The sequence below is a fragment of the Lontra canadensis genome, unplaced genomic scaffold (genome assembly GCF_010015895.1).
Source record: "Lontra canadensis isolate GAN:19392208 unplaced genomic scaffold, GSC_riverotter_1.0 scaffold13, whole genome shotgun sequence".
Taxonomy (NCBI): Eukaryota; Metazoa; Chordata; class Mammalia; order Carnivora; family Mustelidae; genus Lontra; species Lontra canadensis.
In genome coordinates this window covers 18170925-18452049 of record NW_022631007.1, presented here as the reverse complement: position 1 = coordinate 18452049, position 281125 = coordinate 18170925, and the positions used below count along the sequence as shown (strand labels likewise).

The following is a 281125-nucleotide window of genomic DNA, read 5'->3' as shown; positions in this document are numbered from 1 at the left end:
TACAAAATTCATAATGATAAATTATTTGAATTTTAAATTATTATTTGATTGGTCTGCTGGGAATGAAGCAAAGTAGGTTAAATGGATTGGTACTCATGCATTTAGAAACAAGAAACTGGAAATCTGAAAAAAGAAAGCTCAAAGCTTTTAAAATGTCAAATCAGAACTGTCTCAATGAATCAAATATATCAGTTATACTAAAAATGAGTCATATAAGTCTTGAGTATAAACAGCTTGAAAACACAAAGCAGTTTCTCCTTGTACTGTAGAGAAATGAGAAGATCTCTTACCTTAGACATCTTCAGTGAAGTTTCCTTGATCTGTTAAAAAAAAAAGTATATGTTTATATGTATACACACATTTGATGTAGCATGAATTGACATGTAAAGACTTACACACAAAGCATGAACACCTTATGTTTCACTCACCTTGTCAATTGCATCAAATTATAAAAATGAGATTATCTCATTATAAATTAAATATAAAAAATTAGATCAATTAAATCAGCCATATATACGTATGTATATATACAAACATTCCATATTTCCAATAATATCCAAACTAACTTTAGTACTGATTATATGTGAAGCACCAGGGACACAACAGGAGAAAAACACAAATGCTCATGACCTCTTGAATTATGATTTTTCTTCCTCTCTTTGAAACCTGTCTACAAGGAAAGGGTGCTTGTAGAGTACTATTTGCTATTGAAGGTTCCTTGAAATCCTGAGAACTAGTTTTTGACAATGGAGCACACAGAACAACATTTATAAGTAAAAGGAAAAGGACTGAACACACTGGAGTGCTTGAGGAGAGTAACAGTTCTAGAGACATCTGGAATTTTAAAATGAATTTTAAGACTTGAAACTTTGAGGAACATGGAGTCTGGAACTGGCTAACCTTTGGTAACAAAATCAAGAGATATATGAATGCAGTCAGATTTGATTCCCTCTGGAGCTTAGAAACTTAGTAGAAAGTTTCTTTCCTGTTCTTGTCTCCCCATCCCCCAAACCTTAACATTCCTGAAAACTGCACACCCTTTTTCCTTTCTGAATGTAACTGTTCCCAACCACCTCTGAAGACATGAGGGTCCTGCACCCCCATATGTGGTTTGGTTAATGAAGGCTGGCAGCTGTAGGATTTGCATCATAGTCTTGGTTCTCCTAGTGGCCCACTGGAAGTCTTACTCTCACCTATCTGGCAGGAATAAGAAGAGAGGCAGAAGAGGGCTGTGGACTCATGTGCAGCCTCGCAAACTATTGGCACCACCACTGCTGAGAAGGGAGTGTCTGTTCAGGCCTGGGCTAAAAGGGAGGACCACTGACTGAGGAGGTATGGAAACCTCCAAGCATAGGTGGGGAATTAAGGCAAACTTAAAGGGAAGTTGGACTGTTAGGCAAGAACAGAAGCAAGAGATGAATTCTGAAGAACCTTTTGGCAAGGAAAGGAATACAGTGGATCCTGGAAAAGCTTGGAGAACAGAGGTCCCGAGCATAATGACTCCAGTGACCACATCTCCCTTCTTCAAAAAGAGTTAAATAGGCAAGGTGCAGGAGGAGGAAGGCAGTAATTTTTTTTTAAAAGATTTTATTTATTTATTTGACAGAGAGAGAGAGAGACATAGTAAGAGAGGGAACACAAGCGGGGGAGTGGGGAGGGAGAAGCAGGCACCCCCCGCCAAGCAGGGAGCCAGACATGGGGCCCGATCCCAGGACCCTAGAATCATGACCTGAGCCTAAGGCAGACGCTCAACGACTGAGACACCCAGGCGCCCCGGAAGGCAATAATTTGACCCCCAAAAATAGTATCACTAGAATGAAGACGCAAGTACACTATTTAAAAGAAATAAAACTGGGGGCGCCTGGGTGGCTCAGCTGGTGAAGTGTCTGCCTTCAGCTCAGGTCATCATGATTTCAATTTCAAGGTCCTGGGATGGAGCCTACCACATCAGGCTCCTGGCTCAGTGGAGAGTAGTAATTTTTTCTCTCTCCCTCTGCCCCACTTTACCACTCGTGCTCTCTCTCTTTCTCCCTCTCAAATATATAAAATCTCAAAAAAAAAAAAAAAAAAGAAAGAAAAGAAAAGAAACAAAACTTGCTGGACCTAAAAACTATGATTTTCAAACTCAGACACTGGTAGCTCAGTTGAACAAACGTCCACAGCTGAGACTCAAACTGTGACTGGGAAGACCAAATATAAGAATTCTTAATGCACAGGCAAAAATACAAAGATGATGATCATGGGTAAAAGACTTGGAGGAACAATCTAGGCCATCTACTGTGTTAACAGAAAGAGTTCTCATTAAGTTAAGAAGGGACAGAGGGAGGAAAAGAATAATAGAAAAAAATTTTCCTTAGAAGAACAAAGATCAGAGTCCACACATTAACCAACTGTCTGGAGTGAATTAAGGTCTCTTGAACAGAAGGGACATCCTAGAAAAATTCTATGAATAATATAAGGATTAGTATTAAACTACCTCAGCAAAACCTCTGAGTTGGCAACGAGAGTGAGAGCATTCCAAAGGGAGAGGTGAAGGGGCAGAAGAAGCAGCAGACATCTTTTTTTCAAATATAGAAATTAAGCGTGTCTATAAAAGAAAAGGTAACCATTAAAAAAAAAAAGCAAACTTCCAAATTAAGAGACAGATATGGAATAGCAATTTGATCAAGCCAGCAAAATTATGGAAAGGAAACAAGAGGAAAAATAATAAAATCAATCATTAAGTGGACGGATATGCTTAAAACAAAGTAACAAAAATGCTAAAAACAAAAGGACAGGCTAAAAGATACTGGACTGGCCAAACACAAAGAAAGAACAGACAACAGTATCAGTCCAAGTGAAATTTAAGGTAAAAATGTGACCGTGATAAAAGAAACTATTTGCAGGGAAGATATAACATTCCTAAACTTGCATATACAAAACATTACAGTAGATAAATACATAAAGCAAAGACTAGGAAATATACTACGTGAACTTGATAAAAATATAAATCAAATCCAAGACTTTAATAGCAAGCATCTCTCCAAATTACAGATTCAGTAAACAGAATAGGGGCAAGGGCAGAAGAATGTGTGATACAACCAATAAGCTATAATTAACAGACACAGAATCTTGAGTTAATAAAGAAAAGCAATTAGTGAAAAAAATCAAGTAACTATTATAAAGAAAATTTAAGCAAATTTCAAAATATATTTTTACAACTGATATTTTCAACTTGTGATCTGTTAAAACTGGCTGGGGGGATAAAATACAACCCCAATTATTTGGAACACTCTGGATATCCTTTGGTTAAATGAGGGTGACAAAAGCAAAATCTCAAGCTATCTAGCTAACAATGGAAAGAAGACAAAAGCAGATCTGTGGGACACCGTAAAAGCTTCATAGACTCTGATGAGAATTTCAGTTTTAGATATTCATTAAAGAATACAAAAGATAAATTTGTTCTCACAGTATTGAGAAATGAAGTAACTCAGTAGAAAAATAAATAGACCCAAAAGCTAGTTCTTTGAAACAAATTTCTTCACAAGTCCCATTTAGGGGCGGGGGCAGGGAGTGGGGGCCAATACAGAAAAGAAGTTAAAAAAGATAGACTCAGGAGACTCCATGTATCAAGATGGCCACAGATTTGAAAATCTGGAAGAAATGGATGACTTCCCAGACACTGTAAATTACCAAAATGGAACCAAGAACTGGAAAACCTGACGAGAACAAATACCACTGAACAGCTGAATAAAATCTACCAATGAAGAAGGGACCAAAAGCAGGGAGAATTAGAGCTGCATTCCATCCAACCCTGAACAGGTAACACCCATGTCATTTAGGCCAGTACAGAAAAAGGGATAGCACTCCAATTCATTTTATGAAGAAACTACAACTCTTAGCAACAAACCAGAGAGAGACGTAAGAAAGCTGGCTAGATAGAGGTATGTCAATCTCACTCATATAAACTGCAAAAATTCTCAATGAAATAATTTGTTAGCAATTAGGTTCCAGAAATATACCAAAAGTATCTATCTACATAAAGCCGTTACAACAAATTAAAGGAGATAATTCTATATGAATAGATGCTGAAGAGACATATGATAAAATTTAGCAACCACCTATAATAAAAACACTAAGGAAACTGCTTAAATAAAACCCAGGGTATTCCCAAACACCAATGGTAAATGTTACTCTCTCCACAATGGAATACTAAGTCTATTTAAATTATAATCACTAATTAGGCAGGGAGGCCCATTACCACTGTAATTATTTAAAAAAAAATGCTTAATTCTCTGTCTCATTTTTTGGTTGTTCATTTGAATTAAGATCCAAACAAGATCCTCATATTGTAATCTCACCATGAAATTCAGTGAAACAACAAAAGCTTTTTCACTGATAAGAATAAATAGACCGAACACAAATGGTTCAGTTAAACAAAAACTCTAGGGTCGCCTGGGTGGCTGAGTCAGTTGAGCCTCCAACTCTTGATTTCAACTCAGATCATGATCTCAGGGTGGGGGGGCGAGGACCGAACCTCACTTCCAGCTCTGTGCCCAGCAGCAAGTCTGCTCAAGATTCTCTCGGCCCCTCCCCTCACCCAAATAAATAAATCTTAAAAAAAATCTAGAATAAAGTAATTTAGTAAGGCGGCTGGATAAAAGCCAGACACAAAATAATTCCCTCCTGTACCAGTAATGAACATAAAGGAATGGAAATAGGGGTGAAATGTCATTTACAACAGAATTAAAACAAAAAGCAACCAAGCATGTAAGAACAAATTTAGAAAAAATAGGGTCTAGGTAAATCAATACATTTTTATTTCTCCTGAATTAGTATATAAATATGGTCCAACCCCAGATGGAATCCTAATGTGGGTTTTTTCTTAAAGGACTGGATAATGTGATCTTCCAAGTTTACATGGAAGAGTACAAGTGGGAACTTGCCTTAAAAGCTATCACATGTATCTTATTTCATACCAGCCCAATAGGACACAGGACTGTCATGGAGGTCTCTCCTGAACAGACTTGCTTCTTCTCTGTGAGTCCTGGACCCCTGCTTGGGTTCTGACCAACTTCATCTGAACACCGTGAAAATGCTGTACCTCGAGCCCACCTGTGTTCACCTTATCCTGTTCAGCAGGACAGAAGCTGTTCCTTTGGAGAGAAGGGGAACTTTCACTGCTCCCTATCAGTTTCCTGCTGGAGGGAAGGCAGGGAGACCTATCTGGAAGCACATGTATAGAATAATAGAGAATACAATTATTGGAACAGGCTATGAATTCTTTAATTTAGCAAGTTTTTCTTGAAATATGCTATTTTATACTCAGTTTTTTTCCCTGAGATATAATTTGGATCCACTACGATTTTGGAACAATATAAGTTACTAGCTAACTAATGTAAAATGAAAATTGAAAGAGGAAAGTGGAACTTTTTGAAGCACATGGTTTTCAGTGAGAAAGCCTTGATCCTACAACACAAGATGCTAATTACTGTTGATTAATTTAAACCATGACTGCAGTCCATTTTGATTTCCCAAACTCACTATGGTCAAATAAAAATTTTGTTCTTTCCGGTAGTGCTCATCCTAGATGCTAGCAATTGTTTAAACATTTGTCTTTACTTGAACGTGGCTTCCTTCTTCCACAGAGCAATTCTCATAGAACAAAGCAACTTTTCCAAAACAAAAGATGAAAAACAGATGGATAAAATCAGATTCTTGGCAATACATATAAATTTATTTTGCTAGTGGTATTTACACTAGTACATTGCCCCTCACTACTAATTACAAACATGTTTAATCTTCTATTTACATACATTACCCCCACACACAAAATGACCCTGCTGTACAAGACCCCAAATGTCCATAATCCCTAATCCAGGGCGGGCTCTTGAGACATTCAGCATTCAGATTCTTTGGATTTTAAGAAGGTACATACACTATACAACACAACCTCCTCAATGGCTACTTGGACAGCACACCCCACAATCAAATGTATCTTCTATAGTGATATACATGACCATTAACACAAATTGGTATAAATACAGAATATAAAATGGCTTCAACCCAATTCTGCTGCCGAATGAGTTCTGATGTCCCCTTCTCTCTGGGAAAAAAATAAAAAACACCTTTTTCTTTTTCAACAGTTTCTGTCTTTGGGTATAAGAAGGAGTTGGGTATAAAAGGGGACCTGAATCACATTTATGTATTATGACAGAGGACCGTCTCACCCCCTTTCCTTCCCATTTCTCTAGGTCACCCTGCTAGCGCAAAGGCAGTCAATGCAAATGTGATCTGATTGAGAAGCCCTTGTTCTTTACCCTGGAGTGCTGTGCCAGGTGAGAAATCCAAGTGGAAAATGGGGAAAAGCATCAGGATCACCTTCACAGCTGAGTGCCAAGATCTGACAAAGCAGTACACATTGTGAGTTAGGATATGGGTGGTACAAAGAAAGTTTGAGTGGCAGCTACCAAAACGGAAACTAATGAACCTCAAATTACAAACACTAGGAAACAGTTTTCGGGACCTCTACACTACAATGATTTGGACTGTTCAAGAAACTTCTAACAACCTACTATGTGCCAGTCACTGTGCTAGACACAGGGTAAGGGTGACAAGACTCGCCCATCTCCTGCCCCTCAAAGAGCAACAATCTAGTAGATAGCTACCAGAAGGAACAATAAGGGCCGACATCCAGCGCGCACCTAATCCAGCCAGAGGAAATCTATACTGGGCCGAATCCTGAACAACAGAGAAGGGACTACACAAGAAAAAACAAAGAAGGTGGGGGAGCTTACTGGGTTTCAAACAGAAAGAAGGATTTGGGGCAAGACCAAAGGTGACAAAGACCCAGCAGTTTGAACCGCAAGTTCAGCTCTACGTGTGGCGGGAGGACAGACAAGATAAGGGACTGGTACTGACAAAAATGAGCCAAAAAGGTAAAAGGCGGCCAGGTCTTGTGGGTCCTCCGGCCACCAAGCGGGGACTTTCCTGAGAGCAAAGGCAGCCACAGGTCAGGCCTTCGTGGGAATGGTGGCCGCCACCCCCATCCTTCCGGGCCCAGCGGTGCACCGGGCAGGGGCCGCCGCCTCCTCCTCTCCCCTGCTTCGTCTGCGGCCAGGAGGAGTCTTGGGAGCTCACCAAGACGTCAATAACGTGTGAGGGCTCCTCTCCGCCAGAGGATTGTGGGGTGGAAGGGCCAGGTCGGGGCGACGACCGGACGCCTCACAGGCCGAAACCTGGGCTTTCCCTCCCCAACCACGACCGCCAGCGCCGGGTGGGCGCCCCGGGCCCAGCGCCGAGACCGCCCCACCGAAACCGCCCTGGGACGGAAGGGGGGGGTGCCTTGGGTTCTTCCGGGACACATCCCGCCGTGAGGGCCTGGGAGACCGCGGACCCCGCGGAGGAGGAGGAGAGCCGGGGACCCCGGGCCTGCCGCCCCTCCCCCACACCAAACAAGCCGCCCCGCCCGCGCGCTCCCGCAGCCGACCGACCGACCGCCCGCGGCCAGCGGACACCCGCCCCTTCTGCGTCGGCCTGCAGGTCGCGCCCCCCGCCACGGCGGGGACTCCCCGCAAGAACTCACCGCCGACGAGCAGATGAACAGGCACCTACCGATCGCGCCGCGGACCCGCCCAGTGCCCGACGGACGCTCGCGCTCCGCCCTGTTCCACCCCGTGCGCGGATGGCGTCATCACGTCGACCCGCCCCCTTGCCAACGCTTTCCACGGCTCGGCGCAACCTGGCCTTCCTCCCCACCCCCATTCGCCGGCTTTCGAGTGCGCAGGCGTAGGCCTGTCCGCGTTTTCCGCCTCTGCGCAGGCGCCGTGCCCCTCCCACGGCAGTTGGCCATATAGAGGCTGGGGGTGGGGGGGGAGGTCAAGCGTAGCCTCTTCTCCTTTACCAAGATGGCGGCTTGTCCCTGTTTCGCCACGGTTCCTACCTTATGAGCTTGGTTTCTTTACGCTGATAAGAGTGGAACAGGTAATGTGAGTCTTTGCCTTGTGGGTACGTAGAGTGGGATGAAGGGTGTTTCTTTACAAGGAGCTAAGTGACCGCTGAGGAGAAGTGGACGGGGTAGGACAGGTCAGGGTAAGAGTGCGGAGCGACCACGGGCCGGGAGCCTTCGCCTCCGGCCCTCTCCTCCAGGAAGATGGCGGCAGCACCGAGCTGGGAGAGCCGGAGCGGGGTTGCGGAGGGTACGGCGAGCAGCCGGACGGGGCTGCTCTAGCCCCGGGCCGCCGTCGTCTCGATGGTGTGGGGGTTTTGCCCCCATTGGCCGCTGGGGGTCACGTGATCCGGCGGGGCTGTGCGCGGACCATCGAGTTGGGCGTCCGTCCCCGGGGACGTGGCCTTCTTGCGCCCGGGCTGGGGCCTGTGCCCCGGGGGGAGGGCGGGGCGGGCGCGGCCTCTCGCGGTCTCCTTGCGGGCAGGTCGCCAGGTGAGACCGGGGAGCGTCCCTGAGCCCACCGCGGCGACGTGGCTTCGGTACAGCCACGGAGCTGCGCCGGCCGGTGTGTCCTTTCTCCCTGCCGGCGGCCTGCAGGCCCGCAGCGGCGCGATGCAAATGCCTCGATCGGGGAGCGCTTGTGGAAGACCCCTGACTGAGCGTAAACAGTTTCCGAGGCCTCTGATGGGCGATGGCTGGGGAGGGGGGGGGTCCCTGGGGGCACCGAGAGGGCGTCGCTGGAGAAGGGGTTAGGTGTTCGGGGCATCGCCTCGGAAAGTGAGAGGGTTTGGGTCCCTGTGAGACCACAGGAAAAGCCTCTCCGTGTGGCTTTCACTGAGCCCTCCTTGTGGGCAGGGGAGCGCTCTGAGGCCTCCAGGGAGTGGCCGTCCCCGTGGCTTGGTGTCCTCCGCGGGACCGTCACCTCTTGGCTGGCAGGGATTACGGCAGGGCACGGCACACTTGGGATTTTGTCTGCGGCGGCCGGCAGTGCCGCACGACAGAGTAAGAGCGGTGTCGGTCTGTGGACTCAGACCTGCCGCCTGGGTTAGGGTTTGACGCTTTAGAACCAGAAGCGCCTCCGAGCTAACCTCGTTGAGTGTGGAAGCCGTGCTGTACAGGAGTCGGGAAAGGGGTTTGGTGAAGAAGGCCCTGTTTTTGGAGCTCCCGGTGCTCTGGGAGGGAAACACCAGCCGGCAGGCAGCCTGTCTTGAGACTTTGACGCTAGGAGACGGAGCAGCGCCCCTTCAACTCTTGAGGGACAACATTTGAAAGCCACTTTCAATTAGTGAGGACTAAACTTCCCGGTAACTTCCATTAAGTCCTTGTGTGTGCCGGGCCCTGTTCGTGGGTTCACCTCATTTCCTCCCACCGAGTTGACGTCAGCTGCGTAAAGCGAGCCACCCCTAAGGTGCGGTCGGCCCCAGCCGGTGGCTGTCGCAGGGCCCTCCCCCGTGGGCCAGGCTGACATCTCCCCGGCCTGATGGGAGAACTGTTCTTGAATCGCCAAGTTGTGTGCGTGCTTCCCTTGGTTTTCTTGTTTGGGGCATCTGATTGTCTGACTTTGGCCTCATAACTGCCCTTCTCCCGGGAACATACATTGCGAATTGTGTGCCGAGCACTCACAAGGATTCTAGGGATGGAAACCTAAAGAGGATATAGACCTTTTTCTTTTCCTTAAGCAGTGTATGGTCTAGTATGGGGGATTCACCTGTAAAATAATTAGGCTACAGTGTTTTGAGTGCAGCAGTGGGAATATGTACAAAGTATGGAGATATGAAGGAGGAGGCGCTAATTACCTGTTACAAAGTTTTTACAAAGAAGGTAGTTGTTGAACTGCATTTAGAGGATGAGTAAGAGTGTTGCCGGCATGGGGTGTTCTAAACAGGAAGACTAGCTTCTACCAACGGGATGCGTGACAGCTGTAGTTGGTGACACAAATGGGCAAGGAGTTGAGAATTGGGTACACTGCTAACATCTCAGATGGTGGAGGGCCTCGCTCAGGTTCTGTTCTGAAGGGCTTCATGCCCTTCTAGTCCTGTCTAGGATGCTGTGACTTGAACAGGTTTTAAGTGATTACACTGTCCACTTGGATGACTTAGGAGCAGTCCCAAGTGGATGAGCTAGGGTCTCCACTAATGCTTCCCACCTGAAACTTTTCCACTTATCAAAAGGGTCTGAGCAGAGAACACACTTCTTGAAGTACCAGGTGATACTTAACATTTGATGAGGCCTGTTCAGCATACATCAATCCCCACAGGGCTAGTGATCATAGGAAGCCTTTTCCCCTTAACTATTAAGAAATAACCAAACTCTTGGAAGAAACGGCACACAACTGAGTTCTTAGTTGTCAAGCGACAGTGGCAAGAGGTCCAGCATGCATATTGATAAGTTTTTGGCCAAGTGGAAAAATAGCCAGAGAGCATCAGTGTGTCAAAATGCCTTTTCCCTTAAGTTATAAAAGCACCTCAACACTCAACATTTGAAAACCAAGAAAATGAAACTCTTTTTATTTCTGTGACGTTTTAAAAATTGATTACACAAGTTATTTTATGCTAAAGTAAGTTTTTTTTTGTTTTGTATTTTAAAGTCAGACATTTTAAAGGATTTTTTTTTTAAGTTTTTATTTATTTATTTGACAGATCACAAGCAGGCAGAGAGGCAGGTGGAGAGAGAAGGGGAAGCAGGCTTTCTGCTGAGCAGAGAGTCTGACCCAGGGCTCGATCCCAGGACCCCAGGATCATGACCCAAGCCAAAGGCAGAGGCCTTAACCCACTGAGCCACCCAGGTGCCCCTTAAAGTCAGACATATGATATCCCTAGTAGGCTGTTTTACCAGATACGCTAAAGTTCCTCAGATACTGCTAGAGACCAGCCAGATGTGTTGTCCCAGACCTGTCTGGGCGTCATGTTAGTCATCTTGATGGTTGCCATTAATTTGGTAACAATACATTGACCATCTGTACTCTCCCTTAATACATTTTATTGGCATTCATTTGAATTTTTTAAATAATTTTATTTCAAGTCAAGGTTATATCTTCAACTAGGTTTTTTTTTTTAAGATTTTTATTCATTTATTGAAAGAGAGGCAGTGAGAGAGATCATGAGCAAGGAGAAGGTCAGAGGGAGAAGCAGACTCCCCGTGGAGCTGGGAGGCCGATGCGGGACTCGATCCCGGGACTCCAGGATCATGACCCGAGCCGAAGGCAGTCGTCCAACCAACCAAGCCACCCAGGCGTCCCTCTTCAACTGGGTTTTTAAAGGAGTAATACATGTGGAAAGGCATGTAAGGAGACACTGACATTCCTTCCCCAGTTCTGTTTCCTCTCCTGCAGAGCACACACGTCCACCTCTTTGTCTCCTGCTCTAAACAGCACATGTGCTCTCCTGCTGTTTCGTTGCTTTCCTCCTTGTTACATGTCTTGTCTCCTCACTTGACCCTGAGGGTGGATGTGAAATTTCTAGCTCTCACCGCTGTGCCTTCCCCGCACAAATACATGGCTGCCTAAAGCATGTGCACCTGTAGTTTGGTTAGTCCAGAGTTTAGTGTTCATGTTGTGACTCCATAGTACCCTTCACAGCTAGGCAGATGGTGTGATGGGTTAACTTTTCCTTTCCTGCATCAGTTTTTGTTTTCCCTGAAGTTCTTGGTAGTCTTGTTTTTTGTTTTCTGTGTATTGGTCACTAAAATTCAAGCCCAAATTCACCAGTTGTCTAAATGTCCTTTCAAGAGATAGAGTATTTTTTAACTAGTGAAATCAGTATTTTGTTAAGAGATGGAGAAGACTCCAAGAAATGGAGTCTTTCTTAACTAGTGAAATTCAGTATTTCGTTAATCTCATCTGGAATAAATATCCCCCAATAAACCTGCTGGATTCTTCCTGCAGATCCCACCACCCCCTTGCATTGGGTCCTTGGTTTCCTGGAACCCATGTCTCTCTCTCTCTCTCTCTTGACTTATTACCCCTCTCATTGTTATGGAGCACTTCCTTAAGGGGTTGCCTAGAGACATGTGGGGATATAAAGTTTTGAGAACATGTATGTCTGAAAGTGCTTTATTTCCACCCATGTGTCTGATTCAGAGTTCGACACCATTTTGTTCTGACTTCTGTCTTCAGGGTTATTGTTGAAGGCTTCAGACATTCTGATTCTTCAGCGTGTATATGTAGCTCTTCTCTGAAGCTTAAAGGATTTTTTCTCCCTGAAATTCAAAACACCCAGGGGAGTGATGGCCCTTGGAGGCTGTTTTCATCCAGTGTCTTGCCTACTGTTGAGGCCCCTTTATTTGGAAATGCCTGTTCTTCAATGCGGGGCATTTTTCTTGATTTCTTGCTTTGATTTCTTTCCATTGGACCTTCTGGATAGGTGCTCTGATTTTGCATAGGCTGTCCCCCCCCCCCTTTTTTTTTTTTTTAAAGATTTTGTTTATTTGGGAGAGAGAGAGAGACAGAGATAGCAACAGAGAGTAGGAGCTGGGAGGAGAGGCAGAAGCAGGCTTCCTGCCAAGCAGGGAGTCTGATGCGGGGCTCCATCCCAGGACCATGACCTTAGCCAAAGGCAGACACTTAACCGAATTGAGCCACCCAGGTGCCCAGGTTGTCCACTTTCTTTCTGGAAGGTGTCAGCTTTGTTCTGGCCGAGACTTTGAGCTGTTGTCCACGTCCCTAAGAGTGTCCTCTGGCTCGCTCTGCCCCCGCCTCTTCTCACACCCTGCTGTGGGTTCATAGCTCTTGTGCCTCCCCATACCTCTCTGAGGACATTCCTGAGCTTTCAGGTTTTCTTTCCCTGAAGTCATGGTTTGCTTCACGCTTCCTTTTGTTTGTTAGGGATTTTGACTTTCACATCAAAGCTTTTCTGTGCTATCTGCTGTTATTTTCCCACCTGCTCAAATGTCAGTAGTTGGGGCTTGCCAGCTGTGGTGTTACTGCAGAGATGTTCATGGGGCCATTTCCTAAGGTGCCCTGTCAGCTTCTTTCTGTCTCTTCAGATTCTCCACAAAAATTTCTTCCAGCCTCTTGCCTGTGCCCAGGGGGTCAGATGAGGGAGAAGACTACAATCTTAGCAATAACTATGGACAGACTGACTCTACTGTCTTCAGAATGGTGTCTCACCTTCTGTTGTGATGGGTGTCCCTAGTCCAAAGATTCTGTTTCCTTTTCCAGGAGTAAAAAAAAAAAAAACACACACCTTTGACCTGGTTGTGAAAGGCATTAAAAAAAAAAAAAAAAAAAAAAGTCCTTTTTAATAGTATTTTCTCCTCCCTTTTCTTTCTTGAGTGCCCATCAGCTGTGTTATTTTTAGCTTAGAATATGAATTTTACCTTAATTTGTAATCTTGCTTTGTCTTACACCTGTGCTGAAATACCCTCATAGAAAAGAAGAGGTGAACAGGTCAGTATTCACGGTCAAGAAATGTAGCTCAGTTGGTTAAATGTCTGCCTTCAGCTCAGGTCATGATCCCAGGGTCCTGGGTTGGAGCCTCACATCCTCAGGTTCCCTGTTCAGCTGGGAGCCTACCTCTCCTTCTCCCTCTCCCTGTCCTGCGTTGTGCTCTCTTTCTCTAATAAACAAAATCTTAAAAAAAAAAAAGAAAAAGAAAACAACAAACCTCTTGGAAAGACAACTGTGATGCATTTTAACTGGAATTAAGTGTAGCAAGTGGTGAAACAATGCATATAACTAGATCCTATTTTTATTTACTCCATGGACTAATATATCTAAGAAAAACCCTCGGATAAAACAATTTTGGAGCTACTTCTTGGGGGAAGAATCAGGAGGGATTGCCAATTTTTACATTGTTTTTGTTGTAGTTGTGTTTTATAATATTTTTATGCTGAAAGTTCTATTCCTTGGTAGATGGCCCCTGCCTCAGGCTTGCTATAGTGTTAATAAAACCAGTATTCATGGAGCCTTCACAGCCCCCGCTCATCCCACCCTACACTGTGTCCTGGGTGGTGGTCTTCCCCTGAGGCGCCCCCCCTGCAATAGTGGGCCTTACCTGGAGCAAGGAGGGGCAGGAGCCGGCCTTTAGTTAGCAAGGGCTATTGAGCAATCAGTATGAATGTTTTACAGATAAGTGTTTTCTGAAAACACTCTCAGGTTTTCCTTTTATTTGTATGAAGTGCTGTCTTTAATGGGCCTTGTGAGACACGCAGCAGTGTTTGTCCCTTAGGATATACTGCCAGGCATATCGGTTCATTCTGCCAGTCTGGACAAAGGGTCGAAATGCTGGTACAGATGAGAAGGTGGTCCTCACTGCCCTGGGAGTCAGGAGACCTGGACTTAAGTTTGGGGCCTGTTCTCTCTCTTTTTTTTTTTTTTTTTAAAGATTTTATTTATTTATTTGACAGAGATCACAAGTAGGCAGGGAGGCAGACAGAGAGAGAGAGGGAAACAGGCTCCCCGCTAAGCAGAGAGCCCGATGGGGGGCTCGATCCCAGTACTCTGGGACCATGACCTGAGCCGAAGGCAGAAGCTTTAACCCACTGAGCCACCCAGGCGCCCCTTGGGGCCTGTTCTCAATCAGCCTTGTGACTCAGGGTGTTTCTTGACCTGTAGGACTTTAACTCCTTCCTTTAAAAGATAAGAAAGCTGAATCTCTGAGGTTTTGCTGTTGTTTTTACTCCCCTGATAGCACAGAACACTTGGTCAATTCATTTTATCAGCAGTTGAGTTTTTGAGTTTGGAAGGATGGCACCTCCCATTTTGTGACCCATTTTAAGGATGCACAAGTGATATGGAAAGCTTTGCTTAGTAAAGCTATTTTTTTAAAACTTTATTTATTTATTAGAGCACAAGCAGCGGGAGCAGCAGAGGGAGAGGGAGAACAGGCTCACCACTGAGCAGGGAGCCCAATGCAGGACTCAATCCCAGGACCCTGAGATCATCACCAGATGCTTCACAGACTAAGCCACCCAGGCGCCCTTGTCTAGTAAAGCTTTTATTCATTGATTCCTGTGAAATAGGCACCAAGCCCTTTATTTCCAGCAATGGTTCAGCTGGGCGATTTTGCCCCCCAGAGACCATCTGGTGGTATGTGGAGACATTTCTGGTTGTCATGACTTGGGGTGCTACTGGCATCTAATGGTTAGAGGTCAGGGGTGCTCTGTATCCTCCAATGCCCAGGACAGCCCGTGACAAAGAATTGTCTGATTCAAAGTCTGCAGTGCTGAGGTTGAGAAGCCCTGCTTTGTAGGGTCATTCTTTTAAGGGTTCTGGGATGTGGCTGTCACAGGCTCCATTTTTCAGCTGAGGAGAATAGAGACAGGCTGGGAGAAGCTGCTTGCTGGTGTGGCTGGTTTTGGGCTGTGTTGCCTGCACTGTTGGAGCCCTCATGTCACAGATGTCGAGGGTGATGGTAATAGAAACTCTTCACAGAGCTGCTGCTGGGCCATCTCTGGTGAAGCCCTCCATATAAGCTCACTTGATCCTTATGGTGATACCACCATGAATTTCAGTCCCTTCTTACTGGCAGGAGACCGAGCAGAGTCAAGACCTGTGATGATTTCATCCTTATCTTTGTCTTCAGTTTTAGAAGTTTCACATGTTGACAAATTTACTTAGTGTTTCTTCTCTGTCTCTAGGGCCACTCTAAAGCTTGGGGTCAATAAGGCAATATGTCCACACAGTGTTTTCTGAGTTTTTCCAAGAGTAGGATCAACCAGACTTTCTTGGAGCAAAATAGATATTCTACTGAAATAAATACTAAAATTGCCCTGCCATCCTTTAGAATTTTGAATCTCTGTTTTTGGTTCAATCAAGTATTTATTTTTCACATATCCATCAGTAAACTTCGGGTAAAAGTGCACAAATTAAAGTCCCAGTCCTAAAGTCAACAAGTATGCAGGGCCCATCTCTGTAGTAACCTGCAGACAGCTACTGTCAGTCCCATCTGTGGCTGTCCTAAGGGATCGGTCTTCCCAGGACTCCTACTGGACCAGTGTTTCCATCATCCTATCACAGCCACCCATCACTACTGTCTCCCTATGTCCTCTGATGGACCTGCAGGTCTCATGGAGTGAGTCCTCTCTCAGTTGCTTGTTCCCACCCCGTCTAGATAAATGGATGAGCCATTGATAGGCTGTTGCTTGTTCTGGACCCCTGCAGTACGGCAGAGTAATGTGGTTGTGGCAGATACCTGTGTGTGTTTTGAGGGCATGAATAGGCAGGACAGTGTTGATTACTCAGACTTTGGTGAACTACATCAGGCTGCTAAATCTAGAACAGCTTTCTAGACTCAGGAATATGCTGGACATAGTAATAAGCCAGTCCGATGGTAAAGTCTCAGTGAGTCACTCTTGTGTTCTTCAACCACTGTTGAATTTATGGCCTTAACCAACCAAGGAGCAGCTTTCTCCTGAGGTTTGGATGTCCTTGGATTCACAAACTGTTATGACCCAAGGGCGTTTTGAGCATGTGCCTTGTGCAGAAGCACAGCACAGCACTGCTTGGTGGTGTTCTGACATAAAGCTCCCTCCTCGTGCTGGTCTTCTCTACTGTGTCCCCTTTATCAGCACTCAGTCCTTTGTGTGACCTTCTAATAACCTCTTGCCTTAGGTGGTTGGGTTGAGCTGGAGACCACGTTTAGAAACCAGAGTGGTAATTCTTGGCCTTGCTGCGCTGGGGAGAGGGGACCACATGATGCTGCTTAGCTTTCTCACCACTCATGAGCAGGACACACGGTCTTCCCAGCAGTAAGCTTCAGGATACAGTGCAGGCTGGACCAGTGCTACTTTGGGTTTCTTTTTGAAAAAGGGAAATAACTTCAGCCAGGTGCATTCAGTGTGTATTATCTCCTGTGCCACAGAAACTGTGGTGCGGTGTTCTTATGTATGAACTTGCTGGTGGTACTTGCTGGTGTTAGGCCAGCCCTCACTAAATAAATGCGGCTGGGAGGGAGGGTGGTGTGAGCCAAAAAAACTTTGACTCTACTGAGGGTCAGGCACAGAGGGCGTGGTGGCGAATTCCCCTGATCCCAGGTTTGGAGGCATCCTGCAAACCTCTGGGTGTGTGTTTCCTGGGGGAGGGAACACAGTCTTTTCTCGCAGGTGCCTTGACGGCGCTATCTGCATGGCAACCACTCCCAGCCTCCCAGCCTCCCAGCCTCCCAGGAGGTTTGCAGCTGGAGGCCCTGGAGAGAGCAGGACTTCTAAAGAGGTTGCCACAACAGATAGCCTTAGGGGAAATGTCGAGACCAGAGAGAATGCCCTTATCCCCCAAAAGGACCAGACCTCTTGGAACAAGTAAAGGTACAAGGGAAAAGAAACAACAAAACGTAGAATTAGAAGAAATAATTTTGGAAAGGGTGTTGTGTATTTGGCTTTGTTTTGCTTTTTTTAAAATTTTGGTTGAGGCGAGTGACTTGTGGCAAAGTGTTTCTGCTTCTCAGAGCTCCCTCAATAGAAAATGTGTGGTTTCTGAGCCCTTGTTATATAGAGTTGAAAACTTTCGGACCTCTCGTTAACTCTTTCTTTAGAAATTAAAAAAAAAAAAAATTGAGAAAAAGAGGAAAGGATGGCCCTGTGTGAACTTTTGCACCTTTCTGTTGTGACATTCTGACAGTCGTGAACCATGTTGATGGTGCCCCGTAACTTAGAGAAGGCCCTGGAGTGTGTCTGAGTGGGACTTTGAAGTTCGCTTTTCTCTTGCTTTGTGCCCTTTCTGGTGGAGATAGTGTGTGAGCTCCCGGGCGCTGCGTGTCGGGGGCGACTCGTGTGGACGACATGTGTGGATATCCGGCAACTGCTGTGGACAAACTTAGATGTATGTCTTGCTCTTCCTTTTGCTTTTATGTGATATGCTTTCTGATTTTATTAGTACTCAGCTCATTTGGAAATATCTTTCAAATGGAATTGTGGATTCTATGTATCATTTTGACTTTTTCTGGTAAGTAGAAGATTAGCTAGGTGGTCCTATGGTGCTGGCTTAAAGCAGTGTGTGTGAGATCCATTTGAAGAATACATTTTTTTTCTTTTGAAACAAGGCTTCTATTTTGATACATTTGCTTATGCTTGGAGCTGACTTGACAGCCCATGAGACCAAAGTTCTGTGTGGCCTTTGTCGCCCGCCAGTGAGCTCAGCAGCGATGCCAGGCTGCCTGTGCACAGAGCCCCTTGGCTCCCAGTGCTCAGTGTGGCGGTGTCTGCGACGTGCAGAGAAGAGCCAGCTGCAGCCAGGGTGACTCATTGGGTGTGGTGCTGTCAGGGTCCCTCCTTAGTTACAGGTGCTGAGACGATCACCATGGCCTGGGAGATTGGTAAATGCAATTCTTCTCTGAAAGATTGGGCAAACAGAGACAAGGATGGTGTTACTCAGGGAGAGTCAACAGCTGATCTGTGAAAGCATGGGCTGGCTCTCCTTTGACCTGTGAGACCTTTGGCCTTTGCTTCACCTTCTTGTCCTTGGTTGGTAGGGCCTTCGGGTTCCTTCCACTGCTGAGGATGCTACTGACCTGGAGACAGTACATGCAACCAACCTCCAGCCCGTCTGGATTAAATGTGGACTTGATTTCAGTTTGTGCTGGTAGTTTTAGGACTAAATCTTCAAGGAGGCAATGGCCTGTGAAGGACTCAGTGGTGACTGGTGGGTCTTTCTCTTCCATCGGATCTCACCGGACTTAACTTAGAATTAGGCATCTGCTGTCAGTTGGGCAAATGGCTGTATGGAAGGCTGTTTTCATTTTATCCTATTTAGCACTGATTTGGTGTGCATTAAGGGCTCTTACAAAAATATTTTAATTCCAGAATGTACTTTTTGTTCATCATCTTATGTCCTCACGCCATCCCTGAAGTGGGGGAAGGTGTGCTTTCCGCTCTTTTAATCCAGTGCTAGTTGACATGGTCACTCTCCTCGCCCAGCCTTGATACTGCTCCCCTCGTCTTGGGCGGTGATCCTCTCACGTGGCAGGGTTTGCCCCATCTGCTAGTGTCTCTGGGTCTTGCTCAGAGAACAGTCTGTGATTGGGGTTCACAATGCTGTCGGCTACTCCAGATGGAGCATTTTGTGCTTTTCCCTTTTGGATGTGATGTCTGAAAAGCCCGAGCAGCGCTGAGGGGCCCCAGCAGATCTCCTGCCTTCTCCTGGGGGCGCCAGTGTGGAGTCCGTGCTGATCTTGCTGCTGTTTGGGATGAGCCGGCTGTGCTGCCAGTGGCTTCCTTGACACTTTGTGATGGTTTGAAAATCTGCTTTTATGAGCTTCGAGAAGATGATCATAACAGGCTTTAGTAAGATTGAGGTAAACTTTGTTACGTTACATAAGAAGTAAGTGAAATATGCATTGATCTGAATAAATTAAATATATAATCACTAGTGCTTTGAGTTTGAAGGATCAGTGCCATTGGCCACCCCTCTCCTGTATTACATTGATACCTTTGTTTCCAAAATAGGCATTTATTTATTTGTATTACAATTTTTTTTTTTTTTTTTTTTTTTTTTTTTTTTTTTAGAGAGAGTGAGTTCATGGGCACAAGTGGCGGGGTGAGGAGCGGAGGAAGAGGGAGAGAATCCTAAGCAAACTCTGTGGTGCACGTGGAGTGAGGTGCGGGGCTCGATCTCAGGACCCTAAGATCATGACCTGAGCCGAAATCAAGAGTTTGACACCTAACCGACTGAGCCACCCAGGCACCCTGGCATGCATGCATGCATTCATTCATTCATTCATTTTAATTAAAAAGTACTACTATCCTCTATTTAATTTTTTTAACTATCTTACATAGGAGTTGCAAGTATGGTACAAAACATCTTTTCTGAACCATTTGAGAGTCAGTTGGGCATATGAAACCTTACCATCCTCGGATATTTTTATGTTCCCACAAACAAAATTCCCCCCTCTAACCACAATACAACCATCAAAATCTGGAGGTTAATGAGAATAATTTGCTACCTTCAGACCCATTCATGTTTCACCAGAAGGATCCAGTTCAGAGGCATGTGGAACATTTCATTGCCGGGTCTCTGTAGTCTTCCTCAGAGTGCAGCATTTCTTCCATCTTACCTTGGCGTTCTTGATCTTGGCACTCTTTAATGATTATAGGCACTTATTTTGTGGAATGTCTCTCCACGTGGATGTGTCTGCTGCTTCCTTTTGCTTAGCTTCAGGCTTTGCATCTTTGGCTTAAAAAACAGTGCAGAAGGAATGCTGGGTTTTCTTTGCATTTTGTAAGGTGGCACACACATTCAGTGTGTCCTGTTACTGGTGCTGTTCACTTCGGTCATGGATTAAGGTGGTGTCTGCCGGACTTCTCCCCTGGGGAGTCTGTATCGTTTGAAGTATGTGGTGGCGTGGGGAGGGGGATACTTGTGAAACTAAATGTTTGTTCGGTCAAACTTTGGTTCTCATCACGTACCTGTATCACTCCTCCCTGTTTTGATTCAGTGCGCCCTCCCCGGCACACCATTTATGGTAATGTTCAGAGTGACCAGCGAGAGCCCTCTTAAAGCTGGCCCTCTGTCCTTCTGATGCATCCCCCTTATTCGTTTCGAACATCTTGCTTTTTGGTACAGAAGGACACTCTGGGCTTATACCTTCCCTGTCCCTTCAAAGAGGCCTGGTACCATTTTTTTTTTTTTAATTTTTTTAAGAGATTTTTATTTATTTATTTGACAGAGATCACAAGTAGGCAGAGAGCTAGGCAGAGAGAGATGGAGGAAGCAAGCGCCCCGCTGAGCAGAGAGCCCGATGTGGGGCTCGATCCCAGGACCCTGGGATCATGACCCGAGCTGAAGGCAGAGGGTTTAACCCACTGAGCCACCCAGGCGCCCCAGGCCTGGTACCTTTTGATGGCAGGTGGTCTTAAGAGAAGCAGAGTGTGGACACCAGGTAGCTTGTTGAAGTGTTACCGACCCAGGGCCTCTCAGTGGATAGAGCCACAGAAAATGCATGTGTGTGTGTGTGTATGTGTGTATGTGTACACATATATGCATGTACACATTTACAGGTACATGTATGCACACACTGTATGTTTATGACACAATCATCATATCTGTTTTTCTATATTGAAAAACGAGTTTATTCCAGTACTTCCAATTCTAGTCAAATATCTTGGTGTTCATCCCAGGTTCTCCCTTTTAAATTGGTAGCTGTTTTTCCAACAGTGATATTTCCAACATTGGTGCCAGTGTCCTTGCTGTATTTGCTTATTTGAGTAGTCAGCCCTGTGTGTTACCAGTCTCCTCTGCCCTTGTCACCTTGCTCAGCCTCTGCTGTTCCCACCCATGGACATCCTCCCACTTCACCTGGGCTCTGATAACACCAGCAATGTGGACGTACTCTAAGGTGGGAGCCCAAGTCCTGTACGCTGTCTTTGTGCCTTCTCCAGGGCATTGCCTGACCCACCGCTTCATTGTTTGTGACTGTACACCTCCTGTGACATGGACACATTACTGCAGTTGCCACTTGCTCACTGACGCACACTTGTGTTTTTTTGGGTTCTTTGCCTCTGACGGTGCTGCAGCAAGCTGCTTTTTTGTGTTACACCTATGCCTTTTGCACTCTGCTGCCGGTACTTCTGGAAAGTGGCTTCTCTGAAGTGTGATCACTGAACAGGATTGTATGTTGTTGGTGATGTTTTTAAATTGCCTTCTAGTTTTACGTGTCCTCAGTAGTTCCTGTTTTTCCTCACCACTTCAAAAATTGCACCAGTTTTGTTGATCTTTGTTGATCTCCTGAAGTAAGGGCTGAGTGAAGATGAACATTCATGTTTATTAATTTTCTATGAACTCTGTGACCACGTGTCCTAGCCTGTTGAGTTGTTTGCCAGAGAAAAATTCTTATTTGAAGCCTCACTTCTATATAAGATAGTCTATGCTTGTGTGAAATTCTCAAGCTACTGCAGGGTCAGATGAGTCAGTACCTTCCTTGATGGTGTCTACAGCCTGTATATCAGGACGCTTTTGCAACCCCAAATCACAGGTTTTTCTCCTCAATCTTCTAGCTCCTTAAGGCTTGATTTTTTTTTTTACTTTCAGATCTTTAATCCAGCTGGAATTTATTTTAGAGTTTGGTGTGAGGCAGGGATTAATTTTCATACTTTTTCCAAAATGGAAATTTGTTATTGGCCCACTTCTGTTTGTTGCTGTCCTTCCTTACTAACTTGAAAGGGCACTTGTGTCAAATGATAAACTCCTAAATACTCATCAGTCTGTTTTGTTCATACTTTTTCCTCCTCCTAGTGAGTACCAAGTCTAGTTACTATTGCTTTGTAGTGTATTTTGCTAATTTTAGGTGAATCTGAACTCTTTTTTTTTTTTTAATTTTTTTTTAAAGATTTTTATTTATTTATTTGTCAGAGAGAGTACAGGCAGGCAGAGGCAGAGGGAGAGAAGCAGGCTCTCCTCAGAGCAAGAAGCCCAATGTGGGACTCGATCCCAGGACGCTGGGATCATGACCTGAGCCGAAGGCAGCCACTTAACTGACTGAGCCACCCAGGTGCTCTTGAACTCTTTTTTATATGCCAAATAATCTAGACAGGTTTTATTTTTAGGTGAATCTGGGAATTTTTTTATCATTAAAAAAAAAAAAAAAACCAACCCTGGGTTATTGGGTTAGTTTCTTAGGGCTGCCCTAATAAATGTACCTTCAGACAACAGAAATTTATTCTCTCACAGTTCTAGAAGCTAGAAATCTGGCAGGGCCACACACTCCTTCTGTGGGCTTTAAGAGAGAAACCATTCTTTACCTCTTTTGGTTTTTGGTGGCAGCCCGCACATTCCTTGGCTTGTGGCCACATCAGCCCAACCTTAGCCTCCATCTTCATACAGCTTTCTCCTCTATGTGATGTCTCTTTGCTGCCCATGTGTGTTTCATAATACTGATGTACTGAACTTTCCTTCCGTTTTCCTAGCTTTTCATTATAATAGAGGGACTTCTAGACAGATGGTCTTCTGCAAATAGTGGCATTTGTGTCTTTGCTTAATTATGTCTTGTTCAGTTGCATGTTTGACAGTCTATGTCAACAGTGGACATCCTTGCCATTTTGTTACTTATTTTAATAGGATATTTTTAGCTTTACTCTAAATAAGATATATTTTACTTCTGGGAAATACTCTTCGTGTGGCCATTTTCTTCTTTTCCTGATGTTACATTCCATAGGAAGCAAGGACTGCATGTTGACTTTCCGCATTCTTTTGGTATTTATTTTTAAAGGTTTTATTTATTTATTAGGGAGAGAGAAAGAGAACATAGATGGAGAGTGAGAGAAAAGCAGACTCCTTGCCAAGCAGGGAGCTCGATGTAGGGCTCCATCCAGAACCCTCAATTGTGACCCAAGCTGAAGGCAGATGCCCAACCAACTGAGCCACCCAGGCACCCCTCTTTGGGGTATTTTTAAAGGGCTTTCTATGAGTCATATATATGTTTATTTGTTCTCCTTTGAGCTATAAATTTGAGATGCATACATTTCCTAATAACGAATCCTTACTGCATCCCTAGAATAGACCCTACCTAGACATGGTGTCTTACTCTGTGAATTAAATGCTGGATTTATTGGTTTGCTGTTTAAAAACTTCCCATGTTTGGGGCACCTGTGTGGCACAGTTAGTTAAGCGTCTGAGTCTTGATTTCTGCTCAGGTCATGATACCAGGGTTGTGAGCCCCATATTGGGCTCTGTGCTGGGCATGGAGCCCGCTTGAGAGTCTCTCCCTCTGCCCCTCCCTGCCCCACTCACACCCTTATATTCTTTCTCTCTCTCTCTAAAAAACAAACCCCCAAATTTCCCATGTTTGTAAACTGGTTTACAGTGAAGAATCTTTTTTTTCTGCAGTACCCACTCATTGTTTGGGGAAGCAAACAGAACCTTGATTTGCCTCTGGGGATTACCCTCTCCACCAGTACAAACTGTGTGTTTTGGATGAAATGGCCCAGCTGCATGGGTAGACCCTGATTGGCTATGGCTAATAGTCCTATCCCATCTTCTTGGTCCCTTGACTACAGTTACTGGACCCCTGATGGGCTTAGAATCCAATTAATGCCAGTGAGATACAAAAATAATTTGTGAGGGTCCCATGGGGCAAAGAAGCTCTTACTTCCTTGGGAGCTACCAGAAGATACAATTATTGCCATTTGTAGCAGTTCTTATTTCAAAACCAAGAAAGGATAGTATTGTATCATTTTGAGTTTGTATTCTCTGTGTGTTCTTTTCTTTGTCAGACTAGGAGTTAATTGCTGTTTAATTGCTGTTTTCTTAGAAACTAATTTTGGCTTTGATCAAGTTAGCTATTTTTTATTTTTGTTTTCTATCTCACCGATTTTTTAAAAATAAATTTGTTTGTTTGTTTGTTTGTTTATTTATTTTAAGTAGGCTCCATTCTGGGTGTGGAGCCCAACATGGGGTTCGAACTCAAGACCCAGAGATCTAGACCTGAGCTGAGATCAAGAGTTGGATGCTCAACTGACTGAGCCACCCAGGTGCCCCTCACCAATTCATCTTTTGTTTATTACTTTTACTTTTTAAAAATTTCCTCTTTCCATTTGACTTGAATCTTTAGCTCATTTATCTTCACTCTTCCTTATAATAAAATTTAAAAGTTTGATTCACCCTCTGAGTGCAGCTTTGGCAGCATCCTTATAGATTTTGGTAAGGAGTTCTTTCTGATCCTTTTTTTAAAGGCTTTTATTAGGAAAATGTTCAAACATACCCTGAAATAGAAGAGAATACTGATGACTCAGATAGCTAAAAACCAGCTTTAACAATTACCACATTTTGCCATTTTGGTTTTGTCTTCCTCTGCTCTCCCCAGACTTTTTTAGTTTTGAGTATTTTAGTATAAGCAAATCTCAGATTACCTGTCACTTGGAAATACTTTAGCATGTATCTTTAGCAGAGGAGGATTTAAAGAAACCATACCTGATAGAATTAACTATATGTTGTTAATACTGTCCAATACCTGTTCTGTGTGTAGTTTTCTCCAAAAGTCATACAGGGTTTATTTGAATCAAAACCCAAAGAAGGTTTCTCCACACTACATTTGGTTGATGCCACGTTTGTCTCTCTTTCCTTCTCTCTCTCTCTCCTTCTTTTTTTTTTTTTTTTTTTTTTTTTGAGCACACAGAAGCAGGTGGAGGGGAATGTTAGGCAGACCCCCGCTGAGCACTGAGCCCCAAGTGAGCCCAGCTTGACAAGGCAACTTGCCACTCCAGGGTCAAGCGATCTCACAACCCTGAGATCATGATCTGAGCTGAAGTCAAGAGTTGGGCACTTAAACCCACTGAGGCACCTAGGCAGGGGCCCGTCTTTTATGTTTTTTGTTTTTTTTTTTTAATCTGTTACAATTTTTTCTTTCTCTTTTTTTTTAAATGCCATTTACTTATGAAAGCTACAGGGCCGTTGGTGCGGTGGCATACCCCACTTTCTGGGTTGGGTTGATTGTATTGTGGTATGTAGTGCGTTTCTGTGATCCTCATAATTTCCATAAACTGGTAGGTATGTCTAAATGTTTAATTTGTTCCAGGTTTGACTTTTTGTTTTTTCAGGGCTGTGTGGGGTGGGAGGTATAGGGGTCAAAAATACATTCTGGTGGCATCTGGGTGGCTCAGTCGTTCAGCATCTACCTTCTGCTCAGGTCATGATCCCAGGGTTCTGGGATCAAGCTTGCGGCAGGCTTCTTGCTCAGCAGGAAGCCTGCTTCTCCCTCTCCCACTCCCTCTGCTGTCTTCTCTTTCTTGTTCTCTCTCTCTGTCAAATAAATAAAATCTTAAAAAAAAAAAATACATCCTGGATTGTGGTGTGTACCATATTGTAGTATAACAGGAGGCATGATGTGTGGCTGTCACTTTGTGATGTTACAGTACAGTGTCAGAGGCTGACTGTGCCTCATAGGGGCTCTCTATCAACCAGTCATCTAGTGGCTTTCATAGCCATTTTGCTTGTGTCCATTATTTCACTGGTGTCTTAGTATCCTTTGCTGCTATCATAAATGACCACAGACTTGGCTGAAGTCATCTCACTGGGGTAAGTCATGGTGTCAGCAGGTTCTACTTCTGGAGGTTTTAGGAGAGAATCCTTGCCTTTGCCAGCTTCTTGAGGCTGCCTTCATTCCTAGTGACCCTGTCATCCATCTTTGAAGTACACAATTTTAAGGATACTTGTGATTACATTTAGGTTCCACCTGTATAATCCAAGATAATCTTCCCATCACAGTATTCTTAACTTAATTCCTCTGTAACATGCACAGGCTCCAGGAATAATGATTGAATATCTTTGGGAACAGTGAGTTAGTATACAATGGGCAATTGCAAAATGAAGAATTTTCTTTCTTCTTCTTTTTCTTTTTTTTTTTTTTTTTTTTAAATTAGAGATCACGAGTGGGGAGAGGCAGAGGGAGAGGAGAGAGCATCTGAAGCAGACTCCGCACTGAGCGCAAAGCCTGATGTGGGGCTTGATCCCACAACCATGAGATCATGACCTGAGCTGAAACCAAGAGTCAGATGCTTAACCAACTTAGCCACCCACGTGCCCAAGAATTTTCTCTTCCTGTGTCTACACTTATTAGTTGGCATTCTCCTGTAAAGAAGGTTTCCCTTTTCAGTTCTGATTACCCTGAAGTGTAGCTCCTCCTTTCCTTTATCATTGCCAAGAATGCACTGGGACTAGCAACTTCCAAAGTGACAATGTATTTTTGTGGCTTTTTTCTCCTAGTATTATCAACTTATAGGTACATACATAATTGTGTTTTGGCCCATTTAAACCATTTTTTGAAGCACATATTGTTTCCCTAAGTTGGCTTCTGTGTTCTTGGACATGACTCCGTTAGTCTGTGACTCCTTCCTTTCTGCCACAGCAAGGTGTCCCATCAGCCATTTTTTCTGAGGAACCCTGGTTCCTTTTAGTGGCAAATGGTGTTTGGATGCCATGTGCTTGGTAGGGATGCTCACTGCCACTGTTGTTGTGTTAAACATAGAAATAAATCAGTCATTTTACCAGCAAAAATGGATTTATTTAAGAAGATAGAAATGCAATTCTGGACATGCAAGCTATGGCAAAATGGTAGGCAAGTCCAACAAAGAAGAGGAACTTTATTTTATGAAGAAGGAGGAAGAACTTGGAAGAGGTTATTTTGAAGGAATGTCCATTGGAGAGAAGCAAGAGTTCAGGATTTAGGATGTCAGTTCCTCATTGGCTTGGTTGCAGGGGTGGTCGATTTCTGATAGGAGCGACAGTGTGTGGCCTTCCCTCTTGGGGCTGTAATTGATGATTCTTCTGTTGGGGTCTGTAATAGACAGTTTTTACTGTAATTGGCATTGAGTTGTGTGACTCCCCCTTTTATCTTCCCCACTCCAGTTTAGTAAGGTTTCCCTTTATTAATTTTCAGTTTCTTACAGTAGACAGACTTGGGAAATAATCATGAATATGGACATTTCCAGTTCAAATAAATATTCAAATAGATATTGACAAGATTTTTATTTCAGTGTGTATCTTGTGCCAAAAATCGTCGTCTTAAGGATGTTAACTCGATTACTTGATCACCTGTATGTCACCATTTTCCCTAAATGTTACCATTTAACATTTTTAGAATAACAGTGCTCACATTATCCAGATATATCCATCCCACTTGGAATATGCTGTCAAATTACTGTGTTTTTGTTACCTTTTCTGTGATGTTTATGCCACCAATGGGACGACATTGTTAGATTTGTTCCATTTTTTTAATGAATTTTTTATTGAAATGTAATAGAGCGATGCCCGTCTTCAGTGTGTATGGGTCAGTGCGTTATCACTGACAGAACCCATGCATAGAGCCAGCATCCAGATGAAGAAACAGGACATATTTTATTTCTAGAGTTTGAACTTCTCTAATTTATATGGTACTAGAAAACCTGTGAATGGTGGTGTATTCAGGTGGATGTGGTTTCCATCCCTTCCCCCGCCCTTCTAGTGTGTGTGTGGGTGCGCGCACATAGACAAACTGTATTTCTGATTCTTAGGGGAAGGTGCCATACTCTACACCTGCTGTCCTCTGTTGCCTTTGTTATTAACCATATACCCCGGAGACCACAAATACTAGTGGGTGGAAATCTCTTTTATCCTGCATGTTACTTCATGATGGATATAGCATGATTTGTTTAGTCTCCCTCCTCCTTAATGAACTTATGGTTGTTTCCAGACTTTGTTACCTTTTTATTTCTTACTGTGTCTGCTGCTACCCTTCTGTGTAATCAGTCCTTCCTTCACACAGTAGGTAGAATCCATGCCAAGTAGCTGCCTGATCCCTGCTTGGAGTGGCTTAGTGGGTACTCCTGAGTGGGTACTCCTGGGGCTGCCATGCTGATCTGGACTCCGCTGACCTCTGCTTCTTACCCCTGGCTCCCCTATATCCCTCTGTGGTTGGTGCTGATTTTCTAATAGTGGGGCAACCGTTTGTTGTTGCCCTGCCCACCTTTGTCTCGTGACAGGTGAAATGGCTCAGTTGCTGCTCCCCAGATGCTCTGGCCACATGGTGGCCTGTTCTGAGTCCAGGATATAGAGTGAAATAAATCTGCTTTAGTCTGTACATGGGACTTGTATTAGTGCACCTTTATGTTGAATTAGTTCTTTGGGGGGAGCAGCTCTACCAGCAATTCCATAAATCTAAAAGTGAGGTTCACTCCCTAGAGCAGACTCAGAAAGACAGTGCTGGAAGAGATGATGGAGTCATCTCTTGCTCCTCATATGAAAATGAGAAAACAGGCCAAGTGAAGAGAGGTGACATATCCAGTGTCACACTTTGAGTGTCTACCACGGCTTAATACCCTTGACAGGAGAGAATCCAAAGAGTTGGTTTTTCTGATGTTTGTTTCTTTATAGAGAAGCATTACATTTCCATTTCCATTCCATATCTAGGACTGGTTCTAGTTCTAGGTATTTCTACTCATGACTTGAGCTAACTTTTTGTATCTTTAGCATAATGTTTTATAAGTACAAGCTAAAAGTCTAGCTTATAAACCTGACTTTTCCTGTGTACATTGTAGGAAGAAAATACATTTTTCAGTAAGTTGTTGCCCTTAGAATTATTTTTTTTCTTATAATTTTCATGGGATTTATAGTCAGAAGATCAAAAGTATTTAATTATAGGACTGAGGGGGTTATGGCCAGATCTGTCCCCTACAGGTGATTCATCCCTGTCCTGCCCTTGCTGTCCTTCCCACACCACCTTCCCCTGAGATGGGACTTGCTCTGGCCCCCAGTCTGTTGCTGCTCTGAAACCTGTTACCATGGCATTCAGAGCCACAGATGACCCAAGGATCACAGGATCCATTTCCACCTGGAAGCAGTAGCTGGCTCCTATAACAGAACAAATGATTTTAGATGTGGAGGAGACTGTGAGGAGTGGTCTGAGCAAGTGGTTGCCATGTGCGGTTGTGCCTGGTGAGAGCAGCTGGGCCCAGTTTGTTGAGTGCAAGTCCCGGGAGGCTTGCTCACTCTCAGGAGCATTTTTCTTTAGGCTGAGGTGAGACGTGTCTCCAAAGTCCCTCCCTGTCCCTCACTTCTCCTAGCTCTGAGTGCTTGGAGCTGGGCAGAACTCACCCCTCCTGTACCACTCTCCAGATATGTAAAGACAGCCTTAGGTAGCTTCCAATTCCCAGGGGCTTTGAAGAGTTTGTGTAAGGCTGCCTGTTCTCTGTAATCAGCAGTCCCTCACAGGGAAATGAACAACAAAGAAGTCTTAACTGCAGACCTCTTGCTGATACCATGGTCTAATAAAACAGCAAAGAAAATAATTCTTGTGACCCTGCCTTTGCTGATTTGTAGTAGCAGATGCTGCTTAAAAGTACCTCTTTGTTTCCCTCTCCAAACAGAAGTATCCACAGAAAAAGTAAGGAGCTTCATACAATACAGAGCTGTCCCCCTCCTGCAGCTGACCCTCAGGAGCACTTAAACTTATGTCTACCTATAATTTTTGAACCCATTAAAACACACCTTTTTTGGTAAGTGGTGTAAGAAATATATGCTGTTTTTACATGTGGTCATCTCCCAACTTAATATAGTTGCTACTTTTTCCAGTCTGTCAGTACAGTCCCTGCTCCGAATGCTGGTGTTTCCTGGTGCCTGGCTCCATGCTCCCTCTTCTATTCTTGGTGTCTTGGATAGCCTACAAGGAGCAGATCATAGATAGTCTATGCACATACGAACGTGTCTCTCTAACACAGCTAGCTGCATATTGATGTAACACAGCTGCCCCTCACTCATGAGTTGACATGGAGACTAGCTGTATGGTTGAGGGAGGGACGCTCATTCACTTCCGAGTCATGGGTCCAGGGCTGAGACCTTGTATCTGAGGGTCTGCTGACTGGATTCTACGTAATCTCTTCTTACATAAACTAGACTCCTACTGTGTTATCTAGGGCATTCAGCATCAGTTTCTTCAAAGTGGATCAAGAACTTAAGACACAGAGCAATTAGAATGTCAGATTCCTTGAGGTTTTTAAGAATTTTTCACCAAACTGACATAATTTTTTTTAGAGCAGCCTGCCCTTACTGAGAATCTCAATTTGATAAGTTTAATATTTGTAGAAACATTTGAGTCTTCTTTCCTTATTTTGCATTCTTAAATCATGTGGTTACATTAAAAAGCAGGACTGGCATAAACAGGTTTGGGAGCAAGTGTGGACCATCAGAGGTGGGAGCTGGAGTTCAGGCCTGCTGGAGGCAGTGCACGAGTGGAAGGTGGCATCCTTTCTCTGTTTGCGGGTGGGTGGAGACCTGCTCAGTCGGCAGGTCCGTTATGAGACTTAGTGTCCCAGCATTGTTTGCTTACCCAGCCCCCTGCTACAGACAACACAGACGTCCAGTCTTTCACTCCTGCCAAAAAGCCACAGTGTGTTTGTTTCTCAGCACCTATGTGAGCACATGTGGGAGAGGTTCCAAGAAGTAGGAATTACAGATTCCAAAAATATTTGTATTTTAAGTTACAATATATGATGAGATGGCTTTCCAAAGAGATCACGTAAGTTATTCTGACAGCCACACCAGTTTTCCTGTACCTTGTCTGACGCTCATCCAACTTCATTTTTGCCAAACAGAAGCATAATGTAGGATCTCCTCCCACTTGAAATATGCATTTTCTGTTGTACAACTCAAACATTCTCTAGTCTTTTGTGAAAGATGATTGTATCTTTCGCCCTTTTTTTGGTTTATTAATGGGTTTTGGAGTCCTCGGAAGGAATGCTGTGCACTAAACTTGGTCACTTCTTTCCTGGAAGCCTTTGAGACAGCTCCTCATGCCACACACTCCTGGGCATTTGTGGCAGAGGAGACCCTCATGACAGACACAGTACCCATTTTGTTCCTTCCCCTTATCTAAATTTATTTATTTTAAACAAGAAATTTGTAGACTTTTTAAAAATTTGAGACTTTTTAAAAAGACTGATATGAAGTTTATTAAGAAAAACCTTTTTGTCAGATTCCATTTCTGCTTTGGATTGGAAAGCCAACTCTGTAGCACCATTGTTCAAATAAGAGTTTTCTGTGGAATTTAAAAATTCCTACTGTCCACCTTAAAAGCATAAAAAGAAACAAGTGACATTAAGTTCAATAACGTATTTTGTTTATCCCAATCCAGAGCATTGTTTCTTCATGTGATCAGTACAGAGTCATCAGCAAGGTGTTTTTCATTGTGTTTTTTTCCCTATGAAGTCTTCAACATCTGGTGCATATTTCAGACCCAAAGCATGCACCAGTTGGGACTAGCCATGTCTCAAGTATCAGTCACCACATGTCACTAGTATTGGCTGGCCAGCATGGCTAAGAGGCAGTTTTCCTTTCATTTCTATGGAAATCCATTAACTTATTGTCCCATTTACTTTTTAAAGAGTTACAAGGTGTGGGGGTGCCTGGGTGGCTCAGTCAGTTGAACATCCTGCTCTTGGTTTTTGTTCTGGTCATGATATCAAGCCCTGTAACAGGCTCTGCACTCATCGGGGAGTCAGCTTGGAGTTCTCTCTCTCCCTCTGCTCCTCGGCTCGTGGGTGCTCTCTTGCATACTCTCTCTAAAATAAACAATAAATCTTTCTAAAAAAAAATAAAGAGTTACAATGTGTGTTTATCTGACACATGCTCTTGAATTAGGCTCTAAATAAATGCTATTCTGTCCTCATCTGTATAAAGATACAATGATTATTTCAGTATTCATGAAATTAGTGGAGTGCTACATTAAATGTTATTTGTTCTGAGGAATTAAATGTTAATATTCTCATACAGTGAGATGGCTGGCTACTGTAAGGCAGTTTTATCTTCCTTAATCTTTGTAACAATTTACAAAGGCCCCAAGGGTTTACAAATGGGAACTTGTAGAAGTTGAGAGCTTAAATGACTTGCCAAGGTGACCCAAATAGGATCCAAGCAAGACTCTGAACTTGTCTTGACCACAGGTGTGGTGTTCTCCACACAGTCTGTCCTCACTGTGGATGCCTATGATGACTTAGCTCACACTTAGGTGGAAGAAAAAGACATGGAAATCTAGTAGCAGTGTCCCTGAAGAACACTTTGGTCCCCTTCCTATCACTTCCTAAAGAGAAATCTGAGCGGTGTGGAGATGGCAGACCAAGGCCGTTCGCTTCCCGCCTGACTGGAATGGGACAGCTGTACTTTAGGGAACAAGGCTGCTGTCCTACAGCAATAAATAGCCTTTCTGAGCCAAGAAAGGAACCTAGTTTTGATGTGGTCTGTATTAGAAAGTCCTCCCAGTCAACCTGCCACTACAGGTTTATAGCCAGGGAGGAATAAGTTGAATGCTGAAATGAGTTTATGTTTTTGAGCTCTCAGGATGGGATGAAAGCATACTCTTCTTTGTCCCGACCCAACCACCACAATCAGTGTGGGACAGCAGACCGTGCAAACCATTCCCATCCCTCAGCACCCACCTCTTGCAGGATCGCAGGGCCTCTGAGCAAGGATCAGACCTGACGGCCCCCATGGCCTCGGAGGTGTTCTCTGGTCCATTGTTCTTCCTGACCCCCCTCAGCAAGGCTCCACTCCACGGAGTCCTGTCAGGTCATTAGCTAAAGCAAAGAGGGTAGGTAGCCCAAATAACACACCTTTATCCATGTTTAGCCATTGACTGGGTATTGTTGGCTGTCGCTACCAGGGTGCCGTGAGGACAGCATCCTTGTCTAGGTTTCCCTTTACTCACATGGGAAAGCTTTTTTTCCAAAAGTAGATATCTTAAAGTGAGATTGTTGGGGCGCCTGGCTGGCTCAGTCGGTGGAGTATGTGACTCTTGATCTCAGGATTGTAAGTTTGAGCTCTGTATTGGGTATAGAGTTTACTTAAAATCTTCCCGGGTTTTGACTGGGTGGCTTTCCCGGTAATGACTGGGTGGCTCAGTCATTAACTGTCTGACTTCGACTCAGGTCATAATCCCAGGGCCCTGGGATCGAGCCCCACATCAGGCTCCCTGCTCGGCAGGAAGCCTGCTTCTCCCTCTCACACTGCCCCTGCTTCTGCTCCCTTTCTCGCTGTGTCTCTTTGTCAAATAAATAAATAAAATCTTTACAAATAAAATAAAATAAAATCTTCCAAAAAAAAAAAAAAGTGGGATTGCTGTCTCATGGTGTTTGCATCTTCAGCCTTAGAAGGCCCTGTGAGTGGTATAAAGTAAGGACATGTACTTTTTCCTCATCTAGATAGCCAGTTCTCACGGAGGCATCAATTGTAATTTGTCCACAAGCTGATCTCTGATAGAAGTGACAGTTGTCTGTTAGGATGTCTGCGTCGTGCCTCCCATCTGCTCCACTGTTCTCTGTCCTGCATCAAACTGTCTGAATTACTATAGCTGTGAAAGCTTGGTATTGGGGAGGGCAAGTTCTCCCTACCTTATTTTCCTCAGCTGTAATTGGCTGTTCTTGGCCTTTGATCTTTTGTATAAGATTTGTTGAATAAATATAATTGCATATGTAAATATTCTAAAAATTTTTTACAGAAATATTGTTACACAATACAGTATTATAAAAATGGTAGATAGTGGGGCACCTGGGTGGCTCAGTAGGTTGAAGCCTCTGCCTTCGGCTCGGGTCGTGGTCCCAAGGTCCTGGGATCGAGCCCCACATCGGACTCTCTGCTCAGCGGGGAGCCTGCTTCCTCCTCTCTCTCTGCCTACTTGTGATCTCTGTCAAAGAAATAAATAAAATCTTTTAAAAAAAATGGTAGATAGTAATATTGCCTAAATAAAAATTGCATAAAATGTTGCAAAATTCCATATGTACACACACCTACACACCTCCTTTTGAGGTTTAAGTTGCATTTGCATGAATTTCTAGTCTGATTAGGGGAGAAGTATGGTCTTTATGATTAAGTTTTCCTAGATAGGTGAATGTGGCATTTCTCCATTTATTTTTAGGTCTTTTCTGTATTTTGACAAAGGTTTTTAGAGCCTTCTCTATAAATCCTAGTATTTTCTTATTAGATTGACTTCTGATGTTCTGATGTTGCTGGTGTTTTGGAACATGTTTGATTCTGTGTACTGATCCTGTTTCCAGGAAACTTTGAGCTCTAATAGTGTATCCATAGCTCCTCCTGGCTCTTGTACTTGGACAGTTATTTCCAGTTTCTCAGTTTCTTCTTGCCTTCCTGCCCTGGCTAGCATCTCAAGCCTAGGTTAGAATAGGGAGATTGCCCAGTTGCAACCCTGTTGGTCTTTGCGATCCTAAAGTGAATGCTTCTCATGAGAGCTTCTGGTAGACGCCTAACATTTAGCTAGGGAAATGTCCGTGTATTTTTCCTTTTTATGAGGAATGGGCAGATTATATCAGATTCTTCATTTGACTATTATGAGGTGATAAAAATCATTCTTGCCCTGGTGTAATATGTGGTAAATTACTTTGTCTTGTCTTTTCTTTTTTAAGTAGGCTCCAAAGTGGGGCTTGAACTCCCGACCCTGAGATCAAGACCTGAGCTGAGATCGAGAGTCGGACGCTCAACCAACTGAGCCACCCAGGTGCCCACCCCTACTTAATCTTTCCAATATTACACCACCTTGCATGATTGGAATAAAATGGACATTATAGTTATATATTGTTTTGACTTTCTAGAACAGTTTGCTAGATTATGAAGTAATACATTCTTTTCTCCTGTTATCCTTGTCTAGGAAATATTAAAGTCCTCCTAGCTTTGTAAGTGAATTGGGAAGGTCATTTTTTAGGGCTTCCTTATGAAAGCAGGTGGGCCTCTCTGCTGAGATCTTTATATTTGTTTCTTTGAAAATTTAGGAGGATTGGTTATATAAACTCCATTTCTAACTCTGAAGTTGCCTATTTCCTCTTGTTTTCAAGGTATGTGTGTGTGCGTGCACATGTGTATGTGAGTGTTCAAGTTTTGTGGGTTTTTTTTTTTTTTCAAGATTTTATTTATTTGAAAGAGCGTGTGTGCACAAGCAGGCAGGGAAGGGTAGAGGGAGAAGCAGACTCCACTGAGCAGGGAGTCCCCATCCATCCCAGAACACTGGGATCATGACCTGATCCAAAGGCAGACACTTGAGCCACTCAGGTGCCCTCAAGTTTTTGATAATGCTTGTCTTAGTAGAATTCTTGTATGATTTTTCAGAGTCTCTGCTGTGGCCGTAGTTTTGACCCCCTTGAATTCTTAGTATTGCCTGTTTGTACCTGTTATTTGTTTTCCCCCACTGGTCACTATCTTGCCCAGAGATCTAACTGATCTTTCTGAAGACTCCTTTGTAAGTTTTATTCTCTCTTGTATGTCTCTTATTTCATTAATTTCTTGTCTGTATTAATTTAAACTTTCTTTAGATTTATTTTGTTCTTCTAATTTCAGGAGAGGATGATTAAATTTTTACTTTTCCCTCTTCACTAATATTATGGCTTAAGGCTATAAACTTGTGTCCAAGCAACACTCTGGCTTGATTCCGCAAGTTTGGATAAGGAACTGCTTATTGTTTAGTTCTAAATATTCTCAGATTTCTTCTTTAACCCATGAGTTATTTAGAAGCAACTTTTTAAATTTCCAGGCTTCTTAAAATTTTAAGTTGACTCCTAATTGATTGTTTTGTATTTAGAGAATGTTATACTATGAATTGTTTTTGTTTTGTGCTAGCTGCTGGCCAGATTTTATAAAAATTCTATTAGGATTGAGAGGAATAGGTCATTTCTAATAATTGGGTGAAGGATTACATAAATCCAATGAAGTAGATTCATTAACTACATTGTTTTAATTTTCTGTACAGTTTTAATCTTCATAATCTGTGAGCTGAGTTTGCCTTTGTCTGTAATCCTAGATATGTCAACTTCTAGTGACCTTCCTATTCTTATTTTATATATTTTGTAGCTGTATTATTAGATATGTACATAATTGTACTTGGAACTGACTTGGGTTTTTTAATCTTGACCTTCTTAGTTCTTACTCTACAGCCTACTTTATATGAAATTAATATGGCTAGCTCAACTTTCATCAGTTAGGACTTGCTGGACTATTTTTCCATCCCTTGACTTTCAGCCTCTGTGTCCACCTGGTTTAGGTGGCTGAATTAGCTTTTAGCTGGGTTTTGTATTTACATTAGATTATTACCACATCTGGATTCATTTCTTCCATATTTTGTGCTTCATTTGCCTTGCTCGTCTTTTACTTCTCCTGCTTCCTATTCTGTTTTCTTTTTTCATTTCTTTCAGTTAATAATTACTAATACAAAGTAACATAACTGGTAAATAATCATGTATAATGTAGTGAATACGTCTGAATCTACTACACCATTAGTAGATCCACTAAGCTAGATCTCATCCAAGATCTGGAACATTGCCAGGAACTTCTGTTCGAATGGGAGTTTAGTTTTTTTTATTTGAAAGTTAAAAATTATGCTTTCACTAGATTATCTTTAAGTTTGTATCATTAATTCAACAACGTCTAAAATTAGTATTTCTAACCTTTTCTCAAATAATGATCTGAAATATTCCAACTTCAGTTTCTTCCTTTCATCTTATATTTGGTTGCTGCTTACTATTTTAATTACATTTTGTATTTTAATTTCTTCCCGATTTTATTGTTTAGTATGTGGTCAGCGCTTGTTTCACTTTATCTGGGTTACTGGTTTCTTTGTCATTATTCTTCCTGGCAGGACTCTCTGGCTCTCGCTTCCTCCTTGCTGGATCCTGTCCTTCAGTGGTTATTCCAGCAGCCATCCATCTGTAGTAATAGCTTGCTCGTAGTCTAAATGTCTTTAAATGACAGAAAGGGTTCTGAATCGACAGGTACTTGCTTCAGCATAGTTTACAGGTGTTGGTTTGTTGGCCTCTGGCAGGCGTGCTGTCTCCTGGTGTTCCTCCGTAGGTAAGCTGCCTCTTCTCTAGTCGCTTTTAGGTTCTACTCTTGTCTTTGGCATGTTTCAGGGTGGATTATTTTAAAGGATGTTGCCAGCTACCTGCTCTATTTCTTGCATAGGGGGAAGGAGGTTATCATTACATCCTAGAATTTTCCCTGCTATTTTTCCAATACTGCTTCTCTGTTCCTTGTGATGGCTTCTTTTGGAACTTCTATTAGACATATGTTGGACTTTCTCATTCTCTTATCTATAGTTTTTTTTTTTTTTTAAAGACTTTTTTAATTTGAGAGACAGCAAGCATATTCGAGGGGGTGTGGGGAACAGAGGGAGAGGAGAGAGAATCTCAAGCAAAAGCTGAGATCATGACCTGAGCCAAAACCAAAAGCCAGATGCATAACTGACTGAGCCACCCACAGGCTCCGCTCTTATCAGTAGCTCTTAACCCTTTGCATTTATTCTATCTCTCGACAGTTTTTAAAGGCCACCTTTCTGTCTTACATCTCTAATCACTTTAGGATATTTTTATAGTCTCAATCTGATAGTTCTGTTGTCTGAAGTTCTTGAGTCTAATCCAACTTCAGTCTTCGTCTCTGAATTTTGGACTTACAGCCTCTCTACATTGTGGATAGATTTGTGGATATGATTTGTAGCCTGGTATGAGGTTTATTTTCTGTGTGGGGTTGCTTTCTGTGTTGCTAATTCCTAGATTTGGGCTGATGGGGTCTTAGAAAAATGGGAGTTGTAAGGACTTAAGCCCTAAATCTTTATTGAGTGTTAGTCCAAGGTTGCTGATGCTCAAGAGGAGCTCCCACCACCTGGTAAAGCAGATTGGAAAGTCTCTATGCTGATGGGTTTGTCCCCCCCCCCCCCACCAAATGGCCTACCTTCTATTGAGAGTTCTTTTGAGGGCCCTGGCTCTGTGGGGCTGGGGATGCTGTTCTAAATTTTAACTTGAGCAAGCCCACATCTTCTCCCATGTATATCCCCCTTGAGAGCTGAAAACCCAAATGTCACAGACTGATGTTCCCTTTTTGAGGTACCCATAGGGGGGTTTCCTCACATATTATCTGGTGTGACTGTTGCTGGACCCAGCGCACTCAAAATCTGCCTCTACAAACTGTTAGTTTCAATGCACTGAAGTTTGCTGGGAAGAAAAGCTGGTCATAATGATCAGCAAAGAAGCATCCTGGGATGGTCTGTACCACAAATTCTACATCTGATTTTAGTGTCTTTTTACATCTCTTAAGGGCTTCTGTGCAGCAGCTACTGTGTGAGCTTCTGACTGTGGTGATTGCCAAGCTTCACTGGAAGTTTCTTGACAGTTGACCTGCCAACTGTTTGGGAATCCTTCCCCTCTTCCTCCCTCTCAACCCTCCCCCCCCCCCCCCCCCCCACATATACACACAGTACTGACTTTAAAAACAAAACAAAAAAATACACTTGTCTGAGTTGCTGGTTGGTTAGTCTCCATGGAAGGACTACCTGCAAACTCTAATAACCATAGTAAGGGATGCTGAAGAGCTTGGTGCTTCAAGAGGTTCTTCCGAGTGTAAGGATATGCCATCTGTCCAGGTCCCACCCTAGGGACTTGGGGCAGTGCTTTGACAATGATGTCCTTGGCTCTACAGGGTGGATTTTTGACTGCCTCACATAGTTTCTCTTCCACAGTGGTGTCATGAGGGGCTCCTGCTGGTTGGGCTGGGCTTCTCCCCTGACCTTCAGCTTGCACATGCAGTTTCCTACTTGACATCTGCACGTGGCCATCCAGTGGGCATCTCACATCACATCCCCAAGGCAGCTTTTTGCATCACACTCCTCCCTTTCCAGTCTGGTCTTCCTTTAGTCTCCCAATCTCAGTGCAGGCAGCCGAGAACCTCCGTGACATTCTTTTTCTTTCTTTTTTTTTTCCTTTTTTTTAAGATTTTATTTATTTGACAGAGCAAGAGAAGGAACACAAGCAGGGGGAGTGGAAGAGGGAGAAGCAAGCTTCCCACTGAGCAGGGCGCCTGATGCGGGACTCCTAGGACCCTGGGATCATGACCTAAGTGGAAGCCAGAGGCTTAATGACTGAGCCCCTAGGCTCCTGACTGACTGAGCCACCCAGGTGCCCCTCCCCGCCATTCTTAACTCCTATCAGGCTCTGCCTTCAGTTAGTGAGGAACTTCTTGGTGCTACCTTCCAAATGTGGCCACCTAGTTCATGTACCATTGCCAACCACAACTGAAAGCTGGTGTCATCTTCACACTGAACAACTGCAGTGGCCCAACCCCTCCCCCCAACACTTTGTGTTCCACTGAAAAAAGTACATCTGGTCGTGCTTTCTGCCCCTCCAAACTCCGGTCATCCTCCCCACCTCAGTAACACCTGTATGAGAGCTGCCAGCTCTGCTGACCTGGCTGTGGGCTTCCTGCTGAAGCCGGCCTCTTCTGGCCACAATCCCGTGCTCTTGCCCTGTGTGGGGCACTCACGTAATGCGTGCAGGAGTCTGCTCAGGACACTTCCATCAGAGGTACAAGCTGATGTCTACAGATTCCTGTGCCGGGCCCGCCCTTGATTTTAAAAAATCAAACAGTGCAGTTATTTATTATGCAAGGGACTCAGACCTGATCAGCCATCTCCCCGTCTAGGGTGGAAGCCCCTGGAGGGGAGGTGATTCTCTCTTCTGCTGGCTCTTGGGCTGGGCACGTAGTAGGCATACCTGTTCTTACCTCCATGCGGACAAGACAGCATGCACTGTGGACATAAGGAGGGTGGTCAGCGAGTAGGGCTACTTGTGGAGGTGATGAGCTACACCAGGAGCTGAACACCCCCCCCCCAAGCACCCGGAAGGAAGCTGCTCCGAACTTCTGGGGCACGGACTTGGGTTCGGTTGGAGCCGCCTCAGCGTCCATCCGTGCACAGGGAGGAGGCGGCAGTTAATTTCCTTTGTGTTGTCCTTCGCGGTCTCGTTTCTTTTTCGGGTGGGGAGGCAGGCGGTATTGCCGGTGACTGGGCCGGCCGGTGCGGGTCTCCGCGCTGCGCTCCGGAGGTGGTGGGGGTTGGGGGGGGTGCATTTCTCAAGTCTCCGACCCCACCGCCCACCCTGGAAGCCATGGAGCCCTTCCGGAGTTGGGTCCAGACCCCGACCGCTCGCCCCGGCCCGGCGGGGCGGGGGCCGCGCGTGGGGACCCCGCGGGGGGCGGCGGCGGCGGGGGCGGGGCGTGGGCGCGGCGGCGGCGGCGGCGGGGGCGGGGCGAGGCGGGGCGGCCGCCGCCTGACGTGTCTCCGCGGGATTGGAGCCGCCGCCCTATATAGCCGCGGGGGCCCGGGCGCCGGTCTCGGAACGCGGCCCGGCTTCTCCGCGGCGGGCGGCGAGCGGACCGGCGCGCGGGCGGCGGGACGGCGGGACGGACGGGCCGACCCCGAGCAGTGAGCACGGGCCGCAGGGGGGCGGGCGCCAGCGCGGAGGGGGCGCGCGGGGAAGTTGGGGCGCGGGGCGGGCGGGGCGCGGGCTGCCGACGTGGAGCGCCGGGCGGGGGAGGGGCCACGGCCGCCTCCCCCACAACTCTTCCCCCTCTGCCGCCAACCGGGCGTCCCCCAGTCCCAAGCGCGCCCCCTCCCTTTCCGCCGGCCGGCCCGACGCGGGGGGCGGCTACGTGTCAGCACTGCGCATGGGCCGCGGCGCCGGCTTGGGAAGAGTGAGAAACTTTCCCGAGTCGCTGGCGCCGGCCCGCGCGCCCCCCCGCGCGCACACACCCGCACCTCCCGCGGAGGCAACCCCTCGGGGTCCAGCTTCCTCCGCCACCCCCCCCAGCCCCCTAGCCCGGTGCGGGGGAGGGGCGGTGGACCTGGGGCCCGGGCCGGTGACGTGGGCGTCCGGCCGCAGAGCTGCTCCCTCCACTCCCCCCCCCGCGCCCCTCCTCCGGCCCGGGATGGGAGGGGGTGTGCCTGGGGTGCAGTGCGGGTCCCGAAGGGCAGGGCCGGGGCAGGGACAGTGGCAGGGCCGGTGCAGGCCCAGCCGCACCTCCACCTGCTGCCCGTCTACGTGGTCGGTGGGCCTGCTGCCCTGAGGGGCTGCCGCACAACTTGGACGCACCCCAGGGTCCGCGCACGAAAAATACATTACGGAAAAATACCGAATTTGGATGAAAGGCGGGGAGGCCGAGCGCGTTACTGCCCCTTTAAGCCTGTCCCCGCCCGCGGGCTCGCGTGGCCTGTGGGAGGGCCTGCTGAGGTGGCATCTGCGAAAGTTCCTCCTGCGGGACGGGTGCCGACTTTGGAACTCGCTGGAGCCGCTCACCTGGCCCTCGTGGGGGCCTCGCTCGCTCGCCTTGGGGCTTTGGGAAATTTTAGCCCGCGGGGAATTTGGGTTTGTTCTCAAGCTTGGTTTGTGGGTCTTGAGAAGTACTTTTGGGGGGAAAATTCTTTTGCAGGTTTAGTGTGGGGATAAAAGTAAATTTAATTTTGGAAGAAGAGGAAGGGAGTTCTGGGTTTCCACCGGAGGTTCTTGATGTCGTCCATGTTCAGTCCTGTCTAGTTTTGTGAAGGGAGGAGATTGTCATTAGGTGGCTGAGCTAAAGTTCTTTCCCTGCTTTTACTTCTTTGCAAAGACTTTTCCTTTTGAAAATATAATTGGCAGAACGGCACCAGGGAATCAACAAGTATTTATAGTAGAGAAGGAAAATTCTTCTTTTAAAGACTTTTCCTGTTGTCTGTGTGTTAGGACCAGGCTTCAGATGTAGTCCGCAGATGTCGTTGGGACTTTGCGTTTCTCCCATATGATAGGAGTGCCTGACAGTTCTCCCGGATGGAAGAGTCGAGTCTGTGCTTCTGTCTGTCTGCCTTCCTTTGGGTCTAGTTCTGTTTGCTGCTTAGTTATATTTTGAGATGTGTTCCCCCCGCGCACCCCTCCCAACATTTACACTCTGAGAAATAAGACTTAAAGTCCACAGTGAGAGTAGTTTGAGATTTGCTTTGAGTGAGAGGATCTCAAATCTTCCTGCAGGGAGAGTACTTGAGAGCAACCAAAATGAGGAAGGGATTGGAGCAATCTTGGGAAGAACTGGAGGAGAAAGGGCTTCACGTGTCTGAAGCACTCTTGTAGAGAAGAGTGGACTTGTTCTCTGTGGCAAAAGTGGAGCAAGAAGTTGTAGATCTTGGCACTACATGAGGCAGACTATTCTGACAGCTGTGCAGAGGTGAAGCAGGACTCCCTTGGAAAGCTGCACAGGGCTTCTCTGGTGGTAGTCAAAGATTGCTGTCAAGTGGTGCCTGAGGTCCCTTTCCAGCTCGATTTGAGCAGTTTATTAGATTAAGTGAGGAACTGTGATAGCATGTTTGGCCTCTATTCTTTGATAATGGAGCCTGTGTAAGGTCCCCTGAGAACTTAAGATAGTAGTGATCACTGGTGAGGTCGTCCAAGGATTCGATGGAGTGGGAGTCATCTTGCTGGGTGTTGTCTGTGAAGGCAGAGCGAGGGCTGGTGGGGAGCAGGTTTGGGTGGGCATAAGGCTGTGGGGGACAGTTTCTTAGGTGCTGCTTTGTGGAAGTAAAGGCAGGCAGGCAGTTATGCTGAGAGCATGTTAGGAGGGCTGCCTTTGGCCTTTTATACAGTCTCAGCCCAGAGCCTCAGGTAGAGGGAGGTCTTCATTTACATATGTGTTATCAGGTGTGTGTTTAAAGTGGATTCTAAAAAGATGGGGTTTTGAGAAGTTTATAAGAAAATGAGGAACTTTATTTGATGATATCAGAGCCCCAGATGTTAACTCTGCTACTTGTTGCGATCCATTCATTTCCAGCTGTGATAAACTGCCACTGGAAATCTGGGGACTAGAGACCTGGTGTATCTTGTCACACAAGTCTGGACTTTCTGGAGATCCACTCTGTTCTGCTGCTTAAGGGCCTGTTCACACTTGGGGTCGTTAGAGGCTCTGGGATAGGATCTCCCTCTGACACATTAGTAGGTTTAGTGGGGTTGGTGACCCTTTCTTGAGCCTCTTGGAATAAGGAGTTTCGTAGAAGAGCTGGCTGGAATTGACTGCTGAAAGGTGTGTGAGCTATCTCAGAAGAGACTTTTAGGAATTGGTCTTATCTTAGGTGACACTAGGTGCAGGGTGGAAATTGCTCCTGGGAGGAGGGGAAGTGGGATGGACAGTTACTGTATTTTACAGGCTTACCTAGTGGTTATCACTGGGCACTGAAGATTTGCCCTTGTCCAGAAGGGCAGGAGGGAGGCTGGTCAGTGGAAACCCAGAGGAGAGGGTGTGAACATGGTCATGTGGAGAAGCTGTCTGTCTGTCTGTCTCTCATTAGGGAGTAGATGGCTGTGGGTTTTAGGAAGTGACATAGTGTGACCTGGAGTGGGAGGCTGTTGAGATGCAAGGTCAGCAGGTAAAAGAGCAGGTACAGCCCTAGTACGAGTTCTGAGCAAGGAGGGCAGGGTGGACACCTGGGTCCTGGGTTCACTGCTGGCACTTTGACCTAGAACACCTCCATCTTGTGCCTAGCCTGGCTAAGTGTGCACAGGCTAGACACTTGGAACCCCAGGGATTCCAAGTACTCTATACCTTATCGAAATCCACCTGTGGACGTGCTACTCTGACACTTTGATTTCACAGAAAAGTCTTAATCTTTAGAACTTGTGGGTTAGCATTGTTGGAGGGAGATTTTCAGAGTTATCCTGGTCAGTATATCTCCATTTTTTTCCATCCGTCTTGGTACAGAGGAGTGTCTGGTGGGACTCGGGCCCCAGAGAGGCCAGAACCTCTCTGGCTTGTACTTTCCCTCTGTGACTCAAACCCTGTATTTAGAGATTTGGTTTTTTTGTTGTTTGTTTGTTTGTTTTTTAAGTCCTGAAACGCTGCTGGATAATGAGACCCTCTTAAATCCAGAGTCTGCTGATATACCCCTGATTGCTGCGACCTGTCTTCTAGCTTCTGAATTAATGCGTCGCCGTATTGGCAAGAATTTGACAATGTTATTCTCCATTTAGGTAGTCGGTGTTCTTATTACTGTTGTAGATTCTCCCATTTTGGACACCTACCTTACCCCCATCGTAAAATCCACCTCCTTGCACTTTACTGAGTGTGTGTGGGGTTTGTGTAAAGCGGCAGGTAACCTACTGGGAAGCCTCCCTCTCCCGAAGTCCCCAAGGCAAGATGGCCCACACCCTCTTGCTTCACAGAGTAGTTCTTGGTCCTCCCCACACAGCCTTTGAAGGCTCCTTCCAACCCTGCTATTTTATGGCTGGTTTCTAAATCCCCAGTGGATTAGAAGGGACGGAAGGACTTTTACAGGAGAACAGCGAGAACAAAGTAACTATAAACCCATAGCGAGCTCATAAAGGCAGTAGTTCTCAGTCACTCTAAAGAGCTCGGGACCCCAAGGTCCACGTTCTGTACTGCATGGGAGCACAGGTCCACCGAGTCTTTGTCTTTGTGGCACAGCAGTCAGAGATTAAGGTGAATACAGGGGAAATTACTCAGCCATGCAGGAGAACCATCAATTGTGTAAGGATTTTACTTCAAAATGGTCAAATTTAAAAGTTTTGACATTAAGGGATCACTCCCTCAGGTCCAGTGGGTAGAGTTGCCCTCTCAAAGTTCTGGATGGTTTAGATTTTACTGTGATAAGTTTTGTTTGAAGTTAGTAGCCTGGGGGCAGAGCATCCTTTTTTCCCCCAGGAAACTTGTCTAAATATTAGTATTAGTAAGTAAAGTATAAATAACGTTTTGCTTTCTTCTGGTTGGGAGGTAAAAGGATCTGGGTTATAGAATGCAGATAAGTAACTTCCCTCTGGTTTTCTTCTCGTTTGACCTCCCTTCCTGTCCCACACAGCAAAAACTGGCAGGCTGACATAGGCAGCCTCAGGACGGACTCTCTGGCTACTGACCGTTTTGCTGGTAAGTGTGACTGTCCTTTCTGAAGGTTTCTTGTCCCTGGGCTGCATGTGTACCTTCTTTCGTTACGTTTCTAGTGGCTCCTGAGAGACTTGCTGTAACGACAGGAGCCATGTCCACGTGCACCCTTCAGGTGCGTCATCTGGCTTCCACTTAGTTTTAAACCTTTTCTCTCTCAAATGTGAATTACGTTTGTTCAGGATTATCTGGATTTGGATCTTGCCTCTCTTGAGGAATGCAGGGCATAATTTTCTTGAACTTGGAACAAGGTCTCACAGAGCTGTGAAAAGTACGCAAAAGCTCTTTCTTATTACATCACTTAGCTCTCTTATGCTTTGCCATGGTGGTGGAGAAAGACACTTGGCGCATAATGGCATGAAAGAGTGTGTTTCTCCTCATCACAGTAGCTTGGAGCTCACCTAGAGTTGAAGGGAGGAAGTGAACACACCTGCCTGCATGAGCCTGAGTCCTGCTGCGTACCCCGGCCCTCAGGCGTGGGGTCTGGAGGCAGAGACTGCTTGGTGCTTTCCATGAACTGAGGAACTATGTGCCCTTGGGCCGGGTCCCACCTGCTCTGGGTCCACTCTGACCCCTGAGAGCTAGGACATCCAGACAGGAACCAGCCAGCCCCTGTCAGGCACTTCACCGCCCGCTCCTTGCTGTTACAGTGTCACCAGTGAGCGCTGAGAGACTGCTCTTTGCGCCCTCGGGTCTGTGGACATTGCTAGGGTGTACAGTGCGCTGGGCCTTGCTGACCGGGCCCGCTATCCTTAGAGAAGTGGGCTGATTGCTTCTTGTAGCCACTGTCCTGTGCTGTATTTTATAAGCATCAGGAGGCACGTGGATGAACAAAATAACTGAGATGGCTGTTAAGCTTCCAGAGGTTGATCTGCAGGCTGTCTCTATAGCCCCCGAGATCAGCTGTCAGCTGGGGCCTCTGGCTCCTCACATAGAGGATAACCTTTGAGGAGAGAGTTGTCCAAGGACCATCCTTCATTTGCATTTCTCCTTTCCTCATTTACTGAAAGTTTGGGTATCCTCTTGTATCAGAGGTTGTAAGTGAAGAAAACGGTGTGGTTTGCTGGTGAAACAGGATGAAGCCTTTGGCTAAAACTCTGTGCCTCGCAGTTTGGCTGTGCCTTGACACTCTCGTCTCTGCCGCCCTCCCTCCCACTTCAGTGGCTCACCCGGATTGTGCGTAGGCGCGAGATCAACCATGAGCTCCGTTGCAGTTTTGACTCAAGAGAGCTTTGCTGAACACCGAAGTGGGCTGGTTCCGCAACAGATGAAAGGTGAACGCCCTTTTGTCCTCATCTTCCCATTTGGAGACACCGCTGCTTCCAAACCTTTGTCAGACCTTTAAGGCCTTTGAGAAGTGCCTTTTGGGACTGGAGCTGCGGGGTGGAGCCTGGCCTCCCGCCCCTTCCCTGCTCCAACTGGCACTGCCTGCGTGGCCCTTCTGTGCAGGGTGGATTTGGGCAGACTGACAGATACTTCTGGGTGCAGAAAGTTTTGAAGTGTGGACCACTTCCTTTCTGGAAAGCCAGTGATTTTGATCCTCGGTTATTAAAATGAGATTGTTTTTCAAAATTGCTGTCCCCCAGGTGTACTGAACTAAAATCCTTCAAAATCTGGTATGTATTTACAAAAACAGGATAGCTTGATTTGAATGCTAAAGTTTCATCTATAATCTTTCAGCTGTGTGTAAAATTATTTAAAATTTTCAGGTGAGAGAGTAGATTAACTGAATCAACAGTCAGTTGTTAAGTGTAATTAAAATAAAAAATTCACTTCGTGCATCCCACTGGCTGTGTTATAAGTGCTCATTTCTAGGGCAGTGGAGGCCCACATCGTGCAGAGTGCCTGCCAGACGTACTCTTTCTACCTGATGCACCAGCCCTGTAGAGTCTGCATTTCTAGATGAGGGAAGCAAGGCTCTGACAGGCTCCAGCTGCTTGTCAGCGCCAGGCCTTTACTGGTGTCCTGGGATAGCACAGCCGTGCAGCTAGAAGTGGTGAACCCCGAGATGGACGCAGGCCTGTCTGATTGCAAAGGTCATCTCCCTGCTCTGTGGCACATCCATTCACAGTGGGTTTTATTGAGCCCTGACATTCCTGGGGCATTTGGGGTGATCCAAAACAGTCCCTCTCCTGTTTTCACAGAGCTGTGGTTAATGGGACACAAAACCGTGAATGATCAGGGCACTGTGGGGGATGGAAGCGCTTACTGCTCTTATTGCTCTTTGCAGGGGCGGGGGTCAGAGATGGCAGCTCCCACAAGGGTGATTTTCAGCACCGTGTGCTCTGGTGGGCAGTCGGCTGGAGTCGGCCTCAGAGGCAGTCCCCATGGGCAGTGCTGAGCAGCAGCGTTATCTTGTTCTGCGAACTGAAGGGCTGGTTATGTGCCAGGCATTGTCATAGTTGTGATTTTTTAAGTACAGGATCAGCAGGGTCTGGGGCTGAAATTCTTTGTGGTGAGGCTTGTTTTCAAGGGGCTCACCCTGTTCGGAAAGGAGTGGGGCCCCCAGTGTCTGAACTGACCGCTCATAAGAAAGGCTACTTCTCCAGGCCACATGCTGAACCTGAGGGCATGCTGGGCCTAGGGACCACCTGGGGTGCTTTCCCATCACTGAATGAAGGGATTGGGGTACAGGGTGTCACTCAAGCAATTAATGTTGTTTCTCTTCTTTCTTGACATTAAAACTCTCCAAGTGTTTTTTTTGTCTAATGTTGAAAGCATTGTATTTCCTTTTAATCCATGTTGGCCGGTCCAGTTGCTACTTTAAATTCAGAAGAGGAGAGCGACCCCCCAACCTACAAAGATGCCTTTCCTCCACTCCCGGAGAAATCAGCTTGCTTGGAAAATGCCCAGGAGCCTGCTGGCGCCTGGAGTAACAAGATCCGGCCCATCAAAGCTTCTGTCATCACTCAGGTAGAAACTCCTTTCTTTTCTTTACCTGCTCCTCCAAGCAGGAAGTGGTAGCATCTGATGGAATGGGTTCTGAACACACACGAATGAGCGGGCTTTGGGGCATGTAAGGGGAGAGGCTTTTGGAGTAGATCCGACCCCACTGTTTGTGAAGCCGTCCATGCTCATTTTTACCGTCTGGTCCCGGCACTCAAGAGGAACAGGTCCCCTTGTTTCTTAGGTCCACTGCAACCATCTCTGCTCCCAGTTGCTGGAAGGGGCTTTCCACGTCACCAGCCCCAACAAGAACTTGTCCGTCTTCTCTGCTCTCTCCCACCATGTCAAAGCAAGTCTTTTCCTTTTGGCGTACCTGACCCCATTTTCTTGGTTTGCTTTGATCTCATGACCCCATCTCTCTGCTACCTTAGCATGGGATATTGGCAGGCAAAGTACTTTTCTCTGTGTGTACTCGTGTTGGGTCGTGGTTGCCGATTACCTACCACCCACTTGCTGAGAAGTCCCCTTCACTGAACCTGAGACTCTTAACCGATTGCATCCTGGATCTTTCCATTCTGGTGGCTGTCTAAGATTGGACTGGTGTGTCCTCAGTCTTCCTGATCATGTTAACTGCACCATGTTCTACATAGGGGTTCAGACCCAAGAGCAGGAGTCATCTTGGTTCCTCCTGCTTCCACCCTTGCCCTCTGCTCACTCCCTCCTCCACAGAACAGCTGGAGCGAAGCTGGATCATCGGTCAGCTTCTATCCTTCTGCCTGAACCCTGCTTCATTGCCTTCTCCTTTTGCTGTAGAAGAGGCATAGGGACCCAGCCCTTTCCTTTCTTCCTGCTTGGACTGTACCCCACTGTGCTCATACTGCTCCCCGCCTGCCCCTGTTCGTTGCCCTCACCCTTTTGCTCTTGCTGACCTCTTGAGCATGGTGATTCTCTGTGTCTCCCTGTCTCCCAGCCTCTCTCCCCTCCCCGTCTCTTTCCTCCGCTGCACTCACTGCCACCTGATGCTTCTTTGCTGTCTGTGTCGGGGAGTTGTTCTCTTTGCTGGAGCACCAGCCTCCTGCCCTTTGGTGCTTTTTGCCTGCCTCTCCATCCCAGTCTCTCTGGCCTTGGAGCAGGGGCGAGGAGCAGGGATACATAGAGATGAGTGAACTCAGGCTCCTTACTCTGTATATTCAGTGCCTAAACCCTTACAAGCCCTCCCATCTCTTGATGTCCTCACCTTCCCTTTTTGACCTTTCCTGAGTAGGTGTTCCATGTACCCCTGGAGGAGAGAAAATACAAGGACATGAACCAGTTTGGAGAAGGTGAACAAGCAAAAATCTGCTTGGAGATCATGCAGAGGACTGGCGCCCATCTGGAGCTGTCTCTTGCCAAAGACCAGGGCCTCTCCATCATGGTGTCAGGGAAGCTGGACGCCGTCATGAAAGCCCGGAAGGACATTGTCGCTAGACTGCAGACTCAGGTGGGTCTCGCCAGCCCCGTCCTCCTCGTGGGTGTACTCCAGTTCTGTGCCACTGGCTCCAACACGTACGGCTCTGGTTTCATCAGACCCTTCCCTCCCTGGTCTTCCAAGTCCAGAGTTCAGAGGTAGTGCAACAATGTTCGGGACCTCCCAGCATTTTTAGCTGAAAAAAACACTAAATCAGTGACAAGTGAGGACACCAACTATTTTTGCTATTTGGGCGAATAAACTGAAAGATAAAAGCTTGTCCCAGAGGCAGAGACATTCAGAGAAGCCAGGGCTGTGGGATGGTAGAATGAGGACACCACCACAAGTCACTCATTCCCAGGGCAAGGCTCAAGAGTCACCCTATTGCTGCTTAAATATGTATTTCCAGGTCCTATCTCGGGAGAGTACAAGTTCAAATGTTATTTGTTTTCAACCAGTTCCCATAGTCCTTAGCAGTCTGATAGCACTACTTGAAATTTACTGGGGGACTGTTGTAATAAGTAAGTAAACCTGTGATGCTTTTCTCCACACGGCATCATTTAAAGATCAAGGTAAACGCAGAGAATCTTACTCAGACGTCAGTGATGGGTGCCTGCATGGCGTCGACTCCTGATTTTAGCTCAGGGCGTGATCTTGAGGTTGTTAAGATCAAGCCCCGTGTTGGGCTCTGTGGTTGGCGCAGAGTCTGCTTGGGATTTTCTCTCCCTCCGTCCGTCCCCTGGCACACATACGTGCGTGTGCTCCCTCTCTCTCCCTCACTCTCTAAAATGAGTGACTTTTTTTTTAAAGTTTAAAAAAATGTTTCATTGAACAGATACAGCTTTAGTTGGGTTTACTTAGAAATGAAGGTCCAGGGGGTGCCTGTCTGGTTCAGTCAGTATACTGAGTACAACTTTTGATCTTGGGGTTGGAAGTTTGAGCCCTCCGTTGGGTAGAGATTACTTTAAAATACAACTTCCAAAAAAAAAAAAAAAAGTGGGGGTCCTCCCCAGAGTTTGTGAGCTCACTGGGGAGCAGCTCTAGAATATGGTGGCTAGAAGGTGGGGCACTGTGGGTCAGGAGCCAGGGGCTCAGCAGGGAGGACAGGATTTGCCCTGTGCTGTCCAAGCTCTCTCTCCCTCAGCCACACAGGGCCTTGGGACAGTCCCTAATCCCCACAGTAGCTTCAGGGAATGAGATGATTAAGTGGAAGTAGTTGAAAATGTGTGTCAATTGCTTCATGTTGTGGCTAGTGCATAGCAGTAAGCTCTCAGGCTTTTGCTGTTTACTGGTTGGTGAATATTTGAGTATTTTGTGATTGAAAACTAGGCAGGGAGGAGACCTGAACCACTCCACTCCTCTCTGCACTCCCACACATCCGCTGCCATTACTTTAAAGCAGATTGCAGATCTGTTATTCACTTGTAAATCATTCCGTGTGCCCCCACTTTTTTTTTTAAGATTTTTATTTATTTGAGAGAGCGAGAGAGAGCACAGAGGGAGAGGGAGAAGCAGACTCACTACTGAGCAGGGAGTCCAGTTGTGGGACTGGATCAGGACCCAGGGCCCTGAGATCATGACCTGAACCAAAGACAGACGCTTAACCGACTGAGCCACCCAGGCGCCCCTATATTTTTTGGGTTTTTTGGGGTTTTTTTTGTTTTTTTAAATAACCTACCGGGCTGTTAACTCTCTTATTAAAATTAATAGTAATTTCTGGACGTATACCCATATTTAACATGGTCTGTGTATGGACTTCCCTCATTATCTCCAGATGTCTTTCTGAGTTGATGTGTTTAAATCGGCATCCAAACAAGGCCTGCCTGCTGTGTGTGTTGGGGCTTATGCCCTCTTCTGTTCCTCGGCAGTGCCCTCCCCTCCTTTTCTTAATGCCTTTGATTTTTGGGGACAAGCAGGTGTTTGCTTTGTCTCACTGTCCATCACGGTTGCCTGTGAAGTGGTGGTTATATCCTGGTGGTTACTTTCATGTTCAGCTTACTTGTCTGGCAGGAGAACTTGTGGGTGGTCCTGTGTTTGCTATTGATTCCCAGATGGATCCCTAGACTCAGGAGTCTTCAGCAAATCCATCCATGAATAAAGTTCTTGATTATTCTTTTGTCTAGTGGTTATATCATCTCCACAATTCACTGCAGTGTGGATGGCAGCTTTCTGGCCCCTGCCCCACACTGGTTGCTGTCCTTGTGACAAGCTTGCCTCCACTGGCTGCTCAGTCAGTGTTGGGACTTTATTGGCGCAGCAGCATCTCTGCTGGGGATCCGTGAATCCTTCTTTGTGTCATTATAAACTTTTGATACATTGATTAGTTGTTAAGGTGAAATTGCGTCATCTTTGGACAGTGGGACCCCGTTTGGGTTGGCACCCTGCAGCTTTCTGGGGTGACCATTCATGTCCCCCAGTTCCTAATCTCTAATATGGAGAGTTCTGGGCTGATCATGGCCACAGACCTAATGTGGAACTCTTCACCTACCGCATGAGTTCAAACTGATAGTTCTAATGAAGATGAAAGATGGAGTTTTTTTAAAAGGTTTTTATTTTTTTAAGATTTTATTTATTTGAGAGCGAGTGAGCATGAGAGGGGGAAGGGCAGAGGGAGAAACAAACAAACAGGGAGCCCGATGCAGGGCTCAATCCCGGAACTCCAGGATCATGACCTGAGTTGAAGGCAGTTGCTCAACCAACTGAGCCACCCAGGTGTCCCCGAAAGATGGAATTTTAAAATCACTAGAAGGAATGCATACTGTCATCTTGAGATATAGTTAGGTTGGTACAAAGAGTGGTGTAATAAGGTTCAGTCAGAGATAGCCTCTGCACCCTGTCCTTTCCTCCCCTGCCAGCTGGCCATTCATCGTCTTTGATGGACCCTTCTCTTGTTCCGGTTAGAGAGTAGAAGCAGAAGATGACTTGCTGTAGTAAACCCTGTTCTGCGCCTTGTCTTTTCCTACATATTTTCTGGAGGTGTCTACGTATCAGCAAATAGTGGCTCTGCTCCTTCCTTTGTACAGCTGTGAGATGCTCAGCAGATGTGGTGGGATTTATTCAAGCCTTCCTGTTGATGGGCATTTGGGTTCCTTCCCGACTTTTCTTTTACACATCGTGTCTCAATAAAAACCTTGCGTGTGTGGGATTTCCTATTTCATCCGTTGTGTCTCAAGATCCATTTCCTAGCAGTGAGATGGATGGGTCAGAGAGCAGCACACGTAATTGTGCAGTAGCTGTGGGCCTGTCCCTCAGGTGCTGCCCATTGTCTACACTCTCCAGGGCCTCCCCCACCGCCTTTCCACACCCATTAAAAGCTTGGGCTTTTGTCATTCTGGAAGGTAGCTGAGTATACTTTTATTTTGGATTTTTCAAATGAATAAGATTGAGTGTCTTTTTAATATTTAAGGACTCTGGGTTTTGTTTTGTGCACTGTCTTCAGACAGTGGTGGAGGCCTCTACCTTTTCCATCAGAGGTAGAGGCCTCCACCTTGCTTGGTGTAGTTGGGTCCTTAAAAACCCTGCACCTTACAAACCACGTTTCCCACTTCGCGATTTGTTTTTTGATCTTGGTGTGTTTGCTGTATGACTTTTTATTCTATTGCAGTCAAATTCCATTACTCTTTTTGTTCTTTTGAGTCCTTATTAGGAAAATTTTTTTCACTTCCAGGTTGTAAGAAATCTCATCTTTTCTCTGGTGCCTGGAAGGGGGGCTCTTCCGTTTCAGTTCCTGATGAGTTTGGGATTTCTCTGGAACAGTGCAAGGTGCAGACCCACTTTCGTCCTTCTCCAGACATCTGTTAGGTTGCCAACACCAGTTTTAAGTTTTCCCCACCCCGTGATTTGATTGGCTGTTTTTACGAAGTGTGCTCTGTTCTTTGCGTGGGTTTTCGGTTCTAAAGTGTTGGTCTGCCTCTCTGTGCACTAGTGTTCTGTTCTAAGGGAAGTAGTCTTATATTTAGTACAGTTGTCACCTTTCCTCCCGTACTGTCCTTTTGCAGGTTTTTCCTGTCCCATTCTTTGTCGTTCCACCATACAGACTTCATAATCTACTTTTTGATCAGAACTGCATTAGATCTCTTGAGTGTTTTGTGATTTCTCATGCACATGTCCCACTTCTTTTGTTGGGTTGTGTCTAGCTACTTTGTCTCTCTGTCTCTTTTTCCCTGTTGGGATGGCCATTCTTTCCCATTACATCTTCCAAGTGGTTACTGTTAGTTTAAGTTAAAGTTGTTGGGGCGCCTGGGTGGCTCAGTGGGTTAGGCCGCTGCCTTCGGCTCGGGTCATGATCTCGGGGTCCTGGGATCGAGTCCCGCATCGGGTTCTCTGCTCAGTAGGGAGCCTGCTTCCCCCTCTCTCTCTCTGCCTGCCTCTCTGTCTACTTGTGATCTCTGTCTGTCAAATAAATAAATAAAAAATCTTTAAGTTAAAGTTGTTGATGCTGGATTCTAGTTCTCTTCTCCCTGTTACATACCTCAGAAGTTTTAAAAAGTTGTGCATTCCCAGCGGTGCAGGCCTGTGTTCTTTTTTGTCCCATCTTTGTGCCTCCTTTGCTTCCTTGGGTGTCCTTCCATGGGGCCATGTTCCATGTGGGTCCACCCTCAGCAGGCTCTCCCCTCAAGCACAGCTCCGAGTACAGGCCTAGCTGGGTGTGTATGTTTGTCACATTAAAAAAATAACGTTTTTATTTTCTTTACACATTTTTAATCATGACTAGATTTAAATTCTGTGGAGGCAGTCACTTGATTCTTCTCATGTGTAACACTGATTACCTAATATCGAACCACTTTGGGAGTAAATGTTACTCGAACAGAATGTATGAGTTGCTGGTCTTTCTGCGCTAGTTGGGAAGTGAGGACCTTTTTTATTGCCTCTGTGAAACAATTTAACATTTTTGTTTTGAGTGTTAAGTGGTCTGCTATAAGCTTATCTCCCTGACTGGCCTGTGAGTCTGCTTCACCGGTGCTGGGAGTGTTGACACTTCCCTTTCTTAAGTCTTCTTGGCAGCTACTGTCTGCACAGAGTCAGGAAGACTAGGAGCCCCTGTCCTCCTTGCTGTCACCTCAGAAAGTTGCTTGATTTCTAGCATTTGGACTCACTGGATGAACGCTTTGGATTATTTCTATTTTATTTCCTCAGACAGGTTATCTTAAACTGGTGGTAAAAGAGATAGAAAAAAGAGTTTATTATGGGTTATAGGGCTTATGGTTGGGGGGAAAAATAGCCTGGGCCTCCAGAAACAAATCACTCTGGCTAGTCAATATGTACCTGCTTTCCTGTCTCGTCCTAGGATGGTGTTAGCCATCATCAAAGTGGAAAATAAGACAGATTAGCATTCCTGAATATTCCTGTTCTTACGATGGCTTAGAGGGCCGAGAAGATGTTGAACAAATAATTACCCCTAAATAATTAAGACAGCTGAAGGTGTGACATGGGACGATGGGAATGTATCACACTTGAACTTTTCCTAGCCTTGGGGTCAGGTTAAGCTTCCCCAAGAGCATGATGTTAACTCGAGACTGTTCTGAGGGACGGGTTGGGGGCTGGCTAGGCAGGAATGGCATTTCAGCCGGAGAGAATATTGTGGAGAAATAGGCTTTTTCGTAACCTACAGACATCAACGTTCTTTGGTCCTCTTCCTGTTGTAGGCCTCAGCAACTGTAGCCATTCCCAAAGAACACCACCGCTTTGTTATTGGCAAAAATGGAGAGAAACTGCAAGACTTGGAGCTCAAAACTGCAACCAAAATCCAGATCCCACGCCCAGACGACGCCAGCAATCAGATCAGGATCACCGGTACCAAAGAAGGCATCGAGAAAGCTCGCCATGAAGTCCTACTCATCTCTGCTGAGCAGGTGGGGCCAGCTGAGAGGTTGGGGTGTGTGCACTGGCCTTAGCCCCAGAGCCACACCCTCATGGTTCTATCCTTCCCAGGACAAACGTGCTGTTGAGAGGCTGGAAGTGGAGAAGGCGTTCCACCCCTTCATCGCCGGGCCATATAACCGACTTGTTGGCGAGATCATGCAGGAGACAGGGACACGCATCAACATCCCCCCACCCAGTGTCAACCGGACAGAAATTGTCTTCACGGGAGAGAAGGAGCAGTTGGCTCAGGCTGTGGCTCGAATCAAGAAGATCTACGAGGAGAAGGTAGCGGTTGGGAAGAGCATGTAGGGTGGTCACGCAGAGGTGTGGCTTAGGCCCAGCTCCACTCCTAGCCTCTTGTGTCCAGACGAGTTCGGTTTCCGGTCAGTTAGGACAGAGTGCTGCTGGGCAGGGAAGAGAGGCCGGAGCTCTGAGCTGGATGGCCGGGCTGCGGCAGGCCTGCAGCACGGACCTGGCCGTGTCTCTGAGCTAGTGGTTAGCATCACCCTGGTGGGCTGTGAAGTCCCAACCTTTTTCTCGGAGGTGTGGATGGAACCTGGGGTCAGTCTGGGCGGGACTTAAATTCTCTGGTGATTCTCATGGGGAGAAAACCCAGTCCTCCTTGCTCAGTGGAGTTTCTGGGGAGTGGGCTTTTCCCCATCTTCACTTGCTGGGGCTCACAGAGTGTAGTTTAGGGCTCTGCGCTTGCTCCCTCCCTTTTTGGTGACAGCGTTCTGTCCCCACCTGTTCCTCCCTGGCCCTTCCCTCTGACGCCCTTATGGTGCTCTTCCTTAGAAAAAGAAGACCACAACCATCGCCGTGGAGGTGAAGAAATCCCAGCACAAGTACGTCATTGGGCCGAAGGGCAATTCCTTACAGGAGATCCTGGAAAGAACGGGAGTTTCTGTGGAGATCCCACCGTCAGATAGCATCTCGGAGACTGTGATACTTCGAGGCGAGCCTGAAAAGCTAGGGCAGGCACTGACTGAAGTCTATGCCAAGGTAACTGCCTTCAGGAGTGGATCCTAGCTGCTTCTTGTAGGGCCGGACTCTTGAATCGCGTTTCTGGGGCCCGGGAGCAGGGACCGTGTCGGTCGGGTAGCGCGAGCATGGATCCCAGGCTGCACGGCCCACCACTCTGCTTCCTGGTTTCCTAGGCCAACAGTTTTACTGTGTCATCTGTCTCTGCTCCTTCCTGGCTGCACCGGTTCATCATCGGCAAAAAAGGGCAGAATCTGGCCAAAATCACTCAGCAGATGCCCAAGGTGAGGAGGCATTGGGAATTTGTTACTCTGAGTTCTTGCTTTTGTCCTTCCCCTTCTGACATTTGTTTTCTTGCTGTTTATTCTGGGGATGGCCCTGGAGATCGTGGCACATTGTGTGTATGACAGTTTCCACGGTTAGCTGAGGAGGAACAAAATAAATTTTTAAAAATACTCTGTCATTCTTTTGGTTTTTTTTACCCAGAGACTGTGTATCTTGCTTGATTTCATGACTACCTTAGCAGACATCTCCCTTGTCTGTCACAGCACAGTAACTTGCACACAGTTCCATCTGTGCTCTCGAAAGAGCACACATGTGCGCAGCTCGTGTGAGGCTTGGAGTGACGGCCTCTTCATGCTTTCCATCTTTGTCCTTGACGTCTTCCCACTTTTCCAGAGATCACCACAGCTCCCAGTGAACGTGCACAGGATGGCTTGCCAGAGAATGTATCCCCTCTACTGTCGTCCTGTTCCCACTTCGTTTCCAACTGACTTCTTAGTCCTTTTGCTTTCCTAGCCTCTGAGCTCTGGCTCACACAGATGCAGTGGCTTCGTGAGGCTGCTCTCCCCTACTGCCCTTGTCCCCTGTTGCCTTCTTGCCTGGTGTGTTGTAAATGACAGAGCTGCCTTGCCTGTGGACCATCCCTGGGCAGCTATACAGGAGTTAAAATTCCATCCCTGTTGTTTATCTCATTTCTTACTCGAGCAGAGAAGAGTGGCCCTGGGGGTGCCTGAGTGGGTGGCTCAGTCAGTTGAACATCCAACTATTAATTTCAGCTCAGGTCGTGATCTCAGGGTGGTGGGATCAAACCCCTCGTTGGACTCTGTGCTGAGCTGCTTGAGACTCTCTCTTCCTCTTCCTCTGCCCCCCGCCCTCACTTGTGCACATGCAGGCACACACATGGTCTCTCTCGCTCTTAAAAATTAAATAAAAGAAGAATGGGCCTGTAACAATAAAAGTGGTACCGGGAATGATGGGGGCAGTTGGTACTGATATGCTTTCAGTCTGTGGTTTTGCTGTTAGGTACATCGTGGAGGGTATCACAGTTCCCATATCTGGTGACAAGGAAGAGGATTAGGCCACGATATTTAGACCAGAGTAATAGGCATCCCCCAGCCTCCCCCTTCAGTATTCCAGGGGGGGTTGTGGACATGTGTTTACATAAAGCAGTTGAGATTGGCCACTGCCTCAGCAAAGCTCCACAGGTTCTGAGAGGGTACTGCCATTGTGCCATCCTGACCATCTCTTTCCTGATTCTGCTGTGATAGGTGCACATCGAGTTCACAGAGGGTGAGGACAAGATCACCCTGGAAGGCCCCACAGAGGATGTAAACGTGGCCCAGGAACAGATCGAAGCCATGGTCAAAGACTTGGTAAGGTGCCCCTTTGCATGTTCTGGGTGCTGCTGAACCCGGGGCATAGCCAGGATATCATTGTTTGCCTGTCACACATCATGTGGGTGGGTGGGCCTGGGGACATCTGGGGTGAGCACTGGGCTCTGAAATAGAAGCTGGCAAAGTCCAGGAAGGTCACAGATAGGTCTTTCAAGGGGGCCAGAAGGACAGTCTTGGAATAATGACCTAAGGTGACAAAGGCAAGAGCTGTCAGCTCGTGGACTTGGGCTCTGGTGATGTGTCTATGACCATGTCACACGCCATGGCCTCGAGAGCTTATCTCTGGACTCATTCTGTTTTCCTGCAGATTAACCGGATGGACTACGTGGAAATCAACGTGGACCACAAGTTCCACAGACACCTCATTGGGAAGAGCGGGGCCAACAGTGAGTGGGACTGATGGCACGGAGGGCAACCGTGGTGGGAGAAAGTCATGCATTCTGACTGGGTGTCCTAGTCTTCTCAGGCTGTAGTTGGTCTGCAGACCTGGGACCTTAACCAGCCTGGTCAGAGGCCACGGTGAAGGCGCACCTAAGCCTAATGGGGTGACATCTGGGCTTCACAGTCCCCATGGACTCAGTGGTGCACAGGGTCCTGATGGGGCCACCCCAGGAGTAGGAAAGGTCGGGGCTCACGGGCGTGCCTTTTGATACACTTAGTAAGGCTGTAGCCCAGTTGAGCTTGCTCAGACTAGGGGTGTGAATGCAGTTTGGGGGAAGTGGGCTGAGTGAACGCTCTGCCCAGATGGAGAACGTTTTCTGAAATCCCACACCTGGGCCCAACTCGCCTATGAGGCCACACCCAACATCACAGTGTGCTCCTGGTTCCTGCGCCTCACCGGCAGCCGATGGTGAAAGGGCAGTGCTTGGCGGGTCTGGGTCCTTTCTACGGTTGCAGGGAACCCACCTGTGCAGACAGGGTGCCCTGCAAGTGTGTCCCCTTCGGTTTTTGCCTGATGTCATCCAGTTTGTGTTCGTAGTTAGTGTGAGTTTGTCAGCTCTGCTGTATTTGGTGTCAGTCCTGTGTGCCCAGGGACTTTCCACAATGGTAGTGACAGTCCACGGACACAGAGTCCATGGAAGCTCCCTGTGGTGTTCCTTGCACATGTTCCTCGAGCCATGCACACACTGTAACTTGCGTTTGTTTGTTTTTGTTTTGATTAATGGTACAGTATCTTTTTTTAAAAGAACATAAGGAAGTGCAGTTCTGACGTTCATTTCTGGTGTGTGCTCTCTAGGAGTATGAGACCACCAGGGTGGTTCACGTTATGTCTGGTCTGTTTTTGCTTTCATCCCCTACCCCCACTCTTTACTTTTCATGGTCTGAAGTCTCCAGCCTGGCTTCTGAGTCCTTGGCTCTGGTTGTCTCTGCATTTGCTCACGATGCTCCTCGGTGGCCCCTATGGAGCTTGGGCAAAGTGCTGGTCTTGTTTCCTGGGATAAGGCCTCCCCAGGATGTGGGAGCGTGGCCTTTGTCCAAAGTAGGTGACAGAACTCCATATGTTTTGCAGAGACAGGGAAGCGCTCAATTTGGATCTGAGCTGATGGGGTACTTTCTCTACACAACAATGTATGGCCTCCATGGATCCCTAAGGTGGTCATTGGGGTACTCTTGTTTTTAGTTAATGTAAAGCCTTCTGATTTTTAGTGGTTTCTATTTTTGTTTTTTTGAGAGTAATTTTGTGATCTAAGAACAGTGGTTCAGTTCCCAGACTTGCTTCCACATTAGAAACACCTGGGATCTTTATCAGTGGAACAGAATAGAGAACCCAGACATGGACCGTCGGCTATATGGCCAACTAATCTTCGACAAAGCAGGAAAGAACGTCCAATGGAAAAGAGTCTCTTCAACAAATGGTGTTGGGATAATTGGACAGCCACATTCAGAAGGATGAAACTGGACCATTTCCTTACACCACACACAAAAATAGACTCAAAATGATGAAAGACCTAAATGTGAGGCAGGCACCCATTAAAATCCCTGAGGAGAACACAGGCAGCGACCTCTTTAGCATCAACCGAGGTGATTTTTTACTAGACACATCTTCAAAGGCAAAAATGAACTTTTGGGACTTCGTCAAGACAAAAAGGTGCTGCCCAGCAAAGGAAAACAGTTCACAAAACCAAAAGATGACCAACAGAATGGGGGAAGATATTTGTAAATGCCATATCAGATAAGGTATCCAAAAATCTATAAAGAACTTAATCAAACTCAACACCAAAATAATCCAGTCAGGAAATGGGCAGAGCATGAACACACATTTCTCCAAAGAAAACATACAAATGGCTGGGGTTCCTGGGTGGCTCAGTCGGTTAAGCCTCTGCCTTCGGCTCAGATCATCATCTCAGGATCCTGGGACCGAGCGCCACATCAGGCTCCCTGCTCAGTGAAGAGTGATTTTCCCTCTCCCCCAGCCTTGGCCGCCATTCGGTCTCGCACTCTCTCTCTCCCTCAAAGAAATAAAATCTTAAAAAAGGCAACATACAAATAGCCAGCAGACACATGAAAAGATGCTCAACATTATGTGGCATCAGAGAAATAAAAATCAAAACCACAGTGACCTCATACCAGTCAGAACAACAGATGCCAGCGAGGATTCGGAGAAAGGGGAACCCTGTTACACTGTTGGTGGGAATGCAAACTTGTGCAGCTGCTGTGGAAAACAGGATGGAGGTTCTTCAAGAACTATTATAGAGCTACTCTACAACCCAGCAATTGAGCTACGTAGGTTTTTATCCAAAGGATACAAAAAAAAGGGGCACCTGCATCCCAATGTCTAGAGCAGCAGTGGCCGCAACAGCCAAACTATGAAAAGAGCCCAGATGTCCATCAACAGATGAATGAAGAAAAAGTTGTGTGTGTGTGTGTATACACACACACACACACATAATGGAATATTACTCAGCCATCAAAAAAGTGAAATTTGCCATTTGCAACAATGTGAATGGAACTAGAGGGTGTTATTCTAAGTGAAATAAGTCAATTGAAAGATGATCTTACTCATATGTGGAACTTAAGAAACAAAACAGGATCATAGAGGAAGGAGGGAAAAATAAAATCACCATAACAGACTCGTAATCCTAGGAAACAAGGGTTGTCGTTGGGGAGGAGGGTGGGCGAATGGGGTAACTGGGTGGTGCATGTAGGAGGGCGCATGATGGAATGACCGCTAGCTGTTGCATAAGACTGATGGATCACTGAACTCTACCTCTGAAATTAATAATACAGAATGTGTTAATTAATTGAGTTTAAATTTAAAAGACCTTTCTAATATTTCACGACACTCCTGGTGAAAATAGTAGTTATCAGTGAATGTAACTTTTCTGATACCACATAATCAAGTGTGTCAGCTGCATATTTGAGTAAACTATCATTTTCTAAGTCATCGATACATGAGTAAAAGATCCAAAGTAGAAACAAAGAAAGCAGCTGTGGTCTTTAAAGTATTCTGAAGCTGCAGCCATAGCGCAGAGCAGCGAACCCTCATGGCCTGAGTGGCCCCAGCCGTCAGTCACGTGACGCTGTCGGCGTGATGCCGACTCGCTTGGTCTAGGTGCAGACCGCAGTTCGTCTGAGAGAACGGAGAGCTCTTGGTACGGTGGCTTCGTCTCCCTCTTCGCAGGATGGCTGATGAGGCGGTTTGGCCTCTTCTGCCAGCTTGCAGTCACTGACAGAACTTAGTAGATTCTGAGTCCAAAATGTGTTTCCTTTTGTATTCTTAAGTAAACAGAATCAAAGACCAGTATAAGGTGTCCGTGCGCATCCCTCCTGACAGTGAGAAGAGCAACCTGATTCGCATCGAGGGGGACCCGCAGGGTGTACAGCAGGCCAAGCGGGAGCTGCTGGAGCTCGCCTCTCGGATGGTAAGACCTGCAGCTGGGTCCTGCCGGGGAGCAGCCCGCGGACCTGTGTCAGGGCCTCTGTGGACTAGCATTGTTCTCACCCGCAGTGCTGCAGAAGGGGAATCACCCGCTTGGGAGTGGCTCTGCGGCAGGGGTTTCCGCCTTGGCCAAATCCGAGTCTCTGATGCTTGAGGGACCAATTCTGAAAAGCACCCAAGTGACTCCCACGTGCAGCTAAGGTTGAAAATTCCTGCTGTGTGGTTGTCTGCAACTCTGAGGGTTGGAGGAGAGGGGGGCGTGGGTCCTGTTCCCGGGGCTAAGCTGCCAGCACTGGTGTGTTTTTCTGGAATGTGTGAGTCAGATGCAGATAACCATGTAGCAGTGATTCTCCAGTCTGGCTGCATGTAGGGGTCACTGGGGTGCCTTTCAGAATCCAGAGTTACCTACTGGGTGAGTGATCGTAGCTTAGCACAGACACGTGCAGAATGTCAGTAAAGCCTCAGGCAGGGCAATGCATGTGGCTCATCGGGGCAAGGAGTGAGTCCCCCACCTCCACTGGCACCGGTGCCCAAGCCTGTAGCCCCCTGAGGCCCACTTCTGACAGTAGGCTTTCCCCTGTCCTCAGCTGTAAGCCAGCAAGTGCGGCCTTCGTCTGGCCAGGGCCCTTTGGTCTGGGGTGTCTTGTGCCTGTGTTGGACTCCTGAACCCTTGTTTCTCTGTCAGCCTGATGCCAGTCTGATCCAGAATCTCTCCTGAGTTCTTTCAGACAGTTGACTGGTAGTGTGTTTTCCTTTATTCTGGCTCTGCTACTGCTTTTGTATTTATTGTGACATTTTAGTGAGACCTGGGGGATGATGAGAACTATGCAAGTTCATTATTCTTTCTTAATAATGATCTGCACAGGGCAGTGCTCTGAACCACGCTGTGTTCAGGAAGGATCCCTGCCCATCCTGCAGAGTGTTACACCTCATGGTCTCTTGTTCTTGTCAACACAGAGGCGCTAAGTGAGCCGCTGTGGTGATGAAGGCCACCTGCTGAATCACACCTCCTTGCGGAGAACAACGCACAACCCTGTTGTTGGAGAGAGCAGGTGTCCTCTAGTGGCTGGTGACTCCCAGGGATGCCACAGACTGGTGCTGTGCTCCCCGGGCTCCCAGGAGCCTCCTGCTCTAGTGTTGTCTCCTTGCATTGTGTTTTTAGGAAAATGAGCGCACCAAGGATCTGATCATTGAGCAGAGATTCCATCGCACAATCATCGGGCAGAAGGGTGAACGGATCCGTGAAATTCGTGACAAATTCCCAGAGGTAAAGGTTTCCCAACGGCATTCTTTAGCCCTCTAGGAGTGATTGATTGGTCCTTAAAGAGAGTCACTATTTTAGAATCCAGTCTTTACCAATAACTGAACTTGAATTTGTGATGATTTGTTCCAGGTTATCATCAACTTTCCAGACCCAGCACAAAAAAGTGATATTGTTCAACTCCGAGGGCCGAAGAATGAGGTGGAAAAATGCACAAAATACATGCAGAAGATGGTGGCAGATCTGGTAGGGGATGTTTCCCATCCTTTGTTGTGATGGCGCTGCTGGTGGCAGAGAGACCCAGGGGTGTGTCCCATCAGAACCCCTGCTTCAGGGGGCATTGGCTTGGTCTGGCCTCGACGGGGGCGGGGGGGGGGGGGGGCGCCGTCCGTCTTAACTGCAGGTGTTTAGACTGGCCGACACCTATTAGGAACTTCAGTGTTACGTGAGGTTCAAGGCGGGTGCCAGGCTCCCTGTTTCCTTGAGGGACCTCCAGAAATCTGGATAAACTTGGAGCGCCTAAGTGGCCCAGCTGGTTAAGCGACTGCCTTCGGCTCAGGTCATGATCCTGGAGTCCCGGGATCGAGTCTCGCATTGGGCTTCCTGCTGAACAGAGAGTCTGCTTCTCCCTCTGACCCACCCCCTGCTTATTTTCTCTCTCTCTCTCTCTCTCTTTCTCAAATAAATAAAATTTTTTTAAAAATAGAAGGAGAAGAAGAAAGCTGGATAAACTGTCCCATCCAGTGAGGAAAGAGATTGCATAGGCAGTATGGGAAGCCATTTACTGATTTGCTATTTCCTTAAGCTGGAATGGAAACCAGCAGTTTAAAGTGCGGAGGGGGGTTATTGACGGGAAGGCTGCAGATGGGCTCATGCTTCTGTGTTTCTCATGGGGCTTGCACTGAGCTCACCACTGCCTCAGGTTGCTGATGGGGGCGTTTCCAGCACAGAGCTCGTTCACACTGCCACAGCGTGGTGCAGGCTAGGAGTGGCAGGGTCTGTGTGCTCTGGGCTTGCTTCTCAGCCTGGTGTCCAGGATTCCCTTCTCTACCCAGAGTGTCTGTTGAGGGTGCCCGACACATTGCTTCTGGGTTATGGAACTTGCACTGACCACGTGGCGGGTTCTGTGGAGAGCTACTTTTTATAAAGGGGGCATTGCATCAGTCAGCTGTGGCTTGCCAGGTTAGCTCGTCCCCCAGCTAAAGGTCAGAGGTCCTAGTGGGAGACAGGCAGGATCCAAGTTGTATGTTTTCTAATAGCAGATTCTGTCATTTAATACTCCCTTGTGGATGAAGGGACATGTCACTGTCCAGCATGATGGCTAATGGTGCAACCTCTTTTGTTTTTAAGGTGGAAAATAGCTATTCAATTTCTGTTCCGATCTTCAAACAATTTCACAAGAACATCATTGGGAAAGGAGGCGCAAACATTAAAAAGGTGATCAGCCAGCTTGTCTCCTGAATCTTGGCTCCCAAAGCCCTGTGCCATTCTGGCTTAAACTTTCTGGCTCTGGGTTCCGGGTGTCTAAACTGGGAGGTCCCTTCTCATGGTCCCGTCTCCTTGTAGATTCGGGAAGAAAGCAACACTAAGATCGACCTTCCAGCAGAGAATAGCAATTCAGAGACCATTGTCATCACAGGCAAGCGAGCCAACTGTGAGGCTGCCCGGAGCCGCATCCTGTCCATCCAGAAAGACCTGGTAATGGGGTGTTGTGTGTCAGGGCATGCGCCAGAGTCCCCATGGTCCCGTCTCATCAGCTCTCCCACGTAGTACAGGCCCATGGCCAGGCTTTTGCCAGTCACCTGGGGCTGTGCTTATCATGAGACTTGAGCAGTAGCACTGGATTTGAGTGCTTGGAAATCTTCCTGTCCTGAAGGCGTAACAATCTTTTTTTTTTCAATTTTTGGAAAATTAACATTATGAAGCTGCATGTTTGAAGTATGCAGTTTGATAAGTTTTGACCTATGTTATACATGCATGGACTCTCCACAGTCAGCATAATGAGCCTATCTAGCACCCCGGAGATATCCCCGTGCCCCTCTCCACTCCCCCCACGCCCCCCACTCTGCCTTTCCAGCCCTTCGTTGGCTTTCAGCCATGGGCATTGTGGGGTTTGCTGCACACTTGTACAAAGGAGATCATGGTGTTTGCTCCCACAGCTCAAGCTGTGCTCGCTTGGAGCAGCTGGGATGAGATGTATCTGTGTTGTCCCGGGTGTCCTGTCAGTTTGATTTTGTTTCTGGGTGATAGGTCCCTGCATGCCCAGATCATCTTACTTGTCGCTTAAGATTGGTAGCTTTTCTTTCAAGGGGTTTTTACTTTATCTAGGTTGTCAAGGTTTTTAGTGTAAAGTTTTTCATAATTTTCCTGTACTGTGCTGGTGTCTTTCACGTTCCTGATATTCCTGTAACGTATATCATTATAAAATTACCTTCTTTTACCCCTGATAGTAGTCTTTGTCCTGAAATCTGTTTTTTCTCATCAAAGTGGGTTTCTTTTAGGCAGCTTGCTTTTAGAGAGTGAGTGGGGGGAGGAGCAGTGGGCGAGGGATAAACAGACTGTGCTAAGTACAGAGTCCATCGCAGGGCACGAGCTCACAACCCTGAGATCATGACCTGAGCCAAAATCAAAAGTCAGACCTTAAACGACTAAGTCATCCAGGCTCCCCAGTCTCTGCCTTTTCAATGCAGATGTTTACATTTAATTCCATGGTTAATCTGTGTATCGTGTATTATGTTACATATTTTATTATACGTTTAGTAAATGTGATTAAATACCAATTTTTTTATTTTTGGAATTGTGGAAAATACACATAACAAAATTTACCACCTTCGTGTACAGCCTGGGGCATGAGCGCGTTCACACAGCTGTGTCCCACCATCGTCTGCCGCACTTTCTCACCGCCCCGAATAGAAGCTGTACCTGCAGGCCTTGCCCCTGGTCATGGTGGTCCGACCGAGCTGTCTTGCGTTTGTTTTCTGTTTGTCTTGTCTACTTTGTTCTCTTTTTCTACCTGCTTTCGGACTTAAGAGAATTCCCTTATTCCTCTCATCTCCTCTTTTGGCTTATTGCATAGAACTTTCATTTTTGTGGTGGTTGTAGGGTTTTTAGTGCACATGCACTTGGGCCCTGTCTCCAGGTGACCTTGTGCCCGTTGCAGTGCAGCCTGAGAAGCTGCAAACCCCCGTTTATCACCTGAGCCCCCATGGCCATGTCCCCAGCCCCACGACACTGTGCTGTTTCACACTGGCTTCCTGCATTCAGGATTAAGTAGTAAGTAGGGTCCTACGGTCAGAGTGTGTTCAGTTTGGGGATGAAGTGCCAGACCATCTTCCAGTGAGCCTGTGCCTTCCTGTGCTCCCCGTAGCAGACCTCAGACTGGAGGTTTTCTTCAGGACTTAGAACTCTGCTTCAGGACATTCATGGTGTTTCTGAGGACACGTCTGAGGTCCTCCTTGGCCTTACTCCTCTGCACAGACTTCCTCTGACTGTATTTAGGGTTGTATCACAAGCACAAGCCTTGTGCAAGTTACCACGTGTCTGGGTGTGCTTTTTTCATGTTGCTTAGAGTTCACTGAGCTTCTGGGATCCAAAGACTTTAGTGTTATCAAATGTGGAGAACCTGGGGTCATTATTGACTTATTGATTTTTTTAGAGAGTATGTGCAGGAGCAAAGGGAGAGGGAGAGAGAGAATCTCAAGCAGACTCCCCGGCGAGTGTAGAGCCTGTGGGGCTCGATCTCATGACCCTAAGGTCATGACCTGAGCCAAAATGAAGAGTCAGATGCTCAACTGACTGTGACCCCAGGTGCCTCTGGAGTCATTATTAAGTAGTTTTTTTTCTGTCCTTCCCGTTGGGGACTCCAGTTACTTGGAGCTAGGCGGGCTGGAGGTGGTCTTGTGATTGATTCACTGGTATTTTATGTATGTGGGTGGAAAGGAGAAGTGGTATTTTCCCCCAATAGTTTCTTTAAATTCATTAATTTTCTGTAATGTCTAATCTGCCTGTACTCCCATCTAGTGTGTTTTTCATTTTAGACATTTTCACTTGTAGAAGTTGAAGTGGAATATTTTGTTTTTATACTTGACATGCCCAGTGTTTCCTTTGTTTTTGTTTTTACCATGTTTGCAGTTGTGAAAATGCTTGTTGTTCCCAACCCACTGGTTCTAAAGTCTCTGTCACTTCTGGGCTATTTTCTGTTCTTTCCTCATGGAGGAGTTTCTCCTATTTTTTTGAATGTTTGGTATTTTTCTGTTGGATGCCAGAAGTTAGGAAGTCTGCTTGGATGGATGCTGGCTATTTTTGCATTCCAACGTCTTTGAGTTTTGTTAATGTACTTTAATGAATTACTTTGCTCCTTTTCGGAGTTGCTCTTAAGACACATGCCTGGTCTTGGGTGTTCCAAGTCCTGGGGTGAGGCCTCCTGTACCCAGTGTCCTAGAGTGTAGACAGTGCTATGCACTACAGTCTCTTCCCCCTGGTGACGTCGGCATGGGAGCAATCACCAGTTCACGGGGTTTCCACTAGTCCTAGTCTGCCCAGACTGTCAGCTCTGTGTCCCCGATGCGGGGACTCAGCCAGGGGATCATTGTCCTGCTCACCTTTCTTGCTTCCCGTCTCCAGTGTCTTGAACGCCATTGTTTCTCATGGGAGGTAAATCTGGAGACAGAGTTTTAATAGGAAAAGCCGACAATCTGGGCATCTTGGTTGTGTCTCTGCTTTATGGTGTGGTATGGAGACATTCCTTCTATGCCGTGTGAACTGCTTAGACCCCATCCTTCACATCCTCACATGTGGACCCACACTCACAAGGGCTCCAGACCCCTCTGCAGTGGGCATGCTGCCATGTGTCCCACACCTCACAGACTGTGTCATTTCAGGCCAACATAGCCGAGCTGGAGGTCTCGATTCCGGCCAAGCTGCACAACTCCCTCATCGGCACGAAGGGCCGCTTGATCCGCTCCATCATGGAGGAGTGTGGTGGGGTGCACATCCACTTCCCGGTGGAGGGCTCGGGAAGTGACACGGTTGTCATCAGGGGCCCTGCCTCAGACGTGGAGAAGGCCAGGAAGCAGCTCCTGCACTTGGCTGAGGAGAAGGTGAGCTTCACGCCCAGGAACGGCGGCACTGCGTCTCTCCCTTGCTAGAAATCCTCACCCCATTGTGGCAGGTCAGAATATTGCTTCAGATGCCTTTTTTTGTCTTTGATTTTGCCACTGCTGAACAAAGGGCCTTCGTAGGTCCAATGCCTACTTAAACAATATGGAGAATTTGCTGTTTGCCTTAGTGGTTTTTTTGGTTTTGGGGTTGTTTTTTTTTAAAGATTTTATTTATTTAAGATTGAGCGAGCACAAGCAACGGGAGCAGCAGAGGAAGCAGGAGAAGTAGGCTTCCCCACTGAGTAGAGATCTCGATTCAGGGCTTGATCCCTTAACTCCAGGATCATGACCTGAGCTGAAGGCAGACGCTTAACCAGACTGAGCTACCCAGGGGCCCCTGGGCTTTTTTTAAAGTATGATTTATAGACAATAACACATCCCTTTCTTAGCATATACTTGAGTTTTGATGAGCATAAGCAGTCAGGTGACCCCCACTGCAATGAAAATGTTTTGGCATCACCCCTAAAATTCTGCATTGAATCACCTTTGCCCCTTTGTGGAGCCCACGTTGGGTCTGTTTCTGGACCGTGCTGTGCTCCTGCCCCTCCAGAAGGAGGGTGGCTGGCAGAGCCCTCCAGCTTTGCACTTTGTCACACTGCTCTGGCCACCGTGCATCTTTGCCTTTCTCTGTACATTTGGAATCAGCTTAACAGTTTCTAGGGGGACGTCCTGCTTGGATCTGGACGAGACTGTGTTGAATCTAAGGATCAAATTGGGAAGAACTGACAGCTCAGGAGTTTGGAGTTTTTTAGGCTGCGTTCTTAAGTTTTAAGTCTTTGATTTTTTCATTGGTGTTTTGTAGTTTTTAACATGTGGGTTTCATTCATATTTTATTCAATTTAAATCCTCACTATTTTGCTTTTTAGCATTGTTGTAATGGTACTTTTTAATTCATTTTAATTTCCAGTTACTGTAGCGTATAGAAATATATCTGCTATTTTTATATTGGTTTTGTTCTATGCATGTGGTTTAAAGTTCAGTTACCAGTTCCAGTAACAGTTTTTTATGGATTCTTGTGAGCTTACTGTGTAACACACATCATCTGTGAACAGTGGAATTCTTCCTTGCTGATCCGTATGACTATAGGTGTGGTCTTACCGTGTCGCTTGGGCCTGCAGTACAGTGTTGAGGAGCAGTGGTGAGAGGGGATGGCCATGCTTCATGGGCGAACTTTGTGGGGAGTGCTTAGTCCCTCACCAGTGATTGGGAAGTGAGCTAGGGGTCTCCCGAAGGTGCTGTCAGGTTGAGGAAGTTCCCTTCTGTTAAAAGTTTGCTGAGAGCTGCTGCAGGAATTGGGGGTGGGACTTTGTAGGAGGCTTTCTCTGTATCTGTTGACACAAGAGTGTTGTTTCTCTTTTTTTAAGCATATGTATTAGATTTTTTTAGGGTCTTTGTGGGGTTTTTTGTTCTTTGAAGTTTAACCAACCTTGCTTTTCTGGGATGAGCCCTACTTGGTTTAGGTGTACTACCCTTCATCATTTGCTGGGCTGGGCTCACCTACCTCGTTGCTCATTGCTTTTTAGTAACGCTGCTATTTGCCAGTGTCTGGGTCAGAAGACTAGAAGATTCTCTTGGAGGTGTTTGAGAAACCAACATTTAAAAGATAACTAAGTTTGTTTGCTTATTACTGTTTAGCATGCTGGCAGACCTTCTTTTCTTCTGTGTTTCTTCATGCTTGTGTGCCAGGTTCCAGAATACAGGGAAGGCGAGGAGACAGCATTGTGTGTGTCTGAGTCAGCCTAGAGGTGCATGTGCGCTCCTGGTGAACCTGCCAGAGGGGCTGGCGTCCTCAGCAAGGTCATCATGTCGGGGCCTTCACTGGAGCCTGGCTTCTTGGTGTCACGTGAGGGCATTGGTCGGCTTAGGTGGCTCTAAGGCTGAGACTGGGTCTTGCTGTTGGTGTGTGGGCTCCCCTGTAGCCCAAGCAGAGGAGGGCCTGGACGGGGAGCACTCTTCTGGACTTCTAGGAGGAATAAGAGTGCCGTGCCTGGGAGTGGGGCTGGTGGTCCCGTGGGCTTACCTGCTGTGCAAGTGCACCCCTTGTCCCCTAGCACCCCGAGGCCGTACTTGCCTAGTGCCCTCTAGGTGGAGAGCGGCTTACAGGCTTGGGTCACTGCTGGTAAGTGGCAGGACTGGGGCTAGGAACGCACATGGTCCAAGCCATCTCAGTGTCTGGACAGCGGAGGGGTCCATCACTACTCCTGTCTGGGTATCCATCCCTTGGTTTTGGTGAGGCTTGATAGCTACAGGCCGTTGTTCTCAAGGCCCTCTTACTCACCTGCTCGGGGTACCGGGCAGGTAGCATCAGGCCAGTGTATCTGGGGTTGGTTTCCACAGCAAACCAAGAGTTTTACCGTTGACATCCGCGCAAAGCCGGAATACCACAAGTTCCTTATTGGCAAAGGGGGTGGCAAAATCCGCAAGGTACGTGACAACACGGGAGCCCGCATCATATTCCCAACGGCCGAGGACAAGGACCAGGACCTGATCACCATCATAGGGAAGGAAGATGCTGTCAGGGAGGCCCAGAAGGAGCTGGAGGCCCTCATCCAGAACCTGGTAAGGTCCAGTGGGAGCTGCACTTTGGTTGTCCTGTCAGGCGTGGTTGGCAGGGTCATTTACTTTTGCCCTCCTCTGTGGCGCAGGATAATGTGGTAGAAGACTGCATGCTGGTGGACCCCAAGCACCACCGCCATTTTGTCATCCGAAGAGGCCAGGTCTTGCGGGAGATTGCCGAAGAGTATGGTGGGGTGATGGTCAGCTTCCCACGCTCGGGCACACAGAGCGATAAGGTCACCCTCAAGGGTGCCAAGGACTGTGTGGAGGCGGCCAAGAAGCGCATTCAGGAGATCATCGAGGACCTGGTAGGTGCCCGGGAGGGCGACGGGGCTCTTAGCCCCAACAGCCAGGGCCAAGGGGCTCCCTGAGCCCTGCAGTGGGCTCCTCTGGTGAGGCTGGGGCTCTCAGCCTCTGGCCTTCATCCTGACAGTCGGTGAAAATACCCCTCCTAACAACAGCTTTTTAAAACATGGGATGAAGTGCAGTCTGTACAAGGAGCCAGCCTCTCGTCTCCAAAGGGGAGAAAAGAGATGGAAGGGGAGGGCCTGTCAGAGCAGTTCCACGCAGAAACATGTCCCTGCTGGTGCTCTCCTGCTGCGGCCTGGAAAGTATTTCCCCAACTAGCAGTCCCCATGCTTCCTCATGGAGTCACAGCCACAGCATTCGCTGTCACTGGCTCACGTAGCCACCCTTCAGGGACAGTGCGTGATGTTACAGGAGGCCGGGGACTCTGGGTCAGATGCTCCTGGCTCTGGGCGGCAGCAAGCCTCATGCCATTTTGTGCCTACGGGTCATCAGTACTTTCTTGTGTCTGGGAAATATGTCAGAAAGAGGCGTCCCGTTTGGTCCTGGCCCCCGGCCTTCCTCTCTCCACCCTGTTGTATGTGGAGCAGTTGAGGTGTCCGTGGAGGACTGAGTGGAGGCTGGTGAGGATGTGCACTGACCCTAACCAGTTAATGTCTGTCTTTATTTTTTCCTTTCTTGCTGTGCCCCGCACCGCCCACCCCCAGGAAGCCCAGGTGACCATAGAATGTGCCATACCCCAGAAGTTCCATCGATCTGTCATGGGCCCCAAAGGTTCCAGAATCCAGCAGATTACCCGGGACTATAATGTTCAGATTAAGTTCCCAGACAGAGAGGAGAACCCAGGTGGGTCCCAGCGGTGAGCCCCATGCTGAGTGGGGAAGCAGGGGGTGAGTGAATGGGCCTCATCCGGGGATTCCAAGGCTTCTCTAGGTGGTGGGTGCAGGGTGACAGGGGCCCTCTCAGCATCCCGAGGCTTGTAGCAGGTGACGAGGCAGGGGAGGGCAAAACGCCTGCGGCCTCTGAAGCAGGAAAGCCCCCCACCCCCACCCCGCTGAGTTTGGTTCTGGGGCTTCACACAGGTCCCAGATGACATGTGTGATGGGACTGCTTGTGCTCTGTCCACTGCAGCTGCTTCTTCCCCAGCACCCCTACTTGGCAGGTTTTGTCCCTTGAATGACAGGCAGCCCCTGGCTGTCCTTCTGCCGCAGCCCCTCAGCTCAGTGTCATCCTTATTGCTTGGTTCCACGTGGGGTAGTAGGGGGTCACAAGGTGACCTGCACGATGAGGAGTCTCAGAGCTGACTCTCCCAAGACCTGTCTCCCACTCGGGTTGTGACCAAGTGTGTCATTTTTGTTGACCGGTCTCAGTGGATGTGTCTGGTCCGGTTAGTGACCATGCAGCTTCCTGGGTCCCCTCTGTGTGCTCTGTCCTCTACAGAGCTGGTCACGGCCACTGAAGCACCTCTTTCCCTGAAAGGATGGCCTATTTAGAGTACATGTGGAGGAAAACTGCATAGGATAAAGATGGATTTTTTATACTCAGTATCCAAATTCAGTTTGTTTTCTCTTGCTCCCCCTTTTATGCATACAGTCATTTTTTCTAAGTCATTTGAGTGTACTTTTCAAATTTATTTTTGGGGCTCCTTCCTGAGAATCAGAACTTTTTAAAAAAATATTTATGTATTTGACAGATCACAAGTAGGCAGAGAGGCAGGCAGAGAGAGCGAGGAAGGGAAGCAGGCTCCCCGCTGAGCAGAGAGCCCGATGTGGGGCTCGATCCCAGGACCCTGAGATCATGACCTGAGCTGAAGGCAAAGGCTTTAACCCACTGAGCCACCCAGGCACTCCCTCAGAACTTCTTTTTAACATCATTTGTGATAACTGAGGTGCAGGTGGGGGACATCCATCATCAGAATCACATGATCTGACAGTGTGTAGCAATGTTATCGAATTTAGTTGGTGTTCAAACTTTCCCACTTTGGTAAGTGTCTGCGGAGTCCAGTCTTCCCCCCCACAGTACAGGACTGTGGTTCTTTAGTGTTCAGGTGCATAGCTGCCTGTCGCCACCATCTGGCTTCTTTGTCATGGGTCCCATCTCTTCCTTCTCGATTCTTGCTCGCTTGCTTCCTGGTATAAGAAGCTGGTGCAGGTGCCCACCTTCCTCCCAGCCTGTGGTGCAGACCCCTCCCCACAGCCGTGTCCTAGCCCTGGGGCTTGGTTTCTAGTGTCCTGGCCCTTTAGACACAGTGGGTGCCTTCCCCATGCCTCCCACCCACCAGCCTCTGAGGTCACCAGCTCCACCCGAGGCAAGGAGGTGAGCTGACAGCCTCCTGGGAAGCGCGGCGCGTGTGGGTCAGCATGTGTCAGGGGCTTCCCAAGTGTTTGCGTGGAGGATGCTGAGTCTGTACTGTGAGCTGCTCCTGCCGTCTCCCCAGTTCACAGCGTAGAGCCGCCAGTCCAAGAGAACGGCGATGATGCTGGAGATGGGAGAGACATCAAGGAGGCTGACCCCGGCTCCCCCAGGCGGTGTGACATCATCATCATCTCCGGCCGGAAAGAAAAGTGTGAGGCAGCCAAGGAAGCTCTCGAGGTGGGTGCAGCCTGATGCTGGCTGCCCTCACGGTGGTGGTGCCCAGCCCCAGCCCCAGCAGTGCCTGCCCCAATCCCCTCAGCTCCCGCTACCAGTGGCGCCCGCTACACCAGTCTGGGGCCCAGAGCCCAGCGTCTGGGGGCTGTCGATGGGCACGGAACTAGCAGGTTCAGTGACAGCAGGGGGAATGCATCTGTGTCTGAGCCTCACCAGTCCCCCTCTGTAAGCTTCAAGTGGCTCTGTTTTTCCTGGACTCAGTTCTGTTTTTGTTTCTGTAAGCAGCTTGTCACATTTAAGAGCATAAGCTTAGGGTGAGGATCTGAAAGTGTGCTCTCTTGGCACTAATCTTAAAAAAGTGGATTCTGTGGTTTTGTCTTTGGGTGTTTTGTCATTTTTGTTTTTGTTTTGAGAGAGAGAGCGCGCACCCAAGCAAGCAGAGGGCAGGGCAGGGGGAGAGGGAGACTCCCAAGCAAAGCCCCCAAGCGTGGAGCCTGATGCGGGGCTCAATCCCAGGACCCAGAGATCATGATCTGAGCCAAAATCCAGAGTCAGACGCTTAACTGACCGCCACCTAGGCGTCCCTGGATTCCATGTTCTCTTTTCGTGTCTTCTTTTGAGTTAAAAGCCTGGATATTGGTCTCAGTTTAGGCAGAACAGCATGGAAGGTTCCAGGAAGCTCCCTGTCGTTCTCACGCGGTCGCTCTGCTCCCTGCTGGCTCTCAGGCCTGCCCCGTCCGTGTTTCCTGCAGGCGCTGGTTCCTGTCACCATCGAAGTGGAGGTGCCCTTTGACCTGCACCGGTACATCATTGGGCAGAAGGGGAGTGGGATCCGAAAGATGATGGACGAGTTTGAGGTACCCCAATTTGCAGTCTTTCCCTCCCGAGTGTCTCTCTGGCAGTCCAGCCCCTTGGCAGTGCGCCTTCTTCCTGCTCTTACTGCAGCGGTGGGCCACCCCTCTCTTGGTCCGGGACCCCATCTGCATCGGGTACCCTCCCGTGTCTGTGCAGGTGAACATCCATGTGCCGGCACCGGAGCTGCAGTCTGACGTCATTGCCATTACCGGCCTCGCCGCAAATTTGGACCGGGCCAAGGCTGGCTTGCTGGAGCGCGTGAGGGAGCTGCAGGCTGAGCAGGAGGACCGGGTGGGTTTCCACTGGGCCACGGGGGCATCCACCAGAGCCACAGTCCTCAGCCTTCATCATCATGCTGGAGGGTCACTAGCACCCTGGCCACTTGGCAGCCAGTTCAGCCAGGTGGCCAGAGGAGCTGGCCAACTCCGTTGTGGTTTGTGTCCAGGGGCCTTTCTTCAGGGGCAGCGTTGGCAGGCGTAGCACTTTTCTCTTCCCCGTTAACAGCAGCAGAGTTAGATTCCTGCTAGTCTTTTTTTTTTTTTTTTCCAAAGTAAATGTGCCATTTGTGGTGCCTCCAGCCACACAGGACAGGTAAGGTTAGCGAGGCCTGGGAGCCGTTGCTGCAAAAGACCCCCAGACATGAGTGGTGTGGTCCATGGTGGGTGTCTGCGGGCCCATGTGGACCTTCTCACTGCAGGGCTTCCCTGCTTTGGGGAGGGTTCAAGACCCACCTCCCATCTGTAGAGCTGCCGTTGGAAGGGTTTCCTGAGTGGTGCACAGGGAGGCTGGGTGTTGTCCCCTCCTGAAGCCTTGGTGCAGATTCCTTGGGTTGTGGGCTTCGAGGACTTCCTGGAGTCAGGTTGGGACAGGACACCCAGACCTCTAACACCTGAGTGTGCTTCCAACAGTCTCACCCCGGCCATGGATGTCCCAGGCGGGCTGGTTCTCTTTTCCTTCTGGCCTGCTTTCATACCCCAGCCTTGGAAAACACCCTCCAACCCCACCCAGAACATTTTTATACTTATCAGATCCCTATTAAACCAATTAAAAAGTTGAGCTCAGAGCTCGCCACTTGCTGTGCCAGCCTTGTTGATGCCCAACAAGTCTTTTCTGAATCTGTGAGCTTGCTTACAGGCAGGTCCTTGTGCTGGTGGGGCAGGGTGACACAGAGGCTAATAGGAAAGCCATGTCTTGTTTTTGTCACCGGGGATACCTTTGGGGTTCAGGACGGAAAGACGGGTGGCAGTAGCACATGGCTGCACATGATGGTGATGGTCAGCTTTGAACTCCTCCACTCTTGTCTCATCTGTAGGCTTTAAGGAGCTTTAAGCTGAGTGTCACTGTGGACCCCAAATACCATCCCAAAATTATTGGGAGAAAAGGGGCAGTGATTACCCAAATCCGCTTGGAACATGATGTGAACATTCAGTTTCCTGATAAGGACGATGGGAGCCAGGTAAGAATGACTGCTTGGGTCAGACTCTGTTGCCGGAGCATTTTTGGCCAGGTAGACTTTTGTAACCTCATCCTGACCTGGGAGCAGTGAGCAAGCGAGCTTAGGATGTGCCCAGGTGTGTGGGGATAGGGCAGAGTGCAGAGTGACAGGTCTCTGAGGATCGGATTTTGGCTTGGGCTTTGGGCACTATCTTGGTCTGTGTCTGTCTGCATCGCCACGTGGACCTTCTCCCCTGCCCACCTGGTCATCAGCTGGGTCCCTCCCACACAATTGTCCCCACAGGTACAGTCCTTCAAGGAGCACCCTCCCCACGCCCATCACTCCCCTGCCTGTGTTCTTCTTGGCTCGAACAGGGGTCCCTTCCAGCACAGCTTTGCACACAGTGGGAGCCTAGTCTCTGTCTCTCCTCCAGTAGCATGCAGCAGAGCACGCAGAAGTGGTCTGCTGGAATCTTCCAGTCAGCAAATCCCAGCATGCCTGTGTAGACTCTGACCTTCCAACCCTGCATCCACTGTGGCAGGCCATTCATCTGTACCTTCCTTCTCTCCCTGGCCCAAGTCTGTGAGCCGCAGCCTGAGTTGAGAAAGGCAGGCAGGCCTGTAGGGCCTCACCCCGTGCCCTGTCTCTTGTCTGCCTCCTGCCAGGTCCTTCCTTCCCCAGATGTGTCCTTTGATCTGCCTCTGCATTTCTAACAAACATGTTTACACTGCTGTTCTTTTTTATTCTTTGTGGTGGTGGTAGTGTTGTTTAAGCGAGCTATATGCCCAGTGTGGGGTTGAATTCATGACCCTGAGGTCAAGAGTCACCTGCTCTTCCAACTGAGCCAGCCAGATACCCCTTTAACTTTAATTTTCAATGTTTTTTTTTTTTTCCTAAGATTTTATTTATGTACTTGAGAGGGGGAGAGAGAGAGAATGAGAGCCTAAGGGCAGGCAGAGGGAGAAGCAGACTCCACTGAGCGGGAAGCTGGACGTGGAGCTCCATCCCAGGACTCTGAGATCATGACCTGAGCCACCCAGGCACCTGTAGTTTGTAATGTTTTTAATTCTGCGAATTCAGCTCTTTTAAACTCCTCACCTTGGGACTCCTGGGTGGCTTAGTCAGTTGGGTGTCTGTGTTCGGCTCAGGTCGTGATCAGGCTCATGATCGAGTACCCCATCAGGCTCCTTGCTCAGTGGGGAGCCTGCTTCTCCATTTGCCTGCTGTTCCCTCTGCTTGTGCTCTCTGACAAATCAATAAATAAAATCTTAAAAAAAAAAAAAAAGAAATTATCCCTCACCTTCACTGTGTTTATCTTCTTCAACTTTGCTATGTAAATATCACAGTCATTATTTGGTGTTCAGACCACAGTGGTTAATATTCCACAAGCTGAAGGGGATCAGTGGCCACGTTTTCTTCATAGGCAGCTTTTTCCTGGGAGGCTCATGCTTCCGTTGGCGAAGGGTTCTGGTCTGTCTGTCTGGGGAGGCGCTTGTCGGCGGGTGGTGGGCTCTGGGCACTGTGGCGGTGGGAGAGGGGGACTGGCTGCTGCTCTGCTGTCTCCTGGGGTCCTTGTGGCCTCTTTTGGGCAGATCTTGAAGTTCCTGCTCTTCTGCTTTGTTTCCCAAACAAAGTGTTCTCTGGTCCTTTATGTTCTGTTGCTCTTTTGTACATGTAGTATATTCTCTCGCCTTAAAGACTGTGGCTCACGGGGTGAGGGGATTCTGTGCTCACATGTTCATAACGCCTTGAGTTGTGTGTCTGCGCTCCCTGCGCTCTACAAGGGTGCCCTCGCCTGTCTGTGTGCATGTGGGAGGCCTGAAGGCTGGGCCGAGGTGAGCTGTGGCTGTGGAGTGCTGGCCACGGTGTTTGGAACCTTCTCTCCAGGTCGGTCTGTCTCCAGCGATATGCCTCCAGATGCAGGGCCCGGGGTCACCGACACTGTGCCCCCACCTGCGGCTCTCTTTGTGTGCAGGTGCCCTTTCTTTTCCCATATGTGTCTTCTTGGTGGGGCGGGGGTGGGAGGGGAGTGGGCAGGAGCCAGTAGGCATTGTTGACCTGTTGTTTTAAATCAGCACCTGACATTCTTGTCTAGCTTTTTTCTGTTCTGAGTGTGTCAGTGTTTACCCTGAAGGTGAGGCCTGCCTCGTCCAGCCAGAGCTGCCTCTTGTCACCTCCAGAACTGCACCTGCTGGGTTAGGGCTCCCAGCCTGGAATTTCTAGGGGTTTCCCATCTTCTGACTGGTTGTTCTTTCTCAGCCCCAGGACCAAATTACTATCACAGGGTATGAAAAGAATACAGAAGCTGCCCGGGACGCCATATTGAAAATTGTGGGTGAACTTGAACAAATGGTTTCTGAGGATGTCCCGCTGGACCACCGTGTTCACGCCCGTATCATTGGCGCCCGTGGAAAAGCCATCCGCAAAATCATGGATGAATTCAAGGTGGGTCCCCAGCCCAGTCGCAAAGGGGCATCAAGTCCTGGAAGCGTGGTGGGGTGCGATGGGGTGCATGCTTCCCATGGCCTAGTTGAGGGCCTCAGGGCTTCCTGCCTCAGCTGCTGACTGCACTTAGGGTTTGAAAGTCTGACACTCACGTGCCTGTCCCTAAGTTGGTGAGGTGGCACAGGGGGCACAGCCAGGTGTCCTTGGTAGTGTTGGGCAGTGTCCTACCCTGACTGCAGGAGGGGCAGCCCCACAGGGCACAAGCGGCTTCTGTATCTGTCGTGTCATGCTTAGCTCTGATGTATAGGATCTTTGCCTCTTGAAAACAAGGTTAACTTGGGGAAAGTTCACTGGAAGTCCACCATTCCCAGCCACGCAGAACCATGAGCCTCTGGTCCAGAGACCCTGCCTCAGCTGCTATATATTGCTCCTTGTAGGTGGACATTCGCTTCCCACAGAGTGGGGCCCCAGACCCCAACTGCGTCACCGTGACGGGGCTCCCAGAGAACGTGGAAGAAGCCATTGATCACATCCTCAACCTAGAGGAGGAATACGTGAGTTGTGTCTGGGCAGGAGGCCTGTACCCAGGACACCTTGCCTCTGACTGGCGTGGGGTGACAGCAAGGCTGTGTGCAGTTGCTTCCTGGGCATGCCAGGGACAGGGTCTCCCCTGAGCAAGTCTTGATTATTAGAGACTAAACAAGCACGGTCGTTGTGCATGCCTGCTGCAGACTGACCATCCCCCCACACACCTGTGCCCACAGTTGGCTGACGTGGTCGACAGCGAGGCCCTGCAGCTGTACATGAAGCCACCAGCCCACGAAGAGTCCAAAGCGCCATCGAAGGGCTTTGTGGTCCGGGACGCCCCCTGGACCGCAAATAGCAGCGAGAAGGTTAGATGCTCTTCTTTGCTCTGTGTGCCCTGGGAGGGGGAGCACTGGCGAGCAGCACTTAGCTCTCCACTGGGGAGGCTGCTCAGGCGGGATCCCCTTACTGAAGCTGTGCACTCTTTCCCCTACAGGCCCCTGACATGAGCAGCTCCGAAGAGTTTCCCAGCTTTGGGGCTCAGGTGGCCCCCAAGACCCTCCCATGGGGCCCCAAACGATAATGATCAGAAAGCAGAAACCTCTCCAGCCTGCTGACCCAAACCCCACCACACATGGTTTGTTTCAATCTGACCCAGCAGCTGGACCCTCCATAAATTGTTGACGCTTCCCCCTCCCCGAGGTCTCGCAGTGAAGCCGGGCGCGCCAGCCCCCCACGTGCGCTCAGGATCTGCTCCCTGACACCTTTTGCTCTGGGACGGCGCTCTGCTGTTGTGCACACTAACAGAGGTAATTGGACATTTCCCTACAAGCCTCCTGGCTCATCCAGCATGTCAGTAAGGCTCTGGCCTCCACTCTGAGAGCTCCACAGCTGTGGCTGAGTCTACTTCCTGTGTCATGACCTCAGGAAATAAATTTCCTTGACTTTATAAAAGCCAAAATGTTTGCCCTCTTCCTTTCCCACCTCCTTTCCTCCCTTGCCTGCCATTCAGTCCCTCCTTGTCAAATGCAATCCACCTTCTTCCAGCTGCCAAAAAGCCCACTTAGCCCAGACCACAGGGTGGGGAGGAAGACCCAGTTTGCATACTGGGAGTGCCCGGACCCAAAGGAGAGCTGCGGTGGAGCCTGAGGGGACCAGAGAGGCAGAAGGGTGACCTGGGTTCTCAGGCGGTCTTGACTTTGCACACGTTGGGGTCTGAAAGCACCGAGTGTCTCCACCCCGCACCACGCGGCACTGGAGACCCCAAGTCTGGTGAGGAAAGCCTGAAGGCAAGGCCGCACGTCTCCATATAGGTCCGCCGTGGCTGGCACAGTGGCCTGGTGTGGCCTGAGAAACGTGGGCACGGGGAGAAGGGGGGCCTGTGGAGCAGTGGTGGAGACTGTCCACTCCTCCCTTGTGGCCCCCCCCCCCCCCCCCCCCCCGGGCCGGAGAGGGCCCCCCTCTACCTCAGAGTTAGCGTGGCATGGTCCCACGCTTAGGAGAGAGCCAGCCATGGCGCTCGGCCTCTTGGTTTAGAGGTTTCCAGTGGCGGCACATTGGCTGCAGCACCAGGTCTCCCCTAGGCTGTCCTCTGACACAAGCCCAGGTGCTGGGTGTGGGCTTCCCAGGGGTTGGTCCGGAGAGGCTGGCTTTGTGGTCCCGGGGTGCAGAGAGGTGAGGACCAGCCGCCAACAAGGGAGGCTCTCCTCTGTCTCAGGCATGCAGTAGATAACTGTGGCTGTTGGACCATAGGCCTTAGCGAGCAGGGGGCCTGGCTCTGCAGCTGCCTGTTGAGGGTCCGCTTGGAGAGGAAGGGGGCCCCAGGCAGCGCGGAGGCGCCTGTGGGCCGTGTCATGTGGGACAGAGGATGGGCCCTCCCCATCCCTGCCTCTGCCTTGTCTCGTCCCACCCTGAGATACTGGCGTTCCTAGGGGCTGGACATGTGTCCTGCACGCACAGTCTGTGCCACCCCCACATCCCCACCCTTCTCTCTCAAGCTCCATTAATGGAAGCTCGGTGACCTGCCGACTCTACTACGATTCTGAGTAGACGGAGTGTCACTTGACAAGTGCACCTTGAGCCGCCTTTGCAAGCTCCCGTCCATGTGGCAGCCTGAGGTGTGTCCACCTCCAGGAGCGATGGACTGGGGTGGGAGAGAACACGCACTTGAGCGGACAGGCTGGGGGACCCAGAGTAGGTCCAGTGAGGATAGGGAGGGAGGAGGGGAGGGTGCTACCTTACCTTTCCAGGAGTACCCCCTCCATCTCTTGGGGGGCCTGGTTGGGAAAGGGCACCTTTTCTCCAGCTGCGTGAGGTTTGGGGCCTTTCCTGTTGGCCATCTTGTTTCCCTCCACTGGCCTCTCCGACCCTCACAGCATCTACCCAAACCCCTCTTCCCTCCGTCTTTTCTATAGCATCCTTCCCCTGCCCTTCCCTAGAGGTAAATTTTAAATTTTCACAACAGGTTTTTTGCACATCTGCATTTATTGCTAAATGTTATAGATGCAAACCCCCTCTCTCCCCCAAAACTGTATTTGGGATCTTGTGTGCTCTGTTTTTGGTGGTTGTTACTAAAGATTGCTTGGTGACCCCGCCCAGGCCTGGTCTCCTGCAGCCACCCCTGCAGCTGGGACAGCCCTGAGCAGGGTGGGGTGTGCGTGTCCATTTCCTTTGTTGAATGTCTTCCATATCATGTGTTTCCATAGCTATGATCCGTCCCTTGGCCTTAATTTTGGAACCTGGAGATTATATGCAAACATGTGTAAAGGCTTATGAATATGGATGACACTGGAATTTTATAAATTCTAAAATAAAACATGAAACCAGATAGAGTGTGCTACAACTCATTTTGTCATGCAGCATGTCTTCTCTCTGTCCTGTGGAACCAGGGATGTCTTCAGCATGCTCTTAAGTGGTAACTGGAGATGCATAGATAGTTCTAGTCTCTGGTGTGATTCTCCCAGCTGGCATGTGGGAGATGGGTCAGCAGTGCCCTGAGAGCAGAGAGGCAAGGCGCTGGGAGGGAAGCAGGCAGTGGGCCCTGAGCAGGGGTGAGGCGGGCTAGCATAGCTGGTGTGGAGCTACTTGCCCTGGGGCGGGGAGGGAGAGGCTGCTGCTGCAGTCAGCTGGCCTTGGGGGCCCCCAGCCAGCACCTGGGAGGTAAGGTGTCTGAGCAGAGACCCAGGGTCACTGAGGTCACAGCACTTGGGGCCAAGAAGGGGCAGGAGGTGAGCTGTGGCCTCTGAGGGCATCGAGCCTGTGATAGCTCTGGGGCCTCGGGAGTCCCTGCCCTCCAGCTGCGGCTACCGACTTGAGGTGACCCCGTGACCTCAGAGAGAAGAGACTGTTGAGGCCTGGCCGACTCCTGGCATTGTAAGCTGTGAGCCCAGACTCTTCTCCGAGCCCAGGAAGCGGTTTTCCTTTGCTCCATTTGTTCCAGAGAGAGCCTGTCTCCAGGAAAGGGTGCAAGAGGGAGTGACTGGACTAAGCATGGTCTGTCACAGGCTACAGCAGAGTGCCAGGCCAGGTGCCATGCCACTGGCAGACGGGGGAAGGCGATGCGGGAGGACTGGGGGTTGGGGAGGGGCTCGCTCACCTCATTCTCAGCCAGTGCCTGCTTGGCCAGGTAGTACTCCCGCTTCACCTTGACCTCCACAGACTCGGGAATGTCGGGTATCAGAAGGTCAAGGACCCGGCTAATGGAGAACACCACGTGCTGGGAGCAGGACATGGTATAAGAAGTGGGAGAGAGTGCCCACCCTTGGTAGAACAGATGCCTCTACTCGCCTGAACAGGGCCAGGTGTGGGCATCTGCTCCCCAGGTGTGGGCTGAGCTGCAGAAGAGCAGTGTAGCAGAGGAACCCACCCCCCCGGGGGGGGCAGCAGGAGCCACAGCTACAGACACCTGTCCCAGACACAGTCCCAGGTTCCGGGGCCCTGTAGAGCCTCCCGGCACACTTGCAGCACCCAGAGACAGAGGCCAGGCAGGGACTGACTGGTTCCAAGATGGGGAGAAGACAGTGTGCAGGAGAGCTGTGATGGGACCAGGTGGTGGTGCACGTGCACCCCACAGCTGCACGCCACATGGTGGATCAGGCGTCCTGGGGGCGGGGGGTAGTGGGAGAAGCCAGCTGGGGAACTGGGAGCCTGGCTCACCTCAAACACAATGACGAAGGCCAGGCGGATGGCCAGAAGATTCCAGTAGGTCGGAGAATACTGCCCATCATCTTCCCTGAAAGCCTGGTACCTGCAGGAGATCAGGAAGTCCGTGTGGGCAGCTGGGCTCTGTCTTTTCCTTCCCTGACCCTGATTCTGGACCCGGCTTACCTGAGGACACCTAGAGGAGCAAGTACTCGTAAAGAGGGTACTCTGACAGGAAGGACCTTTAGCTTTCAGTGTTGGGGTCCCAAAGGGAAGGATGGATGGGCTGGATTGTCCCACTCCCTTGAAGTCTAAACTGGGTCCCGTGGTGGCAAAGGTCCTATTGTCCAGCGGATGTGCTAATACAGTAAATCTGTGCTGCTGTGGGTGGTGTCACCCTACTTAACACCAAGAAAATGTGCCGTTCCATGAGACCAGCAGCAAACGCTACTCGCACTTGCCCACCCAGCACAGTCTCCTGACTGAATAGGCTCGTTACTTCCGGTTTGTCATCTTGCCATCCTTGGACAGCTGCTTGTACTTCTGACAAGATGTGACATTCTGCTTTGTGACATAAACTTACATGCTGCACTCGATGGAAAGCACTACCAGGGCCAACGTTGTAGGGGGGAAAATCTCGAATATTAAACAGTAATTGAGGGGGAAACCGTCAATGAATGTCATAAACTTTCAGTGGCTAAACTAGACACGACATGAGAGACTGGGAATGCAGAGACGATTCTTTGTAATCACCCTGAGTGCTCTACAGAGAGCCAGAAGAAGTCAAAGATATTCACCGTGCCTTTGAGAGACATGAAGGGAAGACAGAGGGACTCCAACGTGGCAGGAGTTCCAGAAGCTAAGAATGCAGACTAGAGAAGCTCTGTTTGAAACAATGAAAGGGAGAGGTTTCCGGAACTAAGGAAAGACATCACCTTTTAGATCAAAAGCATGTACTGAGTTTCAGTGAGAAACTTTTAAGGAGACTCTACCAGTGCTTCCTACAAGAAAACCAGGTCACAAGAGAGTAATAATCCCAAAGAGCTGAGGGAAAATAAGTCAAACCTAGAATTGTATGCCTGGGGGCACCTGGGTGGCTCAGTGGGTTAAACCTCTGCCTTCGGCTCAGGTCATGATCTCAAGATCCCGGGATTGAGCCCCGCATCGAGCTCTCTGCTCCACGGGGAGCCTGCTTCCTCCTCTCTCTCTGCCTGCTTCTCTGCCTACTTGTGATTTCTGTGTGTGTCAAATAAATCTTAAAAAAAAAAAAAATTGTATGCCTGCTATTTGAAGGACAAAGAGAGAATTCCCAGCATTAAAACCAACTTATGTCACCATAAGGGTATGCCAACCACACACACCATTCCTGAAAGGGCTATTCCAGGATATACCACAGCAAGAATAAAAATGAACTCAGAGGAAAGGCAACGCTGAAGAAACCGTAGTCACAGAAGCTACTAAAATATACCAAATAGATGTGATTAACAAATTACTAAAAAATTTTTTTAAGATTTTATTTATTTGACAGAGATCACAAGTAGGCAGAGGCAAGCAGAGAGAGAGGAGGAAGCAGGCTCCCCGTGGAGCAGAGAGCTCGATGTGGGGCTCTATCCCAGGTGCCCCCAAAATGTTTTTTTTTTTTTAATAGTAAAACTAAAACTGTGTAACAATAACAAAGTGCAGTGGTGGGGGTTCAGTCAGCTGTAAAGTGTATGAAGACCCTTGTCACACATGGGAAAGGAGACGAGTGAGTCCCTACATTCTTGGTCAGGAACACTTACGTAGTTAATCGGAATGCTAAAAATGCAAGGGTGACTTCTAAAATAATAAAAATGGACACCATCAGTTCCAAATAAGCAAGAGGCCAGAGCTCCAGGACTGGGGTCCAGGAGCCACCGGCCCGACTCCACCCCACCCCAGCTCCCGGCGCCCCGTCCCCAGCACCCCCCACCCCCTCCCTGTTCCCACCTGCATGTGCGGTTGTGCGCGGTCGAGAAGGTGCGCGGGGCGCGCGCCAGCGTGAAGTTGACGAAGCCGTGGAGGTCGCCGGCGCGGGTCCCCCGGTAGTAGGCACGCGGCAGGAAGTCGGACGTGAAGGCCAGCAGGAAGGCCTGGGAGGGGCCGGCGGGTCAGCTGGAGCCGGTCTGCGCGGCCCCGCCCCGCCCCAGCCCCGCCCGGGCGCTCACGTTGCTGACCACTGCCAGGTGCGCGATGCCCGCCAGGATGTGGGACCAGATGCCGATGTCCTGCGCGCGCTCGGCCACCGGGCGCCGGTGCTGGCAGACGAACTTGCGAGCGTCCAGGCGGATCTCCACCCAGTTGTTGAGCAGCGCGAAGAGGGGCGCAAGCGGGCACGCAGCCACGAAGATGGTGACGAAGCCGAACTGTAGCACTGCGAACAACACCGGCGGTCACCGCCGTCCCCCCCCAACCCCCCGGGCCCACACAGTGTAACCCCGTCTGCCCGCAGAAGCCTTCCACAGCCACCACCACCGCCCCCCTTGGGGAGGCTCTGGCCACACCTCCAGAGACCCCTCCCCCAGGAAGCCTCCCCTCGCTGCTCACACAGCCCTGCAGGCCTTTCTGGCCTGGCTTGGGCCTCCCCGTACTCCCTGAGGTCAGGGACTCTGGAACTCTCCTCCCCAGTGCTCAGAAACCCTGTTTGCCTCATGCAGCCATGGAAGCAGGAACCTGCTTCTGATTTTAGGGCTGGCTTCTCCATTCACCCCTTCAGGGGAGCTTTAGGGAATAGCTTCTTCTTCTTCTTCTTCTCCTTCTCCTTCTCCTTCTCCTTCTCCTTCTTCCTCTTTTTTTTTTAAATATTCTCTGCACCCAGTGTGGGGCTCCAACTCACAACCCTGAGATCAAAACTTGCCTGCTTCACTGACTGAGCCACCAGGCACCCCGGGAATGGCTTCTTGAAAGGGATTTCTGAGTCTTATGTGAAATTATGAAGGGGAGCATGGGGTCCCATTTCTTGTCTGGTGGAGTAGGGACACGGGAGGTCAACCCCACTCCATGTCATCATGAAAACGCATGTCTCTCCCTCAAGAACCATCCAACTCCCTTTTGTCCGTAGATTGGTGGATAACACCCTACCACCCCTTCCGCTTTGGCTAGTGGAGCACTCAGACCAGTATGGGGTCCAGATACCCACTTTAGGTTAGGAGCGTGGGAGATCGATTCCCCTCCGTTGTCTCTGAGGAGGACCCTGCACTTGCAGGGAGCAGTGCCTGTAGTGGACACACGTCCTGCCCTTCAAAAGGGCTTCAACCCTGCGTGGGGAGTGAGCTGCACGCATGGGTACCAGCTGACGAGGGTGCATTGGAGTCCAGCAGAGTGTGGGCATCGAGATCTCTGGGGAAAACCACCTCCTAGGTGTCCCCACATCTGGAGCCGGCCTTTGTCCTCACCCCGGGGCCCATCTCCGCAGCATTCTGCTTCTCTTCTCACTCCCGCCATGTGGCTCTGGCCCATGCTTGCCAGTGCCCCATCCAAGGCCCCCAGGCCCTCTTCTGGACCCCTGTGCCCGCAACGCTGTCCCGTCCCATTCTTGGCCATCCTCTCTCAGGCCCTCTTCCCTCCAACCCCCACAATCTCCTTTCCAGAGCCTTTGTGGGCCTGGCTCCATGGGGGACCCTCTGTCCCCACACGTAGATGTACACAGATGCCCAAGGCCAAGGCCATGGTCACTAACGTGGCTCCTACCCATTTCCAGGTACTCTTGAAACAGGCCTTCGCAGGGCAGAAGCTCGTAGTCAGCCTCCCAGGGTTCCTGGCCAGCCGCCTCCGGAGGCCCGGCCTTCCTCTTCTTGGAACGCAGCCGGAACTTCTGCCACCAGCTCTGTAGCTTCCTGGAGGTGGAAACACCCGGGGAAATGGGTCTTGTTCTTCCAGGCTAAGCCCTGCATGCTCCACAATTCAAAGGCAGCCTCAGGGGAGGGTCTGAGCCATAGGGAGGGCAGGGGTGAAGAGAGCATCTACATCTCAGGGGTGGGGAGCATCCCCTCCCCCACACCCCTGCAGTGTCCTCCATAAAATCAATATTGCTCCTGATAGCTTTTGGAGGGAATGAGTTCCCCTCGGGAACTGCAAAGCAGGGGCCAAGAGCTATGTCAAGGTTTGGAGGGGGCAAACGAGGGCAGTTTCTGTGCCGGGAGTGTGGGGGGCATATATGTCGCTCTGCCATATGCTGGGTGGGGGGGTCATGTGTGCTTGTTGCTTTGCCGCACTGTCACTTGTCCAGGCCCTGTCCCCTCCAGGCACCGAGCTATGCCCTGCCCTTATAATCCTGAGTTCTGCTTCACTGCGCCGACCTCACAGAGAAGCAAGACTGCACCGAGGTGGGGTGGGGGGGGAGGCAGTGTTGGTCAAGGGTTGGATTGGTCAAGGTCCCATAGCTACATCTTCATGGTGCCCCAGAAAAGCCAAGCTGGGAGCTGCTAGTCGGGGAAGACCAGGTGTGCAGGGGGGATGGGAGGGTGTCCAGATTGGCTCCAGCCCAGTAAGGGGGCCCAGTTGCTTTAAGGTGGGCCCCAGTGGGGCCATGGCGGTGGCACTAGGGAGATGGAGGCACCTGAAGCCTGGGCCCTCCCTTGTTCCTCACTGGTGCTGCCTTCGAGGCTGGGGTTGACTCACGGGACAAGGATCTCCTGCACGTTGTTGATGATTTGCTTTCCCACCATGATAACCAGAAGCTCTTGTGCCAGCTCGATGAGGCAGCCTCCTGCCGCACACTACAGAAGCAGGGTTTCAGGTTAGCTCAGGGGAAGGACTGTCTTCCTACCTGCCCATCCTTCTCTATGCCTCAAAGGTGGCCCCCTGCCATGCTGTCACCTCCCTTTCAGACATGCTATGGCACACTGAAGACTGCAGAGAGTCTCCCTCCCTTTCCCTGGGCTCACCCAAGCTCCCCACAGACTCCCCCAGATTGTGCAGAGGGGTGATGCGGTGCTGACATATGGCACCCCAGATTTCCTTTGGGGACCCACACAGGGTTATGTGGCGCTGATCCTAGCCTGTGGCTAAAAGGAGTACTCAGGCCCCACTAACCAGTAACCCAAATTAAGTGACAATTGGGCTGGGGCTTTTAAGGGAGCTCCTGAGACAGCATGCCTTGAACAGGGGTACTGATCTGAGAGTGATGGGCCAGCTGCAGGCATCTTCCCCACCAGGTAAGGCAACCCTGACTGAGAACACAGCCTAAGCTGGGAGAGCAGCGCAACGTTATTTAAACACCTGGATCCAGCCATACCTGAGCCCACAGAGCCCTGAATAATTTCAATACCAAAGCCAGTGACACTCCCTTTTTTGCTTAAGCCAGTTTGAGTTAGCAGCTTTTATCGCTGGTCACTGAATGCTGCCTAGCTGATATAGTATGTCATGCACAGTCACACCCCTGAGTTGGGGTCCCTGCTACCCTGTCCCTAAGAAGCCCCTCCCATCTCATGTGAAACTGAGGTGTCCCCTTTGCAGTCAGCAGTTGGGGTGGGTCACTGCCAAGAACTGTGGGGAGGAGGGAGACCTTCTCAGACAGGAGAAGAGGTGATGATCCCAGCAGGGGCTGTCAGCGTCCCGCCCATGTCCCCTGACCCAGCACAGCGGCCTTTGGGGACCTTCATGCAGCCCCTGGGCTCAGGCATGCTTGGCCATCCACTGCTGAGGAACCAGGTGCGCAAAGACCATCTGGAAGGTTTTTCTACAATGTCCCAGAGGGTCCAGGGCAGAGTCATGCCCAGGGGCTCATGGCAGTGACCCCCTCACTCAAGTATTCACAGGCGTACTCCCTTCTGCCTGCTCCCCTGGCCTCTCACGTGCTCCCTGGGATGACACCCAGAACAATTACTTGCACCAAGTCTTTCTCTTGGGGTCTGCTTGGGGGACCCATGTGACAGCAGGCCTGTCCTGCACCCTGCAAGTTGGCTTAACTTGCACTTTGTGAAAAAGTAGGTTCCTGCTTGGCTCTCACAGCAGCTGGTGTTCACAGGGCTGGGGCCAGCCATGGGGAGCAGCCAAGCCCGTCCTAGTCACCGGCCCCCAGCCCAGGAGGGTCGCCAGACTCTGCACCCCCAACCCCTCACAAGGGCTCGGGTCCATCACTGGGGCAGGAACCGGGCTCAGGTGTGCTTCAGGGTGTGTGGAAATAGGGGCACGGATAGGACACGTGGGCCCGGGGGTGGAAGTGGTGCAGGAGTGCTGCGGGGTTCTGGTGGCTCAGGACATACGCCTTGGGGTCCCTACCCCCACCGGCAGGTGCTGGCCTCCCCACATACTCACCTCCTCATTGCGAACCCCAAACAAGGTGTAATAGTTGCCCGGGTATCCCACAAACCTGGAGGAGAATTGAGGTCCTGAGGCCAGGAGTGAGGAGGGGCGGCTGCCCTTTGACCTACTGAGCCCCACGGCCCCCACCTGACCAGAGGAGGCAGAATGTGGACCCTGAAGCCCAGTTTGCTGGGTGAGCCCACTCAGGGCTCAGGTGCCAACCGCCTGCCTTCCCTGGGTGTCTGGACGGTGTCCCAGCGCCCACACGGGGAGCCACGGGGGAACCATGGCCAGAGGGAGCGGCGCTGACCTGCCCTTGAAGAAGGCGATGTAGATGGGGGAGGAGTAGAAGTTGACAAACTGGAAGATGAACACCTTGAGGGTGAAGGCATCCTCAAACTTGGTCTGGGTGCGGTGCATTTCTAGGGCACAGGGGGAGGGGCCTTAGTCCCCCCACGTGAGGACTGATAAGAGGCTGGGGGTGGGCCGGTGGAGGGGCCAGAGGTGGGGCAAACAGGGTGAGTTGGAGGGGACAGCACAGGAACACCGTGGGCCACTCCCACAGGGCCCTGCCCCTGCTGTCCCCACACCCGGAGCCTCTGCCTGGGACCCGTCCCCACTCCCCAGAGGGCCACCCCACCCTTGCTTGCTCCGTAGCACTCTTTCGCCCCAGCCCCCCCTCCCCAGGTGGGCCCTGAGCTCTCTGCCCCTGTCCCAGACCAGGCTGGAAGCAGACAGGAGTCTATGGAATGGACAGACTGTTTATTAACATTTGTCCCAGGAAATGTGGGGCAAGGGGGTGGGGGAGGCTGCTTGAAAGGGCACGAGATGGGGGCAGGAAGAGGAGGGAGGGGGCCGTGGACAAGTCTGCCCCCACCCCCCCAGAGGGACAGCTCAGCTGTGAGGGTCTCCTGCTCTCCCCCGAAAGCTGCCCCAGGGGAGGGCCCGCCACGCCCCCTGTGCCTCACTCACATGGAAGGATCTTACTCATGGGAGAGGGGTGTGTTCTGCCACCAGGGCTGGGTGAGTCCCTGGGTCAGTGCCCTGAGGCCTCGGCCACTCACCCCATCTCGTCAGGATGTGAGCCAGGGCCACGTAGATCTTGGAGAGGATGAGGATGAAGACCAGGTTCACCACAGACCCTGTGAAGCTGGCAATTCGCGAGGCCTGATGGGAGTAGGTGGGTCAGAGGGGGAGGGGTGGTCCAGAGCCTTCCACCCACCAGCTGGGCAGGTGGAGACTCACCCAAGCTGCGAGGACGGTGTTGTCCAACCGGGACACGAGGATGGCCATGATGGCCCGGTACAGGATGATGGACACAAGGCACATGACGACCACAGCCACCTGTAGGGCAGCCAGACGCCTGAGCCCCCAGCAGGGGCCTGTGCTCTGTGCCCCTTCCTGTCGGAGGGCAGAGTGGGGGAGGGAGGGAGGAAGGTCCTTCAGACTAGAGGGCGGGCTTCATCTGGGTGTCAAGGGGCCACTGTGCATTATCCTTGGCCCTAGGTGCTGGAGACCCATCCCTCCTACCCCCACTCTATCCCCTCACCAATCAAACAGTGGGGATTGCTAATGTCTTGGAAGGGGTGGGAGGCTGGTCCTGTCAGGAAGCCCATCGGCTAGAAGGCAAGGAGGGGGTATTGGAGCCCTGTGCCGGGATCACTCCCCCCCACCACCCATCCCTGGCTTGAAGGCTGCCACAGGGCCTGCGTCCATGGGGGAATCTTCCCAGAGCCTGCGCCTGCCTCTTGCAGCCTGGCCCCCCAGCTGGGCCCCAGGCTTGGCCCCCTCTCTGGAGCCCAGGTAGCCAGGACCCTTTCTGGGGGCTGTGAGAGTCTTCTGGGTTGTGGGGGAGGCAGTATGCTCCCGGCATCCAGGAGAGAAGGGGTGACAAAGGTGCCCCACATGGTCAGGAGGAGGGAGACGACAGGGAAGGGAGGCCCAGGGTGGGGAGACTCACCATCATCAGCACCACCACAGATCCCGCCAGCACTCGGCGCAGGCGGCTCCTCTCCGGGAAGTAGGGCTCGTCTTCCCCAGTGATGGGGTTCAGGGCCGTCATGGGGGCCGAGGCAGCAAACTGGGGCCTAGGCCTCTCCTGGAAGGGAGCCAACGTTCAGCAGCAGCCTGCATACGTGGGAGGGCGGCGGCTACCGGGGCACCCACCTCGATGTCTTCATAGTCTGAGCAGCCCCAGCGGTAGGCCAGCGTGGCGCTCGTGCGTTTCCAGTGCTCCAGGAGCAGCACAGCCCACAGCGCCATGAACATGCTGAAGAAGACGGTGCCTCCGTGGTCGAAGAGCCGGCTGGCCTGCGGGGGGCATGGGCAGGGTGTCTGGCTTGCCCAGGATCCGAGGCCCCTTCATTCCCAGGGAGTTCTCCCTTTGGGAAGGGCCATGCCTACTCAGAAGCAGGTGGCTGGTTCCCTGGTGCCCAGGGCCCCGATGGGGGTGGAACGCTGCCCCAGGGCAGCCTACAGCCTGAGGAACTGTCAGAGCTGGGGACAAACTTACACGCAGAGGTCATGCTGTAATGGGCTGAGACTTTGGGGGACACTGGCTAGGGGCGAGTGCATTTGGCACATGGGATGGACATGAAATTCTAGGGGCCAGAGGGTGGCTTGTAGTGGCTTGAACTGTGGGCCTCAAAGCCGATCTCCACCTGGAATCAGAACGTAGCCTAATTTGGAGTGAAGGCCTTTGCATATGGCGTTAAGGTAAGGCCTTCCAGATGACAGCGCCCTGGTCGGAGCCCTAAGCCCAGTGACAGATCCTTCCGCAAGCAGGGGGAACAGAGCCTGCACGGGAAAAAGCCAGGGAAGTTGGGGGCAGAGGTTGACACAAGCTGGAGGGACACAAGCCAGCCGACTCCAGACTCCCGTGGCTCCCACACACTAGGAGAGGGGCACAGAACAGCTTCTCCAAGAAGCCCAACCCTGTGTACCTCGATCCTGGACTCTGGCCTCCAGGACAGTGAGAAAACAGGGGTCTATTGTTTTAAAGACATCAGTTATGATCATTCGTGACAGCGGCCCTAGGTAGCTGATTCAAATGGGGTCCCAGAAGAATGTCAAAAGTGTGTCTGGTCCGTGGGTCCACCTTAGCACCAGGGCTCCAGGCCCAGCGTGCAGGGGAGGCAGGCAAGGCCATGAGGCCACTGTTTTCATGGAAAAGCTGCCATGCCCATGTGGTGTGTTGGGCTCCAGGACTGTGGGCAGTCTTCGGCCGCCTGCTCAGTCTGCTTGTGCCCTGTGAGCTTCAGGGCTTGCCTGCTTGCCAGGTCTTCCCACTGAACTTGGCTGGTTACCCATAACAACAAGAAGAGGAAAGCTGAAGGACCGCACGATCCTGGTGGGAAGATTGTCACAGTGGTTGTCTAGCTCACGGGGCAAGTGGGAGTCTGCCTTCGGTGGTGACAGGGCTGGGGCTCTAGACAGGGCATGGCCAAAGCCAGCTCACCCATGCGGCTCCGTACCTGGACCAGGCTGCAGGTGCTGGACAGCAGCCAGAATGGGCAGTCGAGGCAGAGCGGGCACATCTCAAAATTATCCGCGCTACTGCACAGCTCCTGCCTTCGGGGCACAAGGGCAGGTTGCAGGAACCATGGTGGGGACAGGCCCCCATCAGTCCCACCCTCACCCTCTCCCTCCCCACCATGGCTTTGCAAGGCTCAGTCTTTCTTTAAAAAGTAGTTTTGGAATACATGCCAAGATAATTTTTGAGTTAACTTTTTGAAGTTTTAACTCCATTATGAAGTAAAACCAAGCCAATTCATTTACTTATAAGAAACGCTTATACTATTATAAGAAACAAGGGTGAATAGCAATAAAATTAGCCCAGGAGTCCGCCTGTCCCCCTGTGTCAGCCTGGGAGCCTGCCTGCCTACCCGTCAGCCTTCCAACCAGGTCTATAGGAGGGCAAGGATGTGCTCAGTGCTCACCTTCGTCCCCAGCTCTGCAAAGGGCCTGGCACCTATGGGCCCCCCAAACACCACCCCGCTCAGGAAACACGGGACAAGTCCTGGGAGCTGAGAGGAGAGGACACTTACGTGGGCACATCTGAGAACACCATGAAGCAGCCCACCAGGAACACCAGAGTGCCCACCGCCGCTGCTGGCAGGAGCCAGCCTGTGTAGAACCCTGCAGGGACAGCACTGGGGTTGGCCATCAGGACCAGGATGAGGGACCCTGGGAGTTGGCTGTCAGTGCCCTGGGAGGGCCTGGGTGTAGCCAGTGCTGAGTTAGGCACTGGGTGGGGGTCTGCTCAGCCACTCTTGTCCCTTGGGCACCCCCACCCAGCCAACAGTACCTGAGACCTTCTGGGACCTTCTGGGAGGAAGCCAGCAAGGCATGGTGCTCAGGAATGTCCCCTGGCTGCTCTGAGCCCAGCTCGTCCTTCCTGTCCTCTGTCCTGGCCTCTGGACCCCCTACCATTAACTTCGGCACCCGACCCCCCAGGGCTCCTGCACGTCCCTTTCCTAAGACCCATTTGGCTCTAACCACCATGCCCAGAATGGACATCCCGTCTGTGGGAGGCACACAGCCCACTGCATTCCGATCTGGGAGACAGGTAGGGTCCATTCTGAATGTTTCCCTTCCCCTGCAGCCCCTTCCTACATGGCCAGGTTCCTCGGTTGCCCCCATCCCTCCAGCGGACACCCCGCTCTCTCCCATGGGTCTAGCTCAGCCCCTGGTCTGGTGTCCCGCCTCCAGTCCCACCCTGCAGCAGCCAGAGTGACACCTGGCCCAGAAGCCCAATGAAGAGCCTGTTCTGCCCTGTGTTGCCCTGCAGCCTGGCTTTGCTTCCCACGGCCCCTGCTTCTCCTGGCCCAGAGATGGAGCCCCAAGGTCCTCCCCACATGGGCGGCCCCTGCCCTGTCTGGGTCCACAATGACTGTGTCACATGCGGGCGGGGTCCCTGCAAAGGCGCAGCACCCCAGCACTGCTGGCCGTGTGAGTCTGGAGGAAGGACTGCCCTGACCCGCAGCTGGAGGGCACATGTGCTGTGCTTGGGGATGAGAAGGGGCTTCAGAAGGGGGCAGGGGAGGGTGCTGCACTGGGAGTGGGGATAGAGCTGAGTCTGTGAGGGGAGCAGGAAGTCCTGGGCTGCCCAGGGCAGAGGGTCATTCTGCAGGAGCCAACTTGCCCACAGCGGGGGACAGGGTGGCTGACCCTGGGCCCTGGGCAGGGTTGACCGCCACCATTTGGGAGTGCAGTGGCTCCAGGCCTCACAGGCCACATGTGGTGGGCTGGGGACACTGGGGGCTGGATCGGGAGGGCTCTGCCTGCAGAAGGGGGCTGCCTGTCCCTCACTGGGGCAATAGGAGGCCCCCAGAGGAGCCACAGGTATATGGCGGGGGGCTGGCAGTGGCTGGGTGGAGGTAGGGCTGGGAATTGGGAAGCATTTTCCTCTGGTGTCAGTGTGGCTCCCCTCAAGGGGGCAAAGATCAGCAGCCTGAAGACTGAGCTAGGGGGTGCAGGAGGTCCAGTGGGGCAGCGGGGCAGGACTGACCGAGCCAGGCGAAGTAGAGGGCCACCTTCTCCCCGAAGTAGCTGCGCACGTGGTCCAGAGGCTGGCACTTGTACCACTTGTGCCAGCGAGCCCAGTACTGGAACAGGATCTGCCTCTGGGTGAGGCCTGCAGCCTGTGTGCCCTCCGGGGGGTTCCTAAATGGGCCCTGTGGACAAGAAGCCGTCCAGTGGGGAGATCCAGGTGGCCCTCCCTGAGGTGGGGGACCCGAGAGCTACTCAAGGGAGGAGAGCATGATGCTGAGGGACTAGGCAGCCAGGAAGGCCTCGTCTGAGTGGAGCCCCTCAGCCAAAGTTCCTGGGGTCTGAGACCAGGGCAGGGAAGAGGGGGAGCAGTCTCAGAGTGGTGTGGTCCCTGGTGAACATGGGGAGGTGGGGCCAGCTGTGCCTCCCAGAGACGGAAGGGGCTGTCAGTGGTGGGGGAGGCACCAGGCCTTCCCAGCCAAGTCCCCACTGTCGCACAGTGGTGGGTACTGGCCTGGCCCAGCCCGCAGACCCCACCACCCCTCTGTGCAGCTCTGAGGATTCACGGTGGGTCCTGTGCGTGAGGACCCAGCCCCACACACTGGACTTTGTGTCGAGGACACTGGTCAGTCTGACAGGTGCCCCTCGCCAGCACTGGCTTGGTTTACCTGGCTCTGTGAGGGGCACAGGAGACCTCGCCGTCTTCCCTAAGATGGAAGCTGCCACATGGCAAGGAGGGTGGCCTCTGGCCCCCATGGCTTCAGACAGGCCACTGTGGGGCTGGATCATGTCACCAGCGTGTTGTCGATTCCCGGCATGGCCACCCATCTGCTCACAGCTATCTAGCACGGGGGGCAGGGCCCTGGGGTCCTCCTCGGCCAGGAACTCAGCCTTACATCCAAGCCAGAACCCCTCCGCCCCAACAACCAAGCCCCTGCTCTCACATCATGCAGAGGGAAGGCCGCGGTGAAGACGCCCTCTGCCAGTAGCTGGTCAATCCCAAACAGGCCTTTCTTCTCGTGGCCATATGGGGTCTTGGCCAGGATGGCAAACAGCTGGGGAGAGATGGACATCATACCCGTTACCTGTCGTGTGAAAGCAGGGCAAGACTCTCCCGGCCCGCTCGCCTCGATGCTGACGGTGTCCATAAGGTGTGGTCACAGTTCTTGCTCATGTAGCCTCCCACACACACCACAGTCCCACTTTAGAAATGGGGGGACCTTGGCCAGAGTCACTGGACTCACAGGGGTCCAGTCTGGATCTGAACCCAGGCCCTGGCTGCACACAGTTGGCTCCCAGTCCATACTCTGGGCAGGAGACAGCTTCTATCGGGGTTCCTGTGTCGGGGGTGGGCACTGCCCTTGGCCCGGGCAGCCCACAAGGCCCTGTGCCCTTTAGCAGTCAGCAGGAGGTTCTCCTGGGCAGGCCTATCCCCCATCTTCCCCTCCGAGGCCACTGGAACAGTCCTCCCGGAGCAGCTGATCTCAGGGATGCTGTGGCTATGGGTCCACTCTGGCCCTCGGTCCCCTTCCCCGCCAACCAGCAGGACCCATGCCCACCTGGGGCCCTGGGGGTTGTGGAGGGGTGCTGAGCAGGGCCCCCACGGTGTAGTGAGCTGGAGGGCAGCCCAGAAGCCTCCAGCACTCAGCTCTGAGGGGCCCCAGGCCTAGGGCTTTGGCACTGTGATCACAGAAGAGCTTTCCTGTGTCCACAGAGGCCTCTGTCCTCAGCTCAGGGCTACACCGGGAATGCCCACTCACAATTTGGTGCCTCTTGGTGCTGGTGAAGAAGGTGTCCTGGTTGTCACTCCCAAGGAACCTGTGGGTGTGGAAGCACAGAAGTCCAGCCCCTGCCAGCAGCACACGCCCAGGAGTGCGCGCGGGGGGCGCACACGCACGGCCTCATCCCACGCCCAGGAGAACAGCCACCGTCCTGCCAGCAGCATTGACTCCAGTTGGCCCCTTTCCTTTTCCGGAGGCAGAGGTCACAGAAGGTTCTTCAGACAGCACAGAAACCCCCCCACACAGCAGGCAAGTCGGTGGGGGAGCCTTCCACGTGTCCCCGAGGCCCTGAGCGCAGGACCAATGGGCTCGTGAGTTGTGTCTGGTGGTGGCCTGCATGGACGGACGATTGACCCCAGGATCTTGGGAAGTACCATGGGTGGAGGCAGGCTAGTTTCTCCCAGGCCTGGAAGGAGGTGTTCTAAGCTTGGGCAGTGAGACCCCCTGGGAGTCCTTAGAGCTGGTCACTGACATGGGTCCCCACTCGCCCCTGACTGTGGCCTTGTCCACAGGTGGGCTGTGTCTGTGTGGGCAGCTGGGGCTGTACCGCGCACGTGGATGGGCCCCGTTCAGTTTTTGCCTCCGAAGTGAGGTGCCTGGGCCCGAAGACCCTGCCCCCCACTACGGACCTGTAGCTGAGCAGGAGACACACCTGTGTGCCCGGCCAACTCTGGGGGATGTTTGTCCCCCAGCAGCCCTGTTCTGCCCTGACCAAGGTAGTCTGTGCTTGCCCGCTGAGAGGCATGTCCCCGGTTGCAAGCCCCAGGGAGGGAGCAAGACCGTGGAGGGGGCACCTTGTCTGAGCTCAGTCCCACAGCCTCGCATTTGCCTTGCAGCGGGGTCTTGCCACAGGAGAAACCCCAGCCTCACCTTGACAGCTTGCTCACTTTGAACTGGCAGGAGTAGTACTCGGGGGGCACACCAGGCACGTCCTCCTGCAGGATGTTGGGGATGCCCAGCCACGCCAGCAGGCCCGCTGACCAGTTGGAGGCCTGGTTGGGCAGCTCCTGGAAGGCAGGGGTGTTTGGCTCCCTCTCCCGAACAGACGCGACGGCGAGACCGTCACTGTGCCGTGGAGTAGGGGTGTAGGGGGGTGCCGAGTGCCCATCTGCCCTCCCCCGCCATCCACCTGCTGTGCTGTGGGCCCTGCGGGGAGAGACCAGGCAGCCCCTGCCCCTCTTCAGGCCTCAGGCTCCAGGGCTGCCTTGCTGGGCTGTTGGAGGCCCAGAGCCCCTTGGGGCAGGAAGAGACAGGAGGGCAGCCCTGCCTGTCCATGCCCGTACCACCAGGGTCAGAGAGGGCTGGCAGGGTGGGCAGCACTGAGGCCCCCAGGCAGGTCATCCTCGGGTCACCTGGCAGGTGCTCCCCCCTCTGCCCTGTGTCCCCTAGGCTGGGGCTGGCCCTCTGTGGGGGAGGAGGGAGGGGTGGTCTGGGCCTGGAGGAGGCACATGCCCCCGGTTCCCTGAGCCCACCCAGCTGCCCAGTAAGGCTTCTTGGGGTGCAGGGATGGGGGCTGGAAGGGACCCTCAAGGACCCTGAGTGGGGAGCCTGCGGGGTTGTTGGCACTGTGGGTGACCCCCCCATACCTGCAGGGGCAGCTTGAGGCGCAGGTCCTCTGCGTAGTAGCAGAGCACGGCCCAGGGGGCGCTGAGGAGGAGGTAATGCACAGTGCCTGGCCCGTCCTGCATGGTACGCTGCGGGGACAGGGGCTCCATGAGAGGCTGAGGGGGCGCACGCGTGTGTGTGTCCACTCACACTCCTGGGGAAGACAGAGGTCTCTGCAGCTGTGCAACGGCTCCCCAGCCCCAGCCGTAAAGCCGTTGGATAAAGGGCAGCTTGCTTGTGCGAGCGCCTCCAGACGCTTAGCTGGCCGTGAGCCCGGCCGTCAGGAAGTCAGTGCATGGGCCATGGGGGACAGGGACGGGGATGTGGGGGCCTGCGCCAGCCATGGCCTCCGGGACCAGCGGGCCCCCACAAGTGGTTTGCTCAGGGACACCCCCGCCCCGCTCTCCTGACCTAAGGGGGCTGTCAAGTCAGCATTCAGTTTGCAGTTAGTGAATAACGGGCTTGGCCTTCGACAGGCCACTGGGCGTCCGTGTTATGCGTGGACATGGAGCAGTGTGCACATGTGTGTCAGTGGGTGAGCATGACTCTTCACATGTGTGTGCAGACATGTGGCAGGTGCTCCTGGAGTCATGAGACCGGGATTTGAGGCGCCTCTGCCCCACACAGGCTGGTTTCCAAAACCCCTCTTTTCCCTAAATGTGCATGCCCAGGCCTCGTCCGGGTCCCCTGGAGCAGACAAGCCAGGCAGGGTGGGCAACCCCAGCGGGAGGAGACATGTGCTGACACCTGCCCTCTAGACTGCCCCCTGCTGTTGCCTGTGTCTGTTCTCCTGCAACCCCCACTAAAGGGAAGCCCGCCCTTCCCAGTGATGGTTCTGCAAACTCATGGGGCCACGCCGAGGAGCCACAGGTCCCAAAAGCTTTTTCCATGATAAAGGGGGGCATCTTTTCATCCCCACCGACAGGACTGTCAAGTGATCCAAACTTGTAGGGGAGGGGGTGTCAGCTCTTGACCCCCAATGCCCTGGCTGTATGTCTACCGGTGGCTGTGGCCCTGTGGAGGGGTGTTGGTGGGGGGGCGGGGGGGAGGTGAGCACAGCACATGTCAATTCCCGCAAGGATGCCGTCGTCAAGAGGGGTACATCCCCCGGGAGTTCTCTGAGCAAGGACGCCGGCCCCGCAGTGGCCGCACCACGTACAGGGGCACATCTCAGAGGGATGACCCGAGACGAGCAGCATGGAGTGCAGTCCCATTCCATCAAGTCCAAACACACAAAACCAAGCTGCACTGTTTGCAACATCAAGTTGGTGCGGAGATGATAAAGACACGGGAAACTGATCAATGTCAAATCCAGGACCAGTTCGCTCTGGGCAGGGAGAGGACACCTGATGGCAGGACCTGTTCCCAGGGACGGCAGAGGGCAGTGGGAAGGGTGGGTGGAGAACCCACGGGGCGAGGCCTCACGGACCAGGTGATGTGAGGGGTGTGGGGCAGGCAGCGAGGCTGGCGAGGTTTCAGGGCTGCGTACTCTACCGGCCCAGACCCTCTGAGCAGCCGCACGCCATCTGCCACTGAACATGTGCTCAGTAGGGCCTCTGTCACAGAGGATACAGTTGGGGCAAGGGGCTGCTTTAGTGGATGCGTTCTGTAAGCGCAGCCAGTCCTCATCACGAGGGTTCCACCTAGACACACCTACACAGAAAAATGGGGAGGGCGGCTCCCAAGTATTCAGGAGGGTCTGAAAGGCTCGGGCTCCAGGCACAAACTGGGCGTGCAAGGGCCTATGGTCAGTAGTCCACAGGCATGGGGAGCTCGCCAAGGGTGGGGGACCCAGCAGGACTTTGGTGTGGGGTTTGTTCCGGGACTCTGGACCGCATGCCCTCGGGCCTTGTTGGGACGGTCATAGGTCATCCAACAGATGCAGAGCCCACCACTGACCCCAGTACCTGGTCCACGCACAGCCCAGCTGCACGGAGGTTCTCCAGAAAGGTCTCCCTCCAGGCTGCGTGTGTGTCTGTCTTGTCCCTGGTGGTGCTGTCCTGCTGCTCACCCAGCTTCAGGTCTTCCTCCCAAACAAGGACAAAGTCTGCTAGGAACCAGCAGGGACAGAAGTCAGGGCTGGCATCCCAGCTGGGATGCTCAGCTTCTGGGAGGCATGGAGAGTAGGAGCCAAGCTGGAGGACCCTTGACCTGCTGCTCTATGTCTCCTTCCCAGCCCTCGCTCTGGTCCTGGTCAGGGCTGGGAGGGCTCGAGGACAGAACTGGTTGATGGGAGGGGCTGCCGAGGGGCTGGAGCCTGCTCTGGGCTCTGTGGGTTAGTCCCCACACCCCACAGGGGCTTCAAGGACTTTTAGTGCAAGTCACCCTCAGAATTCCCTCCCTGCCATAGAGAACTGTAATGGCAGAACAAAATGTGGGAAGCCCTTGCTTTTCTGGCAGATGTGCAAAAAGGAATCAGCACAGCACAAGGGGTAAATAAATAGGTAAATATCAGAGTAAAACTATTACTAGTTACAGATAACAAGACCTTGTAGATAGAAAAACCCAGGGGCACCTGGGTAGTTCAGTAGGTTAAGCCTCTGCCTTTGGCTCAGGTCCTGATCTCAGGGTTCTGGGATCGACTCCCGCATCAGGCTCTCTACTCAGCAGGGAACCTGCTTCCCTTCCTCTCTCTCTCTGCCTGCCTCTCTGCCTCCTTGTGATCTCTCTCTCTGTCAAATAAATAAAATCTTTAAAAAAAAAAAAAGAAAAATCCAAAGGAATTCACTATGAAATTATTACAACTAATAGCAGATTTTGCAAAGTTGCAGGACACAAGATCAACATATGGAAATCAGTTGGGTTTCTATACATTAGCGATAAGCTCAAAATGAAAGGAGGAAAACCACTTCCATTTGAAACAGAATCCCAAATAAAGTATTTATAAACAAACTCAACAAAAACTGTGTAAGACTTTTACTTCGAAAACCACCAAACATGGTTAAAATAAATTGAGAAGCTAAATATATGCAAAGACACCCCATGTGCATGAATCAGAAGATTAATATTATAACGATAGCATTGTTCCTGAAATTAATCTACAGATTCAACAGAATCCTCATCAGACAAGTCTAAAATTCATTTGGAGATACAGGAGACCCAGAATGAACAAAACAATGTTGAAAAAGAATAGAATTGTAAGACTCACACTTTTGGACTTCAAAACTTACTATGAAGCTACAATAACCAAGACAGTGTGGTACTGGTAGAAGGACAGGCATACAGACCAGTGAAATATATTTGAGGTTCTAAAAATAAACCCGTATATTTATGGCTAATCCATTTTCTTTTAAAAGGGGGCACTACAATTCAATAGGAAAAAAATAGTGTTTTCAGCAAATGGTGCGGGGACAAGGGAATATCCAGATTGGAAAGAATGAATTTGGACCCCTACCTCATGCCGTACACAAAAATTAACTCAAAGTGGAGTTAAGATCCTAAGATAAAGACCGAAGTATAAGAACCAAAATGCTAAAGCTCTTGGGAGGAAACAGTTGTACGTCTTCATGACCTGGTTTAGGCAAGGGTGTGTTAGCTAGAGCTTAGCAAGAAGAGAGAAGACTGAAGGACTTCGGCAAAATTAAAAAGCTATGTGCTTCAAAAGCACCACCAAGAAAGTGAAAAGTGCCCCAGGGAATGGGAGAAAATATTAGCAAATCATATATCTAATAAGGAACCTGTATCCAATATACATAAAGAACTTTTTCAACTCAACACTAGAAAGACAAAATAGCCCAATTTAAACATGGGCAAAGATTTTGAATAGCTGTTTTTCTACAGAGACAGACAAGTGGCCAATAAGCCTGTGAAAGGATGTGGAGTATTGTCATCCATGAGGGACTGAGGGATCAGAAGTTACCCTATGGTGCTGCCGTCCCACAGTCCCCTCCAAGACAAGGGCCCCATGAAATCTGGGGCATGAATGTCCCCTGCTGCTGTGTTAGTCACACGAGCCATGGAATGGGGGCCGCCAAGATATCCATGGCCAGATCTTTCGGGGAGACGCCTACATGGGGTCGCTGGCTCACCAGGTGCCTGTAGGCCTCATTTCCAGGATTGGCCACCCTGCTCTCGGAAGCGGCCACACAGGGTACCTTCCCGCCAGCAAAACCCGACCGTCCCAGTTTCCTCACGGCCTCGATGATGCTTGTTAGTTTCTGTTTTGTTTTATTATTTGTAATAGTCGCTGTCCCGCGGGCCATTAGGTGAGGGTGTGTGCTCTCTGGGGCTGTGGGCACGGGGGCAGGTGGCAGCAGGGAGCCTGGGCAGGGGACAGGGGCGGACTTGCCTTCGGGGGGCGGCCCCGGCGCCTCAGGAGGGACCCCCGCCCTGCCAGTTCCAGCTCCCGGGCACGCTTTGCTCACCCCCAGGCCCTCCCCTGGGCACCCTGGCCACAGCACTTGACACCGGGGCAGGCCCAGGAGAAAGTGCTGGGTGGGGGAAGGGCTGCCTGGTTACCGGGAATGGTGACCGGCTGCCACCGGTGGGCGTCCCATCTGTGTCTCCACCCCCAGAACTAACATGGGCACAGCTGTCAGACACTGGGAGGGGCTCACCTACTTGGGGCTTGGAAGGGCTCCCCACCCTGCGGGCGGCCTCCTGGTGTCCATTCAGCTGGAAGTAAAGGAAGGGGCATGGCGGCATTCTGACCCTGATGACTCCCCCACCTCCTTCCCCTCCCACGGGTGCTCCCCCCAAGGGTGCTGCCCCCCTGCCTCCCCTCAGGGACAGAGGCATGACCAGAGAATACAGCCAGCAGGTGTGGGCAGAGCAGCTCCCAGAAACAGGCACATCCAGGGCTGAGGTCAGCCTCATGCCTCCTCCGGCCTCCCGAAGGCCACATGGGCCTCCAGGTACCTGGTTGGGCTGTGCACAAGGGTCAGGCTTGTAGGTAGCATGGGAAGGATCCAGGTGCCCATGACTGAGGGCCTCCAGCAGCTGGGGGAGAGCCAGACAGCCCCCCAGGTGACTCTGCGCCCAGGCCCAAGGTGGTCATGGTGCCCAGAGTGTTTCTAAAAGGTCCAGATGACCCCCAGGTAAGTAACCAAACACTGTGGACATAGCTGACGTCCTCATCCCTCCTCTGGGGCAGGGGGTGTCAGAAGTTTGTCCCCTCCCGGGCCACTTCCACACTTTGCACATGTCAGAATGCGGCATCTCAAGGAACATTCTGTGTTTAAGCTTCAGGACATGATACACAACCCTCTCTAGCTTTCCCTCCCGTGGGTGGGACCTTGCCTGGCCCAGCCTGTGCCCGGCCTCTCGCCTAGCCTGTCCCTGAGGTTGTCTGCATGTCCCTCAGGGCCGGGGAGCTGGGTGGTGACCTGGGAGCCTCCCCCTTCCTGTCACCAGGGCAGCTCCAGGGCACAGGAGGGCCAGCATCAGGTGAGGGCTGTGGGAAGACACGGTGGCCATGGGCACTGGGTCCATGCCCACCACCTGGGACCCCAGGTGGGGCCATTGTCTTCCGGGTCCCTGAGTCTCATCAGGGGTGAGGGCTCAGGCCCAGGCAGAGAGAGACCCTCCTGAACCGTGGGCCTGGGTCTCCAGGAGGAGAGGTGAGAGGCTGCCTCCCGAGATTTACCGGTGAGGTGCTGGCTGTGCTCCCGTATAAGTCCTCGTTCTTGGCACTGGGGACCATGTCGATCAGGATGGTGCTGTCCTCCTCCCGGGCCAGCTTCCGTGGCATTCCGATCCTGCACCCACAACCCCAGGGGGCCCCGTGAGACGTGGTCCCCGGACTACCACGCAGCCCACGTGAACCCACGTCATCGGGGAGGGCACAGGCCAGACCAGTGGCCCCGGGGTAGGTTCGAGGCTGAGCTGTCCCACCTGGAAGCACAGGACGGTCCCCCATGTGGGCTTCCAGGTCTAGGAGCAGACCAAGGAGAAGAAGGGAGTGTCTGGAAGGCTTGGCTCTGCAGCTGTGTGTCTGTCCAGTGTGTGTGCCTACCTCCCTATCAGCCCTGCCTGGGGTGGTGGGGCCTGAGGGGGCCCAGAGGGGTGGGCCCAGAGACCCCCTCTTCTTTCTGCTCCCCTGCAGGAGGAGCAGAGGACACCCTTCCATTGAGACGAGGCCTTGGTTCCTCCTGGACCCGCCAGGGAGGCTGGCCGGCCACGCTGACCCTGTGTCCCCCCGACCCACCCTCTGGGTCCCCCTGTGGGGAGGTTAGATGCTACTGTTCCTGTGTCCCCCCGACCCAACCTCTGGGTCCCCCTGTGGGGAGGTCAGATGCTACTTTTCCTGTGGACAGGTTGGCAAAGTGGGGCAAAGAGCGAGAAGAGCCCTGTGTCCCAGAAGGGGGGATTTTGAGTGGGGGCTGGCCATCTGTCCCAGCACAAGCGATGAGGGCTGTCACCAGCCACAGAGGCTGGGAGGGTGTGAGGCTGGAGCTACAGGAGGTTGGAGGGGATCGCTCATTGAGGGCAGAGGGTTGGAGAGGCAGAGATGTGAGCCTGCAGCTCCTGACTGTCTTCCAGTTTCCAGATGGCCTGGAGCCAGGGATTGGCCTTATGACACGGTCCCTGGTATAGGGCCAGTGTGTGTCACCGGGCAGTCCTGGAGAAAGTCTGGAGAATTTGAAGTCAGCTAGCTGCCTTTGGTGCTGCTGACCAGCCCCCTCCATGTGTCCCTTCTGGGTTGTCCATGCAAAGAGGATGGGGGACAGAGGAGGCCCCAGTCACAAAGGCCATAGAAGTGACCTGCTCCATGTTGGCCCACTGGGCAGGTGGGAAAATTGTAGTTCCCTAGCATTGGAGGTGCCCTGCCGAAAGCCACACTGAATGCCTGGTCTTTCTCATCCACCCCCACAGGGCCAGGCAGGCCTTGGGCAGCAGGGTGAACCTTAGATAGAGCTTCAGGGCACTGAGAACCCTGATGGCTGGGGGGTGTTCACGCAGCCTCCCCGGAGTCCATCTCCCCACCTCCCTCCCTGTGGCCCTTGCATCATGGAATGGGTTCCCACCTGGCACGGCGGCTTCTGGAAGAGGCCTCTGAGGTCATGGACAACCTTTCAGCACCAGCCTGGTCTGGGCAGTGGAGTCTGGGCCAGACTCATAGGCAGAGAACTGGGAGGGACCGAGTCCTTGTGGTCCTGCCCAGGTGGGGCTGTCCACTCAGGTGTCCTCACCTTGCCTGGCAAATGGGCAGGAGAGGGGCCTGGCGTAGCTCCCTGGCAGGGGGCAAGGTCTCCCAGCTCCTGGAACAGGATCTGCCTTTGTTTGAGAAGGGGGTGTGGGGCTCTGGGTCTGCAAACAGAGGCAGCCCATTTTCCTAGAGCCTCTCCCTGTCTCACATGCAAATACCACCATCCTCCCCCAAAGGACGCAGCTCATCTTTCTCCCCTGATTTACTTAGGAATGTCACTGTCGGCTGCTGCTGTGGAGGGACCGGGAGTGGTAGCGCCCAGCTGGGGCGGCCACGGAGGGTTTGGCCGCCATCTCCACCTGGTGGGCTGCTGTCCAGAGACTCTGAGGGCCAGGCTTGCACAGCCAGTTCTGCCATTTCCTGGGTGTGACCTCAGGGTCCATATGTGAAAGGGGGTGCCGCCCTGCTCACTGCAGGGAGGGGTCCCAGCCACCAGGTCCTTCTTGGGTCTGGGCCTGTCTCCCAGGAGCCCACTCCGTCCTCCCCACAGCACTGCTCTCTTGTGGCTCTCTTGTGCAAAACCCAGAGTCCCACCGTCGTCCTGGCTACATCTCTGACCCCCACCCCCCTCCCAGGAGACCCTGCGCCATGGGTCCTGGGTTGTGGCCAGCCACAGCGGGCATTCCTGAACTGGAGGGTCCACACTGGGCTCACTGTCTGGGATCCCTGAGCTGGGTTCCTGTGTACCAGCTGCCCTGGGGATGCCCCAGAACCAGGAACTGGGGTGAAGCAGGCGAGGGAGGAGAGGTATCCGCTGTGGGGCCTCAGTCTGGCCCCACAGGGCCTCCGGAGGGGAAGGTGTGGCCCAGAGATTTTCTAGCCAAAGACAACTTGACGTTCCACTCTGGCCACACTTCCAGGGGCCCGGGAAGAGGTCAGCTTTCAGGGGTTCCCAGCACTCTGCTCGCGGTGGCCCCAGGGACGTCGGCCGGAGAAGAGGGGCAGGATGGCCACTGGGGGTCACCGCTCACCAAAGCTGGAGCCGTGGGGGGCCAGGCGCATGCAGGACGCTAGAAACAGCACTCATCCCGGGGTGGTGTTGAAATGCCTATTTTATATAATGTTTCATGGTTTGACATATTTTTCAAGTTGCATTACTCTTGCTGTTTTTAAAAATAAGGGGAAAAAAAAGCCAGCAAGTGACAATGGGCACAGGCGTGCTGTTGGGTCCCAGGTTTGGGGAAGAGCCCAGGCCCCGATCTGCTATACCAGCCTTTTTTTTTTTTTTAAGATTTTATTTATTTATTTGACAGAGATCACAAGCAGGCAGAGAGGCAGGCAGAGAGAGAGGAGGAAGCAGGCTCCCCGCTGAGCAGAGAGCCCCATGTGGGGCTCGATCTCAGGACCCTGAGATCATGACCTGAGCCAAAGTCAGAGGCTTTAACCCACTGAGCCACTCAGGCGCCCCAACACCAGCCTTTTTTGACAGTAAATTCCTATATCCATTTGTGGAATATGGAATTACTTAGGAATACATTGGCGGAAGTGTGGAAAAGCCTCCAGCTGTGGTGACCGAACCGCTCTTCCTCACGTGCGCGGCTGCCAGGTCCAGGTTCCCGGCCCCGTGTCAGTGGCATCGACCCTTGCTCTCAGGACAGCAGGTGCTGTGGGCTGAGCATGGGCCCCCCCCACTCTGGCCGCAAGGCAGCCTGGAAAGGGACAAGATCCCACGGATGGGGGAAGAACTAGCATGCCTCCTCCCCAGGGATGGGCACGTGGCTGATTCAAACATGATCACTGGGCTGCACGGTGCTGGTAGAGACCGTCCGTGGGGGGCACTGCTGCTCCCTGGACACTGACCCGCCCTGTACCCAGTCTGATGGGTGCCCTTCGTGCCATCCCCCTCACTCAACCCCTGCCCTCAGGCCCCACCCTGCCCCCCAAGATCCTTCCCTGATTCCACCTCTCTCCCAAATATCCCCTCGGACAGAGCAAGCAACCTCCTCCAGGTGGCCACCTGGCCCATCCCCGGCCCACATGCTGTCATCCTCGCTGCTGGCCTCTTGCCTCAATAGGTGTCTGTGTCCCGACCCCTCCCCCGCCCAGGGTATCTTCCCTGCTAGGAAAGCCTCCCTGTTCCTCCCCTGCAGCTGCTGGGCCCCACCACAGCTAGCTCCTGACACGGGATCTTCCTGCCAAGTGCCCCACACCCACCAGTTGGGGTTCCAGGGCCTCCTTTGTGGGTCCCCCTGCCTGGGGTGTTCTGAGGTTTCCCTCTTCCTGCCCTCTGCTCAACCTCCTCCTCTCTGAAGCCCCCTCAGCCTCCTTGCCCAGCTGACTGGGGTCTGCCCCTCATCAGAGTCACCCCATCCCCTGCTGCCCCTGAGCTTGCCCACAGGCTCCGCTCTCTTCTGAAGGGCAAGTTACCTTCTAACTAAACAATTGTGTGGCTGTCCCAGGGCAGAGATTTTAAAAAAATCTTTAAAAAAAGTGGGGGGGGGGGCTTGTTTTGTTCTTTGATGTATCCCAAGTGCCTCACAGGACGCGGAGCGCCCCCTGCAGCCAGGCTGTCCCACACTTCATTCTTCATTCCGCCTCCTCTGCCCCTCCTCCCCCCGCCTCCCCCCAACCCAGGGTCTTTTGCTTGGGGTTGTTTCAGGCCTCGGGAAGAGGGCTGTTCCCTCCTGGCTGTTCTTGGTGGTCCCTCGAGCCCTCCTGTCTGTGTGTACCCCTGTGGAGCCCTCACAGCCCTCTCCCATGGACCCGTGGTCTCTGCGGCTGTGGCCTCCTCAGGGTTCCGAGTGGGCACAGTGGCTGCTTCCTGCCGAGGAGCATGTCCTGTGGAGCCCAGGGCTGGGTGAACTATTTGAGGCTCAGGGTGCCCCCAGGGTACCTCCCAGAGCCCAGGGCCTGCCTGTGGCGCCCTCCTGGACACCTCGCGTGGGAAGGTTTCCACCCAGCTAATTTGGGTTAGGCGCACAGGGAGGGCCTATCACAGTGTGTGTTTCTCAGAGAGGGCGTAGGGGGCGGTGGGGGGTGGCTCAGCACTCTGGCCTCCCTGACACGGCTCCTCTTGCCTTGGGCTTGTTTCCACCAGGGTACTTGGATGAGGCCTTTGCTGGTTGTGCCCACTGTGAGCATCTTTGTTTGCTGTCTGCTCTACTCAAGGCCTTCCCTGTGTGACGGGAATCCCACTGCCATGTAAACGAACCCACCAAGAGCAGGTCTCAGGGTCCTGCTTTGGGAAGCCCCCAGCCCCTCCTCTGAGGTTCCCGTTCACATTGGGATTTGTGGCCCTCTGGACTTGGCTCTGCAGGGGATGTCCTGCCCACTGCCCTGCCTGGTGCCCGGTGCCCTGCGCCCCCCTAACCCGGTCTGCAGCCTTCGGGAGCCAGCAGGTAACTTCCTCTCTTGGCTCTTGTCCAAGGGTGTTCGAGGTTCAGTACATGCAGATGGCACACGACTGGGACAGTGCTGGGTTCAGGACACCCTGCCCCACCCCCTCCATCCCCAAAGTCTCCCATGTCTTTGAGCGCACAGATGCTCTGGGCAAGTGTCCCCGTCTCATCCCCACGAGGATGGGCCCGCTGAGGCCTTTCTCCTGCTGGCCTGTTTGCTCGAGGCTCTTTGGGTTTCTTTTCCTACCTTCGGGGAAACACCTGTTCCATTAGCAGCAACTGTCAGCATCTGGTGATCACCCCCTTTCCTTGCCTGTGCCATGGCGGGCATGTGCGGGCACAGTCCCTGCCGCCACCGGCCACACTCTGCCTCACAAATTAAAAATCAATGACCTCATGGCTGACGTCCCTCCCGTGCCGGGGCCAGAACGCCATCCCAGCTCCGCAGAGGGCTCTGTGGGCCCTGCTCCTGCTGGGTGTGCCTCCGTGGCTCTGGAAGGTCTCGGCCTTGCGCTAGGGTGCAGGGCTTCTGGGAATAATGCTTTCAGCAAGGTCGTGCCAATCCTGAATCCTTGGGTCTCAATTTTCTTCTGTGACCTCAAGGCCATCATCCCAAGGCCCCTTCCGGGAGGGTACCCTCCCACCCCGGGGCCAGAGGTCTGCTTCCCGGAGGCAGGTGCTCCTGGCTTCAGGCCACACAGTTTGTTCTGGCGGAGATAAGACTCGGGAACTGGACGTGAGCTTGAACTTCAAGCCAATTGCTGCCACATCTGCAACTCCTGGTAGTGGTCACCTGGCCACCTGGGGCCCTCTGACCTGCTTGGGCTGTTCATGAGGATGGTGGGGGCAGGGCTGTCCTCGGCGAGGTGGCGAATGCACCAGAGGAAGCAAAGGAGGCAAGGCGAGTGCTAGATTTCGTTTTGTTTGAACACATTTAAATTTGAATGGAAGCAGCCACATGTGGTGGTGGGCAGCCTGTACTGGAAGGCACCGCTCTAGAAGGGACCCATGGCGACCCCTCGATTCAGTCCTCCTTCTGCAGAAGAGAAACTGGAGACCCCACTGAGGTCCTGCAGCATTGAATTCAGACCCCGGGTAACGGCCGAGGTGAGTCTTCTGAGAAACAAGCTGGCACAAGGACGGGGTAGGACTGGGAAGTGACATTAGGAGCTGTCAAGTGGTAAGCTCTTCAGAGCTGGTATGGAGCAGAGCCCTGGCCTTGGAGAGCCTGTGGTCCGCAAGGGGCCTGGCGCATGGCCATGGATGTCAAGGGGCCCAGCGGATTGCAGCACACAGGACCCTGTGATCCTGTGCCCATGGTTTTGTTCTGAAATATGTATGATTAGAAAAACCCTGGCATCACCTGGTAAGACCAAACAGCTCTGGGCTGCCAGGCCAGCCCCTGAGGGCCCCCACCCTGGGCAGCGCCCTCAAACCCACTGGCCTGCCCTTCTCAGGAAGAGGAAATAGATGTGGCGGGAGCGCCATGGGCACACCACCAGGTGGTGGCGTGCTGGCCACGGACGTCCCGAAGCAGGGCGGCGTCACACACGGCGGTTATCACTCAGTGCCTTTTTATTGCCATTGGGTTTGTGACTGCTGATAGAGTGCCGGCTTGAGGAGCAACGGGCGGATAAAAACCGTGGCTGGGCAGTTCTTGTGATGAGAGGGACCTGGCAGGAGCCAGGAGGACTCAGAACCTGACGAAGGTGGCATCGATCTGCCGCACAGAAGGCAGGGCCAGCATGATCTTGCGCCGGTACTGCGGGTCCTTCTGCAGGGGGTTCCGCTCCAGGTACACCGTCTCCAGGTTCCTGGCCGCTTTGAGCTCATCCAGGTCGCTCCAGCTCTCCAGCAGATTGTCGTTCATCTGGGGGCACACACACACATTAGGGAAGCCTCAAGGATGGTACAGCCCCAGCCTCCCGCCCCCACATCTGAGCAGGAGCCCAGCGATAGGGCCTGGCCCTCCCTACCCAGAAGCCAGCATGGCGTCATCCCTGGCTCCTGAGGGAGCCCTCTGTCACCTCTTCACCCCCTGGCCTCCCCATTTCCCCATGGGGAACGCTCTCGCTCCCTCCTGGAGCTGGGGCTGCGTCACCAGACGGGCCGATCCAAGTTAAGACTGGCAGAGAAAAGACAGAGCAACACTGCTTCCAAGCCCCGCCCCATCTCTAGGCAAAGTGTTCAAACAGGTTCGACTCTACTTCCTACAAACCAGCTTGGGGTTGTTCCCAAGGCCTGACTCCATGCTCTGACCATAACCCAGCCAGCATGGCAGCGGCCACGGCAGCCAAATGGCCCATCCGTCCCATCAGTTGCCACTGGCCTGCCCCACTGAGATCCCCACTGCAGGCATCTGAGAGGGAAATGCCCCGCCCCCAGCCTCCCGCTGCCCAGGCGATGTCCCCAGGATGCAAAGCTGGATGAGGGCTCAAAGCATGTTACGGTCCACCCTCCTGACCGCCAAGAGCCGGGAAGAATTCTCTGACTCTCAAACCACCGTCAAGACGAGGGCATGGCAGGCCCTTGGGTTCAGATGCCCGTCAGAGCGTGGGCCTCTGACGCTCAGTCCACACCTGTCCATGGATGGTCGTGGCTCCTCCTTGGGGGGCAGGGCAGGGGGCTCCAAGAGGCGAGCCACCCTGGTTTCTACCAGTTCTCCAAGAATACAGCAGAGGGACAAGCGACAACAGATGGCAGAAGTGTCTCTGAAGGCAAGAGGTAGTCAGCACCTGGCTGAAGGGGGAGGCGAGGGCTTGGACAGGCACACAGCCAGCGACCGGCTCCCAGAGAAATTGAAGCCCTGACCTGTACTGTCTGCTGATCTTGGGGGAGCAGAGACCCCGCAGGGCTGATTTCATGCCAGCAGCCCCCGGCCCCTGACGACAGAGCTGGGAGGAGGCACATGGCAGGCTCAGACAAGCCAGGGCAAGTTGGCTCCAGCCTGTCACTGCTCACAAGGGTTTTGGGTGACAGGAACTTTAAATAAGGGCAAATGGAGAGCTTCTGGGAGTGTCCGCATCACCACCAACGGGCTGTGCCACCAGCTTCGTGCCCTGCTGGCCTCACCCCCCAGGTCCAATTGTGCCTGTTCTAGAACTCACACATGGAAGGATGGTGGCCCCAGAGTCCCCCATGCACAGAGGCAGAAAGCAGGAGCGCTCCTCACAACTGACAGGGAGCAGACCTGTCCTCTGTGAAACTGTGGTGGCAGAGGCTACAGGGTGGTCCATTTCAGCTCCACTTACAGAGAAGTGGTGATGACAAGAGCTGCCCACATGTGCAATGAGAAGGAAGTGGAGCCATTCCAGGAACCCTCAGGCCCCTCGGGCGGGATGCCAGAGAGTAGCTCAGGCACTCAACAGGCAGGACAAAGGATCCTTGAAAGACCTTTCCAATCTCAATGCTCTGAGGTCACCTTAGTCAGCCTGGAATTCTGTGATGCTGCCTTGGGTCTGGCACATGGCAGCCTAGCATCTGGACAAATGGCGTGAGAAGCCTCTAGTACCAGGCTCTTCTGTGAGTGGGGGTTCGGCAGTCTATGACACGAGGCGGCGGTGAAGGTGGGAAGACTGTGGAGACTTTGTAGGACTCTGGCTTTCGCCCCGAGGTGTGATGGCAGCCCTTGGAGGGTTGTGGACTGTAAAAGGATCACATCAGGAAGCTGGGGTCATAGTGCCGGTTGGGGGGGATGGAGGCTGGGGCCATGGAGCTAGCAGCAGAGGGCAGAGAGGCTGGATTCTGGGTAGAAGGGAGAGGGAAGAGGTCAGCTTGTGTATGATGTGTAAGAGAAAAAGAGAAATAAAGGAAGGTTCCAAGAATTTTGGCCCAAAGAACTGGGAGGCTGGAGTCCATGGGTACTGACATTGAACTGAGCAGAGGAGAGTACAGGGGGGCTCCTGGGCTCCAGGCTGGACGTGCTGCTTGGTCCGGGTGGCAGGTGGTCAGCCGACAATGCCCCGTGCTGAGCACGCCGTCGTGGCCGAGGCTCAGGAGCCCAGGGTAGAGCCCGGGCTGGGAACACGAGTGTGTGTGCGGGGGGCATATGAGGGGTATTGTTTAGACTGGAGAGGCTCACTGGGGAGAGGGAGGAGAGAAAAAGTCCAAGACTAAACCCCAGGCACTCTAGAGATTTGTGGGAGGAAACAAACTGAAAACCGGCAAAGAAGACTGACAAGTGACCAGGGTGACAGCAGAACCGAGACAGTGAGATCCTGGAAGCCACACGAAGAACATGTTTTAGGAAGAAGTGATACAACATGTCTGCCGAGGTCAGCAGCAGGTGAGGGGTGCAAGGGCCACTCAATCTGCTCTGTGGCTGCTGTGGGGAGCTCATTTTGGTGCGCCCAGGTCGCAGAGCTGCTGGGCCATGCTGGGGGCACCTGCCACTCCTAGGGGACGGGGAGCACTGGCTGGACTGTGTCTGGGGGAGGGTAGTGAGGACATGGCTGATGGAGCCAGGTGAGGATGCCAGAGATAGTGGAGGGAGGCGGGGATCCTGGCCAAGGGCAGAGGGTGGGAGGTGTTGCAGCACATTCGTGGCTGGGGCTGGGGCGGGGCACTGCTGGTGGGGAGCCCCTGACTGAAAGGGAGGCAGCCTCAGAGAACCACCTAGTCTGCTGCGGTGGGAGGCTGGATTGTGGGATCTCTCTTCAGCCAGGATGGCTGCCGAGGGCAGAGGAAACAGACCCGGAGAGGAGCAGCTGAGCTCGGACCCGAAGGCAAGAAGGCACTTGGGGGAGTAGATATGATGGGCTCACCTGAGGGTGAGGGGGCAAGGGCAGCATGATGCCAGGTCCCCGGGGACCCTGCCACGTGGACACTGAAACAAGGATTATGTGTGGCAGGAGCTGTGCTGGAGCACAAGTGGGGTTCTGACATCAAGGGAAGGAGGGGCGGAGGCCACAGGGCCATGCACTGGGCGGTCTTTAAGGAGGAGGAGGAGGAAGAATGGTCTGGAGCTGGTAACGAGAATAGGACCCCACACAGCCCACCTCCAGGCCCAGAGAGTAATCTGTACTAAACACTGAGGGTTTGGTTTCTCACCACTACTTTTTCTCAAGCACAGATCACATTCTCCTACTTGCATATCTACTGATTTTGGATCAAACACTAGACATTGTGGATAATACGCTACAGAGACTGGATTCTTCGAAGAGGGTTGATTTTTTGTTCTAACAAGCAGCTTAATGACTGGATGATCACCCTGAGGCTGCGTGGGCTTGGGGTCATACTTTGTTGGGGCCCCTCTAATTTGGTGGGGACCAGCCTCCAAACTCCACCTCCTCTGGAGTGCGGCTTCAGACTTTATTAGGGTGGATTTGAGCCTGTGGTCCTTAATGCTCAGGATGGGCCTTTCTGGAGCCTAGCTGGATGGATGCCAAGAGTGTTGGCAAGATCCCTCCACCTGGGCAGGGCTGAGCTGCCCTACACCCCCAGCAGCTCGGCTAGGTGAGCCTTGAGGGGGATGGCCTTGTGCCCAGATGGCTTAGCCCTCAGCCATGGACTGACAGGGGATCCCCACATGGACCTCTGGGGCGCCTTCTCTGCACAGCTGCCCCCTCTTCAGGGCCGTGTCTTGCCATAATCTTTGCTCTCTGCTTCTTCAGCTCAACTGAACTGCCACACCGTCCTGGGGATGAAGCCTGCACACTGTCCACGAAGACAGAGCCAAACCATCTTTGTACTTGCCCAAGGCTGGAGGGCTGGTCTGTGACTGGTTCACAGCCATGGCCAGACGACTGTCTCTAATGACTTCCTGCGATGACACCTCCTTCCAGATCCACCTGTGTAAGGTACCCTACTTTCATAGAACTTCTTGTGGGCCTCATGTGTCACCAGCTTTGGGAAAGCTAGATTTCCAGAACCTGGGTCTTGGCCCTGGTGGAAGGACTGAAGGTGTGTCATGAGGGCTTGGACACCGAGAAGGCCTTCTCCTGTCAGCCTGAGTGAGCGCCTCCCCTGGAAAGGGACACGGATATAACTCTTTTAGGACAAATTCTTAAGTGTTATTCTACTATGCCTAAGTCTATACACTTGTACAACCTGAGCCACCCACAAGGTCAAGTGCAAAGTGAGATGCCATGGCCGTGCCGGAGAGGCCAGTTAAGAGAAAGAGAGCACTGAATGGGAGAATCATTAAGTGGTGCCTGTATCGGCTGCACTTGGGCCTTAAAACACGCAGAAAGTAGATTCATTTCGCAAAAGCAGCAGGACATTGTTTAGAAGAAGTAAGTTCTTCTGTGGCATTGTCTGCTTCAAAACCTTTTCCTGCCATCATGGTGGCTGATTCTGGCATCCGCTCCGGGCCAGGTGGCCGTGGAGCGCCCATGTCCTCTTCTGTTTCACTATCTAGCTCCTATCTGCCACACCACATGCTTCCGATCTCACACAGCAGCACTAACGCCAGCCCGAACTTGTCTGCCGTGGGGGCTGTCTTTGTAAAGTCCAGACCTCATCACTCAGGATGAGCCACAGCCTGGCCTCAGGACAGTTTTCTTCTAGATTCAGTGAGTGCGGAACTGGAAGTTTTATTGCCACTGGTGGGACACTGTAACGACGTCTTTGATACAGATGACTTTTAGAGTCTTATCCTTGTATTTTTCCAAAATGGAACACAAAACCATGCATTGTTTCCATACACACTCCAGGGTCTCCCGAGCCCCAGGAAGGGGAGCAATGTTCATGGAGGGAAAACTGATCACCTTCATGTTTCTAAGTTCTTCATGACGGGAAAGTAAAGGAGCAGGGTTGGGGTGGGACCCTTCCCTTCCTAGAGTATCTCCCAGGAGATACAATTTTTAGACTCTATTAATCTAGAACATTTTCCACCTTCTATTCACAATTTTCTGTTAAATGAAATTGACTTGTTTAAGAAACCCAGTTAACTGCCTTGTAGAATCTCACTCATTCTGGATTTATCCACCTGTTTTCTTACGGTGTCATCTAGCTTGTTCTTCTAGCCCCTGTATTTCCTGCAAATTTCAAGTTAGGTCTAAATGCTCGGTTAGAGTAGATTAGACATTTTTGGCAAATATGCTTTACAGATGAACCAAATTGGGAGACTTAGCATCAGGTTGTCCCACTATCAGGGGTGGTAAATTTGATCACATGTGTAAGCTGGGGAGCACACTTCCCTTCTGCAGTTAGCAAATTCTACGTGGGGTGACACATGGCAGACATCCAGCTTTCCAGTGACGAGTGTTGCCTGAATCCACTACTGGAATTATGCTATAGAACGTGTCCTGTTTGATGTTTTCCCAGTAGATTGCTGATGGTACTCAAGTCCCAAACTTCACGGGATGTATTTCTTTGCTTTATGATTTTTTTTTGGCTGGTATTTATACAGAAAACATACACTTGATTTCCCCCAAACTCAGTAATATCTTAAAAAAAGGTGTGGGAGAATTCTCAAGACACAGTTCATATACCACTGGTAGCACATCAAAATCACTTATTTGCTTGAGAATCTGTAGGCCGTTTCAACAAAGGGGATGCATGCCTTGTGTGCTGCTGGTGTCAAAAGAGGTTTCTGTTACTTCCTGTAATGGTAGGGACTGAAGAGAGAGCCACAGAGAGCCTCCGTGAGAGAGGCCCACCTTTTCAAAACCCTATCATGGAGGGGCAATCCCTCTGCTTTTGCTGTGGTGTGTCTGTCAGTGAGGCCCACACACACTCACAGGCAGGGGTCCTGTTGTCGATTGCCTCCCGTGGCTTCTACTGAGATTTTTTCTCCCTGTTATGAGTCATGTTCTCCTGCTTCTTTGCATACTGAATACTGTGGAGGTGACACAGAGTATGAGTTTTGTCGGCCTCCTTTAGAAAGTGGTGTTCCAGGGGTGCACAGGTGGCTTGGCTTGTTAAGCAACTGCCTTCAGCTCAGGTCATGATCCTGGAGTTCTGGGATCGAGTCCCACATCAGGCTCTTTGCTCAGCAGGGAGTCTGCTTCTCTCTTTAATCTCTCCCCTCTCATGCTCTCTCTCTCTCTCACTTTCAAATAAAATAAATACAATCTTAAAAATCAGTGTTCTGGCAGAGCCTCTTGGTCCCGTGGAGGCTTGGTCACAGGCCCCAGCAGAGTGCCTGACCCACCCCTGACGCAGAGCTGTGTGGAGTGTCAACGGAGCTTCTGGCATGTTTGGCATTGTTCCTCCACTCTGGCAGGTTGGAATGCGGTTGCTTCCATGTGCGGCGTGGCATCTGGAACCTCCACCTGCCTCTAGTCCGCGCAGCTGTCCGCTGCGGGCACACAAATGCAGCTGAGCTGTCAGCTAAGAAAGCCCCGGGCCGATCACTGGGGCCTTGTTCCTGTGCGGCAGTCTCCCAGCTGTGCACCTGCCTATGTGTTTCTCACGGGCCCCTGGGAACCCCAGCTCCGATGGCTGCCTCCCTTGTCCAGAGAAACAGCTGCTGTGTCTGTGCCCAATTGTCTGTGGAAAGTGCCCTCAGCTGAGGCCCAGGGTGTGACCATGGTGCTCGTCCCGAGCCCACAGCCTGCAGACATCGACCACCTATGTCTGGCCGTGTCTATAGCTGTTTATGCTGAGCTGACAGGCGGGAGGGCCCTACCCCCATGCCTAAAACTGCCTCCAAATCCAAATTCAACATGACAGGTTACACTTGCTTGTATCTGTATTTATTTTCTTGTATATGAAGTGTTAGGAAGGATTTGACTCACGTTAGTACATTTATTTATCCTGGAACATATTTAAAATAGTCCGAAAACGACAATACCAACGTTGGCACTAGTGAGTGGCGTTCAAGTTCTTCTTGGAGTTATTTCACACACACCATAGTCAGAGCTCTGGTTCCAACGTCACTTAAATAATTCTTTCCTTTGTGTGGTTGTCGTACTAATTTGAAATATTGTTAGTCATTTGTTTCAAGTCATTTGGAATTGTAAATTAAAAACATTTAGAAAAATGTGCAAAGCATTCTAAAAAACCGAAACGCGCAAACAAATGTCCTCAGAGAAGTCGCAGTGGGTTGCTCGCCCTCCACCGGCCCCTCCGGCCCCACAGGTGACCATTCACGCAGGTTAACGTTTCGGGTGTTTGCCTTCACATTCCATCTATGTGCCCACATTATCACTTATTTAGGGCAGCACGCCACGTGTCTGGGGCCTGTCCACGCTGACCTCTGGGAGCCGTGATGATCTGGTGAGGGCAAGGCTATCAAGGCAGCTCCCAACTCCACTGCTGTTTCGTGCTCGGCTTCACACGCCTCCCTGCCCGTGACCTTTGCCTCTCCCCCCAGAGGTCATGAGTTTATGCTGATTCACCACTGGCATTTCCCTTGACTCATTCCCTTCTTTCCAACCTGCCGCGGCCACCTAGGGCCAGGTCTGCTCACGTGGCCACAGTGGCCGGGGAGGCAGTGTGGAGGGTCCCAGGCCTCTGCCAGCCTCTGCAGTCCTGCTGGCATGAAGCACACTTCAGCAGCTGCCCCTGAAATACACCTGTTTCTCCTTTTCCTCCCGGCAGAAGAATGCTCATTGGTGAGATGTAGGAAATACAGTATTAAAAAAAAATAAGAATCACACCTAGTTGAGACTTCCCACACGAGGAAGAGCACTGTCGATCTGCTCTTTCTTCTGCCTGTTCTGGAGGCCATCAACTGCAGCGAAAAGGGGCTGGCCTAAGTTGTCCCTCTCATTCTCTTAGAATACACTTTTCTACACATTTGTTTTTCAGTTATGAAAGAAATACATGCTTGTTATGGGAGACTTGGAGGAACCAAAGAGTATAAAGAGAAACAGAAAAACCAGCTACACGTTTACAATCCAGAGACAAGGGTTTCTCATATCTGCATCCACACTTCTGGTCCTTTCTCTGTGCATGTGCCCACAGCAGAGTTTAATAATACGTGGATCTCCCCCAAAATACTCTGCACATTCCTTTTTCATCAACATTATATCATGAGCATTTTTCTGTAGTTAAATCTCTTTCGCAAACGTCATTTGAAGGCCTTGCTTCATAGCAGCATATTTCATCACAGGAATATACCATAATTTATTATTCCCTGCGGTGGAAAAACTGAATAATACAAACCTAAAGTTTCAGAAGAAAATCTGGGCAACTGCTTTTATAAGGTCTGGGTTTATAATCTCTTCTAAACTGGACACTAAACACTAAAAGCAAGGAAAAGACAGATTTGTCTTTCTTTTTTGTAATCTTAACTTTTTCTTTTTTATAATGAACACATAGACTTTCTCATTAGAAAATACAAAGCTATTGCCAATGTAGAACAAGGAATCCTGACATTTTTGTGTTTTTGTAAATAAATCTTCGACTTCCTCCTCATTTTGCTGGGGTCTCGGGGCTCTGAAGCCCCCACAGAACCTGTGCGGTGCCGAGAGTCCTGCCGGCATCCCCAGGGCACTGACTGCAGCACAGACCGCCGCCCACCTGACAGCCCAAACACTGCAGCTCACAGTCTTCGTGTATTTAAAAAATTGATGAAATAGAAAATGTTTTATGTATTTACAAGCAGCTGTTACTTCTTACTCTGTGACTTGTTTATGCTCTACCCCATTTTTTAAAAAAAGGATTTTATTTATATATATTTTAGAGAGAGCGGAAGTAAGCAAGCAAGCACAACTGGGGGGAAGGACAGGGAAAGGGAGAGGCAGGGAGAGAATCCCAAGCAGGCTCCATGCTGAGCATGGACCCCAATGTGGGGCTTCATCTTACGGCTCATGAGATCATGACCTGAGCTGAAGTCACGAGTTGGATGCTTAACTGACGGAGCCACCCAGGTGCCCCTTTACCCTCCTCTTCTAGTGGCACCTCTGTATGAGCTGTGTTCAATACATGAATATTAAAGCCTTTAGCGCACATATTTGCACAAGCATGTTTTCCAATGTTACTTACAGATGGTCTCTGCCCAACTAACCAACTTCCCCTCCTAAGTTCCCTCCTCTCATCCAGCCGTGTGCCAGGCACTGCTCTAAGGGCCACTGAAGTGAAGAGTGAGCAACACATTCCTCTGCCTCACGGAGCTCACACACTGCAGTGGGTGAGTGAGACAGGAAAATGAAATTAAAAAAAGAAATAGGACTTCAAGTGATAGAATAAACAGAGCTGGATTTGCCTTTTTGTCATAAGCCAAAAGGACAAAGAACAAGAAACCACATTTGGCATACGTTGGACAACAGGCAAGACAGGACGGTGATTCCTGAGAGCAGGAAAACAAGGGAGGTGACCTCTCTCCTCCCTGGCCTTCTGCCTGGAGTCCTCTGCAGACCACAGGGGGGCCCAAGCACAGACTGGTGGCCTTCTGAGCGGAGGCAGGGAATGCAGTTTGGGGAGGCAGAAGTAGCTGGAATTCCTGGAGAGGAGTGAGCTCCTCAGGGAAAAAGCTCCAGAAGAGCACCTGGTGTCCCCTGGAATCTCGGACTGAAAACGGGAGTGTGGATTGGCCCCAGAGCAGCCGCCAGAAGCCATGATCTGGGCAAGGCCCGAGCTCATGCAGGGAAAGGATGTGTTTGTGCTCCCACCAACCACAGGCAGAGACCTCACTAAATGCCTGGGCATTTGCTAGATACCCAAGGGTCACAGGCTAGAAACAGAGCAGAGAAACCTTAGAGGGCAGGCTTCTTAGACTCACACTAATAAAGCTGAAAACAAGTCTTGAAAGGACCATGGGGTGACTCAACTATCTGCTAGATAAAAAGTCCAATATGCTTTAAAGGAAAACAACAAAAATCCAGAGAGTCAATAACTGAACATCTCTCTTTTTTCAAAAAGAATTTTATTTTTGCATAATCTCTACGTTTAACGTGGGGCTTGAACTTGCAGCCCCAAGAGTGGCATGCTCTACTGACTGAGCCAGCCAGGTGCCCCAGTAACTTACCATCCTAATGGCCAGCACCCAATACAAAAATTATTAGCCATTTGAAAAAGGAAGGCTTTAAGGAAAACACACATAAGAGGAGAAACAGAAGCTACAAAAAGACAACCAAATTTTCTTCAGAGTTGAAAAATATAATATCTGAGATAAAAAGTTGAGTACATGAGGTTACAGCACATGAATGTCATGGAAGAGAAGATCATGACGTCGCAGACACAGGAGAAGTCATACAAATGAGAGCACACAACATAAAAGCCAGAGGCCCAGCTGCCAAGTGCTCGACAACATACATGTCACTGGGGGTTTTAGGAAGAAGCTGGGGGAAGGAGGCAGAAAAACTGTTTGAGGAAATTATTTTCAAAAGTTTTCTGCATTTGACTTTGAAAACTATACACCCATAGATCCAAAAAGCTCAATAACATATGACAGGCAAGTGGCAAGAAAGAAAAGTGATAAAAAGAACATAAAATAGCAGCTAGAGGGAGGAAGACGTATCGCACATGAGGGAACAAGGACAAGAACAATGAACCACTTCCCATCAGAAACAGTGAGAACCGGGGCCCAACAGGGTAAGTTCTCAGTGTTGTAAGACAGCCTCCCACCAAGCTGCCACACCAGGACCGTGCACCTGTAACTCTACCCTCCAAGAATTAAAGCAAAGCAGAGACTTTTCCAGATCAATCAAAGCAGAAATAATTGGTTTACGGCATGCTGCCCAATAAAAAATGTTAAAATTCTTCAGGTGGAAGGTAAACGCCACAGTGAGAACTATACAAAAGACTAAAAAATGCCATCAATGGTAAAATGAGTCAGTTTTCTTGTTATTAAATTTCCTTTGGGGCAGCTGGGTGGCTCAGTCTGTTAAGCATATGACTCTTGATTTTGGCTCACATCATGACCTCAGGGTCATGAGATCGAGCCCCATGTTGGGCTCTGCACTCAGTGTAGAGCCTGCCTGGGATTTTCTCTCTCCCTCTGCCCTTCCCCACCCACCTGGGTGCTCTCTCTCTTAAAAAAAAAAAAAAAAAAATTAAATTTCCTTAAAAGATAACTGATACAGTGACCTATCATGGGGTTTATAGCCTATTAAAAGTAAAACATAAGACAATGTTAGCTGTTGGAGAGGAAAGGAAGTGTGTTCCTTCTTCCGTTATTTGTGATGTGGTGTAATATTACTTGAACACTGTGATAAATTAAAAATACACTTTGTGATTCCTAAAACAGTCACTAAAAACAAAACACATAGGTTTCCAAGAGTGGAAATAAAATGGACTATCCCCAAAATAACACAATTTCTCCCAATCCAAAAGAAGGTAGGAAAAGAGAGAAAAAGGAACAAATAAAACACAAACAGCAAGATGGCCGACTTAAACCCACATGGCACAGGATGCAAGTAAATGCAATTATATTAAATATAAGTAGGATAAACATCTCGCTTGAAAGGCAGAGATGGGGGATGCCTGGGTGGCTCAGTCGGTTAAGCGGCTGCCTTCGGGTCAAGTCATGATCCCAGGGTACTGGGATCGAGTCCCGCATCGGGCTCCTTGCTCAGCAGGGAGCCTGCTTCTCCCTCTGCCTTGGCCTGCCACTCTGCCTTGCTTTCTCTGACAAATAAATAAATAAAATCTTAAAAAAAAAAAAGGTTTAAAAAAAAAAAAGAAACAAAGGCAGAGATGGGTCAGACTGGGTAAAAAAACAAAACCCTTGTGTGGTCTATAAGAGATACATTTTACTTATTATGAAGACACAGGTTGAGTAAATGGATGAAGAAAGATACCCATGGAAACAGTAATCAGGAGAAAGACAAAATGGCCAGATTAACACAGAGTAGACCTCAGGACAAGAACAGAGGGCGGTGAGGAAAAGGGACATTCCATATGATGAAAAGACAATGTTTCAAAAAGACACTATAATCCTACATGTCTGTGCAACTAATAAAAACCTTCAAAATACAAGAAGCAAAAGCTGATGGCGCTGACAGGAGAAAGCATATCCACAGTCATGACTGGGATATTTCAATATCCTTCTGTTGGTAATTGGCAGAACAAATAGAACATCAAGAAACACAGAATTTGGGTGATTAAAAATTTATGAGGACTGGCTTCCCACATCTCTTTCAGAGACTGGTTACCAACTGGGCACCCCCACATGTGGTATGAGCATGGCAGGACTAGGGAGCTCCCGGTCTGCGGGCTCCCCTCTGGAATGCACAATCCTGCCTGCTTCACAGGGCTACTGGGATCAGGAGACCAGAGGAGAGAGCATTCAGACACGGTCAAGTGCTGTAAGCTCGGCCTCACTTAACTGTCTCCATCTGGGGTCTAAGCAGCAGATGTCCTGGGTGTCACAGGGGTGGGGACTATCCAGCTTTGAGCAACTGCCAGCCTGCCTGCCTCCCTGATGGTGGGGTGCCCCGCCAGCCCCTACCTGTGGTCTCAGTGCCCCAGGTCCCACGCTCTTGTCCCTTGGCAGGTCACGTAGAAGGGACCACATGTTTTAGAAACACGGCTTCAGGATCATCTGGAGTCCCTGTCACCCAGGCCCTCTGCCATAGGGCTCCTCATTTGACCTTGGGTTTCTCTATATGGTTCCTTGGCCTCTCCAGAGCCAAATCCCTTTGCTCTGATCCAAGCAGCCTATCCCCAGCTATGCCTTCCTGTAGGGGTAGGCTGCACACTAGACCCACTGGGCTCATGGTGGCTGGCTGGTGTCCCCAGCCTGTGACCCTTTTCTTTCCTACCTCTAATTCTGGGTCTGGTGTCCCCAGATTTGCGCTGGCATCACAACCTGACACTACCTAAGACCCAGTGTTATTAACAAGGGGCTGGGGACATTCTCACAGCAGGGTACCTATGTTCAAGGCACACCCAGATGATCTTTTAAGATGAGGAAAGAAAACCACACAGGCTGTGAGTAGGGTCAGCAGCGTGGTTGGATGAGGAAGGATCATGCCCGAGACTCAGAACGAATCCTGGTCGGACTGAGTACATCCAGGACAACACTCGGCTCATAGCATCACAGGGTCAGAAGTGAGCAGGGACCCCAGCAGGGCCACGAGCCTGGGGATAGGCAGTACAGACGCCCATGGGCTCTCATGCAGAGGGCCTTGTCTCAGGGATCATTTGGCAATGCGTGCAGAGGAGTCCAGAAGTTAAGACTTCCTACATCCTGTTTCTCTCCCTACTGCTTCTTACTCGCTCTGCGACTTGACTCCCCAAACAACATATGAGAGAAGACTCAGCAAAGTCCAGGAGGACGGGCTGCACAAGCCCACCGCCTTCTCCTTCTGGGGGGCATGTCCGCATTGAATGCATGAGCTCCTGGGCCGGGTTTAGCAATTCCAGGGTCTCTCCATCTGGAGTAATGTGGGGCTGGAGACTCTGCTCCCGGGTGACGCCGACCCACAGACAAAGCCCACACCAAACTTGGCGACAGTGCCAACCCACCTCACCCTCTTGGGGGCTCTGGGGCTGACGCTCCTGCCCTCACTCACAGCACACTGCTCTGAGGTACCATTTCAGCAGAAGCAACATCAACCCCAGCATGTATCCACTTACCCAGAACTCCTGCAGCTCTGTTAGATGGCTGATGTTTTCAATTTTTTTGATTCTATTTGATGCAATGTCCAACATCGTGAGTTTGTTCTAAAATAAGGAGATAAGATTTTTCCTGGATTATCTCAGTTCAACAATGGTTGTGTGACCGCGCACATGGCATCAAGGGCCCAGCTTAGAGCTGCAGGGCGAGGCACCTTCTCCACCCTCACGGCACAGGAGTGTCCTAACAGGATGGAGATGCAGGCCACCCATTTTGCTCCCACACGGAACCCTCACAGCCACTGTGCAGAGCGCTCATCAATCACTCCTGGTACCTGATGCTCCCAGCCCCAGACTCCCAGACCCCTGCATGCCAGGGTCCCCATCCTGGCGAGACACATGGTCCTGGAAGAGCACAGTAACACCTTCCTGGAAGCAGGGCAGGCCTGGGGCTCAGGGTGGGGGGCGAGGGGGCTCTGTTGCATGGGGGCATCTGGGTGGGCTCTGAAGAAGCGGTGACACTTGTAGCCACATCTACTCAGTCTATCTTGAGGACATGTACAATACCACAAAAATAATAATCAGGGGCACCTGGGTGGCTCAGTGGGTTAAAGCCTCTGCCTTCAGCTCAGGTCATGATCCCAGGGTCCTGGGATCCAGCCCCATGTCGGTCTCGCTGATCAGCAGGGAGCCTGCTTCCCTTCCTCTCTCTGCCTGACCCTCTGCCTACTTGTGATCTCTGTCAAATAAATAAATTAAATCTTTATAAAAAAAAGTAATCCTCAGGGGCGCCTAGGCGCCTAGGGGTCTAGGAGTCTGGGGCTCAGTGGGTTAAGTCTCTGCCTTCGGCTCAGGTCATGATCTCAGGGTCCTGGGATTGAGCCCCGCATCGGGCTCTCTGCTCAGCGGGGAGCCTGCTTCCCCCTCTCTCTCTGCCTGCCTCTCTGCCTACTTGTGATCTGTCAAATAAATAAAATATATAAAAAAAAAAGTAATTCTCAGAATAGTATTTTTGTCTTCACTTAGAGATGAGGAGCCTGGGGCTCACTGGGGGAGGAAACTGCCCAGGTAAGAGCCAAGGTGGGAGAGAGGGCACTAGTGGCCCCAGCCTGTTCTCCCAGAGGACGCCCTTCTTCTGGGAAGAGGCCACCAGGAGGAAGGGGCGAGGAGGAAGGCCCCGGTGTGGAGAGAGAGCGGGTAGGGCGCTGGCCTGGGATTTACAGCTCATAGGAGAGAGCGGAAGGAGTGCTCGGCTCTGCTGGAGCAGTGTCTGGAGTGACTGAGCACCCTCTCTCTGCAGGCCAGACACTGTGTCTCCTGTTTCCAGCCTGCACCCCATGATCCCCTCTCCAAGGAGTGCTCGGCAGATGCTGTCTTTCACATCACCTAAGCCTCAGGAGTATTTTTTTTGAAGCTCAGCTTCAAGATTGAACAGAGTTGAATAACACTATAGTAAAAACGAAGACTGTTAAAGCTTGCATTGCTTGCTAAACCAGGTTTAATCAAACTAACCAGCAATTTTTTCTTAAAATCAAAAGGGAAACATTTAGAAGTTGGTTGACAACCTTCTTGTGTACCCATTTCTGACTGTGAATCCCTTCTTACATTTTCTGCTGTGTTCCTGGGATTCTGATTCCAAACCTTCCCAAATTTTAAGGGAAAGTTACCAACTGTCTCAATAAAATAAAAACAAATCCGTGAACACACTCGTCAGCCCGTAGTCCGCAGCCATGCTGACTCAGAGGGGCTCTGGCTCCGGTGTCTGACTCCTTGAGGGCCCGCCCTCTGCCCCACCATGTCACCTAGCAAGAGTGCTGGCCAGTCACCCTCCAGGCAGCCACAGGGTCCATGCCGTGTCACATGCCAGTTGAGCATGGGCACGTAGATGAGGAGTTCCTCTGTGTAGCTTGTGTTGGGCTCATCATGTGCGCTCAGGCTGTGGTGTGAGTGCAGCGCGGCAGGAGGCTCCTGCCTGGGGGATGGGGTCTATAGCAAACAGGGACTTAGCGGGTCTTGGCAGAAGAGGGTGGGGGTTGCCCCCGCAGTGACCTCCAGCCCTCTGAGCCTGTCCTGCGGTGCCTGGTGTCACCGGGTACACGTGCAGAGATGCAGGCAGGCTTCGGTCGCAGTGCGGACTCTGCGCGAAGTCTCGGTCCCAGGGACGCTGTGGCTGGCAGGACTGGGCCTGGGACCCTGAGCAGAGGGACTTGGTTATGTGCTCGACACTGTCCTGTGTTTTTCTGGGGAGCTGGACAGTGTTTTGAAAGCTCATCTGAAAGCAAACCAGTAGAGAATTGCTTCCCACCCCCCCAAAAAAAGGGAGGTGGGTAGGAACTGGGCGGGGGGTGGCGAGCAAGTTCAGCAGACAGGGTGTCCATTGTGCAGTGACTCACCACGGACAGCTGTGTGCGCAGGGAGGGGGCTGCGTGGGGTGGGGTATCATAGTTGGTACTGGGGTGGCATCATAGTTGGTACTGGGACGGGGATTTGCCATTTGGGAAAAACATACATTACTTCCTTACTTCCCAGAACAAAAATAAATTCCAGATCAATTAAGAGAAAAAACTTAAATGAACATTTGACTTCCAATTGAATGAAGCCCTGGAGAGACTGTCACATTGGACCAATGATAAATGTTCTAATAACTAATTACCTTTAAAGTCACAACTGCTTTTTTCTTTTTTTTTTTTTTTCTGTTTTGTTCAGAGGCCTAACAATGATCTGGCGTTGAACCCAGACCACAGTGTAGCATGTCTACCGGTAAAATTCTCCACTTTCGCTTCTTTCCCATTTGCTGGGGACCTGCGCTCCGTTGTCCATGCCGCAGACAAAACCCTGTCCCCAGCCTCTGTAGAGTCCAGCCTCTCCCACCTGGGCCTCCACCCTCCATCCTGCACGGCCCCAGTGTGCGCCCAGTGGATTCGCTGGGCTATAAGCTCTCAGTCTGACTGCAAAGTGAAGGAAGGTGACTACGCTTATCACGGGCCAACTGTAACTCCTCAAAAATTCTGGGTAGTGCTAAAATGAAATTCAGAATGTGGTTTTCCCTCTAAAACATGGCTAACGGTGACTAGACCCAGGGGCTGAGGCACAGAAGCCAAAGAAGCCTTTACTAAGACTGAAATTCTAGGTTTAGAATAACAAAAGTAACCATACGGTTACCTTTGCTGGCAATAAACAAAACAGAAAAAAAAACCCCAGTAAAATTGAATGAGAAAAAGTATTTTATTTGTCTCGACTACTGCAGGGAGGAAAAGCAGGCTTACCTACAGGCAGCTGAGAAAGGCAGTGGCCAGTGCCACCCACCCTCCCCGCTCAGCGCATCTAAGGCTGTCCTGTGTGAGGCAAGAGCAGGGCTATCCCTGGGAGGTGGACAGGCCCTCCTCATCCCTGCGAGGGTGGCTGAAAAGCAGGGAGGAGGAGGGACGTGCAGGAAGTCAATTCAAAGCTGAGGTCTCTTGGCCCCTGCGGTCTGGAAAGCCATGGGTCAGGAAGTGCAGTGGCCAGGATGGGGAGGGAGGGACAGCTGCCGACACCTGCCAGCCCTCCACAGGCTGGGGCCCCTGGGAAGAGGCCGAGGTACTGCTGGGGACCGCAGTGTGCAGCACTGGCTCCCCGCTCACCCAGGGGAGAGCGGAGACTACCTGAACTTCATGCGTGTCCCAGCGTGAGTGGGGATGGTCTTAACCATAGACCCCTAGAGGTAACGAGTCTTCTTCAGAACCGGACTCACCCGCACCGCCCCGGACACACGAGCACATATCTTACATTGTTCTCCAGGCCCTCGATGACCTCGATGCCGTTGTGGCTCAGGTACAGCTCTCGAAGGTTCACCAGGCTCTGCAGACCCTCCATCTTGGTCAGCCGGTTGCTCTGCAAGACGGAGGGCCAACAGCCTCAGAACAGCAGAGGGGAGGGAACAAATTGGCTCTTAGCACAGGAGACCGCTCCTCCTGGAGAGGCCTAATGCTAGGGCACGGCATTCCGAGTGTGCCAGAAGGGAGTGAACGTAGCAAGTGTACTCCACATTTCAAGTCTGTCGCGCGGGCTAAAATGCTGGGTGAGAGGTGGAGGCCTTTAGGGGAAGTACTCACTTTAGATATGCCTGGAAAGGTCTACTCCCATAATTCAGTCATTCAAAAATGTCAAATTCACTGAATATTTTAAAATAAATTACTTTGCACTTCTTTTAATATACATTGTAATGCAAAGTATATGGTCCTTTTTAAGAAAAGAGTCTGCAGAACGTCTACTTTGCAAAAGGTACAACTGGTTTTGGGGAGACCCGCCACGCTCAGCACACGCTATGGCACCTCACCTCGAGGGCCTGGCGTACTCAGGGGCTTGCCAACTTGCAAACACAGGGCTCTGCTCTCTGTGTGGGTGTGGAAGCTTCCACCATGGAGCCAGATGCTTCAGGAAGCCTTAGCACAAGCTCAGCCTTCTTGAGACGACCCTGTAGCTAGAAGCCACCCAGGGAAGGACCTTTTATGTGTATGGATGTGGAGTCTCTGAAACCTAACATTTCAGTGGCTCCCTGATGATGAAGGGAGCGCTGATTCCGGACATGGCGGAAGACGAGTGTGCGGGGTGCTGGGCAGTTCTGCCCCAGCCGGGGCTTGACCACAGGGGCATGAAGGCGGGTCAGTACCTGCATACTGAGCACCGTCAAGTTGGTAAGTGCATCCAGGTTCTGAAGTTTAGTGATCTTGTTTTTCCCCAAAAACAAACTCTCCAGACTGGTTAACGTGTCAATATTTTCAATTGCCTGTGAAAAAGACAGGGTCACAGTGAATATTGTGTGGCCAACCAGCTGGAGCAGGGTGGGCGAGGGGCCCGGGCAAGGAGACACAGCCATCTGGACTGCGGCCCTGGTTGGGGGCAAGTTATCTGTCGACTCTGGAAATTCTCCACTGAAATCTCACTTAAAATGTGGCTTGGCCAAGGTCTCATCTCCCAGGCTTACCCCAAGCCTCATAAGCCCGAGGTCAGGGGGCATCCACAGGTGAGCAGCCCCCCATCAACGGCTGAAGCTCAGAGCTCACACGATTCATTATTCCATGGAGGGTTCGTTAAAATGCATTCTGGGAACCTCGGTCTCCACAGAAGCGGCCCTGACCTCAGGATGCCACCCAAGATTCCTGGGAGCAGGCACCCCCATTCCATGGCTCTCTGTCCCCCATCTCAGGATCCACAACCCTCCCTCCCTACCAGAATCCCCTGCTCCTCTACTCAACCATCAATCTCAGTGCCTTGCAGAGAGCAGGTGGCCCAGAACGTGCTAACTGACTGGGCCTACTTCCCTCCAGAGTTCACTGCCAGCTTTTGGGCACATGCTAATCCACCAGCAGGGCAGGAGGCAGGTGTATCCCACCCTGCACATCACAGCAGGACTGGAGGATGAGGATTCAGGGGCAGGGCTTCCTGAACTGCCTACGCTGATGTACAGTGAGCCACCATTCTCCTAGAAATGCTGCAGAGAGAGATACTTGATAAAATCTGACATCTGGACCACTCTTCACTCTTTAGTTTTAAACAGGCTACTTTGCTACATGCTACTTTGCTCACAACTGTCCCAGGAGGCCCTCCTGGGTTTGCACTTTGCCCAGCTCTTAAGGGCCAAGCTGGGTTGGGTACAGTGTGCTGTGATGTCCAAGAGCTAGATGGAGGGCTGTTTGCAACACAGAGGTGGGGGAAGAAGTGCTTGGGACAACTGTCTTCACTGGGATGTCAGGTGGTCTTCTGGCTAGCAGAGATCCTCATCACTGTCCTGGTGACCCTTCCTCCTCTTTGCTGGCTGCGACCACCTCCCCACCCACCCGCCAATGTCAGCCCTTCTGTGACTCCTGGGTTTCTACCAGGGGCTCTGCCCAGTAGCTATCGTCAGATGGGTAAAGGCCTGCTCCTACGGACACCAACCTCTTTACTGAAGCCTCTTCTGTCTCCTCTGCTCAGTGCTCCCAGAGGTCAGACAGAATGTTGGCAGGATGTAAGGGTGCCGTGGGGTGTGTCCAAGTTGTATGCAGCTGCCCAGGGAGAATGGGCCAACCAAGTTACTGAGTCGCAACATGCTTCCTACAGCCTGTGTGCAGGTCAGGTCACTATAAGCCACAACTCTGCCGTGTCTGGGACACTGTCATCTCAGAGAGGCCACCAAAGAACACAACCTCAGCATATGAAAACCAAAGTGCTTCACTCGGGTGGAATGTAACTGGGATGCTTTGCTAAGGTTTAGGCTGTGATCTGGATGAAGAACAAATGAAATTTCTGTGCAGAGAAAGGGCTAGACCACGTTCTTATTAACACTGACCTGAAGTTAACATTCTCTTCCTGGGAAATCAAACCCAACCACCATATGGAGCACGTAGCCAAGCACACACCCCAGCACCCACCACCGCCAGTCCCCAAGGCCAGGCCCCTAGCCACATGCCCGCACCTACCCGGATGCGGTTGGAGCCCAGCTCCAGCATCTGCAGTTGGTGTAAGTTGCTTATGTTCTCGATCTTACTGATTTTATTGTTAACCAGGAAGAGCTTCTTCAGTCGTGTCAGCTTGTCGACTCCTTCAATGTTTCTCAGCAGATTGAAAGAAATATCTAGAATCCTGAGAACAAGCAAAGCATTTCAGTTTTAAAAGAGCCCAGGTGGCATGAGGCTCAGAATGCAAGTAAGCTGGAAGCAGCCCCCCGACCAGGTGGGCCACACACCACCCCAGCTGCCCGCCAGGCTCTCGGCAGGACCCTGTGGCAGAGGTGGCCCCCAGGGCTGGGAGCTGGGGCCCAGGGGTGGTTCCGGGGAGATGGAGCAAGCCCCACAGTCGTCCCCCGGACTCATGACTCACTCCAACTGTGTCAGCGCCTCCAGATTCTCAATCTTCTTGATTTGGTTGTCATAAAGATCCAGCTCTCGCAGACTCTGTAACTCCTCCAGATTTTCAATGTATTTAATTAAATTTTGACGGAGGCAGAGAGTCTGAGGGATGAAAAAGGACAGTTGACACAGGCAACAGGGAGGCCACGAGATGCCAATTGTGTCATAGCACCAGCCTTCCAGGGCAGGGGATGCACTTTTCATGCTCCCGTTGTCTTCTAGAAACGTGCCAACAATGGAGACGATGGACAGACACCCAAAGAGGGGCTGGAGGCAGGCCTCGCACTGACAGACCTCCTTGGTGAGGGAGGCACTGGTTAGGGTTGGGCGTGCTATTTCCCAGCAGAGCAAACTGGCACTGGGCTCAATTTTGAACAAACTGAACTGAACGAGGTAAGGACTACAGTCTGGGTGTGCTTAACTGCAGGTAGGCTCTGCACCGGCTCACTGTCTGGCCTAGGGGAGCGGCTGTCGACCTCCTGGATAGTGCTGCAGACCCCGCCATATTTAGGATACAAAGTGCCGATGGCAGTTCAGGACACGGGCCAGCAGAACCAACCCCCAGTTAGGCATGTGCCTGCACCCCTTGGATGGGATGGGCTCCAGGGTGTCAGCATCCCCTCCAGAGGAAGGACAGAGTTGCCCTCACCTTCACTTTCTTCAGCACGTCGAACCCCTCAATCTTCCCAATGCGGTAGTGATTTAGATCAACGTCCTGAAATGAAGAAGAAATCGAGCTGCCGAGCAGCACCTAAAGACCTGCTTCCTGGAGGTGGGTGCAGGGGAGGGTGAGGACACACTGTCAAGCCTGTAGACAGGCCACAGTGACACAGAGGACGGCTGCAAGATGCTCGCTGGCAGTCTGACATAAAAATGAGCAGCGAGTAAAGTCTGTCTTCCCCCCAGCCCCCTGAGTGCAAACATGGGCCCAGGCAGCCGCTGCCAGCTGTGGGCTTGGGGTGGGGTGGGGGGGTGCCCAGGTGAGGCTTCCTGTAGTCTCCCGCCTGCCCGGAGCTGTCAGCGTTCGGTGTGCTTCCGATGTTGGGGAGATTGAGGCACTGCCATGGACAATGCAATCACCAGACCTACTCGTGTCATTCAGATGACAAGGGTGGTTCATTGGCCACCCAATCCTCTGGTTCCAGATCTGGAGTTTCAACCACCAGTATTAGAAACAACCAGGACACAAGGAATCTGACCCAACCGAGTGGGGCACAGACGACCTTGCCTAGGAAATCACTTACTAATCTGGAACCTCCATAAAAGACACCCTGACAGTCAGAGTGGTCCATCACCATGGCCCCCGAGGCTGCGGCCAGCAGGGGGCATTACCTCTGCATCTCTGTCCAGGCTGATGGTTTCCATATCCACAGGCAGCTCTTGTCCTTCTGAAAAAATGAGAAGGAAAAACAAAGCCCATTCAGAACCCTAGTGTCCGTGGCCCTGGGACTTGGGCTGCCTGGCTCAGTGAAATCAAGCCCAGCAGAAGCCACGCGGCGGCACATGGAGGCTCTGGATGGTGCGGCAGGGTTAATGCACTGCTCCAGTCACAGTCGCCTTTCAAGTATTCAGATGTTCCTGAACTCGGCGACCAGCAAAGTTCTCCAAACTTCTATGTGTGCCACTAAACTTGCCTGGAAGGACATGTAGCCTGAAACTGTTTGCAGGAAGGAGGGGAGAGGCCGACAGAGCCTCAGGTGAGCCCAGTGGGAGGTAGGGGAGCAGCCCAGAGCTGCCCAGCTGGAAGCAGCTGGCCCTCTACTTTCTCGTCCGTGGCAATAAATTAGACCATGTGAACACTGCTCATGCTGGGCATGTCAGATGTTCTAGGATGTGCCTTTTATTGCTTTGGAAAGTGGTCTCGAATCTATAAACACTCATCTCTGCAAAGAGGACACCAAAACAAAGGACAGCTTGACAGAGGGACTGGAGAGCCCTGACTGATTTAAACACACTTCTCCGCCGGAGGCACGAGCTGCTCCCTGCAGAGACCCCCCTGCCCCAGTGCTGGGGGAGAGCTGTGCAATGAGCTTAGGCCCTGGCCCAATGGCCTGCCATCAGCAGCTTCCTGGTCTTCGTTTCTCCTGAACTGATGGATGTGTGCGTGTCTAAAAACAGCTCAGTGCTTGAAAACAATAACAGCGATCCTTGGATTTCATCCATGTCTGACAATTTCTCCCCTCAGTCTTAGCATCTGAATGAGGTCATATACTGTGACTGGATGACACTTCTCTAATGTCCCTTCTGGCTCGCTGAGGAAACTGGGCCGCCTGGCTTGACATGCTCGTAATGGGAGCATGTGGCCCCCGCTCTCCTGGAAAGCGGCTGTCCGCACTGCTGTTTTTGCCTGGTTCCTACTGCTGCCTGCCCCCCTACTGCAAAGCTATATCTGCTTCTGCCATGGAATGGGCCTGCAGCCCTCAGACCTCATGCTCCTGGCACCTCCCAAGGACCAGGGGTTCACTCTGTCTGCTGGCCAGCCTGGCCCTTGACTGGAGGCAGCTGAGAGGAGCACTTGACCAGCTTAACCATTCAGCACTGGCTGGCACTGGCTAATTCAGTCTTCTAACCCAGTCAAAAAAATATGTTGTTTGCTACAGTTTATTATTTACTGGAATTATTTGCTATAACTTTACAAGGTGTCAACCAACATAGGAATGAAATAAAAGGAGTTGGGCAAAACCAAGAGATATACCCAAATTACTCCTCGCCCCCAGATGGCACAAATCCAAGATCGTGAACTGTGGAAGCTGTAAGGAGAGAGGCAGCACAATGAAGGCAGGTGTCCAAGCCACCCAGCATCCACACCAGGACACCGTGAGAGGGCAAGGCAGCACTGCAGACAACTGAGCACGGCCGGTGGGTAGAGACCAGGCCTGGGCTCCATAGGACAGGTGGTCACACAGCTTAATGTGGCTGTGTCTGTAGCACGCCCAGCACTCAGGGCAGGCCCCTCAGAACAGCTTAACCTCTGCAATAGTTACCAGCCTAGAATGTTTCCCCAAATCTATCATGTATTCATCTTTTTCTTTTTTTAAAATAAGTTAAGGAAAATAAGTGAAAGGTAACAGTTGACACATTTGAATTTTATTTGAACTTAGGACTTAAGTAAATACAGGTGGGAGCACCAAGGCCCGATTTCTCTTAAGGACTTATAAGACTACAAATTTCCAGAGGTTTTTTTTTTTTTTTTTTTAAATATTTCATTTATTTACTTGAGAGTGAGCACATGCAAGAGCAGGGGGTAGTGGGAGAGAAAGAAGCAGGCTCCCTGATGAGCAGGGAGCCTGATGTGGGACTTGATCCCAGGACCCTGGGATCAAAACCTGAGCCAAAGGCAGCAGCTTACCGACTGAGACACCCAAGTGCTCATCCCCACCCCCATTTTTAACATTTTCCAGAGTGCTTTTAATTAGCTAGTCATCTGGAACAAAGAACGCTGGGTTCGGATAAGCTGGGTTCAAGTCCAGCTGCTCTACTCTATCACCGTGAGCCCCAGTGTGAGCCCCCAGGAGCCTGCACTCACCACCCAGGGAGAGAAAATCCCCAGGACAGGGCCCCACCAACTCTCCAGTCCTCCATGAGTGCCGGATGTTCGGATGGGAGAGCAGGTGATGCTCCCACCCTCTTGGTCTTTCTGTGACTCAGTTAGACATAACGAAAGCTTCCATCCTTCACTCCCATGTACTTATTCCACCCACGCCGCTTCCAGAATATCTACTCTGGAGCTCCAAAGTAAATGTGGCTGATACTTTTGTGGTAATCTCCCTTTGCCTTAAAATTAGGTTGCCATAGTTACCAATCATCTTCACTGGCACAGAGCACCATGTTATTTTAAAAATTAGGTGTTTTTTTTTTTTTTTTTTTTTTTTTAGAATTTGTGGGTTTTATCACCATAAGGGTAGAGCATGACTATTACTACTTTACAAGTCCATACATGCATATAAATCTAGACAATGCAGAAGGTACAGCACCCTCTCAAACCTGCTGTTCAGAGACCTTCAACTGCAGTTTGATGTGTTTTCTCTTTAACGCATGTTAAAACTTAGATATTATTAACCATTTTAACAGTAAGACTTCGACATGCATACCGTTTGGAAACGTGCTGTTGTTTTCTACTAATGTATCCTGCACATCTTTCTGTCTGTTCATATGCCCTCTCTCATTCTTTTCAATGTAAATCAATTTTTTCTAACCAAACCAACAAAGATCACGGTTGGGGAGGGTGAAAAACCACCACTATCGACCGAGAACTTACTTTTCTCATCTCTAAATTAATTTTGTTGCTGTTTTTAATCACTAAAACAGGAGGCTACTGAGATATTTTCTGCATGAAACAATTTTCCTAACATCTTAGCAATTTAGGAGTCAAACTTCAGGCCTCTCATATGGTGAAGCATGACTTAGAAATGACTTCTCTAGGGCGCCTGGGTGACTCAGTAGGTTAAGCAGCTGCCTTTGGCTCAGGTCATAATCCCCCGGTCCTGGAATTGAGTCCCACATTGGGCTCCCTGCTCAGCGGAGAGCCTGCTTCTCCCTCTCCCTCTGCATACTGCTCTCCTTACTTGTGCTCTTTACCTCTCTGTCAAATAAATAAATAAAATCTTAAAAAAAAAAAAAGAAAAAAGAAATGACTTCTCTAAAATACTAAAGGTGCTATTCTGAAATTAGTTTACATGACTAGGATAGGAAACAAAAGCATCATCAGCGAAAATATTTTTTTTTTTCAAATCTTGTATTCTGAATATATGGCTAATAAAACAGTTTTCTGATTCTGTCTCAGATGACACGCCAGTACTAATAATGTTATTAGTAGTAGCATTTGCTTCAGTGGAACTAAAAAAAAAAAAAAAAAAAAAAAAAGCATCCTGCTTGCAAGTGGCATAAATGAGTCAGCCCACGAAGGGAGTGCCTCAGGGGGCGCAATGCTCCAAGAGTATGGCCACCAGCCCCTGCGGGCCTCTACTGCCACATCAGCAGATCAAGAACCAGCCAAATGAATGCCCCTCCCGAGTAGCAGTCCTCCCACTGCCCTTGCCTCCACACCACACAACGCGGTGTGGTGGGGTTGGGCAGATCACATGCAACACGGCCGCACCCTCCCCCCTTAGAGTTTTTAAGGCTCTTAACTCGGCCTGGTACCTTCTGGGTCCTCTTCCCCCTGCTCCTCTCCATCCTTTAGGCTGTGCTCACTGAGGTCCGCCACTATACCGCAGCTCTGCTTCTTCCCTTCCTCATCGCCAGACTCTTCAGATTCGACTCGCCTGTCAACTAAGCCCACACACATCAATAAGAACTCACAGCCACTTTATGTGACTCCCTGAAGAACATTTAACAGACGGACATTCAGCTATAAGTCAAAAAGACTTCATTGAGAAACATTTGTTGAAGTCAGCTCAACAAACACGAGTGTCTTTCCTGTCTTGGGCACCATCTGCGGCGTATAGTGGTGGGGACAACTTGTGTGGGGGAGGGCAGAGCAGGGAGGACACATGGGGACTAAGATGAGTAACAGACTATTCCTGCCCTCAAGGAAATTGTGAAGAATTCCCAGATGTTGTAAAAGGCCTGGATCATTTGTGACAAAGCGGACTAACTGGTGACACAGTGAAGCACCTCCTGTGTGGCTCACTTTTGGCCTGGATGTCCATGTAGCGGGGACCATCGTGACCCTTCTACCACATACCTTCATCCATGCTCCACTATCCATTTGGCCAAGAAAACCAGCCCAGTTCACAGGCCCACGTTCTGAAAGAAATCAAGACTAACTCAAATCAGACTGTGGGCAGAGGGAAGGCTGTAATGAAAAAGGAGAAGATGGCCAATAGTGCCAAATGCTCCACATAAAGATCACCGATGCCAAACATCTGCACACAGTGATACCAGCCAACAGCTTTGAAAGGCTGGGAAATAAGTATTTTTGAATTAATAAATAAGGCAAGACTAAATATGGCAGATTGGTAAAAATCCTTTGGTAAGACTGTCAAATAATTTTCCTTTTTCCAGATTTTTTCATGATCTCCCTTGGAAGTCTATCGTGAAGAGCTGAAACAGTAATAAGTTACTGGGAGTTATTAACGATACTGAAAGTATTTTCTTTCCTGGCTACGGTTTGTCCACAAAGGGGTATACTCTTTGAGGAAAGGAAGTTTTATTTCTTCTTTGTATCTCCTCCTGGGCCTAGAAAAGTAGTACCCAAGGAATCGGGCTGCATAAAACCAAGTTCTTATGAAATCAACCTGCCAAACCTCTGAATCCACCCCTTCTTCCCCACCCTGGCAACTGCCTGGGCTCCTGCCTGGCATTCTAACTGGTCTCTCTGGGACTTTTCTGGTTCTAATCTATTCTGCATTGCCAGAGAATCTGATGTGATTGTAAAATCCAAATCTGATCTTTGACTCCAACAAATTTTTTTTTTAATTTTTATTTTTTAAAAGATTTTATTTATTTGACAGAGAGAGAGAGCGAGAGAGCCCAAGAGTGCAAGCAAGCACAAACAGGTAGAGCAGCGGCAGGCAGGCAGGGGGAGAGGGAGAGGCAGGCTCCCTACTAAGCAAGAAGCCTGGATCCCAGAACGCTAGGATCATGATCTGAGCCGAAGGTAGATGCTTAACTGACTAAGCCACCTAGGTGTCCCAACTCCAAAAGTTTTTGGACTGCCAGTGACTCTTGCTGAAATTTCGCCTTGCCCATACAAACACAGTGCTGGCAGGCTATTTGGTTTTCCAAGCCCCACTCTCCTCATCTGTATAAGGGGGTTAGGATAGGACCCACAGACCACAGGTGTTGTCAGGACTAAAGCACAAAAAGCACAAAAGCAATCAGCATGTGCATGACATGGAGTAAACACTTGGTAATTAGCTATTACCAGGCACAGGGCACCCTGTGGTCAAGGCTAAGAGAGAGCAAATTCTACCGGGTGTGGTATGGCTGTGACCAGGGTGGCAGGGACATAGGGCAGCCAAATGAAATGTGGAATGAAGGGCACCCAAAGTGAAATGTGGAACACTATCTTCAAGGCAGCAGAGGGTCTAGAGCATGAGATAGTAGATCCAACTATAAGGCAACTTTGGGATAGTGGGAACAATGGGCTGGTTCAAAGTACAGACAGTGGGAATGGAAGAGGTATTGAAGATCTGGAGAGATTAAGGATATAGAGGCATCAGAACTTGTTGACTAATTTGGATGGGTGGGAGTAGGAGAGAGAGAATCACCTGGGTTTTGTATTTGTTGTTTACCAAGACATGGAAACAGGTGAAGAGAAAGGAGTAGATTGGGAGGACCGTGTCGAGGAGAGGGGATAGGAAGAGGTGCTTTTTTGCTCAACAAGATCCAAGACCCTTCACCAAGGTACTCCAAGACCGTCTCTTGCTACCTTCCTCCAATAGCACAATCACTCTTGGTCAAATCTCCTTTCAAACAGACCACCTTCTTTCACTGCCCTTTGCTTTAGTCTTTTTCTGGCCTGAAATGATATTTGATTTTTCCGCAACCTGGTGATTTGTAGTTATCCTTCAAGCTTCAGGTCAGAGTTGGATTTGGTTAGGCAGCCATCACTCCAAACATGTCAGCTCTCCTTCGCACTCCACCTCCCATCCATCTTCCCGAGCACTTTACGCATAAGACAGTGGCTGAACTTCCTCCCTCCGAAAACCGGCGGAGACCAAAGCATGTAAGCACTTGAAGACAAGACTGACTCTCCAACTGGTGTGTGTATGTATAACTATATGCACATGTAATATGCAAATGACTGTTTTCAACAAAACTAAAGAGTTGAATTTAGTCTTTTCAGAACTATGACACGTTTGAAAGCAGGCTTCCGTTGTTTAACAGTTCAATCTCTCGGCTCCGTTCCATCCCTTCCCCACAACCCATTCTCTTACGAGAGGATTCTTCTCCACCTCCACCACGTTCACCTATGAACCGACTCGGGCAGGTCCCACGGCGCCCCGCGCCTCAGTTTCCCTGATAGCTGCCCCGGGACACATACCCGCGGCGGACCAGGCTCCTAGGTTCCGTGCGAGGCTCCCACCAGGAGGTGGGCGCCCGGGCACCGGGACCACCGCGTCGTCAGTACCCGCCCGCCCTGCGCCGCTACTCCCAGCCAGCCTTGGGTTTGGCGCCTCTGGGCCTCCCGAGCCTTCCTGACCACTGCGGCCTCCGCCCGGGGTCCCCGGGCCCCGGGCCGCCCCTGACCCGCCGAGCCGGCTGGCAGCTGTCAGGGCGCGCTGCGGGGCTCAGGCCACGGTCAGAGGCGGGACGGCCCGTTTCTCTCAGGCAAAGCCGGTGAGGGCCGCTGCCCCCCCCCGCCCGCTGGGCCCTTGGGCCGCCGCCCCACGGAGCCGCTCACCCTCCATCATCTCCTGCGACTGTTGCTGGCCCGCGCCGCGTTCCGCCGCCATGTTGGCTGCTCTTCCCCTTTCCGGAATCTGTCGCCTCAGGCCCCTCAGCCAATCAGGGGTCCCGACTTGGTGCTGGCTCAGCCAATGGAATCCCACCCAGGGTTTGAACCCCGACGCGCCTGCGCAGCCTCAGCGCTTCATGGGGATTGTAGTTCAGCGGAGAGGCCATGTGGTCCTCAGCCACAGGAGTAGTCCGTCTCACCTCCCCGGGACAGGTAATGTGAGAGCGCCCCGGAGGCTTCTGGAGACGAGGAGCGGGGAAGAAGACGGGGCGGTCGGGGCCTCACGCACAGAGCCGTGGCTGCAGGAGAGCGGAGAGAAGAATCTGGGAGAGGCTGAGGGCTCGTGGGCTCGTGGAGGGTCTCTGCGCGGGGCTGCAAAGTGCGGGCCAGTCGAGTGCGTGCCGGCCCTTCCAGGCCTCAGCGGCTGCGTCTGTGCACTGGCCAACTTCGTCCCGACGTCGCCGCGCGGACTTGGCCCGTGAGAAGGGGCCGTCTCCAGTTAACGCTCAGCGCTGGGCGCCCGCGCTCGTGCTGGGGCCGCGGCACCGGGGGCCAGCCCCTCCCGCAGGTGCGGGGACAACCTATCTTGGTTCAGGACGTCGACCCAGTCCAGCGGGCCGCAGCCTCCGTCGATCCTTCGGCCCTGCGGGCGTGCCTGACCCGTGAGGGAGCCTCCTTTCGCTCCCCGCCCTCGAGGCCTCAGAGAGGGGACCCTGGTGGATTCGGAGACTGGAGGAAACGGAGTCACTTAAATTCCGCGGGCGGATGCGCCGTCTGTTTTTTGGTCCCTCCGAGGCGCCGTAAGGGGTGTCCGGTGCGTCCCTAGCAACCGTGAGCGCGGGCTTCTCGGTTCGGGAGCGCTGAGTCCCGCCCCCAGGTGCTAGTGGTTGGCTCGGAGGACCTGTCAATCGACACGAGTTGTTCTACGATTGGCCGGTGGGCGAGAGGGGAGGCGAGGCTCGCTTCGCGCGGTGAAACAAACTTGGCCGGGGGACTCCGAAAGGCCCCAGGTGAGGTACCTCCGCTGGGGAGAGCGGTCCTGGGCTCCAGGGCCTCCTGGCGCGGCTGGTGGATGAGCCCCTGCCGGGTCCTGCGCCCCCGCGCCCCCTCTGTGTGGCTCCGGCCGCTGGTGGCCCGCCACCGCCTTGAGACCGTTCGAGGCGCCCTGGCGCCCTGGCCCCGGGGGACCCGGCCGCACCTGCCCTCCCGGGCCGCGCCGGGGCCTAACGCCCGCCGGCGCCCCGTCCGCCCCCGAGCTGGCCGCGTGCGCTTTGCGGACGTCCAGTTGCCCGCGGTCCTCTCGCTGCTCGCTGTGGCGCCGGCGGGTCTCTGGGCGCGCTCTGCGGCAGGCGTCTCGCCCGCGGCCCCCTGCGTGTCCCGCCTCCTTCTTCGTCCTTTCTTCGCGGCTCTCTTCCCAGACGACGGCGGAGCCCGGGGTGCGGTCTGGACGCCTTGCGGCCCCTTCCTTTCCGCACCTCATCACCCAGTAACTGCCCGTCCTGTGCCGAATTCTGCCTTCTGTGTCCCCGCGCTGTCTTTCCGCCGCAGCTGTGATTCGAGACCTCCTGTTTCTCGCCTGCGTCGTTGTAGCCGGCCCGCCACGCCCCTGCCCCTATCTTCGGTAGAATGCGGATCTGGCCGTGTTACTCCCAAGCACAGATCCTTTTAAAGTCGGTCTTTGGGAAAATGTCCAAAGGGCCTGGGCAGGCGTAGTAGGAGAACCTGGGAGTTCAGCCTGACTTCTTCAGGCCCGTCCCCACGTACTCCTCCCCGAGGGTGCTGTGGCAATCTTGGTCTTAGGGTGCCTCTGGCTGTCCGCCAGGAAGGTTTCTTCAGTCCCCTTTCGGTGCTCTGCTCGGCTGGTGCCTTCTCCAGGAAGCCCTTGTTGACCTTTGGGGTCTGGGAAATGCCTCTTGCTCACATTCTCCAACCCAGCAGCCATCATCCTAGATAGTCTTAAGGATGCCTCCAGGCGAGAAAAACACACAGTCCTAGAAAGGCTCTGGGGGGAGGGGGGAGTAGTTTTTGGCCCCCAAAGTCCAGAGAAAGGCAGATTTTAGGGTAGGTTTATCCTTAAAACGACATCCTCGCCATCTCGTGCTCTGCTGCCCGTTGTGTTGGCTTCATTCTGAGGCTGGTTCTGCTCCTGGTGGTCCCCAGTGGTGGGAGCAGCTGGAGCTTTTTGCTTCCTAGCTCCGTGAGGGAAAGATGGTTGCCTCCCGATGTTCACCCCTAAGCTCAGAGTACTTTCCCAGAAGCTCCCTGCAACTCTCTCCTTGCTTCTGTTTGGTCTAAGGGCAGTCACTCATGCCTTCTGAAATAAAAACTAGCAACAGTAGTACGATCACACGGAGACACCACCTGGGGCTCCTGGGTTCAACATTCTGTATCTTCTGCTCAGAGTAGGTACAAAAAACCCAAAACCCAGGAAAATTATTCTAAAAACTTAGGGTTGGACTGGCAGGAGTTTCTGGTTAGTCTTTGAATTAAGCCTGTGAAAAAGGAGTGATGTAAGGTTGTGTGAAGCCAGGCTTGGTTTTCTCAGAGGCTGGCCTGTGCCTGTGGAGCTGGAGGTGCTGGGTGGCTCTGCCGAGGTGCTGTGGGCCTTGGTGCCACATGGCGTGGATGTGGTGTGCAACGCTGACTAGCCTGTGGCTGGCCGCAGAGGGCACAGAAGCTACAAAGGGATTTGGCTTTCTTGCAGCCACTTGATTTGTTGGCTTTGGACACCATTTATCTACCCCCCGCCCCCCATGCAAGACCAAGCATTTTGGCCCCTACCCTCCCTTCCCTTTCTTCCCTTCTTTCCCTCTTCTTGTTACCTTTACAAAGCCAACTTTTATAATACTTACTATGTATTCTAGAGTTTTATTAGTAAATTTACAATGTAGTCTGAAGAGAGGTTTTTGTTTTTTTTACAAGTCAGAGTTTTCTCACATTGACAGTGTAGTCTGAAGCTATCATCAAGTCTCTGTGCTTTGTCAATCGGTTGGTTGTAGAAATAGAAATGAAAATGTGATCATGTTCTTTATTTTAGAAATAGTCCCTTTAGATGCTTAGAGAAGGGAAGCAACAGGTTCTGTTAGTTTGCTATTTAATTTCTCTTTTACTTCTTACTCTTTTGGTTCCTAATCAGCTGTTGCTCTTACGATCCCACACTGGGTATATACGTATGTGTAGGAAACATTTCTTAACTTTTTAGCATACGCTGGTTGACCATTCAAAAGGATAAATGCGACATTAGTCATGAATCATAACAATGAAGTGAACACATTTAAGCCCAACCCCCAAATTAGGAACTGAAAGACCTTAGGCTATTGTATGGCCCTCCATTCCATCTTGCTGCTGGACCCTCAGAGGAAACCTACTGGAAGTTTGGGTTTTTTCCACATTTGTGTATACCCTTCAACAATATATGTAGATGGGGGTGTTGTAGAAAAGGAATTTTACTTTCAATGGTCTTTCGTAATTTGATTGTTTTCACTTACTATATTGTGAGATTTATCCTCATTGCGTGTATAGAATTTGTCTTCACTGTTATGAGTCATAGTGTGAATATGCCAGAATCTTAAATCTATTTTCTTGTTGATGAGTGTTCAGGTTTATTATTTTCTTCCTTTTTTCTTTTGCCATTGAGGGCTATGCTGCCCTGAACATTCTTGAGTGTGATTTGCTATTTACGTGCAAGGATCCTATAGAATATAAGTCTAAGATAGTGGGATATACTGTCCCAGTAGGTTAATGTGTGACTTAAACTGTTTTCTGAAGAGGTTACATTAATTTGTTAGTGTTGCCATTAATCCTGATCTCTATTAATATTTGATATTATTAAAATTATTAGGTTTTGCTGGCTTAGTATGTGTAAAATGGTCATGATTTTGCTAATAAAGCTAAGCCCCTTGTTACAGGTTTACTGTCCACTAAGGATTCCTCTTCTGTGAAATTCTTGTTTCCATTTTTTCCATGAAGCTGTGTGTCTTTTAATGTATTAATATTTTTTAAATTTTAAATTATTGGCCTTTTGAACTCTCTTGGATATTAATTTCCTGGTTATATGTGTGGCAAATATATTTTCCCAGTTTGGGGTTTCTATCATTTTGTTTGTGGTATTTTTGGTGAACGGACATTCTGAACTTTAATGATAAATTTATCAGTCTTACAGTTAGAGCTTTTTGTGTATTGTTGAAGAAAACCTTCCTTGCCCAAAGTCTACTGAAGGGTCTTTTAATTATCTATGAAAGTTTTGACTTTCACAAGGTTAGTCTTTGATGTCTTGGACATGGCTTTTCGCATGTTGCATGTTGATCGCTCTCCTGTTACTGTTTCTTGGAGGGACATGGAGTTGCCTGGCTTCCCCATGGGCCTGTGGCCAGTGCTGGGCACCACTCCCTGTCAAGCGTCCGGGGTTCTTTCCCACACTGGGCCGGGGGTGGCTGCCGTCTGTTCCTTTGATCAGTTTGGTTATTCCTGCCCAGACAGACCCACACCACCGCTTCCTGTTGGGTTTTCACATCTGGGAGGCTGGTCTGTGGCTTTGTTCCTCACTCTTACCTCTCCACTCTCTTCCTCTTACCTCTTCCTTTCCACTCTCTCTCCAGCTAGCTGTTCAGTTCTCCCCGTCTTTATCTCTTAACTTCTCTCTCCCAGCTCTGTTCTTGTTTCCCTGCATTGCATTCTGGGTTATTTATTCCCATAAATCTACCGATCCTCTTTCTTTTCAGCCCTGACTACCTGCTTCATCATTCATTAACATTACACATTAACTGTATTGAGATAATTTACAGACACTAAAAGGATGGTCAGTGCCTAGTTCAGGGAGCGTTGAGATAGTCCCACAGCTGCAGGATCATGAGGAGAGCTTTCCCATTGCCCTCCAAAGCCCCTCTGCTCTTTCTTAGTCAGCCTCCCCAGCCGCAGCTCCCCACCCCCACCGCCCCTGCCCCAGTCTGGCTGTGCTCTGCTTTCTGCCTGGCTAGGTCAGGCCTATCTCCTGCTGAGCTTCAGGCCTCGAACCCCTGCAGGAGGTGTTCTGCACAGCTCCAGGGCTCTAAGGGCCATCGGAGCCATTGCTGTCTCCCTGTGTCTTCTTCCCTATTGCTGAGTATAGGGGTCTTTTGTGTGGTTACGCTTTGATTTGCTTATGTGTTCTCCCCGGGAGGGACATTTGGATTGTTTCCAGTTTGGGGCTGTTCTGAATCTCTCTTCCGGGGCAGATACTTCACGTAAGCCCTGTATCCTGGGCCGACTGGCAGCCTGCTTTCTGGGGCCCGTGTGTGCACATCGTGTCTTCCTGCCGATACTCTGCGAGTGTTCTGGCGGCTCCCACCCTGACCAACGCTCTGTGTTTCCACTCTTTGTCATTTTAGTCGCCCTAGTGCTGGCATGTGACGGCTCGTGACAGTTGAACTTGCGTTTCCCACATTACTAATGGTGGTGAACGTTTTTCTCATGTGCTTCTTTGTAATTTGTACGCCTTCTTTGGTGAAGTGTCTACTTAAACCCTTTATCCTCCACCCCCTTTAAAAAAAACCTCTGGTTGGTATCTTTTTTTTTTTTTTAAAGAATTTATTTATTTATTTGACAGAGATCCCAAGTAGGCAGAGAGGCAGGCAGAGAGAGAGAGGAGGAAGCAGGCTCCCCGTCCAGCAGAGAGCCCGATGCGGGGCTCGATCCCAGGACCCTGAGATCATGACCTGAGAGGCCCAACCCACTGAGCCACCCAGGCGCCCTTTGGTTGTTAGTCTTATGACTGCTTAGGATTTTTCTATGTATGTGATCCTGTCGTGTATGAATTGCGACAGCTTTATGCCATTCTTTCCAGTATATGTGCCTTTTATTTCTTTCTCTGCCTCTGTTTACTGGCTGCTCCCCCTAGAACGGTGCTGAAGAGAAGAGGCTAGTTGGGCTTCCTCACTCTGCTCCAGACCTTGGAAGGCCAGCATCACAGGCCTTGGGTTCTTCATGTGTGCCCCTGGGCAGGTGGAGGATGTTTCTTCCTCCTCACTTGTGAGTGTTTGTTCCTGTGACGGGGTGTTGGATTTTGTCCAATGGTTTTTTGATTATCAGTCGGTATGACTGTGTGATTTTTTTCCTCCTTTTTTTTTCTTTAGCCTTTTGATATGGTGAATTACGTTAACTGATTTCCAGATGTTAAGCCAGCTTTTTATTGCTATGATAAGCCCCTCTTGGTTGTATTGAATTAATTCTCTTTTTTACATATTGCCTTAGTGGGTTTGCTAACATCTTGTTGAGGATTTTTGCATCTCTGTTCACAAGTTATTGGTCTGTGGTTTCCTTTCCTAGCAATGTTTTTGTCTGGTGTGGTATCAGCGTGATGCTAGCTTCAAACACTGGGTTGGATGTGCTCTGCCTGTATTTAATTTCTGGAGGAGTTTATGTAGTATTTGTAAAGTTTTTCTGGCTAGATAAACACAACACCAGGCAAAGTGGGTGCAAGGCAAGATTTATTAAAGGCATCTCCGGCGAAGTTTCAGGGCTCAGGAGAAGGGGAGCCAGGAAAGTTGCACCGGGAGGAGGTGGGCACCCTCGGCGAGGTTCCGGGACTCTGGAAAACAGCGCCCAAGGCTGGGAGAAGGGGGCTTTTAAGGGGCCTTGAGGGCAGTTCAGGGGTCTTTTGGCAAGTTTCCCTTATTTGGATATTTCGCCTGCTCGTTGGGGTCCCACTGGTCCACTGGAGCCCGGGGTGGGGGGGTCTCAGATTCCCGCTTGTCAGGGTCCCATTGGTCCACGGGAGCCCGGGGCCAGGGGGTTTTCAGATTCCTGCTTGGGTCTTTGTTCTCCTGTCTGAGCTCAGGTTTTGTGGCGGGAACTTTCGCCATCTTAAGTAGCCCTTACTTTCTGCCAGCCCAACAGTATTGAAGTTACTTCCTTCTTAAACATTCGATAGAATTTACCAGTGAAGCCATCTGGGCCTATAGATCTTTGATGGAAAGTTTAAATTACAAATTCATTTTTTTTTTAAGACTGAAATGGAAAAATTTAATTTCTAAAAAGCTGGTTTGATTCTTTCAATATGTAGTTGTTTCTGAGAAAGTCTTGTTCTCCCTTCCGTGACTCCTGTCTCTCGTATTTTGAACTTAGACGCAGGCATTTGTAGTAAATGGATGTTCTCATGTGTCTGAGTCCGTTTAAGTTTTCTGTAGACTCTCACCAAAGGGGGCTTGTTTCCTTGTCTGTGTCACTGGAAGGGAGCATATTTGGTTGGTTTCGCTTTTGGAAACCCATATTTAGGATGCTTTGCTTCTGGGAAGATTGCTTTTGCCAGGGCCTAGGCTGCTGAGCTGGGACCACATTTCCCCTGCTCAGGGCGCCTGGCTTCTCTGAGGGAGGCTCCCGCCTGGTGAGGGGGACTGCAGCTCACGGGCGTCTTTATCATCTCACGGGTGAGTCTCACTCTCAGGTAGCTCAGAGATGCCACAGACTGATACCTGATAAGCTCTAGCTGCCCTCAAGTAGTTATCCAGACCAATGTATTCTCTTATTTTTTTTTCCAGGACTTTTGTCTTTTGTTTTTTAAATTCACCTGGAACTAATGTTTGTATGCGGCAAGTCACAGGGATGCATCATAACCCTGGGCTGATTATCTAATTCTTTTGAAAACTGGCAGCTCCTGGGTGACTCAGCGACTCAGTGTTAGTGGTTTGTTTTCCCGGCTTAGGTCCTGGGGTCCTCACGAGAGAGCGCTAGGCGGTGTGCAGCGCGTTACTGTTCTTCACATTTTGCTAGAAGGGGGCCGAGGCAGGAAGGCCAGGGGGCGGTCCAGGGCCTCGCTCTGCTGGAGCACGCTGTTAATTCCCCATGGAGCTTCACTGAGGGCCAAGCTCCTCAACAGACGTTGGTCTGTTTCTGAAGCTGATTGGGTTTGTTCTCCTGTTTGTTCTTTGCTGTTCCGATCTCCATTTGGGTAGCTCTTTGGCATGCTTTGATGTTAACATCCTTCCACACTGGTGATAGCGGGGCCTTCAGTTTTCCGTCTTGGGGACCCCTGCCCCACCACGTTCAGGAGCTTGGCTCTGAGACGAGTGTTGGCCAGGCCCTGACAGCTGAGGGGCCTGGGATGTGAGCATACCAGAGACCCCATACAGAGACCCCAATTACAAACTGGGCTCACACACTGTTAACTGTGGGAGTCACTGCCCTCTTGTGCTGCTGGCAAGTCTTCATGATGACCTGAAGCCAGGGCAGAACTGGCGGGCTGGGCCTCCTTGGAGTTCCGTGCTACAATGGGGCGTGGGAAGGGCCAGCCCCCCTTTTCTTTCCACAGCAGGTCCGTCCTGTGCAGGTGCCCCCACCTGCTTATTGAAACTTTGCTCCTCGGCCAGTCTTTGGGCATGTGTGTACCCATGAGGGAACCCTGATGGGGGAAGAGGCCGGTGCGGGTCTCAGAAGTGGCTTCCACATGCTCAGAAGGTGACCATGGAGAGGGCACCTGGGCTCAGGATGGGCACGTTGCCCTGGCGCCTTGGGCTCCTCACTTCATCCAGGCCCCTGGCCCAGGCCTCCAGCACTGTCTGGAGGAATATGTGCTGCAGACATGAGATTTTTCTGTATTTTTTTCCTTACAACTGTTGGCAAATCTACAGGTACTTAGAAAATACAGTTAAACACACAAATCCCTGGTACCAGGCCTGCCTCCGGGTTCTGTGCTGTGGCTTTGTGTCGCTCATTTGTCAGCAGCCCTGTGGATGGTTCTCAGGGCCACTGGTCGGAACCCCTGGATTCGGGGAAAGCTAGGGCCATGCAGAGCCACACGGGCCCCTTCCCATTGTGCTCTGTTCTTTCCCTCTGTTTCCTTCTCTCTCCCATCGCTTCCTCTGCATTGCTCCAAAATGGCTCCAAAATGACTTTGGTCACTGGCCTTGCACTGGAGGTCCTGGCCTATGTGGCACTGGGGGCGTGGGAGCCTTTTGGGACTGAGCTGCATTCAGCCTGCTGAAGGATTAGTTGCTTAAACTGCTTTCCTGTTGTCGTGTTGCTGATGCCGATCCGGTTCACTTTGTTTTCTAGCTGACGGTTGCTCCCCTGGCCAGCAGGCTCCCGATGGAGGACGGAGGCTCCCCTGAGAGCCTGGTTGCGCGGACTGCCACTGAGCCCAGCGAGTCCCTGTCCTCGGCCCACAGACACCTGAGCAGGAGGAATGGGCTTTCGAAGCTCTGCCAGAGCAGGATGGGCCTCTCCGGTAACCCCCTCCTGGGTGTCGTGGGTGTCAGTGTTGAAGATGAGAGTGACAAGTCCTTCTAGGCTCTGGTCGGGTGTGCGGTTCTCACTGTGTGTGGAGAGATGCCCACAGGCCCCTCCCGGGCTGTGTGGGTGCTGCTGGGGTTCTACTGCCAAGACCTTGCTTCAGAGTGTGTGCGGGCACTATTGTGGACAGGGCTGCCGTGCAAGTGAAATACAGTTTTGCTGATTTAGTTCAGTAACTATTTGAGGACTGTGTTGCAGCCTCCTGTTTTCCTCCCGGATGCAGACGACTTGCTCGAGGGCAGCTAGCTACCTGGTGCAGGAGGCTGTGCCCGGGCTGGGCTGAGATGTCGAGGCTCCTGCTGCCTCACTCACTTGTTTCTCCCAAGTCAGCCTCTGCCTCCAGAGCTTAGTGGGCTCGTTGTCTGAGGGGGTGCCTAAGGAGATAGCAGGTGCAGGCCTGCAGCTGGGTGGACCTAGAGCGCGGGGAAGTCAGTTAGGACAGTGAGAAGGTCTGGACCCGGAGGAAAGGGGCTGCTGAGGAAGGGGAGGAAGAGAGATGGAGCCCAGCTCACACACCAGTCTAGGAGCACAGGGTGGGAGTGTTTGGAGGGAAACATGCTGGGTTCTCCTGGTGACGGCCAGAGATTCTGCTGGGAGGGCTGGGCAGGTCTGGGAGGTAGGCAACTGCCCCAGGAGCATGGGCTTCCTGGTCTCTGCATGGGGAGCAAGGACAGAGCCAAGGTCACAATGCCTGTCCCATGGTGTGAGGAGGGTCAAGCTGAGCTTGGGGCAGCTGGGAAAGAGAAGGGCTAAGCAGCTGGCCATGCATTTCCAGGCCCAGAGAATGGTCCAGGGTGAGACTGTGAAAAGAAAAGGGGAAAGAGAGAAGAGTTGTTATTGTCTGGATTTTGAGCTGCTAGAAGGATGGAGTTGCCGTTTACTGAGATGGGAAAGGAGAGAGGCAGGGCAGGGGTGCCACGCGTGGGGTGGGCAGCACCTTCCCACATGGAGTGTGTTAGAAGCCAGTGAGGAGTGGGTGGGACGGAGTGGAAGGGGTGAGACTGCATCCGGGCTTCTGCAGTGGTGAGAGGTCAGAAAGGTGGAGGGGAGAGGGAACCCTACCCAGGGCAGGTGGTTTAGGAGGTGTGGACTGACCCCCTGGCCTACCGCTGCTGAGGGCTGGAGTAGGGTGAGTGCTGAGAATTGGCTGTGGGCTTGAGCATCTCAGGCCACTGGACGTATTGCTGAGAGCAGGTTTTCTGGAGGGGTGGGGAGTGAACCTGACCTGTGAATAAGGGAATGGAGGGAGGGGCGGAGACAGCGGGCAGCTCTTGGATTTGGGAGGCTTTCCAGGAACAAGTGCAAGGGGGGGTGGCTGGAGGGGGTGCGGATCTGTAAGGACAGACACAGGACAGCACCTCTTGGCGGGGCGGGGGTTGGTGGGAAGGGACCTCAGAGGGCGTTTACACAGAAACGCTGAGCTTGGGCCATTGTGTTTCCTGTAGGGTGTGACTCTGGCCGGACAGCACCTGGGGGTGTTTAGTTGGACTCGGGGCTGTTCAGATGGATGCTGGAGTGTGGAGCTTGAGCTCTGCACCCTCTGGAGGAGTTGAGAGCAGGAGCCGTGGGGTTCGGTGTGTCTGAGAGGCGGGCTCCGGGCAGCCTTGTGAGCTCTAAAGCTCCCTTTCCTTTCCTTTCCTTTCCTTTCCTTTCCTTTCCTTTCCTTTCCTTTCCTTTCCTTCCCTTTCCTTTCCAGAAGACAAATGGAACTCCTATTGTCTGTCGTCTTTGGCTGCCCAGAGCATCTGCACCAGCAAACTACATTGCCTGGTGCCGCCGGAGCAGACCGACCTGGCCGGGTCCCTGGGCAGTGCGTCCTGCTGCTCCCTGCTGCGGGGCTTGTCCTCGGGGTGGTCCACGCCCCTGTTCCCGACCCCCGTGTGCAACCCAAACAAGGCAGTGTTCACCGTGGACGCCAAGACCACAGAGGTACTGGCTGCCGTGTGTGACCCTGCTGTGCGAGTGTGGTTTGTGCCTTCAACCTGTAACCTCAGACAGGGCAACTGGAGTGTGTTAAGTACAGTTAGAGAAGCTGCATAAGAGACCTGAGTATGAATCAGTGAAAACAAATTGAATCCTCCTGTCAAGGTAGAGATTCAAGGACGGGGCTGAGCCGCATGACTGCCTTGTGCTCTGTAGGGTGTTGGCTCAGTGACAATGAGAATGGGTACTCGCCATCTGAGGTGACCATGTTCGCCTGATGGGCATTTACATACAAATAACTGAAATCATTAGGTGGCCGGGAGTGTGGTGTGAGTCCCCGTGTGTTCCGCGTGGCACTGGTGGCATGGCGAGCCCATCCTGGTTGGGGAGGGAAACGTGGTTTCAGTCGTGGCGCTGGCATTTCTTGTTTCCCTGTGGTTAAGACCCGGGGAGTCTGGGGTGCCGCAGCCGCGAGCCTGTCCACTGCAGGACGCTGGGGGCGGACGGGTCTCCAGGTTTGGGCTGGTGGCACTGCTGCTGATAAGCGTGTCTTCTCCTCTCTGCGACTCCAGATCCTAGTTGCCAACGACAAGGCTTGCCAGCTCCTGGGGCACAGCAGCCATGACCTGATCGGCCAGAAGCTCACACAGTTCTTCCTGAGGCCCGATTCCGATGTGGTGAAGGCCCTCAGCGAAGAGCACATGGAGGCCGATGGCCGAGCCGCTGTTGTGTTTGGTACAGTGGTGAGTGGGTCTTCCCCAGGGGCGGTGCTGGGGTGAGGAGCAGCTGGGGTGGCGGGTGGAGCATCACAGGAGTGGAAGTGGGTAGCTGTGGGCCTTGTGAGAGGGGCGGTCCCGCCTTACAAGGGAGGAGGCTCGGCGGTTTGCGAACCGGTGGGAGGCCAAGGGGTCACGATGATCTTCCATCTGCACCCCTGACTGTCTAGTTTGGTTTGTTTGGTGTTTGCTGGCGGGGCCGGCATGGCTGGAAAGGTCTCCCTGGGACTTGGGTCCTCCTGGTGTGATGCGTCCCCTGGGATGTTGACTGCACGTGAGGTGCTGAGCCCCCAGCCCAATCCCTAGAGGACGTTAGATGTGGTCCGCTGCTCTGTTCTGGGGACTGGCCACGGGCTAACACTGCTCGCCATGTGTTGGTGTCTGTTTCCTGAAGAAATGACGCAGACAGTTGTCCTACTCTGTTGCAAGGAGGCTGGTGAGGAAACCCTGTCTTCTGAGAGAGCGTCCACATGGAGACTAAGGGTCCGTGTCAGAAGCCATGTGTGGCCTTGGGCTCAGGTGTCAGGCAGGGGCACAGAGGTCACAGACACCCCCAGGCCTGGGCTCGGGGGAAGGCCTGGGGCAAGGCTATGTGCTCCCGCAGGTGGACGTCGTGAGTCGCAGTGGGGAGAGGATCCCGGTGTCTGTGTGGATGAAGAAGGTGAAGCAGGAGCACAGCCTGTGCTGTGTGGTCGTACTGGAGCCTGTGGAGCGGGTGTCGGCCTGGGTCGCTTTCCAGAGCGATGTGAGTGTGCTTTCCACATCCCCACCACATGGAGCTGACCAGGTGTCGCCTCTTGTGGCCTCAGCCCCCTCCGTGGCCCGCTGTGCGCCCCTGGGGCTTCTGGAAGGCGGGCCCCCATGGCAGCCCTCCCTCTCTGTGTGCCCTTGGGCATGGGTGCAATCTCCCTGGCCGTGGTCTCCTCGTCTGTAAAGTGAGATGGAACCGGAACCTAGGTGTGCCTTAGCAGGTCAGTGAGGTAGCAGGTGCGGGACCATCAGAATGGTGACTCGCTTCTGGAGGCCGGTAATTTGGGTGCCTCCAGCGGTAGGAGAAGGAGCGCCTGAGGAAAGTTCGTGGCCGCCTCTGGCCCTTCTGCCGTGGGAGGGCCGCTAACGGTCTTGCTTTCAACCTGAAGGCATGGTGTTCAGTGATGTTTGAAGGTGAAATGCCAGGAGTTTTTACCGTAATGCTTAACAATGCTGGTTTTTCCTCCCAGGGCACCATAACATCCTGTGACAGCCCGTTCGCTCTCCTGCACGGGTACGCGTCTGGGGAGGAGGTGCTTGGGCAGCCCATCACAGACCTGATCCCTTCTGTGCAGCTCCCTACCCCTGGCGAGCCTGTCCCCCAGGTAGGACCCTTGCGGACCCCTGACTGCCACACCTGGCAGCTGTACCTGGGGCCATGTGGTCCCTGGAGTCTGTTTACTCGGTGACCTGAGAGTTCTTAGGCCGGAATCCGTGGCCTCGTGACACAGGCTGGTAATTCTGACAGCAGGAGCATCCTGCATATACACACAGTGGCACCAGGTCCGAGGGCTGCTCTCTGGGCTCTGGGGCCTTGACTGAGGGTCATAGCCTGTGCTGCTCTCTGATTGGGCACCCTGTCTCCTCGGTCCTCCTGCTGGAGCCTGGAGCGGGGTTCTCCTGTGTGGTCTGTCTTTACTGGGAAGTCTGGGGTTCTTGAAGAGCAGGGAGAACTGGCTGAGGGCAGGGTGACAGGCAGATGGGGGGGTGGCAGCTCTGGGGACAGTGGAGGTTTGGGGTCGTTGGGGTAAGTTCTGTTACTCACTGAATCTTCCCAGTTCCCAGGTGTCACATTTCCTACTAGTGTGTGCCCTTCACACAAATGACCTTCACTGAGGTAAATTCCACTGATGTCACACCCCAGTGATCTGCAGCGTCTAACTGGACGCTTGATTTTTACCTAAAGTTACCTCTGCTGCTGCAAGGAATCGGAGGTGCTTTCAGGATGTCCATAGGCACTCCCTTGTTCTCTGGCCTTCCAGAGGCTGAGAGCTGAGCACTGGAGCCAGTTGTCTGCTCCCTGGTTCTTGGGCTGGCCACAGGCCAAGAGCTGAGCCCCGGGAGCCAGTTCTCTGCTTTTTTGGAGCTTCCAGCCCAGTGGGAACCCTCACCCTATCCTCAGTCCTTATTGTCTGTGCCCTTCTTCTGTCCCTAAGCTGGTGGGGGTGTCCATTGGCACAGCCACCTTGGGAACCTGTATGGCAGCGTCTGCCCCATGCAAACTGGGCGAACCTCAGAGTGCCCTCTGCATGCATCAGAGAGAAGTGTGTGCCAGAAGGCACATGTGAGCTTGTTCTCAGCAGCACATTTGTGATAACCTCAAATGGGAGCTCCCAACACCCCAACAGCAAGTGGAGACTGGCACTGCACCCCTCATCCCTTGTAGGGCTCCCTGGGGCCTGGCCTGCAGCCGTGGCTTGGGGAGCCTGATGTCTCCGAGTCTTGACCCTCTTCTGGGCACAGCACAAGGGGAGCAGAAGCTCCCAGCACATGGGCCTCATCAGATCTCCTGTCCTCCAGGGTGGCCCCTAAAAGGGGCGGGTGGGATTGGGTGAGGGGTAGACACATAGCCCTGGGCTGGTATGCCTCGGGAAATCCAAAAGGGAGCACACTCTCAAAGCTTTCGGTTAGGATGAGGCTGTGGTCAGGATTTACTCAAAACTGGGTCCATTCCAAGTATTTAAGGCAGGGAAACAGGGCAAGGAAATAGTTTTGTGGGGATAGAGGTGCTGAGGAGGCACAGACAGGGGATGGTCGGCAACCACAGGAAGCAGCCGGCCCTCAGACTGGAGGATAGTGAGTGGTGGGGGCCATCTGTGGAGGTGGGACCCTGGGGCTGCTGGGGTTCTGAGGCAGAGGGCGGGAGATACCTGCCAGCCCTCCTTCCCTGCAGGGTTGGCACAGACAGGAGTCCAGTCTGTGTGCATTTCTTGGTTGTCCTGTCATTTGCTGCCCTCAGGCCTTTCTGGAATGGGGGGCAGCTGCTAGACTGCGTTGCTCTTGCCGCAGACACAGCTCCTGGTCAGGGTTCTGCTTTCCCTGGGGCAGAGGTGGGGTGCAGGGAGACTGCGAAAGGAGGAGCAGTGTGGGGAGTAAGCTTTTCTGGGCTTGCTTCCCGTGACGTGTGGATGGGTTCACGTCTAAAGCTGCAGACTCAAAGCTTGGGCCATGAAAGATGCTGCTATCAGCTCAGGGGTGTTGTTTCTTCCAGAATCTCAAGATTCAGAGGTCTGTCGGGAGAGCCAAGGATGGCACCACCTTCCCTCTGAGCTTAAAACTGAAATCTCAGTCCAGCAGTGAGACGGTGGAAGATGGCCGCACCGTCCCCAAGTGGGGTTACTCAGCGTCCATCTGGGTCTTTTCCACCATCAGCGGCCTCATCACCCTCCTGCCTGACGGAACCATCTACGGCATCAACCACAGCTTTGCTCTGATGCTATTTGGTTATGGGAAGACTGAGCTCCTGGGCAAGGTGGGCCCTCCCTGGGTGGCCTGTGCTCCCCTGCGGGGGGATAACCTGTTTTCACAGTGAGGACATGTGCTTGTCACAGACCTTGTACCGCCATGCCTACTGGTCTGGCCCACTGGCTTTCCCTGGGGCATGCTGGGCGCCATTCTCCCTAAAGGCTCTCATTTCCCTGGATCCCACATTGAGCATGCAGTGACCCTTGGGACTGTGTCCAGAGCCTTATCTCCTTGTGCTGTCCCTGAAGGGAGAGGGGCTGTGGCCTGGAAACCTGTCCTGAACGAGGTCTAGTAACTAAGTTACTGGATGAAGGTGTTTGTCACAGCCGTGCACCTGGAGGTTGGGGCTTGTCCACACCTCCTCTGCCCCCAGAGCCATCCTGGGGTGCCTGTCATGTGGTCAGGGTCAGAGGAAGCTGTGTCTACAAACTTATTTCTTGGCTTGAGCTTTCTCTGAATTTCTTGTATGTGGGGCAGAGGTCTCTGCACAGCGAGAGCCAGGCCTGTTTCTATAGGAGACTGGGCTGAGTAGACTGACTCCGTTGCTGCAGACAACTGTAAGCTTGGGGCCTTGGCCATGACAGTCTGGTATTTAGGTCATGAACTGGACTTCCGGGCTGAGCTGAGCAGGATAGCTCATCCAGCTCCATGTAGAGACAGCTGGGGCTGGCGTCCTCCCGAGGCGCATCTGCTCTTGGGCTGGCTGCCTGGGGCTGTTGCTGGGGCTGGCGTCACTTGATGGCCGAGCTCCAAGGCCAGGTGAGCATCTCCGGCAGCCATGGCCTGCCCCTCCTCACATGGTCCCTGGGTCCTCCTGGCTCCTGGGAAGGGGACGTGGACCCCCTACTCAATGGCAGGCGGGTCATGGGGGGAAGGAGAGGTTGCTGAGTGGTGCATCCATTTTGACGTCCTGTGGTCCCTGTGTCCACACGCCTGGCTGGCCTGGCTCTTGGATGCCTGTAGCCTTTCCCTGAATACCTTGTTCTCCAGGGGTTCTGCAAATGAAGGGAGGGAATCCCCTCTTGTAGTCCTCAGTGGGGCTGACCCAGGCCTCGTGACAGTCAGCCAAAGATTTAAACTCTTTTGCGGCTCCAAAAAAGGGTCCTTTTCTGTTTTCTAATAGAAATATTAAGGAGCAAGTAAGCTAAGATTTAGTTAACTGAAGGCAAACTCAGTTTGATTGAAGTTAATGAAAACGCACTTAGTGTGATTTTTTTGACAAGTAATTGCTGCAGGAATGTTGGGGGTGCTGGGTCCTTCCAGGGAGTGTGCTTGTGGGGAAGGCACCCTGCCTCAGAGGTTAGACTGTTTCGTGTTCACATGGCTGTAGGCACCTGTCCGGGAGTAGGGGTCACACGTGGATTCAGAGAAGACATGTGTCCTTGCAGTTTTGGACTTGGGACCCTCGTGCTGAGGCTGTGACCAGCATAGCAAAGGTGCCTGCTGGACCTCAGGGGCCAATTTCATGTGCCCAAGGTCCTTTTTTCCTTATGCTGGGCCCTTGTCGCTCCCCGCAAGTCCCATAAGGTGGAGTTTGCAAACGTGGCTCTCAGGTGTCAGGGCAGCGTGGGGCAAAGACCAGACATCTGCTTGGAAGACATGGTGGTGTGGGTATAACTAGCTTCTGAGTTGTTGATTTTGTTGATTTTGTCTTTTTCATAAGAAAAAGGAGGGAAAAGGTGGGGGCGTAAGTCCTGAATTCCATGTTGGGTGGCTGAGGGGCTTTGTGGGTCTGGGAAAAGGAACACGACCTGGAGTCTTTCTTAACCTTGTCCAGAGACTTGCTCACGTTGTTTGTATTCTCTCCCCAGATTAGATGGGGGACGGTCCTGTGGTCTGGGTTCTGCAATGTCACTTTGTTTTCTAGAATATCACTTTCCTGATTCCCGGCTTCTACCATGGCATGGGCCTCGCGTGTGACACTTCCTTCCCACTGCCAGACATGGCTGACCAGAGTGGACCTGGGGAGACAAGCGTGGGCCCCCGGCAGAGCCAGAACCGGGCTGGCACAGGCGTGGGTAAGGCCAGCCTCCCTCACGCAGGTGCACACAGCTCCATGCCTCTGAGGGGTTGGGAGCCGTGGGCTCGGGACAGGGACATGCTGGGCGGGTGGAGAGTGGAAGTGAGTGGCCGCCAGGCTGTCATGGTTTGAAAGTCCTCTGTCACTTGTGGGCCTTCTGTGTTCCCAGGGGATGGGACCAATATGAGTGCACAGAGAGGGTCCCGGGGGATTTCCTGTCACCAAGTGCCTCGCTCTAGGACAGAGGTAGCTTGTGGGGAGTATTTGATGAGTAGATCTGTGTAGCCATACATAGCCTATCAAAGTAACCCTTAAGTAGTCCTAGCCAAATATGCTCGTTATGATTAGCCCTGTGTACTTTTAATTTAGCATTTTATGGTGCTTCAAGTCTCCATGACATGAACATTGTAGGGGACAGTGTGGGCGCATGGCTCCCGCCCTGAGGGTTCCCTCTGTGACTTTGAGGCACCTGGGAGGATGGACCACTCCAGGTATGCATGGAGCCCGTGCCTGTGCTCCTGGGAAGGCACTGGGACCTCCCGCAGCCCCGTTGGTGCTCACCTTTCCGTGAACAAGGAGCCAAGAGGAGCTGCTCCCCGGTTCTGCTTCAGGAATGCTCCTAGCTGGCAGGGCCCCCCTCTGCCAGTGCCCTCTCCCTGGGCCCTGCCCTTGCAACAGGCCTAGCCAGGCTGGGGTGGGGGGGTGGTCTCAGTGGGAGGGAGGGGAAGCAGGAAATGAAACAGCTCCTGGAGAGCATCAGGCGATCCCGAATCCCCAGGGAGCTCTCCCGTGGCCCTGTCAGAGGGTGGCGATATTGGGACACCGCTGAATGGGGCAGGCTCAGAGCACCCTTGGAACACATTGCTTACCTACTGTCACCACAGGATGGACTTGCTGTTTGAATGAACACACACATGGGTGTGATACAGTCCCTGAGGGGAAAGAGGGGCCACTCGAAGTCTTATCTGTCTCTGGACTGTGCTCTGTGGGAGATGATTTCAGCCAGGTCCCCACACCCCAGGCTGGGGGGGTGGTGGCCATGCTCCACAGGTTGCTTTTGAGGCCTTAGAGGTTAGATAGCAACATTTTGTTTTATTAAATTTAGTTAAATTAATTTTTTCCAAAGATTTTATTTGAGAGAAAGAGCACGAGCGGGGGGAGCAGCAGAGAGACAAGCAGACTCCCCACTGAGCAGGGAGCCCGCCGTGGGGATCAATCCCAGGACCCTGGGACACACAGGGATAGCCTGGAAGTAGAGGTGACCAGTGGCCAGGAGGAAGAGTACAGCAGTGGGAGGAAGTGCCGTCTCAGGGCCCAGGGGACTGAGGGGACCCCTTGGGAAGGTGGCTTTTAGAGAAAAACCAGAGGAGGCAGGAGAGGCATTCCGGGGATAGCGAGAACTTCCGGGTGTGGCAGGGAGACCAGAGGGCCAGGCCCCAGAGGCCCTAGGGAGAGTAGCATCAGGCAGGCCAAGACTGGGAATCATGGTGGGGACATTGATGTTTACTTGGAGCTCGTGGCAGATGAATGGACTGCTCAAGCTGTGGCGTTGGTGGGATCCTGCTCACTGAAGGTGGGGCCCAGGTGATGGCGGCAAGGGGAGCAGGGGCTGCTGGACCCCATGGCGTGCTGCAGGGTGGTGAGAGGTGATTGGTCTGGGACACACTGTGGACATGGGCTTGCTGGAGTTTCTGAGATCAGGTCGGGGGCCCCCCCCATTGCTCATAAGTCACGGGGAGGTGGGGATATGAGTTCAGCAGATGTGCTATGGATGGCCACAGTCTCTTCTGCTGTTGTCACTAGATCCAAGGGCTCCCAGTGCATCTGTTGGAGAGCACGTTCTGCCACGAGGGGAGACCCTAGAGCCAGTGGAAAGAAGCCAAGAAGACTTCCCTAGAACCTGGGCCCAAGCTGACCCTGGAGGCCAGCTCCCTTCTTCCCTCCCATGTCTGCCCACTCCAGGGTAAGTTGTCTGTGGGAGGCGTGGGGTGCTGAGTGTGAAGGCCGGTGGGGAGCAGTGACAGAGCCCTTAGCAGCCACGCTCACAACCTTTGGACACCTGCTGGGCGCCACTTCTGTATTCTCTGGTGTGGTGTGCAGTGGCCACTGGGAGATGGTCCCAGTCTGTGCCCAAGGAGACGTGTAGGTAGGTTCCAGGGAACTGATAGAAGCCTAATGTTCTCATGTTAATAATAATTTGTATCTGTTCTCTTTGTGTATTTTGAATCACAAAATATTCCATGGAGAGTAGAAAGTGCAGAAACTGCAGCTGAGCACAAATAGGGGCTTCCTGCTCCTCCCTGGTGAGAGACCGTAGCCCGTGGTAGATGGTGTTTTTTGTGGTTTTCAACTCGTTTTCTTTTAAAAATCTCTGAGGCCCAGCACACACTAACCTGCCACCCATGGTCCTTTTCACATGCGCCCTCACTGCCCTGAGGCAGGATGGAGGTCACAGGTACCTGTCCTTGAACTTGACCTAGGCAGTCCCTTCTTTCTGGCTCCTTTGGCTCATAGTTTGGTTGGTGAGATTTATCCACATTATTGTTTTTCATTTTTCTTGAAATCGTTTAAAAAATCTACGATGCCTGGATATGTGTTTTGTTTTTTTTTTTAAGTACAGCAGTAATGGTGAGAAGTGCAAGGTCTGGTGCCTGGCTCCCCACAGGGGCCTCCGCCAGCCGTAGTACCCTTCCTCACCATGGCCCTGGCCCTTAATTGTCCGGGTGCGCTCTTGCGTGGCTACTTTTGCTCCTGCAGCACAGATGGGACCGCAGTGCGCTCGCGTTGGGAATGTGTGCGCATCACCTCCTGTCGAGCACGTGGCTCACAGGTTTGCATGGATGTTTGCCTGCTGACATGTGTTATGGTGCTTTCCTGCTGTTTTTGGAGACCTCTGGCTTTCTGCCCCTTGCCCATGGGACAAGCTCTCTGTGCTGCGCGCCCATCTACAGAGGATGGGGTCCCACTGCCCGGCCCCGAGGGTGCTCACTGCTGCAAGATGGGGCTCCTGTGTGCTCTGCCCTGACCGCTGCTCTGCATGCTGCTATGTGCCTGCTGAGACAGCACCAGCATGTCCCACCAGATGAGCCAAGTCCTTGTTCCTCTTGGGTGGGGCATGGTGTGGTTAAGTTCTGCACCAGCTCCGCGTCACTATCAGAAGCCCTGGTGCTGGGGCTCCCTGGTCACTCATGTGGTCACTCATTACCTCATTCATTCCCTCGTTTGTCATTCATTCATTTCCTCCCTTATTCCCTCCCTCATTCATTTATTCACTCATTCATTTTCTCCCTTATTCCCTCCCTCCTCCTTCCCTCCTTCCCTCACTCACGCACACACTCATTCACTCCCCCATTCTCTCACTCATTCAATCCCTAATTCACTCACTCCCTCATTCATTCACACAAAGCTCATTCATTCACTCAATCCCCATTTCACGCATTCACTTAGGCACATGTTCATTCACTCCCTCGTTCATTTACTGCCTTATTCACTTGCTTATTCATTTACTTATTCACTCCCACAATGCTCATTCACTCCCTTGTTCACTCACTCCATTCCTTCACCCCTCCACATGCACATGCTCATTCACTTCCTCATTCAGTCATATTCACATGTTCACTCACTCACTCACTCATATACTCATTCATTCACTTATTCCTTTACTCCCTCATTCATTCACTCACTCATGTGCTCACTCCCTCCCTCACTCCCTCCCTCACTCACTCACTGCTAGCTCATTTACCTACTAACTCATTCATTCTGTCATTCACTCACTCATTCCCTTGCACACTCATTCATCACTCACGCAGCAAACATTGCAAAAGACTTGAAGACTCATCCCTAAGACATAATTCTTTAGCAGAAAATGAGCTGGCCCAGTAAACCTAGTGAGACTGGGAGGTGAGAAGGCAGGTCAGAAGCATGATGTAAGCGGTGTCTTATGTCCGGGGGACTGGGGTAGTGCTAGCTCCTGATTCTTCCCCAGTTCTCCCAGGAGACCTGGGAGTTCAGCCTTACTGCTTGTAGCCAGTTGGTAATGAAGTCAAGATTGTTAGACTGTAGGTCAGGTGTTATGACCTTGAGTGAATTGCCTCTCAGACAAGCTCATGGGGGTCTTAGGTCCCCATGGCACCTCTGCTTAGGCAGTTGAGTAGAGTGGAGGAGGGAGGAGGAGAGGAGCCTCCCCTGTACTTAAAGTCTGTCCCAGAAGCCTACTTATTGCTTCTTGTCTTTACCTTGGCCAGAATTTAGTGATGCTCCTGGCTACTGGGGAGGTGTAGGGATGGGATGTGGGGGCAGTGTCACCTATGGCCTGCCTAACCCCACACACCCATCTCAGAGGGTCAGCCTGCCCGCCCTGGGTCCTGATGCCCCATGCCCACCTCGGAGGGGCAGTCCGAACTGCTCTGGGGCCCGACCCGTGTGCCCACCTTGGGGGGCTTTTCCGTACTGCCCAGGGCCTGACCCCACGTGCCCACCTCGGAGGGTTTCTCCACACTGCCTGGGACCTGACCCCGTGTGCCTACCTCAAGGGGCTTCTCTGCACTGCCCTGGGGCCTGACCCCCATGTGCTCACCTCAAGGGGCTTCTCTGCACCACCCTGGGCCCCAGAGGGGTGGGCTGCATTGCTTAGAGAGGGGAGTGAAACCTTTCTGCCTCATCTTCTGACCTTACAAAAGATGTGCTGTTCCCTGGGGACTGGCACAGGGCTGGTCATTTGCTGGGGTGGCATGGGGCGAATGGATAGAGATAAAGAGATGTAGCAAGAGACATAGATGATTTTTGCCTGACCTCTGCATGCCCTTGTCCCACCTCTCAGTTTCCCCAGAAAACTGCTGCTGCTCCTCAGTGCCTGGCTCACAGCTCCCTCCTCTGTGGAACTTGACTGTGTTGGGTCCTTCTCCCCTGTGCCTCTTTACAAACCTCTGGTCACCAGCACTTCTGCCTCTGGTGAGGCTGGGCATGGCCACATTCTGTGGGTGTCGGTGCTGGCATTGGGCCTGGGGCTGACCCCAGGCAGGAGCTCAGTGGATCTGTCATGTGGGGCAACCATGGCCGGGCCTGCTGCAAGGGGGGGGTCTCCACCTAGCGCCCTGGGCTCTGCGATCGCCCTTTGGCTCTGAGGTGGCCTCTCCCTCAGTGGCCTCCCTGCTAAGCATGCTTGTGAGCTTGTGTCCCAGCTCTTAGGAACCAGTCAGCCCCCGCCCTGTATGAGGCCTTGCCCTTGCAGCCCCCTCCTTCTTGTGCCAGACTCTGTTTCCTGTCGGTTGTGACCCCGATCGCATTTGTAGCCAGTCACATGTCACCATTGCATGGTGCAAAGAATGCACAATCTCTTTCCTTTCTGCCCGCACCCCCCAGGCCCCCTGTGGGTGGGCCAAGGCCAGCTGCACAGCTGTCAGGAGCCCCATGCACCACGAAATGAGAATGCTGAGCAAAGCCCTGAGCACATGGTCCTGGGTGCTCAGTGCTCTGCATCTGGGCCAAATCATCGCCAAATGGTGACTTATCTGTGAGTTGGTCTCAGTTTATGGTGTTAAATGCTTTGTGCTGATCTCTAATACAGGGCGATCCGTGTGATCTCTCCTCTTGATTCTTCTGTGGCCCCTAAGTAACTACATCATCCATGTTATAATTCTCAGAGTGGACAGCATCCTAGAAGGAGGCCCACCAGCCCAGGAATGGTCCTCACCAGAGGACCAGCGAGACATCCCGGAAGGAAGCCCACCAGCCCAGGAAAGGTCCTCACCCGAGGACCAGCGAGACATCCCGGAAGGAATCCCACCAGGCCAGGAATGGTCCTCACTTGAGGACCAGCGAGACATCCCAGAAGGAAGCCCACCAGCCCTTACTCAACAGTCATCACCCAAAGACCAGCCAAATCCTCTCTTGGAGAAAGAGGAATCTGCAGCCCCAGAGAGCCTGAGACAGGATCTTGTGGAAAGAAGTGGGTCTGACCCAGTGGGCACATGGATGTCTGCTTCCTGTGAAGCATCTGAGGACAGGAGCGGGCAGACTGAAATGAGTAGGCTGTATCAGGAGGCACAGCCAGAGTGGACAAGTTCGAGCAGTGCCCATCATTCAAACTGTTGGGTTGATTCCCTCACGTCCGAGCCCCATGCCACAGGCCAGCTGGCAGGGGAGGGCCTCCTGCTGCCCTGCCCTGGATATGGGGGTGAGCAGAGCATGCAGTCAGGAAGCCCCCCCGGGACAGCACGACTCCCGTTCTCCACACCTGCCCTAGATGAGCCGTGGGTGGCCATGGAGAATGACCGCGAGGAGCTACAGACCTGCTTGATTAAGGAGCAGCTGTCCAAGTTGAGCCTTGTGGGACCGCTGGGTGTCTCCTACACTGAGCTGGCCCCAGCAGAGCACCCCCGATGCTCTGCCCCTGTGTCCTTGTGTGACCTGGGAAGCAGAGGCCTGTCTAGCCGAGCGGGCAGCTCCTCAGCCTGCTATGCTCTGGCCACGGACCTCCCTGGTGTCCTGGACACAGTACAGGCCCAGGAGGCTGATGGGAATGCTTTCTCCTGGAACCTCAAGGAGCTCTTTCTTGATGAATGGACAGATCGAACTTCCTCCAACTGTTCCTGCACCACATCCGAGCTTGTGGGGACGCCATCTCCTTCGCCGGTCGGCTCTGATGCAGACATGAGTGGTCTCTACCGGCGGGGATCCGATGTTCTGGATGACCGAGAACTGCTGCTCCTGACTGGCACTTACTTCGATCTTGGGGAGGCTCGGCAGTTTCACGAGAGCCATCTGGTGCCGGATCCGGTAGAGCCCTCTGAGACGTGTCTGGTGTCCTCGGAACACTATGAAGTCAGCGGCAGAGAGAGCCATGCCTGTATCCTTCCCACGCTGGGGGCTGGCCCCGTAGATGTGTGTCCAGCGGAAGAGCCCCGGCTGAGCTTCCAGGTCACCTCAACTCCTGTGAGAGCGGATAGCCCAGAGACATCTGGGGCCACCTGCGTGCAACAGGAGATCCAGGAGGGGACCTATGCTGGCAGCTGCCACCACCGGGATGGAGCTCAGCTGAGTACGTGTGGGGGGTCTTGCCCTGGAGCCCCCGTGGGAGGCTGCCACAGAAGCATGGCGTGGCCGCGGCGGGGCCTTCCTTGTCCTGCGGTCTGATGCCACTACAACCCCCCCAACCCAATAGTTTCAGCTGCAGTGTGAGGGTTTTGTAGTGATAGGTTATCCCTTGAAAAATTAGGGATTAGAGTTATAAGTGCCTGTGCATGGGAAGGGCACAGCCTGAGGTCCCAGCTGCTTCTGTGTCCCTCCTTGGAAGCCACTGTGTGTACCATGGTCAGCCAGGGTGGCCTCTCGTGTGCTGCTGGGCTTCAAGCTGCTGCTGCCAGGTGCATCTGCTCCAGGAGGGGTGTCAGGATCAGGTCCCTTTACTTGCCTCTTGGAGCTGATTGATTATCTTTGCTGTACTTTTCTCCCTATTTCCCTAACTTCTTAGCAGATCTGTGTCAGGTTAGCCAGTTGTGTCCTTACTGCTGACTTCAGGCTTTCCCCCTAAACTTTAAAAAGTTATGCAAATATTATATGTTATTTGTAGAAAGACTAGAAAATGCCACCAAAAAGAACATAAAATACCCTGTAAATGCCCCCTAAAGATAACCCATGTTTGTTCTGGTATGTATGTTGGAGGCTGTGAAAATACCCATGCACGTGCAGGAAAGGGCCTCGTATGAATGTTCATGTGTGGCCATGGTCAAGGCCGTCCACAGACCTGGCAGCAGAAGGCAGACATGGTGCGGGGTAGGGGGTGGTATCCAAGGCGGGTTTCCAGGCTTTTTCCCTGTCCAAGTGTGGGCATCCCCGCCTCACCCTGCGTGGGTGCTCTGGGGGACTGTGCGTCCTTGGCCAGGCCGCTGCTGCTGTGCTGACCTCCCCTGCCCTCCAGGTGTGCAGTTTGAGGTGAAGCGGGTGGAGCTCCAGGGCTCCTCGACCCTGTTCTGCTGCTGGCTCGTGAAAGACCTGCTGCACAGCCACTGGGACTCGGCCACGCGCACGCGCCTGCTCCTGGCCAGCCTGCCCAGCTCCAGCCACTCCATGTGCGAGCTTTCTGGACCCAGCGTAGGGGAGGTGGGGGTCTGTGCTCAGCTCCTGCCTTGTACCTACCGCGTGGTGTGGGAAGGGGTCCTGCTTGGCCTTTCTGTCTTTCTTTCCTCTGCTTCCTCTGGGGTGGGAGGAGGATCCTTCTAGGGCTTTTTCACCATGCTTGCTGGTGTAGTGGGTGAGTCTGAAGCCATACGTGGGATTTGAAACCTGTTTGCCCTGTGTGCTGGGTGGGGTCTTGGCGTGTATGCCAGTTTGGGTGGTCTAGGAGAGCACTTCTCAGGCCAGCCCCCCTGGGACACAGGAGGAGCAGGGTGCGGGAATAGGGGACTGGTGATGTGGCTCTGCTTGCTCTTCCTTTTTTTCCTCTGGTCACATGTGGCCCCTCAGGCATCCCATTACATCCACAGATGCTCAGAAGCAAGCCCTGGTTTGAGGAGCCCCCGAAGGCTGTGGAGCTGGAGGGGCTGGCGGCCTGTGAGGGCGCATACTCCCACAAGTACAGCACGCTGAGCCCGCTGGGCAGCGGTGCCTTTGGCTTTGTCTGGACTGCGGTGGACAAGGAAGCCAACAAGGAGGTACTTGGGCTCTTGGGCCGCGTTCAGTAGTGGGGGCACTGCTCAGATGCAGCCATGCCCTCAGTGCCTCTGTGTCCAAACTCTCAGATTGCCATGACAGAGGAGTCCTCTGTGGAGCACCCAGCACACGGGCCAGCCCAGGTGGGGCTCTGGTCTTAGAGGGCCCTCCCGCCAGCGCACGCAATCACGCCCAACCATCCTGCTAGCCACTTCAGATGCACACTGGGCTTCACACCGTGTCCTTTCACTCAGAGGCTGATGTCGGGGGTGGATTTTCAGGCTGAGACCTAGCTGCCGTCCTCCCAAGTCCTGTTGGGATTGCACTTGTAATTGAGCGTTTTGAGATTTGAGGGAGTCAATGTAGTGGCACTCTTGCTTGTCCCTGCAAATACTGTGACACTGCCCAACTGTTCCTGTGCTGCCTGCTGAGTTCGGGGTGCCATGCGTGCGTGGGGTCCTTTGACTGCATGGGGTCTGATCACTTACCGCTGGCCTTTACCCACTGAGTGTCCGTGTTAAACGCTTCACCTTCCCTCACCTGTCTGCCCGGTTCTGACATGTTTCCCGTGGGTCCTTCAATGTTCTAGGTGAGTGGCCAGTCTTCCTGCAGGGAGGCCAGCTCTGTCTTTCCTTCTATGTGGTCTGTAACCTGCCGGCCTCTGGGACCCAGGGCCGCTTTCAGGAGCAGGCGAGCTGTCGGCTCTCCTGCCCGGTCATCGTCAGCTGCTGTGGCTCCTTTCTAAAGATTTTATTTATTTATTTAAGAGAGAGGAGAGAGAACGCATGCAGAGGGAGAGGCAGACTCCCTGCTGAGCAGGGCTTGATCCTGGGACCCTGGGATCATGACCTGAGCTGAAGGCAGATGCTTAACCAACTGAGCCAACCAGGCGCCCCTGTTCTGTTCTTGATGGAGACCTTCTGCTGGGGATATTTCATTTTATTTTCAGCTCACTGAAATTTTTCTTGAAAAATGAGTATTGAGTTCTATCAGATATCTTTTCAGCCTCTGTTGAAATGATCATACTCTCATTTTCTTTATTAATATAATGAATAACACTAATCAACTTACACCCATAGAACCAATCCTTGGTTATAATATTCTTTTAATCCTTGGTTATAATAATTCTTTTTGGTTTGCTAATATTTTTACTTGGGATTTTTTTTCATTTGTATTTTGTGCATCAGTTTTCTTTCTTTCTTTCTTCCTTTCTTCCTTTCTTTCTTTTTTATGTCAAAGTTACAAGAGGCCGGTAGAGTTGGCACCCTTTTTGAACATCAGCATGTACAACGATATGTCCGCGGCTGCTTCTGTTCCCTTGGCTGGTCTGATTCTTTTTTTTTTTTTTAGTTTTTTTATTTATTTGACAGATCACGAGTAGGCAGAGTGGCAGGCAGAGAGAGATGGGGAAGCAGGCTCCCTGCTGAGCAGAGAGTCTGATGAGGGCCTCGATCCCAGGACCTTGAGATCATGACCCGAGCTGAAGGCAGAGACTTAACCCACTGAGCCACCTAGGCGCCCTTGGCTGGTCTGATTGTGTCCACGCTCTCTCATCTTTGCTAGACTTGTTAAAGAATTGTCTGCTTTATTCATCAAATATGTGTTTTGTTTTCTTATACTTTCTGCGAGTTAATTTGGCTATATTTCCAGCATATTGGGTTGAACATGGTTGTTGGACTGTTACTAAGTAACAGGGCGCTTCCAGGGTACGTCTTCTAAGTCCACGTTGGTCGCCTTCCCGAGGCCATGGTGTATGCTGCTCGTGCTGTCACGTGTTTATAGGGGGTTTAACTCTCAAGTTTATGTTGCTGTCTCTAATCTCTGTGAGGCAGGTCCATTCTTGATTGAGTCAGGAACATGAAAGACTATAGGGTTTCTGTAGACCTCTAGACCTCAAGGAAGAAGAAAGAAACTTGGGAGCTCTTCTCTTGGTTTGAAAAGAAACACACGAGTCTTTTTGCATCTCAGAGCCCAGAGATGCCAGCTTCCATATTACCAGGCCCGCAGGTGATTCCGGAAAGCCGTCCATCAGAACATGGCCCTGTAAGGGTGAGGCCACCGTTGGGGGACAGAGCACAGTTCTGGACGCTCAGTCTGTGGGGCAGTTGGTGGCACTGCTGTCCTTACAAAGCAGTTGTGGTGACCCACGACCTGAGTGTCTCTCCCAAGTGTATAGATCTTTATGTTTCTCTCAGCGTGTTCTGTGGTTTTTGGTGAGTTTCTGAAACCTGCATTATTTCCATATCCGGTTTCTTGCCTTTCTTGTGTCTAGTTTTCGTTTGCTGGAATATTGGTTACTAATAACGTGGGTGTCACATGTCATGTCCTCACACGTATTCTGACTGGCTTGTTCCCCTCATGTGTTCTTGGCGATCCACATGGTTTCTCTCTGAGCACGTGACCTCTGCTCAGTGGCCTCTAGCATGCTTGTGAAGAGCAACCTGGTGTTTTTTCTTTCTGAATTTTTTTCTTTTAATCTTTGGAGTTCAGAAATTTCCCTAGGATGTATTTCTGTGTGTGCGTGTGTTCTTTATTCTTGCTTGGTGCTTGGTAATACTTTGATCTGAATGTTTAAAGCTTTCTTTACCTAAAGAGGATTTATTCTTTTGTTCTGTTAATCCTTTTCCTTCTTTCTAGCTCTGTACTTTGTCCCCGAAGCCCCCTGTAGGTATGTTCTGAGGCTCCCAGCAGCAGCCTTCCCTCACCCCTCCTTGAACCCCGCAGTGGGGTGGGCAGCAGGCCTCTCTGCCTCCAGCCTCGGCCTCCGCACCGGCCACCTGTCCACACTCCCGGGTGCCAGGACGTCGGCCTTGCTTCCCTCATCCTCTTGCCTTCTCTCACATGCCTCCTTGGCCTGTGGAATCAGGGAGCCCTCTCTTGGCACCATCTTCAGGATTTGACCACTTGTCAGCACTGATGGCTGGCGCTGAGCCATCCCTTTTGTTGTGTGGTCGCCGTGAGGCCTGACTGGGCGCTGTGGATGCCCCTCTCTGCCCCTCCCGCCTCTGTGTGCCCCTCCCGCTGCCCGGCTGCCCTGCCGGCCGGCCCCTCGTCTCTGCTCACCCGAGCCACAGTGCACATGTGTTGGCTGTCCCCACCGTGGACGGTGAGCTCATCAGGCTGGACTCATGGGTCGTCTTATGGGGTCTCCAGCGGAAGCGTGGGGTGGGCCTGACCTGCAGTTCCTGCTCACCGTGTGCCCCCAGGCCCCGTGCCCATTCTTCCCCAACAACGAGTGCTCTGCTGAGTGGCTTACGGTGCTCGTCTCCCAGATGTGCGGCCTCTCCACCCTGTGACATCCCTGTGTCCTGTGATGCGTTCTCTGTGTTGCTGTGTCCGTTGGTTTTGTTGGGCTCCCCTCACCTCCCAGAAGATGCGGTTGATGGCCTGGGTCTGTGTTTTCCAGTTCTCTGGCCTCCTCTTTCATTTCCTCTATCAGGGCTCTAGCCCTCAGTTGTGACCTATGGGTGATGGGGGTGATGGGCCCCTCCACCATGCGCTTCCGTCTCCTCAGCCTCACCCTTTAATTCCTTGTGCTGTGTGTGGGGGTGGGGTGGGGGGGCGCTCCTGGGTTTCTTCTCTCCCGTCCCTGGGATTCAGGGGGAGGCCCACTCAAGGTTTGTGTCTGCGGAGCTGGTGGCGGTCGCCATGCTCAATGGAGTGCCAGAGACACGCTGACAGCCACTTTTCCCCCATCTTCCTCATAGGTGGTGGTGAAGTTTATTAAGAAGGAGAAGGTTTTGGAGGATTGTTGGATCGAGGATCCTAAACTTGGGAAAGTTACTTTGGAGATTGCGATTCTGTCCAGGGTGGACCACGCCAATATCATCAAGGTGGGGTGCCGTTTGTCATTTAGTGGTACCCTGACGTCACTCCCATGAACCGTTGTTAAATATGTTGTCCTGAGGGCACCTCGGCAGGCCCCAGACCTGACTTTGTCTTTTTCCAGGTTTTGGATGTATTTGAAAACCAAGGGTTCTTTCAGCTGGTGATGGAGAAGCATGGCTCTGGTCTGGACCTCTTTGCCTTCATCGACCTCCATCCCAACCTTGATGAGCCCCTGGCAAGTTACATCTTCCGACAAGTGAGCAGGCTGGAGCCATGCTGGGGAGATCGTGGGCTTGGGCTGGGGTCCCGGGGCTGCCGACACGCATGGCTCACATGTACTTCTTTCTGTGAGCTGGGCTCTAGCCTTCAGATTTTGGATTTTATGGAGTAAGATCTATATTAAGATACATGGGGGAGCCCAGATGCTGTCCTGGACTGATGAGGGAAGTATGTTTAATGATTAAAACTTACTTATATTCATACAATATCCACACCAGTTGCAAAACTTAGGCAATGAAGCCATCAGGTTAGGCTTCGAGGCCTGTGTGTCTGATTTGAGCCCTCGTCTCTCAGCAAGAAACCATTGCTAAGTTGTATGCAATGATCATTATAGGGCTGATGAGGGAAGGCTGTGCGTTCAGTCCAAAAGAGCCTCTGAGGCACCCACTGTGTATGGGATGGTCCTGTGCTCAGTGGATGAGAGCAGTCCTGCTGTCCAGCTAAGTGAGGTAATCAGGAAAGTTTGAGATTCTAGCAACCTTGTTTCACAATATTTATTTTGGTCTCTTTCATGTCTGCTTATGTGTTGATCTTGTCGACTTATTATTTTGTTGGGAGAGTGACGAGCAAAATAGAAAGGCATCCTGGAGACAAAGAGGCTGGGAAGTGGGTGGAGAGGAGACAGTTGTTTCTGTGAGTTTTTAGGAGAAGTTTAGGTGTCCCAGACTATTCCCAGCTCCCTGGAAACAATAGAGAACTACCTGGAAAGGGGATATTCGTATATACTGTTCCCATACTTGTTCACCAGTTGTTTCCTAGTGAGGACTTGATATCTAATGCCAATTTGCGTAAGTTGACATTTCTTACTCAGAGCTATAAATTCCTAGAAGCTATTGGATTTCTGATATTAAGTTTCCCAGGCACCTACCTGTAAATTTCAGGCATCATGGTTCTGCTCAAAGACTGTCCCCTTTCTCCCTCTTTCTGTGTTGCAAGGTTATATACCCATCTACTGTAATGCATGGTAAAAATTTGTTTCTGAAATCTTCACGGCAGGCAGACTGTAACATGTAACAAGAGTCACTTGTTGAAAGCTGCTTTCTCTGAGTTGTTAATTCTGGGGCCATTGATTTGGTAATTATAGGGTCCTATACTTTCTAATTTTGCAAAAAGTCTCTTCCAAGTAGTCCCTCTGTAAATTTATATATGTAAGTGCTATTATATGTAAATAGGGATGCATAATTTTATAGAAAAATATCATCATATGCCAGTGTGTACAAACAGTGCCAGTGACCAGCCCCAGGTTCAATGCATCTGGCCATTCACAGACCAGCTCTACTGGGCGGCAGGGGTACCTGAGGGCCTGCGGGAGGAGGGGCTTCCCTGTCCGGACTCAGGTTCTCTTCAGACCTTTGTGGTGAATCCCTTGCTGCCAATTAATAAGCTTCCATGAAACTTTCACGTTCAGATTAATACGCAGTTTCTCTTCTCAGCTGGACCCTGGCATGTATGTGTGCGTGTGTGTGTGTTTGTGTACATACGTGTGAGTGTCTGGGTGTGCACACGTGTGTATCTGTGCATGCATGGTTGTGTAGATCAGTATGCAGCTATGTTTTTGTTTGCATATATGTGCATGTAAATGTGTATTTGTTTACTAGATGTAAGTTAATTAATAGGGCACAATTAACTGTAGCCTCTGATTCAAGGGTATTCACTTGTAAACATAAAATTGTCTCTAATCAAAATGACCATGTCCATGAAGACACTATGTTGATTGGTATGATTGGTGTACAAATTGTGAATACAGTCAGAAATTTTACTCATCTCATTTAAACTTAACCGGAAGTTTCCTTATGTTCATCTCTGTCATCAGACGTTGTGTAGGCTTCTCTGGTCTGGGCAGATAGCAGTTCTCGCTGTTCCCTTCCAGAGTGGGGATTGTTGCACTTGGCTTGCTGGAACAAAGCCCACTTCCAGGGGAATCACTTTACGTGCCTATGGACGAGAACCCCACGCATGCTGGGGCTCGAGTGGCTGATGCCGGGGGCCGCCCCCCGAGAAACCGCTAGAGACTAGAGGTGGGGGTTTGGAGACGTGGCTTCTGCTCTCAGCTCTGCCCCTCAATGCTGCATGAACTCTGGGCAAGACGCTTTCCTTCCGTGTGAACCAAAGGTGTCATGCTCAGTCTTTCTCTAGGGCCGCCTCCCATTTCACACCCAAACCACACTCATGGAAGCACCCACCACGTGTCCTTGTAGCTTTTGCTTGTGGTCGGTCTGTCCTTCCTCCTGAGATTGTCACTCTGTGTGTTGAGGGGTGAGTGATGCTTGTCTGTAGCACATGGAGAGAACCCGAAAATCACGTATTTGTGCTGGGGGACAAGTGGGGTGTTTGTGGGAGGGCATGAAGTGTCAGTTAGGCCAGAGTAAGTCCGATTTCATTGCTAACGTTAATGTGTTGTATACTTAACAATGTGCTGAGTGTCCTTTCTGCTACTAATGAGAATAATGAAATTTTAAGGAAGAATCCTGCCCTGGTGCATGCTGTTGCTGGGGGCTGTAGCCCGCCTGGACCTGCATCATGCTGGCTGAGCTGGATTGGGTCTGCATGTCCACGGTTCTTTCCTGCCACTAGTTCATGAGGAATTAGATAAGAGGTGTTTTTCTTTGTTGTTTTGTCCTGTTTTCAAGTTAGTCCTTATCTTAGACGCCTGTTTTCCTTGAATTGCCCGGTTGCAGCTAGTGGCGGCAGTGGGCTACCTGCGCTCCAAGAACGTCATTCACCGGGACATCAAGGACGAGAACATCGTCATTGCCGAGGACTTCACAATCAAGCTCATCGACTTTGGCTCTGCCGCCTACTTGGAGAAGGGCAGACTGTTTCACACGTTCTGTGGGACGATCGAGTACTGCGCCCCCGAAGTCCTCATGGGAAACCCGTACGTACGGCGCCAGGCTGTGGCCAGACCTCACATCTTCCGGGGGTACCACAGGACTGCTTGGAGTTTAGGTGGGAGAACGGTTTCCGCTGGTGCCTCTTCGTGACACAGGCTGTGGAGTGTTGATAAAGGTCTTGGTCCCAAGTGGGCAGACCAGCAAACTATGGTGGGCTAAGGGGAGGTAGGCCATGGCCACCGCTCTTTGTTGTGTTACATTCTCAACTCTTATGTGTGTTTGGAGTTTTATGTAATTGGATCTTTGAGAATAACATGAAAGATCAAGATAGGAGGCCCAAAAGTTGAGACTCTTCAAGTAGGAGGAGAGGGTCTCTCTTCAGCTGGGTTTAGTCATGGCGATGACAGGCATAATAGCCAATTCCAGTAACAGGTGCCTGGGCTGGCAGCCCGTGACATCCAGCATTGCAGGCACAAGTGCAGAGGACCCATGTTGGCCTGGACCTAGTTGGCCTTCCTGCTCCCACCAGGGGGACAGCGTGTCCCTGCCCCGGAGCCTGCGGGCTGCTGGGGGCCCTGGGTGGTGCTCAGGAAACCCTTCTCCTGTCATCTCCATGTGCACCCAGAACCACCAATAGGACATATTGAAGGGGGGTAGTCCCGGAAGGGCCTTGGGAGTTTCTCTAAAGATGTAATTAGATCAGCCTGGTGCCCACAGCATGCTGTTGGCTGCTGTCTTGTCCCGTGATGGCCATTGGAGTTGGAGAGGGCCACCTGTCCTGTCCACAGGACCCTAACATGTGCTGTGTGGCTTGTCTGTTCCCCACCTCACCCCCTGCACCCAGGCTGGGATACCCCCATGGGGGAGCGCAGGGTGATGGTGCCTCTCAGTGCTGCTCAGAGACCTCTGGTCCTCCCCAGGGCGTCCCCACCTTCTCCTGGAGCACCTGCCCTGACGTTTCTCTAAACAACATGAAAATAGAAAGTGCTGAAGGGGGTTTTCTTGCCCCAGCTCCTATGGCCTCTTGTCCTGCACGTTCCTCACGTCTATCCTCCTGACCCCCCCACCCTGGTCTTCGGCCTCATGATGTTCTGGGCCCTCTCTTCGCTCACAAGTGTCTCTTAGCCACGCTGTCTGACTCCGTGGTCTCTGATCTCTGGACCAGAGCTGAGTGACCAGCCGGCTCCCGGGCAGCTTGGCTGTAGCGCCACACTTCTCTGTAAAGTGAAGTTGCCATTTCTTGGGCAGCTGTGGGGCTTAGGGTAAGAGCGCGGCCATCTTACAGGTGCCAGTGCATGGAAGCTGGGTGAGGTCCATCCTTACAGTGACAAAAGATGGCAGCAGGGCCCCATTGTACCCTGGTCCCCAGCCTGTTGCCCAGTTGGCCCAGCCTGGACCCCTCTGCCGCCTCCTTCACCCTCTCTAGGTGGCTGCTGTTGCCTTGACCCTCCTTCTGCTCCTGTGTGGACTGGAGCCTACCCTCTGCTGTGCCTTCTCTCCACCTCCTCCAGGAACGACCCCCATCAGGAGGTGCTCTGCTCTCATGTGCTGTACACCCTCTTATCTGGTGGTGGGCATCTCTCAGCTGCCCGGACGTGAAGCCTTGCTTTTGTTTCCTCCCCAGCATGTGGCTGGAGCATGTCTGGCTGGGGTGGAGGTGCTGGAATGGAGGGTGTAGTTGAGAAGGGCCACAGAACACGCTGAGGGCCACTGTCAGGGCTGCATGTGGGGCGAGCCGAGCCCCGATATGGCCCGAATGCCACTGCCACCTCCCCCTTGCAGATACAAGGGGCCGGAGCTAGAGATGTGGTCTCTGGGGGTCACACTGTACACGCTGATCTTTGAGGAGAACCCCTTCTGCGAGCTGGAGGAGACCATGGAGGCCACGATCCACCCCCCATACCTGGTGTCGGAAGGTAAGGGCGCCTGTTCCCCCACCTCAAGCACGGCGACTCTGTCCATGCTGATAGCCTCACTGCTTTCTTTCTAGTCGTCAAACACTAATCTGAACAGAAGGGTAACTTGAATGTGACTAAACCCTCACGATAATTTTTTTTTAAAGATTTTATTTATTTATTTATTTATTTGAGAGAGAAAGCACGTGAGCAGAAGTGAGGGGAGGAGCGAGACTGAGAGGGAGAAGCAGGCTCCCTGCTGAGCAGGGAGTCTGATGCGGGGCTCGATTCCAGGACCCTGGGATCGTGATCTGAGTCAAAGGCAGACACTTAACGCAGCCACCCACGTGCCCCTGGTCTCTCTTCTTACAAGGACGCTACTCCCATCACAGAGCCTACCTTCATGACCTCATGTGACCCTGACCACTTCCCAGGTGCCACTGGGGGTTAGGGCTTCACTAGGGGTGGGGGCAGGTGTGGAAACAGTTCAGTCCCTAGCAGCCTAGAAGAGGGTTTTTGCAGCTTTGCTGAAGTTCGGGTTCCCATGAACTGTGCTTCCTGCAACGTGCTGTTCTACACACAAAATTGTTCCATGTGCTCTCTCACTGCATTCTCAAGATACTTCTGTGGGATGGTGAGGTCAGAGCAGCCCGGTTGAGAATACACCCGCATTGTTACAGGAAATGGGACCCAAATCTAGACCCAAGGCTGGGGTTCTTCTCAGAGTCCGTGCCACCTCCCGGGGTGACAATGCAGGGCTTGCCTGCGGCCGCCTCCCTCCCCTCTCAGCACACAAACCTCATGTCATTGGAAGCTCTGCATGGCCAGAGCCCGAGAGCAAGCTGAGCTCCGGAAGCTCCGCATGGAGGTTAGGTGAGCAGGGTGTGGGAGGTCCTGAACCCCACGCTTTCATTTCAGAGGGGACAAGCATGTCCTGCAGCTGGTCTCCACGAGTAGCTGGGCCCATGTATGTGCCAGAACCCCCAGTTTCTTGTCAGTGGAGGTTCCCAGGCCACTTCTTGCCTAGTTGGAGGTACTCGCAGTGGGCAGACCTGGGACCCGCTGCTCTGAGACCTGTTCTTCTTGAACCCAAGCCCGGACCCACCATTGGTCTTCTGGCCACATGCCTAGGGTGGGTCTTTATGTCTCCAGATCTCATGAACCTCATGTCCGGGCTGCTGCAGCCTGTCCCCGAGCAGCGCACCACCCTGGAGAAGCTGGTGACAGACCCCTGGGTGACACAGCCTGTGAATCTTGCTAACTACACCTGGGATGAGGTGTGTCGCATGAACAAGCCAGGTAAGATGCATGACATGTGCAAAGAAGGTAAGGAGGAGTTTCCCACGTGACCTTCCTGGGTCTGGGGAGGAGGCAGCTCCCTCCTCCATGCTGTCCTGGACACAAATGTCAGGACCTGTAGCTGGCTTGTTACCTGTGGAACAAATGGGGCTTGATTCTGTTCCAGAGATCCTTGAACATCACTGGGTCCATAGAAGGTGGGTGAGCACCCAGCGGAGCCCCTGACAAGGAGGCATGCACAGGAGGGGCTCGGGGCAGGGGCCAGAGGGTTTGAGAGCAGCTGGAGGTGGCCTAAGCCAGCAGAAGGGGAGGGTAAGGCTGCAGACAGCGAGGGACATGCTCTGAGGGGACCCAGGGGCCCTGGCTCTTCCAGTGAGGCTCCTGGCTGCAGAGCTGGTGGCAGTAGGCTGGTGTGTCTGGTTGCCGCTGCTCAGGGTGGGTGGATCCAGCTGGTGTTGGGAGGTCCAGGCATAGACACCCCGCAGCACCCCAGTGGGGGCCGGGGACACTGCAGCAGTGCCAGGCGAGTTCTCGAGGGCCCCGCCAATGTCTTTTGTTCCTAGAAATTCTACCAGAGAGAAGCAAGTGTCTTAGGATCTTGTGTTAACACCTGATACAATGTCGTCTTCTTTCTCAGAAAGCGGAGCGCTGTCCGGTGTGAGCCTGGAGACAGAGAGCAGGTGTGCCAGGGAGGTGGCGTGGGCGCTGGAGCCCTGAGGGGCCTTGTGCCCTATGGGAGACCCCTGAGGAGCCAACTCCAGTTCCCCGCTGCTCTTCATCATTCTCTCGGGATCAAGGTGTTTTCAAGCCCCATCTAGGCAAAGAAAGTAAATTCGCAAGCATTAGGCCCAATTCACCTTATAAAAACTCCCGTGCAAGTTTGAGAAATGCTAGGACAAAAACCAGTGGTGTTATCAGATTTTAGGTTTATAAATAGACTTGGAATTCATTTTTCACATGACTTTGGAAAAGCATTCTAGTGTTCGGTTGAGTTTTGCGCTGTTAAAGGGCTTTTATTTGTGAACTTAAGAGTCTTTAATCTTTCTGATTTTGTATATATGCATGTGTGTTTGTTTCCCCTGACTTGACATGTGCTCATCTCATGTGTGGAGTTTGTAGAACTGATTAGCCAGATGACCAGACTATTTCATTAACTTATTTTTTTGAACATTTCCAAATTAAAGTAATTTTGTAGTGAACCATGACTATGACTGAACTGTTCCACGATGCTGGTGTGGGAAGCATTTCATTTATGTTTACGTTTGTGTACCCGCACTTGCCCTCACTGGAGAGGGTTTAGCCTCCATCAGCTTGGGGGTCCCTCCCCTGGGTGGGCCCCGAGCACTGCAGCTTGTTCAGTCTAAGGAGGCTGGGTGGGGACCAGCTGTCCTTAGGCATGTCCCTTCTCCTCTGCTCACTGCTCCAGCCCACCCTCCATCTGGGTCCTGCTGCCCACCCTGATGCCCTCCCCACAACCTGGATATCCAGCCTGTCTGTGCTGGGCATCCACCCGTCTCCTTCCCATCTGGTTTAGGTGCCTGGGGGTCTCTAGCACACTTAGATGTCTCCTCCCTTCCAGGCTCCAACCCACACTGTCTGAAACAGGATCAAGAATCTCAAGGAGCAGGTGCAAAGCAGCCTTTATTTGATCTGTGTTGGAGGGGAGGGAGTGGTTAGAAGTAAAAGGGACATCTTTCATTCTTTTCCTTGCTAAGAACAGAAGAAGAGAAGAAAAAACCTAAGAAGGGAGAGGTCCCTTCTCCACCACGTCATCACTCTCCGCAGGTTGAAGGCTCTGGCAGAGTCCTCAGGAAAATGCTCATGGGCCACGCAGCTTTGGTCAAGTTCTGTGCTCGTTTTCTGCTGTTCGTTTGGGGAGCACTCAGCTGTCTCTCAATATCTCAGGACGCCCAGATAGCAGTTAACTCCCGACCTTGAGGCGAGGGGCTACCACCCTGCCCTTCCTTTGGAACTCACTGCGTGAGTCCCTGCCCTCCGCGAGACTGGCTGGTATAGCAGGGGGAGAGGCTGCAGAGGTGTGGATTTCAGGAGCACATTTTGTGAAGTGCGTAGTAAGAAGTGACGTTTACTCTTCAGAATTAAAATTAATTTCATGATATCCTAAGAACTCTTCTCCAGAGTGAAAAAACTCAAGTGTTTTCCTTGTAGTATTTACGATGCTTGTAACACCTTTAACAAGTTACAGGTGTGCAATGGCCTACCCAGGACAAGTACTGGCTCTCCGAGGACGGGCTTACAAGAAACAGTTCTCCAAACCCATCCCACGGGGTGACAGTAGATCCGGCGCCCTGAGGGTGTTCTCCGCGGAAAGCCTCAGGCGGCAGATCTCCGTACGCGCCCGCTGTGAGCCCAGACCGCGGCAGTTTCCGCGCTGGAGGCGCTGGCTTCCCAGCCGCGCCTCACTCCCGGCGCCGGTTTCCGGTTTAGCCTCACGGACGGGCTCCATCCCGGGGTCGGATGGCTCACGAGGGGATCCTTAAAGTTTCGAGTGTAAAGCACGAGTTTCTTCCGAGGTGTCGACAGCTGGACATTTGAAGAAGAAAGCGAACAAACCAGCTTCTCTGGCGGCCTCGGGGCGGGGACTCTCCAGTTTCCGACTCCGAGTCTCGGGGCGGGGTCGGCGCAGTGCCGGGAGCGCCCGCCAGGGGGAGGCAGCCAGCGAGTGGGGAGGGAGGCCCGCGCCCCCGCGCCCCCGCGCCCCCGCGCCCCCGCGCCCCCGCGCCCCCGCGCCCCCGCGCCCCCGCGCCCCCGCGCCCCCGCGCCCCCGCGCCCCCACGAGCCAGGTCGCAGGCAGTGGTGCGGAGCGGATGCGAGGGAGGGCGCTGTACATTTGCCGCGCAGGCGGAGAGCCCTGGAGGGCGGGGCGGGGCCGCGACGCGGGGTCGGGGCCTCTGCGGAACGCGCCTTCCGCGCGCACGCCCTTGCCAGGGGGAGGGCAGAATGCGGACCGCCGAGGGCGGAAGCGCTTGCCTGGGGAAGAGCGGAAGTGCGGACCGGCGAGTTGCGGCTTGCAAGCCATGGCCGCGCTCGGCCGGCAGGTGAGGTGGCGCTCGGTGCTGGGGCTCCGGGCGGTTGCGGAGGAGCCGCCGCCGGGTGTTTCTTCTCGCAAGCGGAGCCTTCCCGGCGGCTGGGTGGAGGGAGCGGCGGGCGCGCCGATAGGACGGGAGCGCGAGAGCGTGGAGCGCTCAGGCGATTGGCGTGGGCGTCCGACCGGTCCTGTGGAGCGGGATCCTGTGACGCGGGGTGTGTGGAGCTGGGTCCTGTGACGCGGGGTCTGTGGGGCAGCGTCCTGTGGCGCGGGGTCTGTGGAGCGCGGTCCTGTGGGGTGGGGTCCTGTGGTGCGGGATTCTGTGACGCGGGGTGTGTGGAGTTGGGTCCTGTGGCGCGGGGTCTGTGGCGCCGGGTCCTGCGGCGAGGAAGTTAGGCTCGGGAGTGTGCGGACGCGCGAGAGGTCCCGGGCTTCAGGGTGGGAACCAGCTCGCACCCTCGCTGTTGGCCTGGGAGTGATTGCCCGCTGTCGTACGTGGGACACAGCGACAGAGAACGAGGGCTTGAGGGCTTCTCGGAGATTCGCAATCTCTGCAGAAAAGCAGGCTTCCGGGAGTGCGGCTCCAGGGTGGTCTCTCCTGCGTGGTTTTACCGCCACGAACAGACAGAGCGCTTGCATCTGTGTGAAGCAACATCATCTCCTACGTTCCTCCCGCAGAAGCCTCTCTGCTCCCTGTTGAGCCGGGACTTAGGTTTAGGGTGCGACCCCTTTTGTGAGCGGTCACATGCATACCAATACACTTTGGTTTCTGTCTTCCTGCTCCTCTATTTTTAGTTCAATCTGCCGCACCAGGCGCTGCCCCTTAGAGGGAAGAGGAAAAGGACCCGCACATACCCAAACGCCCTTTACTGCTGGCCTTGGGATAGTTCTCCTCTGCTCCTCCCTGCTATGTCCCCTCTGTTAGGGCAGCAGGAGCTGGTAGAGACTTTCTTGGCTGTCATGATGCTCTGCTTTCTGTACGAACGCTGCCTTCTCTGCAGGCTTTTCATGCTCAGATTGGAGTTTGCAGGTTGTTGTAAAGTTTGCTATTGTTCTGTGGGACCAAGGGACTAAATAACGTGGCTCCAGAATCCCGTGGTCGTCTCTACATTGGAGTGGTGAGGAGCTGATCCCCGTTTGGTGCTGTGTCTCATAGGTCTTCGACTGGCACCGCCTGGTCCCCCTCACCTGGGCCCATGTTGCTAGGCAGACCCATCGAGGAGAACAGAAAAGGACGCGTCCATCTTTATTGTGTAAACTGACCACAGCCTCCAATGGAGGGGGCCTCAAGAAGTTATCCCATGTGGAATCCGGAACTTACGTGCAGGAACCAGCGTGCAGGATGCGTCTCACTCGGTACTCCCTTGAGAAGCAGAGGACTCCCGTGGCTCCAGGGTTTGTGGAGCGAGAGAAGGTCATCAGTTCCCTCCTGGACATGGGTTTCAGTGACGTCCACATTAACGGATTGCTCCATCTGTGGCCAAGTACACACACTCAACAGTTGCTGGACATCATTTCAGAATTAATACTCTTGGGTTTAAACCCAGAGCCTGTGTACATGGCCTTGAAGCAAAGTCCTCAGTTGTTGAAACTGCCTATAGTGCACATGAAGAAGCGCTCTGGCTATCTGCGAAAGCTTGGTCTTGGAGAAGGTACAAGAAGGCCCTGATTTTATGTCCAGTGCTGAGGAGTTGGGGTTGGGGGGCAAGTAGCCCAGATGGGGTGGGCTAGGGGAGGGTTCTGGGGGAAGTTCTTGAGAGTAATGTGTGGTTTGGCTTGGAGGTGAGAAGCAGTGACCTCTGCAGATGGCACTGCCAGAGGGAATGGGGGCACTTGTCTGGTTTGCTCAGTGTGGGGGCTCTAGCTTCTGGAACATTGAATGGGTGGTGAGCCTGTGGTATGTGCTCGTGCTCAGCAGGTAGAGGTCAGTGTGTGGCAGTAACATTCACGTACCTATGCAGTCATTGATATTTACCTTAGCTTGAAGTGTTGTCTGTACAACGTAAAGCCAAAGGCTTTCTATAAGGTCCCTTGTAAAGATTTGGCTTCCAGTGGAACCTGAGATTGTCCCAGACTCCTAGGAAACAAGAGAAGTGACTAGTCCCCCAATAAGATTCACATCTCAAGGATTCTAGGATTTCGTTGGATCCCCGGGTAGGCCTTGAGGAGAAGGGGGCTAGGAGTCCATGAGGGTCCCAGGGATCCTTATGCACGTTGACCCCAGGAGGGCCACTGTATTGTTTCATTTTTTGATCCCTACTGATAAGATATTGTTGGGGGGGGGGGAGATACTGTTGTTTGGCGGTCTATTTCAGAGGCTTTCAGAAGATAAGAACATAGCCTTATGCGGTTCTCTTGACAGATTGCTTATTGCAGTATAATCTAAAAGGCTAAATTTAATAGTTATATGCTGTGATTATATGTTACGAAGTTTAGCAAAGCCTTCTGCTACAGAGGGAAAATCCAAACTCATGAAAGTCATTCTAGAGACATTTTAGCAAGACAATGAGTAGCTCGTCTGTTAGAAAGATTGTTAATACCAGTTTAAATAAGTGATTTTAAGTTTCCAGGTGCTGAATTTTGCCCAGCTATCCATGGGAAGACCATAGGCCCCAATTTCCCTTCAGTAGTCTCAGTTACCCTAATGTGTTAAGAGGACCTCTTTTGCTCAGTATTGCCCTAATGTGGATAAAAGATATGGTCACCCCACTAATTAGGGCATCATTGTTTTTGGCTGTGCCTCATGAGTATTCTCGTCATTATTGTATTAATAATTATTATCCTGTTAGGGTCCGTAATCAAAGGAGCAAGTCTGATACAAAGCGAAGGTCAAGCAAAGAATCAAACTGACTGGTCGGTTTGATTCTCGATGCTTGGCGTGAAATAAAGCTTTGCTTGACCTTCACTTTGTATCAGTCTCGCTCCTTTGATTACGGACCCTAACAATCGTGGAACACCTTTTCATTGAGTTTGGGCTCCCAGATCTTAGGAACATTGGTTGTCGCTTCAGTGACTGTTTCATTGTGGAACGAAGTGTCAACCTGCAGCCCCCATGTGGGGGAATCTACTATCTCCTACTGTCTGCCCCTTCCATTAGATCCCCTGGGAAATTCTTTAGATGACGAGGGTAAGGGGAGGAAGCCAAGAATAAGAGGTTTATGCCATTCAGCTGGGAGGCCAGTAAGAGGCCTCCTTTTTATACCAGGGAGGGTGTCAGTGAGGAGATGTGTTCTTCTGGCCCCTCCCACTACCATGTGCTCCTGGGCAGGCATTGGAAACCGCCACTCACGGGGAGGAGTGCATCCTCCTTCCCTTTTCAAATGCTGGCTTAGATGTGACAAGCCCCTTGTTCTTCTGGAATATCCTAAAATTATATACTTATCCTTTTTTATGTTCTGCAGGGAAACTAAAGACGGTGCTTCTCTGTTGCCCTGAAATCTTCACCATGCATCAGAGGGACATTGACAGCATTGTTGGTGTTCTCAAGGAGAAATGTCTTTTCACGGTACAACAGGTGACCAAGATTTTACACAGATGCCCCTATGTTCTTCGGGAGGACCCCGGTGAACTGGAATACAAATTCCAGGTGAGGATGACCGGTAGGGGATTTGGGAAGTAACAACACATTCGTTGTAGTGAGGGTCATTTCCATGGAAGAGAAGCCACAGGCACCCTGAGGGCGAGTGGGTGAGCTGAAAAGCTTTGATCCTCTTTGCACATACCAGCCAGAGAGAACCTGGCTCTGGTCTTTCACTTCTTTACAGAAAACCTACCCTGCAACTTTTCTGCTGTTAATAATGAATGACCCAGTCCCATTCCTGGGGTCCAAATGGGGCCTCTCTTTGAAGTAGCTAATTTAAAAAGAGCTAAAAATCTTCCTTTCTTTAGAACATATTCTGCATATTGATTTTGGAAGCATAATTGTGACAATTGTCCTAATTTTGGGGTAACAGTTATGACAACTTAGGTCAAATTGCTAGATGTTTGCTGAATTTTTTGCCTGTTCTTTCAATACTGGTATTTTTTTTTCTGAGAAACAACTGAATTTATCCCTCTTGCCCCTTTATTTTCTGCTAGGTTTTTCTCAATATGAATTTGAAAATGCTTTGAAAACTGTTAGCCATCACACAAACGCAGGGCATCATAGAGAGTCCTGGCATTGCTGGTTGGGCAGCTTTTTTGTGAGTACTTTGGATAGCTTGCATTGATTACAGACAGTGGCAGGACAGGTTGTAGGTTACTGTGCCCGGGACTCCTCTAATTGTGTCTGTCTTCCCAGTATGCCTATTTTAGGATGGGGGTTAAACACTCAGACATGGTGCGGACTGACTTCCTGCAATACTCCATGACCAAGATCAAGCAGAGACATGTGTTCCTCGAGCGCCTAGGACGGTACCAAACCCCTGATAAGAAGGGTCAGACACAGATTCCCAATCCTCTCCTTAAGGACATTCTCAGAGTCTCAGAAGCTGAGTTTCTGGCCAGGACAGCCTGTTCTTCCGCTGAAGAGTTTGAAGTTTTTAAGAAGCTCTTTGCTCGGGAGGAGGAAGAGGGGTCTGAGAGCCACATGCCTTACAGCAAAAGCTTAAGTCTGGATGAGGATGAGAACGAGGATGAGGATGAGGACGAGGAGGAGGACGAGGAGGAGGTCGAAGAGTAACGGGAGGATGGAGTTTGGGAATGAAGAGCCCAGCGATACCAAAGAGTATTATGATTTTCTCAAAGTTTTCAAGAGTTTCACTTGGACGTTGTCATGTTATTTTTCCTTCTAAAACTGGTCTTCTGATGAAACATAAATCACGTGAGAAGTGGGTCAGACTAAATAGGAGCTGCCTTGGTTTGATCTGTTGTTAGGTTTCTGTGGGGGGGCCCTCTTCCTTCCTGTGTGGAAGACAGACTCTGAGCTGTTAAAATCAGGGGACTCAATTACCTCAACATTTGGTTTTGTTTTTTTCCTCTGTTGATATGTGATAACTTCATGACAGTGTGGGGAATGGGGTTCTTGCCTCTGGTTCAAGTGTCATTTTACATTTCCTTATAGTGATAAAGATAAAATTATGAGTAGGCACTGAGGTTTTAATACATCACAGCACTTTATTTTATGCAAACAAGTAGCAGGTTTTCCCCAAAAACACTTGTGTTTTTAATCCACAAATACTGCTTCATAATTGTGTTCAGTGTACAGCATTGTCAAGGAAGGTGGTTAGTGATGGTTTCATTTTGCACAGCTGCTTAATGCCAGCTGAGTGTTCGGGTACTTTTCTCTCTCTCTGGGAAGAATGGGCCCTGGCTCTGACCTTTCAGGGAAGTTGGCTTTGCTCCTGGCTTGTGGGCTGTCTGCAGGCCCACAGTTTTTGGTTGCTAGTGAGTGCTGCCCTGGAGTGTGCCAGAATGGGAGGGGGTTGGGGGGGCGGTGTCATCCAGTCACCTCCCCATTGCCCATCTCACAGAGGCAGCTTCTGAGACTGGAGGAGAAGAGCACTTGCACAGGGTCTTTGAGCGGGGTGGGGCCTGGTGTCCTTCAGGGAGCTCCCAGGACACTGGTGGTGGGAGTCCCCTTGGGAAACCGGGGGTGCTGAGGGGTGATTTAAAGAGTTGGGTTGGGGGTAGATTTTGATGTTAGTTGTCTCTGAGGTAGAGGCCCAGCCCTCATGGCATGGGCTCTATGAGGGAGGACTGGTGCACCCCAGAATGTCCTGGGCATCCCTTCCTTGAGGGGGGCTGGTACATGGTTGTTGATACAGAAAGCATTTTTGGTTATGTGACCAGAATCCAGGACTTGACAGCATTTTAACAACTAGGTAAAACCGCCTGGCCTTATTTTCCCTGCAGAGACTGAGTAAGAGTCTTGTCAGGCAGCAGTTTCCACCTGGAGTGACCTTGACCCCAGGGAGCATCCAGCAACATCTGAGGACGTTTTTGGTTGTTAGGACTGAGGGAGGGTGCCATTGGGGTCCTGCGGTGCACAGGGCAGCCGCAGACAGGGCCGTGCAGCCTGAAACATCAGCAGTGCTGAGGCCTAGGAGCTGCCTGATGGCCTGGTGCAGCAGAATACAGTTATATGGGTTTGTGGGAATGTCCGATTGGAAGCAGGCTGACACCGTTTTTGTTTTGTTTAAAAGAAAGTAAATAACTGAGTTTTTAAGTTCCTTTCCCGTGTTTACCAGAATGCTGCTGGGAGCTGTGAGCTGTGTTTACTGTGGGGATTCAGCACTCAGGTGTGGATGCTTTTATTTTTTTCTGGGCTTATGTTCTAGCATGATGGCAAAAAGAAAGACATTTTCTGCAAAAGAAAAGTAGCTCAGTGAATCCCGGTGTGTGGGAGTGAGATGTGGCAGGAGGCAGCCACGGGAAGAGCCCCGGCTGAGGGAGGTGCCTGTTGGGCTTGCCGGTGGGAGAGCTGTGGCATTGGCACAGGTCTCCTCACCCGCCTCTGTGACAGCCCACATGCAATGGGAAGGAAGGCTTTTTCTTTACTGGTTTTCTTGGCCATGGGCAAAATTATTAAAGATGAAGACATTTCAATCTGCCACTGTTTTCACTTACTCTTCCATCTTGTGGCGTTCCCAACCGACCGACACTTTCCGTGGAACCTCAGATGGGTTCTTATGTCCAGTTGGGGGACTAAGAATTATAAATTTGCATGATTAGCGTGGCTAACTTAGCAACTCATGATTGCTCCTTTCATTTTGATAAGGAAATGAATTTTTATGCACCTGAGAATTTTGATTGCATTAATATTAATTTCCTTGGGTAGAGTTTGTATGTTTGAGGAAGACGCTGGAGTTTTTGAAGGGATTTTGTGAAAAAAGCAGTGTCTCATTTAGAATGTTTCCAGGATGAATTGTAATTCCTTTGCATCACGAAGTCTTTTTACTAGATATCTAATTTGTAAAACATCGAGAGGAGTTAATCATAAGACAGCACAGCACCAAGCTCAGGATTCAGTAGACTGTTTCTTGTAGAAACAAATGTTTCTAAGTTAAAAACTGGAACACATTAGTGTTCTCATGGCTGAGGGGTTGAGGTCATTAACATCATAGTAGAGTTTCATCTATTTTTCCAGTGATAACACTTGATCTTGCCACTTGCTAGCGATGCTGTAGCTTACATAGACACACAGTGACTGGTCCTGGCGACACAGCAAAAGTCAGCAGTACACATGCATGGCCATGGTGTTCTCTCGACTCGCCCAGTACCGGTGCCCCGGACTGAGCACGGCCGTCTTCTCCGGGTGGGCCTGGGACGCCGGGGGCGCTATAGGTACAGTAGAGACTTCTTGAAATGATGGTTCCTCCTCTCTGAAAACAAATTGTGTAAAACACAGACATGTGCACACAAAATTTTAATAAAAAGCCTAAAATATACTCTTAACTCTTCCAACAACGTTTTTATAAAAGATGAGAAGGCGCGCCGTCTGTGGCTGTAGGGCTCACTTGGGACAGAGTCCGTGGCAGATGCGTGGGGGCTTGAGTCAGCTGCTACGATGCTCTGCGGACTCGAGGTGGGGTTGGCTTGCATGGCTTGTGCCTCCTCTGCAGGGAGAAGCCAGAGTGGTCAGAAGCGTGTGGGGAAGCCCCTGCGGCAAGCCAGGGCCACATTCTGCTGAAGAGGGAAATGTGTGAAAGACCACGCTAGCCGACAGCCTGGACTAGTGCCACTCGAGTCAAGGACTGAAGCAGTCTTGAGCTGGGACGGGTCTGGCCTGCCCCGATCGTCCATCTCCATGGTGTTCAGGCTCTGCATGGGTTGGGGTGTCGTGTTGTGCTTCTGTGAGGCTCGGGGCTCTTGGTGCCGTGCCGTGACTTGTCATCGGTGTGGGGGTGGGTAGCTTTCTCTGCATAAGTCTGAGGACTGGGTGACTCGATAGACCAGGGCTTGGCCAAGTGTGGCCAGGAAATTTGCCCCCTCGTTTAGTAAATGTGGTTTCACTGGAACAGCCACACCCTTAGGGTCACTTGTCTGTGACTGTGGTTGTGTCACCAGTGCCGAGCTGAGTAGTTGCCACAGAGACGGGTTGGTCCACAAAACCTAAAATAGTCACTGAGAAAAAGTTGAAGACTAAAAAGTGTCTAAACTCCGTCTTAGTATGAAAGAACACTTTGTCTTTTGTAATCTACTGGTCCATGTGATGGGGCTGTAGTCCACCACATATCAGCACAAAGAATTTGCTGGAGGAGAGTTGGGTGGGGCGCCTAGAACTTGGCTTCCCTTTCTGTCTGGCCTCACCACCAACCCTTCCTGACACCACTGTCTCCACTGTGGAAGCCAGAAGGCAGTTCGTCTCAGTTTGATTGTTAGGTCTCAGGCGGAAAATTGCCCTCTGACTTTGGAATCTGAGAACTGGTTCCTGGATGCTGCAGGAGCCTTGCTGGCTGGCAGCCCTGCTCATCCAGGGCCCAGGTGCACATGGCAGTTGCTCCCTGGCCACGGTGCAGACTGTCCCTGTAGGAGATGGCAGCCAGGGCTACAGCACAGGCTGTTCCATGCATTGCAGGACTGGGAGGTGATTTGGCCCAGAGGGTCTCCCTGGTGTGGCCTTGAAGGGAGGTGGGCTGGACCCTGCCTGGCCTGGCCGTCCATCTTCTAGAGAGAAGCCTCAGAGGGGACAGATGCGAGCCAGGACCTGGTCTTTCAGGGTGTCCTTTCAGTCCAATTTTAGACCCCGCCTTCCTGGGCTTTAGGAGCTCATGAGGTTGATGGAGTGTAACAAGAACGTCCCGAATCCCTTGAAGAGAAAAGAGACTGGGGCATGAGGAGAATGACACCCATTCCTCTTTAAAACGCAGCTTCAGCTTATCTGAGCAGCCCTGGGTTCCTGCCTCTAGTGTGGCTGTGGACAGGAGGGAGGTGTGCTGAGAGCATGGACTATGTGGCCCAGGGCCGGGGACATTGGGGGAGCATTGCTGCTGTTAATGCTGAAAGCTTCAGGCTGCTCCCCTTCCAGCTGGCCATGCCCTTGGATCCTTCCCCTGAAGACCGGGGCTGCCCCTTATTGCTCTGGGTTGAAACGAATTCCAGTTTATTTGCATTTGCTCCATTGTTCCAAGAATGGGTATTCTAAAAGCTAGTATTTGATAATTTGGTAGTTGAGGTTTTCTGATTTGTTTTTATAGAAATGGATTTGCTAAGTTGGAAAAATAAAGGTATTGCTGTTTCAGGTGACTTACTGTGATAGAAATATTTGAAACCCAAATTATGTTTGTGGGTTCTTAATCCTAGTAGTGGATTATTTATGAGCTGTGGAGCATATTTTGGATTTGTGTGTCTTGGGAGCATAAGGTGGGAGGGGAAGTAATGTCTTTTGAGGATGCAGGAGCTGAACACAGACTTTTGGAAAAATCTGCCAGGGGCTATTTGCCAAGGCCACACCCCGCAGATCCCAGCCTCAGCCTTCCCCGCTTGGCTGGTGCAGATGTTCTTCATGTGGGTCAGCCTATATCTGTGAAGCTCTTTTGCTTCAGCTTCTTTGTAAAGGTTCTGAGTAACATTTCTTCCTCATCTCCTCAGCCCCATAAGACAGTGTAGCCTGTTCCTGAAGCTGCTTGTTCCCCAGGGTGCCTCACTGCCCTCTCAGCACCAGGAATATGGACTACTTTGAGGCTCATTTATGGAGTGGAAGGCGGAAGCTGCCTTAGGCCAACTCAGTTCCCCCCTTGTTCCCTGTGACATCATGCTGACAAGAAACTGTGCTCAAGTGGGCACCTTTAAATTATAAAACACTTGCTTAAAAAATCCGCAGAGAGGGGCGCCTGGGTGGCTCAGTGGGTTAAGCCTCTGCCTTCAGCTCAGGTCATGGTCTCAGGGTCCTGGGATCGAGCCCCACATGCGGCTCTCTGCTCAGTGGGGAGCCTGCTTCCTCCTCTCTGCCTGCCTCTCTGCCTACTTGTGATCTCTCTGTCAAATAAATAAATAAAATCTTAAAAAAAAAAAAAAAAAGAAACTGCGCTCAATGTGAGACTGAGTACAGGTGGTGGGTGGGTCGCCATGATTCAACCTAGTATCTCCCTGACTGTAATGAAGACTTTGACAGAGTTTATTGGGTGTGGGGGGGTAGGGGTTGGAGGGTGTTGAGTTGCCAGAAGACTTTGGGAAATGCCAGATTAAGCAGGAATAGAGTTAGAAAGTTTCTTTCATTTCAGGATTCCAGTGTTCAGGATTCCTGTGTCTGTTGGGAATTCTCTAGTGGGAGAGTCTTCAGGATTTCTCCAAAGTTATGTGATCAAGGCCCCACACCCCAATTTTTCTTTTGATAGATTGCCATTCTCAGGGTCTGGGAGGCCCTCCCTTGAACCCCCGCACTCCTATATCTGGGCATCCCGGGCCCATCCCACGGTCCTCTCCCCACTCCTCCCCTGCTGCCACCCCTTCTAGATGCCCTTCTCAGTCCCACCTCCATGAGTACTTAGCCCCTGCGCCCACCTCCAGCTGTTGCTGCTGATGGGAAAGGGTTTCTCCGTTTGCTTGGAGTCAGTGGGATTCGTCCTTACCCCTAGATGGCCTCATTTCCACTTGGAAATGCATCTGTGCCTGGTTTATGTCTACTGGGAGGCCTTAGGTATTTTTTTTTCTCTCCCATTTTAACCCCCTCAGGGAATTCTGAAACTCCTGGTCTGGGAGTTTGTAATAAAGAGGGCACAGCTGAGCTCCCCAAGTAGACAGCAGCCCTCCTGGAGGCCACATGCTGGGACAGCCGCTCTAGCTTTCCCGCAGCTCTGCCAGCCGTGGTGGGGAACGTACCTGTACCCTAAGATTTCTTCAGTGTTGGACTGTTACTGTGTTTCCTGAAATAGAGAAAGGTGGCTTATGAAAAAGAGATATACCTGGAACCCAGGCTGCCTGCTGGTGTCCTGTCTTTGCTTCATATATATTCCATTTTGGGGAGCACCGTCAGTGAGACACTGATGCAGAGATTAGCATTTTAGTCTATGTGTGTCCCCTTGGCTGGCTGTAAGTCATGGGAATGAAAGCAGGGTGTAGAAGAAGGAAAGTTGAAGAGACAGGTACCGCGCTAGGTCAAGCAGGTGTTGAATTGCTTCCCCAGGCACTCAGGAATGCAAGCCCTAGGGGGTGTGGCTCCCAGTGGGTCTGTGCAGAGTGACTGGGGTGAGGAGTCTGCTGTTGGGAAGGCCCCCAACACATTCATGCGGCACATTATGTAATAATTCCTGTGACTCCCTTGAGCCCTCTGGGGAAAGAACCTGCCTGTGAGTGAGTAAAAAATAGAGATATACTATATATACAGTTATATACTTGGCATCTGTCAGTAATGTTCCATGCTTCCCAATTCTAGCACCAGAGTGACCCCGAGCACCCACCATGTGAGCCCCTCTCAGTGTGCACCTTGTGATCCCCTCCTAGCACCCAGTGTGTGACCTCCCCCCAGCATCCACTGTGTGATTACCTTCCAGCGCCCACCGTGTGATCCCCTCCCGGCACCCACCATGTGACCTCCCCCTGGCACCCACCATGTGATCCCCTCCCAGCACCCACTGTGTGATCCCCTCCCAGCACCTACCGTGTGACCCACCCCCCATGATCCACCGTATGACTCCCCCAGCACCCACCATGCCCAGCTATACTGATCTGTATGTGTTCAGATGTACAGGTATGTGCTATGCAGGGCTACAAATTTGCACAGACAAGACAGCCTGGCTTGGCCCACAGGACTGTGGCTCCCCACAGTGTTCAGTCCCAAGCCCCCCTTGCCCTGCTACCCTGTGCACTACAGGCTGGACACATTGTGGGCCTCCGCCCCGAGATGGCACCTGTTTGGGGTTTTCTTGACGCTTGTGCTTTCACAGCTCTCTTTGAAGCAGATGTCCTGATGCACTTTGTAGACTCTTTTGTACCTGTGTCACAAGAAAGTTGTGTAAAGCTGGAAACTAGAGTAGAGTGTTGCCCAGCTGCTTCAACTAGGCTACTTGCACCCACCAGTCACTGTGCAGGTGTTTGACGGAAAGGCTATTTGTTTCCTACTAAAACTTTACCTCATAGGGATGTGTTAAAATGTCCAACATGAAAGTCATGTAATTAAAAAAAAATTAACTTCACTAAGGTATGATTTACATAAGATATATCCATTTTGAGTTTACATTTTGAGGAGTGTGGACAAAATATGATATTAAGAGACAAAATAAGAGATTTCGAGGACATGTCCCGCTTGAGACAGTTCACTCAGCGGTGAAGACTTGAGACAGCGCAAGGTCACTCCTGGGTCCTATGGGTAGTTCTTGGAGAAGTTGGAGAGTCCTGGAGATGTAGGTGTTTGATGTGTACAGTGCAGACTTCTAGCCCCTCCTCCCATTTATTAATTAGTCCCCTTTGTGTCTCTGGAACTTAGACCTCAGTTTTGTGTGGAATGGGAATTACTCATACTACTTCTCTCATAAATTTGTAGATGTTAATGAACAGGGAATTATTTCTGTTCTTGTTAAAGCTCTCAAATGTCAGAGCTGTTGAAAAGAGAGATACAGGGAGTTTGATGGGCAAAGCTCCAACTCATGCTCAGTCTGGGACAGCCCATGGGATTTAAGGCCTTTGGTGAGACTTCTGCTTTTGGTCTTCAGGGAGTAACAGGATTTGGAATTAACCCCCCAGTTTGAACAACCAGAGAATTGGGCAAAATATTAAAAGCAGTTCTTTTCAGATGTTAGAAAGCAGTGCGAGATTATGATTCTTGAGAGAAGGGAAACAAATGAAATGAGCTCTGTGATCTCCCTAGAGTTTGGTCCAGAAGCACTTTTTGGATTACATTGCAGGGTGGTTGAGGGGGCGAGAGGGTGGGGTGGAAGGCAAGCAAGGGTCACAGTGAGCTGAGGAGGCAGAGGCAGCTAGAGTGTGTGGGGCACTGGGGAGGAGGGAGCTATGCAGAGGAAGAGCTCCTGAGGCCAGTACAGGGATCCCTTTGAAGATGAAACTGTGCACACATAGGGGAGAACCCCATGAGGCTGGGCAAGGAGAACTATGGAGAAGCTAAACAGCTGAGTTACTGCAGGCCATTCATGAACTAGAAACTCCAGAAAGGCCATGGCTTAGAAGTGGAGCAAAATTAACCCAGAATTAAGGTTAAACCACCCTAAAAGGCCTCCAAAGGACCAGACTAAAATTAACCATCTTGGAGAACAAAATGAAACATTTTGGGAAATAAACATAAAACTTAGCATTCAGGACCAAAATGTTAAAAGGTCCATCATCCAACAAAAAAATGACAAGATATTCAAAGGCTCATACAAAGCCTTAAGAAAGTGTGACCCATAGGCAGCAAATAGTAATTAAATAGACACCCAGAGTTGAGAGCAATGGCAGGAACAGCAGACAAGGCCCTTAAAACATGTGTTAAAGATTTGGTACCACCTGTTCAGTGATCTGAAGGAAAATAGAAACAATGGGAAGAGAAATGGAGGATCCAAGAAAGGACTAAATGGAATTTCTAGAGATGATTAACACCCAGAGTGAGATGAAGGTCTCGCGGAATGGAGTTAGTGGCAGGTTATAAAGGCAGGGCAGAGAACAGACCACAGGATGCGAAGGCCCCGCTGTGGAATCAAGGCACAACTAAGTAGAGAGAAGGGTGGCCTCAGTCTAACACCTGCATGACTGGAGTTGCAGGAGAGGAGAGAAATGAATGGATGGGAAAAATGCCTGAAGAACTAATGGCCCAAATTTTCCAGAGTTGATGAAAACCAAGGCCCCAGAGACAGAAGCTTAACAAAGTCTTGTGAGCAAAATCACGTACACATCCACGGCAGAGCGCATCATGGTTAGTTTCCCAGCAATGGTAGTAAAGAGACATCAGAGCAGCCACGGGCCGGGGCATACACGCTCGCAGGTGAGAATGAGCACAGCTATGCCAAGGCAGAAAACAGGCACTCCCGAGTGCCAAGAAAAAACAGTTCTCAGCCAGGAATTCTATACTCGGCAAATATATCCTTCAAAAATGAAGGTGAAACAGAACCCTTTACAGACAGACCAGAGCAGAGAGGGTTCATCACCGGCAGACCTGCACTATACGAAAAGTCACAGTGAGTTCTGGAGGCAAAGGCCAGTAGTACCCAGGGGCATCTCAGGTCTGTAAAAGAGTGCCAGGTGCTGGGAATGGTAAACACGGACTAACAAAAGACATTCTACTCGGCAGTGTTTACAAAGATAACTGTCTTTGGGGAGCAAACATACCATATAATGTGGGTCATAGACTATGAGTGAGTAGCGCATCTGGCTTCGAGAGCTGGGTGCACGAGGGGAAGTGGAGCCCGCTACTGCAGGATCCCTTCCAGGACACTGAGGTCAGAGAACAACAGCAAATGGATATTGTGGGGGGTTGAAAGTATACTGCAAATCCCACAGCAGCCACTAGAAAGTTAAACCAGACAAGTATAACCAGTGAACCAACAATGCTGGCAAATCAGAAGGCTAAGGAAGAATTAATCCCAATGTAGGCAGGGAAAGAGAAATAAAGGAAAAATGGTCAGATAGGACACATAGAAAGCACCCAGCAATGTGGTGGATTTAAACCCAATCACATCATCATTATAGTAACAGGTAATGGTACAGACACTCCAGTAAAAATCAGAGATGTCAGATATAAAGCAAGACCCAACTATGTGCCAAATACAAGAGAGTGATGTTCAGACCCATATGCGTTAAAGTGAAAGTATGAAAAGCTGTTGACAGGGCCTGGGCTCTTGTCATCAGGCTTGGTGGTCCTAGTGGGTCACTTAGCAAGCACTGGGGTCACTGGCACAGTTGGAATATAGGGGGCGCTGTGGATTAGGGCTGCCATTCCACAGAACCCAAATTCAGATGGTCTGTGCACATGGATCCTCAGAGCCCAGTGCAGATCAGGATGTATTTTTCTGTGCTAAGTCTGGCTTCATGTCCAAGTTTAAATCAAGCCTTCTACCTGGGTTTCCTACATCCCATTCAGAGTGACCTTCAGACAAAATCGAACAGCTCACTCCTCTGCTCGGCATCCTTAGTAGCTCCCATTTCAAAAGAACATATGCTAGAATCCTTCTAACGGCCTCCAAAGCCCTGCGGGGCTCTCCCTGCCCTACCCAACCACTGCTCCCCCTTGGTCTCCTCCAGCCCCACTGGCCTCCTTGCTGCTCCTCAGATAAGCAGACATGCTCCTGATCTTGGGCCTTGGCAGCTGACAGTTTGACTTTCTGGAAGGTTCTTCCTTCAGATATCCCCTCCATGTCTGTTCAATGTTTTTATGAGAGTTCCCGACACCCTTTTGAATGCTGCAGCTGGCCTTCCCTGTCCCCAACCCTGGCTCTTCTCCGCCCACCTATTCATCTCTTCCTTTTCCCCAGCCCTGACCACTTTCTAGAACACTGTGTAATGTCCTTCTGCTCCCTGTGTTCTGCCTCCCATGTCCAGGGTGTACAGGTTGCAAGGGCAGGGCTTTGGCCAGTTCTGCTCACTGCCATGTGCTGAGTGTCTAGAGCTGTGCCTGGCACATAGTAGGGGCTGATAAGAATATGCTGACTGAATATATTGTAAGTGTGAACCACAGAGTCACAGAGTGTTAATAAGGAAGGTCCTACATGGTGAACTAGGCAAGCTTTCCCTGTACAGCCCATTTTACAGATGGGGAAAATGAGGCATGAATGTCATGACTTAATGGCAGGGTGAAGACTCAAGTTCTCCTGTGCTGTTGTTGATCTTTCCAGGGGGCTCTGAGGGAGAGAGGAGAGGAATGTCATTTGCTGACATTGATGTACTCGTGGCCCTGCCATCCACTGGAGAGGGACTGATGCCATTTGAGGGTGTGGGAAAGGAAGGCCCCAGGGCTCAGCCAGGAGACTGGCGTTCCCTGCATAGGTTCAGGGCCTCAGTTTCCTGATTCATCAGCTGGAGGGAATGGGTACAAGCCCTTATATCACCATGACCCCTAGAGCTCCTCAGTTCTTGTGAGGGTGGGTGAACTGGACTTCATGAAGGCACTTCTCTGGAAGTCAAGAACTTCCCACGAATGTGGTGAAATCAGGAAAGAAACTTACATGTGGTGACAGGCGCCTCCTTCCCAGACCGGCACGGCCTTTGTCTCTGAGAAGAGCCGAGTGCAGGGCTGGGGCACCTTTTTACAGGCTGCCGGCACAAAGGAAAAGGGGCTTACAGGAGCACCATGCTGAGCAAGTGCTCTTCCTGCACCCCAGGAGGGCGCCCTTCCTGCAACTGTGGGGTGCTTGAGTCCCTTAGGGCTGGGAGGAGTCTGACAGGCCGCAGGATGGTGCAGCTGGTATGGGGGCTTTTGTCCACCCACCTCCCATCTTCAGTCCCACGTTCTTAGAGAGGGAGGCCTGTGGCTCTTTCCGTCTTACCACCATGTCTGGCCCCCAAAGCAAAGAGCCCCCTGCACCCACCTCTGGCTATGGGGCGCTCCATGTCCCTTGCTTTCTGGCTGCCCCCACACCCCCTGCTTGTCTGGGCAGCTTCGGGGCGGTGAGAGGCCGAATGGCTCACTGCCTCTGAATATCCCTACCTGGGCATTCGGAAGTCTGGGGCACTGAGGCTGGGCCCCTGTCCTGGCATCTTGAGGTTTGAGGTCCTTGTGGCAAACCCACTCTAGTAGGCCTAGCACAGCCTGTTGTGACAGGTGTCTTGAGGCATAGGCCCCTGTGGTCCCCACAGGAGGGAGTGGTCCCCGACTTACCAAGCTCACAGCGTCTGCCTTTGAACCCTGGGTTGCAGTCACAGCTGTGGGTGTCCATACCTGGCACGCAGGTGCCTCCATTCTGACAGGGATTTTCTGAACAGTTCCCAGGGGTGTCTGTGAACAGGCCATGAGCAGTTAGTTGTCAGGACTCCAGAAGGCAGCCTATTAGCATTCCCATTTCTCTGTGCCCCTCTCTCTTGTTAAAGAATTTCAAAGCAGTTCACAGAAACCATTTCACCTATAAATACAGCAAGTATCTAATATGTACAGACTTGACAAACTTTTATATAAGCACAACTCTGTTATTGTGAAATCAGCAGTAGCTCCTTAGTACCATAAGAAATGGCAATCCTTGTTCAGGTTTCCCTGATCATCTTAAAAATGTCATTTCCAGTGGTCTGATCTCATTAGGATTCTTAAGTACCCACTGCCATAGTTTGATGTGTCTCTCTTTTAATCTGTAGCTTTTCATTTTCCTTCCCTCTGCATTTATCCCCCCGCCCCCTTAAAGAAACCAGGTCATTTGTCCTATAGAATCCCTCTCCTGGATTTTACCTAATGCTTTCTTGTAGCATTAACTCATCCCCCATCTCCACATTTTCTGTAAATTGATGATCAGAGAGAGGGGCTTGATAGGATTCAGGTTCAAGCAGTCTTTGCAAGACCACTTCACCCTTCAGCCACTCCAGGAGGCGCGACAGGTCTCCAGTTCCAGTTTTAGTGATGTGAGAACTGATTGTGAGTTTAGCATTGGCAGCCTGATTAATCCAGGAGGAAATTCTGATAGGCTCTGCACCTGATGGCTTGAGCAGCCACAGAGATCTTGAGTCTAGGTCACACATCCATCATCTAACCCAGCCTGTCACTCTTCTGTCTCTAGCCAGAAAGTCTTCTATGAAGACCTTTTTTCCCTTGCCCACCACCTGGTCACACTGAATTATAATCCATCCAGGCAAGGCCAGACAAATGCTTCATTCCTGTCCTTTATTTGTACACTTAGAAAGTAAGCATTGGTCCCCAGCCAGCTCTAGGGACCAGCACGTTGTGCTTTCTTTCAGCATTATCATGAACTCAGATTCTTACATATTTGATGGGGGTCAGTTGGCTGCTGCCATTAGTCTTTTTGATGGCCCAGGTACCCATCCTAAGCCTGTGGGAGTCTTCCAGGTTGACTCCTGTGCCCTTTAGACAAGATCCCTATTGTTTTTGAAAAGCTTGATTGTTTTACAAGTATGTCCTGGGCACATTTTGTCCATATTCTGCTTCAGGCTTTGAATCAGCCACTTCTCAAAGACCTCTGGTTCCTTTTATTGGGCATCTAGAGCCCATAGTCTGGGTGCCTAAGGTGCTTACTGCTCCTGGGGTGGTCAGTGCCTGGGGACTTTTTAGTAGAACTAGGAACTTAGATTTTAGAATAAATATAAGCAAATTGTGAATTTATATCAATAGTTAAGGGAAACACAGGCCTTTATTTCCTTGATTTTTTTTTTAATTTAAAAATTTTAAAAAAGATTTTATTTGAGAGAGAATGAGCATGGGAGGGGGGCAGAAAAGGAAGCAGACTCCCCGCTCAGCAAGGAGCCCCATGTGGAGCCCGATCCCAGGACCCTAAGATTATTGAGCGTCTGAAGGCAGATGCTCAACCGACTGGGCCACCCAGGCACCCTTTAACTTCCTTGATTTTATATTGTGTCTCTTTACACTGAAAATCTTGGTGACATTGATACAATTATTTTCATTACCCACAATGTACTTGTAACAGTTCTAAAAAAATTACCAGCATTACTACGAGTATTAAGAGCTTTGAGTGCCACTTTAAATTTCTTGCAATCCTTGTAATAAGTTATTAGAATATATCCCTCTAGGAATGAATGACTAGAAGGCTATTTTTAAAATCACTTGAGATACCTTTTTCCTGTGTGGTTATGCCATCAACAGGAGAACTGAGTTTATTGCAGTTTCTTTTCAATTTTTAGGTGTTGCTTTTTATGTGTGTCATGGAAAATTTTCTCCTTGGTTTTAAAATCTAAAATACAGAGATGCATTCAGAGAAGTCTAGCATCCATCTCCATACTTTTACTTCCTTGTTCTTTCCTTCCTCATATAACCATTTTTTATTAGTTTTACTTCTTTTAAATACAAGAATATAGGTATATTTATATTTCCCTTCACCACTTTCCTATACAAAGGGGATACCTTTGACACATGACATTTTAAAAACCATTTTGTTGAGATAGAACTTAAATACCATATAATTCACCCATTTTAAGTTCTTAACATATTCAAGATATGTACACCCATCACAGTAGTCAATTTTGGAATGTTTTTATCATTTTGGAAAGGAACTGCCTACCCTTTAGCTGTCACTCTCCGTACCCTCACCCCCACCCTCAGTGTCAAGCAACCACTGATCTACTTCCTGTCACTGTAGATTTCCCTATTCTGGACTTCCATAAGAATGGAATCATATGGAGTCCTTTGTGACTAGCTTCTTTTACTTATGATGTTTTCAAGGTTCATCTTATCTTATAGCCTGTGTCAGTACTTCATATGGTGGGATAATGGTCCATTGTGTGGATAGACTTGTTTTGTTTATCCATTCATTAGTTGGAGGACATTTTGGTTGTTTCCATCTTTTGGCAATGGTGCATGATGCTATTATGAAAATTCATGTACAAGTCCCTGTGTGGGCATCTGTTTTCATTTCTCTTAGGTATATACATACCTAGGAGTATATACCTAGGGATTTTCTGGGTCATATGATAACTCTGTGTTTAATTCTTTGAGGAAGGACCAGACTCTCGTTTACCCCAAAGCAGTTGTACCGCTCTGCATTCCCACCAGCAGTGTTTGTAGTTCTAGCTTCTACACATCCTCACTGTGCTCGCTGCATCTCTTCATTCGAGCCATCCTAGCTGCTGTGAAGTGGCATCTCACTGTGGTCTTGATTAGCATTTCCCTGATGACTGATGATGTCAGTCATCTTTTTCATGGGCTTCTTGGCCATTTGTGTATCCTTGGAGAAACAAATGTTCAGATACTTTGCCTATTTCTTAATTGGGTTATTTTCCTTTTATTCAGTCACATGAGTTACTTACATATTTTACATACAAATGTCTTTCAGGTATATGATTTGCAGATATTTTCTCTCATTCTCTGGGTTGCCTTCTCACTCCCTGATGGCATCCTTTGAAGCACAAAAACTTTAAACAGTGTCTTTTTTTTTTTCTCTTTTGTTGCTCATGCTTTTGGTATCATATCTAAAATCTTTTGCCACACTCAAGGTCATGAAGATTTACACATGTCTTTTCCTAAGAGTTTTATAGTTTTAGTTGTTAGATTTAGGTGTTTGACCTGTTTTGAGTTTATTTTGTATATGGTGTGAGGTAGGGGCCTGACTTCATTTCTTTTGCATGTAGATATCCAGTGTTCCCTTCCTCCACTGAATGGTCTTGGCCCCTTGTTGAGATCAGTTGACCACAGATGTATGGGTTTATTTCTTGACTCAATTCTATTCTATTTATCGTAAGTCTGTCCTTCTGCCAGTTTCTCACTGACCTGATTACCATTGCTTTGTAGTAAGTTTTGACAATAGGGGGTCAAATAGGACATGGAATTTAGACACTATAAACAACTGTCCAGAGATATTTTATGACAACCTTACAGAACATGGCAGTGTGCAGGGGTATTTAGAACCTGTGAGCCTGTGCCAGCAGTCCTCACCCTTTGTAACTGGGACACCAGGCTCAGAGTCTGACTGATAATTTGTTCCACTCATGGGCAGCTGAGGCCTGAAGCCTGCAGTTCCTGCAGCAGTGGGGTTTCTCCCAGGGCACTGCCCACTATAGCCTCACCCTGTGTAGTCAGCCCCCCTAAGTCTGAGTTTGTTATAAAATGCATGCCCATTAAAGTAAAAACAAAAACAAACAAAACATAGATGGCTGTTTTGAACAGGGTAGGAGACAGGGATATGGCTGCAGTCTGGAGTGGTGGCAGTGGGTGGCTCCTATGTGACAATAAGTTACAGAGTAAAGAGGTTTAAGTTCTGCCCTTGCCTGCTGTTGGCCAAGGATGGAAACTACCTGCCTCTGGTGTCCAGGGGATAAAACCAGGAGAGTTCCAAAGCCCTTTTGGGGTGAGGATTGGGGAAAACAGGAAGAATTTGACTAGCCCTAGTGTCCACTCCAGATCTCCATGGTTGGCAGGTTATATATAATCTTGGGAACCCTCCTCCTCTCCATGAGCTACCATGAGCTGTGGCATACCAAAGGTCCAGCCTTAACCTGGGAGTTGCTTGATGAGAAAACTCCAGTCAAGAGTGTTAATTGTGCTCTTTGGGTGTCTAGGGCTCTCTGGAGATCCTCCTTTCCATGAGAAAGAAAAGTCTAATAGCTCCCAGAGAAAATAGGCAGATACCCTACAAGGAAACAAGAGCAAGACTGACACACATGGAGAGCAACACCGGACAGAAGATGACAAGGGAAGTGTTCGAAGAACTGAAGGTAGAGGACCTCTGAACCTCGAATTTTATACCCACTCCAATTGCCCTTCAAACGTGAGAGCTACTAAGTATTTTCAGGCATATAGGGCCTCAAACATTTGGCCATGTAAAGTACCAATAAGTACTTTGATGGGACTTGATGATTGTAAACTTTTATAGGAGACCAAGAGCAGGTGACACTGCGGGATGGCAAACCTCCCTAAACATAGTGCCATCAAAACCCCTGGTGTTGGCTCTAGGAAGTCCAAACAGTGGATCAGAGCAGTGGACCCAGAGCCTTTGGTCAATATGAATGAAAGATGCTTGATTGTATCAGCATCCAAGAGACACAAATCCAGACCCCAAAGGGCGCCCTTCACACCCATGCTGCTGGCAGGATCTGGAAACCCATCAAGATCAGGTCTGGAGAGACTGGATTAACCACATCTCTTGATCATGGCTGGACAACTGTCAACTGATGTCCCCACTTAGAAAACAATTTAGTGTCTTCTTGTGACTGGGGCTTTCATACATCCTATTCCCTAGTATCTGTATTGCATACGTCCCAGAAGACATATGTAAGAAGAACAGAGTGGCCCAGACACCATCTGAGCTGAGCAGACGAGGCCGTGGTGAGGTTACCGGCAGACCAGATGCTCAGTTGGGAATAAGCGAGCTGCGTCCACACACAGCAGCACTGATCAGCTTCACTGCAGACATGCAGTGAGAACACAGGTCAGGGAAGCTGTAAACAGCCAGGCTCTCACCTTGTAACAAGAAACCTACAGTTGTTCAGGCACACGTGGATATGTAGCGAGAGCCCTCTTCCTCACTGCCCACCCTACAGCAGAGCAAAGGGACCGTAAACACGAAATCCAGGCTCGAGGTAAACAGGGGGACAACAGCAAGATACGAGTTCCTACTCATGTTCTAGTTCATGGGTTCCAGATCTAAAGGCCATTATCTTATCAAAAGCTAACTTACTAAAAAAAAAAAAATGCTAACTTACTAAACTAAATAAAAGGTGCTGTCATGGACCCATATCAGATGTAACAGGAACAAAAAACCATGATTCACTGGGTGCACCTGGGGGCTGTTAATGATTTTTTCCCCCTATTTATCACCTAAAATCACTTTTGCCCATCCCCTGGTCAGCCTGCATCCCTTATGTTAGCAAACACTGCAGACTACAGGGACATCTGGGGCCAGTCTGGTACCACCTTGAACCTCTCCTCCAGAAGGCACCCAGGAGAGGTCATTCACATCCCACTAGTTCCTGAGTTTTATGAAATGAAATGTCCAATATTGGGGAGGGCTAACAACACAAACTGTCCAATGAAACATGTGCTTTTCTCACTTATGAGGCAATGGCAACATGCGTGTCTTTACTCTGAACCCCACCTTAACTAACAGAATCATTCCCTGGCTGCATCCGACTCTTACTGCTCGCCAGGGCCAGCCCCCACTCCAGGCCTTGCACCACGAGGGGAGCCTGCTGGCTGTGGCTTTGCTGGGGCCACTGTCTGCCACCACACTCTCCAGTGCAGGTTCTCCTGATGCCTCTGTCCTTGGGTAGCCTGGGGCAGGTCTGCAGGAGGCATGTATCTTCAGATGGGACATCCTGGGCACTTGGCTCACCCTTAGCAAGTATCCTGCCTTCCCTGTGGTCTGGTTGCTACGCGAGCAGAGTCTGAACCACTGGGTCCTAGAAGAACTGTCCCTGGAGGGCCAGAGCCCCAAGGGTTAGAGCAAGGAGGGAAGGTAGAGCCAGAGTCTGAGTTGGTGTAAGGAACACATGCCCAAAGGGGAAATGCCCTGTAAGAATGTCCTGCAGGGGTGTTGCTGCACCCTGCAGGGGTGGGTCTCCCCAGACAGGCCCGTGCCCCGTGTGCCCAGCAAGGCCCTGCTGGCCCTGTACGCTGAGCATGGGTCTGCCCGGCCACCCTCTGTGTGGAACACACACAGTGGTTGCCCCTCCATGTCCACCTGCACATCTGCTGCACATCTCCTCTGTGGAGAGGTACGGGGTGAGCTCAGCTTTACGTGGAGGGAAGGAGGGGCCATCTCTGCAATGGAGGGCCAGTCCCTCCAAGGCAGATCTGGGTAGTCTGGGGGGCTCTGCTTTCCAGGCTTGTTCCTTGTCTGTAAAAGCGTCGTCTGGTTCACCCCACCCTTTCCAGAATGACCAGCTTTGTTGCTCCTTGGGCAGCTCTCAGTCTGCCATTTCTTCACTATGGGTGCCCCCCCACCCCCACCTACGGCCCTTAAGGCCCCCCTAGGATGGTCAGCTCTGAAAGTCCACGCCTGCTGACTTACTTTCCCCATCCTTGTCACTGCGGTGTTCAGGAAGCTGGAGGGCCAGGCTGACCTGCTCAGGCACCTGCTTCGGTTCCTCCTCCATGTTTTCAAGCTGCACCGGAGCCGTGGGTTCTAGGAGAAATCAGAATGTTCCAGTGTGCTGACCCCACAGCTTGCTGCCTCATGCCCAGGATTGTTCTTGGGCTGCCTTCTAGAGCTGCTTCTCTCCCTTGGGGTATAGAGATTGCTGTGGTAAGGGCTCGGTGTGGTGCATTCATCTGCTGAATGCCCACCATTGGGGCAGAGTCCCCTGGGCCCCAGAGCTGCCTTTAGCAGGATAACTTTTCTCCAGGTGGGGGCCAGCCCTAACCCTCCTGCTGAAACTCAGAGCTGCTTTGGTGAAGGTCACTAGTGGCCTGAGCCTGGGCGAAATGTCCTATCTGACCCAATGGCCCCATCCTTCCAGGTGGCTGATGCTGTGCTATCCTTCTTATGGTCAAATTCCACTCTCTGCTCCCTCCACCCCTGCTTCTTGGGGCTGTGGTGCCTGTTCCCTCTACATCTACCCTCAGACCTTGCACTTGGCCAACCCTAAATGCAAGTCAGCTTCTCTGTGGGGTCCCTGCCTGCACGCTTGGGCTTTTTATGATTGCTTCTGTGGCTTTAGGAGGGTGTCTGGGTCACAGCCCAGTCTGCCCAGCTTCCTAGACACCTCTTCCTGGTCATCATGTCTGGTGAGCCCTTCTGCTCCTTCTCTGCTGGTCACGGGGGCTGCGATGCCCACACCTGCTCATCACTGTCCCTTTTCTTCTCTGGCCTGGGAATGTTTGTGCTAGTTGAGAATTCTCACTAAACTGGTAATTAGGTTCTGTGCCAGGGAATTCCGTGAGAACAGGACCTGGTTTACAGGTGAGGATGAGGCCTGGGCTGCCCTGCCTAGGGTCCTAAGGGCCTTGAGGGCAGGGGCAGCCCCTGGGCATGCAGCTCTGGCCTGCTGTGCCACAGTCTTGGGGAACACCTTCTAGCCCAACCCCTCCTGCTAAACCATGTGGGAAGGGGCCAGGCCATCTCAACCCAGCGCTCATGCCCTGTGGTGCTAGGGCCAGGCAGAGTGGCCTGCTGGTCTGCCACAGGTGGTCCATTAGTTCAGGTAGAGCAGGATCTGAACCTGGGACACAGTCTCTTATGTGACAGAGAGGTGCAGTCTGTAGACTGTAACATGCGGGCCAATCACTTGGCTTCTTATTAAACACAGATTCCAACTGCACAGCTCTGGGTGGGATCCTGCCCATCTAGAAGCCCCCTGGGTGAGGCTGGTGCTGCTGGTCCGAGGACCTCGCTTGGAGTAGCAAGGAGTTAGATGGTACTTCGTTCTCTTGCTTCCCGCTCGCTAAGCTACACTGGGACTCCCGGCTTGGCAAGCCCAGCTTCTGCGCCTCAAACCTCCTCCTGACCCTGAGCCCTGCCAGCAGCCTGCACTTCAAACCATTCCGCCATATCGGGATGGCCCCTGTGAGCCTGTGCAGTTGCAAGGGCCTGCGTTTTGCTGCGTTCTTGTTGGAGGTGGTATCCGGTGCTTGGGGTAGTCTTTAAGCCCAAGTGTTAGGGCCCTCATCCCTCATCATGCTGGGGACATGGGCCTGAGGAGGTGGCAGTGAGGCCCCTGAGGCTGGCCGAGGCACTCACGCGATCTCACGGTGACCGATTTGCCAGGCGAGCCCCCAAACTTGGCACTCACTCGCCCTCTGCCGTCCACCAGCTCTGAGAACCTGCCAAGGGAGTCACCATGGGTCACCGCCACAGAGTGCGTGCCTGGGGCCACGCGCTCTGGGGGGATGGCCGAGGCTGCACCTGGGGGCCGGGGTCTGGGTTTCAGGCGCGTCGCGGTCACTGAGCAGGCGCAGCTCTGGCAGGCGTGCGGGCGGGGGTCTGTTTCTGAGCACTCGGGGATGCAGTCCCTCCCTGTGCCAGCGTCTGTCAGCGCCGTCCCTCGAGGCTGCAGGTGGGTGGGAGGAGTGGGTGGCTGCATGAGGCTGGTCCCGCCAGGCCTCTTAGAGGGGAGCACTGGAGACGGTGTGTGTGGCCCCGAGGCCTCTTGGTGGCTTTGTGGGACCTCACGGGTTTGTGGCTTTCTAGCAAGCCCAAGCCCTGCTCCCTGCCCACCCACTGCATCCCATCCCAGGAGTCAGAGGGCCAGTTCGTCCAGCCCACCCTAGGCCCAGGATCTCCACCTGCAGGGCATGGCCAGCCACTTGGACCTGACAGGACACCCCCACATGCAGAGAGTGAGGATTAGGCTTCTCTGTGGGTCCTTGTCTCCTAACTGTGCCCCTAGCCCTCCCTTGGGCAGGTATGGCTGCAGCTGCATAGGGTCTGACCCTCTTGCATGGTGCCCGTGTGTCTGCTCTTGGGAATTCTGTATTGCCCCAGCCACTATCTGCCTCCCTGCATACTCGTTTCACCCCATTGCCCTCTCCGCAGCGTCCGTCTAGATGCACCCTCTCCCTACAGCACCTTCTCCGGGCTCCAGCATGGCAACAGGGTCATGCAGGACCTGCTAGGACTCCACGGGCCTCCAGTGCGCTGGGGAGCGACCACATCCTTAGTGTGGCCTGAGGCTCTGTGCTCCTCAGCTGTTTCCTCCCTCTGTGTGTCCACGTGGGTCTCCCTTCCTACCTCTCCCAGGCCACCCCTCCCCATGCCCATTCTGACCCTCTCTCCAATCTTTCTGTCCAGAGGCTCCTTGTGGGTCAGGCCTGGCTGTGAGGCCACTCCCTGGGGACAAGGGATATGCTTATGTTTACAAATTCCTAGTGCATGGACCCTGCACTGACTGTCCGTGAATTCTTCCTTCCCCACTGATTTTCATACCCCCAAATTCTCCCGTGTGAACACAGTCCTGCTTTGTGGTTATCTGATGTTCCTGGGATGGTGTCGCCCGTGCAGGTCCTGGGGCTCTGCTATCTCCTGGGCAAGGATGCCACACCCCAAGGAGGGCAGCCCAACCTGCTGTTCTGGGGGCCCACAGTGAGCACGAGGGGCTGGGCCACCTTCATGGCCCTGTCAGTCCTAAAGAGACCGCAAGGCCTGGCCTGCGTGCCATCCCTGCCCCACCATTGCTGGCAGGGCCATACTTACAGGTGATGATGTAGAGGTGAGCAGGCTCACTGTGCAGTTGGTCACCCTCAGCGCTCTGCACGGCGGTCACTGATAGCTGGTAGCGCCGTCCTGGCAGCAGGTCCCGCACCGTGTAGGACGTCAGCCTCCCGTTGGGGACGTAGCGGCTCTTGGTGCTCTGGCTGGTGGTCACATTGATGACATACGCCTCCAGCAAGGTACTGGGAGTGGGGATGTCCCAGACCACATGGGCAGAGGTGGCTGTGACTCTGGTGGCTGTCAGGTTGGCTGGCGGCAGGGGCCCTGATAGGCACGGAGCAGGGAAGGGAGGTGAAAGGGGCCACCACCAAGTTTAAAGATCTGACACGACTGCTGAATTCTCCCGGAAGCCCTGTGTGGTCATGATGGACAACCTTACAGTCCTAAAGGGTAGTGTAGAGGGGTGTTTGCAGCAGCACTTCCTTCTGCCTGAGAGACTTCCCAGCATGCTGTGGGGAAGAAGCCACGGAGGTCCCAGGCCTGCGCAGCCTATCAGCGTCTTCTCCTTTTGATTGCCTAAGCCCGGCCATGTGCACCCTCCTCTGGGGTGTGGGAGGGGGCCAGGCAGGCAGGCAGTGGGCCAGGGTCCCAGCACTCAGGGTCAGTGCCAGGACTTGAGCTGGCCCTCACCACATTCCCCCACCCCGCCATGGGCTGTCCATGTGCCTACCCCAGCTGGGCTGTCCTGGAACCTGGAACCTAGACTCTGCCCAGATCTTTCCTCCTTACCACACACCCCCCTTGTTCACGGGTCCCTCTGGTGTGGACAACATGACACACTGGCCCCCCCTCCATGTTGGGGTGGGAGGGGTGGTGAGGGCCAGGCCTCCTCCCCACCAGATACCCTGAAGACCAGAGAGTGGACACTGTGAACATCATCTGCATGCCCTCTGGCCTTTCGCCCAGGAGCCTTTGGGTGTTGGGCTTCCTGGGACGCCTGCCCTTCCTGGCACCTGTGGAAGGGACCTATGGGGTGCCAGGGCCACTTTGGTAGGACTTGGCTGGAGGGAGGTGAGAGCTTGCAAAGGTCCCACAAGACCTGAGGTTGTGTACTCACGAGTCCACACGTGCAGTGGGGTCGAGGCCAGGCTCTCAGTGGGAGGCTCCTGTTCCCCAAGCCCGCTGAGGGCAGTTACCTGGATGGTGTATCTTCTTCCTGGCAGCAGGGACCTGTGGGCGGGAGGGCAGGGAGAGGCTCCGCTGCCAGACTGTAACTGCTTCCACACAGGCAGGCCTAGCTGTGGGTGATCCTGCAGGCGGCCTCCTGAATGACCAGATTTGTGGCCTGAGACCTGTGGGTTCCTCACATGGGAACTACTCCCTGATCTGTCTCTTGTCTAGTACAGGGCAAGGGTCAAGAGTGGCTCACACCTGCCTGGGATGGCTGTGGTGCAGAGGCCGGTGTTCAGGCAGGGGAGGCCAGAAAAGGGCACTTGGAGATCACTATGCAGAAGAGGGTCAAGGAGCAGGCCTCACTGCCCTCCTGCAGGGCCCTCGGCGGGAGTTCCCGGCAGAGTTCCCAGCATCCTCGTGCATGAGAGGACCTCGCTGCCCCCACAGCTCTGTGCAGTGTGGTTCATACTAAGCACCCATTTCCTCCTGGGTACCCCGAATTGACAACAGGTGGGGGTGCCCCATGCCCAGCCCCCGATAAAAACCCTGGGTGCTGCGTCTCTCACAGGCTCCCCTGAAAACAGCACCTCACACATCATCATGCCTGCTGGTGGCCTGTGGGACTCCATGGGGAAGGGCCCTGGAAGCTCACCCCGGCCCACCGACTTCTCCCTTCCTGTGTGTTGCACTATTTCTCTCTTGTGAATCCCAGCTGGTAGCACAGCCTCTGCTGAGTTTGGGGGGGGCCCTAGTGAGTCATGGGTGGTCCTAGGGACCCTGACTCAGTCACCAGGGCCTCATGTGCGTTTTTGTCACACCAGTCCTTGGAAGTGGGCAGTCCCCACAGAGCAGACCTGGGCGTCTGCGGTCAGAGGCACAGCTGACTAGGTGGGGGTTTCCTCAACTGGCAGGCACAGATTCCCCAGCCAGTCTCCCTCCCCCACTCTCCTGTCTTCCAGCACCACCCTCCAGCAGGTGTCAGAAGCCTCACTGGCTGGCGAACCCGAGTGGGCCGAGGCTGTGAAGTCTGAGCCTTCACTGTGGGGCCATTCCAGCATTTACTTCAATCCTCAGCCAGTCTCAGTGACTGATGTTCATGTGAGTTGTATTTACTTTGTAGTTTTGTTGTATTTGCAATAAGTAAACATAAGATGTTTACATGCTTACTTTAAGGTTCTAACATACAATTTGAACAATATAAAAATTTAAGACAAGTGTAGGGGTGCCCTATGTCTCCCTTTCAGAGGGGCCTGTGTGACTCCGGCTAGGATAGCCCTGTACCACTTTCTGGGTGACTTGGTCTCATTATCTGTGTGGGAGGCATGAACCCCAAGTTTTAGAGTGTCCCTGCTTTGTTGGGCACTTTCAAACACCTGTCTGGCAGCACCTGTGACGGGGAGAGGCAGGACTAAGGGCCAGAACAAAGGGGGGCTCTGCTTGTCAGGGCTGAACAGGTGCTTGTGAAACACAGGAGGCGCACACACACCCCTGCTTCTCAAGGTGGGCAGGGAAGGTGGGGAACGGCAGGGGAGGGGCACAGAGGGAGAAGGAAGGAAGTCCTAGAGCCCCGAGGGAAGGGAAGGCCGGCCCCCTGCTCTTACCCAAACGTGAACCTGTCCACACTCTTGTCCATATCAGTGGATTGGTCCTCCTGGGCCTCAGGATGCTGGATGGACACACGGACGCCACTGACAGTGGCATGACGGATCCTGTGCAGAGCCCACCGCACTGAGATGGTGCTGGCTGTCACATTGGTGACCTCGAGGCCCTCAACTGGGCGGGGTCCTGGGGGGCAACAGGCCCCTTAGCTGATGGTGGCACCTCCTCACTCTGGGGGAGGGCAGGTGCTTGAGACCGTGAGACAGGACTCAGGAAGTGTGATGGGTGGGGGGGTCACCGAGAGGGGTCCAAGCGAGGCGCTGACCCATCTGGGCTTGCTGGCTGCAGCCTTCAGCCACAGAGGGACTAGGGTCAACCGGATAGGCTCCAGCCTGGGGTAGGGGTGCAGGCAGCTTCACCAGAGGACTGCAGTCTTGAGGCCGTGGGGTGGGGCCCTTGGGACACATGGACCATGGGACCTCCTTTTTCTTTCCCCTGGCTGTTCTGGTTGCACTGACAGTGAATATTTGGGCGATGCTGCAGCCTACCGAGGATAGGAGCTGGGGAAATCTTGGGCTACTATGGGGAAGGGTCTGGGTAGACCACAGGAGCCAGGAGGGGAGCCCTTGTTTCCTGGCAGCGCAGTGCTCAGTCCAGTGGGCAGCATCCCTCCTGCCCACCCTGGTCTCCTGGCGAGACCCCACTCTCACTCTGATGGTGGAGGGATAGGGATGCCATTTCTTCCTAAAGCCAAGCTCAGGCTGAGCCCACTCTGCCCCACAGGCTCACTCTGGTCCTCCTGCTGGCCTAGGTGCATTCTCAGTGCCTCTTAGCTGGCCTTCCCATCACACACCTCTCCTGAGTCTCTCATCTCATCCCTTGCTTGGCCCTCAATGTCCTCAGGGTCAGTGTCTGGCTCGGGCTGGCAGGTGATACCCGGGCACCTTCCTCCTTCCATGAGGTTTCTGTCCATGCCTCTGAGCAACCTGGCCTCCCTCCTTTCCTGGCATGAGTCCCCATTGGTGGGTCCTGGCTATCTGCCTTCACAGTGCTCTTGGGGATGGCCCTGCCTGCCTGCTGTGACCTGTGCTAGTACCTGGTGTGGTGGGAGCAGAGCCGCTGTGTGTTGGCTATGCTCTGAACCCCTACCAACTCCCCTCATGGACCCTCCATGCTGCCCAGGGGACCACTGCCCCATCCATGGTCCTTCCTCCAGCCTCCAGCACCCCCTTCCACAGTCTCCCATGCCTACCTGGCCTCCACCTAGCATAGGTTGCTCCCTGTGGAGGACCAGGCCCTCCCCGTAGATCCCAGAAGCAGATGAGCCAGGTAAGGCCCCCAAGGCCTCCCTAGACTATGCTTCCCCCTCCTGTGCAGCTGTACCCCCAGAGGCATCTGCCCTGGCAGCCCCCTTCTCTAGAACTGCCACCAATATGCTCTGTCCCCACCCCCTCAGAGTTGCTATCTCTCCCCTCAGCATGTTGGGGTGACCTCCTGGGCTCCTTGCTTGTCCCTTTGGCACCCCCCCAGCATGGGCTGGACCCTGGCAGGTGCCTTCTTGGGGAGCCCCCCAACTTCTCCCATGGCCTCACTCCTAAGCCACGGTGCTCTGGGGCCCTGGCCAGTGTGCCTCTCCTGGTGGCCCCAGGCACATCCATGTGGGCACTCACGTGTGCGGGTCAGCAGCAGCACTGGCCTGCTGATGTCATTCTTGTTGTTGGCATTGCGCTTGACCGAGAACACAGAGATGTTGTAGGCTCTGCCGGCTGCAAGGGCGCGCAGCTGGTGCGAGGAGCGGCTCCGGTCCACAAAGTCTGTGCGGCGGTAGGCACCGTCTGAGGATGTGTAGGTAACTGCGTAGCCATCGAGCATCTGCCTGGCGGCCTGACCTTCAGGGGGACGCCAGGAGATGGAGACCCCGCTCTCTTCCACTTGCTCCACCTTGAGGGCCGTTGGTGGGAAGAGCTCTTCAGGGTTTCCGTCAAGAACAAGGGAGGGGTGGTCAGCTGTCAGCCACAGAAACCCCGGCCCCCAGCCAGGCGTCTCACCTGGTGGCTCTCGGGCCTGTCCCCCCGGGGTGGAGGTGGGCAACTGCTGGTGGGGAGCCCGCTCCTGTTGCTACAATGGGCCGTTTCACCTGGTCTCTGGCCAGTGCCTCCTGGAGGGCCTCATGAATGTGTGCGCAGGTGACTGCCTTTGCCCTCCATGGCAGGGGGTGTGTGTGTGTGTGTCTCAGATGTGTGTGTACCTGTGACTGTATTTATGGCTCCTGGGCAGTTCTATACCCCTTCTTGCTGCTTGGGCAGAGCCCACTAAGCGACTGCCTAGACACTTTGCCCTGGGGGTGCTCAGAACTTTGACCTGTCCCCTGAGGGGTCTGTGCCCTCTGAGGGAGGAGGGAGGTCCACCCACTGCGCTGGCACACTTGCCACCTCACCTTTGGCACAATCCTTGCCCGTGTAGCCCACTTTGCAGGTGCAGCTGTGGGACCCATTGCTGGCCAAGCAGTAGCCGCGGCCCCCACAAGGGCTGGAGAAGCAGGGGTCACTCACTGGGGAAGAGGAAAGGAGCAGTGAACACTGGGGCCTTACCTGCTCCCCCAGCGGGACCCTTGCTGTTAGGGGCAACAGGTCCTTCCTGTGTGGGTGTGTTTGTGGGGTAGATGTGGCTGGAACCATCATAGGAAGCAATCTGAAGAGGTGAGGGAGGGGCTGCTCTCTGAGGGGAAATGCAGGGCTTGCCAGAGGTCTCACCGGGAGGCTGGGCACGTCATCCCACCATTACTCCCAAGCCAAGGTAGCCTGGTAGGTGGTGACTCAGGGTGGGATGAGCACAGGGCTGGCCTCTTCTGGGGAGCAACTGGCAGCCAGGGCAGTCTCCCTCTGCACTGGGGCTGTGGGCATCGAGGGGACCTGAGCTCCCCAGGCCAGGGCCAGGACCCGCAGGTTCCCAGTGAAGCCGTGGGAGCCCCCTTATCACTGTCATGGCCACTAACCGTGTTCCAGGTGAGCATTTACCCACCCCAAGCTTGTACAGTGAGACTCCTTGGCCACAAATGGCCCCCATGGTGCTTATGCTGGGGCTACCAGCACCACAGTCCCTGGGCCTAAGACCTGACCCCCAGCAGAAACTTCACCAGCCCAGCAGCCTCGCACAGCCCACACAGCCACACAGCGCAGTGCTGCCAGCCCAGCCCAGCGTCAGGGCTAGAACAGGACCTGCCCCTGGGACACTACACACCCATCCTAGGAGGAGAGCTGAGACCAGCAAGTTGAAGAGACAGTTGCAGAGAGGTGCAAGTCCTATAAAGAAGGAAAATGGGCAGAGAATTCCCAGGTGTAAGGAGAGGTGGGCACTGGGATGCTGGGGCTGCAGCGAGCTCCGCCCACCCAGGCTGGCCATGGAGTCAGCCTTGTCTCTTGGGGTGAAGTGGAGCCATTGGAGGGGCAGGTGCAAGAGGTGGGTAGCTAGCATCAGGGGACCCAGCAGAGGCCTGAGTAAGGGGCCTCTGGAGGAGCTGGGGCTTGGCCTCTGCCTCCCTACCTGTCTCACAGTGGTAGCCGAAGAAGCCCTCTGGGCAGACGCACAGGTAGGCCCCGCCACCGTTCTCACACCGGCCTCCATGCTGGCAGGGGCTGGAGTGGCAGCCATTCACCTCTGGAGAACACCCAGAGAGTTGGCCAGAGCTGCCAGGGGGTGTCTGGGGGAGGGAGGAGAGGATAGCGGGAAGAAGGGAAGGGGGATCGAGGAGAGGTGCCAAGGAGAGATGCCGGGTGTGGGGGGGTGGTTTGCTGGGGAAATCCCCCTTAGCCTTGGAGGTCCCTTCCCGGGGTCCCTCCCCCTGGGGGGCCTGTCCAGCTGGGCCAGGGGCCCAGCCATTTCCCTCTGCTCGCTGAGCGGCCCAGGGTCTACGCTTATTGAAAACAGGTTTGTCCAGGGCGTCCAGGGCATCACGAATGTGGGTGAGGGCCCAGCCACTCAGGGGACCCACCCAAGCACAGCGCCTACCTGTCTCGCAGTGGACTCCAGTGAAGCCTGCAGGGCACTGGCAGACAAAGGCCCCTGGGAGGTCCCTGCAGGAGCCTCCATTTCTGCAGGGCTCTGCTTGGCACTCATCTGTCTCTGCAGAGACAGGGGCACTTGTTTGTCTCTGCAGAGACAGGATAGGAGGCTGCAAAGCCCTACACAGACTCCAGAGAGGTGGGACACAGGCCCCACATGGCCGTACACAGGCTGCATGGCCCTGTGTGGGCTCTATGTGGACCTCCAGGGGCCTCCACACCAGGATTTCATGTGTGCTCTGAGGCTTTAGCCTGATGCCCACCCTCTCCACTGTCCACCTGACAAAGGCCCTACCCCCAGGTCACTCCCGCATTTCACTGTCCAGGCTTCTCAGGGGCCTGGGCACATTCTAGGCCTGGCTCTCCCTGGAGCAGGGTCTCTGTCTCAGGGCTTAGAGCCCTACACAGGTGTGCAGGGTACAGGGCTCATCCACCAGTGTACCCCACAGGCCTCCTCTCCCTCTGCTACATTGGAGCACAGGGCCAGGAGTCAGGGTGTGACTCTCTCCACCCCACCTCCTCTAGCCCTGGGGCAGAGGCTGCAGAAGGCAAGAGGAGGTCAAGGTCAGCTTCCTCAGCTGGGCTGTCAGTCTCCCCGGGGAGGTGGAGGCTGAGATGTTTGTAAAGAGAGGTAGGAGTCAGAGAGCAGGCTATGCTGGGCCAGGCAGTCCGGGGGAGGGCGGGTGGAGTAGCGCCCTGCCGTCTTACCGGAGCACAAAGGGCCTCCTTCCTGTCCTGTGAAGCAGGAGCCCCTACACAGGCATGGGATCCACACTCATCAGCTTCTGACAGGGGAGCCCCAGTGTATAGGCACCAAGAGAGACACCAAGAATAAAGTGGTGTTGTGACTGGAGGCAGTGGTTTGAAGCCAAATATGATGGATGTAAGTTAGCTTTGTTCTGAGGAGCCAGACAGAATTGTCCAGCACCCCTCAGCGCCTTGAGAGGCCCGAAAGACCCTGGAGAGGAAGGGTTGGGCAGTGGGCCCCCAGGGGGACGCTCATCATGACCTCGAGGGTTCTCATAGAGCGTGCAGGACTTTACTCTGTGGCTGGCAGGTGGCCAGGCCCCATCTTGCCAGTTCACATGCAGCTACCACATATGAGCCCAGTACCTCTGGGGACAAGGCCTTCACTTTAGGATATTTGCCACAGGCTTGTTTTGCATTTTAAACTGGGAATTAGGCTCTGGAATTCCAAGTGTTCAATTTAGAAAAGTTGAATTTTAATGCTTAAAATGAAACGAAATAAATGGTCTAAGTAAAACACCCAGGAGCTAGAGTGCTTACTATCTTGTCAGGTCACATGCACTTCCACGTCCTTGTGATGCGGATTTTGGGGCTTATGATGTCTTTGCCTCTTTAGTATTTTAAACTTCATGAATTACCTAAACAATGTATGTTTTGTTTTTGCTATTTATGAATTTTATTAAAAGGATATAGTGATAAATGTATTCTCCTCTCACTGAAAATGGTATTAATGAGCTATCTCCATGCTGCCGGGGGTTGGGGGTTCTCTGTGTGAACACAACAATAATAGTCAGCATCCACAGTGGGAGTCTCTTGTACTCTGTCCATTCTCGATTGCTGGCATTTGGGTTTGTTTTAGACTTGTTATTATTTAAAAAAAATGCTTTTATTTCCTTTCATAGCTCCTGGTATAAATGTGCCCATTTTTTTAGATTTAAACCTAGAAGTGGAATCTCTGGGACACAGTTTCTATGCATGGTCAAATTGATAGGCAGATTACCAAGCCCTTTTCAAAGTGTTTCTGACAATTTACGCTTCCTCCAGCAATTTATAAGCAATCCTGTTGATCCACATTACCACCAGTAGATGGCTTTCTAGACTTCTGCAGTTTTGTCAACTGAATGCACCTCCCTGTGCTTTTGATTTGCATTTCACTGATTACTAATACTTCTCTTGGCTATTTTTTGTTGGCTTTATTATCTCCTCTTCCATGAAAGGCCTCCTCAGTGTTTTGCTGATTTTCCTACTGGGTTTTCTTTTCTTATTGATTCATAGAGTTCTTTATATATTTTTGAAACCAGTCTCATATGTATGTGTGTGTATGTGTGTGTGTGTGTGTGTGTACATATATATGTATATATATATAACTTCTTATATTGTCAAGTTTGTGCATTTTTTTCTTTTATAGTTAGTGCATTTTTTGTGGCTTAAGAAATCTTTCCTTATCCCAAGGCCAAAAAGATACCACGTAAAATTTTGTAGTTTTAGAAAAATATTTAAGTCCTTAATTAATCTGGAATGAATTCTTGTGTGTGGTGAAGAGTAGGGAACAATGTGATATTTTTCTAAATGCATAACCATTTTATTCCAGCTGTTGTGAAGATTTTCTCATATGCTTTTATAGAAGTTTATAGTTTTAGCTTTTATACTATGTCTGTAATTCATGTCACATTATAAACATCATATTTGGTGCTATTATATATAACATTGTTCATTTTATCTTATTTTTCAAGTGTTCACTGCTAGAAAATATTAAGGTTTTGTATATTGCCCCTCTCCTGTGACTCACTTGAATTTGCTTATTTATTCCATAGTTTTTTGGTAGAATTTCTTTGGGTTTCCCATGTGCACGACCATGTCATCTTTCTTCCAGTAGATGTGACTTTTATTTCCTTTTCTTGTCTGTGGCCCTGTCGGGGACCTCCAGGACAATGCTGGAAGGAATCAGTGAAATTGACACACTGCCTTGTTATTTATCACAGCAGTATGCCTCTCACAGTGAAGTACTTTGTTACCTACTACTGTTTCGTTTATACCCTTCATCAGGTTACAGACAGTCCCTTCTATCTACTCTTAGTTTATTAATAGTTTTAAGAAGTAGTTGAATATTTTCAAATGATTTTTCTGCATCTATTGAAACGATTATATGGTTTTCTCCTTCATATCCTAATATAGTGAATTACACTTACTGATTTTCAAGTGTTAAACCAACCTGTACTCTTAAGATAAACCCCACTGGGTCATGATATATTATCCTTTTTATGTAACAATGTGTTTGATTTAGTAATATTTTGTTAGGATTTTTATGTCCATGTTCATGAGGAATATTAGTTTGTAATTTCATTTCTTTTTCTTTCTTTTTGTGGAGTGCAGTGCAGAGCTTGAACTCACGACCCTGAGATCAAGACCTGAGCTGACATCAGGAGTTGGATGCTTAACACACTGAGCCACCCAGGCACTCCTAATTTTATTTTATTTTATAACATCTCTGTCTTGTTTTAGTATCAAGACAATACTGATCTCACACAATGAATCAAGAGCTCTTCTTCCTTTATTCTCTGAAGAAGCTTGTGTGGGGTTAGTATTCTTTTCTTCAGTGTTTGATAGAATTCATCAGTGAGGCAATCCAGTCCTGCCATTTTCTTTGCAGAAAGGTTTTTTAATTACATATTAAAATTCTTTAATGATATAGGGCTATTCATATTTTCTATTTATTGTTCTGTCATTTCTGGTACTTTGTGTCTTTTAAGGTATTTATTCCTTTTCTTTAAGTTGTCAGATATATTGGCCTCAACTTGTTCACAGTATCTCTTCCTTGTCCTTTAAATGATTGCAGGATCCTTAGTGACATCTTCTCTTTCATTCTGATATTGCTAATTTTTCTTTTTTATTTCTTGATCAGTATAACTGGAGGTTTATCAATTTTATTGAACTTTTCAAGGAACCAGCTTTTGGTTTCATTGATTTTCTCTGAATATGTCTTTTATAATTACATTTTCTAATTGTTGTTGATATATTAAAATGCAATTTTATTATAATAACCTATATCCACTAAACATACTACATTTTCTATCATTTTCAGTAAGTTGCTTATAGATTAAGACAACCATACTGCTTATAGATTAAGGCTTGGTTATAGATTAAAGACAACAGATACTGACATTCTTACTCCCTACCTTCATATTTTCATGATTTTAATATCTTTTTCTTACTTTATTGCATTGGCTACATTTCCAATATAATATTGATGAGGCTTAGTGACAGTAGGCATCCTTGTCTCCATTTTTTTTTTTTTTAAGAGATGGAGAGAGAGAGGTGGGGGTGTAGGGGGAGAGTGAGAGAGAGAGAATCTTGAGCAAGCTCCATGCTCCAGTATGGAGCCTGACACACGGCTTCATCTCACAACCCTGAAATCATGACCTGATCTGAAATCAAGAGCCGGACACTTACCTGACTGAGCCACCCAGGTTCCTCTCGTTGTCCTCAGTATTAAGAGGAATGTGCTTCTATTTAGGATAATGTTCATTTAAGGTTTGAGTAGAGGCACAGTAAAAGTACCTCAGAAGCTAATTTCCATTTTCCTGTTGGTAGCTCAGCATGACTGAGTCAGATCAACAGAAGCACAGGTTTTGAATTCCAGATCCTACCTCTATCAAGGATCAGGAGACTCATTGTTCCACAGCTCTCTTGATGTAACCTGTATTCTGTCTCTATACATGTGTAAAGTTAGTGCTTGGCCACACATAGTGTGACGAGTCTGGTTATGCCCAGCCTAAGCACACCGCTCTGTGGGATGATACACACTTCGGGGGTTATGCAGGCTCTGCTACATCTCTCTTTTAAGTTTTTCCTCCAATAAGTCCTATATATTTTATACGACATGTTATTAGAGGTGTGTATGTGCATATGTGTGTATGTGTGATGTGATTTTTATCTGGTAAGGAAGTACTTTTTTATTCCTTATTTGGTAAGAGTTTATTTCATGAATGGGTATAAATTTTGTCAAATGCTTGTTATGCATATATTGAGATACTTATATGCTTTTTCTCCTCCAGTTGGTTAATATAGCAGGTTTTCCTGATATCAAACTAATCTTGCAACAATCCAGCTTGATAATGGAATATATAGTCTTTATAGACTGTTGAATTTCTGCATCAATGTTCATATGTTTAACAGATCCATCATTTTACTTTCTCCAGCTATCCATATCTGGTGTTGGTATCAAGTTTATACTGGCCTCGCAGAATAGATTGGCACATATTCTTTATTTTATACTCTCTGGAAGGTCCTGCATAATGCTGCAATGATCTGTTTCTCTGTAATTTGGTAGAAGTTACCTATAACATTGGTCTTGTAATTTCTTTGTGGGAAAATGCTTCTGCTTCAATTCCTTTAGACATTTATAGGATTATGTAGGCTTTCTAAATATCCTTGAGTCATTTTTGGTAAGTTATATTTTTCTGTGAATATTATGTCCATTTCTCCTAAGGTTTCAAATCTACTTGTATAGACTAGTTGATAGTATTCTCATCTTCTTAATCTCTGCTATATCTGTGGCTATGTCATCTTTTTCATTTATAAGGATTTTTATTTGTGCTCTCTGTTTTTGCTGATCAGTTGATATAAGTTTGTCCATTTTCACAAGCTTTTCAAAGAACTAATTTTGGTGATCTCTTCTTTATACTTTGGATTTAACATTTCATTAATTACGCCTCTTACTTGTATTGCCTTTTTCTTTCTACTTTTTTGGTATCATTTGTTGTTCTTTTCTTAACTTCTAAACCCCAACATTTAGCTCACTAATTTCTGAACTTTTCTAACTATGTACTTAAAGTTCCCACAAAGCACAGGTTTTGCTGCATCAGACAAGTTTTTACAAGAAAATGGTCATTAATACTCATTTTAAATTTTCTTACTGTCCATATTTCTTCTTTGATCTATAAGCCGTTTCAAAGTATCTTTAAAAATATCTAAACATGGAGATTTAAAATTTATCTTCTTGTCCTTAGTAACTCAATTTTTTCTGTGTGTTCAGAGAATGAATTAGTTCAAATTGTTAGTTGTATTATTTGAATCTTCTTTTTGCTGATTTTTTTGGGGGAGGGGGCTTCTTAACCTGAATTGAGAGAGGTGGTTCAAAATCTCATAGTATTATGGTAAATTGTCAGTTTCTTCCTGCAGTCTATTAATTTTTGTTTTATATATATTGACACTATTGTATGAGATGCTTGAATGTTTGCAATGATCTTCTTGGTGATTTGGAACCAATTATCATTGAAAGAGACCTTCTCATCCTTAATGATGCTTTACATTTTAAGAGAGTATATTTTGGCTGATATTAGTGTAACTAAACCTGCTTTATTTTGATCTGTATTCACCTGATATTTTTTTTCCCATATTTTACTTTGTCTTTTTAAGTTTTTAAGTTTATGATTTAAGAGTATGATTTATGATCTAAGAGTGTATAGCTTTTTTTTTCTTTTAGACTTATTTATTTATTTTAGAGAGAGAGGAGAGGGGGCAGAGGAAGAGGTAAAGAGAAAATCTTATGCAGACTCTATGCTGAACACTGAGCCTGATGTGGGGCTCAGTCTTACGACCCTGAGATCACAAACTGAGCCAAAACCAAGAGTCAGATGCTTAACCAACTGAGCCACCCAGGTGTCCCTAGCTTGTTTTGTTTTGTAATAAATCTGGCAATCTGTCTTTTACCTGGAGAATTTAGCTCATTCATGTTTGTCTACATTTTTTTCTATCATAATCTTAATTCTGCCCTTTTTCTGCTTTTTTCCTCTCTCCTGTTAGAGAGTGAAAAACTTTCCTATAATATTTGATAATCTTCCCTTCTCTTACTCCTTACAGAATGTTCTAGGTTTATCTTAGTATTTGAATACTATCTCAAAAAAATACATTTTTTGGGTAAGTCTTGAAGCTGTGTTTGCAAGAGGGTATTATTTTTGAATAATAGTTTGAATAAAAGTTTTTAGGTCTTAAGTTTATTTACTTCCATATTTATCTTGCTTGGTATTTGCTGAGCTTCTTGAATTTGTGGGTTGATGTATTTCCTCATGTTTAGAAAATACTCAGTCATTATCTCTTCAAATATTTCTTTTGCCTATTCTGCCCTCTCTCTGGAACTCCAGTTATGTGCTTGTTTGATATTTACCACAGATTTTGTGTGTTCCCTTTTAAAAAAAAATCACTTATAAGTAATTCCTAATTCATTTCTTCTTTCCAATCTTTGGTTTGAATAATTTGTTGACCTGCCCTTGAGTTCTGTGACTTTTTCTTCTGTAGTATCCATTCTATTAGTAAGCCTATCCAATTTACTCTTCATTTTAGATGTATTTTTTTATTGTGTTTTTGAAAGTTTTCTTTCCTCTGCTCAAATTTTCTATTCTTTCATTCATTTTGCTTCTCTTTAACATATTGATAATGGTTATTTTAAAGTCCTTGTCTGCTAATTCAAACATGTGGTTCATCTGCAGGTCTGTTTCTATTGACTGTTTCTTCTTGAGGTTATACGTCATAATTTCTTGCTTCTTAGACATACTATACACAAGAACAGAGAGACCAAAGTAGAAAATACCTATCCCTAGGATCTCCATGTTCTGCTCTGAGTTGGAAAATTAGCCTGAGCAGCTGATCTCTGATATTATCCCAGAGGTGAGCTGGCCTGGACCTGGTGCACAGGGCTCGTTAATGCCAATTCATGATTGATTTTAGATGCCTGAAGGTTGGAACAGACCTCTCCCTCCGGGGTGGACCTGGGAATCTCAGCTTTATGAGGATATGAAATTTCTCTGCTTTCCAGACCAGCCACTGTCTTCCCATGCACTTAATAAAAATCCTGTGGAGGAGAATTGGTGGGTGCTGAGCACTTGCTCTGTATCTATGTGACTCCTGATTCCAACCCATCATGCTTGCTCACATAATCATTGAAAGATTAGTTGGATTTCCCCAGCTCCTCAAAGTGCTCTGTCCACACTGGATTTACTCCTGGGCTGATAGCAGTCCCCAGTCTTTCTCACCCAGGAAGGGCTCATCTGTACTTCTTTGCATACTGATATGCATATCTGATAGGTTAAATGATATCATTTTACAGGTTCTCTGGTTCCTTGAAATTACAGTGAGAGTGATGGTGTTTTGTGACTGTCTCTATGCTCACTGAATGGATCTCCTCAGTATTTAAAGTCTACCATTTAATTATCTTATATCTGATGGCACTGTTGAGAAGTCTGGTGCCAATTGGATTATTGTTCTTTTGAAGACACTTGTTCTTTTTTTCTCTAGATAGTTTAAGAATTTTTTTCTGATTGTCTCTGATATTCTTAAATTTTGCTATAATGTGCTAATGTTCCTCTTTTCTCCTGTTTGATGTTCTGGGGCCCTTTCAGCCTGTGGTGGTTCATTTGTTATTCTGGGAACTGAGCTCCATAGTGGCTCCAACATTTCATTGTGTTTTTATTTTTCTTTTTCTTGGACTCCTATTATCTCAGTGTTGACACTTCTGTCCTCCACAGTGCCTACATCTCATTCTCACAGACCTCCCTGCTTCTCTGTGGGAAGAGTCCTCAAACTGGTCTTTTAGCTCATTAACTTAGCCTTCATCTGTATCCATTTATAAATTGTGTCTGTTATTTCAACTATTATAGTTTCTTGTCCTCTTTTCCTCTCTTTTGTTAAAAATGATTTATCGACCCTGCTTCTTACGACCAGTGCCATGTTTCCTTCCGTGTATCTATCATGCTTATATATATGCTTGTCCACCTTCTAAACTTCCACTCCCAGTAGTATATGTTGTTTGGATTTTATTGTTACTGTCTTTGGAGAGGGCTGGGCTTGGATAGATAGGAGGACAGGAAAGACCCTCGGGACTAGGCAGCCCCATCTGTCTTCCAGAATTCCTCACCTGTGTAGGGCTGCACAGCTTGGGCTCTGCAGGGCATTGGGACAGAGCAGACTTAGGTGGTCCCTGAGCTACTTTGTTTAAAAATCCTTGTTTGGTGAAAGATGTGTTAACATCACACAGGTTTTCTGATGAACAGAGTTAGGGATGCTTAGGCTTAATGCAGCACACCTGCAGTTGTGTTAGTGACCCTGTGTTTGCAGGGGCATGGGGGGCCCTGCCTCCAGGCCATGTACCCCGGCACACTGTGGGAGCCCGAGGTGAAGCTCTCTAATGCAGCACTCCTCAAATAGCTCTGGGAGTCCTGGGGTTCTTTGTTCAAATGCAACATTTGCTTCCATGGGTCTAGGTGGTGCCAGGGTAAGAGGCCCTGAATCCTAATCTGCCTCTTGAGGACTCTGCCTTTGGGCTACCTCAGCCTCAGCTGCTTCATCTGCAGGGTGGGCATATGGGTTGGATGCCCTGCTCTAAGAACAGGGAAGACCTAAGTGAACAGTCCAGAGTGGAGCTGGCACTAGTCCTCACCACCCTCCCCATAGGGTCATGGCCTCACTTTGCAGGAAGGTGGGGGAAGTCCAGGGTCAGAACTGTGGTTCCTGTGCTCCTGAGTGGCCCCATTAGGAGGCTATGGACCCCACTGGCTCTGCCCTCATGCCCGCCCACCCTGCCCCAGAAGGCCTGCAGATCACCGTGGCACTGTGGAGGTTCGCTCCAGACTCCCTGTGGCTGGCAGACTCGGACGTAGTTGGGGGAGCTCAGGCTGTAGCCTTGGTCACACTTGTACAGGGCCACGGATCCCAGCCGAGTGCCATTGAAGCGCAGCGTGGCATGTTTCACCTCTGCTGGGGTGCCGCAGTCCACCTCTGCAGGGACACAGAAGCCTTGTCCTGCACTGTGGGGCACCTGCCTGAGGCCCCTCCCTTTGCTTTGCCCTCTGCTCTACCAGGCCACTGGGCCTAGAACCCCTGTTCCCTGCACAGCCCTCCCAGGTGAAAGTGCCTTGACTTCCAGGAATGGCTGCCCATGGTTTTCTCCTTTCCCCTCCCTCCTCTCAGCTCTGTCTGGCCCTGCTCTGCTTTTCTGGGATTAGGAAGAAATCCCATGCCTTCCACCCCAACCCCCAGCCCTCTCACCCGCCTGGCATCGGCGTCCCATGTACCCTGCTCGACAGCGGCAGGAGAAATCTGTGCCCAGGTCCTCACAGGTACCCCCATTCATGCAGGGGCTCCGGAAGCAGGGGGAGGGGGCTGCAAGGACAGAGGGGGTCATCATTGCTGTGTCCTCCCCAAAGACCTCTAGGCTTCACGGGAGCTCTGCCTCCTACTCCTCCAAAGCAGGGCCAACCCTGCCCACTGGGAGCAGCTGCAGCCCCCAGGTGCCCTGGCTGTGCTGCCCCCATCTGGTCTAGCCTGCTGGCTTCTGCCCACCTTACCTATCTCACAGTGCCGCCCAGAGAAGCCTGGGGGACAGTCGCACTTGTATTTGCCAATGTAGTGGAAGCAGGTGCCGCCATTGTGACAGGGGCCTGAGGCACAGGAGTCCGGCTTCCCTGGAAAAAAAAAAGGCCCCCATGGGAGTCAGGTGTCATGCATCCATACCCAGAGCCCCTCCCCCAATCTCCAACATTCCAGGGGGGTGCTCCTGACAAGCAGACGCATGGTGGCTGGGGCAGGACTTGGCTTCCCCCATCCAGGCTGACTCCAGCTGGCATGGAGCCGCACCGATCTCACAGTGCCTCCCGGTGAAGCGGTAGGGGCAGCTGCAGTGGTACTCGCTGCCTGCCTCCCTGCACGTGCCCCCGTTCCGGCAGGGCCCCGAGCTGCACAGGCGTGGTCGGGCTGTGTGGACAAGGATGGGGAGAGACAGAAGAGGGTGAAGAGGGCCAGCTCCCGGCCATGCAGCACCCATGACACCCTACTCATGTTTTCTCAACCTATAGGCCCCATGCGCCCACCCATCTTCTCTTCTCTGTCCCAGGCCCTGGTGACCCGTGGCCCCTTCCTGGTGGAGAACTGGCCTGCATGGCAGGGAACGCAGCTGCAGCTCATAGGACTAGAATCCACTGCAGTCTAATTTTTGTTTTTGGCACCAGTGTATTTTCTCTGGGTCCTAACACCCTCCCATGGCCCTGAGGGGCTCACATGTAGTGCCTGTGCTGCAGACATCTGCGTATTTAAAGGTCTGCCCTCCACCCTGAGGAATGGTGCCTTCAGAGGCTCACAGAGGAATTTAGCCCCTCAGCTTCCTCGACATTCTTGGGAGCGACTTGCAGCAGGAAGGGGGCCTGCCTGCCGTCCTCAGCCCTTCTCTCCCCACCATCCCACATCCTGCAGGGCCTCACAGGCTGCATGCCCAAGTTCCAGCCACCCCCCCAAAAGCTGCCACCACCCCATGTCCCACTTTGGATGCCTTTGTTGAAGATGAAGGTCCTCGGCCACATGTGCAGAGAACCAAGACAAGGAAGGCTTCTCTTTGGAAACACCCTCCTGCAGGTGTGGCTGAAGCTGAGGGGTGACAGGGACCTGCCCTCAGGGCCACCATGAGAGCAGAAGATACTTCCAGGTAAAGCCACTGAGGACTCTGTTCTTGGGACAAGCGAGGGCAGCAAGAGGCCCAGAGAGGTGTGTGTGGTCCAGGTGCTGAGCTCCATGAGGCAGGCATGAGCCTGGGCTCTGAGGAAAACCAAGTAGTGACCAGGGGGCCACAGAGCAGAACCACTAACTGAACAAGCAGCACCTGGGGCAGGGGCGGCTGTGCAGGACCAACACACAGAAGCTGGGTAACACACGACCCACTAGAACAGCAATTGAGAATGGGTGGGGCCCTCTCTTCCTAACCCTGCCATCCCAGCCCCGCCCTGCCCTCCCTTGCCCTCCCCCACCGCCCACCTTTCTCACAGTGCCTGCCGTGGAACCCTCGGGGGCACTCGCAAGTGTAGGAGTCCTCGTGGGCATCACAGGAACCTCCGTTGAAACAGGGGTCTGAGTCGCAGGGTGATGGCAGTGCTGCAGGGGCAGAGGGTGGTCACCCTGCCATCCCCGCTGGAACCAAGGGCACTTAAAATATACTCTTTTCAGGGAAGGGTCTTAATTCTTTACACCAGACTCTAAGGCCCTTCCCTGGAAATTCTTTTATTCTCGATTTTTCCAGAATTCACCCTACCTCTCCTATGAGCTAGGATTGAGCTATGGCACACTGATGTTTTCGTGCCAGCACCTCCATTGTCTTCATTATCCAGTATGCAAACCATTAGTTATTTGTACACTCACAAACACAGTGGTATTTAGTTACATACTGAATCAGATAGGTGTGAAGTAGTTTAATAGCTAAGCTAGGGACTTAGGGAGAGCTTGTAGGCGTCCAGAGGTGCTTTTCCAGCTGTGAGCTTCCCGCAGCTGAGGGGGTAGACAGCCAGGCCCCTATTAGAGAAGGCGACACCAGGAAAGGCGCACCCACCCACGGGGCTACTTGTGGGCCAGTAGAGAAGCCCTGGCCTCTGCCGGCTCTGCCCCCACTTTTTCCTTCTACCACCCCCTCCCTGGTTTCTAGGCAGGCCTGTGCCTGTACCTCCCACTCACAGTGGCTGACGTTGTGGTCCGTGTGGCAGACACAGAGGTAGCTCCCACCATACTCCATGCAGTAGCCCCCGTCGGGACACTGCGTGTTCATGTTGCAGGGAGTGGCTGTGACTTCTGCAGGGAAAGAAGAGGCCCATTCGTTTTCCCAGGGACTTCTCTTTGAGAAGGATCAGGCGGCCCCACCAGGATGGCCCAGTTCAGGCACTGGTGGGTGGGCCCCCTCCTGGGTTGGGAGTGGGGGATCATGGGACCACTAGCTAAGGGTCTGGATCGATAGTTTGGGCCCAGACCCAAGATACCAGCTATTCTCTGGTTTGTGGGATTTTCAGGGGCAGGGCAGGAAGTGTGCCCTGCTGCAGCCCTGGGCACTTACCAAATTCACAGAGGAGCCCAAAGAAGCCTGGGGGGCACTGGCAGAGGGTGGTGTTGGCCCCTAGGCATCTGCCACCATTACGGCACTCACAGTGGTCAGGGGTTCCTGTTGTAGACCGAGGGGGAGCCTCCAATGTGGGGGTGTTGGAGGCCTGGGGCCCTCTCTTGCTCCTGACCCTGCCCGGCTCCTGTAGCTACTTTCCCATGAACACTGCTGTGCAGACATACATGCACACACACTCTTTCTTTCCCCCCACCCACTTGTGGGTGTTTGAACACACCCCTGTCTGCCTTCCTGTGTGTACTACCCACAGGAGGACCCTGTCCTGGACCGTAGCCCTGGCAGCCCCAGCCCACTCACTCTCCCTGCAGTCGGGGCCGGTGAAGCCCTGGGGGCATTCGCACACATGGCCCTCATCTGCATCCACACAGGTGCCCCCATTCTGGCAAGGGGTCGAGAAGCAGGGATCCGGCACTGGGTGGTTTCCTGCAAGAAAGACAGAGGTCACCAGAGGCTGCACAGAGAGCATGGGGGTAATGGGGCCAAGGGCCCCCTTGTCCAGGCCCACAGCACTCAGTTCTCAGTGCAAGTGGGATTTAAGCCCAAGGCCCACTTTCTGGAAACTGGTTTCTAGTTGCCTCTTACCATCTGAGCCCCCTCTGTGGAGCAGAAGGTGAAACAAGAGTATGGAGAGCCCACGGTGTGCACCAAAGGGCGCAGCTGAGACCAGGGGGCTCCAAATGCTTCTAATCAAGCATAACATGGTTGGAATTTGCCAGATACAGTTTTTGTTGATTTCTAGTTTACTATAAGCAGAGAACACAGTCCTTTTCAACTGATTGACCTTTATTTTATGTCCTACAGGATGGTCTGTCATGGTGAGCACGTCATGAGCACTGGGAAAGGATGTGTCATAAATGTCACTTAGGTCAGGTGGGCTGATGGTGCTGTTTGCATCTTCGAGGTTCCTGCTGATTCCTGTGAATCACTGAGAGCGGCAGGTTGGAGCCACTGCCTGTAGTTACAGATTGGTCAATTTTTCCTTGTTTTCCCTTCCCCTATGATTTTGATGTATGTTCATAGGTGCAAGTACATTAGAATTGCTCTGCCTTTTTGATGACTTGACACCTTTGCCGTAAAAGACCCCTCTGTTCCTGGCAGTATTCCTTTTCCTAAAGTTTTCCTAGAGTTTAATTTGTTTGCTATGAATATAGCCACTCCCAACTTCTCTTGATCAGTGTTTGTCAACCTGTTATTTTTCATTGTTTGGGTGCTCGATTTCTTCATGTGGTTCAGAATTTATCTTTTTAAATAGTTTATGGCAAAATTGACTTTTGGTCGATGTACACTTCTATGAATTTTAACACATGTATAGATTTGTGTTGCCCCTACCACAATCGGGACACAGAACATTCCATTACCCCAAATACATCCTTGTTCTATCTTCAGGGTTATAGACTTTCTCCCCTCCTGAAGCCCGAGCAACTACTGATCTGTTCATCACCACAGCTTTGTTGCTTTAAGAATACCAGAAGTGGAAGATTACTCATGAACAGTATGTAATCTTTTGAGACTGGCTTCTTTCACTCAGCATAAGGCCTCCAAGATCTGTTTCAGTTGCGTGATCAGCAATCATGTATCCCACGAACAGCAAAGGACATTTGGGTTCTCAGGTTTTGGTGGTTGTAAATAGAAATGCTATAAACATTTGTGTATTTTGTGTGAATGTAAGTTGTCATTTCTTTAGGGTTAATAGCTAGGAATGAGATTGCTGGATCATATTATAAGTGTATGTTTAACTTTATGAAAAGCTGCCAAGTTGTTTTCACGGTGGCTAAACATTTGGCATCACCACCAAAAATACGTGAGAGTTCCCACAGTTCTGTGTCCTCACTAGTCAGCACTTTTTATTTTAGCTATTCTGATAGGTTTGTGGTGGTATCTCATCGTGGCTTTAATTTGCAACTCACCAGTGACTAACGATAATGACAAATGACTGCATTTATTCATCTGCTCCTTTGCCTTCCAGATACCCTTTTTGGTTAGATGTCTTGTTTAGATCTTTTGTCCATGTTTTGGTTGGTTTCTCACAGTTGAGCGTGGAGAGTTCTTTCAGAGCTCTCTGTTCTGTTTCAGAACTCATCTGTTCCAGATGCCAGCCCTTTGTCAGACTGAGTGCTTTGAGCACCTCTCGAAGCACGCAGCCTGTCTTCTTGTTCTCTTGACTGTGACTTTCATAGAGCGGCCTGTGTCACTCTGGTGAGGCCCACTTCTGTTTTTCTTTGCTGGAGTGTACTCTCCGTGTCTTATCTAAGCATTGTTCATGTAACCGCAGGTCACACAGATTTTTCTCCAGTGTTTTCTTCTAAGAATGTTATGGTTTTATGTTTTCCATTCAGGTCTATGATTCATTCTGACCTAATCTTGTACAAGGTGTGAGGTTGAAGTTGAAGTTCAGTTTCTACAGAAGAGTGTCTAATTGTTCCAATACCATTTGTTGAAAAGATCATCCTTTCCCCACTGAATTGCTTCCATGCCTTTAAAAACACTTTGGCCATACTTGTATGGGTCTACTTCTGGATCCTCTCTTCTGTTCCATGATGTATGTGTTAGTCCCTTTGCCAATACCACAGGATCTTGATCACTGTTGCTTTATAGAAGTCTTAACACTAAGTAGTATGATGCCTCAAAATGTGTTCTTTTTCAAAATTGTGTTGGTTATCCCAATTCCTTTGCCTTTCCATATAAATTTTAGAACCAGCATATTCAAAGCTACAGAAAACTCTGCTGAGACTTTGATTGGAATTCTGTTAAGTCTATCAATCAGTTTGGGGAGATCTGACATATTTACTATGTTGAGTCTTCCAATCCATGAACATGGATGTCCTTTCATTTATTCAGATCAGCATAAAAGTCCCATACATGTTTTATTAGATTTATACCAAAGTCTTTCAGTTCGGGGGAAGCTATTGTAAATGATATTGTTTTTAATATTTTGGATCAGATTACAATGCCCAATGTTGGGAATTCAAGAGTTCATAGATGACTGTAGGGCTGCAGCCTGAGATCCCCCCTCTCTGCAACCTCCCCATAGTTTCCAGTGCTCTAGCGCTGCCCTTTTTGTCCTTTGGCAAGAGAGCTGGGGCTTTTATTGCCCCACACTACTACTTTCTTCCTGTGAGTGCACTCATGTCTTAGCCAAGTGGTGAGTGGACAGAGAAAAACAAAATTAAGGAAGTTGCCCAGTCTTGCGGAGCTGTAGGACTTCCAGTTGGAGAGGAAGTTTCCTCCTGTCAGTTTGGGCCCCCGAGGGAAACCCCCCCTTTGCTGCTATTGTTTGTCCTGCTTCTCATGCCCAGTGAGTGGCTGCTCTTGGAGCTCTTTCCATCCATCTGATGCTCACTTCTGGTCTGGGAGCTGCTTTGAGTCCAGGCGGTGGGGACATCAGAGGGAAAAAATTGTGAACTCACCACTGGTTCTGTGGTGCTTCGAAGCTTGGTCCTCTTCCCCAGTCCACCTGCTACTATTTATTTTTCAGAGTCCTCAGATAGTTACTCCATGCATTCTGTCCAGGGTTTCTGGCTGCATTCAGTGGGAGACACAAGGTAGAATGTGCTTACTCCATCTTATCCCAAACCAGAAACCCATTCCAATTTTCAAATTATTTTCAAATTATCTGTGTCTTTATATTTATAGCCGGTTTCTTGTAGATAGTATATAGTCACATCTTTCTTTTCAATTCAATTTTACAATGTCTGCCTTTTCATTGGTGTGTTTAACCAATTAACGTAACTATCAATATGATTAAACCTACCATCTTGCTCTTGGCTCTCATTTGTCCCAATTACTCTTTATTCCTTTTTTCTTCTTTTCCTGCCTTCTGGATAAAGTGTTTTTAGGATTCCATTTTATTTCCAATACTGGTTTGTTGGCTGTAACTATTATTATTATTTTTTCTTTTTCCTCTGAGTTTATAATGTATATCTTTAACTTATTGTAGTCTACCTTCAAACAGTATTACACCACTTCATACATAATGCAAGGCCATTACTAAATTATTTCCATCTTTCCCTTCCTATCCTTTATGCCAGACATTGATAAACTATGGCTTACAGACCAAATCTGGCCTGCCATCCATTAAAAAAAAAAAAAAAAGTTTCATTGGGAAACAGCCATGTCCATTCATTTATGTATGTCTATGGCTGGCTGCTTTTCCATTGCACTGGTAGAGTTGAGTATCTGTGACCACATGGCACATAAAGTCCAAAATACTAATATCTGGTTCTTCACAGAAAAAGCTCATGTACTCTGCTTATTTAAGCTATTGAGGTCATACATTTTATTTCTATAAATGTTATAAACCCCATAACATATTGTTATTTTTTTGTGTTAAAATTATCTTTAAAGAGAGGGGAGGAGTCAAGATGGTGGAGAAGTAGCAGGCTGAGACTACTTCAGGTAGCGGGAGATCAGCTAGATAGCTTATATAAAGATTGCAAACACCTACAAATCCAACGGGAGATCGAAGAGAAGAAGAACAGCAATTCTAGAAACAGAAAATCAACCACTTTCTGAAAGGTAGGACTGGCGGAGAAGTGAATCCAAAGCGATGGGAAGATAGACCGCAGGGGGAGGGGCCGGCTCCCGGCAAGCGGCAGAGCAACGGAGCACAAAATCAGGACTTTTAAAAGTCTGTTCCACTGAGGGACATCGCTCCAGAGGCTTAACCAGGGTGAAGCCCACGCAGGGTCGGCGTGGCCTCAGGTCCCGCAGGGTCACAGAAGGATCGGGGGTGTCTGAGTGTCGCAGAGCTTACAGGTATTAGAACGGGGAAGCCGGCTACAGAGACAGAGCCGAGGAGTGAGCTCTAAGCTCGGGTTTACCTTGAACCGGTCGCAGGCTCGGTCAGCTCGGAGCGCGGCTGGAGGCCAGGGTGACGGGAGCAATTGGGCGCTGTTCTCTGAGGGCGTACTGAGGAGTGGGGCCCCAGACTCTCGGCTCCTCCGGCCGGAGACTGGGTGGCCGCCATCTTCATTCCCGTCCTCCGGAACTCTATGGAGAGCGCTCAGGGAACAAAAGCTCCCGAAAGCAAACCCGAGCGGATTACTCAGCCCGGCCCCTGGTAAGGGCGGTGCAACTCCGCCTGGGGCAAAGACACTTGAGAATCACTACAACAGGCCCCTCCCCCAGAAGATCAGCAAGAAACCCAGCTAGGATCTACCAAGTTCACCTACCAAGGAGTGCAGTTTCAATACCAAGGAGAACAGCGGAATTCCAGAGGAGGAGAAAGCAAAGCACGGAACTCATGGCTTTCTCCCCATGATTCTTTAGCCTTGCAGTTAATTTAATTTTTTTTCTTTTTCAATTTTTTTTTCTCTTCTTCTGCTAAATTTTTTTAACTTTTCTTTTTTAACTTTTTTTAAACTAGTTTATCTAATATATCTATATTTTTTCCTTTTTATATTTTTTCATTATTGGTTTTCTTTTTTTATTTGTTTGTTTTTCTTTTTTCTTTTTTTTTTTCTTTCTTTCTTTTTTTTTTTTTTTTCTTTCTGAACCTCTTTATATCCCCTCCCCTCTCCTCCGTCATGATTTGGGATCTCGTCTGATTTGGCTAAAGCATATTTTCCTGGGGTTGTTGCCACGCTTTTAGTATTTTACTTGTTCCTTCATATACTCTTATCTGAACAAAATGACAAGGCGGAAAAATTCACCACAAAAAAAAGAACAAGAGGCAGTACCAAAAGCTAGGGACCTAATCAATACAGACATTGCTAATATGTCAGATCTAGAGTTCAGAATGACAATTCTCAAGGTTCTAGCCGGGCTCAAAAAAGGCATGGAAGATATTAGAGGAACCCTCTCGGGAGATATAAAAGCCCTTTCTGGAGAAATAAAAGAACTAAAATCTAATCAAATTGAAATAAAAAAAAGCTATTAATGAGGTGCAATAAAAAATGGAGCTCTCACTGCTAGGATAAATGAGGCAGAAGAAAGAATTAGCGATATAGAAGACCAAATGACAGAGAATAAAGAAGCTGAGCAAAAGAGGGACAAACAGCTACTGGACCATGAGGGCAGAATTCGAGAGATAAGTGACACCATAAGATGAAACAACATTAGAATAATTGGGATTCCAGAAGAAGAAGAAAGAGAGAGGGGAGCAGAAGGTATATTGGAGAGAATTATTGGAGAGAATTTCCCCAATATGGAAAAGGGAACAAGCGTCAAAATCCAGGAGGTTCAGAGAACCCCACTCAAAATCAATAAGAATAGGTCCACACCCCGTCACCTAATAGTCAAATTTACAAGTCTTAGTGACAAAGAGAAAATCCTGAAAGCAGCCCGGGAAAAGAAGTCTGTAACATACAATGGTAAAAATATTAGATTGGCAGCAGACTTAACCACAGAGACCTGGCAGGCCAGAAAGAGCTGGCATGATATATTCAGAGTACTAAACGAGAAAAACATGCAGCCAAGAATACTATATCCAGCTAGGCTATCATTGAAAATAGAAGGAGAGATTAAAAGTTTCCAGGACAAACAAAAACTGAAAGAATTTGCAAACACCAAACCAGCTCTACAGGAAATATTGAAAGGGGTCCTCTAAGCAAAGAGAGAGCCTATAAGTAGTAGATCAGAAAGGAACAGAAACAATATACAATAACAGTCACCTTACAGGCAATACAATGGCACTAAATTCATATCTCTCAATAGTTACCCTGAATGTTAATGGGCTAAATGCCCCAATCAAAAGACACAGGGTATCAGAATGGATAAAAAAACAAAACCCATCTATATGTTGCCTACAAGAAACTCATTTTAAACCTGAAGACACCTTCAGATTTAAAGTGAGGGGGTGGAAAAGAATTTACCATGCTAATGGACAACAGAAGAAAGCAGGAGTGGCAATCCTTATATCAGATCAATTAGATTTTAAGCCAAATATTATAATAAGAGATGAGGAAGGACACTATATCATACTCAAAGTATCTGTCCAACAAGAAGATCTAACAATTTTAAATATCTATGCCCCTAACGTGGGAGCAGCCAACTATATAAACCAATTAATAACAAAATCAAAGAAACACATCGACAATCATACAATAATAGTAGGGGACTTTAACACTCCCCTCACTGAAATGGACAGATCATCCAAGCAAAAGATCAACAAGGAAATCAAGGCCTTAAATGACACACTGGACCAGATGGATATCACAGATATATTCAGAACATTTCATCCCAAAGCAACAGAATACACATTCTTCTCTAGTGCCCATGGAACATTCTCCAGAATAGATCACATCCTCGGTCCTAAATCAGGTCTCAACCGGTATCAAAAGATTGGGATCATTCCCTGCATATTTTCAGACCACAATGCTCTGAAGCTAGAACTCAATCACAAGAGGAAATTTGGAAAGAACCCAAATACATGGAGACTAAACAGAATCCTTCTAAAGAATGAATGGGTCAACCAGGAAATTAAAGAATTGAAAAAAGTCATGGAAACAAATGATAATGAAAATACAATGGTTCAAAATCTGTGGGACACAACAAAGGCAGTCCTGAGAGGAAAATATATAGCGGTACAAGCCTTTCTCAAGAAACAAGAAAGGTCTCAGGTACACAACCTAACTCTACACCTAAAGGAGCTGGAGAAAGAACAAGAAAGAAACCCTAAACCCAGCAGGAGAAGAGAAATCATAAAGATCAGAGCAGAAATCAATGAAATAGAAACCAAAAAAACAATAGAACAAATCAACGAAACTAGGAGCTGGTTCTTTGAAAGAATTAGTAAGATTGATAACCCCCTGGCCAGACTTATCAAAAAGAAAAGAGAAAGGACCCAAATAAATAAAATCATGAATAAAAGAGGAGAGATCACAACTAACACCAAAGAAATACAGACAATCATAAGAACATATTATGAGCAACTCTATGCCAACAAATTTGACAATCTGGAAGAAATGGATGCATTCCTAGAGACAAATAAACTACCACAACTGAACCAGGAAGAAATAGAAAGCCTGAACAGACCCATAACCAGTAAGGAGATTGAAACAGTCATCAAAAATCTCCAAACAGGGACGCCTGGGTGGCTCAGTTGGTTAAGCGGCTGCCTTCGGCTCAGGTCATGATCCCAGCGTCCTGGGATCGAGTCCCACATCAGGCTCCTTGCTCGGCAGGGAACCTGCTTCTCCCTCTGCCTCTGCCTGCCTCTCGGCCTACTTGTGATCTCTCTCTCTCTTTCTCTCTCTCTCTGACAAATAAATGAAATCTTTAAAAAAAAAATAATCTCCAAAAAAAACAAAAGCCCAGGGCCAGACGGCTTCCTGGGGGAATTTTACCAAACATTTAAGAAAGAACTAATTCCTATTCTCCTGAAACTGTTCCAAAAAATAGAAATGGAAGGAAAACTTCCAAACTCATTTTATGAGGCCAGCATCACCTTGATCCCAAAACCAGACAAGGATCCCATCAAAAAAGAGAACTACAGACCAATATCCTTGATGAACACAGATGCAAAAATTCTCACCAAAATACTAGCTAATAGGATTCAACAGTACATTAAAAGGATTATTCACCACGACCAAGTGGGATTTATTCCAGGGCTGCAAGTTTGGTTCAACATCTGCAAATCAATCAATGTGATACAACACATTAATAAAAGAAAGAACAAGAACCATATGATACTCTCCATAGATGCTGAAAAAGCATTCGACAAAGTACAGCATCCCTTCCTGATCAAAACTCTTCAAAGTGTGGGGATAGAGGGCACATACCTCAATATTATCAAAGCCATCTATGAAAAACCCATTGCAAATATCATTCTCAATGGAGAAAAACTGAAAGCATTTCCACTAAGGTCAGGAACACGGCAGGGATGTCCGTTATCACCACTGCTATTCAACATAGTACTAGAAGTCCTAGCCTCAGCAATCAGACAACAAAAAGAAATTAAAGGCATCCAAATAGGCAAAGAAGTCGTCAAACTATCACTCTTCGCAGATGATATGATACTATATGTGGAAAACCCAAAAGACTCCACTCCAAAACTGCTAGAACTGGTACAGGAATTCAGTAAAGTGTCAGGAAAAATCAATGCACAGAAATCAGTTGCATTTCTCTACACCAACAACAAGACAGAAGAAAGAGAAATTAAGGAGTCAATCCCATTTACAATTGAACCCAAAACTATAAGATACCTAGGAATAAACCCAACCAAAGAGACTAAGAATCTATACACAGAAAACTATAAAGTACTCATGAAAGAAATTGAGGAAGACACAAATGGAAAAATGTTCCATGCGCCTGGATTGGAAGAATAAATATTGTGAAAATGTCTATGCTACTTAAAGCAATCTACACATTTAATGCAATTCCTATCAAAGTACCATCCATTTTTTTCAAAGAAATGGAACAAATGATCCTAAAATTTATATGGAACCAGAAAAGACCGCGAATAGCCAAAGGAATATTGAAAAAGAAAGCCAAAGTTGGTGGCATCACAATCCCGGACTTCAAGCTCTACTACAAAGCTGTCATCATCAAGACAGCATGGTACTGGCACAAAAACAGACACATAGATCAATGGAACAGAATAGAGAGCCCAGAAATAGACCCTCAACTCTGTGGTCAACTAATCTTCGACAAAGCAGGAAAGAATGTCCAATGGAAAAAAGACAGCCTCTTCAATAAATGGTGTTGGGAAAATTGGATAGCCACATGCAGAAAAATGAAATTGGATCATTTCCTTACACCACACACGAAAATAGACTCAAAATGGATGAAGGACCTCAATGTGAGAAAGGAATCCATCATAATCCTTGAGGAGAACACAGGCAGCAATCTCTTCGACCTCAGCCGCAGCAACATCTTCCTAGGAACATCGCCAAAGGCAAGGGAAGCAAGGGCAAAAATGAACTATTGGGATTTTATCAAGATCAAAAGCTTTTGCACAGCAAAGGAAACCGTTAACAAAACCAAAAGACAACTGACAGAATGGGAGAAGATATTTGCAAACGACATATCAGATAAAGGGCTAGTGTCCAGAATCTATAAAGAACTTAGCAAACTCAACACCCAAAGAACAAATAATCCAATCAAGAAATGGGAAGAAGACATGAACAGACATTTCTGCAAAGAAGACATCCAGATGGCCAACAGACACATGAAAAAGTGCTCCATATCACTCGGCATCAGGGAAATACAAATCAAAACCACAATGAGATACCACCTCACACCAGTCAGAATGGCTAAAATTAACAAGTCAGGAAATGACAGATGCTGGCGAGGTTGCGGAGAAAGGGGAACCCTCCTACACTGTTGGTGGGAATGCAAGCTGGTGCAACCACTCTGGAAAACAGCATGGAGGTTCCTCAAAATGTTGAAAATAGAACTACCCTATGACCCAGCAATTGCACTGCTGGGCATTTACCCTAAAGATACAAACGTAGTGATCCGAAGGGGCACGTGCACCCAAATGTTTATAGCAGCAATGTCTACAATAGCCAAACTATGGAAAGAACCTAGATGTCCATCAACAGACGAATGGATAAAGAAGATGTGGCATATATACACAATGGAATACTATGCAGCCATCAAAAGAAATGAAATCTTGCCATTTGCGATGACGTGGATGGAACTAGAGGGTATCATGCTTAGCGAAATAAGTCAATCGGAGAAAGACAACTATCATATGATCTCCCTGATATGAGGGAGAGGAGATGCAACATGGGGGTTAAGGGAGTAGGAGAAGAGTAAATGAAGCAAGATGGGATTGGGAGGGAGATAAACCATAAGTGACTCTTAATCTCACAAAACAAACTGAGGGTTGCTGGGGGGAGGGGGGTTGGGAGCGGGGGTGGGGTTATTATGGACATTGGGGAGGGTATGTGCTATGGTAAGTGCTGTCAAGTATGTAAACCTGGCGATTCACAGACCTGTACCCCTGGGGAAAAAAATATATGTTTATAAAAAATATAAAATAAAAAATATAAAAAAAATAAAAAAAAGTTATCATTCAAATGGAAAAAAATTATCTTTAAAGAGATTAAAAAGTAAGAAGAAAAGTATTTTACAGGCATACCTTGGAGATGTGGTGAGTTCAGTTCCAGACCACTATAATAAAGCGGATATGGCAATAAAGCGAGTCAAATGAATTTTCTGGTTTTCCAGTGCCTATAAAGGTTATGTTAACACTACACTGCAGTCTATTAAGTGTGTAATAGCATCATGTCTAAGGAAATGTACACACTTTAATTAAAAAATACTTTGTTAAAAAATGATAACCAACACCTGAGACTTAGTGAGTCATAATCACTGACCACAGATCACCATAACAAATATCACCGTAATTTAAAATTTTGAAATATCTCAGATATGACACAGAGACACAGTGAATGAATGCTATTGGAAGAATGAACCTGTTGGGCTCGCTTGGTGCAGGGTTGCCACAAAGCTTTAATTTGTACAGAACACAGTGTCAGTGAAGGGCAATAAAATGAGGTGCGCCTGCGCGTTTACCCAGGCATTTACTGTTTCTAGAGCTCTTCATTTATTTGTGTAGATCTGGATTTTCTTCTGGTGCTATTTTTCTTCAGTCTAAGGAATTTCCTTTAATGTTTCTTATAAATAAGATATGCTTGTGATGAATAATTATCTGTTTCTGCTATCTGAAAAATATCTTAATTTCACCTTAATTTTTGAAAGATGATTTTCCTGTGTATAGACTACTAGGTTGACAGCACACTCTCTCTGGGCTTGTGTTGTTTCTGATGAGAAATCTGTTAGATTCTTACTTCTCTGTATGTGCTGTGTCTTGTCTTTTTCCTCTGGCTGCTTTTCAGGTGTTCTCTTTGTTATTGGTTTTCAGCAGTTTGACTATGAGGTGCTTCATGTGATTTTCTTCATGCTTTTCTTGGATGTGTGGGTTTTAATTTTCATCAAATTTAGAACATATTTGGCTCTTACTTCTTCATTCATTTTCTGTGCTCCTCTGGTCTCCTCCCTCCTTCTGGGACTCTACCCGTACATACACAACCCCACAGGTTGCTGAGGATATGGTCCTGGGTATAGTCTCTCCTTCCTGTGCTGCTTGTTGGGCTGTTTCTTTCTTCACATTCACTTATCTTCCCTTCTGCAATATCTAACCTGTTGTTAATATAGCCAGTATATTTTTTAAGTTGATATCTTATGTTTTTGTTTTTATCTCCTAGAAGCTTGTTTTCTTCTATTCTCTACTTCTCACTGTATCTTTTTTCCTCAATGGTCTTGAGCACATGGAGCATGTTCACAGTGGACGATTAAACACGCATATCTGGGCAGATAATTTCATCATCATCTCTGCCACCTGTTTCTATTGATCTGCTTTTCTCCTGGCTGTGGTTCATATATTCTTGATTCTTAGTATGCTTGATAATTTTTGGTTGGGTATTTGGAGGTCCTGGATTCTGTTATATTCCTTTAAAGAGTATAGGATTTGATTCTGGCATATGGTTCAATTACTTGGGATTGTTTTGAACCTTTCAAATTTTCCTTTAATATTTGCTAAGAAAGGTCAGATTAGTCTTATCCTAGTGTTTTTTTTTTCCATATCAGCAAGATAATACCCCAGTAAAGACTCTCTCCACCTTGGCCATGGGCGTGAGGAGCTCTGTATGCACTCTGGCTGTAGAGAAGTGAGTCATACCCCCCCCCACCCCCATGCTGAGTGAAGAGGCAAGGGGTCCCTCTGCAAATTCTTCTTGCACTCTCCCCAGTCCCTCTGAGTAACTCCATCCTTTCTGGAATTCTCCCCACCAATTGCAGCTACCAAACTAGAATCTCTGCCTCCATGACCCAGAGACTCAGAGAAACTGCTAGAGCCTGGATGTGCTTGCTGCACAGTGGCCTGGAAATTCCCACAGGCAGACTATAGAGTGCCCTTCCTTTCAGTCCCTCCTCACAGGAGTAGCAACCCTGTGATGCCTGTGGTCCAATGGCAGAAAACAGTCATTTCATATATTTTAACTGCTTTTCTAGTTTTGATGGTGAGGGAAATTCTCAGAGCAGTCAATCTTTCTTGGCCAGAATCCGAAGAATGGGTACTCTTTTTTTTTTTTCAATTATCTCTAATTTTTGTCTACCTTCCTGTTGAATCTAGGTAGAATGTCCAGACTGCCACCTTGTAATGGGACTAATAAGCTTTTACTAAGGGTGGAAGTGTCAGTTCTGTTGTTTCGTATTGGTTGCTTTTCTTTGTATCATTCTTTCTGTACAACAGGTGGTTTCTTTGCAAATCTTTTGAAATCATTGATCTGTTTTCTAACATGAGCTTAGTTAAATACACAGATATTAGATATTTAGATAACAATCTGGGCAAGGTGAACTGTGACCCATCACAGTGATTTTAAGCAACCAAACAGGTAAGGTTGCTGCACTTCCCTCCTCCCCCTCTGCATGGCAGAGCCTCACCCTCTCCTCAGGACACGGGCTGTCCTGTGTGTGGCCCTCTGACCAAAGGCTGATGGAGGGCATAGCATCCATCTATATCTTACTTATGGGTAAAATTTAATTTCCTTCTTAAGTTTTTAGGCTCAAACTAAATCTGACAAGCTTCTCATGAGCTTCTCCCAGGGGGAGCAGCTGCCCATGCTGTGACCTTTGCTTTGCTGGCACAGTGGCCAAGCGAGGCCTTTGGTGGTCAGGGCGATGTCAGATGCTAACCTGAATTTATTCTGTGGGTTGTAAAATCGAGTTGGCCTCTTAACTGATCTACCAAGTCATAACCAGCATTTAAAACAACATGAAGTAGCAACTAGCAGATTTCATCACATGTAATAAAGGTCAGTTTTCTTGCCAGCTACTGTGGCTTGTTCCCTTGCATGGTGAGGGGTCTGGAGTAGGAAAAAAGGATGTTAATAAGCCAAGAATCTCCTGAGCAGGAAGAAAGGCCATGAGAGGGTGGCCATCTTGCCCTGCATCTCATAGATGGCTACCAGGACTGGAGGGGACTAGAGGGGACAGGAGGCACACTCAGCCCTGCACCACCCATGGTGGCAGAGTTGGGACCAGCATGGAAGCTCAGGGGACAGACTGGTACAGGCAGGGCTGGGGAAAGTACCCCCCAGGACAGAGGGGGGGCTGAACTGGACAGTGAGGGAAAGGGGCCAGATGGCTGCGAGGGACTACTGTTCTGGGGGCTGCAGGCGAGGGACTACTGTTCTGGGGGCTGCAGGCACGGGCTGTTACCTGTCTCACAGCGAGGTCCCTCGAAGGGTTCTGCGCACAGGCAGGTGAAGTTCCCCAGGAGGTTGACACACGAGCCCCCATTGAGGCACGGGCTGGAGGCACACTCATCCACATCTGGGGGCAGCGGAGGCGGGATCTTGGCTCAAGCCAGCCTTTGACTCCCAGGCACTAGCCTCTCCCGCCCCCCAGGGCTGGCCCCTCACCCGTCTCACAGGCCACACCCGTGTAGCCAGGCAGGCATAGGCACACCGCTGAGCCCTCCTCCGCCTGGCACTGGCCACCGTTCTTACATTCTCTGGTGTCACATGGAGACAGTGCTGCAAGGACAGAGCGGTGGAAGGTGTTGGAACTCCGGCTGGGCCCCTGGGGATTCCTGCTGAACCCCATTCTGGAGGGCATCAGGCTGTTGGGGGGGCCTGGCTGGATAGTCCCCACTCAGCAGCCCAACAACTGGCCACACGGGGTCTGTTTCAGCCCATCCCTTGTGGTAGGAGGCTGTGTGCATGCTGGCTGGGGACACAAGGCTGAGTGTTCTCAGCTGCCAGCACAGAGCAGGGTTCCTCGGTGGGGCAGAGTGACACAGCCTGTGACAGGGTCTTGAAGGTGGTGCACGTGCAGATGTGCAGGAGGGGCCTGAATGGCTCTGAGGTGATGGGTTGTGGGCAGGCAGGTGATGTGTTGCATGGTCTGGTACAAAGGCACTCAGCCCCCATCAGGTGGGAACCCACCGTGGTGGAGCTCGCCTCTGGCCACCTTCACCTACCATGCCGTCCCCTCAGGCTCCCTGGTGGCTCCTGGCCTGTGAGCCCTGGCAGCTGAGCCAGTGGGGAGGGGAGTGGGAGGGACACTGCCTTCCCTCAGCTATGTCACATGTCCTGATGACAGCGCTTGCCCCAAACAACTCAGTATAGGAGCCAAGGCAATCGTTAGATCGTTAGAGCATGAGGCCCTCCTAGACTTGTGGGGGCCGGTGTGGGGGGAGGACAGGGGACGTGTGGAGGTGCTTTGGTGGCCACAGTGCTAGGTGACTCCTGTCTCCTGGGTCCTGACCCCACCAAAGAGCAGTGCTGGGCGCCTGGGGGGAGGAGGGGCTCCAGGTGAACAGCACACATGTCCCTGCTGTTGTGTGCTCTGTGGGCTCAGGTGGGTCCTGAGACCAGTGAGCCTCCATGGGGACCTGGGACCTGTTGCTGTCATCAGAGTGGCCGCGAGGAGGCCAAGGCACAGGGCTCCTGGCTATAGCCCCGGGCCCTCCTACGGGCCTTGCTGGGCCCAGACATGTATATATACACTGGGGTCCCAGACTTTAAAACATTTCTTGTGGCTCTAAGTCGCTCTTAGAAACAGTTCTTCTAGATTGAGACATTCTTGTACAATTGTTATTTGTACACACTTGATTTAACCATGTGTTATACGTGTTCCTCAATAATGGTTACACATCAGTAAGTATATTTAGGGGAATGGCTGTGGGTCCAGCTGAGTGGGGATTAGAGCACATTTGCTTTCATTTTAAGGGACTCTCTTTTTTGGGTTCCCCTAGCAGCTTCCCACAGCGAGACTAGGGGCAGCAGTGGGGATTCCATCTTCCTTTACCAGGTGGGCAAAGAGCCAGGATGTGGGGGCCCCAGAGAGGGCTGGGTGAAGGGCAGGAAGTGGAGGTTGGATCTGCCAGCATTGCTTCAAAAGAGCCCCACTCAGAAGCGGGTGGCGGAGTGGGGTGCAGCTGCAGTCTGGAAGCAAGGGAGGTCTCAAGAAGGACCCCAACCCATGTCAAGGCTGTGAGACCCCGGGGGCTGGAGAGAAACAGCAAGCAAGCCAGTCCAGAGCTGAGGGGCAGTGATGACTCCAATTGTACCTGGGTGGCTGTCGGGCAGGCCCCGCGGCCAAGCTGGAACTGGACACTGGCCTGTTCCCATCTGCCATCCCTGGTCTGAACATCAGGGCCCAGGAGGCATGAGTGCCATGGTCAGTGTTCCTGCCGTACCCCTGAGATGGGGCTTTCCTCTAGAGTCTGGGCTCTGTCCCCAGTGGGCCCACTGCCATGCCCTCTGCCGATGTTGACTCAGGGCTCGCATGAGGCTGACCAACCCCCACCCCTGGTCAGGCAGGACCATTCTGGTCATTCTTCCACCAGTGGGGCCCGAGGACCTGGGCATGCTCCTCTTACGTGTCTCACAGGTGGGTCCCCCGAAGCTGGCCGGGCACTGGCAGCTGAAGCTGTTCACACCATGTGTGCAGGTCCCGCCATTTTGACACGGATGGGAAACACATTCGTTCACATCTGAAAAACGGGGCAGCTGGGGCCTCAGTGGAGGAAGCCAGGTTGGGGAGGATCTTCCCGGACCCATTCCGGGCCTCACTTCCAGCGGGGGTCGGCTTCAAAGGGGCAGATGCACCCCCAGCCCACATGCTCAACGTCAGGGAGCCACAGCGTTTATGTACTCTCACCACCCCCTCGCTACCCCATCCTCCCACCCCACAGCACCCACACCATGGAGACAGAGACCCTGGACCTTTGGCCCTGAGGCCACTGGCTGTGCTGGCAGTATAAACTCACCCAGGTGACACCGCCTCCCCGTGAAGCCTGAGAGGCAGGAGCAGGTGTAGGAGGGGTTGCCCGTGACACAGTCATCGATGCACTTGCCACCGTTAAGGCACGGGCGCAGGGCCAGGCACACGGAGGCTGTGGACACAGGAAGGAACGAGCCGTCCCTTCCCTCCCTGGACCCAAAGGGCCCATCTCGGAGGAATGGCTGTGCGGTCTGCTGGCAGCCCAGCATCCGCAGTTAACTTCCCAGTTCTTCCCAGGATGCCCGGTGCGCCTGCTGTCTACTGCCTGCCCGCATGTCCCGCTGACACCTGGATGCCCAAGCTGGGACGTTGGCTTCCCCTGCACCCGTCATGCCCACAGCACCATCTTCTTCTTCTTTTTTGTTTTCTTTCTTTCTTTCTTTTTTTTTTTAAATTTTATTTGTTTATTTGTCAGAGAGAGCGAGAGCAGCACAAGCAGGAGGACTGCAGACAGAGGGAGAAACAGGCTCCCCATGGAGCAGGGAGCCTGATGTGGGTCTCAATCCCAGGACCCTGAGATCATGACCTGAGCTGAAGGCAGACGCTGGACTGACTGAGCCCCCCAGGCTCCCCTCCATAGCACCTTCTTATGACTTTAATCCATCAACTTATAGATTTCTCTGAGGAACTAAGAAGACAAAGACCCAAGTGTGCCCAGCAACACAGAAAGATGGGAGTGTGCCTCATGGGAAGAACATCCACAGACGTGGAAGAGGAGGGACCCCCGTGGGAGCCAGAGGTGGGTCAGGGGCCCTCAGACCCTCCAAGAGGGGGATGCAATCTGATTTCAGCACTGCCGCCAACTGTTGCCTAAACGTAGGCCCAGCTGCCCCTCCAGATCTTCCCATGGAAACAAAAGGGCCGCCCTCAGAGCTCTGGAAGGCAGGGTTTCTCGTATCACAGCCTCCTGGCCAGGGAGGGCCTCCAGCAGTTCCTGGGGCCCACCTAACCCTGTGCCTGGGCCCTTCAGGACCAGCCACCCTCAGAGCCCAGCTCAGGGGACCCTCCCCCTCTGGAGAAGTAAGGCTAGTGACATTGGCAGGGACGGAGCACAAATTGGCAGGTAACTAGAGCACCCCAAGGTCTCGGATCTCCTGTTGCTAGGGGGCACCCGGGAGATCTGGCCTAATCAAGGGGAGCAATAGGGGACACTCCTGAAAGTACCCTGGGGCCCAGAGCACCATCAGAGCAAAGGGCGTCTTTTGGATTATTTCTGCTGCTCGTGCATGCACTTCTACTCACGTAGCCACACTGTCACTTAACCAGTCGTGGTTTGGCGACCCTGTAGAGTGTGCTCTCTGCGTGGGCCCAGTTTTGGGACCTGCCTTTCTCAAGAGCTAGACTTCCAGATGTGGATGCACTCAGGGCCTCTCAGGTGGGACTCGGCCCTCCCTTGCCAGCAAAGCCAGCATGTGGGCTCTATCTCCTGGGCTTGCAGTGTGGCCGTGGGGAAGCAAGGGGGCTCCAGCGGGCTTCTGTGTGCACTAGTTGGGAAGGCCCAGCAATGCCTTCTCATCTACTCCCCCCTAGAAGTCTTAGATAGCAGGGGAAGCACATCCGCGTGGGAAAGGGATCCCCGGGGGACTGGCCAGACCCTCCTCTGAAGATCCCGTTTCTCAGGGTCTCACAGCCTGCAACCTTTCTAGAAAGGGGGCATGGGCCTGCCTACACCTAGACCCACACCTGTACCTACACGTGCACCCACATGTATAGCCACATCTGCTCACACCAGTCCCCACGTGTATCCACACCTGTCACCCACCGCTCAGGCTTGCGTCCACACTACACTGATGCCAGCTCACAGCAGCCCACATCCGCACCCATGCCTTGATCCTCAGCAACTCAAGCCACTGGCTCTTGGGCTCCTTGGTTGGGAGTTCCCACATCCCCTAAGCTCAGACTCGGGCTGAGGCGTACTTGGTGCTCCAGTGAGTGGGTGGGCTCAGGTTCCCCAGGCATCTCTTGCTGGAGCATCTTCCCTGGTCCTTGGTGAGACTTTCTGCCCACCAGCACGTGCCTGTACCCCAGGCCCTGGGCCCTGAGAASTGTGCRTCTGCCCCCCTGGCCAGTCGCTATCGGCTGCACCTGCCCTGGGGTAGCTCTCAGAGACTGGTGTTCTGAGAAGCCCTCAGCCTCCTTGTGGGTGGGAGGTGAGTCTGCTAGGACCCTCTGGACACCAGCCTCACTGTGGCCTTTGTGGGGCCTGTGGTTAGCTCTCCAGCGAGTGGCCAAATCAATCTCCTCATCTCTGTTTATAAGCATCATGTTTCAGGAGCTTCTGTGCCTCCTCCAGGGTCCCCCCAGGGGAAGGGGCCAAGATGCATCTTTCTGCCCTTGGGGGGGACCCTCCCCCTATCTACTGCACCTTCTGAGCTTTCAACTCCCTCCACTCAGTAGATGCCTGGGGTGTGTAACAAGTGTCAAATCCCAGGAAACAGCAAGCCCACGGCAAATGTGGGGAAATGGGTGAAAAGAGTATCTGACTTCTAGGTGGTCCTGGGGACACAGGAGACCTGGGTGGTGCTCCTCCCCCACCAAGGACACAGGCTGGGAGAGAATGAGGGGAAAGCGTCGACTCCTGGCCCCAAGAAGGGGCGGCCCCGACTCCTCCACTTTGCACCACAAACCTTGGTCTCCAGCAGATTCCCTGGCCCTGGAGCCGGAGCCGAGGTAGGGAAGCCTCACCAAGAGGAGACAGGGCTCAAGGGGCCAGCTGCTACCTGGCCACGTTCATGGCTGGGGGAGAGGGGTGGAGGAGGCCAAGCCTTCCTGGCCAGCAGCCTGCCCTGTCCCCAGCCTCCCGCTACCTCCTCCCCACTAGGGTCCCCCCCCTCCTGTCATCCCCCCACTCCCTGAGCCCCCCCAACCCACAGCCCTGAGCCGCTGGCTCCATCCTCTTACTTGTATGGCTGCAGCCCCCCACGCGCACCTGGGCATCATCGATTCTGAACGCCCAGCGCCCGGGCACGCCCACGTTGGTGGTGGTCTCCACCTCCGCCATGTCTGCTGTGCGGGAGCCAGGGATGCTGAAGTAGCGCCGCCCATCACCCGCATTGAAGCCGGCCTGGGGGTGGGGTGGGGAATGGAGAGTCGGCGGGGGGCGGGGGCAGGCATGGGTTGGTCTGCAGGTCTCTAAAATTCCCGGGACCTACCTCCCTGCGGTGGCCATGGTCAAAGAGATCATGTGGAAGATGGCCTTGTAGTCCTGGAGTTTTATGGGTTTGGGGGTACCCTACCACCCTCTACGTTGTTACTGTTCTGAGCAGCAGCCTCCCAGCTGGGCCACAGATCCTGGCCACCGACACAGTTGGGCCCTAGCATGCTGCCCTCACACACCTGCAGGGACTCCCTCCCTGGCCTCTTGGCTCCCTGGAGCCAAGGGGCAGGTGTGACCTCAGAAGAAAGTAGATGGCTAGGAAGGAGATGAGGGTATTCCCACCCTGAGGGAGCACTTGATGGCCTTGGGGACTTGCACTTGACCACTCCCTTGACACCTGTGATTTCCTGCTGGCCACAGTTCTGTGGGCCACACGCAGGGCAGACCCCAGGACAGGTAGCGTGCACAGAACCAGGGTCCCATGTGCCTTGGCTGCAGCTGGCCCTGGGAGGCCAGGGAAACACAGGGTAGGACAGAAGTGCCTTTGACCTGAGGATGTTTCTGGATCTGGCCTGGGGTTAGCATCAGAAGGCCTCACACTGGCGTCTGCACAGTACTGGGTGTGTGTAGGGGGGGGACTGTCTGGACAGACAGGACAGTTGTGGCAGTGGGGAGCCGGGCCCCTACCTGGGCTGCGATGCCCCCCAGGCCCGTGGTGTCACCCCCGCTGCTGGCGTGTGTGCCCGTGGTCCACGTGATGGACTCATAGTTGAAGATGGTGAAGGAGAACTTGCCGTCAGTGATAAGCACGGTCTGGAACGTGTTGACCTGCCAAGGAGGGAGGCCTGAACCGGGTTCTGGGCTCCCCCATCCACGTTGCAAGGCCCTGCCCCCTTTAGCATGCCTTCACACAATGTCCTCATCCACTGACCCTTCCTCTGTCTTTCTAACTAGCTGGTCAGCCATCTGCTGTCGAGCTGATGGCCTTGTCCTCATCCTCCACTGTGTCCCTAGATCCTGAGGCCCTCGCATAGGTCAGGACCCCTAAGAATGGTTAGCTGGTGAGTGGGACACACTGAGGTGTCACCAGGGCCCCAGACGCCAGGTGCAGACACTGCGCCCTGAGGTGGCTGGGGCAAAAGAGTTAGTGATAACCAGGTAAAATCCCCAAAATTGCTTCTTGTGAAACAAAAAATGTAAAGAGGGAAAGATAAAAAGAGGAAACAAGGAAAAGCAGGGTTTTTTTTTGTTTTGTTTTTCATGGATTTCTCTTCCACGAAGATATTATTGAGTGGTATATACATGAGATGTTATTTCAGACTGGGGAAGGGGTGGGATTAAGAAGTGATCTTGGAACAAATAGGAAACTGTCTTAAAAAGAAGAAATTTAGAGCTTTATATCACTCATGAAAATAAATACCACATCAAGTAAGGTTGTGAACAGAACCATCAAAGCCCTAGAGGAAAATATAGGCAAGTGCTTGGAGCCACGTCGAGGAAAGACTTTAAGTGTAACATTTGTTAACTGCAAAAACCAAAAAGGAGATTTATATATTTGACTACAAAAACTTCTGCGTATAAAAAAGTGCCATAAGATCAAACAGAGTGGCAACACAGCAAAGTGAAAAATGTATTTATAACAGAGGGGGCAGGTGAAATTATTGATATCCTAAATTGAAGCAGAACTTCCATGGGCCAGGAAGAAAAAGACAACAGAAAATTGGCAAAGTTTATGTGAACAGAGGCATTACCACGGAAGACACCTCATTGATAATACAGGACAAATTCAGCAACACTAGAAGCTGAGAGGTGAAGCATAATAGAGAAAGAGCTTCCGTGTGTGCTGGAGCGGCTGGCAAGGGCGCAGCATGCTGGGACCCCCGGCTGGGCAAGGGGAGACCTGGGCTTACACATCTGGCTTGTTCGTGCCTGGGAGGGGGGCACAGGCTTGAGGGGCAATCAGGCCTCTGTGGGCAGCAACCTTCCCGCTGGAGACTCGTGCCAGACAATGGCCCCCAATCTAGCAGGGCCTGGCAGTGCCCACCACGGGACACCTTGCCATCGGTGCCACCCGGCACTGGGATGGTCTGCAGGTGTGCACAGTGGGACAGCACTGGTCTGTCCTTTCCCTTACATAACCATGAACAGCAGGAAGACTGAGTGCTCCCCTTCAGGAACACAGACCTGCTGCTAGCACTCTGAAGACAACCAGGATCAGTGGCCGTGAAAGCGGAGTGGCGGTGAGCAGAGGAAGGGCAAGCCAATGGCCGGTGTGGCTAGAGGTAGGGTCCAGTGTTCGAGGAGACCCAGACCCCGCATGGAGTTTCACGCTCCCTCTCTGCTGAGCAGCTGGCTCTGGGAGGCTCCCAGGTTACAGACCAGCACCCAAACCCAGAACTCTGACCCCTTCCAGGGATGCATGTGTTGCCCGATAATCTGTAACCCCCATATCCGGGCCTGCCAGCCTGCAAACTGGAGAAGTTAGGGTTTCCTCCTCCTCCCAGGGGGCTGCAGAAGTGCCACAGATTTCCACGTGGGAGAAGGAGGAAAATGCCCTACTACTGCTGAGTAAAAAAACAAAACACAAAACAGCGCGTTCTAGCCGGCTCTATTTGTTAAAGTGTGTCAGGATGCAATAGGTGTTTGATGGGACTGATCTCTTGCTAGCAGACTTACTGATTCTTTTTTCTTTTTGTTACAAAGATGTTTTTCTTACAAATTGATAAGAAAAACAAGTGAAGCTGACAAAATATTAGTGGACTGTGCATGAATAAATTTCATGAAAAGTGTAAATATTTATTTGTAGTAATGTTTATGGAAAAAGCCCGTCTTCCCCTATTCACTGTCATACTGCTTTTAAGATATTCAACAGTGAACATCTCGGGCCCTCAGTGTCCCTGGCTGATGTGCTTGCTGGCATTCTCTTTGTCATCTTGGCCGCTGGAGAACTCAGGGTTTGTGCGGGACTCGCATGTCCCTGCCTGCAGGCCCTGTCTCCCACTCACACTGTTTACCTGAGTCACCATTGCTAGGGACCCCGGCTGCACCTCCAGGTTCCCACTGGGCACCCCTACACCCTGAGTGAAAGCCTCACCTGCCCCCACCCTCTGCCCAGGCATGTGTATGATGGGAAGCCTGGCCCGGGCGTTGACTGCTCTGCCTCTCCCCCGCAGCCCAGGGTCCTGACACAGCTGTCCCTTGGGCTGCTCTGAACCATCCCATTCTCCCTGCTCTGGAGCCCCATATGGCTTGCAGAGCAGTCTCCATGAGAGTTCCTGCCCCAGGTTGTGCTGTGCTGAGCACTTCTCAGCGCTTGGCATCGAGAGTGTGCCCCACAGGAAAGACGTGCCCCTGCTGCCTTTGTTGTTTGGCGTTATCACAGAATAAAGGATAAAACAGAATAAACTTCCCACTTAGCCTATTGAGCATTGAACCATTCCAGATGGAAATCCTTCTGACACATGCAATCTGCATCTCTCTGGTGTGTGAACTACTGTGTCAGGGCATTTGGCATTTTCCTATAGAGGCAAGTGTTTTCTGGGAGGGCTGGGAAGGTCAAGGCTCTGTCCTCATCCAGCCTGGCTCTGTGACCCTGGGAGAGTGACTTCCATCCCTGAGCTGGGTGTTCCTGTCTCAGGCATGGACCAGTGATTATGTCTGGCCCACCTCAGCCAGGTGCAGCCCCTAGGGGGAGACCCTAGACCCCAGACGGACGTCCTCCCTACCCCAGGACAGAAAACTCACAGGGGAAGAGGAGCTGCCTCCGAAGAAGGTCACGCGGTACCAGGTGGCTATGAAAACCCAGGTGGCGGAGAAGTCCAGGAGCTCAGGGAAGTATCGCCTGACATCCTCTGTGGCTCTGCGCAGCGTGGCTGGGTCAGTGGCCTCCCGGTAGTACACATCACCTGCACGTCGATTGTCCACATCTGCCCAGAAGGCTGCCACTACGCAGCGGTCCTTGGCGATGGGAAAGGCCACTGGGGTGAACTGAGAGACCTCCTTCAGGAAGGAGATGATCCCATTATTGTTCACCTGTCAGAAAGTCAGAGAGGGGACCAATGGGCACCTAGGGGTGGCAGGTGGGCCTGACAGCCTCCCCTGCCTCACCCACCAGGCACCCTCCAAGGCTGACCTGGCCTTGGGCAAGGCATCCCCAGGATCGCTTGACAGTTCCTGGTCCCTGACATGGGACCCCTTGGCCTGCTCCAGCCCCTTGCAGACAGGCTGTGTGCTTGGGGACAGGCTCTGGTCTGTTTGCTGTACCTGATGCCCAGCAGAGTGCCCAGACCTGGGTTGCTGCTGTGGGGTTGGGGAGCTCCCACTGTGGGCCTTGGCTTTGGACAAATGGGGTACTCAGGGCCTGGGTCCCACTTGAATAAGGGACTTTGAGAGGGCACAGTAGAGTTCCAGCCTCCGAGTCAGGTCTGGACAGGTTCATAGGAAGCATGTAAGGTAGGGGGAGGAAAGAGCACCCACAGAGCAGAGCTGGGGATGGGCAGGAGCCAGTGTGGCCAGGGGAAGCTGGAAGGGCCTTGATTGCTGGGTTGGGGGTGGGGTGGTCTGTTCTCAGGACTCCAGATGGTGGGGAGCCCCAGAACGCTCCTAAGAAGAAGAAGAGGAGCAGCATCTCTGCAGTAATACACAATGGGTCACCGTGCTGATCCTGCCACTCAGTTAGCTGTGCAACCTTGAGGCAAGTTAGCCTGGCCTCTCCATGCTCCAGATGTTTACCTGTGAGATGGGGATAACACTAGTACTTGCCTCCAGGATGCAGGGCAGCCTTGAATGAATTAATGATCACAAAGCTGGGCTCTAGACTATCATGATTAGCTCCTGGCAAGACTGGTCAAAGCTGTGCTTTTAGAAGAGACCTTCTGGACTTCCCCTTTAGGTGAGATCCTGCTCTATAATCCAGACCAATACAAAAGACTGATAAGCATACCTCTCTTCTGAAAGGCACAAAAGAGCAAACAAGCAAGTGAGGGAGTTTCAGTGTTTGTGCTCCAAATTGAGGACAGGGAAGGACTGGGGCGAGCCTGGCACTCAAAGCTCCTTTTGTCCTGAGGGCATCTGCAGACTCACAAGCAACAGCTGCAAAGAAGACCTGCAGTTTCAGCAGCCTCAGGGAGGGAAAGGGAGAGAAACTTCAAAGCTCAGAACTCACTCAGGGTTGGGGATAAACCCCCACATTAGGCGGGGTGAGCTTGAAGTACACAGTCCCTGTGCAGTCTCATACTCTGCTGTCCCCTCACCTAAGCAATCCAGGGCCCCTCAAACCTGGACTTGGTTTATGGTGGCTCCCAAAGGGTAGCATTCCAAGGTTCCAGGCAGAAGCAAATAAAACCCTCTCTGGCAGAAGATAGCAGCATCTTAGACCTCAAGCTATTTATATAAGTAATTTTTCAAATACAAAACCCAGGACACAGTCAAAGATAATCCAGCACACAAGGAAGCAAGATGCCACTAACAGGAGTAAGTCGAAATGAGAGAAACATTGGATATCAGAATTATCAAAGGCTATAAAATAGCTAAGTTTACCGTGTTCTAAGAAAACACAAACTTTAAATTTTGTCAAGAGAATAGCCAAAACAATCTTGGAAAAGAAGAACAAAGTTGGAGGATTTATACTTTCTGCTTTCAAAACTTACCACAAAACTATAGTAGCCAAAACAGTGTGGCACTGGCATAAAGATAGAAAGACAGACAGACAGAATAGAATGGGATGCCCAGAAATAAACCATCACATATACAGTCAAAGGATTTTCATCAAGGATGTCAAGAGCAATAGAGATAGGACTGGCTTTTCAACACATGGTGCTGGGAAAAATGGATATCCACATGCAAAAGAATGAAGTTGGACACTTAACATAGAATAAAAGCTTCATGACATTGGTTTTGGCAATGATTTCTTGGACACAACACCAAAGGCACAGATGACAAAAGAAAAAAAAACCACAAACTGGAGTTCATCAAAATTAAAAATTTTTTTAAAAAAAGATTTTATTTATTTATTTGACAGAGAGAGAGATCACAAGCAGGCAGGGAGGCAGGCAGAGAGAGGAGGAAGCAGGCTCTCTGTAGAGAAGAGAGCCCGACGCATGGGGTTTGATCCCAGGACGCTGGGATCATGACCTGAGCCAAAGGCAGAGGCTTTAACCCACTGAGCCACCCAGGTGCCCCTAAAAATATTTTTTGCATCAAAAGACACTATTAGCAGAGTAAAAAGGCAACCCACAGAATGGGAGCAGATATTTGCAAATCTTATATTTAATAAGGGATTCTTATCCTAAATATATAGAGAACTCCTACAACTAAACAACAACAAAAAGCATCCTGATTAAAAAATGGGCAAAAGACATCAATAAATATTTCTCTGAAGAATACATACAAATGGCCAATAAGCCCAGGAAAAGATGCTCAACATAACTAATCATTACGGAGAAGCAAACACAAGCCACAATGAGCTACCACCTCACACACATCAGGATGGCTACTATCAAAAAAATAGGAAAGAACAAGTGTTCTTTTCCAAAGATATAGAAAAACTGGAATGCTTGTGCATGGCTAGTGGAAATGTAAAATGACAGACTCACTGTGGGGAACAGATGGCTATTTCTTAAAAAATTGCAAATAGAATTACCATATGATCCAGAAATTCTACTCCTGGGTAAATATCTATATTAGTCTGCTAGGGCTGCCATAACAGAATATCAGACTGACTGGCTTAAACAACAGAATTTGTTTTCTTATAGTTCTAGAGCTAGACATGCAAGGTAAAGGGGCCATCAGAGTTGTTTTCTAGTGAGGTCTCTCTTCCTGGCTTTAGATGGCTTCATCCATGCTGTGTCGCCCATGGCCTTTCCTGTGTGCACATGAGGAGGGAAAGAGCTCTCTGGTGTTTCTACCTCTATATCAGATTAGGGTCCCACCCATACAACCTCATATAACTTTAATTACCTCTGTAAAGGCTCTATCTCCAAATACAATCATATTGTGGGGTTAGGAATTCAACAGCTGAATTTTGGGTGGCACACCATTCATCCACAACAATACCCAAAATAATTGAACGTAAGGCCTTCAAAAGATATTTGTACACCCATATTCATAGCAGCATTATGCATGACAGCCCAAAGAAATCCAAGTTCCAACACCGCATGAACGAGGAAACAAATGTGGTCTATCTATACAATGGAGTATGATTCAGCCTTAAAAAGAAGGAAATTCTGACATGTACTACAAGATGAATGAAACTTGAGGGCATTACGCCCAGTGAAATAAGCCAGTCACAAAGAGACAAATGCTATGATTTCATGTATATGAGGGACCTAGAGTAGTCAAATTAATAGAAAGTAGAATGGGGGTGGCCAGGGGCTGGGGGGAGGGGAAAAGTGGGAGTGTCTGATGGGGACAGAATTCACATTCACAAGACAAAAGGAGTCTGAAGGTGAAAGATGGTGATGACTGCACAACATGAATACCCTTAATACCACTGAACTGTACACTTAAAAGTGGTTAAGGGCGCCTGGGTGGCTCAATGGGTTAAGCCTCTGCCTTCGGCTCAGGTCATGATCTCAGGGTCCTGGGATCGAGTCCCGCATTGGGCTCTCTGCTTGGCAAGGAGCCTGCTTCCTCCCCTCTCTCTACCTGCCTCTCTGCCTACTTGTGATCTCTGTCTGTCAAATAAATAAATAAAATCCTTAAAAAAAAGTAGCTAAGATGGTCAGTTTTATATTATGTGTATTGCCCATAATACAAAAAATATGATTTGAAAAAGGGCTGGGAGCCACCTGGCTGGCTGGCAGTAGAGCATGTGACTCTTGATCTCAGGGTCATGAATTTGAACCCCATGTTGGATGTGGAGATTACTTTTTTTTTAAATTTTTTTTAAAGATTTTATTTATTGATTTGACAGAGAGAGATCACAAGTAGACAGAGAGGCAGGCAGAGAGAGAGAGAGAGGGAAGCAGGCTCCCTGCTGAGCAGAGAGCCCGATGTGGGACTCGATCCCAGGACCCTGAGATCATGACCCAAGCCGAAGGCAGCAGCTTAATCCACTGAGCCACCCAGGCACCCAATACTTTAAATGAAATAAATATTGTTTTAAAAAGGGCTGGGATTAAAAAAAATCATCAGGGATGGAAGTTATCTTTTATTATTTTTTTAATTTTTAAAGAGGATTTTATCTATTTGACAGAGAGCGTGAGAGAGGGAACACAAGCAGGGGAAGTGGGAGAGGGAGAAGCAGGCTTCCTGCTGAGCAGGAAGCCCAATGTGAGGCTGATCCCAGGACCCTGGGATCATGACCTGAGCCGAAGGCAGACACTTAATGAATAAGCCACCCAGATGCCCCAGAATTATCTTTTAAAAAGGCCATTTTAAAGAACTAAATAGAAATTCTAGCACTTAAACTAAGTAAATAACAAATTAAGAACTAAGTAGATGGATTTAAGAACAGATTTGAAGCAATTGAAGAAAGAATAAATGAACTGGAACTAGAAGATAGGTCAGAAGAAACTATCCAGAATTTAGAACAGAGACAGAAAGACGGAGAGTAGAGAAGAAAAAGTAAGACTTATGTGAAGTAATAAGATGATCAGATAAATGTATGGTTTGTAGTACCAAAGGATAAGGAGCTACAAAGGCAATGACTGAGAATTTCTAGAACCAATGAAAGACATCAGGCCACATATTCAACAGTCCCAGTGATTCCCTAGCTGGAAAAATAAAAATAAAGCAACAACTAATGACTGCTAGAGATGCAGAAAATGAATGACAAGGAGAATACATATAAATTACCATCAAGGATCTTACAGGTAGAGTGACAGTTGATTTCTCACAAGCAATGATGGGAACTAGAAATCAGTGAGATCATATCTTTAATGTGAAAGAAAATAACTGCTAACATAAACTTATACCCAGATAAAATATCCTTTATTACTGAAGGCAAAATAAAGATAATTCAGATAAATAGTAAGTAAGTAAATAGTATCTAAACAGCAGACCCACATGAAAAAAAAATTCAAGTTAAAGGGAAATGTAAAGTCAGAGAAGCAGGAAGGAAAAAGGGCAAAGAAGATGCTATGGACTGAATGTCTGTGTCTCCCCAAAATTCTTATATTGAGACCTGACCCCCACTGTGATGACATTGGGGGAGACCTGTGAGAGGAGATTAGGCCATGAGGGTGGAACCCTCATGGGGGAGACTATAAAAGAGAGCCCAGAGATCTCCTCTCTCCTTCTGATGTATGAGGACACAGCAGGAAGGTGGCTTTTAACTAGGAAGTGGTTGTTCACCAGACACTAAATCTGCCAGCCCCTTGATCTTGGACTTGCCCATCTTCAGAACTGTGAAAAATAAATGTTTGTTATTTAAACCACCCAGTCTATGGCACTTTTGTTATAGTAGCCAGAACAGATTAGAACAGAAAGTATGAGAATAAATCTAAATGAATACTGACCATATAAAGACATAATATAAATAAAACTTTGTGGAATTGTGTAAAAAATCTGTAGAATTAAAATTAATGATAATATGCTATAAATTGGAAGAGTATTAAAGTGTTCCAAACTCACTGTATTTTCCAGGAATAGGATAAAAGCATTAGTTAATTTATTAGTGAATATTGATAAATAAAAATGAATATTGTACTACCTAGGATAATCACCAAAAGAATAAAAGCAGTGTATATAGTCCTAACTGATAAAGGGGATATGACTGAATTATTAAAATTTTTGGCAAGAAGGAGAGAGAAGGAAAGATAAAGTAAGCAGAACAAGTAGCACAGAAGATAGTAGACCCAAACACACCTTCATCAGTAACACATTAAATGAAAATGAATCAGATATTCAGGTTAAAATATATACCCTCCAAATGCTAACCAAAGGAAACCTATGGTTTATAGTTATATTATTATCAGACAAAACAGATCATAAAGCAAAAAGTAAGCTAGAGACAAAGAGGGCCACTTCATAATAATAAAGGAAGATATAACAATTTTGTATTTTTATATATTTAATAACAAGGTCTCAACATACATAAGTGAAAAACTGACAAAAGGAAATAGGTCAATTCATAATCATAGTAGAACATTTTAACATACCTTCTCTAGTAAAGTAGGCTAGGCAGACACAATAATCTGTGAGAATACAGAAAATTTGAACAATGCAGATAATAAGTGACCTAAAATATAACACAAATAGAATATTATTTTAGGGGCACCTGGGTGGCTCAGTGGGTTAAGCCTCTGTCTTTGGCTCAGGTCATGATCTCAGGGTACTGAGATCAAGCCCCGCATCGGGCTTTCTGCTCAACAGGAAGCCTGCTTCCCCATCTCTCTTTGCCAGCCTCTTTGCCTACTTGTGATCTCTCTCTCTGTCAAATAAATAAATAAAATCTTTAAAAATTTCTTTTAAAAATATTTACCATATACTGATCATATAACAAGTGTCAACAAATTTCAAGTGATTACAAAAAATATGGAGTTTGTCCTCTGGCTACAGTGCAATTATACTAAAAATATTAACCCCCAAAAGGTAGGAAATTTCTGTGTGCATGGAAATTAAGAAATATAAATAACTTTGGACTGAAAGACAAAAAAAAAGGGCTATTTAGCAAAAACTTGAGAGTGTGGTGCAAGCAGAAATTAAAGGGGAATTTGTAGCCTTACATGGTTATCTCAGTATGTATACTTTGTGAACAAACCAAAAAGTTAGTAAATACTCCACATACTGTAAACAAACCAAAACCAAAACAAAACAAAACAAAAATGGGAAGAGAAAAATAAAAAATTAAGAGCACAAGTTAATGAACTAGAAAACAAACACTGAAAAAATCAGCCAAAACTTGTTTTTTTTTTTTTTTTTTTAAACTACTAGTAAAACAGATACATTTCTGGTGGAATTGGTCAAGTAAATAAGAGAAGGTATCAGTTGCCATTATCAGGACTGAAAAAGAATATATGACTTTATACTCTGACATTGTTAAAAAAGATAAGGAGTTATTATAAATACTTTATAATAAGAATAAATTCAAGATTTTAGATAAAATGGAAATATTTCTAGACAAATGCAGCTTACCAAAACTGGGTTAAGAAGAAATAAAGGAGGAAGGGATGTTAACATAATAGAGTAATGACTTTCTGGAAGAGAAAGGACAAGGTCTTCCATGGACTGGGTCAGGAGAAACTGAGAAGACTCACCAGGATCTGGGGAGATAATGTTCTCCATTAAGTGGGGGTGTTGGGTGAGTAAGAGGTGGGGAGTGAGGATGCCCACTGTTTTACCTGTTAATAAAGCTGAGCAGTGAGCGGTAGGCTTGAAACAAACCATCTGATCAGAGCTTTGATTGTTGTTATAATGACAATGTGGCAGTGACCCTTCAAGGCCCCACTAAAAAAGCAGAAGGGCCCTGATAACTAAGTCAAAAGATTCTGAAAGCTGAAAGAAATGGTTCCAGCAATGAGGATGTAAAGGGTTTTGTTTGCTTTCTTGTTTGTTTGTTTTTTTAGGATTTAGAGTTTTGAGGGTACCAGAAACATTGAAAGTCCACTTAGTTGAGCTGTGTGAGTGGCAAATGCAAGGCCTTCCTTATTTGTGCAGTCACTGTTTGTGTCCCTAGATCTTTGCTCCCTCCTCCATCCTGACTTCAGCTGCTTTACAAAAAAAGCCAAATATGGTAGGGGACTTGAGAGAGGTAAAGGACTCAAACTTTTACAGCTCTGTTGGTTACAGGCACCCAAGTTGCCATCCTACCTGGTTCATTAGGGGAAGATGGTGCCAGGTGCAGAGGTGGCTGAAGGCTCAGAGGACTGTGGAGGAAAGTTATGGTGACATGTAGGCAACAAAAAGTAAGGGGCTCCCAGGAAAATTAAATAAATGGCATTCACCCTAGAAAGAAAGTGAACCTGCCTCTGTTTGCAGAGGATATGACCTATTATATCGAAAATCTCAAAGAATCCACTAAAACAACAACAACAACTATTTGAAGCAATCAGTGAGTTCAGCAGGTTGCCAAATATAAGATAAATATATAAGTATTAATTGTATGTCTACATGTATACAATGAATGACCCAAAAATGAAGTCAAGAAAACAATTCCATTTATAATGGCATCAAAGAGAATAAAATGTGTATAAATTTAACCAAGGAGGTACAAAACTTGTGCCCTAAAAACTACAAATATCGTTGAAAGAAATTAAGATCTAAATAAATGGAAAAACATCTCATACTCATGAATCAGATGCCATAACCCTGTTAATGTTGTTAAGATGGTGATATTCTCAATTGTGTCCTAAAAATCAATTTCTTATATACCAGCAATGAACAAGGGAGAGGCATTTGAAATTAAAAACAATTCCATTTATGTTAACACTACCCCAAATGAAATACTTAGCTATACACTTAATGGAATCTGTACAAAATCTGTATGAGAAAAACTACAAAACTCCAATGAAAAAGACCTTAGAAAAACTAAATAAATGGAGAGAAAATTTCATATTTGTGGATAAGAAGACTCAATGTTTCAAGATGTCAGTTCTATTTGTTCTATATATTCAATGCAATCCCACTCAAAATTCCAGCAAATTAGCTTGTGGAAATCAATCAAGTGATTCTAAAGTTTATATGGAGGGCAAAAAGACCCAGAATAGCCAAAACAGTACTGAAGGAGGAGAACAAAGATGGAGGACTGACACTACCTGACTCAGCTACAGTAATCAAGAAAGTGCGGCACTGGTGGTAGAATAGACAAAGGACCAATGGAACAGAATAGGGAGCCTGGAATTAGACCACTGGGTCAATATAGTCACCTGGTCTTTGACAGAGGAACTAAGGCAATACAGTGGACAAAGATCATCATCTCAACAAATGATGCTGGCACAAGTGGGCATCTCCACACACACACATGCACAAAATGAATCTAGATGCAGACCTTACATGGCTCACAAAATTTAACTCAAAATGGATCATAGACCTAAATACAAAGCACAAAGCCATAAAACTCTTAGAAGTTTAGGTAGGAGAAATCTAAATGACCTTTTTTTGGTGATGACTTTTTAGATATAACACCACAGGCATGATCCATGAAAGAAATACCTAATTAGCTTGACTTCGCTGAAATTAAAAACTTCTGCTCCATGGAAGATAGTATCAAGACAGTGAGGAGACAAGTCACAAAATGGACTTATGGGAGAAAATATTTGCAAACGATATATCTGATAGAGACTGTTAACCCAAAATACACAAAGGACTCTTAAAATTCAACAATAAAAAAACCCACAAAACAACCTGATCAAAATATGGGCCAAAGACCTTAATAGACACCTCATCAAAGAAAATAAACTGATGGCAAATAAGCACATGAAAAGATACTCTGCATCATATGTCACCAGGGAAATTCAAATTAAAAAAATAATGAGACACCACTATTCACCTATTAGAATGGCCAAAATCCAGAACACTGACACCATCAAATGTGGCTGAGGATGTGGAGCAACAGGAACTCTCATTCACTGCTGGTGGGAATGCAAAATGGTACAGCCCCTTTGGAAGACAATTTGACAGTTTCTCACAAAATAAAACATACGCTTAGCTTAGCATCCAGCAGTTGCACTTCTTGGTATTTAACCAAGGGAGTGGAAAACTTAGGCCTGTACAACAACATGCAAACAGATGCTTATAGCAACTCCATTCATAATTGCCCAAACTTGGAGCCAACCAAGATGTCCTTCAGTAGGTGAATGGGTAAATTGTGGTCCATCCAGACAATGAAATATTACTTGGTGTTAAAAAGAAATGAGCTTTCGGGGCGCCTGGGTGGCTCAGTGGGTTAAAGCCTCTGCCTTCTGCTCAGGTCATGATCCCAGGGCCCTGGCATTGAGCCCTGCATCGGGCTCTCTGCTCAACAGGGAGCCTGCTAACCCCCCCGCCCCGTCTGCCTCTCTGCCTACTTGTGATCTCTCTTCTCTGTCAAATAAATAAAATCTTAAAAGAAAAAAAAAAAGAAAGAAGCTCTCAAATCATGAAAAGACATGGAAGAACCTTAAATGCATATTACTAAGTGAACGAAGCCAATCAGAAAAGTACAGAATAGGCAAATTAATAGAAACAGAAAGTAGATTAGGGATTGCCTAGGTCAGAGCAGAATTGGGGGGATGGAAAATAACAACTGAGGGGTACAGGGTTTCTTTCAGAGGTAAGGAGAATGTCCTAAAATTGTGGTGATGAATTACCATTCTAAATACACAAAAAGCCACTGAGTTTTAAGAGAGTAAATTGTATGGCATGTGAATTATATCTCAGTAAAGGGGAAGGAGGGAGGGAGGGAGGGAGCAAGTGAGGCTGGGGTGCGGGCATCATCCTGGAGCTAAAGTCTACATAAGAGGGTGACCTCCCCTGTGCACATCACCCCACTCCCTGGGGTCCCCGAGGCAGAGAGCATGGTCTCCTGACTCACGTGCAGCGCTTTTGTAGGAAAAGACAAGGTTGCAGTGGGGGACAGGAAGTTTAAGAGACCTCATGGGTGGGGTCCAAGTGTGTCATTGTTGCCTGTTGTTCTGCCAAGAAGTATTGGGGTTTCTCCTTTTGGGGGAGTCCAGGAGTTGCCAGGCCCACAAGGCCTCTCTAGGGCAACAGCACCCCCTGCCCGAGGCAGGACCCAATGGAGAGCTTGCAGAAGCCAGGGTGATGCATGGGGGCCTCATGAATCTGGCCCAATATCTCCATTTGAGGTGGGTCAACTTGAACTTGACCAGTAACCAGAGAAGGTCCCAGCAGGGTGGGTGGCCAAATGGAAATGGCACAGAAGCTAAGTTGTCTCAGTTTTACATGAAAAAATGGCAATTACCCATTTGGGGGACCTCATCTTTCACTCCAGGGTCCCAAGTAAAGCCGCTGGCTCAGGGGGTCTTCCAGTCACAGAGCGTCCCCTGAGCATCCCGTGAAAGCCTGTCTGGTTTGCTGATGGCCTAGCCAAGCTGGAGCCTAATGCCATTCCCAGGAGCCATGGCCCCATCTCCAATGGGGAATCCTGTGGAAAGTTCAGGCGGTGCTTTGGGTGGAATGAGAAGCAATCACCCCAGCCCAGGAGGGATCCTTGACTAGACATGCCAGGGTTTCACTGACCTCCGGGTTGTGGCAAATGGTCTAGTGGAGGGTCAGCAGACTGTTCCGTGAAGGGCCAGATAGTAACTATGTTTGGCTTTGGGGACCACATACGGTCTCCATCACATACTCTTCTTTGCTCTTTTGTTTTTGTTTTTATAGCCCTTTAAAAATACCAACAACATTCTTAGCTCCAGGGCCATACACAAACAGACCTTGGGCCAGCTCCTGGGCTGTCCTGTGCAGACCCCCGGTCAGGTTTTGTAAGGAAAGCTCTGCAGGGACAAGGGGGCACCGCTCACACCCTGCCCGTGGCTGCTCAGAGCTCAGTGTAGAGACAACCCTACCACCAGACAGCCTGCTGGCTCCCCTCTGCCATCGGCCCGCAGCCTAGAAGGCACAGCCAGGCCGACCTGATTGATGATGCTGTGTTTGGGGCCTGTGAGCCTGGGCACACCCTGCGCGCATCCTGTGGCCAGCAGGGGTAGTCTGGGTTGCTCCCGAGGGGCCCACAGGGACGGGCATTCTCCGATGGGACTGATGGAGAGCAGGCCACTGATGGAGACCTCTCCCTGGCAGAGGCTGGCTGGGGGAATCCCTCCTTACACCAGAGATGGCACCATGGTCCCTGCTGGCGCCTGGTGGAAGGAAAGGCCTCAGTGCTGCCGGTGCAGTAACTACACCGCCCACCACCCTTGTCTGTGTGGAAGCTGGCCCACTTGCCATCTTGCCCGGAGGGACTACCGACCGCTCCCAGGCCCGGCGTGGGGATCTCACTTTTCTCGGTGCCGATGCTGACCACCCGCTCCATTGTATCACTACAGTGACTCTTCTGGGTCATTAGTGCCTGACAGAGATGCTCTATGTTGTGGGCCGTCATGCCCTGGTACAAGGGTCTGGTAACCGTTGCATACTCCCCAGCATCCACTGGCATCTGGCATTGCCGAGCCCTGGTTCAGCCTCCCCAGACTCGCCCAAGAGACCTCTGCCTTTGCTGCCTGTGGGCCTGGTCTGCCACCTGCCCTGTGCTGGGTCCACACCCCTGTCTGTGCACAAGAAAAATGGAGAAGCCCCTGGCACTCAGCCAGTCACAAATGATTCTGCTGTGCCTGACACAAAAATGTGTTAATGCCCAGAGGGCACGACCTTTTTTAGGTCTTTCCAACACAAGGTCATTCTTGGCCTTGGGTTCCACTTGGGGTGCTGAACAAGCCTGTGAGTGCTCCAGGCCATGGCCCATAGACCTCAGCCAGCCCACACAGCAGTGATCCAAACCAAGTCAGCACCAGATCTTAGGCCGGAGGGGGGATCTGTGCCCCTTAGGTCGGGTGTTTGCGTGTGGGGGCGGGTGAGCCATGGAATGTCCGTCAATGGAGCTGGGGATCAGGGGGTCAACCATCCCTCTCTGCCTGAGACCAAGGGGGCCTCCTGAGCCTTTCAGGGAAAGCTTCCCAGTAAAGCAGGGTGAGAGGGTTGCCCTAACGGGATCACTGCTTTGGGCCACTTAGAGCCTCTGTAGTTATCAGTGGTGGCATCTCTGAACTACTCTTGTGCATCACAGTGGACAAGAGCCTGGCCTTGGGTAACGTCCTGGCTGAAATAAGACCCAGTGGCCTCTCTGGGACTAATGTCCAGCGGGCTGCACCTGCAGCTGGAGGCAAGACGGAGGCCCTGCTGTGTCAACTGCCATTGCTGCTCCGAGCCCGGTGGATAGCAGCCTCAGTTACACGCACTGTGAGCCCAATCACATCAGTGTGGTCCTGGCTCCTGTGGTCCAACCAACTGGAGGGACTGGCGGAGTGGCAGACCCATATGAAGATGTGAGTTTGGCTAAGAACAAGTGGGGCCAAGGAGGTGGGTTGTGGGGAGAGGCAGTCTGCCCTGGGTCCTGAGCGCCTTGAGTGTTTTTGCTGGGTGTGCCAAGAATGCAAGGCTCTGCTTTCCCTGGGCCGTACCTCAGGGTTGTGTTTGCAGAGATCAGCCCTGAGGGATGAAGTGTTGTGTCCCTGTGGACAGAAGGCAGGTTTCCCCAAGCTCAGTGTTTCTTGGCTGTGACACGAACTCACAGTGGGGGCTCCTCTGTTCCCCGTGGGATGTGGGGAGCAAGAGGCCCCGATGCAGACAATGGGGTTTTGCTCCCTGTTGCACCATAAGGAGCAGCATCTATGCATCCATAGAGACCAGAAGTCTGGGGTCTCCGGCCAGCACCCCCAAGTCCATAAAAGGCTGACATGAGCCAGGGAGGAGAGCCAGCAAATCCCAGACCTTCACAGTTTCATGTTATAACAACCTTGAAATTGTATATAAAACGGAAATTTTCCTAGAGAAATACAACTTATCGAATGTGAGGAGAAATAGAAAACCTATTTTTAAAAAATATAATTATTGAAGACATTGAATCAGCACAAACTCCCCCAGGGAAACTCAAGTTCCAGATGGCACTACCAGTGATTTCCAGCAAACACGTAAGGGGTAACTCCAGAAATACATCAGCCCTTCTAACTAGAAGAATTCATTTCACAAGACTGGCACAATCGTGATACTCAGACCAAAGCCAGGGCATAGATGAACAGCAGGGTAGTCTCACTGATGCCAAAGTTGCCACAATCTTCAATAAACTAGCAAATTAATCCAGCAATATATAAATAGGAGAAACACTTCATCACTACCAAGTTGGATTAAAAAAATGATTTAGAGAGACAGAGAGAATGAGAGAGAGAGAATGCAAACAGGGGGAGGGGCAGAGGGAGAGGGAGAGGGAGAGAGAGTCTTAAGCGCTCGCCAGGCTGAGCATGGACCCCGCTACAGGACTGGGTCTCCTGATACTGAGATCATGACCTGAACCAAAACCAACCGTCAGGTGTTCAACCAACTGAGCTACCCAAGTGCCCCCTGAAGTTGGATTTTTAAAAAAATATTTTATTTATGTATTTGTTAGAAAGAGAGAGAGCATAAGCAGAGGGAGCAGCAGCAGAGGCAGAGGGAGAAACAGATTCCCGGTTGAGCAAGGAGCCGGATCTGGGACTCAATCTGAGCACCCTGGGATCATGACCTGAGCTGAAGACAGACACTTCACCAACTGAGTACCCAGGCATCCTGCCAGTTTGTATTTTTTGAGGAATACAAGCTAAGCTTTACATTAGAAAACCAATTGATTTGTGGCACCTGGATGGCTCAGTGGGTTAAGCCTCTGCCTTCAGCTCAGGTCATGATCTCAGGGTCCTGGGATCAAGCCCCACATCAGGCTCTCTGCTCAGCAGGGAGCCTGCTTCCCCCTCTCTCTCTGCCTGCCTCTCTGCCTACCTGTGATCTCTCTCTCTCTCTCTCTCAAAAAAAAAAAAAAAAGAAAAGAAAAGAAAACCCATTGATTTAATCAATTTAAATGATTAATTTAACAGATTAAGGGAGAAAACCACATGATCATCTTACTACGTGTAGAGATGACCTTTGATAAAAGTCAACATCCACTTGTGATAAAAACTCTCAGAATACTAGGAATATAAGGGAACACCTTTAATCTGATCAAGGGTGTCTTTAAAATAAGCAAGAACAAACACGGTGTTTCGAGGTAAAATACGGAAGTTTCTTTTTGAGATTGGGAGCAAGATAAGGATCGTGTTAACACCATTTCCACTGGACAATTCAATGGAGACCTGAGTCCACACAGCAAGGCAACAAAAATGAAACAAAAAATAAAAATACGATACAGAGAGGAACACTGCTGCCTTTAATTCCGTGCAACATGAATGCAGTTGTAGAAAATCCAAAAGAATCCCCACATAATTTAGTAAAACTAATAAGAGGCTTGGTTGTTAAATGTAAAATTAGGAAACGTAAAAAAAATCAACCATGAATCTACATACCAGCAGTAAATAGAAATTCAAGACACCATTAACAACAGTATAAAAATATAAAGAATCAATCTAACAGAAGATGCTCAAAGCTTCTCTGCAGTCAATTCTAAAGCTTGACTGAGAGCATTAAAGACAATGTAAATCAATCTAGAGGCACGCAATGTTTCCAGATTGCATGACCCAGTGTTGTAAAGATACCCATTGACCTACACGCCCCTATATATTCAAAGCAGTCTCAAAAAAATCCCAACAAGTATGTGTATGCATGTAACCTGATAAGCCAGTTCCAAATTTTATATGAAAACGCAATGCCAAGAATGACCCAGACCCTCTCCAGAAGAACAGGAAAGACGGACAAACACTAAGATCGACCACAGTGCCGCCCGACTTGGAGAGCCCGGAGACAACCTCCCCGCCCTGCAGGACACTCGTTCCCACAGCAGGGGCGCTGTGGAGCAGCACGTGTCTCCTTTCCCTGTCTCTTTGATCTCCCCCAAATACAGAGCCCAGCTCCAGGGCTGTGTGGCACCTCATTGTGAATGACAAAGCAATTCAGCAATGACACTGTTGGAGAAAACATTCCTGACTTTTGGGGTGATTTTTACAATAAGGCACAAAACCCTCTAATCATAAACACAAAGAAGGACACATATTATATTAAAATTAAGAACACCTATTCACCCAAAGATGCCATTAAAGAGGGTGAAATAAGGCATAGAATGGAAAGAGAAATTTAAAGTGTTTGTGACCTGGGTTTGTTAAGAACTCGCACAGATCAACAGGAAAAAGGTAACATAGACGAGAGGGGAAAGACTTCACAGACGAGAAAATCCAATGGTCAGCGAATATATACAAGATATGTTCAGCCTTACTGATAAAAAGGAAATTAAAACCATGTTAACACATCAGTACACAACGACTAGATGGTAAACATGTTGGTGGGGTGTCGTGTAGGCGGGAACACCCGTGGGCCGACATGTCTAATCAGCTGAAGATAGGTGCACCCCCATGGCCCAGCGGTCTCACTATGTACAAATGTGTGTGAAGGGTGCCCAGATACATGGTCCAGAATTTTCATACGCAGCGTTGTTAAGAAGAGCCTAAAACTAGAAACTCCAGATGTCCACCACAGTCAAACAATTGTGGTCTCTCCAGATAATTAAACGGCAAAGGTGAACTAAGACAATACCCCAAGTGGGTGACCCTAAACATGCCTGGAGCAAAGGCAGCAGGTGCAAGAGAATGGCCTCTCTGCGCTTCCATCAGATGGAGTGTCCGAACAGTCTTCTTGGGGATGCATGCCGGGAGGGTGGGGAAGCAGGGCTAGGGCAGCACCACAAGGAGCACAGAGGGGCTGGGGGCTGCTATAACGGGGTGGGCCCACTGAGGCTTGCAGCGCATTTGTCCCTTTGCAGTACATGTCATGGGTCCCCTCTTCTGCATGTGTTCAGGAAGAGTTAAGAGTGAGAAGTCACAAGCTTTCGGAAAAGGCGCCCGTGGATGGGAGGGGCAGAGTCCACGGCAGCAGGCAGTGAGGGCCCATGGGCTTCAGCTAGAGCTGCAGGCGGCCATGGGTCACCTGCCAGGGTGGACACAGCCTATACTGCCCTCCCTGCGTCCCTCAACTGGCCTGTCCCCCGCTGTGGCTCTTGCAGACCACTGAGTTCTCCTCCCTCTTGGAAGTCAAGCCCGTCACCCAGGTGTGTGTGGTGCGTGCAGAGGCCTCCAGCTTGCCCTCACCCCAGACTGCTGCTGCCCTCCCCCCACCCCCCGGGCTGTGGGCCTGGAGCCCAGGGGTCCAGGCAGGAGGCAGAACAAGCCGGCCCTGTTTCCCTGCCAGGGCAGGGCTGGGCCAGGACCACAGCCGAGAAGGTGGTGGGGGCCCCCGGCTGAGCAAGCAGGCTGCTGGCAGGCGCTCTCACCTGGGCAGGAACCACACTGGACTTTCTTTCTCCAGATGGGAACATCTGCATGGTGGGGGTTGGGGGTGGGCACAAGCTGGACCGGAGCAGGGAGCTGGGGGGTGAGGGGCTCCATACAGCAGCCCCTCTCTACCCCTCAGCAGGGTTCCTCTCCTGCTTCAGGGCAGGGCAAATGTCACTTGGCAAAACACTGATTTTATTATTATTTTTCTATGTACAGTAGTACTTTATAAAACATGTGGTGAAGATACAGAGGCTGAGGAGGGAGGATTAGATCTGGAATCCCCCTCAGATACCCCCCTGTTACAGGCGAGTGTCTTAGCTGAATGAGGTAGATTTCATCCCCATGTGGGACTTAGAGAAGTGGGGGTCTACCTGCATGCCATTTAGCCACTGGCTTCCTAGAAACTTGACCATGGGCCTGGCCTGGGTGTTTGCTGGGCCCTCGGGCCCGGTACAGCCACCCTGCCTAGGCTGGCCATGAGGACCTGAGGCCCGTGTGGGGGACTCCCCCAGCCCTTTGGGACTGTCATGGAAATACAGGGAGACCCCAGGGGCAGAGAGGAAGGAGGACCCTCTGATTTGCCCTCCCAGCCCCTTCCTATAGACTCCACTGGACGGAGGCTCGCTCTGGTCACCACGTAGTCTCCCCAAGCCAGGCCTCTCCCACACGGGCTGCCTCGTTAATGTGCAGGCACCTGCTGCTAGAACGAGGCCGTCCCCGGGGTGTCCCAGCCCGGGGTGGGACTTGCACACTGGCTGTCTCGTGAGGCCTGTGTGGCAGCAGGAACTGAGTGCAGGAGTGGGCTGCCGGCAGCTGCAGCCCTCCACCCCCTGCCTGTCACCTTCTCTCCCAGAGGCCTGCAGTCAGTCCACAAGGGGGCGTCCCATGCCCTCGGAGCAGGCTGATGGTCCCAGGAAGGGAGCTGCTGCTCAGGTCCCCAGGGTGGCCCAGAAGCCATTGCATGCAACAGGAATTTGCAGTGGCTCTGTGACCTGGGGGTGGCCCTGGGGGAGGGGCATGTGCCCGCATGCATGTGTGGCCGTGTATGGAACATGTGTATGGGTGGGAGTGTGTGATGAGTGTGTATGAGTGTATGTGGATAAGTGTGTATGTCTATGAGAGTGTGGGTATGTGTGTGATTGTGTGATTGTGTGATGAGTGTATATGTGTACAGTATGTGTATATGTATGTATGATTGTGTTTCTGTGTATGAGTATGTGTATAAGTGTGTATGAGTGTGTGATTGTATGAGTGTGCATGTGTATGAATATGTTTGTGTATGTGTATACAAGTGTTTATATATGTGTATGTGCTGAGTGTGTGCGTGCGTGTGTGTGTGAGTATATGAGTGTATTAGTGTGTACGTGCGTATGTATATATAAATGTGTGTGTAAGGGTATGTGTGTATGCCTTTCAGGTGTACATGTATGTGTGTAAGTGTATCAGGGTGTTAGGTGTATGAGTGTGTGGGGGTGTGCAAGTGTATGAGTGTGTGAGTGTGTATATATGTATATGAGTGTATGTGTGAGCGTGTGAGTGTGTGTGTGTGTGCCTGAACGTGTGCAGTGTGGTGTGGGGCAGGCCGGAGGGAAACCCCCTTCCTGCAGGCCCAGGCCGGCCCCCCACTGGTTCAGGAGAGGCACAGAGGGACGGCACTGGCGGCATTTCCGACTTGGATAAAACCAGGAAAGAGCGGAAATGCCCTGGAGAGTCTCTCCGAGGCAACTTCCAGCCCAAAGTATGTGACGTGTGTCTGGCTGGTCCCTGAGCCAGGAGCTCAGGGGCTTGCAGCGCCACACTTGGTGGAAGGAGCAGCTGTTCTGTGCGGGGCAGGGCGGGCCTGGAGGGGGGCCAGGGACCCCGAGGCCACAGCACCCCAGCTCTGCAAACATCACATCCAAAAGGGCGGGGCCTGCTTTGACTTCTCTGCCAAGAATAAAACAATAAAGCCCCTGAGGCCTTTTATAAGCTTGTTTTGAAAAATGTAGGCATGTTTTTTATTTCCTGGCAGCTTTCTGGGTAATTAGGATTCCTCCCACGGCACAGCTGGGGGCTGGAGTCCGGCCTGCAGGGCAGCGAGTGGGCAGGGCCCCCGGGGCTCACAGGCCAGGTCGGGTCTGAGCCCTGGAGAGCCCAAGCTTGCTGCACACCCGGCTGGGGAAGGAGGGGAGGCTGGCCCTTGGCTGAGCTGGGGCAGAGCTAGAGCAGGCCTCAGGAAATAGCACCCAGGGCTACTGGGGGGCATGGTGGGGAAGGAGGGGGACCCAGGCAGGCAGATGGGGAGGGGAGGGAGCTGCCTCAGGGCCCACTTCTTGGGCCCGGGCACCTGGGTGGAGGGCTTCCCAGGGAGGGTAGGAAAGCAGAGCTCAGGGCTAGAGCAGCCGCTCCCTTCCTCCCTCCCAGGCCAAGCCCTCCTGGGCTGAGAGCCCCAGGCTGTACTTCCTGCGGTGTCCTCCCCCTTCACCCCCCTCCACAGTTGTCCTCCGGAGGCTGCCTGAGGCCACCCTCTCCTCTGCCCTCAGCTAGCTGCCCGTGGCCCCCACCCACAGGTGCTGCCTCTCTGGTGTCCCAGCACCTGTGCCCCACGTCCTGTCCCTGCTGCTGTCATCTCTCTTCTTCCTGGTGTAGATGACAGCTCCCGCCCCACACCACCACCCTGACAAAGCCTCTTCCCTGCCTCTCCTTGGGTACCCCACGACCAGGTGTCCCTTCAGGCCCAGAGCCCAGCTCCCCAATGGCCCCTGGACATGCCTCCCTATGGAATACAGGCCCACTGCACCTGGGCACCGGTTTCCTTCCTCTGCGCCCATCACCTGCCTGAGCTGCGGCCTCCCTGTCTCTTCTGAGACCTTGCTGCCCCTCAGCCTGGTGCACTCCTTGGACAGAGGCCCTTCCTTTCAGCCACCCTGCATCCTTGCAACCACGTGGGGTCCACTGCCCTCCTATAGCTCTCACAGTGGAGATGCACCCCGCATGCAAATCCGGCGTGTCCCCTGCTCTCCACATACACCCAGACTCTCACCCTGCTAGTCCCCCTTCTGGGGACAGCAGTCACACTTTTGGGCCCTAGCCTCATCCCAAACCCCGACTGAACAAGCATCTGAAGCTGACTGTGCCCATGCTCCTGCTGACCAGAGGAGCCTGCAGGGGTCTGAGGGGCTGTGCCCGCTCTGGTCTACCCCCAGGCCAGCTCAGAGGATGGTGCGGTCCCAGGCTGCCCCGCTGCGTGGAGGGTTTTGGCTGAGGGACCCAAGCCTGGATTCTGTCCTCGCCCCACTCCTGCCTGCACTCAGCCTGTGCAGTCAGACTTCTGTCTCTGCTGAGTCCTGGGGCTGGGGAGCAGGGAGGTGGCTATGCACACAGTAGGTGTTTAATGAATGACTTGTCCCACTTTGTAAAGAACCAGTTTATGAACAATGAGACTCTAAGGCTGCACCCCCCAGCCCCAGAGACAAAGGATGGGGAGAAACCAGCTGGTGCCTCCCCCCAGTTGCCTGCTCACCGACCCATAGGAGCGGCCTCCCTGGGGGCCAGGAGAGGATGGTGCCCACGAGGATCCCTTTCTGGGTGTCAGGGGGCAGTAGGAAGATGCATTCCTTCAGACCCAGTCAGCCCACTTGGAGCAATGTATTGCAAGGAAAGGACAGGACAGGAGACCCATGTAAAGGAGCAGAGAGGCAGCACCTGTGCCCTTGTCATTAATTCATGGGGGCCACTGAGACCACCCACTCAGTCAACAGTCAATAGAGCAACTGATTCAAATAATTTTGACCTAGCCACAGGATGGAATATTAGACTGTCACCAGAAAGCATGTTTCTACAAATTTAAGGCATGGGAAGTGCTCATGGCATAAAATAGTGAAAGAAATATGGGAAACAGGAATTGTGTGAAGCAGCAGCCCCAAGATCTGTCTTGTGGGCACTAAGTATGCTCGAAAACGGGTCAAAAATTTCAGCAAAATGTTAAAAGTACTATTTTTGGGTGGTGGGATTGTGGATGTCTCATCACACTGACCAGAATGCTAACAACAGACATTGGCTGAGTAGCTTCCCATTGTGGCCGCCTTCTGGAAGCCGGAACAGCACAGTGAACAAAATAGAAATGATTTTGTTTTAGAGAGGAGGAGGGGCGGAGGGAGGGGAGAAGCTCAAGCGGACTCCACGCTGAGCACGTGGGGGTGCGACCTCACGCCCCTGAGATCATGACCTGAGCCGAGACCAAGAGTCGGGTGCCTAACTTGTGGAGCCCCTCCTCAGGCACCCCCAGGAATGATTTTAATATGAAAACCAAAACACGGCTGCTAGCTCTTGCATCAGCGCAGGGGCTTGGCTGAGGGTTTGGAACGAGAGCATGAACAAGTCGATGCAGAAGGAATGCACCAGGTTCTGACCGTGAGTTGTGGAGGGACAGGCTTTGGCGGGCTGGTCCCTTCCAGCTCCCCAGTTCTGGACTCGTGCCATCCCTGAGAGCTAAGGGGCGGGAAGCCCCGAGCCGTTCCCAGCGGGCTGGGCTGGCCTCCCCGGGGGCCGGGTGTGTGTCCAGGTGCTCCGGGCAGCACACACAGAAGGCTGTTCTAGCAGAACATTCAGCCGTTCACTCTGGTTTGATAGACAGAAAAACTGTAAAAACACCACAAGGAGCGTCCTCCTACTCTATTCCCACCTACCCGCCGCTCTGATGTGACTGGGTGCGGGCTCTCCCCTCGTCTGTCTGCACACAATGTTTCCTGAGCTGCTTGAAAGCGAGGGGCAGACACGATTCCCTCTGCCCACAACCGAAGACTCCCTCTGCTGGAAGCGCACACCGCAGGTCAGGAAAGTGAAGTCTGACATGCTGCCGCTGCTGTCTACACTCCTTCCCCTCATTCCCATATGACATCCCTTGTGGACTTCTACCAGCGCAAGCTCCCTGCTTCCCTCTTTATCTAATGGATGAAAACCTGTTCCTACCAGTCTTTTCAGCTGATTGTCCCCATATGGCCAGAGAGCCCTCTGAAGCCCTCTGTGTCCTCCTGCCACATCCTGACCATTCTTGGAGCACGTCTTACTTCTCAGGAGGTTGATTCCCAGACACTTCTGCACTTTCCCTGCCTGGGGCATATTGTCTCCATAGAGCCCTAGTTCCTTCCAGGGAGACTGACGTTTGGCAAGCAGGAACCGAGCACCAGGAGAGTCCGGTGCTCTGGGGTAGTGTAGCTTCCATTTCCCTGAGTGGAGAGAGCCAGGAAATGCGTCTGCTGTGCGTGCACGTGCATGTGCACGCACGCACACACACACACACACACACATGTGCCATGTCCACTGCCTCCTTTCAGAAGACATAAATACATGTTGTGAGTTTGTCCTGACGCAGCTTGCAGGACACAGGTCCACAGGTGGAAGGCAGACACCAAGCAAGGAAACAACCATAGTGGGGTCAGGGGCAAGCACAGGGGACACATTGGGGGAGGGGAGTGGGGGCCCTCTTTAAGACCTGCAAGTTTGGGGAAGAGCCCTGGCTGCAGGAATGGTGAATGCCACCCCTGAGTGGGGCCTGCTCTGTGTGGCTGGAGCAGAGGGTGCTGGAAGGTGTTCTGGGAGCCAAACCACCCAGCCTCAAGACTGGGGGCTGAAAGGAGAGGCAGGATCTCATTCATGTTTGGCAGTGCTCCTATGGACAGGCTCCAGGGGCAGGACCAGGAGACAAAGGCCAGCGAGGAGGCACCTACATGCACCGTGCACCCTGGCGAGTGGGGATGGTGGCCAGACCCAGGGCTGTGACCATTCCAACGCTGGGAAGTGGGATGTGTTTCCAAGGCTCCAAAAATGAGGGGATGAGGGAAAGGAGGGAGGCATCGGAAGGTGGGTCCAGGGAGGAAGCAGGACCTCTGTTTGGGTCCCACTGAGTTTGAGATGGAAGGGTGAGGAGGCAGCTGGAAAGGGTGATCCAAAAAGCCCTGGAATCTGCCTTCCGAGCCTCAGTTTCCCCATTTGCCCTCTGATTGTCCAGGCGCAGGCACAGGAGGCACCAGCCAGGATCACATGCTATGGGGCAAACACCTTCCCCTCTCTCAAGTAGCTTTGATCATAACCTGCCTCCCTCCGGCTGCCCTGCCCTCCATGACCACAGTGCCCCCTCGGTCCTGCCGGCAGGTGTCTGGGCACTGCTCCCTCAGGAATCCCACTGTCTTTCTCCCTGAAGAGGGGACACAGCATGCGCACTGCGTCCATGCTGACAAGTGTTATTCCAATATTCTCTTTGTTTCAGGAAAAGGCTTTTATGGAGATATATGTTTGGTTAGCCGCTGTAATGTTCGTTTCTGATGAAATGATTTATTTTCCTAGCAGATCTTTCCACGTTAGAGCCGTTTCTCCCGGATATTTTGGCAAGGGTAGACGTTTTTGGTAGGCTATTAAGAGGGTCGACCATTTTAATAATATTTTCACCTGCAACTTTGATGGGAAGGCTGAGCCTGGCCCAGATGTTTATGGTACATTTTGATAGTGTTCTGTGAGAATAGTATCCCCAAGCTGTCCCACGGCTAAGAGGCAAGGGCCTCATCTGGCCCCTGCAGACGCTGAGCACGGCTCTGCCCTGTCCACCATGTACCGCTGGAAGTTCGTCCTGTCCCAGGGGGACCCTCAGCAGAGTGACTTCTACACAGAGAATGTGTGCCCCTCCCACCACTGCCCTCACCAAATGCTGCTGCCCAGGTGCGGAAGCTTTCCTGCACAGGTGCAGGGAGAGGCTGCTGCTAGGCTGTGCTGTGGCTGCTGGTGGAGGGAGAGCATGACATTGGCAGAGGCCACTGGGACAGTGCTAGGTGAGGATGCCCATAGTGCAAAAGATGTGAGTGGGGGTGGGGGTGGCCTTGAAGGTGGTGGGGAGGAGAGAGCTGATGGAACAGGTGGCTGCACAGAGGGGGGTATGCAGAGGGTGGTACTCGTGTGGATGGATGGCAGGGCAGACGGTGGCAGTAGTATTGAAAGTGGCCGAGGCCATGGCTGGTGTGACAGTGTTGGAGGTAATGGGAAGTACCATCAGGCTGGCCCAACACTTTTCTAGCCTTGATTCAGGGGACGGTGGGTGCCAGTGCCCAGGGGTCCTCACAGTAAAGGCACCAAGTGGGGATAAGATGTAGCGTTTCATGCCCTCTGTGGCCCAGGGTCCCTCTCTGGGAGCAGCACACAGAACCAGCCCTCCGGCCTCGTCCTTCAGCCGGAGCAGCTCCTGCTGTCCTGAGTCCCTGGCCCCAGAGCTCCCTCTCCAAGTCCTGTTTGGGACCTATGGGCCTGAGTGACCAGCTCCTGGACTCAGGACCAAGGGAGAAAGGGAGACAACGGCCAGAGGATACACTACCCCCAGCTGCTGCCAGACGCAGAAGGTGGTCTGCAGAGAAGCAGGCCCTGCCCTGACTGCTGGGCATGGGTCCCAGCCTCCTGGCAGTGGGCCTCAGGTGTCAACTCAGGGCGGGGCCTGACCGGGAGGGAGGGTGAGACCGTGGCAGGCCCAGTGAGGAACTGAAAGGGTCAGGTGCCTCACTCGGGAAACTGAGGCCCCAGGAAGCACGTGGCTGCTGCCACACTGATGTTTCTGAAAGAAGCAGGACAGGGCCGGACTCCCCCCACCGTGCTGGGGACCAGTCGCTGGGCAGACGCGATCTGCGCGCGGTACCCAAGCTCCTGGCGGGTGAGGCTGGGCCGGGGCTTGCCACGCTCCCCTCGCCCAGGTGGCCGGACTGCAGTTCGAACCCCACCCCCGCCCGCCTCTCCCGCGGGCCGCTGTCCGGCCTTGGCCGCCGGAGGGAGGAAGCGCTGTCCTCATTCCACCTCTGGCCGCCGCGGTGCCAAGTTGCTGGCGGCGGCGGCGGGAGTCGGGGCGACGGGCAGCGGCGGGGCGCAGCGCCCTCCCTGGCGCCCTCGAGGCTCGAGGTTACTCACGTAGAGTCCGGAGTGTTCGGCGCCGAAGAACGGGAAGGGCACGGAGAGCGGCCGCAGACCCGAGCCGCCGTCGTCCTGCTTGGGGGTGACAGCGTCGCCGCGCTCCGCGCCGAAAGGGTAGAAGTCGGCGAGGGCCACCGCGCCGCGAACCCCGCGCGCCCCTAGCCCCAGGACCGAGGCCAAGAGCAGCGCCCAGGTGGCGCCGCGCTGCATCGCCGAGGATCGGCGGTCGGGACGCAGCGGAGCACAGCGGGGCCGGAGCGGGGGCGCAGCGAGGACAGCGCGGGGACAGCGCGGGAACGCAGCGGGGACGCAGCGGGGCTGGAGCGGGGACGCAGCGGGGACAGCGCGGGGACGCAGCGGGGATAGCGCTGGGGCGCAGCGGGGACCGCGCGGCGACAGAGCGGGGACGCAGCGGGGACAGCGCGGGGGCGCAGCGGGGACGCAGCGGGGACCGACGGCTTGGCAGCTCGTGCGGGGTCGGAACCGGCGGGGCCGGGCGGGGTGCGAGGAGCGCTGCGCGCAGTAGGTGGGGTTCCGCGCGCTCGGCGGAGCTGCGCTTGGGTCGGGGCTCCGCGAAGGAAGGAGCCGTGCGGGACGGCGCTCAGGGCCGGCCCCGCCCCAGGGGCCGCGATTTAAATATCCAGCCGGGCGGTCACCGGACCTGGGAGGGGGACTGGGCGGGGTCATGCAAATAACACCGCTCTTAAAGCGCCAGGCCTCTGGGAGGGCGGGGCGCTCGCGACGCGCCCGGCTGAGCCTCGCTGGCTTTGAGGCGCAGCTCTCTGGTCCTCGGGCTTTGCCGAGGTGAGAGCTTCGCGGACCAGCGTCCTGTGGCGGGGATCATCCTCCTCCTCCGTAGGTCCCCAGTCTCCAGACTAGGGCGGGCCCAATGGAAGCACCTTGCCCACACAGCAATTCTGAGACACACCCTAAGTCCTACCTGAGATGTTGGGTCTGGGTATCTGTCCTGCTAGGGGACCCTGTCACCCCCTGCAGACAGTGGTCAGTTGGGGCCACTCCGGCTTAACAGTGCCTGGATACCCTTGTGGAAGTGGCCAGAGGCCAGCCCCCTGCAGCCCCCAAACTCTGGGCCTGTGGACACTTACTTGCTCCTGGCCCTGGAGGTGAGGTTTCCCTCTGTTTTTGTGAGGGCGCCTGGCCTGGGGGACTTCAGGGCATTAGACAAGGTGTTTGTGCCCTGCACAGCCACATCTGGAGAAATTCCTGGGGAGGTTTCCCAACTGGTTCAGGATCCTAAGGGAACCTCACAGCAAGAGACTCTTCAGCAGACTCCTGGGTTTAGTGGCTGTCAGTGGGGAAGACAGGTCCATGTGGGCCTGGGGGCAAGTGGATAGATGCTCCTGGGCTTGGTGGATGGAGCCCACAACCCAGATTCCGTGTCCCAAGTTCGTGGCCATCCCAGCTCTTCTTCTGCCCCTGGAACCACTGACCTCACACCTTGTTCTGAATGTTTGTCCCTCCTCAGGTTCAGTGCAGGGCCCTCTCCCATCCTCCCTGCCCTCAGAATCTGGCGTTGGGGGATGTATGACTGCGAGCCAAGCCCGGACCCCCTGAAGACAACGGGGCGCCCACCAAGGATAAATGGAAAGAGCCAGCACTACCACTGGGTTTCTGGGAGCTTTTATGTCTGGCTCTATATTTTTCTGTGTGTCCTAGAATGTCTTCAGTGAGCAACTGTTGTTTTGCAGTTAGCCAGGAACATTAGTGTGACTTTGAAGAAATAGTGGACAGGTCCTCAGAGTGTGACGGTTTTACTCTGCGGGTTACAGATGTAGGATAGAATCAGGGAAGAATTTAAGGAGGCACCACCCAGAGAACAAGGTCCCCCAAAACTTCTCTCTAGTCCCACTGAGCTCGGCTGCGAGAGGGCCAGCCCTGAGGCCAGGCTCCTGCCTTGGGGACACCCCAGGACAGCAGGACAACTGCATGCTTCCAATGAAGGATAAGAAAGATCAAGCCCTCCCATCTCTGGAGGACAAAAGTCAGAAATGACATCTGATGGCCGGGGCTGTGCAGGGAACAGAATCTCAAGTTCACATGGCTCTCTGCAGGAACCCAGGGAGGAAGGGCACGTTCCCACTTGCTCATGTTCGCTTACACACACACGCATGCACACTCTCACACACACGGACACGACCCTCAAACACCCACACACCCACACTGCATCACAACTGCTCACACACACCTGCTCACACACCCAGCAGCTGCCCACCTGCTCATGGGTGCCTCTTCTGCTCCCCCTCCTGAGCACACGCGTCCAGGGAACCTAGTCAAGGCCCATTTCTGGGCTAGATTTGGGGGGAGCAGGACTGTCCCAGAGCCCAGAATACCCATGGGCATACAGTGCCCACTAGATGCATCCAGAAAAGGACTGTTTCTCCACACATGGTGGGAGTGGTTGCCCTAGACAAGGGGTCCCAACCAGGCCATACAAGCATGTCTCCTGGGTGGTCTGGTGAGGCCATGCTTAGGCCTGGGCCCCACCCCAGAGAGCAGATGCCTGTGGGTCCAGGTCAGAGCCAGCCACAGGCAGACCCTTGGCTCGTGGTCCCCAATGAGGTCTTATCTATCTGGGGCCCATGCCTGGCTGTCTGGGCCAATTTGTACCTGGTCTGGGAGATGGGAGGTTAACATGAGGCCCCACCACTGCTGGGCAGTACATTAAAAAAAAAAAACAAACAAACCCAAAACAACCAAAACCCAAAACAAAACGAATTCTCACCCCCCCACCGCCCCAACAACTCCACAGGCAAAAAAAAGGGAAAAAAAATTTTTTTTCAGGTGCTAAAAATATTATCAGGAAATACTTTTCAGCAATGTGCTGTTTTAGGTTCCCCTCTGGACTCAAGGGCGCCTTTGTCTCTGCCACAGAAAGTCCACATTTATCAAAACCAAAGTCGTTTTTATCAAGCAGGCTCGTGTTCCTGCGGCCAGGAAATCTGAGCCTCCCCAACATGCCTGTGACAGCTTAGTTCAGGGCCTGGGTCTGTGTGCAATTTCGATGGGGGAGCCCCCAAGCCGACCCGGGATACCCCAGGACTTGGGACTCCATACAGGGCAAGGTAGGGAGTGTCCTTCCCCACAACGCACCTGGTGGGGTCCCTGCAGGGCTGGGGTCAGGGACCCTGGGCCGGGCTGCGTGTGGGGCGGGGCTGCGCGCCAGGCAGAGCCTGATGGTCTGCCCCTCCCACAGCTCCCTCTCCAGGGGTCCCCAGACCTATGTGAAACAAGAAACACCTAACCATAACCCCAGGTAACCCCCGTCCCCACCAGCTCCGGGAACAAGGCTAGGAGGTTCTAGGGCCTTTGGGTCCAGCTCTCGTGGAAGCCCACCCAGCCTGGTTATTACACGGTGAGGCTGGATGGGGTCCTGGCACAGCTGGTCCACTGAGGCAGAGACGGGCACATCTGGCTCAGGGTGACAGCATTCCTCACACGGAGGGACTGTCCTTGAGTCCTGGGCCCACTCAGCTTCTGCCCTAACGTGCGGCAAGGAGGCATGGCCTCCATGGAGCCCCCACGCAGCTGGACACCCACAATGGGATGGCCGCTATTGGTCTTAGGGAAATGACCAGAACAGGCTTCCACATTTACTCCTTGGGATGTTCACTGCTGCTTCATTTGGTCAAACAACGGAGAGGAATTAGAAACCCTTTGAGCCAGAGAATAGGCAGGGACAGGCCAAAAATGGTTATAGGTGGGCTCAGGTTGGGGCTCTGTCTTCCTTTCGGGTGATGAGAGACCGCTGGGTGCAGGTAAGCGCCAGGCAGCCTCACCCTCCTGCCCCTGGCACAGGGGCGAAGCCTCCACTTCCGGACTGTGCTGTAGCCTCCAGCGACAGCCGCCACAGGAGGGCTCTTGTGGGACCCAGGGACTGGCTTTTTGGTGGGAGGTTCAGCAGCTGGTGAAATCATGCTTCGGTGGCATTTTTAATGGTGTGGGACAAAGCTCAGAGTAAAACGTTGACTACGAGTCTTTAGAAAGAGTATCCATTGCAACGTTACTGTGTCTTTGGCCCCCCCAGCCACCGGCCTGTACATGTGCCAGGAGAAAGAACTGCTCAGATTTTAGGATCTGCACTGATGGCTTATGGGTGGTGGTTTTCTTATTATATGTTTTTTGTAAAATTTTTATTTGCGGGGCGCCCGGGTGGCTCACTTGGTTGGGCCTTCTCCTCAGGTCATGATTTCAGGGTCCTGGGATCAGCCCCATATTGGGCTCCTTGCTCAGTAGTGGGGGGCCTGCTTCTCCCTCTGCCACGTCCCGTGCATGTGTTTTCTCACACTATCTCTGACAAATAAATAAAATCTTCAAAAAAAATTTTTATTTGCAGTTATTTAAAAAATATGAATGTTTTAGAAGCCCGAATATCAGTGACCCTGATTCCAGCTGGCCTCCTTGGTCCTGTGGCCCATTTCCTGCTCCAGCTGTGGCGGGAGGCTCTGTCTCCCTCAAAGGCCAGGGCGCTTCGGGGGGCCGGGGTTTGTCTCCTCAGAGTGCCCCTTCACCCTCTCCTGCCTGGTCTGCACCATGGGAATCACGGCCTTCCTTGGGCCCCCAGAGTGGCGCTTTCTCTGTGGCTCTCCGGCTCCCCCAGCTCTGTTTGCCCCCACCATGCTGTGGGCACTGGGCCTGTTCGCTGACTCCTGGGAAGGCTGTTGCCCCAGTGCCTAGTGGTGGCCCCTGTGAGAGCTACGGCGTGCTGGTGCCGCCCCCTACTGCCTAGAGCTCTTGATGGTGCCATCTGGGCCATACTTCACAGAGGATTCCCCATGCCGCTGTGGGCTGGAGTTGCCCCATTTGATGGGACTGAGGCCAGAGAGCCCATCCAGGATCACACAGCTGCAGGGGGTGGAGCTAGGGTTGGTCCAGGGCTGATGACCCCCAGACAGATCCTGGGGCTGCCAGACTCTTCCAGGCTGGAGGCCTCCACACACCTCAGCCAAGGAAGAAGCTGGGAGCCTTTCCCCTCAGCATCCAGGGAGGGCATGGTCCGCCATCCAGCCCTGGCCCCCGTGCGCTCAGCCTGACCCCTGCCCCAGGACCTCACCTCCAGGATGGTGGGGTGGGTGGTGCGTGTGAAGACAGGAGGAGGCCCAGCCAGGCTCCAGCACCCCAGGCACTGGGCCTCACCTTGCTTGGTGTCCCCAGCCCATCTCTGTTCTCCAGCAACAGGACGCTGGGCCTGCAGCCTCACTGGCCACATGGGTGTGGGGCCTCTGGGCATCACCTGACCTCTTGCTGACTGTCCTGTGGCCTTGGTCCAGAATCAAGGCCTTGTGGAGTCCCCGTCTCCTCATGTGTCAACAGGTACCCCAGGGAGATGCTGGGGGAACAGAGCCTGGTTCCTGGTTCCATGGGAATTGTCAGTGTCCTACTACTAGGAGGCTTAAGAAAACACCAATTTACTTCCATTAGGAAAATCTTTTTTTCCCCAAGTATATGACTTTATGTTGAATAAATAGAAATAGCATCTCTTACATGGATCGAACTATTCATTAAAATACGCAGGTCTTGGAGGTCTCACAGGTGCTTTGAACATCCCTCCTGAGCATGTGGGGAGAGCATGGACTTCACCAGAGAATGCCGGTCGGGTTATGGGGAGCTTTCATTTTATTTATTTTTAATTTTTTAAAAAACATTTTATTTATTTATTTGACAGAGACACAGTGAGAGAGGGAATACAAGCAGGGGGAGTGGGAGAGGGAGAAGCAGGCTCCGTGCCGAGCAGGGAGCCCGATGTGGGGCTCATCCCATGACCCTGGGATCACAACCTAAGCAGAAGGCAGATGCCCAACGACTGAGCCCCCAGGTGCCCCAAGGGAGGCCTCCCTTTTAATACTGGGGAGCCACCCTGACCCATCTGGTGTCTGCAATGCACCTCCCTCTCACCCAGGAGCATCTTTGTAGCTCTTCTGGGCTGGGAGCTACGGTCCAGAGGGACGACCCATGTGACAGCTGTGGGTGCCATAGGCAGGCAGAGAGGAAAGTGCCTCCACACACCCCCATCTCCAGCCTCTTGTCCCTTCCTCACACCCCCATCCCTTGGGTCCTTCTGCTGGGGGTAGGGGTTTGGGGGGTCCATCTGCTACCTGAGGGCTACCTCTTCCCTCTCATGGCCCCACTCTTGCCCATTCTGCAGAACACTCTCCAGCAATCAGTGTGCGGCCCCTGCTCCCCTCCCCTGCCTGTGATCCACCCTGATGGGCGAGTATCACACGCAGATACCAGCGCTAAAACCTTCTTTGCCCACAGTGGCCATTGTTAATTGTCCCCCAGCTCCTCCCCTCTGAGCCTGAGCTGAACTTTAGAATCCTTTTCAACCCAATCCCCAAAAATCGGGCAGAGCAGAGGGCAGACCAAAGCCCATTGCCGATCTCCCTCCAGCCACTGCTTTTGTACACTTCATGCCCCGTGGTAACTCCATCCCAGTGTTCACGCAGAAAGCAAAGCCTGACCGGCAGCCTGCTTTAAGCCTGGGGTCAACCCGGCAACAGACAGCTGGCGATGGCCCATCTGGGCCACGGCTACAAGGCCCGAACTCCCTTGGCTGTGCCCACACCCCGGAGGGCAGCCAGCACCTGTGGCTGCAGACCCCGCTGCCCAGCCGTGGCCCCACACCCTCTATGCGAGAGGCCACTGGGAATTCATTGCCCACATGGGGCAATGAATGAAAATGCCAACAGGCCATTCCGCAGAGGCTCAAGATGGCTGCCTCGTTATGTTCTCCCAGCAAGTGGGGCTGGGTTCCCGCAGGAATTTTCCCAGAGTTTATAGGCTGGAAAAGTGGGAGGCTCTGTAACAGCCCAAACTCTCACAGGCTGGGGCTTCTTGTGGCCGGTGAGTCACGGGGACTGGTTTCTGAGTCATTTCCAGCCACCTGCCGCTGGGACGGGCCTGCAGTTCCTGGATACAGAAGGTCCCGTGGCCTCTGGACGTGGGGAAGTGGTGGCTGGGCCTCGCAGGACATTATGTTTTTGGCTCCAGTTGGTGGAAATACTTTCCATGTGTTTCCCCGTGTTTATAGAGCCAAGGGCACGGAATGCAGCCTACGGCCACGGAAGCCGGCCTGCCGGGGCCTGGCTCCCAGGGTCGGCCCAGACCAATGTGTCCGAGCGGAAGCAGGCCCAGACAGGTGCGGGCTATGGTGGCTCCCTGTGGCAGAGGACTGTCCTGGAGCACAGTGTCCTACGGGCCGGGAGGAGCGCTACGCTGGGGGAACTGCAGAGCGCTGGTGACACAGGCCCCCTGGGGCGGGAGTGGTGGGCTCGGGGCTGGGGCTGCCCGCACCACACTCTGTGAACAGCGCGAGGCCCCAGTTTTCCTGGCAGGGGCCTCGCGGGCCCTGACTGCTCACGGCTGTGATGGGCAGGCTGCCTGGGGCCATTCTGCAGCCGGGCTCACTTTCTGGCCCTGGTGGCCTGGCTGAGGCGGGCTTGTTGACGACGAGGCACCTCCTGGTCCAGCTGCTTCTTTGGACTGGCCACCTGGGGGCGGGGCAGGAGCTCAGGTTGGGGTCAGGCCCCGCCGGCAGGGCCCCCAAGCACGGGGTTGTGCGGAGCTCTGTGGCTCCTGAAGAGAGGAGCCGTATGTGGGAGAGAAACATTGGATGGTGGACAGGCTCACCAGACAGGGACAGCGCCCACGTGTGCGGGTCCTCAGGACAGAGGGATTTGTGTGCAGTGGACAAAACCCCTTCCCTTCAGGCCATGAAAGCACTCAGGATGATAAAGAAATTCATGTTCCTTGGCTTCTTGGTTTGGGGCATGGG

General features: G+C 50.9%; 8 protein-coding genes across 20 annotated transcripts in view; 3 read left to right on the top strand and 5 right to left on the bottom strand.

The window, feature by feature from the left end:
• Window positions 1-8033, bottom strand: part of SEPTIN2 (septin 2) — a 31997-nt gene extending 23964 nt beyond the window's left edge. The window contains exons 1-3 of one of the 4 annotated variants that reach the window (XM_032857713.1): window positions 5524-5645; window positions 5095-5205; window positions 291-320 (exon numbers count right to left, since the gene is read on the bottom strand). In XM_032857713.1, the coding sequence (XP_032713604.1) occupies window positions 291-299 (9 nt within the window). In that variant the 5' untranslated portion in view covers window positions 300-320; window positions 5095-5205; window positions 5524-5645. Of the gene's footprint in view, window positions 1-290; window positions 321-5094; window positions 5206-5523; window positions 5646-7551; window positions 7600-7921 lie in introns of those variants that run through there. The other 3 variants (XM_032857715.1, XM_032857712.1, XM_032857714.1) reach the window with 3 other exon arrangements.
• Window positions 7853-79876, top strand: HDLBP (high density lipoprotein binding protein). Of its 2 annotated transcripts, none has more exons than XM_032857710.1 (28): window positions 7853-7962; window positions 44974-45038; window positions 46215-46327; window positions 47809-47966; window positions 49204-49419; window positions 55031-55237; window positions 55317-55532; window positions 56043-56249; window positions 56405-56512; window positions 57779-57883; window positions 58212-58290; window positions 61628-61767; window positions 62947-63051; window positions 63178-63291; window positions 64396-64482; window positions 64612-64743; window positions 67926-68144; window positions 70542-70763; window positions 70850-71068; window positions 71774-71912; window positions 73504-73658; window positions 74408-74512; window positions 74667-74801; window positions 75823-75966; window positions 78205-78390; window positions 78828-78944; window positions 79155-79283; window positions 79412-79876. In XM_032857710.1, the coding sequence occupies exons 3-28, from the start codon at window positions 46252-46254 to the stop codon at window positions 79496-79498; spliced, it is 3807 nt and encodes a 1268-aa protein (XP_032713601.1). In that variant the 5' UTR covers window positions 7853-7962; window positions 44974-45038; window positions 46215-46251; the 3' UTR covers window positions 79499-79876. The 2 variants fall into 2 exon arrangements, with proteins under 2 accessions (XP_032713601.1, XP_032713602.1); XM_032857711.1 differs by lacking the exon at window positions 7853-7962 and adding an exon at window positions 40458-40566.
• A 2188-nt stretch (window positions 79877-82064) lies between these two features.
• Window positions 82065-103884, bottom strand: ANO7 (anoctamin 7). The gene is made up of 23 exons (XM_032857708.1): window positions 103780-103884; window positions 102752-102809; window positions 100103-100242; window positions 98177-98284; window positions 97461-97597; window positions 96570-96627; window positions 95754-95864; window positions 94829-94994; window positions 93366-93456; window positions 92793-92889; window positions 91486-91629; window positions 91280-91417; window positions 90565-90663; window positions 90384-90486; window positions 89630-89741; window positions 89332-89386; window positions 87694-87791; window positions 86764-86909; window positions 85242-85447; window positions 85024-85166; window positions 83071-83161; window positions 82511-82630; window positions 82065-82361 (listed from the first exon to the last, which is right to left on the bottom strand). The coding sequence occupies exons 1-23, from the start codon at window positions 103882-103884 to the stop codon at window positions 82245-82247; spliced, it is 2643 nt and encodes an 880-aa protein (XP_032713599.1). The 3' UTR covers window positions 82065-82244.
• A 6353-nt stretch (window positions 103885-110237) lies between these two features.
• On the bottom strand, window positions 110238-139394 carry PPP1R7 (protein phosphatase 1 regulatory subunit 7). Of its 6 annotated transcripts, XM_032857704.1 has the most exons (11): window positions 139290-139384; window positions 136626-136687; window positions 136070-136210; window positions 132272-132327; window positions 131589-131654; window positions 130911-131041; window positions 130511-130673; window positions 128722-128838; window positions 127839-127943; window positions 124092-124178; window positions 110238-110550 (listed from the first exon to the last, which is right to left on the bottom strand). In XM_032857704.1, the coding sequence occupies exons 2-11, from the start codon at window positions 136633-136635 to the stop codon at window positions 110374-110376; spliced, it is 1053 nt and encodes a 350-aa protein (XP_032713595.1). In that variant the 5' UTR covers window positions 136636-136687; window positions 139290-139384; the 3' UTR covers window positions 110238-110373. The 6 variants fall into 6 exon arrangements, with proteins under 6 accessions (XP_032713595.1, XP_032713593.1, XP_032713594.1 ...); XM_032857702.1 differs by lacking the exon at window positions 136626-136687 and having other exon boundaries at window positions 139290-139394; XM_032857703.1 differs by lacking the exon at window positions 136626-136687 and having other exon boundaries at window positions 136082-136210; window positions 139290-139394.
• Window positions 139395-139504: 110 nt separating this feature from the next.
• Window positions 139505-176629, top strand: PASK (PAS domain containing serine/threonine kinase). Its single transcript, XM_032857701.1, has 18 exons — window positions 139505-139556; window positions 148371-148542; window positions 150304-150536; window positions 151103-151273; window positions 151911-152051; window positions 152527-152661; window positions 154548-154808; window positions 156669-156819; window positions 158625-158784; window positions 162464-163860; window positions 164740-164921; window positions 165305-165472; window positions 169178-169303; window positions 169420-169554; window positions 172256-172455; window positions 174194-174327; window positions 175459-175605; window positions 176243-176629. The coding sequence occupies exons 1-18, from the start codon at window positions 139509-139511 to the stop codon at window positions 176320-176322; spliced, it is 4041 nt and encodes a 1346-aa protein (XP_032713592.1). The 5' UTR covers window positions 139505-139508; the 3' UTR covers window positions 176323-176629.
• A 1989-nt stretch (window positions 176630-178618) lies between these two features.
• Window positions 178619-183589, top strand: MTERF4 (mitochondrial transcription termination factor 4). Its single transcript, XM_032857699.1, has 4 exons — window positions 178619-178664; window positions 179811-180306; window positions 182056-182240; window positions 182934-183589. Exons 1-4 carry the CDS (start codon window positions 178644-178646, stop codon window positions 183312-183314), a joined length of 1083 nt encoding a protein of 360 aa, XP_032713590.1. The 5' UTR covers window positions 178619-178643; the 3' UTR covers window positions 183315-183589.
• A 139-nt stretch (window positions 183590-183728) lies between these two features.
• Window positions 183729-273622, bottom strand: SNED1 (sushi, nidogen and EGF like domains 1). 4 transcript variants are annotated; one of them, XM_032857695.1, is made up of 31 exons: window positions 273331-273621; window positions 248276-248563; window positions 245219-245359; window positions 244336-244498; window positions 241421-241546; window positions 241031-241144; window positions 239067-239180; window positions 238864-238977; window positions 224992-225117; window positions 224632-224736; window positions 224259-224372; window positions 223569-223685; window positions 222402-222518; window positions 222113-222229; window positions 221814-221927; window positions 221370-221543; window positions 211972-212085; window positions 211507-211620; window positions 210401-210514; window positions 209634-209930; window positions 207966-208149; window positions 206309-206421; window positions 205234-205515; window positions 203947-204091; window positions 203782-203864; window positions 202114-202227; window positions 195315-195431; window positions 194662-194749; window positions 190423-190506; window positions 189395-189438; window positions 184614-187382 (listed from the first exon to the last, which is right to left on the bottom strand). In XM_032857695.1, the coding sequence occupies exons 1-30, from the start codon at window positions 273541-273543 to the stop codon at window positions 189402-189404; spliced, it is 4143 nt and encodes a 1380-aa protein (XP_032713586.1). In that variant the 5' UTR covers window positions 273544-273621; the 3' UTR covers window positions 184614-187382; window positions 189395-189401. The 4 variants fall into 4 exon arrangements, with proteins under 4 accessions (XP_032713589.1, XP_032713586.1, XP_032713587.1 ...); XM_032857696.1 differs by lacking the exon at window positions 194662-194749; XM_032857698.1 differs by lacking the exons at window positions 189395-189438; window positions 190423-190506; window positions 194662-194749; ... (4 more) ...; window positions 205234-205515; window positions 206309-206421 and adding exons at window positions 200884-200890; window positions 203018-203027 and having other exon boundaries at window positions 183729-184616; window positions 207972-208149; window positions 273331-273619.
• Window positions 273623-280726: 7104 nt separating this feature from the next.
• The window catches only part of CROCC2 (ciliary rootlet coiled-coil, rootletin family member 2), a 59870-nt gene continuing 59471 nt past the window's right edge, over window positions 280727-281125 (bottom strand). The window contains exon 32 of the mRNA XM_032857954.1: window positions 280727-280841. Coding sequence (XP_032713845.1) covers window positions 280755-280841 — 87 coding nt within the window. The 3' untranslated portion in view covers window positions 280727-280754. The remainder of the gene's footprint in view (window positions 280842-281125) is intronic.

Bases quoted from the DNA above. Each gene is read 5' to 3' on its own strand.
- ANO7 (XM_032857708.1), bottom strand. From the start codon at position 103,884: ATGCCACGGAAGCTGGCCCGGGAGGAGGACAGCACCATCCTGATCGAC. The intron at 97,598-98,176 runs GTATGGGGGGGT...CCTGCCTTCCAG, and splicing joins GCCTCAAGCTGCCCCTGCAG to GAGCTGCCCAACCAGGCCTC. The intron at 90,487-90,564 runs GTGAGTCTCCAC...TACTCCCATCAG, and splicing joins ACACCGTCCTCGCAGCTTGG to GCCTCGCGAATTGCCAGCTT.
- PASK (XM_032857701.1), top strand. From the start codon at position 139,509: ATGTGGTCCTCAGCCACAGGAGTAGTCCGTCTCACCTCCCCGGGACAG. The intron at 150,537-151,102 runs GTACTGGCTGCC...CTGCGACTCCAG, and splicing joins TGGACGCCAAGACCACAGAG to ATCCTAGTTGCCAACGACAA. The intron at 156,820-158,624 runs GTAAGGCCAGCC...TGTTGTCACTAG, and splicing joins CCGGGCTGGCACAGGCGTGG to ATCCAAGGGCTCCCAGTGCA.
- HDLBP (XM_032857710.1), top strand. From the start codon at position 46,252: ATGAGCTCCGTTGCAGTTTTGACTCAAGAGAGCTTTGCTGAACACCGA. The intron at 56,250-56,404 runs GTAACTGCCTTC...CTGGTTTCCTAG, and splicing joins TGACTGAAGTCTATGCCAAG to GCCAACAGTTTTACTGTGTC. The intron at 64,483-64,611 runs GTGATCAGCCAG...GTCTCCTTGTAG, and splicing joins GAGGCGCAAACATTAAAAAG to ATTCGGGAAGAAAGCAACAC.
- MTERF4 (XM_032857699.1), top strand. From the start codon at position 178,644: ATGGCCGCGCTCGGCCGGCAG. The intron at 178,665-179,810 runs GTGAGGTGGCGC...TGTGTCTCATAG, and splicing joins TGGCCGCGCTCGGCCGGCAG to GTCTTCGACTGGCACCGCCT. The intron at 182,241-182,933 runs GTGAGGATGACC...CTGTCTTCCCAG, and splicing joins AACTGGAATACAAATTCCAG to TATGCCTATTTTAGGATGGG.
- SNED1 (XM_032857695.1), bottom strand. From the start codon at position 273,543: ATGCAGCGCGGCGCCACCTGGGCGCTGCTCTTGGCCTCGGTCCTGGGG. The intron at 239,181-241,030 runs GTAAGAGGAGCA...CTGTCCTTGCAG, and splicing joins GGGACCCACCTGTGAGACAC to CACTGTCTCCATGTGACACC. The intron at 221,928-222,112 runs GTAAGGTGGGCA...CTGTCCTTGCAG, and splicing joins TGGGCGGCACTGTGAGATAG to CCCCCTCCCCCTGCTTCCGG.
- PPP1R7 (XM_032857702.1), bottom strand. From the start codon at position 139,341: ATGGCGGCGGAACGCGGCGCGGGCCAGCAACAGTCGCAGGAGATGATG. The intron at 132,328-136,069 runs GTTAAGAGCCTT...TCATTTTTTCAG, and splicing joins CCCAGAAGGTACCAGGCCGA to AAGGACAAGAGCTGCCTGTG. The intron at 124,179-127,838 runs GTAAGATATGTG...TCCTTATTTTAG, and splicing joins TCGAGGGCCTGGAGAACAAT to AACAAACTCACGATGTTGGA.